This window comes from Neopsephotus bourkii, unplaced genomic scaffold (assembly GCF_033783945.1).
Source record: "Neopsephotus bourkii isolate Nb327-2 ecotype Australia unplaced genomic scaffold, CSIRO-AGI_Nbou_v1 NB_1740, whole genome shotgun sequence".
Taxonomy (NCBI): Eukaryota; Metazoa; Chordata; class Aves; order Psittaciformes; family Psittacidae; genus Neopsephotus; species Neopsephotus bourkii.
Window position 1 is genome coordinate 746,268 of NW_026902214.1, and position 249,685 is coordinate 995,952.

Below are 249,685 nucleotides of genomic sequence, written 5' to 3' on the forward strand. Positions count from 1 at the left end.
TAGGACCATGTTCTTGAAAAATGACTGGGATACCTATATGATAATTACTCTGGAGGGGAAGAAGGACAATAGCTTAAATGGAGCCAACAGTGACACCCCCCCCCCCCAAAAAAAAAAATTACAGCTCATCTTAATTAAACTAATAAGTAGGTAGACCATATCAATTCTTCATTTAATGATAAAAAGACTAACTGGAGCCATATAAGTAATTATTTTAATTCAACATCTGAGTCTACATGGTGCTAAAATAACAATATATATGATGAATTACTGTTTTATTAAGCTTTGACAACTGTATGCATAGTCACTGAAGAGCTACTGTTAAAAATACTCCACTATTAGATTATGTTTTCACTGCTAGTATCTTACATTAGGTCTTCATTTAATGAGATTAAATTTCTGAAAAAATATAAAGAATATATAAAAGTATATAAATATATTTATATTTATTATATTTATATTAATTATATATTTATATTTTATATTACAATATAAAAATAAGTTCCATACACTGTTATTGTAAAACATTGAAAACTGTGAAGTGCATAGCATTGAATACCACACACCTTATTTTAAAATAGCAAATATTGAATTAGAGGTAGTTATCACAGTTCCTCATCTGATTACTTCCCACTGGTTCTGCAAGCTTCATTTACCTTCTTGACTGGTACCTTTTGGGTACTCAAACAAGAAACCCAATCCAGTTCAGAAGTTCCAAACTTATCTGGTTTTGTAACTTTTATGCTTCAGTTTCCTGGTGAAACTTATGATATTTGGCATTTCTCCATAAATATATTGTGACTATTTGCCTCACACAACCAACCACACATCACAGGCAAGTTTATCCATTCAGAAGCTAGTTTATATACTCATAATCTGTAGTTTATGTATTGTTCTATGTACTACTGTATTATGGTATATGACTCAGCCTCCCCTTAGGCTGCTCTTGCTCTACGTAGTAAAGATCTGGGATGCCAGTTGTGCTCTGAGCCTTGTTACTAAAAAAGGTGTCAAGTGGGTCAGGTTGTGAAGACAAAAAAAAAAAAAAAAAGAACCACTACAAACTGTTTTGTAGCTGATCTGTGATCAGAGAAGCAGCCTACAACCTGAACCCCATATTGCTGTAGGATTGCAGACATGCTGCCTCCTGGCTTCTCACTGCCTGAGGGAGGGCCATTTTTGACAGGTAAGAAAGGCAGTTGATTTAAAGTCACATTCAACTCCTGCAGGCTGGACTGTTTTTCCTCAGCATGGACTTTTCACCTGCTCAGTCTTTAATCAGTCTTTGCCAACAGAAGTTTCTAGAAACACCCCAAATCAGTGACAGGACTTCACTGTGAAAGCCTGTCTCCTTCTGTTTTTTCTGCTTAAATTAATGAATTATTAACACTGCATTAATAGATTCTATTTTTATTGTTCATCTTAAGAGTTTCTTAAGGAAGAAGTGAATTTGGAAGCACAAAACTGCATTAGCTGGGTTTTTTCAGTTATTTTTCTACAACTGATTTCATATTTATGAGAAAATGTGATTCTTTTATGTGGAAAATGCTTTATGTGTGTGAAGAAAGTTATAAAATTAACATTACCTAAATACCTAGTGTTATATGTAGTGAAAATTCTCAAGTAAACCCCCTGAACTAATGCTGTCTTCCTCACACAGAATTTGCATTTTATTACAAGCTCTCTTCATGCTCTTACTGATGTGAGATAGTAGGATAAACTTAAGAGTATTGTCAAACACTACTTCAGTCCTTCTTCACTTTCAAATGTAACAGCCTGAACACCTGCTGGAATACAGTATATCACTGACAAAAAAAGGATAATTTTATTTTGTTTGGTACTTTGCAGTGTGTGAGACTGCAATTAAAGAGCATCTGCTGTGTCAGGAATTACGTACTTACACCATCAAACCTGTGAGCAAAACTGAACTGATACTATTCAGTCTGAAGACACCTGAAGAAAGTGAGTATAGTGGATAAAGGAATCTACACTGGTCAGTTTTCACAGTGAACACAAACAAAGTAACTGCATAAACTGCTGCTCTAAATATTGGAAGGCTCCATCACAGAAAAGTTAGGTTTATCACATAAATGAAACACAACAAAGGAACTTATCCAGAAATTTCAGAAAATTAACAGCAATTAGTTACTTAAAATTTCAGACACCTTTAAAGTAAATATTATTCTCCATACAATAACTTCTTACTGACAACACAAATATAACCTTAAAATAACATCTCAAAATGGCAGTTCGAAAAAAAAAGATGACTATATTGGTCAACTCAGGTGATAAAAAAAGATGTAGAATGAAAAAGGTTAGTTTTTACATTGGATACTGTGAGTTTGTGTAACACATAGCTGTGAAAAAGTATACTGAAAGCCTACACTAATGCCCTTTAAGAAACCAAAAAATCATGTTTAGGTAACTTACAATATGAAAATACGGATTTTATTTTAAACATAATAATCTGACTTAGGTCCATATGTAAAGCACTGCTCCTGTTTGCATATAAAAATCTTTCATGATCCCTTTTAAAAAAACTGTCATTGATAATCCTTCTGCTAGGTAGCAGTTAACCAGGGAATGCGTGCGTGTCCCTATGGAAAACAAATACGGGTAATGTGTTGCTTTTTCTCCTTTATATATACACGTGGAAAAATTCTCACAATATTGAAAATTTAAATATTTTAATAGACTCAAGTATTTCCTCCCTATGACTTCTTATTAAAAAAAAAAACAAACCACATAATAGAAACACAACAGTGTTTAAACTTAGTAGTGTCACAGTGTACAGCTACTTTGGCTTTTAGTCATTCATTGCTTAGCTTGCAGAGAGCAAGAAACAACTCACAAAAAAGTCCCAACACATGTAGAAAATCATTAGAATCAGTGCAGGGCAGGTGAGTGCCACTGACAGGTACTCTCCATCTTCTACAGAACTATAGTTTGTCTGGAGAACAAAACATTCACAAGACACTACATCCCCTCTGATGTCCTAAGGTCCCCATAGCACAGTAGTTGATTATAAATCAATTCATGGCTACCCCATTCTCCACATTACATCTTTTCAATTAATCTTGCTTTTTGTAAATGCAAGACCTAGAAGAGTCACAATTCCTGATCACTGCTTATCTTGGAGTGTAACAAGGAGTTGTTCAGTAATGTTGAGTATTTGCTGCAAGTTCCATGTGAAAATATCTACCTCTCGTGTCCAAAGCTGGAACTACCGCAGACAAGGCTAATTTTCATTAACCAATATAGAATAGAACTGCATATGAATTATTTTGTTTCAACACTGATTCATACTAATAATATATCTCTTTTTGCTGTAAACAGAATGTGAACCTATGGACAGCCCTTTTCTGTCTGTGGATTTACAAATCAGAGAACAGTGACAGCTAGGATCTCTGAGGAGACAAGGCCGGGAAATCAATCCATGTAAAAGAAATTTCAAAAGCACTGATTTCCAATGCAACTAAGTCAAATTATATGCCACAGCTAAGTTTACTTCAAAAATCTCAAGGTGGCTTCATGTGGAAAAGAAAAAGAAAACCAACAAAAAAACCCCCAAGCCAACCAACCAAACAAAACCCCTGAGAATATAAATTTTTATTTTTCTACTTGAAAGCTCAGAATTTGAATTTACTTTGTATGGGTAGAAATGAGTAAATTACACAGACTCATAGAATAGTTAGGATCGGAAAGGACCTTGAGATCATCTAGTTCCAGCCCCTCTGCCATGGGCACAGACTCCTCACACTAGACCAGTTTTTATCAAAGCCCCGTCCAACGTGGCCTCAAACACTGCCAGAGATAAAGCATTCACAACTTTCTTGGGCAACATGTTACAGTGCCTCACCAACCTGTATCAGTGATTTGGTATCCTTAACCTACGTGTTGTGGAAAGAATGGAAAGGTTTTCTACTGTGTATTCCTCCAACCCTTCTTCTAAAACTGTATTTTCTAGGTACCTTTATTTCCAATTTCCAACTCCCAATTTTCTGTTCCATGCACCTTCTTTTTTCCCTTACTTACCACTTTTTCCCTTACTACTGTAGAAGAGATTTTCATGTACCACTTCCATGTCACAATCTCTATTACAAGAACATAAGAAAGCCCGTACCTGGTCAGAAAAAGAGGTCACCTCTTAGTCTCCTTTCTCTAAAAGAGAGTAAGAGTAGTGCAAAAATACAAGATACTTTTGAGAACTCCCCCGTGTTTTCTCAGTGTTTGGTATCAAATCTTTTCTACTTTCCTGTCTCATGGAAGTTGAGTAGCATTCAGACTATGAGAAAACAATATACAGAAAGAAATGAAGAGTAGTACTGATGAAAGCCCAAAGTATTAGAAAAGGGTTGTCTTTACACACCCGAACTATTCAGCTCCTATGTAGCTTAAAGCTTAAAACTATTGCTGTTTTGGAAAGCCTGAAAGTTCATCTCCATTTAGGAGTGTTTTGCTGGTGTACTTTGTTCTGGTGTTTGTAACTGCCTATCCCTTAAGAGTGCCCGAATTTAGAAATTCAACTCATTAGAAAGGGCCTGGGTAAAAGTAGTATGCTTTTAGAGATACTAATTCTGCTTAAATTAATTTTTGCTGAAAAAGATGTAAGTCCTCATCTGTTTTTGAAAATGAAGCACTTAAGCAACCACATTAGTTAAGTGCAGATAAGAGGTGGAAACACATGAGCCATCGGAAGAAGCAAGTCTTAGATAGTCTTTTCGTCTATTCTCCAGGATACAGGGGAGGACTTAAAAAAAGCTAGGAGGATTAGCCAGGTTAATAATGGATAAAGGGTGGTGTCACAGTCAGGGGTTTGGGTGTCTTGAACATGGGACCCAAGTTTGTAGGCCAGGTCTAGCGGGGGCTGGTGGAGCTGGTCCGATAAAGAAGGGGAAGAACAGTTTTGGTAGGAGGTGTGCCAGACTGGTCAAGGAGGCTTTAAACTAGATGTGTTGGGGGACAGGGGCGTCATTCCATCCCAACACACCCAGTCAGTTGCCAGCACCTATAATAAATGCTCGGAGCAATGCAGAGATATTCTGGCTGCTCCAGCCAATGAGCCGGCTTCATTTGTAGCTCGGCTCAGATGCCTCTATACAAATGCCCGTAGCATGCGGAACAAACAAGAGGAATTAGAGATGTGTGCTCATCTACGGGGGCATGATATTATAGGCATCACAGAAACATGGTGGGATGGCTCCTATGACTGGAGTGTTGGAACAGAAGGTTACAGAGTCTTTAGAAAAGACAGGCCTGGCAGGCGAGGGAGGGGGAGTTGCCCTTTATGTTAGGGATAGGCTGGAGAGTACGGAACTCTGTCAGGGGAGAGGTGAGCAGTTAACAGAGAGCTTGTGGGTCAGGGTAAAAGGGAAAACAGTGATGGGAGACATTACTGAGGGGATCTGTTATAGACCGCCTGATCAAGAGGAATCTGTGCCTGGAGCATTCTATAGGCAGATAGGAAAAGCCTCACGCTCACAGGCCCTCATTCTCATGGGTGAATTCAACCACCCTGACATCTGTTGGAATGATGATACGGCCCGGCACAAGTAATCCAGGAGGTTCCTCAATTGTGTGGAAGACAACTTTCTTCTGCAAGTAATAGAGGAACCGACAAGGAGAGGTGCCATGCTTGACCTTGTGCTCACTAACAGGGAAAGGGCTCGTTGGAAATGTGGCACTCCAGGGCAGCCTTGGATGCAGTGACCACAAGATGGTTGAATTTGAGATCCTTAGGACAGTGAGAAGAGCGTGCAGCAAGCTCACTGCCCTAGACTTCAAGAGAGCAGACTTTGGCCTCTTCAGGAATCTGCTTAGTAAGGTGCCATGGGATATAGCCCTAGAGGGCAGAGGGGCCCAAGACTGTTGGTTGATATTCAAGGATCACCTTCTACAAGCTCAGGAGTGTTGCATCCCAACCAGAAGGAAGTGCAGCAGGAGGGGTAGGAGACCTCCTTGGATGGATAAGGAGCTGCTGAGGAAAATTCAAATGAAAAAAGAGTTTTATAGAAAGAGGAAGCAAGGACAGGCGGCCTGGGAAGAGTACAGGAATGTTGTCCGGGAAACTAGGGACCAGTTCAGGAAATCTAAGGCCCAGTTAGAATTAAAGTTGGCTAAGGATATTAAGGATAACAGGAAGGGATTCTACAGGTACATAGCAAATAAAAACAGATTAGGGAGAATGTAGGTCCCCTCAGGAAGCTCTCGGGTGAACTACCTACACAGGATTTGGAGAAGGCTGAGGTTCTGAATGACTTCTTTGCCTCAGTCTTCTCTGGCAGACTCTGACCACACTACCCAAGTCTTGGAAGGCAGATGCAGGGACTGTGAGAATGAAGACCTTGGGCCCACTGTAGGAGAGGAACTGGTTCCAGACCATCTTAAAAATCTGAACGTGCACAAGTCCATGGGATGAAATCCATCCGTGGGTCCTGAAGGAGCTGATGAATGAAGTTGCTAAGCCACATCATCATATTTGAAAAATCTTGACAGTCAGGTGAAGTTCCCAATGACTGGAAAAAGGGAAATATAACCCCCATTTTCAAGAAGTGGAAAATGGATGACCCGGGGAATTACAGACTGGTCAGTCTCATCTCTGTGCCTGGCAAAATCTTGGAGCAGATTCTGCTGGAAGGCATACTAAGGCACATGAAAATCAACAAGGTGCTTGGTGACAGCCAGCATGGCTTCACTAAGGGGAAATCCTGCCTGACCAATCTGGTGGCCTTTTATGATGGGGCTACAGAACTGATGGACAAGGGTAGAGCAGTTGATGTCATCTACCTGGACTTGTGCAAAGTGTTCAACACTGTCCCACACGACATCCTTGTCTCTAAATTGGAGAGCCATCAATTTGATGAATGGACCACTCAGTGGATAAAGAACTGGCTGGATAGCCACACGCAAAGAGTTGTGGTCAATGGCTAGATGTCCACCTGGAGACCACTAACGAGTGGTGTCCCTCAGGGATCGGTGTTGGGACCGGTCGTCTTCAACATCTTTGTCATTGACATGGACAGTGGGATTGAGTGCACTCTCAGCAAGTTTGCCAATGACACCAAGCTGTGTGGTTCGGCTGATACACTTGAGGGAAGGAATGCCATCCAGAGGAACCTTGACACACTTGTGAGGTGGGCTGATGCCAACCTCATGAAGTTTAACTATGACAAGTGCAAGGTCTGATACCTGGGTCGGAGCAATCCCAGGCACAGCTACAGGCTGGGCAGAGGAGAGATTCAGAGGAGCCCTGCGGAGAAGGACTTGGGGGTGCTAGTTGATGAGAAACTGAACATGAGCCAGCTGCAGTGTGCGCTTGCAGCCCAGAAAGCCAACCGTATCCTGGGCTGCATCAAAAGGAGTGTGACCAGCAGGTCAAAGGAGGTGATCCTGCCCCTTTAGTCTGCTCTCATGTGACCTCACTTGGTGTATTGTGTGCAGTTCTGGTGTCCTCAACATAAAAAGGACATGGATCTGTTGGAACAAGTCCAGAGGAGGGCCACGAGGATGATCAGGGGACTGGAGTACCTCCCATATGAAGATCGGCTGAGAAAGTTGGGACTGTTCAGCCTGGAGAAGAGAAGGCTGCGTGGAGATCTCATTGCAGCCTTCCAGTACCTGAATAGGGCCTATAGGGATGCTGGGGATGGACTCTTCATTAGGGACTGTAGTGATAGGACATGGGGTAACGGGTTAAAACTTAAACAGAGGAAGTTTAGATTGGATATAAGGAGGAAATTCTTTCCTGTTAGGGTGGTAGGCACTGGAATAGGTTGTCCAGGGAGGCTGTGAATGCTCCATCCCTGGCAGTGTTCAAGGCCAGGTTGGACGAGGCCTTGGGTGACATGATTTAGAGCAAGGTGTCCTTGCCCATGGCAGGGGGGTTGGAATTTGATGATCTTAAGGTCCTTTCCAACCCTAACTATTCTATTCTACGATTCTAAGTCCGAATGGGAACTTGAGTGAATATGGAAAAAGGACTTCTACAGCTCCAGATTTGCTGAAAAAGTGGCTGGGAATTTGTGCAGAAGGCAACTGCTTTTTGGTTTTGTCCCTCTGTTTTCAGGGAATAGGATATTGTGTACAAAGCTGCATTGAAGAAATGCTTTTCTCAAAGCAGAATGAAGGCTATTTGGTATCAAGGGTGAAATCTCTGATTCATTCATTTTCCCCAGTGACCCCAAGCACACATCTAAGTGAACATGTGCATGGGTGGGGTAGATCTCTCCAATTCTCAGGATTATCTTCTGCCCTAGAAGCAAATCCCAGTACACAAAGCTCTGATGAGGAGAACCAGATGTGGACAACCCTTGCCATTGCATAGGTGTGGCATTCCCTGTTGTCCCAACCGCATTCCTCATCCCACTCCCATATTCCCACTATTCAGACTAGTGCGCCAGGTTTATCTGTGCTGTATACTCAGTCTTGCATTTTCAGAATAGTTGACACTCCTTTTCAGTGTCCCTGTAGAGCTGCTCCTTTTGTGTAACACTGGCCATTACTTTGGCTTTGTTTATCCCATCAATTTCTTCTTCTAATAAAATAAGCATGAAAAATCTTGAACAGCAATTTTAATATTCATGTGAAGAACAAGCACTGGTTAATTCAACAAGCAGACTCCAATGAACTTTTCAATACAGTTTCTTGATGATGCATATAGAATGGCAAACTCTGCTGTCAGTGGATGACCTGATAGAGAAGCTAGTGAAGAAACTGGAACTGAATGGAGAATTAGACAACACCTACATCTTTTACATATCAGACAATGGCTTCCACACTGCCAGTTTTCTTCGACAATAGACAAATGGCAGTTGTATGAGTTTGATATCAAAGTACCATTGCTAGATCAAGGACCAGGGATAAAACCAAATCAGACAAACAAGATGCTTGGTGCAAATATTAATTTGGGTCTCACTATTCTGGACATCCCAGAGTATGATTTGAAAAGACCCAGATGAATGGACTGTCACTGTTGCTGCTGCTGAGAGGAGACAAAAATGAGACATGAAGATCAGACTTCTTGGTGGAGTACAACAGCAGTGATCCTACCTGTTCTTGTCTAGGACCTGGAGTCACACACTGCTTCCCAGACTGCATGTCAAGATGCCTGTAACAACACATGTGCTTGTGTAAGGACGCTGTCAACTTCCTGGGACCTGCAGCACTGTGAATTTGATGACCAGGAGGTGTTTGTAGAAGTGTGTAACTTGGCCACAGATCCACACCAGATCAATAACATTGCTAAAACAATTGAAAAAGAAATTCCAGAAAAGCCAAACTACTGAGTAGTGATGCTGCAGTCCTGTTCAGGAGCAATGCTAGGTGTCTCCAATTCCGGGTATACCCATGCAGGTATGAGCCATATGACCCACGGCTCATGTTCAGCAATTATAGCAACCCAGCCCAGTAACAAGCAACTATCATTCCCTGATGAACAACCAGTAAAAAGGGGTAATGGAAATGCAGCTGTCTTCTTTCACTAGCATTTAATGATTCAGTCAGTATTGATAAAGAGAAGGAAGAAATGCAGACATCAAAGGCCATAGAAGAAGAATTTTGTTGTATCAGCATGATGTACTGGCAAATCTTTACAGATTTCATCAACGTTTGAAAGGAAGCAGAGCTCTGCTCTTCTGCTAGTTGCTTGTCTGGTGTTTGAGTAATACTCCTATCTCCAAAGACACTATTTCATTGCCAATGAACTTTTGTAAGAAAGCTTTTCTCTTGAGTTCAGTTATGGAACAAAGAGATAAAGAAGGCAAATCAGGATTTTGCTCCTTCAGCATCATCATATTATTTCATATTACTTTCACAGGAAAATTAGTGACTAAAGTAGCAGGGACACTAATAATAACGCAGCACTTGGAATCTAATAATCACGCAGCACCAAAGCATTAAAATTGAAGGACAACCAGCAAGCTGGGACTTGGTGTCTCTGAGAACAGAACAGATGAGTTATGCTAGATACAACATTTCAAGCACCTTTTAAAGACAGCCATAATAGCCCTGTAAACATTTAATATTTTTAATGACTGATCACAGTGATCTGGCAGGAGCTATCACAAATTTTCTTTCACAACTTCACAGGCAGAAATGCCAAACAAGACCTGAGGGGATAAGTAAGACTGAAAACAAAGGATGTTTCTGTTTTTCTCTCAAATAAAACAGGAACACTCATTAAAGTTTCAGCTTTTGTGATCAGAATGGGATGTGTAGCCTGACTTGTCTCATATGTGGTATTTTTGAACTACAGATGGGTAGACTGGTGTGTTGCCATTTCTTAGAAAAGGAAACAGACACAGAAAGGTAGCATGACTTTAATTCCCAAGTTCTTGGACTACAAGTCTTTGGCAAATCATGACATTTGATAATATATGTGCTAATTTCTTTAGTTATTACTTCTTTCATATTGCATTGAAATTCCTAGTTTCACTGTATAGGCTGTTGGTGCTCTGTAGAGCACTTTTCAGTGGTTTGTATGAACTCAGCTTATCACCTGCATTTCTCATTTTTCAGCTATTGTGTTGTAAGACAGTAGGATGCTCACACATGTACATAACTGCAATAGTAATACTGAACTAAAATAAATAAGAACAGTTGTACCTGCAAAGGTCCATCTACCCTGGATGTTTAAGAACGTTTAAGTACCAGGTTCTTAAGGAAGAGTATCAGAACAAAGAGAGCATGTAATGGTCGTTTTCTATAACAAACTTCTGGTTTGAGAACTTCCTAAGCCAGAGCTCTTATCTTTGTATTTAATAACTTTTTCTTCATGAGTTTGTCTTCCTGTTCCAATTGAACTCATGAAAACTTTTGCCATCAACAATATCCTATAACTATTAAAACCCACATTTCAGTTGTGCTGTAGGAAACAAAGAACCTCTATTTTGTATCCACAATTTACCAGTTTGATTCCTCCTAGCAGATGAGAAAAATTCCATGTTCCCTGTGAGATTTGTCACTTCACAGATATCTATCATAAAACAGATAGATCTCTACTAAATGTCTATTTTCTAGGCCAAAAAGTTCAAGTCTATTTAGCCTTTTTTCTCAAAAGTCATTTTTATCTCGATTTCTCTGTATGATTTCAAGTTTTGTTAAATACATCATGAGATATACTGACCAGGACTGATTACAAGTACTCTGTATTTAACTGCAGCCTATATTATAAAAAAGGGTTGTGGATTCACATGTAAAAATAGCTTTAACAATGAGAATTTATAAATATGCACTGTATTTCCTTTATTTTAGTATCTAGAATGAGAGAAATCCACTTTTCTCACATAAATTTTAAGGAAGTTCCTTCTATGAAAATACTATGTACTTTTCAGTGATTCCATAACACTGAATAAGTAACACTGAATAGGTAACACTGAATAAGGATTAAGGTGTCTAATTAGTAAAAAGAACAAATACCAGAAACAGAGTCTGATATTTCCACAAACATTTTAATGTAAGATTATTTTACATGTTGTAATTTATATATTCATAATTTTAAATGTAATGTAATACTCATACTTTAACATTAAATACATGTAATTAAGATAAATCTAATTACAAATGTAATAATATTACAATTATAATTATTTTAAAAATATTTCAAACATTTTTTTTTGCATAAATTCTCTTTACTATGGATTCCCTACATTTTTTAAGAAACAGGACATACATCTTGTCTGAGAGATAACATTTAATTTTAGGAAAAAACCTTCAGAATAACTAAATAAGCTAGTTTTAGTATCACAGTTGTAAGGCACTGAGAAACCCTTATATTGTTCCAAGACAAGGCAGAGTTATGTTCAACAAGAACACGTTTCCATGGTCTTTGGAGTTCCAGGTTAGGAAGGGTCACTATTCAGATGTGACTACAGGGGGAATCTCTGACAAAAAAAAAAAAAACAAAACAACAACCAAAAAAAAAAGGCTGAAATTATCTTCTGTATATCCAGTGTTATTTCCAAGATAAATCTTTCAACTTCCTCATTCTTGATCTGCCAGGAAAACAATTCATTGGCCTTTTCACCCCTTTCATATGTAAGTGCACTTGAGTGTAGCAATTGCTTACAGACCTGATTCTCAGCCAGTTCATTATGTTCTTCCCAGAAACCATTTATAAATTAACATGCATTAAAAAAATCCGATAGGGTAAGTAATGTAAGTGTTTCACCCTGAGGAAAATGTGAAGAGTAACCATTTCTTGGCATTGTGCCTTATTGTGCCTCCTACAGTAAGAGAGTTCTCTGTTTCTCCCCCTAGTGGAAGGTGTCCCTGCCCATAGCAGGGGGGCAGTTGGAGCTAGGTAAGCTTTAAGGTCCCTTGCAACCCCAACCATTCTATGACTCTCTGATTTTATGATCCAAGGGGAAACCAATAATTGATGTTAACAAGGTAGATCAAGAACAAATTCGTAACTTGTGACTGCGTTAGAAAGGTAGTTGTGGGTAGTTGGATGTTTGAAAGGACCCACCACACCCAGAATTTCTTCTCCTAAGCAAGCTAAATCTTCTGAGATACAATAATTCTTTTCATTCTATAGGAGTAGGTATTCTTTTTAAACTAGGATACAGTGCAGTAAAAAATTTGAGCATTGTTTTGAATCTTTTAAACTCATTACTTGAGTTCTGTAGCATTGTATGTGACCAGGAATTTGTTCCAAGTTAATATGGGTTTACTACTTTGATATGGCATTTGATGGTGTGATTTTAAATATCTGTGAAGATTAAATAATGAAGAATTAATAGGTAATCTTTTCAATTATAGTGAAAGTTTTTAAGTCTAATTCACCTTGGATATTATATGGATTTTAATTATCACTGAAACACCAGGTATGGTATTAGTACAAGACTGAAAGAGTACTTATTCCACTAGTTTTATTTATATTTGGAGATTTTTATATTTCTGTAATAGTTTTGAATACACTGTTCATCTTTTTTAATTCTATCAGAATAAAAGTAAGATCTGATTTTATATATAAATGTTATAATTATAATTCTGGTAACATCTATTTTGCATATTTATGCTTGAAGAAATTACAAAGAACTTATATAATCTAATTGTTCTATTTTTTAACCATTTCTCTTTTGTGTTCTATTCTTGCTTTTTGCTTTCTACTTTTCCCATTTATCATTTAACCAAAATCTTCATAATCATTTGCAAGAATATTAACTGATGAAGCCAGAAGACACATGTTGTGTAATTTCAGAGTTTGTAGAAGAGTTATAGGAGCAAAATAGAGTCTCCTGGTCTCAACAGTGGATATGTGAGCAGCTCATGCGCATAAAACGGTAGCCCGTTCTGCTAAGGAATGGGGAACAGCTATTTTTGAAAGAACACCAGTTAGCTTTTATTATTATTTCAACTCCAGATTCAACTGGAGAGAGGCAGATCAACGTTTTTTTTTAGACCCATTAGTTTTCTTAAACTACTTTGGAATACCAGCAGCTGAGCTCATGCCTCAGACTGAAACCCCATTATTTCAGGTTAGGGAATGAGTACTTGGTTCTTTATTCCAAAGTAGGTGATTATACACCAGATTTCTAAATCATTACTGAATGAAAAATATTCATATTCAGAAGTCTGTATTGTATCATTACTTATATTTCACAAATGATATTTACTAAAAAAAAGAAGTAAACACTTTCACAGATTTGTGTAGGCTACGCTGCACATTTTAGGTATATCAGAAACTATCAGCACTATAGAAAATATGATCAAATCACTTAATATCTTGACATTTCTGTTATAAAGAGCTTGAATTCTATTAAAAAATAGTTTCCTTACCAATGCATCTCCTGTTTTTCATGGCAAACAGCATACTAATAATCTGAGCCACAAGAGGGCATCAAATAAGCAGACTGCAGCCCAGCTCAGCTGAATATAAAAAAGGGACGTACCTTTGTGAAAAACGCTTCTCTTCTATAAATGCTTCAGAAATCTGAGAAAACTTAATGCTTGTTTGAATTACAAAACTAGTTTGTTAAATAACGTGACTTTTTTTCCTTAAATGCATATGTACATGCAATATGTAAGTTTTGATGAAAATGTATTACGTGTTTATCCACAAAATTCCTCTTCCCTTCCATACAGACTTGGAAGTTATTGTTCAGTGTAATTATTTTTTAAAAGCTATATTCAAATATCACATATTATTCTACAGTCATTTACATCTATGAATGGACGAGTAAGAAACTATGCAATTTACTAGATACCACAGAAGTAGCAGTTGTGAAAATGGTATGAATCATGGAGGTGAAATGGTTTCAGAAAGTAACATGATGAGTGGAAAACTGAGAAGCAAAAGTCTTCTGTTTTAATCCTTGATGGGATTAATAATCCCTCTTTTAAACTTTGTCTTATTTTTCTTACATTGCACAAAAAACTTGAAATATAGTATACTGTTAATTCACTGTAAGTATACTTACATTCACTGTTACAGTGAATGTAAGAGGATTAGGTAGCATTTTTGTTTCATAATTCAGTAATTCTGACATATTCCTGTACAGATATATATCCAATGTGCAAGTACATTATCACTGCATGGTAATTCTGAAGAGTTATGTAGCCAAGAAAAGGCTAGTCATTGAATAGTTGTGGAATATTTTAAACTAAAACTCAGTATTAAGAACCAATAGCAAGAGCTTATCGCTAGTCTTCCTCATAAGGCTGTTTAATGATAACTGATAAATCTTCATATAATATTTGCTTTCTGTTCTCAGTTTCAGGCCCTAGCAAGCTCTGCTTCACTGTTATTATCTGCTCCTCATATCAAAGTCCCATGATTATCCACCTCAATAACCCACCTGTCTGCTCTTGCCCATGTTTGTGCTCCCACAAATTTCTCTGAAATACTCTACAAGTGTACTATTATCTTTTTCTGTCATTCCTTCTCCTAAGATTACTTTTAAGTGATATAAGTAAAAATAAAGGAATTAATTGGTTGTACTTGAAATGTTTCTTACTGCTAAAAATAAGCACTTAATTTACAGATCTATACCAAAAAAAGCAAGCATTTTACACCTCTTGCTTCAAAGATTAGGCAGACAATCTTAAAAGAAACTAGAATAGTTCTACCTGACAAACTATGGACTTGGCCTATTGCAGGCTACCCCTTCCTACACTATATGTACCTTATACACAAATAAAAGATGTAGCTGGGGCACCTTCATGTAAGCATAACCATGTTTGGAACCAAAGTACAAGTGTTCTCACCACTGCTTTTTGAAATTTAATGCATGGTTCGAAAAACAGAGAGAAACGATTTCATAGGATGGCTGGTACGAATTCTCAGATCTCTCTGTAGATCAGAGCAACATCATAAATCCTTAGAGCAGTAAGTGCACATCTTTGTTTAGCTCAGACCCAGTTCTCCAGCAGCCTACTCTGGTTTTTGATTCCTTAAAACTCAGGATGTAGGATACCATATGACTGGGTATTATTGAGACGTGTCCATCTCAAGTCACATCATTGGAAGAGTATCAACATTTATAGTGCCAGTTATAGTGAGATACTTACAGAGAGTATGACTATGGGAGTGAAGACTATGATGGCTGTTAGCGCAAACAGGGTGAAGAGTAGGACAAAAACGTTAACTTTACAAAGAACGAACAGGTAAAATGGTGATGGTCAAGCATGTTCATGCAGGGACATCTACATTCTAAGCCATGACTTTCAAGAGACAGTTCTGCAAAGAAAAAAAGCTGTGAGAGGATCGTAAAACAAAACAAACCAACCAACCAAACAACCAAACAAAAGCTGGCATTCATAGAAGGCAGCTACTGAGGACAACTGCCCTTACAGCAACCCTGAACTCCTAATAGATCCTGTATTGGTAACTCTTTTATTGCTTGCCAATGACTCAGTTTCACTCAGAAATGTACAGACTGCTGAAAGACAAGCAAATGAAAAAGCTGTTTTGGAAAAATAGTATGACAATCCATTATTTTGTTTTTGTCTTCCTTGTGCAAGATGAAAAGTATTAATTACGAGCTGTAACCTTTTGGAAACGAGTTCAGTTCTCAGGACGAGAACATTGGACTCTAACTTATGTCGGGGATGGATATATGTCCATTTTAATGAACACAAGATTATTTCTCAGACACTGGAGGAAAAGGGTAAAGACGCAGGTTGGAAAGTAGGATTGGAAAAAGAAATCAGAGAAACTTTTCTCAGGCAATTTTGACTTATCCTTTTACATTTTATGGCCTTCCATATGTAAACTCTTGCTGTTAGTCTAAGCTACCCCACCGCTTCTGGAATGTGACTGTGGAGGTCCGCGTGAGGTGCCGCCATCTACTGGGAAGTAAATAAACTTGTAATAAGGATTACCAGGAACAACAGGCGAAGCTGATGCCATCGGTCATACTCTGTGCTTTCAAAGGTTTTGCCCAAGAAATGGCGTAGGGCTGGGAGCAGAGCCTGGCCCCCAAGCAGCTCGAATGTCTCTACCTCAGGACAAGCCAGGCCCCCGGGCTCCTCCGGATCGGAGGGGAGGAGTGTACTTCCACTGTCCCATGGAGAAGGACATACACTTCCCTTCCCCAGCCCCACCGACAGCACGCCGCGGCAAGCCGAGCTCCCCCCGGGCCGGTTGGCCCCGCCTCCCGCCTCGTGACCTGCCCGCCCCGCCGTGCTGGCGCTCTCCCGGCGCTTCCGGGGGTAAGCTCTCGGGTGTGCCGCGCCGGTAAGTTTGTGGCAGCGGGTGCGAAGTACCGGCCGCAGCATGTCCGGTAACGGGCTCAGCTACAGCGAGCAGGGAGGAGAGGCGGTGCCTGAGCTGGCCCAGGAGGCGGCGACCACCACGACCCCCTCGATTCCTGCGGCCTTCGGGCTCTTCTGCAGCGACACCAAGAAGTAAGGGAGCCGGGTTGGGCCAGGCAGCGGGGCCCATGCCTCGGGTCTGTTGGGTGCGTGAGCGGGGAGCGATCTCCTGGGCTGTGCCGCCCGCTCGGACCGTGCTGCGCTAGCGGGACCCTTGTCCTCAGGGGCCGGGGTGGGAGGAGGAGAGGGGCCTTGGAGCTCCTCCCGGGGGGCAGCTGCGGGGGTCGCGGTCGGGCCCGGCCTGGCCGCTTCTACCCCGCTGTGAATTCGTGGGGAAGTTGGCTTGCTTACCTTTAAGGTGTGCATAGCAGAACGGGTAATCTGTGAAGTTTTTGTGTTAGCTTGTTTGAAAAGCTGGTTAGCACTTTTCCTCTGTTTTGGTAGCTAACTACGCTGGCTTAGTTTAATTTTTCCCTCAAACTCAGCTAAAAACAGAGGCGTAGAAGTATTTGTGGGACTTGCAGTTGGGAATGTAGTTGATTACAGCGAGGCAGCCAGCTGGAAGTGGGTGTTAACAGTGCTGTGCCTTGGTCAGAAGTCAAAATGAGGAAATGGAGGAGGAAAAACCAGCCGAAGTGCACTGGCGCAAAGAGCCGTCAGCTCCTTAAAGAAGTGAGTTGGAAAGCGTAAAAAAAAAAAAAAATAGTGTCTAAATGGAAGGATCAAGAGGGTTGCTAAGCTGGATTTGTATCCTACAGCAAATTGGAAATCTATTCCAAGAGCAACCAATAAAAAGCGCCATAAACTAAGGTCTCATGTACATTAGAAAATCAATCACTACCTCTTCAGTTTGATTGTTCTGCACAAAAAGAACATCCATGCTCTAGAAACCTCGACTGATGTGTTTATTTTAGGGCCACAGCAGAGTGAATCACAACGACATGAGGCTTCTGGCACTCTGATGCTTAGCTCTGTGAGACAGCAGCTGATAGGCCTCAGTTTGCCAGGCTACTCATGTTTCTCTTCCCCTGCCATTGGGCTAAATATTTTCGCATTCTGCTGCCGTTAAAATTTTTGCTGCTCTAGTGTGGATGCCTCTCTGCTGACACGTGTGTTGTAGCTCATATGTTGTTTGCATGCTTCCTTTCCTGTCCCCTTCCACAGAAGCAACTTTGGTCTTTTATCTGTTAACTGCTGCCTCTTTTCTACAGAAGGCTGAGCCCCAATCATTGGCCATGTCATAATTAGCTACATATCTCATTTAATCCTAGCTGACAGATAAGTTCTTGTTGAAGTCCAACTTATTCATAATGCAGACTTCTGTGGGTAAACTCTAAGTATGATTGGATAGTCGAGGAACAGACACCGTCCAGGGAAGATTATGAAATTTGGATAGTGTGAAAAAGGCCTCACTGCAGGTGAGGATTATTGTTAGAAAAGCAGACTGTTGCAGTGTATTTCGAAAATGCAGTAGCCATTTATCAAGCATATGGCATGTATGTCGTATAGTCCATGCTGGTAATAGCCTGAAAACTCCTTATTGAGAAGCAAGCAAAATTTCGTTTCCTTAGAGCCAAAATGAAAATCTTAAAACAGGGAATGTAGCTCAGATGTAGAACAAAATAAAATTGCTGTTACAGCTTTTCAGAGATTGTTTGCTGATCTCTTGATTGTCACTCAACTCTGCTGAATGTGATCATTGATATGCTTATGTCCCATATCGTTGTGAGTTTTCAGTGCTTGGAAATTTTTTTTTGATGCTGAGGAATTTGATTCCTCCTTAGATGTACTGATGGTACAAGAAGTACTCTTCCTTTGAAGATGGGCATATATATGGCCCAGAATGTTGTTGCAGTAACTGTTGGACTAAAGGCCTGCACTTGCTTGTTGCCAGTGAATTTGAACATTATCATGTGACTGAAGTGTAAATATCAAGATATCACTGTAAATGGTTTCTTTAAAAAATTCCAGTCTCTTTTCTTTGTTGTCCTTTTTTTGTTTGTCATGAAGAGGAAGTATGCCAAAATACTTCTGAAATAAGGAAATTGTTTATGAGGGTAGGCTGTCTTCAGTCTTGCAGCATGAATTGTATGGAACAGCCTATGACAGTTTGAATACAGAGGCACAAGTTAATACCAGTAGACATAAATATGAAGTCTGCAGTTGACTTAATACAAATTATTTGGCCTAGATTTTGTTCTTAGCATTTCAATAGGAATACTCAGATGAAGTATCATCTAAAAGTTCTGAGCATCCCTTGGTATCAAAAGCTGATGTGGTTTATTATTCTTCTAAAGCTGCCTTTTTTTACCTTTGACAATTCTGTGACTCATTCCTTCACTTTCAATTACAAATAGAACCTTCAGTTCAGTTAATGCACATAGTATTTTCTTGACATGTTAGTGATGTGGTTTGGTTGGGGCACATGCTGTCAGCATTAAAAATATCTCAGTGCCTTGGAACTTCTGTTGTGGTGACATCTTAAACATGACTAAGGGGAAAGTTTGACTGTTAAAAGATCAATGAAGATGAAATAGTAATTGAAATAAATAGTTATCTTAATAAATCAAGGTGCAAATAGTATGTTTCGCATTAGTTAATATATTGATAGAGGGATCTAGTAAAAAAAATTGAAAACTACAACTTTGGTCTACTTCTATAAGCTAATTGTGTTAATGCTTAGGACAAAAGAAGTGAGGAAGAAAGCTTGTTCTAAACTTATATAGATTACTGTTAAGTACAACATACACATAAAAACTGTTTCCTTGCTGATTTTGACTGAACTGAAACTGGTTTTGATTTTCTTAACAAATGTATGAGATTGGGTCTAGGTTTTTCTGTATTGAATCCTAAGTAAAGAGTCAAATACACCTTACATATTTGGTATGGCTTTTAAAAAGCATTTTGGTTAGTTCAGTCCCTTTAGATGCATTAGAGATGGACCTCGTGTTCAGAGGGTAGAAATTTTGTGTTTGTTCTGTTAAAAATCTCAATAACTGAATAATTAAGAGATCCTTGATACCTGAGATGAGTTAGCTTTAATCTTCTTGTGTGGGATAGGCCCCGTTACATGGCTGGAGATGATTCCTCTCCTTTCCTGTTCCCTCTTCCATGCTTGTCACATGAGCTGGCATGATGCTCCTCCTTTATGCAACTTGTTTAGTTAAATGTTAGGAATTTCTTTTGTGTTCAGGTAGGTAGTCTGATACTTGTCTGTGAACTGGTTACATTCCAGACATAGGTCACTCTAGGAGGTCCCAGATGTACATCATTCACATGCCCAACATGTTTGAGAAAGAAGAAAAAGGGTCAGGTTGTAGGCCACTGCCATACTGGAAGTGGTCTGCAGATAAGTCTTTGTGCATAACAAGAATTTTCAGCAGAAAATCGGTGAGAGCTAAAGGGTCATGTAAATCTTATGGGCAAGCTGAATGCAGTCTGTGGACCTCTGGGTATTTCTTTATGGTCTAGATTGATGGGATTAGTGAAATAAGCACTGTCTACTTGGAAAACTGTCAAAATCATCTGTATAGTGTACAGAGATACTGTTTCATAGACTCATAGAATCACAGAATAGTTAGGGTTGGAAAGGACCTTAAGATCATCAAGTTCCAGCCCCCCTGCCATGGGCAGGGACACCTCACACTAAACCGTGTCACCCAAGGCCTCGTCCAGCCTGGCCTTGAACGCTGCCAGGGATGGAGCAGTCACAGCATCCCTGGGCAACACATTCCAGTGCCTCACCACGCTCACAGGAAAGAATTGCCTCCATATATCCAATCTAAACTTCCCCTGTTTAAGTTTTAACCCGTTACCTCTTGTCCTATCACTACAGTCCCTAATGAAGAGTCCCTCCCCAACATCCCTATAGGCCCCCTTCAGATACTGGCAGGCTGCTATGAGGTCTCCACGCAGCCTTCCCTTGTCCAGGCTGTACAGCTCCAACTTTCTCAGCCTGTCTTCATACAGGAGGTGCTCCAGTCCCCTAATCATCCTCATGGCCCTCCTCTGGACTTGTTCCAACAGATCCATGTCCTTTTTATGTTAAGGACACCAGAACTGCACACAGTACTCCAAGTGAGGTCTCACAAGAACAGAGGAGAGGGGCAGGATCAACTCCTTTGACCTACTGGTCACGCTCCTTTTGATGCAGCCCAGGATACGGTTGGCTTTCTGGGCTCCAAGCGCACACTGCAGCCGGCTCATGTTCATTTTCTCATCAACCAACACCCCAAAGTCCTTCTCCGCAGGGCTCCTCTGAATCTCTTCTCTGCCCAGCCTGTAGCTGTGCCTGTGATTGCTCCAAGGCAAGTGCAGGACCTTGCACTTGGCATGGTTAAACTTCATGAGGTTGGCATCAGCCCACCTCACAAGCATATCAGGGTTCCTCTGGATGGCATTCCTTCCCTCTAGCGTATCAACCGAACCACACAGCTTGGTGTCATCGGCAAACTTGCTGAGGGCGCACTCAATCCCACTGTCCATGTCAGCGACAAAGATGTTGAAGAAGACCGGTCCCAACACCGATCCCTGAGGGACACCACTTGTTACTGGTCTCCAGGTGGACATCGAGCCGTTGACCACAACTCTTTGTGTGTGGCCATCCAGCCAGTTCTTTATCTACGGAGTGGTCCATCTATCAAATTGATGTCTCTCCAATTTAGAGACAAGGATGTCGTGTGGGACAGTGTTGAACACTTTACACAAATCCAGGTAGATGACATCAACTGCTCTACCCCTGTCCATCAGTTCTGTAGCCCCATCATAGAAGGCCACCAAATTGGTCAGGCAGGATTTCCCCATAGTGAAACCATGCTGGCTGTCACCAAGCCCCTTCTTGTTTTTCATGTGCCTTAGCATGCCTTCCAGAGAATCTGCTCCAAGATTTTGCCAGGCACAGAGATGAGACTGACCAGTCTGTAATTCCCCGGGTCATCCATTTTCCACTTCTTGAAAATGGGGGTTATATTTCCCTTTTTCCAGTCATCGGGAACTTCACCTGACTGCCATGATTTTTCAAATATGATGGACAGTAGCTTAGCAACTTCATTTGCCAGCTCCTTCAGGACCCACGGATGGATTTCATCAGGACCCATGGACTTGTGCATGTTCAGGTTCTTAAGATGGTGTCAAACCAATTCCTCTCCTACAGTGGGCCCAAGGTCTTCATTCTCACAGTTCCTCTGTCTGCCTTCCAAGACTTGGGTGGTGCAGTCAGAGCCTTTGTCAGTGAAGACCGAGGCAAAGAAGTCATTCAGAACCTCAGCCTTCTCCAAATCCTGTGCAGCCAGTTCTCCTGACAGCTTCCAGAGAGGGCCTACGTTCTCCCTAGTCTGTTTTTTATTTGCAGTGTACCTGTAGAATCCCTTCCTGTTATCCTTAATATCCCTAGACAAGTTTAATTCTAACTGGGCCTTAGCTTTCCTAACCTGGTCCCTAGCTTCCCAGACAACATCCCTGTGCTCTTCCAAGGCCGCCTGTTGTTGCTTCCACCTTTTATAAGCCTCTTTTTTCCTTTGAATTTTCCTCAGGAGCTCCTTATCCATCCAAGGAGGTCTCCTACCCCTCCTGCTGCATTTCCTTCTAGTTGGGATGCAACACTCCTGAGCTTGTAGAAGGTGATCCTTGAATATCATCCAACAGTCTTGGGCCCCTCTGCCCTCTAGGGCTATATCCCATGGCACCTTACTATGCAGATTCCTGAAGAGGCCAAAGTCTGCTCTCTTGAAGTCCAGGGCAGTGAGCTTGCTGCACACTCTTATCACTGTCTTGAGGATCTCAAATTCGACCATCTCGTGATCACTGCATCCAAGGTTGTCCTGGAGCATCACATTTCCAACGAGCCCTTCCCTGTTGGTGAGCATGAGGTCAAGCATGACACCTCCCCTTGTCAGCTCAGCTATTACTTGCAGGAGGAAGTTGTCCTCCACACAATCAAGGAACCTCCTGGATTGCTTGTGCCGGGCAGTACCGTTGCTCCAACAGATGTCAGGCCGGGTGACGTCCCCCATGAGAACAAGGGCCTGTGAGCGTGAGGTTTTTACTGTCTGTCTACAGAGTGAGTGCTTCAGGCACAGAATCCTCTTGATCAGGCGGTCTATAACAGATCCCACAGTAATGTCTCCCATTGCTGTTCTCCCTTTAAGCCTGACCCACAAACTCTCTGTTAACTGCTCACCTCTCCCCTGACAGAGTTCCATACTCTCCAGCCTATCCCCAAGATAAATAGCAACTCCCCCTCCCCGCCTGCCAGGCCTGTCTTTTCTAAAGAGTCTGTAACCTTCCATTCCAACACTCCAGTCATAGGAGCCATCCCACCATGTTTCTGTGATGCCTATTATATCATAACCCCATAGACGTACACATATCTCTTAATTCCTCTTGTTTGTTCCCCATGCTACGGGCATTTGTATAGAGGCATCTGAGCTGAGCTCCAAATGAAGCTGGCTCATTGGCTGGAGCAGCCAGAATATCTCTGCATTGCTCCGAGCATTTATTATAGGTGCTGGCAGCTGACTGGGAGTGTTGGGATGGAATGATGCCCCCCTCCCCCAACACATCTAGTTTAAAGCCTCCTTGACCAGTCTGGCAAGCCTCCTACCAAAACTGCTTTAGACCAGCTCCACCAGCCCCCGCTGCTAGACCTGGCCTACAAACTTGGGTCCCATGTTCAAGACACCCAAACCCCTGACTATGACACCACCCTTTTAACCATTTATTAACCTGGGTAATCCTCCTAGGTTTTTTTAGGTCCTCCCCTGTATCCTGGAGAATTGACAAAAAGGGTATCTGAGCTCCAGAGCCCCTAACCACCTCTCCCAGGGCTCTGTAGTCCTCCTTTACGCTCTCCAGGCTACTGTTATCTATATCCCTAGCAGCCACATGGATCACCAGAAGTGGGTCTAGTAAGTCCATGGGGCTTACTAGAGCAGGCAGCCTCTCTGCCACATGCCTGATCTGTGCCCCTGGTAGGCAACACACCTGCCTTGAGACTGGGTCAGGCCGACAGACGAGTGCTTCTGTCCCTTTCAAAGCTGCTTTTTCCTGGCAGCACCAGTAGAGATGTTCTTTACCAGTGCATCAGCCGGCTGTTTCTGGTGTGTGTTTCCTCATGAGCCCCCTGCAGGGCAGCAAAGCGATTCTGAGTGGGGACAACAGATTTTGGAGGAAGTCCCTTTCTTTTAATTGTCCTTTTCCTCCTTTTTTGTTGTGGGTTTTTTTTTTTTGTTTGGTGCACATCTCCTTAGTTAATAATAACATTTTTATAGTTACACTGTTTAGTCCTGCTCTGTGTAAAGGAATGAAGAATCCTAACCGCCTTCCAACTTTTAAGAAGACTTTTTGATATAATTAGTAACAATCCTTGTTAATGGCATACTTTATTGTGCAGCTATTATTGCCTAAATTTAATTGCAGGTATACAGGGGATTTTAATTTACATTAAATTTTTAAAAAAATTACTTGTATGTAATATTAAAATATAATAATGTGGTTTTTTTATTATTTGAACGATACCATTTCTGAGATAAAACTAGCTAGTGCTGTATCTAAGCCAAATGTAAAACTTTACAGATGAACCACAGGAGAAACATCAGTATGTATCAATTGATAAGTACAGTATTGAGGCAGATGGCAAAATTTATAACATGCATTTTCAACTTTACTGATTTGCATTTTTAAACCGTATTCCTGCCAAGCAAAATACATTTGTAATTTATTAGACTTTTTCCTGCAGATCTGGCATATATATTCTGTTGAGCTATTCATCAGAAAACTCGGCAGGGCTGCAAACCCTTTTTTTTTTTTTTCTTTTTTCCCTGAAATTTTAAAGCCTGTTGTGCAGAGAACTGATCTAGGGTGGTGATTTCATTAAGATACTCATTCCCCAATGCTCTGTGCAGAAGACTTTTCCAACTTCATCAGAGCTAAAAAGTTGCTTTCAACAGCTGCCAGAGATGTTCTTGCAATCTTAAATTGATCCAGTTTTGCCTTGGCATATCCTGTTCAACTGGTCATGAAAAGCTTGTACGTAGACTGCCATTTGTGAAATTCTTGGAGGAAACTACAGCCCTAATATTCAAACTTGATGCATCCACTAGCTCGCTGGCACAACTACTTTCTTTTCCCATCTGTTATAATGGCGGTATGCCCACTAATATGGTGGTATGCCAGTTTCGGTAGGATGTACGAGCCAGCAAAGACGAATGTTTTGGATGAACTGATGACTCTACAAGATAAAATCTAAACCCTGTAGTCATTACCAGGATAGGAGCTAAATACAGTGTATGAACATGGGTGCAGAGTATTTCTCCAGCTGAAATCAGTTGGATCTGATGGGAAGTGACACACAGTGAATATACTGCTACATATGTTCTATGCTCTTGGCACATATGAGGATGCAAGCAATAAACTGTTTATTTGCTGTGATTCTCTCTAATGTAGTCATTAAAATTTTTTGAGGCTTTTTTATCTGCTCAGGCAAGTTTTATAGCTTAAGGTCTTCACTGTAGTGGCTGCATATCTGCTAAGTTGTCACATGTTTGCTTTAGGCACTTGCTTAGACACTGCATCTGGAATGGCATTATTAATGCATTTCTGTAATGTTATAACGTAAGACTGACACTTGCAAGAAATTTCAGATTTTTCTTAGTTCTCCTTTTCTGAACACTGTCCTTGTCTATGTTTCTTTTTTTACCTTGAAAAACTGGAATGTGGCATATAAAGATTTTTTTTTTTTGGCATCCTTCTGAAATATGAACAGCATTGTAATGCTCTTCAATGCTGTTTCTGAAATGTTGTCTACGTATACGTAAATATACTAACCTTGTTGTAGGTTCCAGCACACCTTTGTGGTGGTATCTTTGAAAGAAGTGTCTTCCCACTGTTTTGAGGAGAGCTGAATCTCACTCTTCCTATAATCCCTCCACAACTATCAAATGCTGCAGAGTGATCTGCAAGTGTCTACAAATTCTGATGACTGGCCTCAAGATAGGCTGTAAATTGACACAACCGCTTACATGGCAGCACGACTTAATACACCCCCTTTTCAACCTTCAGGAAACTGATTTCTACCACCAAGGAAGATTTTTATCTTGCGAAAGCTTCTCTGAAGCAATGGAAGTGTGTGGGTAGTAGCACCAGTCATACGGGGTGGGATTGCAAGGTTTGTATTTTTCATCATTTCACTCAGCCTTCCTTGTTGCTGGGTGAAGTAGTGTGTATAAATACTGGCAATGTATAATCTTAGAGTAAATCACAGTCTTTTCCAGAAGGGGTTTCAAACTGCTTTGTCAAACTAGCTACCATCTGCTTACAGCTTTTAAAATGTGTTTAGTTACATATTTGCATGATGTTGGTCATAGCAGCAGCTTAGAGATGTTCATGCACCAAGTTGCTCAAGCATTATTAAGGTACTATAGTTTCACAGCAGGAAACTGGGAAGGTACTTAAGGTCGCTACTGGTGTTGTCAGGAAAAAGCGGCAGTCATAGCGATAGGGGACCCTACTTTGAAAGGAACAGAGGCACCCATCTGTTGAGATGACCAAATCTGGAGGGAGGGGTGTTGCCTGTCAGGGGCATGAATCAGGGATATTGCAGAGAGACTGCCTGTTCTAGTAAGTCCCATGGAAGCGGACTATTACCCACTTCTGGTGATCCATGTGAGTGCTAGTGATATAGATAACAGTAGCCTGGAGAGCATAAAGAAGGACTACAGAGCCCTGGGAGAGGTGGTTAGGAGCTCTGGAGCACAGATAGTCTTTTTGTAAATCCTCCAGGATAAAGGAGAGGACCTTCAAAAGGTTAGGCGGACTTGCCAGGTTAGTAAGTGGTTAGAATGGTGGTGCCATAGTCAGGGGTTTGGGTATCTAGAACATGGGACTCAATTTAGTAGGCCAGGTCTACTGTGGGCTGGTGGAGCTTCTTTAACAAAGAGTGGTTTTGGTAGGAGGCTTGCCAGGCTGGTCAAGAAGGCTTTGAACTAGAGGTACTAGGGGAGGGAGGCATCATTCCATCCCAACACACCCAGTCAATTCCCAGCACCTATAATAAATGCTCAGAGCTATGTAGAGATATTCCAGCTGCTCCAGCCAATGAGCCGGCTTCATTTGGAGCTCGGCTCAGATGCCTCTATACAAATGCCCGTAGCATGGGGAACAAACGAGGAATCAGAGATGTGTGCACGTCTATGGGGGTATGATATTATAGGCATCACAGAAACATGGTGGGATGGCTCCTATGACTGGAGTGTTGGAATGGAAGGTTACAGACTCTTTAGAAAAGACAGGCCTGGCAGGCGGGGAGGGGGAGTTGCTATTTATCTTGGGGATAGGCTGGAGAGTATGGAACTCTGTCAGGGGAGAGGTGAGCAGTTAACAGAGAGTTTGTGGGTCAGGGTTAAAGGGAGAACAGCAATGGGAGACATTACTGTGGGATCTGTTACAGACCACCTGATCAAGAGGATTCTGTGCCTGGAGCACTCTGTAGACAGACAGGAAAAGCCTCACGCTCACAGGCCCTTGTTCTCATGGGGGACGTCAACCAGCATGACATCTGTTGGAGCAACGGTACTGCCCGGCACAAGCAATCCAGGAGGTTCCTTGATTGTGTGGAAGACAACTTCCTTCTGCAAGTAATAGAGGAACCGACAAGGAGACGTGCCATGCTTAACCTCGTGCCACGCTTGACCAACAGGGAAGGGTTCGTTGGAAATGTGGCACTGAAGGGCAGCCTTGGATGCAGTGACCACAAGATGGTTGAATTTGAGATCCTTAGGACAGTGAGAAGAGTGTGCAGCAAGCTCACTGCCCTGGACTTCAAGAGAGCAGACTTTGGCCTCTTCAGGAATCTCCTTAGTAAGGTGCCATGGGATATAGCCCTAGAGGGCAGAGGGGCCCAAGACTGTTGGTTGATATTCAAGGATCACCTTCTACAAGCTCAGGAGTGTTGCATTCCAACCAGAAGGAAGTGCAGCAGGAGGGCCAGGAGACCTCCTTGGATGGATAAGGAGCTGCTGAGGAAAATTCAAAGGAAAAAAGAAGCTCATAAAAGGTGGAAGCAAGGACAGGTGGCCTTGGAAGAGCACAGGGATGTTGTCTGGGAAACTAGGGACCAGGTTAGGAAAGCTAAGGCCCAGTTAGAATTAAACTTGTCTAGGGATGTTAAGGATAACAGGAAGGGATTCTACAGGTACACTGCAAATAAAAAACAGACTATAGAGAACGTAGGCCCCCTTGGAATGCTCTCGGGAGAACTGGCTGCACAGAATTTGGAGAATGCTGAGGTTCTGAATGACTTCTTTGCCTCATTCTTAACTGGCAAAGGCTCTGACTGCACCACCCAAATCTTGGAAGGCAGATGCAGGGACTGTGAGAATGAAGACCTTGGGCCCACTGTAGGAGAGGATCTTGTTTGAAACCATCTTAAGAACCTGAACGTGCACAAGTCCATGGGTCCTGATGAAATCCATCCGTGGGTCCTGAAGGAGCTGGCAAATGAAGTTGCTAAGCTACTGTCCATCATATTTGAAAAATCATGGCAGTCAGGTGAAGTTCCCGATGACTGGAAAAAGGGAAATATAACCCCCATTTTCAAGAAGGGGAAAATGGATGACCCGGGGAATTACAGACCAGTCAGTCTCATCTCTATGCCTGGCAAAATCCTGGAGCAGATTCTCTGGAAGGCATGCTAAGGCACATGAAAAACAACAGGGGGCTTGGTGACAGCCAGCATGGCTTCACTAAGGGGAAATCCTGCCTGACCAATTTGGTGGCCTTTTATGATGGGGCTGATGGACAGGGGTAGAGCAGTTGATGTCATCTACCTGGACTTGTGCAAAGTGTTCGACACTGTCCCACACGATATCCTTGTCTCTAAATTGGAGAGACATCAATCCGATAGGCGGACCACTCCGTAGATAAAGAACTGGCTGGATGGCCGCACACAAAGATTTGTGGTCAATGTCTCAATGTCCTGCTGGAGACCATTAACGAGTGGTGTCCCTCAGGGATCGGTGTTGGGACCGGTCTTCTTCAACATCTTTGTCGCTGACATGGACAGTGGGATTGAGTGCGCCCTCAGCAAGTTTGCCGATGACACCAAGCTGTGTGGTTCGGTTGATATGCTGGAGGGAAGGAATGCCATCCAGAGGAACCCTGATACGCTTGTGAGGTGGGCTGATGCCAGCCTTACGAATTTTAACCCTGCCAAGTGCAAGGTCCTGCACTTGCCTTGGAGCAATCACAGGCACAGCTACAGGCTGGGCAGAGAAGAGATTCAGAGGAGCCCTGCGGAGAAGGACTTGTGGGGTCTTGGTTTATGAGAAAATGAAAATGAGTCGGCTGCAGTGTGCGCTTGGAGCCCAGAAAGCCAACCGTATCCTGGGCTGCATCAAAAGGAGCGTGACCAGCAGGTCGAAGGAGGTGATCCTGCCCCTCTCCTCTGTTCTTGTGAGACCTCACCTGGAGTATTGTGTGTAGTTCTGGTGTCCTTAACGTTAAAAGGACATGGATCTGTTGGAACAAGTCCAGAGGAGGGCCATGAGGATGATCAAGGGACTGGATCACCTCCTGTATGAAGACAGGCTGAGAAAGTTGGAGCTGTACAGCCTGGAGAAGAGAAGGCTGCGTGGAGATCTCATTGCAACCTTCTAGTATCTGAAGGGTGCTTATAAGGATGCTGGGGAGGGCCTCTTCATTAGGGACTGTAGTGATAGGACAAGGGGTAATGGGTTAAAACTTAAACAGGGGAGTTTAGATTGGATGTAAGGAGGAAGTTCTTTACTGTGACGGTGGTGAGGCACTGGAATAGGTTGCCAGGGAAGCTGTGTATGTTCCATCCCTGGTGGTGTTCAAGGCCAGGTTGGACAGAGCCTTGAGTGAGATGGTTTAGTGTGAGGTGTCCCTGCCCATGTCAGGGTGGTTGGAACTTGATGATCTTAAGGTCCTTTCCAACCCTAACTATTCTATGATTCTACTTTATTCAGTTTTAACTTTATGCTTTTCTGTGTGTTTCCTCACTGTGAGAAAAGGGTCACACTACCTAAACCATTCACGGCAAGTGCTTTGAGAAGCTAGTGGAAAAGTAATCATTAAACGAGTTAAATTATGTTGGTTTCCCAACTACTGTCTTTTTCTTCTCTGGGCTTTCTGCCTTACAAGATACTGTGGTTATCCTGGTTTTCTTCATATCTCTGCTGTCTTTTGAAACAGTCATATTTGCTCTTTGGAAACTGTGCTTGTTTTTCGCATTGAAAAACAGGGGTGGCTGAAAAGCAAATAGGTGCTTTTTGTATTTTTTTTTTCCTGAATTTTTCTATAAACCAGAGTACAGCTACACTGAAAGCCAAAGGATTTGAGTCTCCTTTGAAATAATAGTTAAATTCTATTTTAGTGTTGTGTATTGGCAATGAAGTGGTGTAGTGGGAGAGGATGGCAATGCTGAATAGCACCACAAGATGTCATGCAAACAGTTTGTGGAATAGAATGAAACTCGGTGAAACATTTCTTAATTTCCTGCTATAGGAAGACCCCAAATCTACAGCAAAATAAACTTAAATTGCAGCATGCATTCGCTGCTGTTCTGGCTTCCATCTTACATGGCTCTGAAATCAGTTTACAGTTCCTCTAAAGAGTGTGAAGTTCAGAATTGTTTAGAGTTTACACAGTAGCCTGAGCTAGAATAAGCCAGTTTATTTTAGGGATTTTGCAATGCCATACTTTTTCCCCTCTCCCTCCCATTTTATGGGGGGACACAGGACCTTCAATAGGATTTCATTGCTACTTGGGTGTCAAGACCAAAGGTTAAACTGGTCTGTCAGTGTGGATTTTCTGCTTCAAACCTGGTAGTGTTCACAGTATTTTGAGCTTCATCTTGGAACACTTTGCTGTGTTGCAGGTAGAAAAAGTGAATCTTAGTATGTGTGGTTAGAAGTACATCATCCAGACTGAAGTTTCCTAAAGACTTTGAATGCAAGAACAGTGCAAGTTGCTAACTTGTAACAGAAAGTATGAAGAGCATAGGGACCTTAAAACAAGAAACGCATTACTAAAATTCTATCGAATGGGACTTCTTGTAACTTCTGTTCTTTTTTATAACAGCTGGTTCCATAATATCAGAACTGGTGAAGCTTGCTTCCTCCCCTCCGGTGGCTTTGTTTGCCATTTCCTGTATCTTTCAGTAACACAGTGCTGCCCCTGTGTATGAAGAGCCTTGGTCTCACCATGAGTTTATTTGTTTAGAATTCCTTGCCCTTTCTTAAAGGGGATTAAAACTGTTCCCATGCTCAGGGGCATACAGATGACGCGGGGAGTGATAAATTCTCATTTCGTAGAACAGCAGTCAGATCAACTTGCAGGAGTAAAGTTTTTGTAGCTAAAGAATTATTGTTGCATTGCCAGCTGGGCTTCAGTTGCAGTTTTGATACTTGGGAAACTTCTGCTTTTTACAAAGAAAGGCTTATGATTAGCAGGTGACTTCTGTCAGTAGCTGGGTGTAAGTATCACAAATGCTGATGATTCATGAGTTTCATCTTACGCCACTGCTAAAAAGAATAGGGAATAGATGTTTATCTTATCAGGGAGGCTCTTAACAATAGTTCAGGGTATATAGATGCAGTGGAAAATAATATGTCACAGATTATGGATTAGTATTTTGGTACGATTAAGGATTTGGGTAGTTCCTATGAGAAAGTAACAGGGAGAGGCCTGGATTTGACATAGCTGGTTTAAACTTCGATTACATACATGCATATTACAATGCATAACGCATTCCCTCTTTTGTTTCTGGTGAAAGTGGGTGATGTTGCTGAGCAGAATCTGAAATCCTAGTCCTTAATCTGAGCAAGCTGCTGGTTTTAGTGACCACATGTGTGCTAACAAGAGCAGGACATATTCAAAGTTGTTCTGTATTTGCTGTTTGCTGTAATCAGCTTGGAGAATAACAATCAGACTTCTTTCTGGCATAAGACTTCAGGCTGTTAAAACAGTTTGGCGGCATGTTCTCTTGACTGTCAAACTCCTGGGGTTTTCATGCCTTTTATTTATTCTTTTTTTTCTTCCCCTCCTTTCTCTTATTTTGGGGCATTGGGATGGGATTTCTTGAACATGTTTTTCTTTTTAATGGCAGGGGAGTAAAGGCAGCATGAAATGGAATGAGAACTAGGAAAATTTAAGTGGTGGTTTTTTGTTTACTTTCTTACAGCAACATCTATAAGATTAGTCTTGCCGGGTAGGCCTGCCATAGGTACTGTGATATCCATATCCCTATCATATCCAGAAAAGGTGCAGAGGTATGTGAAGAAAGCAGTCCTTTGAGGTAGAAAAAGTAGTATCTATCTTAAAAGCTACCATCATAAATTATGAAAACATTAAAAAAAGTTAGAAATTGTCTTCCTCTACTAAACGTTTGACCAGTGATTTAAAGAGAATATTGTATTCTGGATGTGTTTTGTGATGTCCATCATGTGTCATTGTGGGTTTTTAATGTGTGATACTTGTTATTCTAAGTTAGGTGATAAATTTGCATTTCTAATTTACATTTCCTTAGCTTTCAGATTATTATACTGAGGCATACAAAACTGTGTGGTAAATATTAGTATATTAAGGAATCAGTAGTTGGCTGCCTTTATAATATTTGGCTTACTGCCTTTTTTTGGTACATGCCATGCAAATAATAAATATTGTATTTCACAGGCTGTTTTTTTTTTTTTTATATACAGGAATAATATTTGTAGGTATAGTCCAGTGCTTTCAGCTGGCAAGTTTTAAATAGTTAGGCCATATTACATAGAGGTTAAGACACTAGACTGCATCTTAGGAGCTCGGAGAAATCTCATTGCATTCTTGGATATGGTAGTGGGCAAACAGGTGGGAGTGTTCTTGATTTTTCTTTTTCCACTCAGAAAGTCACTTCATCTCTTCTTGCTGTTAGGGAAAATGGGCTTGGAGGCAGTATGTTTACTCTTACAAACTGTAGTGGTTTTGTTTGTTCTTGGGTTTTTCTGTTGTTTCATTGGGGTTTTATAACCTGCTCGTTTTGGTACCTTTAAAGGCCTGTTCCATATGACTTGATATTATTTGTAAACTGTCAGATTAGGCTTCCTTAAATCTGGTTTTGCTGCTGAAATAACAAAGCATATATTTTCATCATAGAATCATAGAATTATAGAATAGTTAGGGTTGGAAAGGACTTAAAAATCACCTAGTTCCAACCCCCCCCACCATGGGCAGGGACACCTCACACTAAACCGTGTCACCCAAGGCTCTGTCCAACCTGGCCTTGAACACCACCAGGGATGGAGCATTCACAGCTTCCCTGGCAACCTATTGCAGTGCCTCACCACCCTCACAGTAAAGAACTTCCTCCTTATATCGAATCTAAACTTCCCCTGTTTAAGTTTTAACCCGTTACCCCTTGTCCTATCACTACAGTCCCTAATGAAGAGTCCCTCTACAGCATCCCTATAGGCCCCGTTCAGATACTGGAAGGCTGCTATGAGGTCTCCACGCAGCCTTCTCTTCTCCAGGCTGAGCAGTCCCAACTTCCTTAGCCGATCTTCATATGGGAGGTGCTCCAGTCCCCTGGTCATCCTCGTGGCCTCCTCTGCACTTGTTCCAACAGATCCATGTCCTTTTTATGTTGAGGACACCAGAACTGCACACAATACTCCAAGTGAGGTCTCATGAGAACAGAGTAGAGGGGCAGGATCACCTCTTTCAACCTACTGGTCATGCTCCTTTTGATGCAGCCCAGGATACAGTTGGCCTTCTGGGCTGCAGGCGCACACTGCAGCTGGCTCATGTTCATTTTCTCATCAACCAGCACCCCGAAGTCCTTCTCCACAGGGCTCCTCTGAATCTCTTCTCTGCCCAGCCTGTAGCTGTGCCTGGGATTGCTCCGACCCAGGTGCAGGACCTTGCACTTGGCATGGTTAAACTTCATAAGGTTGGCATCAGCCCACTTTACAAGCTGTAATATGTACCTAACAGTGTAAGGCTAGAATTACTCTCAAAGTTTTCACTGGGGGAGGCAAAGGTATTGAATCAGCTGGATGGCTGCTTGTGCTTTTTTGAGCTCCTGGCAAGTAGTAATAAGTTATAAAGAAATTATTTGTCTTACACTGTGTACTGAAGAACTTTCCCTTCAGAATAACTAATGGGTATAGAAACATGAACAGCAGTGTGAGGCTTGCATTAATGTTTTCTGTTTTGCGGGATTTTACTTAAGGATTCAAACTCTTCATTCTCCTTAATGCTCAGAAGATGAAATTTTTTTTTTCTTACCGTACAATCAACTATATTATGAAAGACTGAAATGCATTTTGTTTCCCCATTGTTCATTGAGGCTGCTGATAAGAGTGCTTTTGGAGGGAAATGACCTTTGAAATCTGTGTAGGATATTTGTTTCTAGAAGTTAACACTGCAAGGGAGTGGGTATCCTGTTACTTAAGATTTTCTTTCTTTGAGCAGGCCTAAATCTCAGCACGCAAGCTTTCAGTGCAGTCACCTTTTTTTTCTTTTTTCTTGTTTTTTTTCTTTTTCTTCCTTTTTTAAAATACTGTGCTTAAAAGAATGGAACGGAATTCTACAATGCTGGGTAAAATAACAGAGGTGTCTTGCACTATTAAGTCTGCTCTTAAAGGGCGAAACTTCGAGGTTACACTGCAACCATATCTAAGTGTAGAAGAACAAAGGCTTGCTGCTGCTGATTCGTATGAGCATATGGAGCAATATTTTACTCTGTAAGTATCTCTGCCAAGTAACTCTAAGTAACGCTGCTTGCTAATTCTGGATTATAGTTGGCTTGAGAAGATTAAAAAGAAAAATACATCAGTTCTTGATGTATACATTTGGAAATTAATTGCTAGGTGAACTTGAATGTTTTTTCTGTATTTCTCCCCCTCCCTTCCTCTTAGGAAAGCAAAGCTAGCGGCTGTAAGCAGATGTTTGTATCTTAACGTCTCTGGTTTATATTTCCCCTGTTGACATTTCAGAATGCTTTAATTTGATATGTATGGTAGATTACATTCTACAAGCAGGTAGAAGTTAATTTCATAACTAAATACTTTTTTTTCTGTGTTCACATCTTAAATTCACCTTTTGCCTTTTTCCCTTGTGTTTGTTACACTTGTAACTTTTACTCATCCTGGAATTACTGCCTATTTTTGTTTCTCAACTTATTGAAAGTAGTCTTCATTATCTTGAATCTTGTGCTGTGTAACTTCCTCCACTTTGGCTACTTGATCCTCAAGTTCAAATTATTATTTCCACAATTTCTACTTTCTAATGTGAAAATCTTGTTGATGCATTCTTATTTTTTCATGTTAACATTTTTTGTTAATTTTTTCCTTTTAGTAAATATATTCCCATATAAGATATTCCGTATCTTAAGCAGTGGCTGCAGTGTCTTATTCATGCAATGCTTGTTGATTCTTTAGCCAGATACTGATTTTTTTGAAAAGTACTTGCTTTGTTGGTTGTGCCAATGAACTGAACCATCCTCTTACCGACGATATGAGAATTAGGTGATCATAATTTAGTAATAATGTCCTGTGCTTTAGCTTTTACTGATGTCTTACTCTCAATTTGTGTATAAATACATGAAATAGCAGTTGGAAATTGGAAGCAGGAGCATAGGACTAGAAGCAACTGTCTAAATCAAGTCCAGTCTTCTGTTATCTTTGGTAACTGTATTGTATAGGTTCTTTCACGTTTAAGCTTAAAAGGTAAGGATTAAGCAGAAGGCATTAAAGTATCTGAAATTTCTATATACAACTGGAGCAGTCTCAGCCAAGCTGCTTCAGGCTGATGTGAAAGAACTGAGAATTACTTGGTATCCTTTGAGGAACAGATGGACAGAAATGGTCAGCTAAGTAAGCTGTGTGTCCAGGAACAATGGGAATAAAGAGAATCACCAAAAATTAAGCCAAATGCTTCCAATTTTTTTTCTTTAAAAAATAATACTGAAGTATTTTAAGATGTCAAGTGAAGCCAGTATTTACAACAAGCCATCTATATTGAGTTGGTTATTTCATTGAAGAAGCATTTTTGAAGAAGCAATTAGATTTCAGTTGGAAGTTTGATGCAGTTACCTGCATCCTGAATTTTGCATGGTTTTCTTATGACTTGTTAGGAAAAAAATGGTTTGTTTGGTTTTTTTTTTTTTTTTTTGGTTGGCCTCGTCCCCTGCCCCTGTCATCTGGTTGTGGTTCTTAATTTTATGGATTTATAGTGAAGTGTGTGGGCAATGTAGATTTCTTATGGAGGGGCACAGAACAGCACAGTACTGGGTCTGAAGATATGAAAGGTATCTCTGTTAAATAGTGTGACTCTATCCCTTTCAAGTAGAAAAATGCTATTTAAAGGTTTATGAAGGAATGGTCGGCAATATTTTGTCTCATTGTAACTAATTCTGGCTTTTCCTTAAACCTCTTCCCCGTCCAAAATCTGAAGGCTGTCATATGTCAGAATATATCCAGATTTCACATTAATTTTTGAAATCCTGTCTGGACATACTTGGTCTTGCTGAGGAGGCTTTAATTTTCCCCATAGCAGCTCTCATAGTGCTGTGCTTTCTATTTTGCATAGAAAGGTGTTAATGACACACCAGTGTTCTGGCTACTGCTGGGCAGTGTTTGCACAGCACCAAGACCATGCAACCTTGTCTCCCTCTGCCTACACTGAGGAAGAGTGGCGGAGTGGCTTGGTGGGCTCCTTGTGTCCAGACAAGTTCAGCCCACCACACTGGATTTCTGTGTTGCCCTTCACTGTGTGAAAGTTCAGAGTTTGTAAACTTGGAAAGTTGTCAGAGTTCTTTGGAATATTGGTGTCTCTTCCTGAGTCCTTGTTTGCTTTGTATTTTTTAGTATTTCAGCAGTCTGGACGTTACAAAAGTCTGTTTCTTCAAAGAATCTGTTTTATAAACTTTCAGAGTCTATACATGTAGTTAGACTGTGATTGATTGGTTTCTAAAAAGGCAAGCAGGGTGAAGTTTCTTTTTAGTGATGGCTAACGAAAAACTGTATCTGCAAGAGAACATTCTTACTGACTTAAGATTTTCGCATGAGAATTTTACTTCAGCTGTAAAAAGTGCCTGGACGCTATATGGGTGTAATCTTACATAGATTACAGATCTGAGGCTGTTAATTGTGAAAACAGGGCATAGTAATTTACAGTCCAGAAAGGTAGATAAAAACACAAGGTTATATGCTTGTTCTCATAGAAATTTATACAGTACTGAAGTCTGCTATTGGTCTTTTAAGCGATCTTTGTTAGCTGATACTGTATTTTAACACAAACATGTCAGTCTCGGCCTATTACATTTGGCATTCCCTGGAGCAAAAGCGAGGGGCAAATGACTCCCTGTTCAGACTAAGTTGTTCTTGTGACAACACTTCAACCTTCCAGCCAGGGTTCAGCTAACAGCTGATTAAAACTGTATGGGCTTCCACTGTTGTTGGAATCTGATACATTATTTTATGCATCAAGGTCCTACACCTGGGTTGGAGCAGTCCCAGGCACAGCTACAGGCTGGGCAGAGAAGAGATTCAGAGGAGCCTTGTGGAGAAGGACTTGGGGGTGCTGGTTGATGAGAAAATGAACATGAGCCAGCTGCAGTGTGCGCTTGCAACCCAGAAAGCCAACCATGTCCTGGGCTGCATCAAAAGGAGTGTGACCAGCAGGTTGAAGGTGATCCTGCCCCTCTCCTCTGCTCTTGTGAGACCTCACTTGGAGTATTGTGTACAGTTCTGGTGTCCTCAACATAAAAAGGACATGGATCTGTTGGAATAAGTCCAGAGGAGGGCCACGAGAATGATCAGGGGACTGGAGCACCTCCCATATGAAGACGGGCTGAGAAAGTTGGGACTGCTCAGCCTGGAGAAGAGAAGGCTGCGTGGAGACCTCATAGCAGCCTTCCAGTATCTGAACGGGGCCTATAGGGATGCTGGGGAGGGACTCTTCATTAGGGACTGTAGTGATAGGGCAAGGGGTAATGGGTTAAAACTAACAGGGGAGGTTTAGATTGGATATAAGGAAGAAGTTCTTTACTGTGAGGGTGGTGAGGCACTGCAATAGGTTGCCAGGGAAGCTGTGAATGTTCCATCCCTGGTGGTGTTCAAGTCCAGGTTGGACAGAGCCTTGGGTGACACGGTTTAGTGTGAGGTGTCCCTGCCCATGGCAGGGGGGTTGGAACTTGATAATCTTTCCAACCCTAACTGTTCTATGATTCTGTGATTCTATGATTATTTTACCTAAAGTTTCATTATACTAGGCCAGCATTTTAACAAATACAGTGTAAAAGTGAGGAAGAAGGAGCAGTGTTTCACCTTCAGTTGATGAATTCATGCAAGAATATAGTAATGGTATTCTGGTTTTGTTTTTTTACTTTTTCTAATTGATGGTTAACTGTGTTTCTACCATAGAAATGAAGACCTAAAACAGATGTTGGAAAGCAGTAAAGATTCTGCAAAGCTGGATGCTATGAAAAGGATTGTTGGGGTATGTTTTTTTTTTAATTATTTTTATTTCTTGGATGGGAATACTGTTTTTCCTTTACAGATCCTTTATCAAGTCAGCATTTGAATCTCTAAATGGTGTTTAAAAGCTACTGTTAAGTCCTTAATTTGAAATCTTGTGTAGAAATTGATGTTTCAAAATCCATACAGTCCCATGTTTTAAAAATATTTATGTAACTGCCAATATGCTTGTAAATAATTATTTTCGGTATGAGGTGAGGCCCTAAATAGGAAATGGCTCCTTCAGAAAAGCTTCAGTGGCTGTCTTTGTTCAACAGATGGGAAACAGCAGACACTTGCAGGAGTAAAATGACAAATTGCATTTACTATTTTTATTTTAGGTTATATATGTGGGGTTGTTATTTGTTTGGTTTTTTTTCGTTAACAAGCATGTTGCCTATATATTGGACTAAGAATTTCAGGTGAACTGTGTTCCCATAGAGGTGATTAGATAATGTTTAACGCCGTTGTGTGTTTAAATCCTATAAACTGAACATAACGAAGTTGATAATGTCCTTTTATTTCTTCTTAAAAGTGTTTGAAGAATGTGCTATAGAAAGCTGTTCAGTGTCCAATTTTATTTTTTTTTTTTTGACTTCTGCATTTGCTTTCTCTCGCTGTTCCTTTAGCCTCCTCTAGATGGGCTTTTTTGTTTTGCTTGATTTTTTTTTTTTTACATGGGCTAATCCTATCCAAGCACCTACTGAAGTAAGTAGGTACAAGTTGTATCATGCAGTTGTATTCTTTTCTCTGAGTCTAGAACTAGCCATTTGTCCTTTATCCTCTAGTGATGAAGATTTACTCAAGTTGGTTCTCTTCTGCTTTTGTCTTTAATCCTGGTCCTGACAGAGACATCAGTTACCTATTAGATCTGCCTAACCTGTCAACTTAACTACTATTTCATAACTTCATGACAGGTTCCTCAGGCTTTGAACAGTGAGAGTCTGGCATGCAGAGGCAAAGGTGCTGTTGTAAGAAATCATGGCCTTTGGAAGTGCCGTGGTTTCAGTCTATGGTAACTTAAATTCTTCAGCTTCTGTCAGAACTGGGGAGAGTTGCCTGTTGCTCCCTTGGTTTTCTTTTTCAAAAAGGTGGCCAGAAATTTATCTGTATTTGGAAACTGTTCCAACTGAAAGTGTGTGTGTGTTTATATGTATATGGGGGAATTAGAAATGATTAAATTGGGTCAGTTGTAAATTTTAAACCAGAGCTTTACTAGATTGATTTTTTTTTTTCTTAATTTCTTGCAAACAATGCTCTCACTATAAATGAAAGCACAATGAGCAGATGCACTCATTTTAAATACCTGCTGCTGCTACATATTCAAAGCAGTTCTTAACTGTTTCTTTAATTTCCTAGAAGTATATAATGCCATGAAGTTGGAGATACGGGGAGATATATGAAGTTGGACCACTGGTAGCTGTGGTCCTTGATTGTCTTACGCTGGGGTAATCAGGCTCAGGAACTCTTCAGTAAGGGAAGCAGGACTGAATTGAGCACATTCTTTCTTCTGCTCCCCCATTTCTCAGTTCCAGATTCTTGTCCTTTTTTAAGTTCATAGTCTGTTCTATTAGAATTACAGGATCGTTTGTATTTAGTCTCTTCCATGTTTTCAAGGTTTTTGCTGTTATCCTGTGTTTAAACTGTGTTTCATAGGATATCCTGTTACCAACCTCTGGTTCATGTAGCAAACTGAAACAGTGAGCTTTACAGGCCGGAACTGGGACCTTGCACAATTAGTAGAAGGCCTCATACCAGTGGTAATTATATCTTGTGGGGCACAAAGATGCTTGTTACCAGTTTTGTGGTTACATCTAAAAAGTTCTCAGGGATGAGATGTGTTCTACAGAGATGAAAGACTTCCTCCAGTCTTATTATTAGAGGAAAAAGGAACTCTGTTGTCAAACTGTTGTTTAACATGTCTCACTGGGATGTTCATTTTCACTAATTTTAGGTAGAGGAAAAAGCTGTGCTTACCAACAGTTTTCTTGTTCTTTTAGTAGACTTCGAGGCAGAACCTTCTTTCATCCATATAGATGTGATGAAAATGTACCAGGAGAACACTGCTTAGGGCTCATTTTGTTGTTTTTTTCCTCTTTTAAGGTGGTTTATGAACTCTCTGCCAGGGTGAGGGGGATTATTCGTTAGATTCACTGCAAATAAAACCAAATCTGTTTCCAAGAGGTTGACTTTTAACAACATAATTTCAAGCGTAGGAGTATTCCAGTTTTGATCTTTCCACTCTACCTCGTACATGAAAGTGGCTAAGCCCACCTTCAGCTTAAACATCTGTGACGGATTATCAATGACCTTTTTGTTTGGTTGGTTTTTCAGTTTATTTTTCTTTAGTGTTTCTTACTTACGTGCATGCCATATAATAACTGCAGTCTTTGAAGATTATGAGCAACACTGCTGATTTAGAAATTAAAGTGTGCACAAAGCCAAGTTTATTCTACTGTGTGCAGGAAAACATAATGGTTAATGCTTCTTTTAAACCATTTTTTAAATTTTATTATTATAATATATATATTATAATTGTAATATATTATCTTTTCACAACCAATACATTATTGTTACCATCTGTCTTGAAACCTTTCTGAAATTCCCATCTAAATATAAGTGGAATTTTGCTCTTGACGATTTTAGAACAATTTAGGAAACTAATTCATATGCCTGATTTCTCACAGAGAATGTCATCCATGTCTGTATGTGTCTCATAAAATACAAGCAAACAAAACCAACAAACCCAAACAACAACAAAGAAAACCAACCCAGAAAAGCGTCAACTAGAAGAAACTTGAGTACACCTGACTTTATATTTACTCTAGAATGAACATTTCTGTCTGCAGGAACTCCAGGTGTATAAGACAACACAACTGGAGACTGTCTAGGCACAGCAACAAATGGACATGATAGACCTTAGTCTTCAAAAGAGCTATTATGTCCTTTCAGGTTAATGATCCATGGGCTAAGGGGGATTTACATCAATTGTTATAACTGAATGAGTCAAAATAAATGCTTTAAAGACCCTAAATATATATATACATGGTACACTGGAGCTACTATGACTGACCAGTTCAACGATGCAAGTAATGCATGGACTCATACTGTCACACCCTATCATGGAAGTCTACGGATCATCCCTGTTTTTGAAAAACATAAGCTCTGTTTCATTAAGATGAGGTGATTGGTATTATTTTATTTTCACTGCATCTTGCTACTAAGTTCTACTTGACTCTGGTCAAGCAGGCCAAGGGAAACGATTCTTCCCCTATACTCTCCTCTTGAGAAACCTCACCTGCAGTACTGCACCCAGCTCTGGGGTCCCAAGCATGAAAGGGTTGTGGATCTTGCTGAAGGGCATCCAAAAGAGGGCCATGAAGATGGTCAGAGGGCTGAAGCTCCTATGAACACAGACTGAGAAAGTTGGGTTTTTTCAGCCTGGAGAAGATAAGATTCTGGGGAGACCTTTAGAGCAGTTTCCAGTGCCTGAGAGGGGCCTAAAGAAACCTGGAGAAGCACTTCTAACATGTAGTGACAGGACAAGGGGGAATGGCTTTAAGCCAAAAGGGAGTCAATATAGATTAAACATTAGGAAGAAATTCTTACTATGAGAGTGGTAAGACACAAACAGGTTGACCAGAGAAGTTCTGGCTGCCCCATCCCTGGCGGTGTTCAAGGCCAGGTTCAACAAGGCTTTGAGCAGTCTGATCTAGTGGAAGGTGTTCCTGCATGTGGTAGAGGAGTTCAAACTAATTTGTCTTTAAGGTCCCTTCCAACCCAAAACATTCCATGATTCTGAATATGGCATTTATTAGGAAGATATCCCAATCCTGAGAGCAGTGGTTTAATGTAGTTTTTAGTTAAAGCCCTTGAAATACATATATTATGTTTGCTTATTAGTTTGTTACTTCCTGTGCCTTAATACGGTTCCAAGATGTTGAGTTGATTGAAGTGAGTCATGCTGGACAACTGCTCTTAAACTGTTTTGAAAGGCTCTCTTAAGTATTTATTTGAACTACAACTATCTTCTTTCTTCTTACACTCTTTTCTTATAACCTTTGAATATGCAGTGTGTCAAGGTGTTACCCAGTTTTGCATTTTCTTGATTTTGTTGCATGATATCCTTGGTCTTTATGTGTTTCAGCAATGAAAAAGACCTGTAAGTTAGGAATATGAAGCTTAATCAACTGTATAATATTGATTAAGGGTGGGAATGTGATATGATGAGCAACAAGTTGTGAACAGCAGAAACTGCAGTTGCAAAAGTCATGTTCCTGGCTTAGATCCCTGCGTATTTGCTTGCCTTAGTGAGCTCTTGTCCTTTCTGATTAGCTTGATAATTGGTTGACTGGGTCCTGCCCTTGGCCATAGCTGGGGGTGCACTGAGTCAGTATTCAGCAGCGCTGTAACTTGATAGAATGTGTTCATGCAATTCCAGTGTTTGCGGCTTGGATGTGAAGTACTGGCAGACATTCTGCTGGAATTGGAGCTGAGAAATAAGAGACTAATGCAGCTGTAGTGTATATTGAAGTATATTATTCCTTATAACATACTTACTTTCTAATAAATAGCTTCCTCCTTAAGCTGTTCACGCAACAGCTAAAGCTAAATTGGAGTTTTGTTGTTTGTACTCTTAATTGAGACAATCTTATGATTTACTGCATGCCCTAGGTTCAGATTTCTGTAACGTAAATATGAAAACTTACTATAAAAAACTAAAAAAATCATTGGGTTGGGTGGTGTTTTACTTTGTTAGGGTTTTGTTCTGTATAAACACTGAAGTCTTTTTGTGTTTAACTTTCTCTGAAAAATAATCTTGCTTTGTTTTTTGAAGTGTGATGTCATTTTTTTTGTATTTTTTTTCCCCCTCCTTGGTTCTGTTGCACATGAAGATTATTCCAGAGAAAAGGAACAGGACTTAAGCTTGTATAACTTCTGCTGATGTTTTTTGGTTGTTTTTTTTTTTTATTTTATTTGTTTTGGTTTGGTTTTTTGTTCTTATAGCAGCGCCCAAAAGGCAATTCTGTAAAGCTTTTCAAATTAGCAAGATCTTTGGTTTAAAGTATTAAAAATGATTTGCAGTCTGATATGATAAAGTCCAGTTCATTGATTCTACCCCGCCGAACTTGTGAACAGCTAGCACTCAGGGGTTTTGCTGTATGGATAGTATCCTGTAAAGTCTAATAGTTAACAAAAAAAGAAGAAAAATGAGACTTTGGCCTCAATTTTGTAGAAGTCAGGTTTGAAATACAGATCTGGAATAAATGCCTGTGTCTTAAAGCAAACACATCCTCCACCCCTGAAAAAAACTAAAACGAAACACCTCACCACACCAAGTAACTCACTCTAATAATGTATATTATTACATTACTAAAATATTGCCTTTTTTTGTTGTTGTTGTTTTTTTTTAGATGATTGCAAAGGGAAAAAATGCTTCCGAGCTCTTTCCTGCTGTTGTGAAGAATGTTGCCAGTAAAAATATTGAGGTACAAGTCATATATTCCTACAACTCATTAAGCATACTGTTATGAGAAATCTGCTTATGAAAATTTTATCTAATTGTAAATACCTGACTTCAACATAAAAATATATAGAGATGTTATAGTCTATCATAGAATTTCTCAGGGTTCAATTTCAGTCACAGCATTAGTTTAACATGTAAATAAAGGAAACATACTGGGTGATTTGGAGGGAGGAATTACAATTAGGTACATTTTTAAAATTGATTGCTTAGAGAAAGTTTGTGCAAGCATGTGGTGGTAATTCTGGGAAAAGGTATTACAGTTTCTTTGAGGGGTGGTGCTGCTTGCAAAGTTTGAGTAAGGCCTGTGCTATGCTGTATTTGAAAACCTATCTTGCAGATCAAGGCTGAGAGGTAAGAGCTGGTAGAAAAGTTTTAACTTTTTAAGTAGTATATTTATAAAAGGAGTGTATCAGCATTAGGATTGCAGAGTGAGATCACTTTAACTCAGTTAAACTTGTTTTTATGAATTTGTGGTTAGGCAAAATGTGATGTTACTAATGAAGTGTATTGGTTCTTTTGATAATTTAGTCCAGATAATTTGTTTAATGCTTCATTAATGTGAATGCATGCATGTCCAGAAGATTACAAAAAAAAAATAGATTTCAAGTCTAGGAATCTTGGAGAGATATGACTATTTGGATGGGGGAGTAAGTCCCATCTTGAGCAGAGAACAAATTTTTTGCTAATATGCAATATAATCTCAAATCTTTGGGTTACTTTATGTTTTGCAAGACATAGACACTTAAGCAAAGTCATACAGGTGTCTTGTTTTACGTACATGCATTTCTTTTGTATGAGAATTATGGGAGGAGTATAAAAAGGGCAAGCAAGAATTTAAACGTTCTATGAAAGTGGCTGATGAAGAGCTTGAGTCAGAATTATCTGCTACAGAAGCTAATTTCTTGAGTGGAGTTGCTTGAGTAAATTTACTCAACTTGCACTAAATTGTATGATACTAAAAGAACGTGTTTCATAATTTTCAGGATTTTCATGTGTACAAACTATAGCAGAAATACGACATTTTTCTTTCATCCTGTTTACCATCCATTTTATTTAGCAGTTTGGTTTTGCTGCAGTACGTGGTGTTAGGCACAGAAAGTAGCCTTTTTATGTATCTTTTTATCCTTTTTTTCCTCATAAGAAAGCAAGAAAAATAATCTGTCCTGTACCAGTGAAAATTCAATTTCAGGGAAGTTAAAAAAAATTGAGATTGTGGTCAACTATGATGTGTTTAAGTCCACAGACTTACTATGTGGGTCAAGGATATCTAAACCAGCATCTGCGTTAGAAAGTTGTGCAACCATAAGTTTTATAGACAGAATGTGACTCTGATGCTCACTACCAGTACTGTGTATATACTGTCAGCTCCAGTGCAGTGGTGTCAGAGTTACAGTTGACTTGACAAATGAGATTTGGATGGAAATAACATCTAAGTTTGTAGTTTCAAACCGCGTAGTGACTAACAAGCATCAGTTTGAGGAAAGCAGAACAAGCATGTAATGATATTAGTTACTTCCTACTGCACAGTATCATAACTCTGGAAAAATGCAAAAAAACGGGTTTGAAGCATTGGGTTTTAAGAAAAGAAGTCAATGGAATGCATGCTCCAGTTCTTCCTTTTTCTCCTGGGAATATGTACTTCAGTCTCTGCTATTAACGGGAATGAAAAGTTGCTTTTTCGTGGTTTGTGACACTGAAAATTATATTTCCTGCAATAATAACTTAAGCAAACTTCTGTCTCTCTCTAATGTGCTGCAATATAGCAGATGATAGATACGTCTGTTTTCCTTCCTATTTGACACAGATAAATAGTGAAAGTCACGTTTGAGTCTAATTTTAGTGTTATTTAGCTGCTACTTTAAAACTTTGCATTCTTTCAAAGAATGGAAAAAATATATTTGTCTGCGGCTGAATATTGAGCTCTGGTAAGTCAAGGAGGCTTAAATGTGCAAAGATGACAATTTGGAGTCTTTCAGGATTTATTAAAATAATTTTAGACATTGTAACTGTATTTATAATAGGTGATGAAAGGAAACGAGTCAAGGAATCAGACTAGTTAAATGTTCTCTTACTTTTTAACTTGTTTGTAAATTTTAAGTACTCTGAATGAAGTTTTAAACAGAGAAACCTTACACTAAAGAGGATTGCTTTGAACAGTATTACTCTTCTTGAATGCTTTTAACTGTTAGCAGTGGAACAGCTCTAGTAGTGAGACTGGGAGCGTCTTCCTGATAGGTGTTCACACTCACATTTTGTGTGTATATACACATGAGAAATACACATGTAGAGAGACAGCCGCATAAATTGATACAGAGTACTGACATGAACACAAACAGTACCAGCATCTTGTCTGTTCAAGATAAAGGTCTGCTAGTGGGAAAATACGTATACATACATATGTACAGTGTGGATTCATGCAACAGCTCAGATACGGTCTGCCCAGTAGCTGGCGGCTGGATCACAGTCATTCTCTTTGGTGGCACGTGGAATATGAGCCCATAAGGCTGCAGCCCCATTTCAGTTGCTGGTACAAACTGGTACACATGATGAACACATGTAATCCAGTGCTCACTTGGTTCTGCAGTAGCTATACCCTACCATGGTTTTGCCATTAGCCGTACTGGTGCGTGCATGTCTGTGCACACACAGCTGCACCTGGGCAGAACATTCAGGGTCCTCTGCTAGCCAACCCACTATGGTTATGCCCTTAGAGAGATGCACACAAACACATGGTTCTTGCCCCTAGAGACCCACAGGCCATCTAGTTTCTCTGTCAGCTGATGGCATTGCCCTGGTCTATGCTGTAGTAGTCCTACGGTCTTGCCCTTAGATGTCCCCACCTTTACCTGTCTCCTTCCCAGACCACTTCACCTACTTGCCAGCTAGTGCAGCTTGATCCACTGGTACACCTGCAACCATTCCAGTCACTGGCAGAACAGGCACATGGTTTCAGGTAGTCCAGTCTTTTCAGTTGCTTGTACATATGCTCATGTGCCTCCTGCTCCTGGCCTGTGACAGCCAGACCTTCACTTGTTCCAGATGCTGGCCACAATGGACTTACGGACCCTTATGACTGGAGGTTCCGTTCCAATTGTTAGAGTCACACTTAAGTCTCCTCTCTTTATCTGTGTCCCATACACGTATGCAGAAAAGCCCCTCAGCCTGAAAGGTTCTCTGCTGTTGACTCTTGATGTTTTTAACACCTCAACATGGGAGCTGAGGAGATCCTGGGAAGGGCCTGACAGGATGTCCTTTCCTCTGAGACTTAAATTTTAGTTTCTACTACAGCTGTTTTTCTCAGCACCTCTGGACTGCTGGTTCCTGCTGTGGGCTTGGGGGAAAACTAAGGCAGGGTGTTAATTGCAAATACCCCTCCACTCTCCTTGTGTCTCTGTGTTTCTTTGTGGGTGTGCAGACTGGGTTTCATCACATAACCTAATGTTAATTAGCAGAAGCCTTTCACTGTTTATATTTTATGGGCATTTTCTTACATTTTAATACAAATAGTCATGTGAATGCACGCAACTTCCTCTATGCTGTACTTAGTTTCCTTGTTACTTTTTCCCCCCACTGTTTAGCGCTAGCATATTGGTGTGGGAAGAGGCTGTTAAACTGAAAAGAGAACAGGGTGTGCTGTAAAGCCAGCTGACTGATTTATCAAGGTTAGTTGGTAAGTTTAGGTCATAGTGTAGCTGTATAGCCATCTAGTTAGCACTTAAGGGTCTCAGAAACCTTTGTCATGGTGCAATTACTAGGATGCTTTCGAAATAATGAGAACTTAGTGGATAAAGTCAGATTCTTAGTGCACTGATCCTGACACTGTTTTCTGAAAATGTTTTGCCAAACCTCCTTAAGAACTCTTACACAAATCTGTCTGTACAAGTTGCTACAATTCACAAGCATAAAATACTTAAGTTCATCTGGGTGACTTTGTATCTAATTGTCTTTCCTTCCCAGAAATAGCTTCTGTTTGGTTTTGTTATTTTGGTTTTGACCCTTGCTTTTCTTTGTGTGTGTGTGTGTGTGTGTGTGTGTGTGTGTGTGTGTGTGTGTGTGTGGTTTTGGTTTTGGTTGGGTTTGTGTTTGGTTTTTTTTTGGTGGTTTTTTGTTTGGGTTTTTTTTGTTTGTTTTTTTAAATCAAGACTGAATGCTCTGATAAAGGAAAATGGAGGTGAAGAAGCAGTAGAACACGTTCGTTTGTTTTGAGGGAAGCAAAGGGCATGTTATTGTCTACAGAAGTACCTTGTGATTTTTTGTTTTTATAAGTACATACTGACCTCAGCTTGATTATGTGCATCATGTCATGGATGGCAAGGATATAAAAAGTGACCTAATAAACAATTGGTGGTATAGAACAAAAATAAGTCTTGGTCAATAACTCATGGAGTTTGATGTGCTTATATTGATAAACTAATTAAACAAATCTGCCTCTGTTCCTCAGTCCTAATGTGCCCCTGTTATGATTAATTTTATAGAACGGAGCATTTTAACATTGAATGAAGGTAAATGGTAAAAGAGTAGTGTAGTCACGAAGCTCTAAGTGCTTCCATTTCTAGTCACAGAGTGGTTTCAAGGAAAGGAGGCTTTCTTTGCACACCTGCAGTCATTCAGTGCGTAGGCCTCTTGTGGTCAATGTTGATTGCTGCTTGTCTATAGCTGAACAACAAATAATTTAGTATGGTGTAACCTTCTGTGATTTAATATTATGCTTTTTGCCAGAATTGGCACAAAGATACATCTTCTGATGGTGACAATAATTATAGCACAGCTGTAGTTGAGGGTATTTCAGAATTTTTCATTATAGACCCCAATAGTTGGTTTGCAGCTCGAAGGTAAAAAATGTTTTCACTGCTTCCTGGCCATACAGTAACCATGAGGGGGTAAAGTGAAGTAAATTGAATACCCGCCTCCCCCAAAATCGTACTGAGGTTTTCTTAATCTTTGAACATCACATCCTTTGTACTATGTGTATATTGGCTGTATCTTTTGAATGCTTGTAGTCAGGCAAAGCTGGATCTAGTATCTTTTGCTTTTGTCTGAGATGTAGTCAGAAGTGCTCTTTTAATCAGATGTAAATAGTGTAAGTTACCACACTTCAGCTGGAAGTTAAATTCTCTTTCAAATACATTAATCGATTTTGAGTTTCAGGGTGAAATAAATTGGGCTTGTTGAAATCCTTGGCTATTGCAGTTTAACCTGTCTTCCATGAGAAAAAAAATCCCTGAGGAATGTTCAGGTGCCAGTTGCCACTTGTCAGTTTCTTAAATTATTCAAGTTTTATTTACTAGTTGATAATATAAAGCAGTCCTTCGTGTTATTAGCCTTCATCTGTTCGTATCATTAATTAAGTAATATTGCAGCACCTGGGGGAGCTTCTGTTCAAAGGATTACAGAAAATCTTAAGACATACGAGAAGTATGTGAGTACTCCAGTGGTATGCTAAGTCTTCCTTCAAAGAAGAAAATGGTGGTGAAAGTGTGTAATCTAGGACTTAGTTTTATAGAACTCTACAGCTTCCCGATAATGATATTCACTGTGTTTTTCTTTTCAGATAAAAAAGCTTGTATATGTTTATCTGATGCGTTATGCAGAGGAACAACAAGATCTAGCATTACTGTCCATCAGTACCTTCCAGCGTGCTTTAAAAGTGAGTGGCTATCGAACAACATTTCATAAAAAATTCTGAGCTGGTATCACAAAAATAAATGTATCTGTGCAAGTGTAGTATGGTAAACTAAAGCATGTAAATACCTGCATCTGATAAAGTACTTTGAAGATATGTTATTTATGAATTTTTTTGCTTTGCCTGGAACCTCATCAAACCTGCACAAAGGAAAATTAATTCACTACAGAAAAGTAGCAGGTTGGTGCTTGCAGATTCATGTACCCGTTTAATTTCTGGAATGCCTTCTTTTACAAGGTAGCATATATATGTAGAAAGAAGACCCTGTTGTTACCCTGAACCATTTGTGTTTCTTTTAGCATTTTGTATTGCTTCTCTCCAATTCAGATCACAATGGGAAATGGGATTAGAAAATGAAGATTAGGATTACCTTTGAAGTGAGACCATGGAGAAAATATTTCCCTTAAACTTGGCCCATTTTCATTATAAGAGAGGGTTGGGGGTTTTATTTTTTCTTGTACTCTTCTGGTAAGGCTATTCTAGGTTCATAATGAATTTCTGTCATGTTGCAGACCCAGACCTTGGGTCTTGTTGGAAAATGCTGCAGTCGGAGCACCAGGTGTGCCAGCTGTAGAAGCATCCCACAGCTGACTAGAGAGCTTTTTGCCCCTTTCCTTTTTTCGCACTGTCATGTATACTACCTTTACTGTCTGTGACTGCCGTGAAAAGCAAAAATTCAAGTGACTTTGTATCATATGTTTTTCATGAGCTATGTATACGGTGAATACTTCTCATGGCTTAACTTTTTAAAGAGCTGTGGATAGTGGGAAAAAATGGATAGGGGATAGGTCAAATGTTGTGGCTGAGTAGCTCAAAAAGAAGTGGTGGTGTGGCAAGGAGGTAGACCTAGCTGAGATTTTTGGTGACTAAGGAAATTACTATGCCTGCTGTGAAAGATAGCCAGATGTAATTAGTTCTCTTCATTAATACTTTTTTTTGTAACAACTTGGTTCTGGGTTTGTAATGAAGATTGTAGTGCAGCTCTGTGTATGGCAATTTTTTTTCCCTATTTAGAATTTTTTAGGATATTTTAAACTTGTACGGTAGGAGATGAGCTTTGCAGACTTGGGTAGAAACAAGTTGTTTTTCCAGAATTGTCAAATAAAGTGCTTTTACCATCCAGATACTACTCAGAAGCTGCTAATATGTAGGAATTTTGGGAGCTTAGATGAACTAATACTAATTATGAGAATATAAGAAATGTTCTCTGGGAAGTGCCCTTTTGGCAGACAGTACACTGAATTAATGCTGCTGCAGTTTTGGTTTGCTAGACTTTAGAGGATTTGGTACTTGGTGAAGCAACATTTTTTCTCTGTGCCCCAAGCCTATGATTAACAAACAAGATTTACATTATAGGTCATCCAAATACAGATTTCTATGCTGTTACTGGATTTCCTAGTTAACCCTAGCATTTTATGAAGGGAGCAAGTGTTGAGATGACAGTAGGAAGAGTAGGAAGTAGAAGTCTCAAAACATTTAGCTTAAAATTAATTTTCTTACTGGCTTCAATTTATTTCCTGCAGTAAAACATAAAATGGACATGTTGTCAAGAACTTGAACGGGAGTGTTGCAACAGTATCACATTTTCATTGGACAGTTCTTACATTTAAGTAACAAAACAGAGCTGGTTGTATTTTCCAAAGAATCTGATCACTAAATAAAATATTAGTATATTTTTATCCATCATTCCCATATTGCGCTTGGGAAAGTGAATGTTAATATTTTCCTTTGCCAGGTTTCCAAATTTTCATAGTGTTTCACTGTTTTCTTTCTTAATTTCTTTTATGTTTTTTGGTTATTGGAAGTTTCTTGTGTGAAATTTGTCACATTTTACTAGTATTATGTTTCGCTTGTAAGCCTGACTGGTAGATAGATTTACGTGCTTTCATACGCAGTCACTAATTAGTGTAAACACTGCAGAGAATTTAATGATGCATTTCTGCACCATCTTATTTCACTCCTCCTCTTCCATTCTTTAGGATCCTAATCAATTAATCCGTGCAAGTGCTTTGAGAGTTTTATCCAGTATCCGTGTCCCAATTATTGTTCCTATTATGATGCTTGCTATTAAGGAAGCCTCTTCTGATTTATCTCCTTATGTGAGAAAGAATGCAGCCCATGCAATCCAAAAGCTGTACAGGTAAGTGGTTCTGACAAATACTGGAAAGCGATTTTTAAGATAGTTGTGGGCTATGTTTATTAAGACATAAGGTGGGGTTGGCATGTCTCTGCTATATCAGACCTTATAAAGTGTCTGTAGACATTCTGTTGCTCAATTTGGTTGGAATCCAGGCAAGTGTCCTGCTAGAATAACAGAATAACTGTGAAAAGATTAGAAAAGAAACCGATGCACCATCTTTTGGTTTTAATATGACAATAATTGTCATCTGTATAGCAACTATTTTGATAGGTATACTCAGAATCGAAGATTTCTGTGTTTAGTGTCGTGTTTTTCGTCCTGATGACATTTGCTGTGGTTTGCAGCACAGGTGACAAATCATAGAATCATAGAATGGTTAGGGTTGGAAAGGACCTTAAGATCATCAAGTTCCAGCCCCCCTGCTTTGGGCAGGGACACCTTCCACTAGACCAGGATGCTCAAAGTGCCATCCAGCCTGGCCTTGAACTCTTCCCAGGCTGGGACATCCACAGCTTCTCTGGGGAACCTGTTCCACTGTCTCAGCTCCCTCACAGTGAAGAGTTTCTTTCTGCTATCTAGTCTAAATCTGCCCTCTCTCAGCTTAGTTTTTAAACTATTGTAGCTGCAAATTCCGTCTTACCTGGACTACAATAAGGTTCATAGTTATGAGTGAAGTTGTAACCAACAATCGTGTCCTTGGTGGTAGGATTTTGGAATTACTTATAGAAAGCTTGTGAGTTTTTATTGTCATATTCAAAATTTACTTGTACAAATGCCATATCTGATAACACTGGTTTACTGCAGAACCGAGAGATAGAGGAAGTATAGCTTTTTGCATCACTTGAGGGAGCAGCAGTACTGGGAACTAGTCAAGAGGCTGTCAAATTACAACCTGTCCACAGGCAGGTCCAGTAGGCTTCCCTGCAAACAAGAGTCTTTAATAGACAGTTTTAGCAGATGTTTCAATAAGGCTCATGGCTGGTATCTCCACAGTTCAGTGATATAGATACTGGTGGCAAGGCTGTCTTTTGGCTGCCTGTAATGAGCAAGCAATTTCTGGAGAGACTGAGGTTAGTCAAAATCAGAATTCTGGAGGGGATGAATTTTTGGCGTGAAGATCATGCAGCAGTTCATATAGTCTCCTACATCTTAACTACTCCATGTTCTGCAAGCATTTGAGTAAGAAGTAACAGTTCAATAGTGCCTGTATGCTCCACTTAATTTTTTGGTTTCCATGACTTTTCTACCAGTTTGATAGCCCTGCAGTTCAATTAATGGTCCATTCAGACTTCTGGATGCAAGTTTGATACTCCAGTCTTCGTTGCATTTAGTGTCATGGTGTTTGGATAGATGTCTGACCTGGAAGAGCTTGTTCATTTGTGGTGCAATCAATCTTAAAAGCAGGAAGAGCTTTAAACTAGATTCGAAGGGGGATGGGGTTGTAGCTGGGCTTGCCCCAGTGGGGCAGCACTCCAGAATTGATGAAGACTGGGAGGCCTCCTATAATCCTAGGGTGAAATCAGTGTGCTCAGCTTGCTCCCTGAAATGTCTGTACACCAATGCGCGCAGCATGGGAAATAAGCAGGAGGAGTTAGAAACCTGTGTTAAGTCAGGAGATTATGACCTGGTGGCAATTACAGAGATGTGGTGGGACAGCTCACATGACTGGAATATAGTCTTGGAGGGCTGTGTCCTCTTCAGGAAAGACAGGCCAGCCAGGCGGGGTGGTGGGGTTGTTCTTTATGTGCGAGAGCAGCTACAATGCACTGAGTTTTGTCCAGGGACTGATGACGAGCGAGTTGAGAGTCTGTGGGTGAGAATTAGGGGCAGGCTGGCAGGGGCGATACTGTTGTGGGGGTCTGTTACAGGCCACCGGATCAGGGTGAGGAAGTTGACGAGGCCTTCTACAGGCAGCTGAGAGCGGCCTCACAGTCACAGGCTGTGGTCGTCGTGGGGGATTTTAACTTCCCTGATGTTTGCTGGAAGGACTACTCGGCAACCCAGCCGCAGTCCAGGAGGTTCCTCCAGTGTATGGATGATAACTTCCTCATGCAAATGGTGGATGAGCCAACCAGGAGAGGAGTGCTGCTTGATCTCATCCTCACTAACAAGGAGGGTCTGGTCGAAGCAGTAAAGGTTGAGGGCTGCCTTGGTTGCAGTGACCACGAGATGGTAGAATTCAGGATCTTGTGTGGTAGGGCCAATAGAATAGCAAGTAGAATTGCAACCCTGGACTTTAGCAGGGCAAACTTTGGCCTCTTCAAGCAATTGCTAGGGGAAATCCCATGGACTAGGCTGCTTGAAGGTAAAGGGGCCCAAGATAGTTGGTTGGCATTCAAGGATTGCTTTTTCTGAGCTCAAGATCAGAGCATCCCGACATATTAGGAAGTCAAGGAAGAGGGCCAGGAGACCTGTGTGGCTAAATAGGGAATTGCTGGGTATGCTAAAGTGGAACAAGAGAGTTTACAGGTCATGGAAGGAGGGGCTGGCCACTTGGGAAGAATATAAGGCTGCTGCTAGAGGATGTAGGAAGGGAGCTAGGATGACTAAGGCCTCCTTGGAATTAAATCTGGCGAGAGGGGTCAAGGACAGCAGAAAGAGCTTTTTCAAATACATGGCAGATAAACCAGAGGCACTGTAGGCCCACTGATGAACGGGATGGGTGCCCTGGTGACAGAAGATACAGAGATGGCAGAGTTACTGGGTGCCTTCTTTTTCTCTTTCTACTCTGCCGGAGGCAGTCCTGAAGAGCGCTGTACCCCTGAGACCTCAGATGAAGTCAGGTCAATGGAACGGTTTGCCTTAGTCGATGAGGATTGGGTTAGAGATGAGCAATATGGACATCCGTAAATCCATGGGTCCAGATGGGATGCACCGGTGGGTGCTGAGGGAACTGGCGGAAGTCGTTGCTAGACCACTCTCCATCATCTTTACCAAGTCTTGGGAAACGGGAGAGGTGCCTGAGGACTGGAGGAAAGCAAATGTCACTCCAGTCTTCAAAAAGGGCAAGAAGGAGGACCCGGGTAACTATAGACCGGTTAGCCTCACCTCCATTCCTGGGAAAGTGATGGAACACCTTATCCTTGGTGCAAACTTAAGGCATATCAAGGATAAGAGGGTTATGAGGGGCAGTCAACATGGCTTCACCAAGGGGAAGTCATGCATGACCAATCTCATAGCCTTTTATGAGGAAATAATACGGTGGATGGATGATGGCAGAGCGGTGGATGTGGTCTACCTTGACCTCAGCAAAGCGTTTGACACGGTCTCCCACAGCATCCTCACAGCTAAATTGAGGAAGTGTGGTCTGGATGATCAGGTAGTGAGGTGGACTGTGAACTGGCTGAAGGAGAGAAGCCAGAGAGTTGTAGTCTATGGGGCAGAGTCTAGTTGGAGGCCTGTATCTAGTGGAGTGCCTCAAGGGTCGGTACTGGGACCAGTATTATTTAATATATTCATCAACGATTTAGATGAGGGAATTGAGTGTACTATCAGCAAGTTTGCTGATGACACTAAGCTGGGAGGGGTGGCCGACACGCCAGAAGGCTGTGCTGCCATCCAGAGGGACCTGGACAGGCTGGAGAGCTGGGCGGGGAATAACTTGATGAAATATAACAAGGGAAAGTGTAGAGTCCTGCATCTGGGCAGGAACAACCCCAGGTTCCAGTATAGGCTGGGGAACGACCTGTTAGAGAGCAGTGTAGGGGAGAGGGACCTGGGGGTCCTGGTGGACGACAGGGTGACCATGAGCCGACACTGTGCCCTTGTGGCCAAGAAGGCCAATGGCATCCTGGGTTGTATTAGAAGGGGGGTGGTTAGTAGGTCGAGAGAGGTCCTCCTTCCCCTCTACTCTGCCCTGGTGAGACCTCATCTGGAATATTGTGTCCAGTTCTGGGCCCCTCAGTTTAAGAAGGACAGGGACCTGCTGGAGAGAGTCCAGTGCAGGGCAACTAAGATGATTAAGGGAGTGGAGCATCTCCCTTATGAGGAGAGACTGAGGGAGCTGGGTCTCTATAGTTTGGAGAAGAGGAGATTGAGGGGTGACCTTATTAGTGTATATAAATATATAAAGGGGGAGTGTCACAAGGATGGGGCCAGGCTCTTCTCAGTGGCAAACAATGATAGGACAAGGGGTAATGGGTACAAACTGGAACACAAGAGGTTCCACTTGAGAAGAAACTTCTTCTCAGTGAGGGTGACAGAACGCTGGAACAGGCTGCCCAGGGAGGTTGTGGAGTCTCCTTCTCTGGAGACATTCAAAACCCGCCTGGACCCATTCCTGTGCAACCTTATCTAGGAGTTCCTGCTCCGGCAGGGGGATTGGACTAGATAATCTTTTGAGGTCCCATCCAATCTCTAGCATACTGTGATATCAAACAGAAAATATTTCAGGCATAGTGTGAACAGCAGCATTTATGCCCAATGCAGTCAACATTGCCAGCTACTTTGGAGTAATTTTAGCATTGAAAATGCCAGACTTCTCGCTTATTTCACTTAGAGAGCATTTCAAAGCTATTAGTATCTTCTGTCTATCAATAGAAAACTCTAACACATACTTGCACCTGCTTGCAGAGATTTTGAAAAGGACTTTTAAAAAAGCCCCCTTAATGAGTTTTAAGTATTACAGTTCTTAGAGAACCCGCAACTGGTGTGACATAAAGACAAACTATAATTTTATACTCCTTCAATTCAGTTCTACATTCTATGATTAACTTTATTTTCAGTCAAGTTCATTTACGTTCAGTTCTTTGGAATCTGTGATTTTTCTGCAAGTGTTTTCTTCAGTGCTCTTGGTTCCCAGCCTGTGTCTGAAGGTCAACAAATGTAACCTCTTTTAATTTTGGGTATGTCTCACCAAATGAGTAAAAAAACATTCTTGTTTTTCCTTCTAGTCTTGATCCAGAGCAAAAGGAAATGTTAATTGAAGTGATAGAAAAGCTCTTGAAGGATAAAAGTACGGTAAGAACCAGTATGCTATTGCATATGCATGTACTTTAAAGAGTTTACTCTGGAGGCTGTCGTTCAGCAGTACGTACTGCACTTTCCTAATGCTGATGTGGTTTTGTATGATTTTAATTAGAAGTATTATTGCGTAACTATGCGTTACACTATGACTGTGATAGCAACCATCTCCTTTAATAAGACTGATAATTTTACTTGTGTCGTGGGTATTAATATGTTCTTGTTAGCAAGATTTTTATGTATACTTCCTTAAATTCAAATTTGAAAATGAAAGTTATGTGATGGTATGAATTGGTGTCTGTGTAAATTTTCATTCCCACTTTCTCATTGGAAAACTGGCTAGATCATTTCAGTTTGTGATATTGTAAGAATAAATTACTTATGTACGGTGCACAGTATGTCTGTTGATGTCAGTCTGCCTTGTAGTGTGTACAGCTGTTAAACAATGGTACTTCTCTGTGCTTGTTTGTTCTGGCAAATATCCCTGCTTCCAGTCTGGTAAGTAGAACTGATGTCCTTGGTCAACTTCAGTATATTTAACACTCCTGTTGTATTTTGCCTGTGCTATGTTAGATACAGGGTTTTTGCATGAACTCTTGGAGGTCTCGTGATACTCATACACTTTATTTTATTCCTACATCATATGAATAAGTTTCCTGACTCTAAGTCAGAAAGGCAGTGAGCAAGGAATCGAAGATATGGAGATAGAAAATAGTTGTAAATGAAAACATTCACTTGTTCGAATTACTAATTTAGAATCATAGAATAGTTAGGGTTGGAAAGGATCTTAAGATCATCTAGTTCCAACCCCCCCTGCCATGGGCAGAGACACCTCACACTAACCCATCTCACCCAAGGCCTCGCCCAACCTGGCCTTGAACACCACCAGGGGTGGATCATTCACAACCTCCCTGGGCAACCTATTCCAGGGCCTCACGACCCCAACAGTAAAGAATTTCTTATATCCAATCTAAACTTCCTCTGTTTAAGTTTGATCCCATTACCCCTTGTCCTGTCACTACAGTCCCTAATGAAGAGTCCCTCCCCAGCATCCCTGTAACCCCCCCCTTCAGATACTGGAAGGCTGCGATCAGGTTTCCATGCAGCCTTCTCTTATCTAGGCTGAGCAGCCCCAACTTTTTCAGCCTGCCTTCATATGGGAGGTGCTTCAGTCCCCTGAGCATTCTCGTGGCCCTCCTCTGGACTTGTTCCAACAGCTCCATGTCCTTTTTATGTTGAGGACACCAGAACTGCACACAGTACTCGAAGTGAGGTCTCACGAAAGCAGACTAAAGGGGCAGGATCACCTCCTTCGACCTGCTGGTCACGCTCCTTTTGATGCAGCCCAGGATACGGTTGGCTTTCTGGGCTGCAAGCGCACACTGCAGCCGGCTCATGTTCATTTTCTCATCAACCAGCACCCCCAAGTCCTTCTCCACAGGGCTGCTCTGAATCTCTTCTCTGCCCAACCTGTAGCTGTGTCTGGGATCGCTCTGACACAGGTGTAGGACCTTGCACTTGGCGTGGTTAAACTTCATAAGGTTGACATCAGCCCACCTCACAAGTGTGTCAAGGTCCCTCTGGATGGCATTCCTTCCCTCCAGCGTATCAACCGAACCACACAGCTTGGTGTCATTGGCAAACTTGCTGAGGGCGCACTCAATTCCAGTGTCCATGTCAGCGACGAAGATGTTGAACAAGACTGGTCCCAACACCGATCCCTGAGGGACACCACTCGTTACTGGTCTCCAGCCGGACATTGAGCCATTGACCACAACTCTTTGTGTGTGGCCATCCAGCCAGTTCTTTATCCACCAAGTGGTCCATTCATCAAATTGATGTCTCTCCAATTTAGAGACAAGGATGTTGTGTGGGACAGTGTCGAACGCTTTACACAAGTCCAGGTAGATGACATCAACTGCTCTACCACTGTCCATCAGTTCTGTAGCCCCGTCATAGAAGGCCACCAAATTGGTCAGGGAGGATTTCCCCTTAGTGAAGCCATGCTGGCTGTCGCCAAGCACCTTGTTGTTTTTCATGTGCCTTAGCATGCCTTCCAGAGAATCTGCTCCAAGATTTTGCCAGGCACAGAGGTGAGACTGACTGGTCTGTAATTACCCGGGTCATCCATTTTCCCCTTCTTGAAAATGGGGGTTATATTTCCCTTTTTCCAGTCATCAGGAACTTCACCTGACTGCCATGATTTTTCAAATATGGTGGCCAGCGGCTTTGCAACTTCAGTTACCCGCTCCTTCATGACCTACGGATGGATTTCATCAGGTCCCATGGACTTGGTGTATGTTCAGGTTTTTAAGATGGTCTTGAACCAGATCCTCTTCTACAGTGAGCCGAAGGTCTTCATTCTCACAGTCCCTGCATCTGCCTTCCAAGACTTGGGTGGTGCAGTCAGAGCCTTTGCCATTGAAGACCGAGGCAAAGAAGTCATTCAGAACCTCAGCCTTCTCCAAATCCTGTGTAGCCAGTTCTCCTGATAGCTGCTGGAGGGGGCCTGTGTTGTCCCTAGTCTGTCTTTTATCTGCAGTGTACCTATAGAATCCCTTCCTGTTACCCTTAACATCCCTAGCCAAGTGTAATTCTAACTGGGCCTTAGCTTTCCTAACCTGGTCCCTAGTTTCCTGGACAACATCCCTGTGCTCTTCCAAGGCCACCTGTCCTTGCTTCCACCTTTCATGAGCCTCTTTTTTCCTTTGAATTTTCCTCAGGAGCTCCTTATCCATCCAAGGAGGTCTCCTGGCCCTCCTGCTGCACTTCCTTCTGGTTGGGATGCAGGAGTCCTGAGCTTGTAGAAGGTAATCCTTGAATATCAACCAAGAGTCTTGGGCCCCCCTGCTCTCTAGGTCTATATCCCATGGGACCTTACTAGGCAGGCTCCTGAAGAGGCCAGAGTCTGCTCTCTTGAAGTCCAGGGCAGTGAGCTTGCTGCACACTCTTATCACTGTCTTGAGGATCTCAAATTCAACCATCTCGTGATCACTGCATCCAAGGTTGTCCTGGAGCATCACATTTCCAACGAGCCCTTCCCTGTTGGTCAAGCATGGCACCTCTCCTTGCCAGCTCCTCTATTACTTGCAGAAGGAGGTTGTCTTCCACACAATTAGGGAATGTCCTGGATTGCTTGTGCCGGGCAGTACCGTTGCTCCAACAGATGTCAGGGTGGTTGAAGTCCCCCATGAGAACAAGGGCGTATGATCGTGAGGCTTTTCCTATCTGTCTATAGAGTGCTCCAGGCACAAAATCCTCTTGATCAGGCGGTCTGTAACAGATCCCACAGTAATGTCCCGTCGCTGTTCTCCCTTTAACCCTGACCCACAAACTCTCTGTTAACTGCTCACCTGTCCCCAGACAGAGTTCCATATTCTCCAGGCTATCCCTAACATAAAGGGCAACTCCCCCTCCCCACCTGCCAGGCCTGTCTTTTCTAAAGAGTCTGTAACCTTCCATTCCAACACTCCAGTCATAGGAGCCATCCCACCATGTTTCTGTAATCCCTATTACATCATACCCCTGTAGACGAGCACCCATCTCTAATTCCTCTTGTTTGTTCCCCATGCTACAGGCATTTGTATAGAGGCATCTGAGCCGAGCTCCAAATGAAGCCGGCTCATTGGCTGGAGCAGCTGGAATATCTCTACATGCTCCAAGCATTAATTATAGGTGCTGGCAACTGACTGGGAGTGTTGGGATGGAATGATGCCCCCCTCCCCCAACATGTCTAGCTTAAAGCATCCATTTAGTAAATGTAAACCTTTTGGGGTAAATGAACATGTCACTACATGTCAGATAACACGTTGCTTCATCTCTTACTTGCCAGGTGTTTTTGTAACACACAGGAATGTGTGTCATTCTAGCATAGTCCAGGTTTTCTGGACCTGAATGTTGGGGGGTGTTCTCTAAAATACATTTTGCAGCTTCCATTGAAGGGTTACTGAAGGACAGTGCTGGAGCTTCAAGGCTCAGCAGATGGTAATCAGCGCTCCTGACTGCATCTGTGCTTGACCTGTACTCATTTGTCAGAGGCCTTTGTGCTTCTGTGGAGTTGCCCCCTGGTGGTTCTTTGTGTGTTTTCATGGTTCATGCTCTTGGTGTGCATGCAATCTGTATGTGAGATTAGATTCTTTATACCTGTGGAGGCATAAAGAGCTAAGAGGTTATCTTTGTTACTTTTTATTGCTGATGACAGGAAAATAAAATCCGTATGTTTTCACTCTGTTTCTTAGTCCCTATTGCTTATGGCAAGTGGCAAGTTATCCAACCACTAACTAGGCTATGATTGTATGAACTAGTAGTTTACACATTTACTTGAACTAAATGCTAGAGAAAAAAAAATGGAGTAGGTTTGGATATTCTTTTCCCTCTGCACACTGATACTGGCACTTGGAGTTATTTATAAGGGGATTAACGTTTATTGCTTAGTATGTGCTGCAATTCTAGTGCCTCTGTGACAGTGAATAATTGACACTATAAAGATACCAGCTGAAGCAATAGTCAAAGATGTGCTATTTTGTCAGCAAATTCAGGAAGCTAAGAATGATGGTCTAGAGTTGGGTCTTCTGGACCTCTTTGGAGACATAATATGGTTAACTGCTGCAACTTTTTCCTCTCCCTGATTCCTCTTGGTCTGTTCCCTAGCAAGACCTGATTCCAGCCTGGTCTGAGACATCACATCTTCAGAAGTTTTGGTTTTTCAGAAAGTTGTATGAGAAATTATTGTTCCAAAAAGGAACCCTACAGATCTCTTTTCAAGACTCTCCAAATAAAAACTAAGTATTAATATGTGCTCTTTCATCCCAGACTCCACAGCTTGTGGTGATCTAAAGTGGATAGGTCTCTCCTTAATCCTTTAGAGTTTTTTGACAACCGATCTAGCACAGAAAAGCTTTATTTTATATAGTTATGTCTTGTCATGTTCTACTGAATGTTCCAAGAAAACCTCCACATTTACTAACAGAGTGCACAGTGCATAAATGTTTTATTAGCAGGTAACTGTAATTTGAATAAACTTATTCTTTGCCTTTAAATGGAGAATATAGGCGTTTTCTCATAGTGGAGGGAATAGAATACCACTTGTAGCTACTTTCAGCTTTTAAAATTGGAACAGATGCAGGTGCTTACGGGGGTGGTCCTTATGTACAGGTGTGTGCGCATGTAGGCTGTATAGCCTTGAGCTGCCTACTTTTTAAGTATTACTTAAGCTCCTCTTTCAAAAGTCATATTAATTTGAACCTCCATTCTGTATTCCCTTAAGTGAAGCTCAATTTTATGCACATATCAGAAAAGAAAAAGATGCTTTACGTGCATAAAAACAAAGGCTTTTAGAATATGTTTTGCAGTCTTTGTAAAGAAAGTTAAGTTTGGTTTGTTGCCACAGGAATTCTAGAAATGGGTCTGAGCTGTAAAACAACAACATTTTGTCATACCCTCATCAAGTGCCTGTGTTTGATTGTTTTTTGCACCTCTTTTGGCTGTTTTGATAGTGAAATGGCCTGGAATTTCTAGGGTGAAACTCAGAACCACGGGCATTTACTTGATGCTAATCTCTGGATTCCTTCAATTTAAATGCACAGAAGCTGTTTCATTACATCAGCATTAGTTGTCATCAGCTGGTATTTTAATCTTATGTCAGCAGATCTGTCTGTTGGGGAAGTGATGATGTTTTCCTTATATAGTGTCCTTACTAGAATGTGAGAAATCGTAGTGACACTGGGAGTTGTTGAGCACCAGTGACTCTCCACCTTTCTTTCCCTTGATGGAAGTGTCAGGTTACTTCTGGCATTTCTGTGTTACTGTTATTATGGCTAATACTCCCTAGGCAAGCCATAATGCATTGTATATATTAACTGGGTGTGGGGAAATCCACCATTTAACTTTTTTGTTTGAAATGTTGTGTTTCAGTTGGTTGGTTTTGAATGGTGGGTGGGTTTTGGGGTGGTTTTTTTTTTGGTGGTGATGGTTGTGTTTGGGGTTTTTTGGTCCATTTGTTTTAAACATGTTTGAAGGAAGACTGTAATTATGAATATTAAAGATGTATAGGACAGTTGAATGTTGTCCAAGTGTTGCTTGAGTTTTAGCTGTAATTAAAAGTAAATTTTTACTTGTAATTTGTTTATTTTCTCTAATCTCAAGCAGGGTTTTTGAAAGTTCGGCATAATCTGTGCATTAAGGTGAAATAGTATGACTACTAAATGCAGATGCCTTTAAATTTATGTTAACCAGCTTTTGGTTTCTTTGTTTTTTTTCAGAGGACATGGTATTGTGGTTTATTAATGCAGTTTATGGTGCAAAGAAAAGGCACAATGTATTTAAATTAGAGTAATTTTACATTTGAAATAGCAAGAAACTGCCTGGATGATAATTTTATTACAGTAAAATGAAGCTGTTTCATCAGAATGAACAAAATATGTTCATTTTTTAGGTCTCAATCAGTAGTATATTTTAGTGTAAGCTGAGGTACGCAAAATTTAAAATAAGATGAGATCTAACCTTAACCCGGCACTTCATTAACATTTCTGGTAAGTTAAATGAAAGATCACTCTACTCCTTAAGTGACTTAACATGAAGATTCAATTAAAAGCCAAGTTCTCAGTTAATCTAAGGTGCAAAATTATCAAGTGCATACCATCGTTAACATATCTCAAGGGTAGCTAACTGGGAATTAAGAGTGTATCAACAAAGTGTGATTTTTGTGCCAGTGTATTTTATTGTTAAACAGATAAGATGTTTATAACTATTTTTATTATAAAGGCTTAAGAAGCTCCTAGCTATGTTTTTATCATTACTTTACAGAAAAAAATACCTCAGACTTCGATAAGCAGGTACCACCAGAGCATGAATGCCTGCTCCTTTTAATTTTCAAGTAACTCTAGATAATTCAGCAGCTGACATGATTTTAGGTAGAAAAGAAGATAAAAACATGTACATATTTTATGCTAAATTTTTTTTTTTCCTGAAAGCCATATAGCTAGTTACATAGTAATGTGTGAAGGTGTAATTGGGTATTTTAGAGGAAACTAGTTCACTTTTTCTTTTCAGTTGATTCTGTATCACTTCACTCATGCTATTTTTCGATTAATTTAACAAGCCTGATGATTAGCTTACTGCATGGAATTTCTTTAGTGTTAATTAAGATTTACATTTTTTTCTAAAGGCTAAATTTTCCTTTAGCCTCTGCTTAAATAATATTTTTTACTTTGAAAGTATCTTAATCACATTGAACTACTTCTAATGTTTAAATATTTTTTAAATTCCCTTCTGGTGTGATAATTTCCTTCTAAATATTACAGATGCAACTTAGTATTAATTGTGGTTTGGGGGTAAAAAGTCTTTACGCAAATGTGTGAGTACTGAGATTCCTTTTGCAGACTGCCAAGTGAGACCCCTTAGATTAAAAAACGATCCCAGGAATCTTTACAAAAGCAGTATTTGGGCATAATGGGAAAAGAAAGCTAAGCTTCTACTTTTTAACAGCAGGCTTCTGTTAATAACTCAGTATTTTAGTTTGGAACCCAAATATGTTGATAAGACAGTATTTTCTTAACTTACTGATTTAATGTTGGTAAAAGCTTCACTTTTGTGGAAAAAAAAATTACCGAGTTTGTGCAGATGTTTTATTGTGATAGATCTATTATCCTGCTATTAGAAGATAAATGACTGATCTTTTCCAGTTTCCGTGCCTCCAGAAAATTGAAATAAGAAGGGGGATATCATTTGGGCTGTATGATTAGGGCAGGTGGGGTGGCCATTAATTTGAGAGAGAGGAATCTTGGCAGCATAGGCCAACTTGCACTGTATTATCAATCAAACCTCGATGCACTTCTTGTGATGACCCAGCACTCTCAGGTTTTTGCAGCGTTAATTAGAATTCATGACAAAATAGATGCAAGGAAACGTTTTGTACCCTTCATAATTTTATAGAAAATTTATTGTTATTAGAGGAACCATTTGCTTAGTGTGATTTTTTTCATTACCAGCTTGTCAACTAGCATAGATAATCTGGAGAAAATATGAACTCCATAGATTGGGTGTCACTTTTGTTGATGGTTCATATAGTTTACCTTGGAGCACAGCTAATGGCTGAAGTTCATAGCAACAGCACAGAAAAACATGGCAACCAGTGGAAGACAAATGAACCATGTTTATTGCTTTAATATAAAAAATACATAAATGGAAAGCAGCATTTGAATTTGATGAGCTCATTGCGAGTTTTGTTGGAATGATTTATATTTTCTCCTTATACAAAAAGCTACTATTGACACAGCGAGATGGAAATTAACTGACTGTTTTTTGGAAACCGATACTTTTTGGTTTTATATTCTGATTGGATCATTTTGTTTTAATTCTAAATATTTTTATGGAATGTTGAGCTTTCAATAAACAAAGATTATTAGCTGTTCCTCTGATGTTTAGATATATAGTAGGATCATTCTATAGGGGAAGCAGTGTCAACTAGAAAATAATCTCTTATTAAGAAAGGAAATTTCCTCAGGTAAATCCTCTAGTTACTAGTGCATTCTCCCTTTCTTTTTTTTTTCTGCCCCTTTCAAATGAAAAGCGTAATTTTTGAAAATGCAGTAATGGGGAAGAGAGATGTGACTGTCTCGTGATGCATGGCATTTCCTGCATTAACTTGTAAATCTAGGGACTTGCCACAGGAATAAAATGCTTGTTCATCCAGTGCACCTCTTGCATTTCATACGTTTTGTGTTCAAATTTTTATTAATGTCTTTTAAGCATTCACAAGTGACAGCATTTTCATTCTAAATTTTAATAGGTGACCCATGTATATAGAAATAAGTAACTATTCAGAATTCCTGTTTTATAGTATAACTATTTTTTGCATTAGGTTTGTTTTTACTCACAGTAACTGTAAAAAAGCCAGTGCTATTCACAGGATACCTGCTCGGTTTTGAAAGATCTAAATTAATGTTATATGTATTATTTTATCTCAGCTTTCAAATTGTATCATATCCAAATGAAAGAGAAATACAGCAAAAATGTGCAGTACAAGTAGCAGTAAAAGGCAAGGGTTTCCACTCCAGAACTACAGTCAGACAGCATAATTCATGTCATCCTTCACAACTGAAGGGTATTTTTAAATATTAAGCTGTGACTGTTCTTATGTATTGATCTGTGTGTCAGTCTCTCCACCCTCACTTTTTCTCTTTCCCTCTCTCCTTTTCTCCTCTTGTATGTCAAACTCTTCAAGAGACCCTGTACTGTCTTGCAGTGTTAAAGAGTAGAATATCCGCAATAAAGTTTATGGGACAGTGATCTGAAAAAAGTCTCTGTGGTTTGAAAGTGTTATCCCTTTCTTACAAAACTTCAGATCTGTCACACTGTTCTCTGCAAGCTGGCTTTAACAGTAGTTCAGAGGTTTGCATTCTGATAAAACTGTTTTGCTGCAAGAGAGTTCTTGCCACTCTTCTCTTTCACCCTCAGCTTATCTGGTCCAGTAGGATACTTAGGACTGATAGCCTGGAGTTAACCACTGCCTTCTGCTGAGCCTTGAACTAATACCTAAGCATCAGCTTGCAGCAGTTTTGAATTGCAGAATAGTTTATTGCAGCATGTTATTAAGAAGAAAGTTAGTACAAGATAAAAAAAAAGAGCTATTGCTTTTGGGATACACAAAAAATGGTAAATTATTTTAGACGCAGACTGTGTTTTATTTAGCTCTATCAAATAATCAAATTTTGCTCCCTGGAATGAGTTGTATCCTTGCTGAGACCAGCAGGTACCAGTATGTGGACAGGGCTGGAGGCAATAAATGCAACTTCACGTTTATTCTTATTGGTAATTCATAAATTCCCCACAGAGCCTGAAACTTGTTTAGCATAATAGCAAGACTGTATTCTGAGCTGTTTTCTTTCAATTGTAATGTTGGGTGCATACTAATAAACCAAATGTCAGCCAAATACAGGGAGAAAAATGTAACATGAATATCATTGTATTTAATATTTCTCAAAAAGTACCATTTCAATAAACTGCACTCGTATTTAATTGCTTACTTTAAGTCATTGGGGAAATTTTAGAAGTTGAAACGCAGATCCCCAGTGCTCAGATAGAATATGATATTAATTTGCTGCCAGAAGGCTATATTGCATGCATGCTAACTGCATACATATCAGCTGCTTCATATAAAGTGTCATTGTTTCAGTTATTTGACTTAACGTGTATTCTGCAACAAAACAAATCTTAATTAAAGCAATTAAAAGAGAAAGAACAGTAATTCCAGTCACACAATGGCATGTCTTCACAAGGCACGGTCAGCTTTTGAGATTTTCCCACAGTCAAGGTAACCAGCCACCAGAATTTTAGCAGTAACCTCAACGTATGTTTCCTTTATTTATAAAAGAAAATGCTGTATCAAAAGGTTTTAGTAAGTATTGAGCTATTATAATGTTGAGAGTCTATTTAAATTTCTCTTAGAAAAGAAAGCTGGTATTGTAAAAGTCATAGTATGAGGATCTTTGTATATATTTCTCATAGATGCAAAAAATTGCATGAGGATGTAGGAGAGCATAAATGATCAATTTCTGTAATTTTGGAACTGGTAGGTAAGTGCTGAACAACATGCAGAAATTCTGGTTGTGTGCTTGGAGGAAAAGTATTAATGTATCTCCATTGTATTGCTTGGGTTTATGACTTCTTGGGGGGGGCCCCCCCCCCGTGAAGTGTGTTCATGAAACCCTAAGTTTGCATTCCAACACATTCCAGTGTTGGGAAACTTCACTTGCCTCCTCTTTGGTTTGCTCATGCCAGTGTTGATAAGAGAATCCCAATAGACCTTGTTGGACATACCACTGTATTATACTTGTTGTTGCCTGTTACTTCTGAGTTAATTACAAGTTCTCTGATAATTTATTTGGAAACTATAACTGAAAGAAAAAAAATTATGCTTACATTGCATTGTGTCTTCAGGACTAGGAACTAAGATTTATGTGTGTAATAGAAGCAGAAAATGTTTTCTCTGTTCTAATAAACTTACTCCAATTCTGTTTTAAGTAAGATGCCATTTATCTGGGCTCAGGTTTGTTGTTGTTTGTTTTCACTGAATAGAAACAATTTGAAATTGCTGAGAATTGCTAGTATTAGTTCTTATTCTTACTTGTGAATGAGCTGTAGAAGGAACACTGACCTATTTATATTTTGTTTTCTAGCTGGTGGCTGGGAGCGTTGTAATGGCATTTGAGGAAGTGTGCCCAGATAGAATAGATCTGATTCACAAGAACTACAGAAAGCTCTGTAACTTGTTGGTTGATGTGGAAGAGTGGGGTCAAGTTGTTATAATCCACATGTTAACTCGATATGCACGTACACAGTTTGTAAGCCCATGGAAGGTAAGCTTGTGACTTTTTAAATTACAGTTGTGTGTTTGCATTTCTGAATTACTTGTTGGATACTTAGACTTTCAAGGTGCATTTTTATACAGATTTTAGTTAACATAGGTATTAAATGCGTAAGTTTTACCTCTCTGAAGTTTCATTAACAGGAGGCATCCAGTTTATTTCAGAACATGAGAATCCTCCTTCCAGGCTATAATCTGTCATGTATTACGTACAGATTGTAAAATATATAGTAAGAGAAACTTAATTACTATGTTTTCTTAACATCCTTGAGTCAGTGTTTGTTACATGTTGTTTATTGAAAGAAAGTAACTTGAATTCTTCTTTCTGACCTTTATGAAGAATCGAAAGTGATAATTTGCTTTACCTAAAGCTACAGTTTCATAATTGGTTTAAGCCAGTTCTAGTTAGTGACTGGACAAAGGAAGAGTAGAAGTGGAGAATGACCTGTCTTGGACTGAGAGGTTGGCGGTCTTGATGGGATTGGGCTTCTTTAAGGCTCTAATGTACTTGTTGTTTTTTTTCACTGAAACCGGATGGATGACAGTTGTTGCTGGGGCTTCTGCTCTAGGAATGTAAAAGGTTTGTGTAACAATACTGCCTGTGTCAACCTAAAATTGGTCATCAGTGGTATAGAATCATAGAATAGTTAGGGTTGGAAAGGACCTTAAGATCATCAAGTTCCAACCCTCCTGCTATGGTCAGTGACAAGGTATTAATATAAAGTATTAATAACATTTTGTTTCCACTTTCATGAATCTCAGGCCAAAATTTAGACTGCCTACTCAGCAATTAAATTAGCAGATTTTTTTTTTCTGGGGCTAGTTCAAATACATGCCGTTGTCAATAGCTTCTTAAATGAACTCATCATACAACAGGGCATCTTGTGCAGTAGAAGAGATTTTTAATTTAGTTTATTTGCATCATTATGGATCAGTATTTAGGCTGTTTATATGTAAATGTATGATTTGAGGAACAATTAAGTGTTGACAAAGTAGATTGCAATCATATCAATTGCAGTGCATTTTCCATAATTTTTCTAACTGACATCTTTGATGATAAATAGTGGATGCCAAGTCAAAGCCGATTATATAGTGCACTAGGAATTCATGGCGCTGTCAGGGAGAAGACCGATAGACTTTAAATTTACATATTAATGAGAAGATTTGTTAAGAGGGTGCTTGACTATAGAAAATAACAGCATATTTATAGGGCATGACACTATAAATAAAGCTGATGCAGGAAAATGGAAATTAAACCTATCAGATTAATAAATTCAAGGCTGTTAAAATGCATATTTGCATTTTTATTCACTAAAATTTACCTTGCTTCTTGAGAAGCATATGCTGCTTTTGTTCAAATTGAGCTAATTCCCAGCAAGCAATGGTGTATTGTTCTGAACTGGTTTCTTGTGCATCTAGAAACTTAAAGAAAATTTGGGACACTTGCCAGTTACAGAGAAAAACACTTTTTTTGAACAATATGCTTAAAATTGCTGCAGAACTTTCATTGAATTACCCGTTAACCAAGAATAGTTAGGTTTATATTGCTATTTTTATCTTCTTTGAAGGATAAATATGTTGTTCTGATCATGAACAGTGGGAGGAAGAATGCCCTTTATTTATCCTGTTTATTTTGAAACATTTAGAGGGTGTTTTTTAAGTAGTTACATGCGAACAGCAGTTTTGGAATAGCCTTTTTCCATGTGAATTGTATTCAGGTTTAACGTGTATTAACCGGAACACAAGCAAAACACTCATTTTCTGAGAGAAAATGCCTGCTCAGAACTAACTGGAAACAAATTTTCTGGGAAGTGACGTTTTTGATGGCAGATAACGCTGCTTTTTAAGCATTTAACACTGCATTTAAAATAACACTGCATTTAAACATCACAGTTTAAATATTTTGCCCTGCTGTTGTTGCAGGACTTGCTGGGACTGTCAAGTTGTTTGCAAACAACTTCTGAAGCATAACAACTTTCAGCCTAACCCATGAGGATGTTTAAAGTACAGGTGCTCTTGGTTTCTGTGAAGGTGTTGAGTTGCAGTCTAGAAACTCAGGAACTGATTTTCAAGCTGTTAAGCCATATACCTGTTTTTGCAAGGAGATGGGGATCACAGGACATAGCGACTGCTTCAGCTGTCCTGGTGTTACAGATCCACCATCAAATGTATGTTCAGTCTGGGAGGGTGTCTTTTACAAATAGCTGGCTTGATCAGAAGCTTTGACAGTCATTGTAGAGAGCAAAGTGAAGCTGGGACTCCAGTCTTGCAAAGAAACAGTGAGTCTTGGGGCTGCTCAGCTTTTTTTCAGACAGTTGCAGGTTACAACTTTTTTGGTGTTCAGTTAAGATTGGTAGAAAATGGTGAGTTCAGATTGATTGTGGACTTTGGTCAGAACAAAGTTCTTTATAAACTAATACTTAGGAAAAGCATGGCACAAGCTTATACTTTTAGGATTAATTAATGAAGTATTGTTCAATTTAAAGTGCTAAGAATTTGACATAACTGACAGGAGGAGAGAATATAGGCCTGGAGAAAATTATCTAGAAGCATGAGGACTTCAAGGATAAAAATAGCAAGTCATTGAATGTATATACCTGAAACCATGAATCCTGGAAGGCTGTCTGGCTTTCAAGGGATTACAGGAAGAAACAGATTGAAATTATTTATTTTGATTGCTAGCACTGATGAGATACTGAGGTCTCTTCTGACCTCAACCATTCTGTGATCTCTGGTCTTCTGTTAAATGCTGTAAAGTGTTTCGTGCTCTTGTAGAGTTTTCTTAGTATCTTACAGTTATGAATTCTTAGTTTATTCCATAAAGGTCACAGCTACACGTGATGGGTACTTAAGATGGCTCAGCAGTGTCTGGTACTGCTCAGAATATTTTTATTTTTTTTTTGTTCCCTGTATTGGGGTGCACATTGAATAAACTGTAAATATGAAGGTTAAAGCACAACATACAGGGAATACTCTCTCTCCTTAACCTTTCTAAAACTTGCTAACTCTGTAACAAGTATTCTGAGTCAGTTCTATTGCTTTATTGCAGGAGAGCATAATAAAACTTGTGAAGTCTGAGAAGCTGAGACAGAAGGAGGGAAAGGTGTATTTAGGTTGATAGCCTCCTGTTAACTAGGTGATTTACCTAGATAAATTGATACAAAAGAAACATACTAAAGTATTTTGAACTATTTGCACATGGAATACTCTATTTAATAACGAATCAACCTGATTACACCTTTCCCTTCTCCTCTCAGCCTCTCAGAAGATTTAATTTTGTTATGCTCTCCTGCAGTAAGATGAGTAAGGAGACATAGTCAAACACACTTAAGAAGTGTTGATTAATAACAGTCAGGATAAAATTAATCAAGATATGTTCTGTATTGGTACGTTGTAGAGCTTACTGAAGTTTCATTGTAGATATTTGTGCTGTGTGGTTCTACCAGATGATAGTTTTACTAATTTATTTTTTTTATTTTTTCCCCTGCCCTAAAGGATTTGAGGCCAGAGAATTTTCTTCCCTAGAGATCAAAAGCAGTCACCTCATTTTCAGTTTCCATTAAGCTGCCCTCTTCCAATGTGGTTGTGAAACCTATTGATGAGTAGACTTACTTGAGCCTGATCTAGCTGTTAAGAACAAGGGGTTAAATTTAAGGAAACAAGTGTTTTTTCTTCCATTCTTAGTATACCTGTCAGAATCCTCAGCCTGAATTGGAGGATTCTGGATTCAGTTAACAGTTTCCCTTTTTGTCAGATTGCAATACTCTCTGACCAGGTTCTTTCAGATATACAGGAGGAGGGGTTAATGTTTAAAACTAAGTCGCTTATTTGAAGATACTTCGTGAAGCATTAAGGGCATAAAATTGACTGGCTAGCTGCCTTACTGTAATACCAGTTTTATTTGTTTACCAGGTATGCTACTTAATGAGTATAACTTAGGGCATAGATTTATAACAACCAAATGGCCTTTAGTTGATTGTGGAAAGCTGATTACTTAAAATTCTAAGCAAAACTTTCCGAATATTGTGGCTTTACTCTGAGGCTATTTTCATGATCATATTCTTTTGTCACTGAAATGGAGCATTACAGTCTTTCTGTGGAGGTATGCTTATATTCTCCCTCCCTTCTCTTGTGTTAATGGTACTGTTTCTAAGGCAATCTGGATAAAGGAATTGAATCAACAGAAGATAACTGAAAGGACAGGGAGAGTTAAATTTCAGCCTGAATGAATTTCCTGATCTGGTTTGTTTTGTGGCTGCCAAACACTGCTGGTAAAAGAGAATTACAGTCGCTAGATAAAAATTCCATTTATCTTTGCAGCAGAGTGCATTGCTGTGATTTCCTTTAGTTCATGACAGGCTTGCAGTAGAAAAGCAGCAATGGGTAGAATCTGTGTAGGCAAGTTCTCTAGGACATCTGTATCAACTCAAATTAAGAAAGCAACCACTACTTTTCCCAGAAATTTCACTGACGAAGTTTCTGTGGACTCCAACCAGTGTTGTAGTCTCACCTTCTTGCCTCAGGATGAGGAGTTTCTATTACATATGTAGAGAATAAGAGGCATTCTAGCCATCTGTTGCAAATAAGCTGATAAAATTGTTTTTATCTCTGTCTAGATGATTGACTTAAAGATATGAAAATTAATTGGAGGGGAAGCACTGCAATATTTTCATGGAAATCTAAGTATCAGCTGTCTAATGCTAATAATTCTTAATTTAAAGATCAGATGTACCAGACCACCAGCAGCCCATAATATAGCAAAGTTTCTAGCTTTAATTTTTGCTTTAATTTTTAATCAGAGAAAACCTAGCTTTGATTTTTAATTACAGAAAATTATGTGAACAATATGAAATGAATGCTGTCTTAAAATAATGTCCTTCCTGGATGCCAAAATATTCATAAATTCTATTCTGGGCATCTATCTGAGGGGTATTATTCTGTCTAGTAACTTATGTGGCTTTTTCACTGCTATACCAAAATTTTCTGTGGATAACTGAGAGCTGCAAAATAAGCTTCCCTTAGCTTCTTCTTCGCAAAAGTAAACCTTTGCTTAATTCCTCTATTTCAGAAAGACCTCAGTGAGGTCAGACTCAGCTTTAGAATCCTGAGTCTCAGGCTGTACACTTGTAATATCAGGTAGTATTCTTGATTGGCTGTGGCATAAGGACCATGGGAAAGAGTAAATATAAAGAATTGCAAATTATCTTAGATTGTCCATCTCTCTGACAGAGCATCCACAAGTTTGTCCCAGTTTATGGCTAGAAAAATGCCAGACAAGAAGACTGGGATAACTTAAACTTGAATGGTAGCAACATGAGCTTTTCCATCATGGCTTTTACCAGCAGAATATGTGTATCACAGGTTGTTGATGTGAGAATTTGGAACTTGTATTCAGAAGTTAGATTAAATGTTTGAGCAGTTCTGGGGCTTTTAATAATGGTTAAGGATACTATATTCTCTAGAAATCGTAGTCAGTATCTATCATGTATTATAAACAAGATATGGAGGAAGAAGGATTTAGTCCTGTGGTCTGAAGGATGGGGAGCTTTTAGCCAGAAGCAGATGGTGTCTTTTCCCTTTAATTTATCCCATCACCTTTGCTCCTTCTCTATTTTATTTTTGCAATATTTATTTTATCCGTTCTTGTTTTTTCTTGTGTTTTCTGTCCTTCCTCTCTTCTTATGCTCTAAACATTTTTCTGTTCTTTGCTTTTTAAATCTTTAACTTTGCACTCTCATTATCATACCTTTTCTACACACTATTGAAATGAGTGTCTTTTGTGGTAAGAGAAAGCTTTTATGCCTCACTTCCATTTTGAGAATAGAACTTCTTTGAATAAATGCAAGCGATCTAAAAATCGTACTTGATTGTTTTAGTTCTAGTTGCAAATATCATGAGACTGTTAAAACAATAATAGGGAATTGAGGTGTTGCAGAAAGACGTTAATTACTGCATCATAGTTAAGTCTTAGCCCCTGTTTTTAGACAGCAGTCCTGGACTTAGTTGCTGCCTCTTATAGAAATGAGAACGAGCTTTCGAACACTTCCTTAGTTTTCACATTAGTTTGGTATGAAGTTACTCAGCACAGATGTTCCTGTAATTGTGATATATTGGAAAAAATTTAATGTTCAGTGGTCCTCAAACCCATACTTCCACCTGTGTGATGCTGTTGTCTCAGAGCTGTAGTATAAAACTGTTATGAGCTCAGGCTTCGAATATTCGGGTTTGGTTTGTTTTTTTTTAATTTATTTATTATAATTTTTTGAGGGATTTTGTTTCTTTTTTTATTTTTTACTAAGTCTTATAATTCATTACATTTTTGAATTTGCATTCAAAACCTATTGGGTGAATTTTTGAAGTCATGTAAGGCTGGATTTAAGAGTTTTTGAAGAGACTTTCATGTAGTAAATGAGTTTACATATTTATGCTATATGGGAAAGTTGTTTGTTTTTTTTGTCAAGAGTGAAATAAACATATACATCTCCATGGGGATTATAGAGAGTTTTATAAATGAGAATATGCAAGGATATAATCTTAGAATATGTATAGAAGAAGAAAAGATGTAGTATCCTGCAAATGAATCTTGATTAATTTATTGTTTATTGTCTAACTCATATATGCTGAAAGTTAAACTAAGAACAGTGTTGTGACTGAAAATGCCTTAATGTGTATGTGTCTTAGTAGCTTTGTGCATCTTAGGCATCAAGATTGCTATATTTACAAATTGGAAACTGTTTATGTAGAAGGCTTTTCTGAATTCTGTGTAAAATCTCTTGAAACTAGCAGAATTTTATTGGAGGCTTCTTAGCCACAGTAAAATTTAGCTCTTCTAAAGAAATGTGAAAATGTTTTACTGAGTACTGAACATACAGCTCCAGAAGATATTGATACCACAAGGTAAGCTGACTGGGAAGACTAATTGCTTTACAAAATAATGTCTCAGAGTTGCCCTAGGAGAGCTGTTTACAGATATGCTGTCATAGTTAACTGCTAAGAGTATCAAGAAGATCCTGGAGGATCTTGTGCAATAGTTTTTTTGTTTGCTGGAACTGAGCTTAGACCAAAGGTAGGGTTTAAAGGTAAAGAATAGATACTGTTGATAATCTCACTTAGTAGTTCAGAGCTGCAAGAAGAAAGATTTAAATTGTCACATGCTGATGCAGTCCTTTTCTTACAGGTGATGCATAATTGTCATAAGATCACCTGGATTTGGAGGATACTAAACTCCAAATTATTTGAGTCATGGAACTGTGAAGCTGATCTTTAGACCGTGATATCATTGACCCAATCTTGAGTCTTTACAAAATACAACTCTAGAAACTGTACTCCTCCCTTCCCTTTGAAAGTTGTTAAACGTTTGAAAAAACCTAGTGATGAAGGAAAAATACAAAGCTTTCTTTGTGCAGGGATTAATTGAACTCAAGAACACTTCAGAATTTCTGTGTCCCGTTTAGATGAAATCTGTGGGAAAACAATTATTTCTGAGTGAATTTCACCTCTTTGAAAATGCCCTGGTTTTAGCCAATTCCCTGAAAACAGGAGGGAGTATCTGCTTGGATCAACACAGTGAAGGGAGAAAAAAAGGAAGGAGTTTCATTCTTTAAAAACTTCCTACCCCATTTGTTTGCTGTATTTTTAGATCGTGCATTCTCAGCCTGCCTATTTCTCTTGTCTCTTGGCTTTTTTGTAGTAATAGATGGTTGAGACTGTTGGCCATTGACATCTGGTAAGAAATTTCAATGGCATTCACACTGTGAACCCTTTTTCAGGTTGGATCACTTCCTGGCAGATGTTTGCATCTGAAAAACAGATTGGTTTTCAACATCATGTGACTATTAGCCCAATATGAAAGTTAAAGACTGATGGTTAGAATAGGAAAATGTATTTCAGTGTGACCCAAATATTTCTTAAGTTTGTCACAACTACCTTTCCCACTAATACCCACTTCATTTTCTGCTAGCTGAAAGCATGTGTATCTCTTTAGATAAATAAAATTTAAAAACCCATGAATGCAGTTGTGAGCAAGGAATCTCATGTGAGCATAACATGGTAGCTTTTATCTAAAACTTAAAAATAAAGTACCATTTTCCATTTTAATTTATTGGAATTACATAATATGTTTTATATAAATGTATTAATTTATTATATTTCCGGCATAATTCCAGCAGACTCATTTCAATAGAGATGTAATCTGAAAAATAAGGAGTGCACTGTAGGAGTACAAGTCTGTTTCACTGGCTGCAGATCTGCATAGTTCTACAAATCCAGCCAATACCTCGGGTTTTCTTTCTGATCCGTGTATCCCAATGGTAATGAATAGACTGGTTACAATTGAAGTAAAAATTATAACATTCAAACATATCAGAGTAATATCATGATAATCTTGCGATCTTTATTGGTTCTTAATTCCTTTATGATTCACTTATCTGAAAATATGTGTGTACTTTCTGGTTTGTGCAAGAGCAATAGGTCTGGTCCCTGGTGGAGTAATAGAACATGATGCTTGGTAGTGGATGATTTTGTGTAAATATTTTAATAACATTAGCTATATGTTGTTTTTTATATGCCACTTACCTAATCATTGCATTTTTTTCAGTATTTTTGCTGACTTTTGGACTGAAAGCTTTCAGTTTATTTTGATGTAATTTAGGAGGGAGTAGTGGACATATGCCTTCTGGTCTTATGACTGCATATTTCTTCAGAAAATTTACAGATTCTTTCCTGGTAGAATACAGGTCATATCCCAGACTTCTGCTTCATTACCAGAATCTTTTTATTTTCTATATATAGTTGAATGGAGAAAATGAGTTTCTAAAATTCTCATTCATTTTTAACTATCTTTGTTCCTGAGGGGTATGAATGCAACTCGTCTGAGATCACACAGAGCATGCTGTTCTGGCCTGGTGACAAAGTCACCTCCTGCTTTCTGTCCATTCAGGAGTAGTTATAGTTTGTAACTATTACTGTAACATGCATCCTGGTACTGCCATCTGGTTGTTTCTCACCTGTTTTGTAATCTCCAGCCCATTCCTTTCCAATGCATCAGTAAACAAGAGCATCAGCAGAAGTTTGTAAAGTGCTGGAAACTTGTTTTCTTTCAATGTAACAATAAAAGATTTCAATAATATTTTTTTTAATAGAAAGAGAGTTTGACGATTTCCTGTGTTAATTTTATGCTACAGAAGGGGAAGTATCTGAAGCTCTTAACCTTTAGAGAAACTGGGATATAATTTATTTGGGGGTATAATGTTGTTCTAAATGCCACAAGATACCCTGCCTAGTCTTCATTTGTCACAGATCTCTTGTAGGCTCCATCCATCAGGATCTGCCAGACCCAGGCAGATATTTCTGATATTTGAGGGAGTATAAAATGGCATTAGATAATTAAGTACTTGAAATAATCCCATAACAATTCCCATGCCCATCAGAGCATCTCATCAGATTATTCCTAGGTCCCATTAGTCCGTTCAGTAGCGCGAGTCATTATTACACAGGTGGTTACAACAGCAGCCTACCCGAGAAAGAGATGAGTACACTTTGAAGCCATTATTTACTGAGTGGATGATCTTGTCCTGTTATTTTTTGACTCTTCGACTCCTTTTGGCTTAATAAGACAAGAGTTAGAACTTACTATCATTTGTTTCATACCTGAAGATCTTTGTGGCAAATTTGGTTTTGTGCTTTCTAAGGCCATTCTTAAGTCAGGCTGCAGATTATGTTGGTTACACTTTCATCCCTCAGATATTTTTACCGTGTGAGATTGTGCCTTTTTTGTCTAGACCACTAGCAGTTCTTCATGAGAAGCTTTACCTATGCTAATGTACTTGTATCTTACTCAAAGATTTTCTATTGTGGAAAGGATGGGTGCTTCTGCCAGCATGGGGTTATTAACATGTGATTGGTTGAGGTCTGCTCATCTGTCAGAAGCTTGTCACAGCTCATCTCCTTGGCATTTTGAGCAGTCTTGAGGGTAACTTTTGGGTTGCTCTGATAGACCAAAGATATGTCTATTCTAGCGTTCTGAAACCCACCTGTGAAGCATGTTGATGGATGTAGGTATGCATCTTCACACACAACATGAAAATTTTAGTCTTATCTTAGATACATCATTAATCCTTGAATTAGGAAATGTTCTATATATTTTCTACCATTTCTCTTTTCCAAGGATACTGTTCATGATGCAGCACTTGCAGGACTGCTGATCTTGGTTGGCTAAGGTGGTTTTGGTATTGCAGTGAGATTCACCAACTAGTGAATAGTCTCAAAACTCTCTTTACCTTCAAAACTTTACTTATTCAGAACTCTTTTGAGAACAGTTCTTAGGAGAAAGGGCTGTGGAAGATAGCAAAAAATTTTATCTGCCAAAGGTCCTGCCGCAGAACTCAAAAAAAGCTGTTTTCTCTTACAAATCTGAGGAGCAAAACTGAAGTCTGTAGCTTTCAAATCAGTTATGACTAACCTAGGAATACAAATACTTGAATCACTTTTGAATAGATGATGGAGTAAAGGCTGATAGAGTCAGCAAATAGTATGTGTTCATACTTTGGATTTCAGTGAAATTTTACTTCAGTCAGAGTTTGTGGATCTGTGAAGGTCTGTTTGGAGGTAATTGTAGAATTCACATAATGTGCTTTACCCTAAAGGGAAGTCATATTCCCAATTTTAATGCCATATTAAATGTAATTTCCAGCAAGATCTCAGTTAAATGTTAGCTCATATACTAAGTGACTTTAAAAACAGGCTAATGGAACTTGTTACCCAGCAGTTTCTTCATTTAAGCTGTTAATACTTTATGAAGACTTCCCTAAACTGTGTGTCTGGAATAACGTAAAACAGAATTACGTATGTTCTTTCACATTAAAATACTCACTTCTCTTCTGGATTGAATAAATTGCAGAAGGTCCATTTGCAGTTCCTAGCCTGGAATGCTAGCGGTCACAGTTTTTAATCACTTCATTCTCCCAGGGTTCTGAACTTTTTAGTGATTTTGCAATTTAGAAAAGCTGTTAACTGCACAATTAAATCACATGCTACTACAGACTGGTGAGTGTACTTAATGCAGTTTAGCTGAAGACTGCTACTGAATGGGAATGCCTCTGTTCTGTTCTTCCTATACCACCTGCTGTTTTGAAAATTCAGCAGGTCTAGTTATCCTACGGCCACAGAATGAGCCAGATCATTTTAATGATCCCAGTGGAAAATAAAACATACTTTTAAAAAATCAGAACAAAACAAAAAAACTTTTTAATTTCATGCTTAGTCTTAAATCAATTGTGAAACTGCATCTAAAGTGATTGAAAGGACAAGAGAAAGCATGAAGACATGTGAATCTACTCCCTGACCGCTAATGTTGTCTCTCCTCTGCCAAAAAGGATTAAGATACTGGGATTTCTTTCTCATAGACCTGCTAATATGTACTAGTTATCATCAGCATGAACTTTTAATTAGAAATCTAGGAAAGTAAAATCTGAGTCCCACCTGTATATGGCATTTCTCCAAGGACATATGAAGAAGTGTTTCTTACAGTTTAGTGTAGGTACAGTATAAATTCGGAGGACTGGAAAATAAGTGTGCAGGTATGATCTGCGGAAGCATGCAGCTGTTGATTCAACATTAATAGTTAAAACAGGAAGTCTTTGATCTCCCAAAGACAAGAGTCTTGTGTTCAGTCCAGTGCTGGCAGTTAAAAATATTCTCTGTTATATCCCATTCATAGTCTTTCCTGGTTGGAGTCCAAGATGTAGACCTAGTATAAGGGTCATGCTGTTCAGGTTGTTACTCTTACCCTCAACTAGCATTGTGGAGGCTCTTGCTAAGATCTCTGCACAACACTTTCCCCCTTTGTTGTAATACCAAGAGGCTTCAATGGTGCTTGCCACTTTGAAACTAGCTGTGTGCCGCTTCAGAGGACAGTTAGTAGTTGTCCCCAGTCTGTTCCTTTTGTACAGGCTTCAGTCTTACACTACAGAGTTTATCAGGGGACAGAGGAGCAATTCAGCTAGGTTTCTGAGATGAGGTTTTTGCTTGGTGGTGTGAGTTTTTAGATGTAATTTATTATGCCTTAGTTGGCTTAAAGAGTTCTGTTTTCTGCTCAGGCCCCAAACTACTTAACACAATACTGGTACTCTGTGCTATCAAGCAGTAAGGCTTATCTGTGATAGCAGAAGTTAGCTAGTGGTCTAGTGGAAGGTGTCCCAGATGGTGGAAGGGGGGTTGGAACTAAATGATCTTTGAGCTCCTTTCCAACCCAAGCCCTTCTATGATTCAAAAAGTAACTTGGCACATACCAAAACATTCCTGGTTACTTGAGTAAATGCAGACTTATGAAGAAATCTGAAGAGACAGATGAGATATTGAGGGGGCAGGTGAAATATTCTATTCTACGGTTGCCAGTCAATTGCTGAGGTGAGTAGCTCAAGAGAGGATGACTTGAATACCGGAGTGGGGGGACATCAGCGTCCAGGAGCCTCAACTCAGAGGGGCAAGAGCCATCGAGGGAGCCTCAAGTCCTCGACAGGACCTGCCCAGGAGCCGGCAGCTCAGCTGACGCGATCAGCTGACTCACAGGGGGCAGAGCCAGGAGGAGTGGCACCAGCCCTGAGTGGGTAAAAACTGCCCCAGGGAGTGCGAGCGACCGAAGCAGGTCGAGGCAGTTTGGGCGGGCAGGAGAGTGGGATGGTGAGCACTCACAATATTAACAGGGCCCGGTCTGGGAGCTCTGCTCTGGCTGCCCTGGCGGTGGCCAGCGTAGGCACCCAGACAGAGCCAATGAGAGGGGGGGCTGCAGCACAGAGGTCGGAGTGTAGAGAGTGCCTGCACTGGTCTGGTGAGGGAAAGGTGCACAATGGGCAGGGCTGCACTTGGTGCTCCGTGGTGGAGGTCCTCCTGCAGCAGGTGGTTGAGCTGCAGCAAGCTATTAATAGGCTACAAGATGTCAGGGTAGCTGAGAGGAAGCAGGAATGCTTGCTCCCTGCCCAAACTGTGCAGAGTCCTCAAGCTTCCCCTGCAGCTCAGGGAGGAAAGAAGGAGGTTGTTAACACTCGAAGCTGGGAATTGGTGACAAAAAAACCCAACAAAAACAGGAGGAAAAGGACAATTAAAAGCAAGGGACTTCCTCCTAAACCTGTTGCCCCAACACAGAACCACTTTGCTGTCCTGCAGGGGGCTCATGAGGAAAAGCACTTGCGCCAGAAACAGCCGGCTGATGCACTGGTAAAGAACTTCTCTACTGGTGTTGCCAGGAAAAAGCGGTGAGTCATAGTAGTAGGGGATCCTACTTTGAAAGGGACAGAGGCACTCGTCTGTCGGCCTGACTCAGTCTCAAGGCAGGTGTGTTGCCTACCAGGGGCACAGATCAGGGATGTGGCAGAGAGGCTGCAAGCTCTACTAAGTCCCGTGGATTATTACCCACTTCTGGTGATACATGTGGGTGCTAGGGGTACAGATAGTAGTAGCCTGGGGAACATAAAGAAGGACTGCAGAGACCTGGGAGAGGTGGTTAGGGGTTCTAGAGCCGAGATAGTCTTCTTGTCAATTCTCCAGGATACAGGGGAGGACCTAAAAAAAGCTAGGAGGATTAGCCAGGTTAATAAATGGTTAAAAGGGTGGTGTCACAGTCAGGGGTTTGGGTGTCTTGAGCACGGGACCAAGTTTGTAGGCCAGGTCTATGGGGACTAGTGGATCTGGTCATACAGAAGGGGAAGAGCAGTTTTGGTAGGAGGCTTGCCAGACTGGTCAAGGAGGCTTTAAACTAGATGTGTTGGGGGAGGGGGGCATCATTCCATCCCAACACTCCCAGTCAGTTGCCAGCACCTATAATAAATGCTCGGAGCAATGCAGAGATATTCCGGCTGCTCCAGCCAATGAGCCGGCTTCACTTGGATCTCGGCTCAGATGCCTCTATACAAATGCCCATAGCATGGGGAACAAACAAGAGGAATTAAGAGATGTGTGCTCGTCTACGGGGGTATGATATTATAGGCACTACGGAAACATGGTGGGATGGCTCCTATGACTGGAGTGTTGGAATGGTAGGTTACAGACTCTTTAGAAAAGACAGGCCTGGCAGGTGGGGAGGGGGAGTTGCTATTTATGTTAGGGATAGGCTGGAGAGTATGGAACTCTGTCAGGGGAGAGGTGAGCAGTTAACGGAGAGCTTGTGGGTCAGGGTTAAAGGGAAAACAGTGATGGGAGACATTACTGAGGGGATCTGTTATAGACCGCCTGATCAAGAGGAATCTGTGGATGAAGCATTCTATAGGCAGATATGAAAAGCCTCACGCTCACAGGCCCTCATTCTCATGGGTGACTTCAACCACCCTGACATCTGTTGGAATGACGGTACGGCCCGGCACAAGCAATGCACGAGGTTCCTTGATTGCGTGGAAGACAACTTACTTCTACAAGTAATAGAGGAACCGACAAGCAGAGGTGCCATGCTTGACCTTGTGCTCACCAACAGGGAAGGGCTTGTTGGAAATGTGGCACTCCAGGGCAGCCTTGGATGCAGCGACCACGAGGTGGTTGAATTTGAGATCCTCAGGACAGTGAGAAGAGTGTGCAGCAAGCTCACTGCCCTAGACTTCAAGAGAGCAGACTTTGGCCTCTTCAGGAACCTGCTTAGTAAGGTTCCATAGGATATAGCGCTAGAGGGCAGAGGGGCTCAAGACTCTTGGTTGATATTCAAGGATCACCTTCTACAAGCTTAGGAGTGTTGCATCCCAACTAGAAGGAAATGCAGCAGGAGGGCCAGGAGACCTCCTTGGATGGATAAGGAGCTCCTGAGGAAAATTCAAAGGAAAAAAGAGGCACATAAAAGGTGGAAGCAAGGACAGGTGGCCTGGGAAGAGTACAGGGATGTTGTCTGGGAAGCTAGGGACCAGGTTAGGAAAGCTAAGGCCCAGTTCGAATTACACTTGGCTAGAGATGTTAAGGATAGCAGGAAGGGATTCTACAGGTACATAGCAAATAAAAAACAGATTAGGGAGAATGTTGGCCCCCTCAGGAAGCTCTCGGGTGAACTACCTACACAGGATTTGGAGAAGACTGAGGTTCTGAGTGACTTCTTTGCCTCATTCTTAACTGGCAAAGGCTCTGACTGCACCACCCAAATCTTGGAAGGCAGATGCAGGGACTGTGAGAATGAAGACCTTGGGCGCACCGTAGGAGAGGAATTGGTTCGAGACCATCTTAAAAATCTGAACGTGCACAAGTCCATGGGTCCTGATGAAATCCATCCGCAGGTCCTGAAGGAGCTGATGAATGAAGTTGCTAACCTACTGTCCATCATATTTGAAAATCATGGCAGTCAGGTGAAGTTCCCGACGACTGGAAAACGGGAAATATAACCCCCATTTTCAAGAGGTGGAAAATGGATGACCCGGGTAATTACAGACCGGTCAGTCTCACCTCTGTGCCTGGCAAAATCATGGAGCAGATTCTCCTGGAAGGCATGCTAAAGCACGTGAAAATCAACAAGGTGCTTGGTGACAGCCAGCATGGTTTCACTAAGGGGAAATCCTGCCTGACCAGTCTGGTGGCCTTCTATGATGGGGCTACAGAACTGATGGACAGGGGTAGAGCAGCTGATGTCATCCACCTGGACTTGTGCAAAGTGTTCAACGCTGTCCCACTCAACATCCTTGTCTCTAAATTGGAGAGACATCAATTTGATACACGGACCACTCCGTAGATAAAGAACTGGCTGGATGGCTGCACAGAAAGAGTTGTGGTTAACGTCTCAATGTCCAGCTGGAGACCATTAACGAGTGGTGTCCCTCAGGGATCGGTGTTGGGACCGGTCTTGTTCAACATCTTTGTCATTGACATGGACAGTGGGATTGAGTGCACTCTCAGCAAGTTTGCCAATGACACCAAGCTGTGTGGTTCGGCTGATACACTGGAGGGAAGGAATGCCATCCAGGGGAACCTTGACACACTTGTGAGGTGGGCTGATGTCAACCTCATGAAGTTTAACTATGACAAGTGCAAGGTCCTGCACCTGGGTCGGAGCAATCCCAGGCACAGCTACAGGCTGGGCAGAGGAGAGATTCAGAGGAGCCCTGCGGAGAAGGACTTGGGGGTGCTGGTCGATTAGAAGATGAAAATGAGTCAGCTGCAGTGTGCGCTTGCAGCCCAGAAAGCCAACCGTATTCTGGGCTGCATCAAAAGGAGCGTGACCAGCAGGTCGAAGGAAGTGATCCTGCCCCTCTATTCTGCTCTCGTAAGACCTCACTTGGAGTATTGTGTGCAGTTCTGGTGTCCTCAACATAAAAAGGACATGGATCTGTTGGAACAAGTCCAGAGGAGGGCTACGAGAATGATCAGGGGACTGGAGCACCTCTCATATGAAGACAGGCTGGGAAAGTTGGGGCTGTTCCGTCTGGAGAAGGCTGCTTGGAGACCTCATAGCAGCTTTCCAGTATCTGAAGGGGGCCTATAGGAATGCTGAGGAGGGACTCTTCATTAGGGATTGTAGTGATAGGACAAGAGGTAATGGGTTCAAACTTAAACAGAGGAAGTTTAGATTGAATATAAGGAGGCAATTGTTTCCTGTTAGGGTGGTGAGGCACTGAAATGGGTTGCCCAAGGAGGTTGTGAATGCTCCATCCCTGGCAGTGTTCAAGGCCAGGTTGGGCGAGGCCTTGGGTGATATGGTTTGGATCAAGGTGTCCCTGCCCATGGCAGGGGGGCTGGAACTTGATGATCTTGAGGTCCTTTCCAACCCTAAGTGTTCTACGATTCTATGATAAGCAGCCAGCAGAAGTCTCTCAGTCGCTAGCCCTTGTTCTCATAGGGAGCTCCAACTTACCAGATGTCTGCTGGACATACAATACAGTGGAGCACAGCCAGTCCAGGAGGTTCCTGGAATGTGTGGCAGTTACCTTCCTGACAATTGATTTGGGGAAAACTCCAGGAACAAAGTTGCCAACAAAAGTTTTCAAGCTGACAAGCAGGTATTCTTTATTGTGTCACCGGGAGACACGGGGAATAGCTCCTCCTAACGTGTGTCCCCTTATTGCTACACAAGCCATCCTTATATAGTCCCTGGTCATACATACATATTCATGAGACTACGTATGGATTACATCATTTTCCAGAGAGTTCCCTGAATGCGTACGGAATTGTGGTGGTAGTCTCTGAGGGTTGTTTACTTCTTCCAACAATCTTCATCACTTCTGGCAGCCTTTGAATCACGCACAGTAGATGCTCATACCAGCTTAATTGGTTCGTTAGCACCAGAGACATAATAATCCTTCTATCCTCCTACTTATCAGTTAGTTTAACTGTAGCCCATCCTGGACACCTGCGGTTCCCAGATACTCCTTATCCCTGTGTCCTGTTCTTCTAGACTGTTTTTCTTAAAACGATGCCAACTATAACGATTTATCTTGTGAGAATTCTCAGTATGTTCTCTAGCTGTACTCTACTCTTTTTTTCTATGTATCATGCACCTCAGTAATTTTCCATTGCTACTGTTACAAAGCCATCAAACTTAACATTACTTAAAACTAAATCTAAAGGTTTCTATATTCCATTTTGTGATTTTGTGCCCCTTTGTCTCACACAGCTGATGAGGGAGCTAAGGAGGAAAGGTGCCCTACTGGACACATGATTGTTGGAGGCTATCTTGGGTGCAGTGACAAGAAATAACAGAGTTCTCCGTTCTTGGAAGAAGCAGGATGGGGGTCAAAAAAACTGCTACCTTGGACTTCCAAAGGGCAGACTTGGGTCTGTTTATGGGCTGGTTGACAAGAGTCTCTTGAAAGAAAGTCCTGAAGGGCAAAAGATGTAGAGCAAAACAGTGATAAAGAAAAAGTAAAAGGCTGAGGTACTTAATACCTTCTTTTCTCAGTCTTAGGAAGACCAGTAGGAAGACCAATTTTTTCTTGGTATGCAGCACCCTGAGCTGGAAGACAGGGATGGAGAGCATAATGAAGCCCCCGTAATCCAAGGGGAAATGTTTAACGACCTCTTCCACTACTTAGACACACAGAAGTTTATGGGGTAAGAAGGGGTCCGCCTAATGGTACCGGGGGAGCTGGCAGAAGTGCTCATCAAGCTACTTTCCATTGTTTATCGGAAGTCCTGGCTAAGCACGGAGGTCCCGGTTGACTGGAGGTTGGCGAATGTGACACTAATTCAGGGAGAGCCAGAAGGGGAACTACAGATCTGTCAGTGTGACCTTGGTGCTGGGGAAACTTATAGAGCAGATCATCTTGAGTACCATTATGTGGTATGTACAGGACTGCTTGACTAACCTGGTTTCCTTCTGTGACAAAATGACCTACTCAGTGGATGAGAGAAGAGCTGTCGATGTTGCTTACCTGGACTTTAGTAAAGCCTTTGACAGCATTGCCCACAGCATTACACTAGAGAAATTGGCTGCTCATGGCTTGGACAGGTGTACTATTCACTGGGTAAAAAACTGGCTGTGTGGCCAGGCCCAAAGACTGCTGGTGAATGGGCTTGAATCCAGTTGGCAGCTCATCACAAGTAGTGTTCCCCCAGGGCTCGGTACTGCTTCAAGTTCTGTTGTCTTTATCAAAGGTCTGGATGAGAGGATCAAGTGCACCTTCAGCAAGTTTGCAGATCACACCAACCTGGGTGGGAGTGTTGATCTGTTCTAGGGCAAGAAGTCTCTTCAGAGGAATCTGAACAGCCTTCACTGATGGGCTGTGGCCAGTGGTATTGAGGTTCAACAAGGCAAAGTGCCGGGTCCTGCACAACAAGGCTACAACAACCCCATGCAGCATTCCAGGCTTGGAGAAGAGTGGCTGGAAAGCTGCTCATGGAAAAGGACCTGGGGGTGCTGATTGACAGAGCTGAACATGATCCAGCTTGTGGCCAGGTAGCCAAGAAGGCCAACGGCATCCTGGCCTGTATCAGCAATAGTGTGGCCAGCAGGGCCAGGGCAGTGATCATCCCCCTGTAATGGGCACTGATGAGGCTGCACCTCAAATCCTGTGTTCATTTCTGGGCCCGTCACTACAAGACAGACATTGAGGAGCTGGAATATATCTGAAGATGAGCAACAAATCTGATGAAGGGTCTGAAGCACAAGTCTGATAAGGAGTGGCTGAGGGAATTGGGGTGGTTTAGCCTGGAGTAAAGGAGGCTGATGGGAGACCTTATTGCTTTCTACAGCTCCATGAAGTGGAGTTCTAATGAGGTGAGTAGTAAGTGATAGGACAAGAGGAAATGGCCTTAGGTTGTGGCAGGGGAGGTTTCAATTGGATGTTAGGAAAAATTTCTTCACCAAAAGGGCTGTCAAGCATTGGAACAGGCTGCCCACGGAAATGGTTGAGTCACCATCCATGGAGGTATTTAAAAGATCTGCACTTAGGGACATGGTTTACAGGTAGACTTGCTAGTGCTCGCTTAACAGTTAGACTTGATGGCCTTAAGGATCCTTTCCAGCTTAAATGATTTTATGATGTACAGTTGTCTCTTTTTGACAGTGAGTATTGTCAGCTGTTGAAGCTGAGGCTTAAGGGGTTGTGAATGATGGAGTGATTTCACATTTTCTGGTGACTGCTTCCCATGTCTGTGATGATTAATAGAATTTGAAACAACAGTTCTTGCACACCAAAAAGTCTGCAGGTTTTTGTCTTTCATTATCTGAGTCTTTTACATATACTTTCCTTTCCTTTCCATGGTAATGTGCAATTCTTGCCGTATTACATATACATATTCTCTTTGTCTTAGTAGGTCCTTATGACTACAGATTCTAACTGATAATGCTCTTTAAACCATCGTGTAGAGTTGGATATTCCTTAAAATAGTTGTACAGAGACTTGAGAGAAAGATAGTCAGAGCTATTGGCACAGCTGGTGTTCGGTATGAGCCAGCCCATTCAAGTGGGAGTAACCAGCTAGCCACAGTCATGCTGTTTTAGTTAGGTGCGTTGGTGACAAAGTGAGCACTTAGGAGACCAAAGACATAAGCTTGGATATGGCAAGTTGCAGAAGTCAGTAGCTTATTTTTTAAGAAAAGTTGTGCAGTGTTGTCTACTCATTATTGATAGTCCAGAGCAGAGCTGCTGGGATTTGACATTTGGGTTTGATCTAATCTGTATGGTTTCCATCTTATTTTTTTTAAGGTTTGTGGATTTTTAATGCTAATTAAATGCAAGCATAATGAAATGCTCTGAATCTATTATTTATCAATTTGTTTGATCCACATCAGAAATCATGAGCTTATTTTAATTTGTATTTACATAATCAAATATATTCCTTTCTATTTCTTTACATCCTTTTATGTAGGCTTCTGGAGTAAAAGAAAGGCCTAATTTGCTCGTATCTCAGATTTTAATGAATCCTTTCAGTGTCTTGTGCTTGATTTATTAAGTGACATTATGCTCGTAATTCATAACTACACTTAAACAGCTTGAGGATTTGTACTTCATCAGGGAAGACCATTCTCAAGATACCTAACCTTTTTCCCACATAATTTCTTAAGAAAAAAAACACTGTCCCTTCTTTTGAGATTTGATATTTTCACAGATAATTTATATATTGAAAGAGAGGGAAGAACGCACATGGTGTGTATTAAGTTTTCAAAAAAGAGGGAATTTTAAATAACTGTTTTCGTAAATACCGATTTCAAATCATAGGCTTTATGTCTATAAGAGCTCAATATACATACTTAATCTAGTTTATACAATATTAATGAAGATATTTCATTTACCAGGTCATCTTATTTTATGGAAAATTTCCATATATTGTTAAGCTGTTTTTTGTGTTGGTACATTTAATGCTTTGAGCAAACTGAGGTAGAAGAGCTGGTAGCTATTTTTAAAAATGGGTATAAATCTTGTATGCAATTGTGATGTTGTGTGTTACTTCGTTAATGAATAAAACCAGTTGATTCAATATTCTGTGTATGTTTTTGTCATTTTGTGTTTTTTAGGTTGTTGAGGTGGTAGAAGAATATAATGCAAATAATTTCTATGAGTCTGACGAAGAACAGAAAGAAAAGGATGAGAAAGTGAAAGACACCTATTCTATGGACCCAGATCACAGGCTGCTGTTACGAAATACAAAACCCTTGCTTCAAAGCCGAAATGCTGCTGTAGGATAAATTCCTTTTTGATTAAAATATGACACTGCTAAGTATACTTTAGAAAATTTAAAAGGTTGAAAAGTAAAATCTACATCTCTTTAAAAACGGTGATAATACTTTTCAGTAACTTAACAGAAGTACAGTGATTCTTTTTTTTGTAATTAATGTAGCTTCTTAGTAAAACATCTGAACTGAATGATACATGCTCCAAATATTAAGGACAAACAAAGCATTAGGGAAAACATGGAAACATTGAGTCCAACTTATGTAGTATGTGATGACTGTGCAATAATTAGCTTTTAACCCTTAAGTTCTAAGCATCTATGATGGCACAAACTAACTGTTTTGGTGGTACAGATTTGCAAAGAAAATCATATTTGTTATTGATTCATTGAGTTGTGCTTTTCCTTGAGTCTCGCATTTTCAATTATATGCCTAAATTCTTTGTCAGTCCAAGCCAGCTTAGTGTTGGTGTTTTGGCAGGGTTCCAAGATAGATATGACATCATGAGTGGGATCTGCTGTACAGTATTTCCATGATATTTTCAGAGGCAGGCTAATTTTTAAAACTGGAGAAAGCCATGCTGGTGGTGAATCGTTGTGACATTCCTCAGATCACAGAACTTCATTTCTAACCTCAATTTATCCTGTTAAACAAGACTAGGTGTCTTCAGGAAAAGACTTCCAGTGATAATGAATATTCATATCATTGCAAAAACTATTACTGCATCATGATTAAGTCACCTCCTAATGTATTATTGATAAGCTGAACAGGTAAAGTTTTTGTTTCTCCCCTGGAACATATTACTGGATTCTGACTTATGTCTGACTCTTTTCAAAACCACTTGTAGTCTGCCAAGACTTCGGAAACAAATTGAGTGCTGTTTTACAACAGTAATTCTGTTAGAGCACAGTTTTTGCTAAAAACACAATTCAACATCTATGTAATATTTCCTCATCTCATGCAAAGAACAACTATGTTAGGTATGTTTGCCATCAAACTGCACTGAGAACAGGTTCAGTTGCTATCTTGCACATTCCATAAATTATTTTCTTTATATCTGTTAAATATGGTATTGATTCTCACATTTATGATCTTTAACTTTCTGATATTAAAGTTAACTGAGATGTTAAGTGTAGTTCGTCAAATGAAATCATGGTGCTCTGAAGTGCTATTACACCAGTTTTTGTACCATTTACACAATTTGCCAGCAGTTAATAGCTTTCTCTTTGATCTTAGATTTTTGTCAGTAATAAGATACCTCTAGTATATTGCTAAAAATCTTCCAGTTGTTAACTCTTTTGTGATGTTTTAATGACTTTTTAATGTTTAATAATAATTTTTGTTTCAATGGTGCTAAGAAAGTACCAAGATACCAAGCCAAGTTTTGTAATGACAGCTTTACCTGGAGTCGCCTTTCAATGATTTGTTTTGTTTTGTTTCGAACAGAAAGTTGACCATGACAATATTGTAGGGAAGGCTGTGACATAGCTTACTAGCATAAAGATCATCACTTGTCTTTTCCATATGAGAAAACTTGAAAAGGAAAAAAAACATTATGGTTTTTATGTTACATATAGTCCAGTCTTCTGGTTTTTGCTAGCAAGGATGTTGGCATACAACCTTGTAGTTTTAGCTTTCTGTTGGATTTGAGACTTTAGAAGTTGCCAGTTAAAGCAGCTGTTGTATTATAAATTGTGTAGTAGGATAATGGAATGGAAGGTTTGATGTGGAAACTAAGTAATAGGTAATATTGTACCTTTTTTTAAATAAAGATAAGAGGATAAAATTTGCAGAAGTTTTAAACAGTATTTCGTAATTAATTTGTGCAGATGATGTTAGCAATACTGACTTAGTAAGGGTGATATCTATATGTTTACAATTTGTAATTTTTTTTCTTCTTCCTCTTTCTTCTGTATACAAATACTGGGAAGAATGAGAGATACTTAATTAGCTCTGGTTTTAGAAATAATCTTTCTTCCGATGTTTTTCTCCAAACTGCTTTGTTGATTTCAAAGAAAGTGGGTATGCATTTTGCTTTCTGAAAAGTGAATTGGTACCTCTGCAGATCTGAAGAAAATGTGATAGGTATGTACTATGATTTGAAGATAACATGCTGTTCTGAATGTTCTTTTAGGTGGTAATGGCAGTTTCACAGCTCTATTGGCATTTAGCACCAAAATCTGAAGCTGGTATTGTTTCTAAGTCATTGGTGCGTTTACTTCATAGTAATAGGTAGGTCCGGTCCATACTTTACACTGCCATGTCTACTTTTTTGTGAGTTTTTTGTACATACTGCTTAGGTGTGGTTATAAGAATGTAACTATTGCACTGTTAGTTTCATTTTAAAATTGTCTTGTAATACTAATTTTTACTCAACAAATGATCATTAATTCCGTCATTTTCTGTATGATACCCAGTGTTCATTCAGTATTGTGTTATTGAATGATCACTGATATTAACTGTTGTTAGTTAGGACTTTCATTCTGATAAGAATCCTGGCTGCCTAGTTAGCGTACAGATAGAGGCAGTACTAACTAGTTTGCTTAGTTTCTTGATTTCTTTATTGCTGGAAATTAGTAGAATTTTAATGACATTGGAGTACCTTATTGTCTTGCTACGCACTGAAGAAACCTTCATATGTGGGTTTGTTTTTTTTTCCTGCACTTTATATTGAAGGCTTTTTGACAGAGAAACTATGAAACTTTTTCTTTCTTTTTTTTTTTTTTTTTTTTTAGAGTACCACTTGATGCTGTTGGATCCCCTTTGTTTCTTTAATCCCCAGACTGTTTTTAAAGAGCAAGTTTATATTACATTCAGGGCATCTAATTTTGACTATCATCTTCAGTGTGAAATTGTCTACTTTCCTATGAAGGTTTTCACTGGTCATACGTTTCATAAGATTGATAATACTTTTTTTCTTTGTATTTGATAGTTTTGGTGTATTATGCCAAAATTTGCTTTGTAAAACTGGTGGGGTTTTTTTGCTCAGCTTTTAGATTCTGAACTTCATGTACCTGTTTGAAAAGCCTTGAAGTGGTAATAGGAGGCACAATATTAAGATATTTTCAGAACAACTTTCTAACTAAGCATGGCATTTTTGGTAGAACTTTGCTGCAAAAATTACTTATTTTTTAAAGTTGGCCACATCAGGCAGACTAAAAACTGAAAACAGAACAAAAAGAAAGGAAGAGCAAAAAAACCAAACAAACACCCCTAACAACAACAACAAAAAAACCCCCACCAAAACCATATTTGTTGTGTCTGACAAGATTACTCATCTTAGTTGGACTTTAACTTTTGTAAGCCTGGTCACCATACAGCTCATCTTACTCCCTAAACTTTTGCAGTTCACCTATGGCTAATGTCTCAATCATTTAAAAGTTAGTAAAGAAGTAAAATGGGGCTTGGTAGAGCTTTCATGTTTTTATTTCAGGTGAAAACAATCCACTGTTATATTTGTGTTTGGTTTTGTAGTACAGTATGCTTCCATTCAGTTTATACAAAGATAAGTAAAATGGTTAAAGCAGTTTTGAGTATGCACAGGTAATGTATAGAACTAAACTCATATAGGTTGAAAGGATTATTTTTACATATTGTTTATTGCTCATTTATACTGAGATTTCATCAAAAGAGAGGTCACATCTTTCCTGTATCTCAACTAATGCCTAATATGATGTTAGTCTTCTGATTTTCCTGTGCTGAATGGATTGTCTGTTCTCTGTTACCAGTCTGTGTGAAACGCTTTTGCTGTTAGGCCCATTTTGAAATAAGCTTTTGCTGTTTGCCCTTGAAGTTACGTGCCTATGGCCTTTGAATTAATGTCAAATAAGCTATAATCTAGTTAGGGTGACAGTGCCTGGAAGAGCATTTCATAGCAATTTCCAGACTTAGTTGTTCATGTACAGCTGACTATTTCCATGTACCTATGTAAGAATTACCTAAAAATAGGTTTAAAAGATACTAAGTATTTCTCTATTATGACTTTTCTTTTGTAAGCAACAGCTGTAATTACCAGAGGGCTGTTAAACAGTTTTGAATAAGAGGAGATAATGGATGTGATGATTTCTGTATTAGAATGTGATTTGCATCATGAAAGAATTTGAGCACTCGTTCACAAAAATTGCTTTTAAATTATTATGTAGTTTTTAAGCAATTGGTGGCAGAAACTCTGTAGTTTAAAAGCTTTAGTGTACTGCCCAGATTTCTTTTTTTGCTGACTCCTGCTGCAGCTTTTCAACTAACTCATTAATAATGAGAATATTCTCCAAACGTATTTCATGGTTTTGTGTTTAGAATATTGCTTATTTCTGTAGTCTGCTTCTCTCAAAGTTTATTACGTTGAAGTACTACTTTTTGATAGATGTGTATTATGTCATTATGTAGTCTTAAGTAACTGGATATACTCTCCCTTTTTGAGAATTATTAGGAAATTTTTGAAGACTAAAAAAAGTCATAGCAATTCTTGCTGGTTGTGCAAGGATTAGCTGTATTTGTAAGTGACGCAGTCATTCCCCCGCTGCAGGTAAAGCCCATATGTTTTTGTTCTTAGCTATGTCAACCTGAAATACTTAAGTTTCAGGATGGTAGATAAAATGTAAGGGTTTTGTGAGCTACTTCTGGAGAAGCCAGAATGACGAGGTTTGAAAAAAATTTGGTTTAAACAACGACCAAGGCTTACAAGAAGCATTGCACTAGTGGCAGTGATTTTTTTCCTTCATACTGACACTGGAACAGGCTGCCCAGAGAAGCTGTGGATGCCCTGTTCCTGAAAGTGTTCAAGGCCTTGTTGAACAGGGCTCTGAACAACCTGGTCCAGTGGAAGGTTTCTCTGTCCATAGCAAGGTGGGGGCTGAAGCTAGATGATTTTTAAGATCCCTTCCAACCCAAACTGTTCTATGATTCTATGGACTTTCTTTGCTATGTTGCATTATTCTATGTATTTGTAATTTTGCAAAATAACTCTTGTTTTTCTTTTCAAATTCTAGGGAGGTGCAGTATATAGTTCTGCAAAATATTGCCACTATGTCAATTCAGAGAAAGGTACAACCTACTTAGAGTTTTCTAAATCATGTTTTATGTGAAACACAGGCAAGCTACTTAAATTATGTCTGTTTTTCAGGGTATGTTTGAACCTTATCTGAAGAGTTTCTATGTTAGGTCAACTGACCCAACAATGATCAAAACACTGAAGGTGAGTTTGAAATAGAGTTGTACTGCTAGACAAACCTGTTTGCAACAGGAAGGTAAAATTTTCTTGCACTATTATGACACATATCAGTTTATGATGTTCCATTTTTTTTGCTACGGGGTGTGGAGTTGTGTCTTTTATGCCAAGTGTCCTTTAGACTTGTCAGGCAATCTGAAAGTTCTCTTCTTACCATGTTTTAGATGGCAGGTGAGCTATGGTTTCCTCTACAGCTTTTGGTATCTTGGAATATTGCTATTTTAATATAACCAGCCATTCAGACATTTAGAGTTTGACTGTTTTCATGAGAGAAAGAAACTTCTCAAATGAAGAGAAATTAAATCAAAAAGAGTTTAAATCTGTTCCTCTGAACAAAATGGGACAGTGTTCCAGTCCCAGATTTACTTCGAAGGCAGCATGCAACATGAGAAATACTTTAGGCTTTCCCCAAGGCCAAATCTCAGTGCGTGTTTTAGGATGTTGTCTCTTATTTTCTCTAGTCTTTTTTTTTTGCACATGAAATCGTTGATAAAGCAATAGCTAAAAAATGGTCTATTATTACAGGCCTTTTTGCTAGTTTTGCTTTAAATTGTCATAGGCACTTGTGTTTGGAGTGGAAGGCACAGGTTTCTGTAAGAAATATTTCTTCCTTATTTTCACTTTACATCCATGTTGCACTCATTACATGTGGAGAGTGGTGCAGTCCATGATTGATATGCCCAACCTGTCATATTTTTATTAGTCCAATTTTAAATTAATTAAATTTGGGGTGCTTGGAGGTCAGAAGATCATCGCCACAATAATGATTATGAAAACTGTTAGGAATACTAGTAAGACCTAGTGTTATCCAGCACAAGCCAGTCCTGAAATAAAGTTAATAAATTTAAATTCATGTATTAATTGGTAATACATTGGTAGAGAAGTACAAATTATCTTTTTTCCTTTCATTGTCTCAGCTGTTTGTGGCTGAAAAGTTTAGGTCAACCTCCACTGTTACAGAGACAACAAAATCTTGTGATTTCTCCAGCCCCTCCCTCTATAGCTATCCTATCTCCTTTAAGATAGGCGAACCTATTTAAGACGTAGGAGCAACCTGAAATTCATCTGCTATACTGTTTCGATTTCTGTTTTGTTCTCTGTTTCTTTCCCAACATCAAGTTTGCTTTTTTAATCACTGATTAGCATTGAGCTTGTATTTCCATGGAATTATCTATTTTAGCCAACAATTCTCAGTTACAGTTTTAGTAATCAGCTCAGAGCTCAGCTCATTTCCTTTAAAGCTAAGAATTTTTCCCAGTTGTGGACATTATTTTTACCTTTGGTGATTTTATTTATTTTCCTATTTTATTAACCAGTCACTTAATATTTAATTTTTTATGCAGCGTTTTATAGTCAGCCTTTGTCTTAATTTCTCTGAGAACTGTGGCATCAGCTGAAAACTTCATCATTTGTATCACAGTATCACAGTATGTTAGAGATTGCAAGGGACCTCAAAAGATCATCTAGTCCAATCCCCCTGCCGGAGCAGGAACACCTAGATAAGGTTACACAGGAACGTGTCCAGGCGGGTTTTGAATGTCTCCAAAGAAGGAGATTCCACAACCTCCCTGGGCAGCCTGTTCCAGTGTTCCGTCACCCTCACTGAGAAGAAGTTTCTTCTCAGGTTTAAGTGGAACCTGTTGAGCTCCAATTTGTACCCATTGCCCCTTGTCCTTTCATTGTTTGCCACTGAGAAGAGCCTGGCTCCATCCTCGTGACACTCCCCCTTTATATATTTATATACACTAATTAGGTCACCCCTCAATCTCCTCTTCTCCAAACTATAGAGACCCAGCTCCCTCAGTCTTTCCTGATAAGGGAGATGCTCCACTCCCTTAATCATCTTAGTTGCCCTGCGCTGGACTCTCTCCAGCAGGTCCCTGTCCTTCTTAAACTGAGGGGCCCAGAACTGGACACAATATTCCAGATGCGGTCTCACCAGGGCAGAGTAGAGGGGAAGGAGGACCTCTCTCGACCTACTAACCACCCCCCTTCTAATACAACCCAGGATGCCATTGGCCTTCTTGGCCACAAGGGCACAGTGTCGGCTCATGGTCACCCTGTCATCCACCAGGACCCCCAGGTCCCTCTCCCCTACACTGCTCTCTAACAGGTCGTTCCCCAGCCTATACTGGAACCCGGGGTTGTTCCTGCCCAGATGCAGGACTCTACACTTTCCCTTGTTATATTTCATCAAGTTATTCCCCGCCCAGCTCTCCAGCCTGTCCAGGTCCCTCTGGATGGCAGCACAGCCTTCTGGCGTGTCGGCCACCCCTCCCAGCTTAGTGTCATCAGCAAACTTGCTGATAGTACACTCAATTCCCTCATCTAAATCGTTGATGAATATATTAAATAATACTGGTCCCAGTACCGACCCTTGAGGCACTCCACTAGATACAGGCCTCCAATTAGACTCCGCCCCATAGACTACAACTCTGGCTTCTCTCCTTCAGCCAGTTCACAGTTCACCTCACTACCCTATCATCCAGGCCACACTTCCTCAATTTAGCTGCAAGGATGCTGTGGGAGACCGTGTCAAACGCTTTGCTGAAGTCAAGGTAGACCACATCCACCGCTCTGCCATCATCCATCCACCGTGTTATTTCCTCATAAAAGGCTATGAGATTGGTCAAGCACGACTTCCCCTTGGTGAAGCCATGTTGACTGCCCCTCATAACCCTCTTATCCTTGATATGCCTTAAGATGGCACCAAGGATAAGGTGTTCCATCACTTTCCCAGGAATGGAGGTGAGGCTAACCGGTCTATAGTTACCCGGGTCCTCCTTCTTGCCCTTTTTGAAGACAGGAGTGACATTTGCTTTCCTCCAGTCCTCAGGCACCTCTCCCATTTCCCAAGACTTGGTAAAGATGATGGAGAGTGGTCTAGCAATGACCTCAGCCAGTTCCCTCAGCACCCGCGGGTGCATCCCATCTGGACCCATGGATTTATGGATATCCAGATTGCTCAACTGGTCTTTAACCCATTCCTCATCGACTAAGGCAGACCGCTCCGTTGACCTATCTTCATCCGAGGTCTCAGCGGTACAGGGCTCTTCAGGACTGCCTCCGGCAGAGTAGACAGAGACAAAGAAGTCATTCAGTAACTCTGCCATCTCTGTATCTTCTGTCACCAGGGCACCCGTCCCGTTCATCAGCGGGCCTACATTGCCTCTGGTGTTAGTTTTACCTGCCATGTATTTGAAAAAGCTCTTTCTGCTGTCCTTGACCCCTCTCGCCAGCTTTAATTCCAAGGAGGCCTTAGCCATCCTAGCAGCTTTCCTACATCCTCTAGCAGCAGCCTTATATTCTTCCCAAGTGGCCAGCCCTTCCTTCCATGACCTGTAAACTCTCCTCTTCCACTTGAGCATACCGAGCAATTCCCTATTTAGCCACGCAGGTCTCCTGACCCTCTTCCTTGACTTCCTACGTGTCGGGATGCTCCGATCTTGAGCTCGGAAAAAGCAGTCCTTGAATGTCAACCAACTATCTTGGGCCCCTTTACCTTCAAGCAGCCTAGCCCATGGGATTTCCCCTAGCAATTGCTTGAAGAGGCCAAAGTTTGCCCTGCTAAAGTCCAGGGTTGCGATTCTACTTGCTATTCTACTGACCCTACCACACAAGATCCTGAATTCTACCATCTCGTGGTCGCTGCAACCAAGGCAGCCCTCAACCTTCACTCCTTCAACCAGACCCTCCTTGTTAGTGAGGATGAGATCCAGCAGCGCACCTCTCCTGGTTGGCTCATCCACCATTTGCATGAGGAAGTTATCATCCATACACTGGAGGAACCTCCTGGACTGCGGCTGGGTTGCCGAGTAGTCCTTCCAGCAAACATCAGGGAAGTTAAAATCCCCCACGACGACCACGGCCTGTGACTGTGAGGCTGCTCTCAGCTGCCTATAGAAGGCCTCGTCAACTTCCTCACCCTGATCCGGTGGCCTGTAACAGACCCCCACAACAGTATCGCCCCTGCCAGCCTGCCCCTTAATTCTCACCCACAGATTCTCGACTCGCTTATCATCTGTCCCCGGACAGAACTCAATGCATTGTAGCTGCTCTCGCACATAAAGAGCAACCCCACCACCCCGCCTGGCTGGCCTGTCTTTCCTGAAAAGGACATAGCCCTCCATGACTATATTCCAGTCATGTGAGCTGTCCCACCACGTCTCTGTAATTGCCACCAGATCATAATCTCCCGACTTAACACAGGTTTCCAGCTCCTCCTGCTTATTTCCCATGCTGCGCGCATTGGCGTACAGACATTTCAGGGAGCGAGCCGAGCACACCGATTTCACCCTAGGATTACAGGAGGCCTCCCAGTCATCATCAATTCCGGAGCGCTGTCCCACTGAGGCAAGCCCAGCTACAACCCCATCCCCCTTCCCTTTGTCTTCTTGTTTCTTTCATAGTTCTTATATAAGTATGTTCAAAAGCAAAAGACCAACAGAGATGTTTATGGGATTCTACTGATAGCCTTTTTGTACTGTAAAATAGCCTTCCCCCCCTCCCCCCCCCCCCCCCACTTGTTCTTCTCTTCCATTTATCCACTTGCTTATATGCTGTGCTAGGTATGTATCTTTAAGAGCCATTGGTGATAGACTTATCAAATTGCTCCAGAAGTATGGGCAGACTGTATCAGTAAGTGTCCTTGTCTGTGTGCATCCAACTCAAAAAATACGACAGATTTCTGGGGTAACAGTTGTCTTTTTCTTCAATTTACCTCATTTAGATTGCACTGGAATTCTTTCTTCTACAAAGTTAGAACAGACTGGAAGCATAGCATCTTAACAATATATGCCAGTTGTTGTATATGGTCCTCTTATTCACTGAGAACAAAGAAAAGGATGTTGCTGATGTTGGTTAAAATCTCAGGAGATTTGTAGTTGCAATGGCTTAATTCCTGAGTTTAAAGTTCTTTCATTGCAGTTCATCTGAATATAATGGACACTTGATTTTTTCACCATCTGCAGTTAGAATCATAGAATCATAGAATAGTTAGGGTTGGAAAAGACCTTAAGATCATCTGCTTCCAACCCCCCTGCCATGGGCAGGGACACCTCCCACTGAACCATGTCACCCAAGGCTCTGTCCGATCTGGCCTTGAACACTGCCAGGGATGGAGCTTTCACAACTTCCCTGGGCAACCCATTCCAGTGCCTCACCACCCTTACAGTAAAGAACTTCCTTATATCCAATCTAAACTTCCCCTTAGTTGTGATTTCTGTTACTTCTTACAGTGTCACATGGTTCCTGTATTTTAAGGCCTGTTGTTTAACACTGGAAACCATGCTGTCAGAAGTATTTCAAGCTCATTTGGTATGCAGTGAAACACTAAAAGTAGAGCTTATAGAAAATGCATCACTGAACCATAGAGTCCTGCTTTGAAAATCTTGTTTATACTTGCAAGGAGAATATTCCTTCAGAGTGCAATAATGCTACTAGTGTATGCTAAAATCTGGTATATTCTGTTGAATTATAAGTGGTATTTTTAGTAGTATTATCTTTTACTTATAAACAACAAAAGTGTGGTGTATATGTCTTGCTTTTCATAAGATTTTATTCTAGCTTTTGATAAAATACCTTTTTCTTGCAGCTGGAAATCTTGACAAATTTAGCAAATGAAGCCAACGTATCAACTCTGCTTCGAGAATTTCAGGTTTGTGCAAAAGTGTATTTTTTTTACATTAAACACTTTCTGTTGGCCAGTTGTCATTACTGGATATTTCATCCAGATTCTTGCTCTTTCTTTTTTCAAGTTAAAATCCTTTCCAGGGTGAAATGTTCTTGGAATGGAAATGAAGCTGTCTTGTATATATATGATGAAGCTTTTTATATGTGGAAAAGAGTTTCAGTGTTCTGTTTCTCTCTCCTTACAGCTAGAAAAACAAAACAAAACAAAAAAAGTAATGAGAAAAACCCAATCATTCCAAATTCTGTAAAACAAATTCTACCGATGTGACTGACACTGTAAGTCACAAGAACATAGGGCCTTAATTTTAGCAATATTTGTCTGTTAGCATTTAATGCCAAACCTAATTTCTGTAAGTCGTTTGTTCAAATAGTATTATTTCAAGTATCTGTATATATATCAGCAAGATGTTCTGCCAGTATTGTGAAACAGTGTCTGTCCTTCTTTCCTTGCTCTTTGCTTATGACATCTATTTTCAGTGCTTCAGTTCTCTGGCTGGATTTCTCTGAAAGGTACTGGTTCTCAGGCAGGTAGGTTATTCATAGTTTTCACAGATGCTCTTGGTTAAATGAACTGAAACCTCTCCGAAGAGAGAGCTCAGGAACTCCTCCATGCTTGCACAGAAACCAATTGCTGGTTTTCGGTAATTGTCCCTTGCCCCAAGCTTTCTTGAAATCAGAGGTTTGCATGGCTATGAGTGACCAAAGCCAGCAAGAAAATGTCTCCTAAGTGAGGTGAAAAAAAGTATAATTTCTAATGTGTAATCTAGGTTTCTAGACGGAATTTGTTATAGAGTATGTTTGTCTTGTGAGGATAATAGGCTAGGTAAGTCTTTGATTGACAAGACTCGTGTAATGACTAATGAAAATCCTGTTTCCTTAGACTTACGTGAAAAGTCAAGATAAACAGTTTGCTGCAGCTACAATTCAAGCTATAGGCAGATGCGCAACTAACATCACCGAAGTGACTGACACATGCCTTAATGGCCTTGTATGTTTGCTGTCCAACAGGGATGGTAAGCTAATTGTTCTGTTTGTTTTCTGAGTAGCTGAAGGCATGAAACCTTTTCTTAATGAGAACCACACAGAGCAGATCACTCTGAAAAGTTATATGGGAATTTGCTTTTATAAGAATTTATCTGATGTGACTGGATAAAAACAGTGATTTGATGCTGCTTTTTGTATGAAATACTTCAAAGGCTATCATAATCACTGGGGTGTGTCTTTTCCCTTTTGTTAGTGAAATGAATTCCTTGTGGCCAGCAATTACATATTTACCTGTTTTGTTTGGGTTTGTTGGGTTTTTTGTTGTTACTGTTTTTTCTGGTTTTTTTTTCTTTTTTCAAAATACTGCGATTATTTGTGTTGTTGTGATTATCATAGATGACAGTAGTTTTACTGTTACACGCTTAATTGCATCAAAATAGTTAGCCTGTAGAGGGTGCTGAAAGCTTGGATTTTTTTTATATTTTTTTTTCTTTTACTGCATCAGCGCCTAACTGAAAAAAAGTCTTAATAGTTTTAGGATAAGCGGCCCCAAATCTGGCTTGATTTTATAATCTAGCCTTCTGTTATTTTTATAGAGTGAAATAGATTTGCAAGTCACTAAGGAACACACCAAGGAGCCAACAGAGTCAAATAGGTTATAGCAGCACTGTAAATCAATACCTGATAATATTGCATATCCTTACTAGTTACCGATGAATGTTGCACAGCAGAAGCCAATAAGAGAATTGGAAGATTATTATATAACGTACAACCTACATTAATATGGTTAAATATTGGAAATAGTTTTAAGAAAGATTTAGTTAAAAAATAATAAACATTGGGAAGGAGGAAAGGCATGGGTTTGGGATGCCTGGGGTAATTAGAGTTGTTCAGAGAACACAGGTGAATTCTCCTCTAAGCTTTGAAAAGCAGGATTAATTTCTCTCCATATCTGCTGGACATATTTTTCATGGTAATCCTAAGAAGGTCTTTATTGGAGACGTCACTTTGGCAGTACGTAGTCATCCTGTGACCCACTGATACATTCAGAGCTTTCTCTGACTTGATTTATGAGCTATAAGTACTCCTGTTTTTCTTTTTTGCTAAAAAGGAACTAAGATAAGATGAAAAAGCTTTTTTTTCTTTTATCAGAGCTTGTCAATTTAATATTTTCCTCAATGTAATTCCATATATACTCACACACATATGCATGTGCCTGTATACAAAGGTCTGTCTCAAAAAGATTAGTTTTCTTGACTGTTTCTAAGTAGTTGTCTAGCAAACAAAATTATCTTTTTGTGCTTACTCTTCTGAAAGACTGCAACGGATATATTGAGGATCTTTTAAAACTGGCAGCTGGCAAATTGCTTTACCATAGCTGCAGTGTCTTTATTCCTTTTTTCAAGGAATGAATAGAATGGCGTAATTTACATGGTGCCTTTCTTGAGGTGGCAGGAAATTACCAATAGTCACAGCTTACTGAAGATGAGTCTGGGACACGATAAGGGAGAAAACCAGAGATTTAGCATGAGAAGGAGAAGAGAGTCTTGGTTAATCTTGCTTTCCTCCAGCTTTCACCTTAAAGTGTGCAAGCAGTCTGTTTGCTGTGCTGTTTCTTCCACAGTTGTTTGGAGCCTGAAAACAGTTATGCCTTTGCGTAGCATGAAGTCCAAGCTGTTAAGTCCAGCAGGTTCTGAGGCCCCTAAAATAAGAGTTAGCTCTGCTTTCTCTGCACTGTTTTATTATGGGTAATTCACCTGAGTGTGAAAGAGATGTGACCAAATTAATTCTACTAAATCAAAATAGAATCTTGGAGAATGAGCTTGTGGCAAAACTGCCTCAAATTCTGTGTCCTTGTTCTGGTAAGGCCCTTACTGTAGATACAAACCAAGAGCAAGGCATGTTGGCTGTTATCTGGCACAGGAGCTGTGCCATTAATAATTCTGCAACTTGGGAGCTGAGAGGTAGTGTCAGTTCACAAAATAATCTCTTCAGAAGACTGGTGCAGCTGGAATAACTCTTCACAGAGATCTTTGGTTGTCTCATCATTAAAGTTTCTAGTTTCTATATATGCTGCTGTTATTCAGGTGTTTTTTTTACCGTAGTCCGTGTCTTCCCTGAGTAGGGAAAATCTGACTTTAAATAAAGCACTCATACAAAGACAATTTCAAGAGCGGTTCTCAACTTCCCCAGAGCCTTGTTTTGGGGGGCCATGTTGATGGCTGAGAATTATTTTCCTTCCTCATCTGCTGAAGAAAGTACAGCAAGAAAAGTTGTTTTAGCTCTTCGGTGTGATATTTGGCATTTGACTGATGCATTTCCTTTAAGCAATTGCCTTGATAATTTTCACTGACCGCTGGCCCCACTGTAACATAAAAGTCTTGTCAGGTGTAACAGACAAATGGGATGATAAGAAGTCTCTTGTCTGTCTGTATTGTGCATACTAGAGATCCTGCAGATTTTCCTTCAATGGGTGACTTTCATTTTCTATTGAAAATTGCAGGTTGAATGTAAACACAATTGTAGGATGTATAGCTAAAACAATTTTTCTCCCACCAATCTATACAAATTCGAACAGGCAAGTTGCAAAATCACTGGAACTGTTAATACATGAAGTAACTACTACATATCTATTGGAATTACTGTTAGAAAGACATAAAAGAAAATGAACTCTTTGTAGCCTTCAGTTTATATGTATTAGTGTAGTTTCAGAGTTCATTATTTATAAGGGTGGAAAAATTAACCAGGTTCAGACAGTTCTGAAAAGCAGAAACTTAGTGTGTGTCTGGATACTTAGCACTAATAATTGCCTTGTTACTTTAGTTTTAACCATTTGCATAACCTTCTGACAACCAAATCATAGAATGGTTTGCCTTAAAGGGACCTTTAAAGGTCATCTAGTCCACCCCCACTGCAGTGAGCAGGGACATCTTTAACTAGGTGAAGCTGCTCAGAGCCTGTCTAGCCTGACCTTGAATGTTTCCAGGGACGGGGCATCTGCCACCTCTCTAGGCAACCTGTTTCACCACCCTCATCATAAAAAAATGTCTTCCTTAAATCTACTCGAAATCTTCCCTCTGTTACTTCAAAATGATTATGCCTTGTACTGTTGCAACAGGCCCTGCTAGAAAGTCTGTCCACATCTTTCTTCTGATTCCCCTTTCATTATTGAAAGGCTGCTATAAGATCTCCCCAGAGCTTTCTCTTCTTCAGGCTGAATGATCCCAACTCTCTCAGCCTGTCTTTATAGGAGAAGTGTTCCATCCCTCTGACCATTTTTGTGTCCCTCTCTGGAACTACCCCAGGAGATCTATGTCTTTCCTGTGTGGAGGACTTCAGAATTGGACGTAGTATGGCCAGACTTTCCAGTATCCCATCACCTTTCCTGTCTTTTGATGTATACACACAGGCATCATTCCCTTAGACTATGGGCATCCCTATACAATGTCAAGTTTATTTAGTCCATGACTGTGGACTTCATCTGTTGTAACAGTCTTTCAGGGCAGGAAAGTTGGTGTGCGGTGCTGGATTATTGCATCCTGGAGCCAGTTCCGATTCCATCACTGCTGTGCATGTCTGGTTTCATGAAAGTTAATTCTTCCTTAATACGGTGATCAAGAGGGAGTTGGGCTCAGATCTGCAAATCCAGAGTGGCAGAGATGAGTGCCATGAGGTGTCTACTGTGGTGGCTGTGCATAGGCATCCTAGAAGTGATAATACACAGTGTTTTATAGCAGTTAATGTCAAACAATTTAGTTCATTGGCTATTCTAACCCAAAATCAAATCCCCTAAGGTACATATGGGACTTCCCTACCGTGGGACATCCCCAGCATGTAAATTCCTCACATGTTACCCACCAAGCACATGCAGGTGCGTGACTGAAAGCAATTCTGTGAATGGGTTTGCCATTGGCTGAGTAGAAATACCCAGATGGTTTTTCTTAGCATACTTTTTATGTGCTCTACAAGAAGTTTATTTGCTTCCACGGTATGTAAAGTTTTGAGTAGGCCAGCTCAGCCCAATTCTGTAGTGTTAATTAACCAGGTAGCTTTTTCTGAGTGTGTATCCCAGTGTTTAAAAGTCCCGCTACCCATTGCTCTCAGTGTAGTCTTTAACAGTCCATTGTGTCATTCGATTTTCCCAGAGGTTGGTGCATGATATGGGGTGTGATATATACCTATTTGATGCCATGCTCGTGGTCCAGGTTTTCAGAAATGAGTCCCATTGACTCAATGTGTCACCATAAGACTTGCTTTATCCATCCCTCTGATCATTTTTGTGGCCCTCTTCTGGACCCTCTCCAACATGTCTTTCCTGTGCTGAGGACTACAGAGCTGGATGCAGGACTCCAAGTGAGGTCTCACTAGAGCAGAGCAGAGGTGCAGGATCACCTCCATCGGCCTGCTGGTCACGCTTCTTTTGGTACAGCTCAAGATACAGTTGGCCTTCTTCACTGAGCACACATTGCTGGCTTGTGTCCGGTTTTTTTACTCACCAGTGTATCTACCGTTCTCTGCAGGGTTGCTATCAATCCTTTCATCCCCCAGTCTGCATTGATATAAGGGGTTGCCCCAACCCAGGTGCAGCACCTTGCACTTGCCCTTGTTTCACATGGTTCACATGGACCTACTTCTCAAGCTTGTCCAGGTCTCTCTCAGTGGCATCCCATCCCTCAGGTGTGCCAATCATAGCACTTAGCCTGGTGTCACCTGCAAGTTTAGTGAGGACCCACTTTTATCCTCACTATCAGGTTCAGTTGGTGTATTCCTTCCAAAAACAGTCGATGCAGTCGCTGCTTTTAGAAATAGTTATATAAATTACAGACTGTGGATAAATTATTCTTCACTTGTGTGTTTTAGTTTCTGGAATTACTGGTTAATGTAAGTGGAAGGAAATTTGACTCAGCATCAGTGGTATCAAATGTAGTGTCTCAGAATGCAGCTTTTTAATGTTCTCTGGTAATACATTCTTTGCTAAGGTCTTTTCCCTGAGTAATGTTGTCAAATTCTAAATTATGAAAAAATTTAATTCTGTCCCCACAATTTACTGTCCACCACATTCTTAGTTTTCATATACATTTGGCAAAATGGAGCATTGAGTGATGGAATATATTTTAGGTCTTTGAGAAGTTGTTCCTGCTGAGAGTAGTTGCTTCAAAATTGTGTGAAGAAAACTGGCAGTGGACATTATGCTGTTTACTATGACTTGTGAAAATTGAAATTGCTGATACCTCTTGTAGTCTTCCCTATTGAGAATGGCATTCCTGATCAGATTTTCTGTGATATTTAGTCTTTATTTTTAAATTTTGATTTACTTTTTGTGGCCCTATCGTATAATTTAATTTACACTCTGTTTCGAAATTCTTGCATTCATATATCACTGTCTTGTATGTACTTTCACTTTGACAACTCCAGCAGTTACATTTTCAAATTTTTTTACCACTCATTCAAAATGCCAATTTTATTTCTACCTTTTGAGGGCTTTTTATTTGTCTTTAAACTTAAGTGTGTGTCTTTTATTTCATGCTCATTTTGGGATTCTTCATGTGCATAAAGCAAGCCTCAGAGAACCTCTCTTCTAAACTATGTCAGTCCTTCTTCTAATACAAATTCATTTTGAGTTTGTTTGTACTTTTTTTTTCGTGCCTAGAGTCATGCAGAAGGAAGCTACCGGTTTATTTGCTTACAATTCTGGTTCAATTTTTTAAAATTTGGTCCCACAGATTGCATTAGCTTGTATGGTGACTAAATGTACTGCGCATCATTTTATCATGATTGGCTCTACACTGTCAACAGTTGTTTTTAATAATGACTTTCTGTCCACTCATATGTCTGGGTCCAGTGTTGTTTTGCTTAATCATTTAAGGAGTATCACAAAACACTCAATAGTAAACGTTGCCATTACAATGTCCCCCTCTCTAAATGTTCCAGACTGTAATTTTAAAATTTTGAGAACTCTCTTTTTGTCTTATTATCTGGCAAAACGCAATTGGATTAAATTGATCTGTAGGCTTGTGTGAGACATTGAGATACGTGAAGTAAATGTCTTAGCCTTACTTCAAGAAATAAGCCTAGAAAAATGGGTGAGGTGTCATTTCAGATAAAGGATGATTCAAAAAGACACAAGGTAAGATTTAAGCATTTCAAAGGCTTATGGCATAATGATGCATACTCACAGATTTTGAAAAGTCTTTCTCCATAAAGAAGTTCACTTTCTTAAACAAAAAATAAATTGGACATCTCTTCCCCATACTGTTCTTTTGAAACTTCAGTATGCTTGACTGCTGTCCATGCATCAGTTTAACTCTTGAAACATGGGAATACCTCTGTTTAACAAATGGTAGTTGGGCTTTTTCTTTGTTTTAAACAATGATAGTTTAGGAGAAATAGTTACTCCCTTTTTGTAGTGTCAGTGAAATGTTGAGCTTCTACAGTAGTGTGTTTTGGTTTCAGTTTTCCTTGCAGCTTGAATTTACTCTTGCATAGAAGCTTACCTCTGCACCAGCGGATTTTTTCAGCTTCCAAGAATTGTACATTTCATACAAGTTGATCAGGCTGCGAATGTTACTTGTTACAGTAGTTAAGCACTCCAGTGCATGACTTTGGCATAAATCTTACAGCTTGCTATTTAGAAGCTTCGTTTGAAGGTACTAGAGATTAGGTTACAGACCTGAGAGAGACTGTTTAAAAGGTGAAAAAGTGCAAAGGAAATGTTTAGTTACTTTTCTTGTTTATGAACGAGCTGTTACACTTAACATTGTAGATGTCTTTGAAAATTTAAACAAGTGTTTGTATTTTTAATGCAGGCAGCAAATTACTTATGAATATGCATATTTTCAATGAAAAACATGTTTTCTCATGCTGTTCCTCAGTCTAAAATGGAAAAATACAAAGAGCAGCTTTACTAAAAAGCAATTTGAAAAAAGTATGTAATAGGATATTTTACATTTAGAGCACTTCTGTGTCCTCTTTCTGCACCTTATAACTTGATTCTGGAAGCTGAACTTGTATTACTTAGAGTGTTTTACATCTTTGTTACCAAATAAATAGAATTCAGTTCTGCAAAGCATATTTAGAAGACTGGTAACATCTTTTACGATGAATTATTTATAGCTTTTTCTTTTGTATAAATACTTTTTAAATTAATGATTTGTTTTGTCTTAAACAGAAATTGTAGTTGCTGAAAGCGTGGTTGTCATTAAGAAACTGCTGCAAACCCAGCCAGCACATCATGGTGAAATTATTAAGCATATGGCCAAACTCCTGGATAACATTACAGTGAGTATTTGTGCAGTGTCTTACATTCCTTATTGACTGATAAAAATAACACCACCTACTTTGAATGTGGGCCATAAATGGAAATAGATATATTAGAGAAATTGAACGTTACTTTATTTGAAACATAAAATACCATTTTTTGTGATCTTATTGAAGAGGAAATAGAAGCAATCAGATGGCATCACTTTGTGCCTTAGACCTGTGGAGCTATTTTGAAAGAGCTCCCCAGATCTGTTGGGTATTGCTAGTATCATTAGGCCAAACGAATAGCAGGTTTCAAACATAGAGTGGGTAAGTTGAAATGAATGGCAAAGCAGCATTCAACTTGAGGATTTTCATCTGGTTGTCTTACTGATCTGGGATAGAATTTAAAAAGTTTTACTCTAAATATTTTTCCCTATCCTGAAATTACCTCATCTTTGCATGGTGCCAGACGTGCTTCTGTGAGTGTGTTGCAATGTTTCTTGAAGTTGCATTTTCATCTTCTGGGTGTTTTAAGATTCTGTGGCATTTAACAGTAAAATGTACATTATTACCTATAATCTATCCTTAGATTAAATTGACATTTATGTATGTCAATATTTACTTCCCAAATTTTCCTTGAAGTCCGAGTTACTGATGAAACATTTAGTGGTCTTATCCTATAGGACTGAAGACTATTTATTAGCTACCTATTGCATCATACCTCAGTAGTGACAGATTTTGATTTGTCAATAAGTATTTTTCTGTAGATGTTATAAATAGAACTGTTCTGTTTCATACAATTACACATTTATTGATGATAGAGCAGTAAATATTTTCAAAATCAGTGAATTTGCTATTTTCCGTAGTTGACTTTAACAAAGTTTGGAATATTAAAAGAAAAAAGGAGATGTGATCTGGTTAGTTCATGCTTGCTGAACAGTTTAAACATACAAATTTTTGGCCACTAGGAGCTCAAACTTCTTAATTGATGTAAAGAAAATTCTACTGGATTGCTTATATCCAGAATCAAAGAGGCTATAAGATTCTGCTGCTATTGCTATATCAAATAAGTATCACCCATGATTTCAGAAAATTTGTGCAATATTTTGATAGTTAATTACAGTCTTATGATTTGTGTATAATCTTATACATATCTTCTGGCACTTTGTCAGATTAGTTTGCCATCCTGTGTGTCAGCATATTATTCAAGAGAAAGTCGTTGTTTTCTAAATATACTGTTTAACACTGAAAAGAGTTTTGTAGCTATTTTATACAATTAATACTGCTGGGTTAACATTTCAAGTTTTAAATACATTAAATTTTTTTTAAAATATCTGAAGTATGGGGAAGCATAAACACAGGAATTCTTTGCTTAAGAGTTGAAATGAATTTAATACTATGTAAAACACAACCAAAACATGAACAGAATTAAATTCATTTAAATAGAAAAGCACTTAAGGTTTTGATCTGTCATGGTTTAGTTTAGGTAAGTGATGAACACTTAGCCAGTACAATAAAAAAAGTGTAAACTGGACGGAATACAATTTTTAGGCTGGTGTCTGAATTTATTTTGTTCATGTTGTGTTAGCCTAGATTGTGATTGTCACTGAGGAGGTGTCTAAAATCTTTTGAATCAATGTTTCTTTAAGGGTGTCCAGTCTGGATTTTTCTCATTCTTATCTTCCTTAATCTTGTCTTCATCTGCTTCAATTACAAAGCCATTAAGAAAGTGGTAGGATAGATAGTAAGCTAAATACCTGACCAATTACAAGAAATATTAGGAAGTTCAGTTAAAAACTACTCTTGCAGACTCTCATTTATACATTAAAGTTTAGGACTAGATCCATTTCAGCTTGCCCTGTAATTGGTTGTTTCTTACATATCTAAAAAGAGTGCTTATTTTTCTACCTTTGCTATATTATCATTTGTACTTTAAACTTTAATCTCAGGCGTGTCCAGGCAAAGATCTTTGATACTGGTTTTGTGTCTGGTATTTGTTGAGTACCAAGACCTGTGCATAGTACAGCTCAATATATCTGTATTCTAGCTCCAAGATATTTTTCCCTAGAAATACTTTAGGGTCCATCAGAATGAGTTGAGTTGCGTTTTTTTAAAGTCCTGTTGCTAATGTTTCAAGGCCAGCTGTATCACTTTTGAAAAACCACTTCTGATTTTTAAGTATCACTAATAAGTAAGTAAACTTCAACTGTTCAGGCCCTATATTAGTTTTGATTACCTTGGATAATTTTGTGTCAGCAGACTATCTCCTCACTAAATAGCCCTTTTCTAGGTTACTTGCAAATCTGTTGAACAGCAGGTTTTCCCCTGTAGATCCCTTGGGACATCTGATGATTGCTTCCATTTAACTATTTTTTGTCTTTTCTATTATCTAGTCCTTCTTTATTCATGAGAGTGCTTTTCCACCTTGTAAAAAATGGCATTTTCAAAGATGTTGCTTGTGGGCTTTTTCAAAAGCTTTTATAATATTCTGTCATCTAATGTGTGTCATATAGTCATATATGACTTCAAAACACCTATGGTCCAGAATTTGTCTACATGAGCCTGCAGATTCAATCTGAATTAAGTTTTAAAGTGGATTGGCAAGATTGCATTGATTAAACTGAATTAACATGAAATACTTTTGTGCAACATCCAAAGTATGCCTCTTTTGATTTATCTTAATTCATTTTAGCAATGAATGAATGTAAACCAACCTAGCAAGAATTAGCTCTGAGTAGAAATATCTCTGTGGTCTACATTTGTGTATTTCCTCATATAAACGAGATCCAGTAGTCTCCAAATTAGTTTCTGCCTTTTCTTTTTTAGAAAAATAACTTATGTTGGTAAATTGTACCCAGTAGTGATTGCTTTCTGGGTGATGGGAATCTTGTAGTTCTGGTTTTCTCCAGACTGTCTCTTACAGTACTACTAAGGCGGTGTTGATTGGTTGTTGGTTTTTTTCTTTCAGTAGCTGGTGGATTCTGACTTCCATGGTTTTCATTACAGACCCATTTCTAGCTCCTTCTTGAGTATGACTGGATTGTTTTCTGATCTAGAGATGAGGAGGAGCACTTCTTGATGGGATAAAGACAAGATAAAGGGGAAAAATAAGATAGATGCATGTAATTTTGAAAAATTTAATATGTGGGGGAAAACATGTCACTTACGGGAGTAATTAAGAATTACTGATTGCTGGTTTGGTTTGGATTCCTATTACTAGATGAGGTGACTGGGAATTTTTGACACTGCTCTATCCATTCATCCAACAATAAAAAACTTGAGGTCCTCTGCAGTGTTCCTATGTAAATAGTGCTTAGTGCTATGTTTCTGATATGGCTTCACAGCAGAGGTGGCTTGCTTTAAGTTCTCCATTACCTCAGTGTTGGGAAGGTATCACAAGGTATGGTATTCATATGTTGACATGTATTTCAGTTCTCCAAGATTCGCATTCTAGCTACATTCTTTTCCCTATGATACATTTTACTAATGTATTTTTAAACCTTTATTTAAGTATTTTTTTAATGAACAATTGTCATAATATGCTGGGGGTTTACTTGCTCTAATAACTATGCAGTGCTTTAGAATTTGAGAGAAATGTGTGGCCTTTGGTACATTGTGTCCAGGGACTCTCTATACCGAACTTGAAACAAATATTGAGCTTGAATCAAAAGCAGTCCTTTTTTAAGGAATTTTACGTGTAGAGGTTCAAATAATGAAGGAGCCCTTGAATGTCTACCGTCTGAAAACAGAAAACCTCCACCACTTGTCTTTTACTCCTGTTCTTTCCTGTATACCTTTCTTCTTGCTGCCAGTCTGACATTTCATATGGATTTCATCCCTCTTTCCATTTCTGATTCCAGTAAAACTTAAAGAATTGCTAGCTAGAGAATTAGACCTCTTTTACAATTTGAATATATTCTGGTTTTGTGACAAATGTGGATAACCAGGGTTGGTGGGTTTAAGTTGTACTTTAACATAGATTGTTGCGTAATAAGGTTAGAGCTTAACTACAATAGCTTTTGAATTATGCTGCTTAGAGTGATCTGTAAAGTCTTTATAATGTATTTCTGTGTCTGCAGTAGCCAGACTCTTCCTTTGAAGGGAGAGGGTCTGCCTAGTTTTTTGGGTTTTGCTTGTTTGTTTGTTTTTAACCATTTATTTATTTTCCTCCAGGCACGTAATGGGTTGAAATGGCAGTAGGAGCTGCCTTCTGGTACTAAGGCTTAAAATGAGCACTTAACCACTTGCTCGGGGCACATGGAATAAAAACATCAGGGAAAGTAATTTACAATCCTGTTTGCCTTTGAGGATAATGCAGAGCAGGGCTGGATAATGCAGAGCAGGGCTGAATAATGAAAGTATTATTTCCTTCATTTTTGTCAATTCAAGGTCCCTGCTTAAGTTATACTAGAAAAGGCATTGAAGGTCTAGAAGTAGCTTCATTTCTTGTTTGCTGTTTTGAATGCCCTGGAAACAACAGCTGCAGGATCATGCACTCGATATTACGTGTTTGAGAACTGGAAGACTGAAACAGGGAAAAAGAAGTCTGAAAAATATTGTGTGATTTTAACTCCAGTGACACAGAAACATTGGGTTCATCAGTTTGACATCCGCTTTTCATTAAAATGGCTTCCACTCAGGGTTTGATTCTAAAAGTCTCTAATTGTTACTGATTCTTATAGCACAAAATTGTGTTTAATATATACAGTATTTACATAGTAAGCTAGCCACCTGGTGAAAAGACAGTCTCATGAGAAATTTCATCTGCCTTCCGTTGTTGCTATTTTTCAAATTAGGCTTCATTTATTTTGTATTGTAAAGCTAGCTTATTATTCTAATAACTATATTTCACAAACTGGGAAAAAAAATTACAGAATAAGATACTGCTTAAATGCACACTGTTTAAACATATTTAGATATATTTAATTGCGGTTTTAAAGTGTGGTCCTGATTTGACTCAGAAAATTGCATCAGTGATGTTTGTCTTCTGTAAGTAAAACAATTACTGAAATTGATCTGGTCTGTGAGGTATTTTTGCTTTATGAAAAAGCAATAATAGAAAAGGGGATGTTTCTAATAGGCTGCTGTCCAAACCGTGGTACTTCATGATCTTGTCAGAATTCTAATATTTTAACAAGTCTGTAATGAAATATTTTAGAAAAATAAATCTAGCATAACTGAAATCTGAAGTTGCCTATATATTCTTATTTAGAGGTGTATCTCTGTACAGCAGGCAACTTAAAACTGTTCTAATACTAGAAAATTTAATGTACCACTCAATTACTATTCTTTAGCCCAATTTAAGATAATAGATGAGGAGTGAGGTCTTAATGCAGTGTAACCTTTGGAACATTAGAAATAACCTCTTTTCCTTCTGAAATTGGTGTACAGTAATGGCATCAGTCTTACCATTTTGCAGGCAACGTATTCTGACTGCCTTTAAAGTTTTTATATTTAGCAGTTGTTCAGCAACTTGTTTCTCTCTCTCACACTGTAAGTTCTAAGACAATTTAAATTTTCTTGTCAATTCACTCAAAAAAATACTAGTCTGAATCTCAATTAATACATGTATTTATGTTAAATCACTCTAAATGTTACATCTACCTTAAATGTCTTTTTCATGTTTTGAATTGGCATTTATCTCTTGATGCGATTTTTTTTTGTTGTTGTTGAATTTCTGTGTTCAGTCTTCATGATCTGGTTGCTTTCTCTGTCAGCAGACATTGTCCTCTGTTTTACTCATGACATGCTTGTTTATATTTTTGTTGGCATGTGTATTTGCAACAGTATGAAGCATAGAGGTAGATACTGTCGGGTTGACTTTATTCAAAGTTGTTCCCGAACTTTTTGGAGCAGTAAGACATCTTTAATCATTAAAATGTCTCATTAATGTAATTAGTATTTCTTTAGTATGGCTTAGTAAGCCAATTATCAGAGACTGTGGATCATAGTTTGCAAATTGATGTCCTGGACCTTGGTGTTTCTGACCCTTTATGAATGTAACTGGAAAGCAGCACCTTCAAATTTTATTTGTATACAGGGTCAGGTATTTAATAGTTGGTTCCCACTGTAATTCTGAGAAATAGCGTTTTGTATGTTAAAAAATGACATATGCTGAAAAAGGAATTGCTATATAAAAGATGCTAAGATTTATTTTTTCAAGAATAATGCTAAATTTCTAAAGTTTGTTTCTCCTGTGAATTTGACCTAAGGCAGAATTTAACTTGCTTAAGTGTAAGCTTATGAAAAAAGAATACTGCATAGAATTGGGAGTAATTCGAAGTGTTAGTGCAAATGTTCATTACTTCTTTAGGAAAAAACAACTAAATTGGATGAAAACTGCAGTTACAGTTGGAAGCTTTCCTTTTTTCTGAACTACAGTCAGTCATTTGGTAGAACAGTTAATGCTTTGCCCTAGTATTTCAACATCTGTTGAACAAGAGTCTCTACAAAACATGACAGAACCACAGTGTGTAGGCATGATGTAAAACATGCTTCTGCCTTGAAAAATTTTCTCATCACAGATTTTCTTCCTTCCTCTCAAGGAAGGAGAATGTTTTTGGGGACATATGTAGCACAGGTGCATTTTTTAATTTGACCACCAGATTATATAGACTAGCTCACCTTTGAGAAGAGTGTGTGAATATTATTTCATTTAACTCCTAAGTACTCCTGCCTAAAATCGGTGTGGAGCTTGAGCTTCTGTGTCCTTCCATGCTTTTACATTTTGCTTCCTCTCCATCTATGACAGTACTGTGATTTTGAAGTCTGTGCCATATGCTAGGAATTAATCTAAAAACTACTGCCAGTTATTTCAGTGAAACAGTGAAGTAGCTCTGAAACAGTAAGTAAGACCTGTGTGAACTTTTGGTCAGAGTGTTTTTGATCTATATTGAATATTCAATCTATAACATTGGCCAGCTGAACAGTAGTTAATTTTGGTCTCTCTTCCTTGCATGGCAATTGTCTTTAAATAGTATGTTACTGAACAGTATTTTATTGTTACTGAACACAGACAGGTACAAGTGCACAAGTAGTCTTTGTGAATGCGTTAACTTAGAGTGCTCAATGTGTTCTCAGGTTCCAGTAGCCAGAGCCAGCATTCTCTGGCTTATCGGCGAGTACTGTGAACGGGTTCCAAAAATCGCTCCTGATGTTTTGAGAAAGACAGCCAAGAGCTTCACTAATGAAGATGACCTTGTAAAGCTTCAGATCCTAAATTTGGGTGCAAAACTCTACTTAACAAACTCAAAGCAGGTAAGCTTGAACTTGTAAGTGTACATATTTAGAGTCACAGCAGATTTTGTACAGTCTGTGTAGATTAATAGTGATTTCTTCTGTATAAGTAATCAAAAATAGTCTATATTATTCTACAGATAAAAGCTGAACATGTTTTCAAGAAATCCTAAGAGTCTAAATCTAACCATGAGTCTTTTGAGTCTGTAAATATGAATGTAGTGATGACATCACTTCTTTTTTTTTTTTTTTTGCCTCTTTCTTCCTAGGGAAATTGCAGATTTTTTTATTCACGTAAACAGAAAAAAAAGTGTAAATTGTATTACTAGTACCAGATAGTAGATTTTCCAGGTGTGATTTAATGTTTTCTGGTGTAAGACCAGAATTTTCAAAGGAGTTCCATAAATTTGACCAAGAAGCTGCTGATTTTTTATTCAGAATATTTACAAGGAGATGCCAGCAAAAGGCCCTGTTATGTCTTTCCATCAGTAGTCATCTCCTCTTAAAGATGAGTATTTCATCTGTATTTCTTACTATTTCACTTTACCGTGTGGGTTTTGATAATCTCTAGCAATAAAGATAATCTAAAAATGTCAGATAGTACAAAAAGATGAACTTGGATCTCCAGGCAGCAGAAAACAGTGGTTATAGGAGGTGCCAACTGCCTCATTCATCTCAATGACAGCACTGTGAACTTTGTCACTCTCTGGCTATGGAATATAGCATCTTGACACTAATTTTTCACTGTAATTCTAGTTATTACTGTAAACGATTGTAAAATGAAATGTCCAAATGTAGAAGAAATATGAAATACATGCTTCCTGGGTTACTGGGTTCTTTGTTTTACAGCAGCTTGGACAGCATAGAATCTTGTGCCTCTGCATGTGTTGTTCTTTGATAGCTATATCCAGCTGCAGACTTCATCTGTCTGAGACTTCATTCTTTGGGAGGTGAACTGTCTTGCGTCCATTCAGATTAGAATGACTGCTTGTCCTTTGCCTGTACAGTCGAAAACTGGGACAGTAACAAAAGTGACTTTTTTCTATCATACTCCTCTTCATGAAAATGCTGACTGAGCTACAGGAAGATTGGTTTGATTGTCTAAACTGTCTCTTTTTGGACCATTACATGATATGTACTAATTTTCCATACAATTTTTGAAATTTTACAGTAATATTTCCACACCATACTTGGGAAATCAATTTCCTAAAAAGAGATGGTTGTTTCTGTGATGCTCGTTTTCCAGTTTCACATCTTAATACAGTTTAAACTGTTCTTGTAAGAGTTGCATAATATTTTATTCAAATACAGTACTGATGATAAAGCAGAAGAAACTGTCTCCTGATATGCCTGCTTGAATGAATTTCATCAAAGAGTATTTTCCTCTTTTAATGTTTTCGGCTGTGGAAAAATATGTTGTCTTCTCACATGTCCAAGCTACTCATATACTAAGCTGTTAACAGAGTAGGTTGATGTCTTGGCTTGATTCAAAACTTTGCAAACTAGAATGTGATGGGTTTGCCTTTAGGAGCTGGCACTCTTCATATATCTACATCCTTATCTGCAGGAGGAGCTCTTCTTTACTCATTCACTGTTAAAACATTTCTTTCTGTAATGACTTTGGTTTCTAAAAAGTCCAGCCATTTTTCAGTCTAATTTTTCAAACTTGAAGGCAGATCTTGTACACTTCACTACTCAGTTGTTAGTATGTCCAAATCTCCTGATCTCTGTGTTTTCTCCCTCTGTATCCCACTCCACTACATAATAGTTTTTGAATCCTGTATCAGTTTCATCCAAAGCCAATTGAGTTGTGAAAATCTCAAAGATACAATATCATTTTATTGAAAAGTAGTGGTAGGATAGCCAAAAGACACTTAACACCAACCAGGCAGACAGAAAGAGCTCTTCACTGAGGTGAGGGAAAGACAGGCAAAACTCAACTGTTAAGTCTTGTTTGGAGAAAAGCACAAAAATCTGGAGGAAATAAGACTTTATTATTCTTTCCCCTTCTGTAAATATGTTTTCTTACTTTCTTATAATTGCCTTAGCTTATGTTTGAACAGTTAACACAGAACATTTTCAGGAAAGCTTTCTAAGATTCAGGATTTTTGTAAGAATTTTCAATATCTGAAATTCTGTGATGATCCCATGAACTCTAAAAGGCTTTTTATAATTTAAGGTAGAGTTTCAAGTTCAGTCCTATCTAGATAAATATGTAATAAGAACAGGCCTTCCTCTCTGGTTTTCTGTGTTGTTTGGTAAACTTGCTTACTTATTTCATCATTTAGGGACATAAAATCCTTATGAATGCACTCGATAGATGTGTAAATCTATAGCCCACCTAAGAGAAAGTGTTAAATAGAAAATGTCATCTAATTGCTTTAGCTGTTTCTCGAATATAGCAGAAATAATAAAGAGATTATGATGGGATTCTGTTGTATAATGCAGCAAAAAGAAGTCACACCATAAAAAGTCACGAGTAATCCTAGTGTGTAAATAGATATGTCCAACATGGTTCAGCATAATAGCCTTATCTTGTGTATCTAAAAAATCAAGTTACTGCAAACTAATGATATCAAAGAATAGACAGACAGCTGTTTCTCTCCCATTGTAGAGCCTCCTCTGTTGGTAATACTTGTATTATAAAAATTTTCCAGTGGGGTTCTACCAATCCTAATATTGGATAAGCATTATATTATTAAAGAGAAGTATTGCTACTAGAAAATTGTGGAAATACTGCTGAAGGATGACTTGAAGTATACTTTTCATATTAGCCAAATGTAAGTGTACAAAAAATAGTAATAGTTTCTAACAGTGTGAGGATAAAAGAAATTATGCCTATATAATGAGCATGTTCAGGTAGCAGGCAGTGTTGATGTAGGATACTAAATGTATTATAACTTTGCCTTACTGGACAGTCGTGGTGTGTAGATTCTGTCATATTTCACCAAAATAATGTACTTACTGAAATAATTTTCAGCTTTTTATGGATATTTCTTTGTTGGAAAAACTGATGTGTATTTGTTGGGGGGGGTTGTTTTTAATTAAAATTAATTATTAGAATAATTCTGTTAGCTATCTCCATGTAGAAAAGCTCTGTTACTTGTTTGGTTGCACTGCTGTAAGGCAAGGGGAAAAAAAGTGTTTTCTTGCTCTTTGTACTATATATGATGCTTGCAAGGAGGCTCTTGCAGATATGGAGCCTTCTTAGCTGAAATATTAACAATTTACTTCCTTATAATGGTGTATTATTTTTGTTCCTTTTCTGGTTTGCTTGTCTATAAAGTGGCATACCTCTTTCTAAGGTATATAATGGTTACAAGTCCATTCCAGCACCATTGTTATGCTACGTTATTGCTAAGATGCTGGGAAAGTCTCCCTGATGTTTTTATACTCCTTTCCCCCCCCCCTTTTTTTTTCTTTCAGTTTTAAAAATTTAACTGAATTATTTAAATTATTTAATACATGTTAATTTTCTCAGACATCAAATTAGGAAATCCTATTATGCTGTAAAAAGCTGTGATAATATAAATTGCTCTCTTACATAAATAAATAAATGACCGATATTGCTGGAGGCTTTAAGCTTCAAGGAAAAAAATAGAAGAAGTCTTTTATCCTGGTTTTTAGAGGGCATCAGCAGCTTGCTTTTATGAAAAAGTAACAGCTAAATGCACTGCAAATAATTTGCAGTAATCCAGTTCAGTGATTCATGTGTCTGCTTTAATGGGTCATAATTCAGGATAAAGTAACTGAGTGCAGTCAGAGTGCAGACACTGCTTATGCCAGGGACAGTATCTCTTCATAAAACACACCTCAGCAGAAGCAGTTTGCCAGCCCCCTAATACCCTCTGATGTTTTGATGTCCTGCATATTTTTCCGATTAAGTTTTGAGTGCCATGTTTTTAGTTGTATTTCCACATTCATTATCCTCACGTAGACCCTTCAGCGGGTTTGCCATATATGATTATTTTTTTAATGATGCCTTTCTTTCCACTTCAGCAGTTTAATAATCTAGCACATGGCTGCTTCTCAGTACTCAGCATTCACCTCCCCAATACAGAAGAGGACATGTGCTTTGGCTGCAGAATTCCATTTGCAGCTTTAGAAATGCATATTCCCTGTGGAACAACATTTGTTTGACATAACCATTCATTTTTATTACCTCTTTAAATATGTTTATCCAGAGTTATCAATAATCATAAATAACTTGTATTCTGTTCTTGTCCTGTTTTTTTCCACAGACAAAATTGCTTACCCAGTACGTATTAAATCTCGGCAAGTATGATCAAAGCTACGACATCAGAGACCGTACAAGATTTATTAGGCAGCTCATCGTTCCGAATGAGAAGAGTGGAGCTTTAAGCAAATATGCCAAAAAAATATTTCTGGCACAGAAACCTGCCCCATTGCTTGAGTCTCCTTTTAAAGGTACAAGTGCCAAAATCATTTGGTAAATGTTCATTGTGTAAAGGAATGTGGCAGCATGTCCTATTTCGAATATGATTACAATTTGTGTTACTTAGGAAATACAAATTATTAATATGCAAGTGTACTCCCTCTGCTTAGTTGCTCTCTGCAAGCACGGTTTACATGGCACAAACACAGTGCGTTTCTCTGATGACAAAACCCTGACAAACTGATCCATTTGTGCTCTTGTGGATTTTAAATTTGATTTAAATAGCATAAGGTGTTTCTTTTGAGGAAAGTGATTCCTCAATTTAGGAAAATAGCCCTAGTCTTTTACCTGCACTTTAGTAGAAGATTGTTAATGTGAATATTGCAAATGTTTTGTGAATCTGAAATAAAGTGAATCTCAATAGATTAGGTTTTTGTTGTTTTTCTTCAAAGTCATAATTTTCCCTGTGCATTTTCCCTGTCTTTTCACAAGTAAGAACCATCGTCTGTCATCTCAGATTAAAAGGTTATCAGGTTATCTTAATTAAAAACACTCTGTTATTGTGACAGTTTGCAATTTAAATTTTCATATTTACTTAGTCCCACTTTTGAAGCTCTAAGAGGAGCTCCATTCTGAAGAAAAACTATTAAAATTCTGGATGTGTTTGTGCCAAGACATGTATATGGATTGTTTAACTGTGCTGTCATTCTTAATATTCACAGTAAAGTAATTTTTAGAGAAGCTACATTTCAGAGCAACACCTCTAAACACACTGACTGATTAGCTTTTTTATTGACCATTATGGGAGAGATTATTGTAATCTATGGACTGAAATCAGTTTTTTGACCTATGAAGAGCTTCCTAGTTTATATTTATTTCATGACATTTGAGGTAATACAATGGCAATTACCTTTAGCCCTGATTAAGGTTGCTCTTTGTGGTAGAGCTCATGGTGTTTGTGTCTCCCCCCCCCGTTTTTTTTTTTTTTTTTGTTAATAGGTAGGGATCATTTCCAGCTTGGCACTTTGTCTCACACACTGAACAGCCATGCCACTGGCTACCTGGAGCTGTCTGACTGGCCAGAGGTGGCGCCTGACCCTTCCGTCCGAAACGTTGAAATAGTCGAGTCGGTACGTCAGCATCATTAGAAGTAACTTCACTTTGCTAGAAGGCACTCATTATAGAGTATTAGCCTAAAATACAAGTATTTAAATCCTGTCTGTATGCTATACAGAAAAACTTTGATGCACAGGCATATTTGTATTGCTTATTTTACCTTGGAAACAGGCACAGTTCTTGCTCTTTACAATGGGAGAAGTGGATCAACTGTAGGCCACTTCTACTTTGCTTGTGGATTAAATGGGCTTTTTTCCCCCTCCATCTCACTTCTGATTTCATACCTCTGTTCTTTGTATCTCTGACTGCTGTGCTGTAGTTTGTTAGATGTTGTTAATAATGACTGTAACTCCTACCAAAGTAGGAGATGAGTACTTGTTTGTGTACATATCCAAGCCTAAACAGAAAAGAAAAAAGGTAATATAAACAAAAGGCAGCAGCAGGGAAAGAAACTATGTTTGGAAATTTAAAGTTTGGAAGAGACCAGTGTTTACGTTTCACATCATCTGGAGGTAATTAGGAAAGTTTATAATAGAAAAATGTCACCTTTTAGTGCACTCAAGTTATTTGTTGATATTACGTGGCTAGTCTACGGTCAGTAGCTTTTTGTTACTGGACTGTAAACTCTGAGGCAAAGTTATGTTGTGGTACCAAAGCTGTGATTTATGCATCAGGTTCCACCATCCTACTGAATGTCAGTGAAAGCTATTAAACAGTAACAGAAATGTAAATGTATTGGAATATAGTGTGATTCCAGAGGTATGTCACTATAATAGGTATACCCAGAAAAGCAATTGGTCCTTGTCATGAACCAACTTCTACAGTAAATCGCACATGAATTAATTTGCAAATGAGATGTTAGGCATAGTATGTAGAGAAGTTTGTAAAAAGCAGGTATAACTTGCAGAAACCACAGAAATGTGGTAGAACAAGCATTTCTCCTTTGTACTTTAATGTTATTTGTCTGCCTTCTTATATACATTTCAGGAAAAGTGGTATTTTTGTACAAACATCTGAAAGCTTTTATGGGAAGAATCTGAAGGCACTCAGCTCAAATGGAGAATTATAAATGATAGGTTGGCACAAAAGAACATGTAAAGATGCCTTTGTCCCCCCTCCAAAAAAAAAAAAATTGCAGGAAATTGATCAAATCGAGTAACATCTATGTACAAAATAATAGAAAACATCTCCCTCAAGTCATTTAATCTCAAATCAAACATGAAAATACTTTCCTTTTTTGTTTGTTTTTTTTTTTTTTTCCTCCACCCCAGGTATTTTGTTTGGAGAGTCTATTCATTGTCATTAATTTTACTGCATGCCTCCACAATGTATGTGAGTGAAGCTTGAGTTAAACTGTCATTTACATCCAAAAGAATATTGGCCTTTTAAAATACCAGTTGCTGGGTGAAGCATCACAAAGCATTAGCAGCTTTTGGTCTTGGAGAGGAAGCCAGTGTGTCTCTAGAGCCATACACCATTGCAGGTCACTGTTCTTTCAAAAGTTCGTCTTACTCCAGATCGCAGCAGTCACTGTAGCAAACCTGTATCACACCATATATGGTTTTCTGCCTATTTGTTCAGATAATTTTTGCTAGCCTGAGTTTGTTTTGCTTCTCTAGTAGTACAGGGGCATACAGAAAGAAAAAACAGTATGGCCAAAGTTTTGACGCATTCTGGTATTCTCTTGGTGGTAAGAGTTACTTTTATTTGGAGAATTGCAAAGAAAATTAAATACAATTCCTCTGTGGCTGCTGGAACTTCTGCTGCTTGCTGGGTCAACTTCTGTTTTCCCCTTAAAATTTGGGATTATAAAGGTGGTGATTAGCCATATTTACCCTTCATTCTAGTGATAGGCTAAACTTAGCTGGATCTAGAGATAAAACTCTCAGACTTAGGTACTTTTGGCATAAAAATTTATATATGATTACTGAGGCTTTTAATCTGCCTTAGTAAATCTTTTTCTAGATTCTCTAATAGACATATCCCACATTTTATAGGTACATACAAAACTTATGGTTCTCCTGTTTCTGTAAAGTAAGAGAAGTTTAATAGTTCCTCTTCATTTGTTTACAGGATTTATTTAGGAACTGCTGAATACTTTTACTACAAGTGTTTTTCTTTGCTATGTGTATCTTTTTTGCATTGCTGGTGGTAAAAGAAAACTTACATTGAAATGTATTTACAGGCAAAGGAATGGACTGAAATTCTGGGTAAACCAAAGAAAGAGAAACCTACTGAAAAGTTTTACTCTGAATCAGAAGAAGAGGAAGATGAGTCTGCTGGTACCAATTCATCAGGTAGGTATTTGGAAAGCAACTTGCATCTCTGCTGCCTGAAGAACCATATCTTCAGAATGGACCTCTGCTTAAAAAAATTGAAAAAGTTGTGAAAAAAAAAACCCCAGAGCTGTATATAAAATAAGGAAATCAGAGGCAAAAGTTTACTGTAAATGAGTGTAGACACAGCTACAGTGAATACAGTGATGTATTAGCAGTACTGCAAAATTAGCAATAACTAATACAGATAGGTCTCATGTGTTTATTGAATGAATTAGACTGTGCTTTGTTTCCCAGATAAAAAATCTGGCATGCTATTTTCATCCTGCATTGAGTCTAGTAAGAGTGATGCAAGTTTGTAACTCCAAGTAAAACTAAAGGCACCTAACTTTTTGTGGGAAAAATGCCCATATGCTTGTTTGTTGGGAACTGTAAGTCTTGGGTGGTTTTTGGATTTCATCATGGGTGAAGTACTGTTTGGATATCATGTGCTGCTCTGTTAAATGAATGGCCAAACTTCTTTAACTCTGTAGTCTTTCATGGGGTTTATTCAGTAAATGTGTTATAGTATTGCTCTCAAGTTTGACATGATGTTTTCTATGTATTATAACGGGAGTGATGATGGAGAAAAATAACTGACAGCTGCTGCTTAAGTTCAGTAAGCAAAGGTATCTTTGACCAGTCTCCACATACCTTAATGCCGGGCAGGCAGTTCCCCAAGACAGCCATTTCAGTAGGTGTAATATAGTTCAGATGTAATGAAGAACATCATTCTCCCAGGTCCAGATTTGAGTCACACAAAATGTTTAACATTAGAGACTTTAAAGAATTACTCCATTTAACTGAATGGAAGAAGGGCACCTCTCATTTCTAAACAGAGTATGCAGAAGTGCTTAAGAATTGTATCACTGAAATTAATGATCTCTGAAGCAAGATAGGAATATAGTCGCTTTAGGTATTTGAATATTTGGTAACTATATGATTGATGAATCAGTGATTCAGTCATCATTATCAGTATTCAAGAACCGCTTATCTAATTAGGCAGTTGGTTGAAAAGATAATCTTGCACTGAAGTGAATGTATAGATTAGAGAATCTGAGGTAATCTCTGAATTCTGGAAGGGTTATGTAATTTTGAAGAGCCACATGCAATTAGTTTATTATTTGGCTTTCTAATTTGCTAAAGTATATAGGCTGAAGAGGACAGGGTTTTAACCAACAAAATTTTGTAAACATCAGGAGAAAGTTATTGTTCTACCTGCTGTTGACACAGAGGAAAGAATGCTAAAGCTTTCAATTGGATTGTAAAATCCTAAAACATTGTTTTATTTAAAACAAACTTGGATTCCTAAATACATACTAGGTAAGATATTAAGAAAAAAAAAATGTAAGAGTTAGTTTTATTTCAGAGAGTGAGACTGGCAGTGAAAGTGAGGAAGAAGATGATAAGGTGGAAAGCAGCAGCAATGAGAGTGGTGAGAGTTCCTCTTCCAGTGAAGAATCAAGTGACAGTGAATCAGGCAGCAAAGAAAGTAGTGCAAAGAAAACATCTAGAGCTGCTAATGAAAGGTAGGTATACATCTTTATGGTTTTAATTTTTTTGTGATGCTAGCTGTTAACCATGCTTCCTATAAACAGTCTGCTAAGCAGTTAATTAGGCTTTTTGGGGGTGTAAAGGCCAAGAAGTGATGTCTCCTGTTTTAGTGTATGTCACTAATATTCAGTGTATGAACAGGGTTTATATTTCAATATTAATCAGACTACTCTTAGTTTGGAATTAATTTCTGAATTCAGTAAAATCTTGGGTGGCTTTTTAAAAATTGATGTAACCTTGGGAGGCTGAATAAGTGATCAAACAGTTGTGTAAAATACATAATGACCTTTTGCAGCAATTCTGCTGAGAGCTAAAATTAAGTCCTTCAACACTTTGCCATTATATAACTAAGACAATTGATTTTTTCTAAATAATGTTATATTAAAAAGATTATGATCCAAATATTAGAATCAAGGGCTGTGAAGGGAAACGGTCATGATATTTAAGTGCTAGCGCTTTTTTGGGATTGGCCATTATCAACAATATTATCATGTATTAAAGTATCATTAAAATTTCAAGTAATTGGGGCTAATACCTTGGATTGTGTGAATATGTTTCTTCCACTGCTGTCAGCAAGTGGCCTCTGCAGACATGATCACCCTTTACTCTGTAGTCTGCTGCCAGCTCACTTGATGAGTTTGCAGCTCAGCTCAGTCGTGGCTGACAGCGCTGATTGGGGCGAAGTACACACTCTGCTCCTTTTATTACAGACAGTAATTAAAGCAGCTCGCCTTGCCACTTCCATAACAAACACAGCATAATGCCCTAATTATGACTTTATTAATTTAAGTCAGGATTTAATGATTTTAAAAGTGATTTATATTGTTTTTCCTGTTCAGAACAAATGAAATCTGTAGGTTAAATTAATACAGGCTTTTCATCATTGCAAAGTTAAAGATCTAGTTACCAGTAAATTCTTTTTATTAGAATAACATCTGAAATTTTAAGCAGTAAGGTAAGCAATGATTACCCATCAAAAGTTGCTGATGTATAATAAAGTAACATTTTTAGTCTTCACATCTAGTCTTAAAAATAAGCTGAAGAGGAATTATTGAAAACCAACTTCCTGCATTTATATAATGTGTTCACCATAACTTCTTTGTTGATGCAACTACAGTTTCTTATCAGTGGCAATGAAGGAAATGTAGATAATTTTGTCAGTACCTGTGTTATACATCATGAATAAGAGAATTTAGATGGTGTTTGCTAGTGAATTTTTATATTTAGTTCATTGAGCTCAACCAAATTTTTAAAAGTTGTCAAATTTAAATGTAATTTTGATTTTAATAGTACCTTTTTTTCACCATGATTTTAATAATCACGTCTGGTACACTGGATTATTTTTTGTGAAGTGTGTATTCTTTCAGTTTTCACTTTGACAGCTTCAAGTTTCTTATTTTCCAAATATAATGCTTTTCACTAAAATTTGCAGGGTTGATTTCAACTTCAGTTGCATAAGTAGGCAATATTAGTATGGCTTAAATGTTAATACTGATTTTTAATAATTTTGATTAAACATTATTTAGGCAATTCAATCCTGGATAGCTCTTGAGAGAAGGAAGGCATTGCCCTAACTAGTTTCCTTCCTGTCATGTTCTGAGTTCTCCTCTTTTCCCCTTCTAAAACACTGCTATCTCAAACAGTAATGCAGCATAGTACATTCTTTTCTACTGCTTCTAAAGCTGAGAAATGTGTAACAACTTAATTTGAGTCCAAAGGGACTCTTAATAGTTGAGTGGTCTGGATTTGTTTAATTAATGTTGACCTTGTTACCCTTCAAGCACTTTAGTAACCAATTTATTGTCTTGGGGCAGTAGCTGAATCAGGTGGTATATGAAACACCTGATTTGGAAGTATAAAATGGTTGCCTGCAGGGCCAAGAACAGAGGGGGTTTTTTCTATATGTAACACTAATTTACCTGCTTCATGATAATTATTAGAGAACAATTTTCATTTATTGCGATAATTCCAGGTGGTAGCTTCCCCCACCCCGAGACAAAATGGTGATCTATAATTGGCAATTATAGTGTTATTAGAAGCAAAGAAGGCAGAGTTTAATAATACTCAGTAGCTGTTAGTGCAGAGAAACATAATCCAATATTGCCAGGGTGAACAGAACTTTACTGTGGGAAGAATAGTGTGTCTGAAGTCCATTAGCTGTAAGGTACTCCATATGACCAGAGGTTTCAGAATGTAATAGCTCTTCTGTATAAACCCTTTAATGGGTTGAAATATTTGTAGACACTACAGGCCTTATTTCGAGGGTGTTTGATTTAGAAGAATTAATGAAGAAATAAATTCAGTGCATTGATTTTATTTTTTTTATGCAACATTACTTTGCAAAAACATAACCCTTCAAGATTCTGTTAATCATAGGTGGAATAGACTGAAAGTTTGTTTATATAAAAGGGTGTCTGCACTTCTTTCTGAAAAGTCACAAGCACTATTCATGCAAATAATTTTAATATTTAATATGTTCACATTTTTGTTTGGCTCTTTCGTTGGTTAGGTTATATGTGATGATTTATTGTGTAACAGCTGAGCTTTTTTATCATAAACAAATACTGATTTAAAATTCTATTTAAAAAAACTTTGAAATGTTAACATAGTATCTTGTGTAAGCAGCTTACTTTGGTGGTTTTACATGTCTCTTAAGTTGTGTTTTCTTAATATGTAGTGATTCAGAGGACACTGAAAAGAAAGCAAAGGGGATCTCCAAAAAGTTAAGCACATCCAGTTCCTCTGTTACGGAATCTGGTTCATCAGAAGAAAGTTCTTCAGACTCCAAGTCAGAATCAGATTCTAAAAGTGACTCTGAGTCTGGAAAATCTAGAAGTACTACTGCTTGTAAGGTAAAATAAGGCGTTTTTTAAATGCCCTATAAAATAATGGGAAGATGCATCTAACCATCCGTATGTGTTTCTTTCTGCAGGAATGGAGATAGTGGTTTTATGGCTATCTAAAAACCCAGAATGTCTGAAAAAAAATTTCGACCTTTCATAGAAAGACCAATCTCAAAGTAGTTTGATAGGTAAATCAAATAAGAATATTTTAAAATGAAAAGCGTATTTCAGTTTTAATTCTGTTCTATTTTTACTTCAGATACATGAAGAATAATAGAACATGATTATTTTTTTATGAAAGCAGGGTAGTTTGCAAAAGTAATATCCTGATTTGGGATGATTATTATCTTGAACTATGATTACGGGAGGACCTGTATCTGACAGTGAGCAAAACCAAGAAACAAATGTTAGTATATTGTTTCTTGAGAGTTTGAAGACATTGTAGTAAAACCACTAGCTGCTTTTAAAATTTCCTGTTAATGCATCTGTACTTGAGGTGTTTACATGAATTGTAGAATGAATATTCTTAAGAGTAATTAACTTTTTATTGTTTGTTGTCTCTGATAGGAATAAAGCTTAAAACTTGTTGCGTTACTTCAAATTATATTATCTTTCTTACAACATTGATGAAGTAGAAAACTTCCAAATGTATCTTTTCTAAACTGGATTTGGAAATGTTTGAAGAAGCAAAAATGTTCCACAGAGCCATTCATGTGTCAATTTAGATTTAATTCCTTACCTTAGTAAAGAAAAGGAGGTTAAAATCTCACTGTATTCAAGCTACCATTATGAAGCTAAAGCTTATAGCATGAATTCGTTTCTGTGTCTCTACCTTTCATCTAAAAAATAATTAATTGGGGAAATTTATGCTTAATCTATAAGGTAGAAGAGTAAAAGAATTTCTGAAACTTACTTTTTTGTTATCAAATATTTCTTGTGCATTTATTTCTGTATATTTTATTAAAAAAAAAAGAAAAAAAGGGTAGAGCTGTAGCTCAAAAGTTTCCATTTTAATACCAATATGTGGCTTTGAAAATTAATACTCTGATTTTGGATTAAGCCAAGACATTTCACTCAGGATTACCGTATAGAATGATGAATAATCAAAACAATCATTCTTTGTTGCATTTGATGCAGTTGTAGAAGCTAGTGGACAGGTGTGTCTTGAAAAGTTAAGAGGGAAGGCTGTAACTTTATTAAGCTGTTTCAGTGTGCATTTATTTTAATTGAGGAGATAAGGTTCTCTGTTTCTCTAAATCTTGAACTTGTGTTGTCCATGGTCTTTGTTTTTTAACTTTATAGCTCTGTGTAGGAGCTCTGTGTTGTAACCTTAATTTTTAATCTATTCCCTTCTTTATCATGTGAACAAAAGATGAAGTGAGACTGTAGCATCTGAGAAGTGGAGGTGTGTTTCTACATTTTGGTCATTGTTTCCTTCCCAAATACCACACTGGATAATGCATCTATGACAGAGTTTTGTCTAGTAGAGTAGGCAAACTGAATCTTGCTAAAAAATAGTCACACAAGAAATACAACCTAAATCTTCTCGGAGTAAACCCCTTTGTCACTAGATGGGATGTTAATTAATTCTAACATTTAGCAGCTTCTCATATTAGCACAGTCTTTTTTTCACCAGAAACTAATTGGTCCTCTGACATGCTTAGTTTTGAGCAGCCAAAGCAACACCATGTTCAGAGAGTAATGTCTGCTCTCTGCTGCATTGTCCATTTTTCTCAGGGTGTCAGCGCCATTGTCCATGCTTTCTCTACAGTTACCTAAACCTGTCTTGTTCTTTCACACGATATTTGAGGACTACTAGCATAAAGAAACTTCTTGTATTTTAAAACAGCAGTCAAAAATGCGTGAAGTCAAACACACTGAATAATATGAATGTCCAAGAAGCTTAGGATTGTGTTGTTGATGTCTATGGAAAATTGTCAAGCCCTTGGATTTTAAGAGAAGAGAAAGAATGCTACAGTAGTCCTGAAAGCTTACTTGATTAAGAAGCAATTGATAATGAACTATGAAGAGCATTAAAGATCACAGAATCATTGAATGGTTTGGGTTGGAAGAGACCTTGGGTAGGGTCACTCTCTACTAGACCAAATTGCTTAAAGCCACATCCAACCTGGCCTTGAACAATTCCAGGGATGGGGCAGCAACGACTTCTCTGGGCAGCCTGTTCCAGTACCTCACCACCCTCATAGTAAAGAATTTCTTGCTAATGTCTATGTAACTCTCTCCTGTTTCACTTTAAAGCCATTCCCCCTTGTCCTGTCACTACATTCATTTGTAAAAAGTCCTTCCAGATTTCTTGTAGGCCCTCTTAGGTACTGGAAGCTGCCCTGAAGTGTCCCTAGAACCTTCTTTTCTCTGGGCTGGACAAGCCCAACTCTCTCAGCCTGTCTTCATAGGAGAGGTGCTCTAGCTCTGTTACCATCTTTGTGTCCCGCCTATGGGCTTGCTCAAGCTGGCCTATGTCCCTCCTATGTGGAGGGCACCAGAGCTGAATACAGTGGGGTCTTGTTTTGAGGTACATTTCTTTTTCAGTTTTGTTATGAGCCCTTATTTTGAGGTACATTTTACAAGAACCACCTTTTTTATTTTATTTACAGGAAAATCTTGGAACTTTTCTGTTTCTTAACTGACTTCCTTTCAGGCTACCCAGGAAGCAGATGGTTTCAGCCAGGCTCTCAGAAACACATGATTTCATTCTGGTAGATTTTTATTGGAAAAGCTATTGCTTACTTCTATTATTCTGCTACAGGGTGTTCTTAATTCTGTCAGTATACATGGGGAGATGTTTCATTAGGATTTCCTTTCTTTGTAAATAAAACAAATTATTTTCTGAATTACATATTGATGAGAGGAGTAGTTAGTAGGCTCTGTTTGTATTGTTTCTCAGTTTGCCACACATGATGTATGCTACATATATGTGGATGTGTTTTGTTGGGTGCCATTGCCATTTTCAACAGAATTTTCATCATTAAAAAGGTTCGATTACACTCACATGGGAGCTTAATTTGTGCATACATCCATGCCTTTATTATCATTAAAATTGGTTACAAAAACTTCAGGGTTTTTTTTTCTGCATATATTATTCCTTAAAGAATCATTTTGTAAAAGCTGTTGTGCTCACTGTAATTGAACTGCAGTGAATAGAAAAGTCACTCTCTTGTACTGCAGTGTTCTATATTATTTTGAAATATGGATAGTTTGAGGTGTTCAGATACATATTATACCGTAAGCATAAATACTGTAGAGCTAGAATGCGGATTTGCAGATGATGCATGTATAAGTAGGTGTCTCTACAGTGAGATTTTAAAATCAGCTACTATTGACCTCCTTATATAGGTATAATACAGTCACTCAGCTGTTAAAAACCTGATCCACTATTTAAAAAATATACAAAAACAAATTGTCTATCTTTCTGCCTGATCTCTTTTCAAGTGCTAACACAATGGAAACAGTGGGTGATCTGTCAATGCATTTGGATTGTCAGTGATGGTTTTGTATAAATATTGGGAGGATAAGAAATAAAATTGCACAGCAAAATATGATTTCATCTGCCTTTTCTCTGCAGCTCCATGGCTCATGCTGCGGTGTGAAATTCTCATTTTACACACTTTGCAGGCGGAGTACATGAATTATGCATTGAGCAAGAGAAATCTCCTGCTTCAAGTTGTATATGCATTTACCAGGTTCTATCTCTATTACCAAGATGAATTGCAAATGGAGAAATGTTTGATGGAATATAGCTTAACTTCTTTGTTTAGTATTCTGCTTTTCCCATAGTGGGCTCTTATGGTAGGAAACTGTTTGGGTTATACTGTAGACTTAGTTTTAAGAAAAAAAGATGAAAAATATATTCCAAAGAAATGCCAGACACGTCAGAGTCTTTTTATTGCCTTGATTTAGAATGCAGAGCCTTTTTCATTCAATAGAAATATCTGTTGGTAGTGTTTGTTGCAGTCATTGGCTACTCATTATTCCTAGAAAGCCAGTCAATTTTCTTTTCTTGGAAAAAGTGAATTAAAAATAATCCTGTTTGTAATAGGCAAGACTCCTGTAAATAGATTTCTTTGGTGTTTTGTACAGAATTGAACACAATATATATACACCCATATATTTAGAAATACACATATAAATATGAAAATATTTATATGTTTATGTGTGAGTGTAGCATATGTACACATATAAGTAGCTGAGTATTTATTTAAGCTTGACACACTTGACTGAAGTAGAAAATAAGGTGTGGTCATACTTAATGTTGGCTTTATCTTGATTTAGTTAGCTTGCAATTTCATATTTCCCAGATGGTGGGGTTTTTTTGTTTGTGGCTGGTTTGGTTGTTTTGGGTTTTTTTTTGTTGTTTGGTTGTTTTTTGTTACAGTAAACTAATGTATGTAAGTATAGTATTCTGATAGTGTGAAGTGAAATGTTTTCTTAACATGCATTACCTTGATGTAATGATTCTGTACCTTGTCCCTTATCTTAGGAGCATTTTATTTTGTTTTGAAGTATAACAAATAAATTCTCTTGAAGGACTTTTTCCCCGTTTTTAAAGATGAATTATGTAGTATATCAGAAATGCATTTTCTGTATCAAGCTTTGTAACAGCTAACTTAGTAACTGCAATAGAATGGCAAAATAAATAACAGGTAAAAACAAACTGAAGCATTTTATTGGTGTTATTTGTGACATAGAATGTCCCATCTTATTTGTCTTCAGTAAACAGGTTAACAGTAAGAGGATTTCTTGTCTCTGAGTCCTGCTGCCATTTGCAGAACTGAAGCATATTCAAAATTCTCATGTTTGTGCTATAGCCTCTCATGTGGTTGAGCCACTTTTTGCAGACTTTAATTGGGTGTATAGTAAAAGGGATTGGAGAAATCCCATATCCCATCTGTAATAATTAGTGAATATAGAATTCCAGCTTAAAACAACCTTCGAACCTTAATCATGGTTGGAGATAGAACTATGTCTTAAGGATAAGTGGGGATAAGGAATGAAAGAGTTCAGAAATTGAGTGAATGTATTTGCATTTTCTTTAACAGTGTTCTCTTTTAATATGTTCTTATGTCTTAAGAGTTTGTAGTTTAGCAAAAAACTGGTGATACATAGTGTATTGTAAAAGCACTGCAGGTAACATCCTAACTCCTGATTCAGGGCTAAATATTCACCAAATGGTGCTAAAAAAGACATGGAATTCATGAAAATAATTGTCATGAAATCTTTTTGCTGGCACTTCATTGACATGAGTAACTAGAACATGTAGCTTGTAAAGTATACTAGTCATCCTTATTTCAATGATTTATTAAAAAAAAAAAAAAAAACCAAAACCAACCAAACCTAAAGAAGCTGAATGACTTGCCAGTGATCACACTGAAAGCGAAAAATGAAATCTGGTAGTTGTGACCAGAATGAAACTCGAGGTTCTGAAGCAGAATTGCTCACTAATTCTGGACTAGGTATATTAGCACCATTTTAAATATATTTTGTAAAATTTCCTTTGTCCAGAAGAGTTTTGTGTTTCAGTTAAATAAGCAACAGTAGAACACCCAGTATTCATAACAATAACGACCATTTAAGTATGTTGATTTAAACATGATTTTTTAAGTAGTGGCTTCCATTCTTTCCTGTTCACAAGATTCTTCTTGCAGAATATCTAAAGGACATACGTAATGATCACATAAATGACTACTGTCTATTTGAGCCATGGGTTTATTGGAAGAAAATGATGAACAGTGGGAGCCCATATTGAGTTGTGACATGCTAAATTCTGTCCTGAATCATCACTGTCTAGATGTGTTCTGTATGCATGATGAATACTCACTCTTATTAGATTTGTTTTGAACTGCTTATTAGCTGGATTGAAACAAATTTTATTGAAATATTATTTGCCAAGTCACTGAGATTACTCTTCTTACTCCTCCACTCTTTACATAAAGTACTGCTGATTGTTATTATTATTAGAACTTGATCCTAAGGCTTAAAATTGAAACTTTTTTTGGAGACAAAAATAAATGTTTTGTCAATTTTCCAGCAATTAAGTAAAATCCCAGTAGATGATCAGACAGGATTCCATACTCCTAGATAAGAGCCAATAACACAGATTTCTTACTGAATGGACTTTTTTCTGTTTTCCAGATGGAAACAGAAAGGTTAGTACTCAAGTCTTAAAAAAAAAAAAAAAAAAAGCGGCTGTCTCTGTTTTAATAGTCTCAAATGAAGTGTTTTCTTTGCGTAACGACTATTATTAAGTGAAAAAATGGGTTTTAGAGGAGTAAATGTAAGTCAGATGTGGTGTTTAGGCTTGTACAGCATAAGTGTACGAAGAAATCTTTCTTACTCGGTGAATTCTCTGAATGCTGAGCTCTGAAAATTAATACATTTTTCTTTTACAGCAGAAAAAGATCACTTTGCTTCATGAAAGTATTAAAATTGTTTGGGTTTGTTTAGTTATTTTTTGGCTGATACTGTAAAGGATTAAATATTCATGTATTTTAACAGAAAGAAGAAAAACCAGTACAAGATAGAAAAACTTCAAATAAACAAGACGTGTTTCTTTTAGATTTAGATGATTGTAAGTATCTTAATGAAAGGCTAACTTTTCCCATGACATAAATTCAATTCTGTTAATTCAATGAATTTTAAATGTGTGAGACACTGATTCTGTTCATATATTGTACCAGCTTCCTGACAAAAAAAAGAAAGCTTAGACTATTTTATTTTGAAGCACAATTATTACAATAGGTGATTCTGTTTGTTTGGTTTGGACCTGAGAAATGATTTCAAAATTTAGAATATATTGATATAAAAGATTTATTTAAAAAATCGTTGTATCTTTGGACTCGTTTTTTGTTAAAGTGAGCTTATTTTCTCAGATGCCAATGGATGTTACTTGCACAACATCTCTGCAACCTATGAACCATTGTGGTACTATAATAAGGTGCTAAAAATCACAGTTTTGAAGAGCAGAGTAAAATACACCTTGGAAGGGTAGGGTAGAGCTGGCAGTGGTTTTTGGCTATGCTCTGTAGTGCCATTCTTTCATGTTTGCTTCTGTGGGTGCAATACATGTTAGAATTGCATTAATGTGTACTTCGCACATAACTTGTAAATGAAAATGTGCTGCGTAGTATGGATTAGGCTGAAGGGTGAAATAGAGGGAAAAAATCGGAAAGGAGGGCAAAATACTTTTAATGTAAATAACATGTCTGTGTATCAGTTTTATTTATATTTTCATTGTTTGAGTGTTGGTGCTGTATGTCTGAAAAAAGAATATACTATTAAGAAACACATATACAAAGATAAAATAATTATATCAAGACTTAAAACCTTTTTACACTTAATAAAAATAGCATGTTGTCATTTCAAGTATTTTAATTTTTTAAAAGTTAAATATCAATTGCCTTCTTATTTCTAGTCTGTCCTGTGACAACTCCTGTGGCAGTTCCTACAGCAGCTGTTTTGTCCCCAGGTTTAACAGCAGACCTAGAGGGATTAAGTCTGCCAAGTTTATCAATCATTGATGTAAGTAGCCTTTAAAAAATGGGGTGTGTGGATGAGTGTGTGAGGGGATCTTAATTTAAGCATTTCACATACTTTTGAAGCAGTCATTAATGATTGGGGTTTAAATTTTTTTCACCTACAAATATCTCGTATGAAATTCTGCTTTATGTGCAAGTATGACAGCTTTTTTTGGTCTGTAATAATTATATTTGAAATGTGGAAAAAAGTATGAATATTGCTTGTCTGGTTTGGATGTCTTCAAAGATTTCTAACTTTCTCTTTCAATCTTTTCCTCCTCCTCAGGGAAACTTTAATTCACAGATTAAGTACCCAAACTGTACAAATCTTTCAAGTCATAATAGTTGCTACACTACCAAAATAAACAAGAAAATCACATACATATTAATCCTCAGCCTGTTTGTTTACCATACATGCCTCCAATTATGATGTTTTGCTACTTGGAAGTAATTTTTCATGAGTATACGAAGCATAGTCCCTTGGTGCAAATAAAAACGATATAGATTTACAATCAGTGGTGTATCAGTATGTGTCATGATTCATTCTGTTAGTGCTTTCTGCTTTGTAGCACTTTCCATTAGGGAATCTCAAAACTGTAGGTATAATTAAGGTTAGCAAAGTCATGGAGGTAGAGGGCATTCCTTTGTTGGGGGAAAGGATAGACTGCATTGTTTTTTGGTTAGTTTTTTTTTAGTCATTTTCTGTTTCCAGTTTAAATTTGCAATTTAATAAGTAATTGCAGTGGTATAACATAGGATACTTACCCTTGTGAAAGTGGATGGGAGTGACCAAAACAAAAATACCAGTGGCATGGGAATTTTTTAGCCTAGTCTTGTTTCTCATGAGTCTGGTATATAGAACCTACACTACAACTTTAGTAATTGTGGTAAGGTGCTTTGTGCTGACTTTTGGAGCAGTACTTCTTCAAAATTAAATACGTCTTACATAAAAGAACTGCACAAATAATTTGACTTAAGAAATAAAGGTCTTAGCTGATGATTCAGTTTTCCGTTCTTAGCTGATGATTCAGTTTTCCGTTTATAGGCTTTTAAATTTGGTGTTGAAAAGGTAGACTTTAAGATTATTTGTTGGGTATTAGCCTTATCTAAGAAAATTGTGATGCAGTTTAAATTTCAACCACAACAGTAACAGCGGACATGCATTCACTTTGCCTGGTGCATAGTGGTTCATGTGTCACACGGTCTGAAAATGCAGAAATACTATTCCATGTTACTTTGCAGTGCAGTATGCAGCATTAGGTGGCAAGCCTTTGTTTAACTACAACTGGATTGTTATTCCTGTGATTGTAATCCCACAGTTGCTTCTTTGCCATCCTTTATGGCTTTGATAGTTCAAAACACAGGCAGTCATCTGTTTTCCTGGCACAGGGTTAGTTTAAGAGTAACTATGGTGTCTTTGTTTTACTTCAGAATTACCATCTTTGAGGGTAAGGTAAAGATAGCAATTGGTAATGTTGGGTGCTTGAGAACACCCCCTGTTTGCCTGTTTGACAGTATGAACACATTGCTCTCCCACATCCATGTTTGTTTTCCTCATGATTTCCACTATTCATTTGCTTAATTGCTTCTTTCTATTCTTAAGAAGGTAGCTGCAATGAAATGGAAGTGTTAGATAAAAAGAGCTAGAAGGTGTAGGGTAAACAGTGGACAAGTTCTGCATGGAAGGGTTGATTCTACAAAATGCCTGTCTCAGTACTGCTGAGCTCCTGGTAAAACATGTAACTAGCTGGAACATTTCCTCATGCTTCCTGCCCTGCGCACAGCCCAGATCACGTAAGAACTAATTGTTGTTGCCTGGATGGTATTACATGTTTTGGGCTGTATTTTGTTTTCAGATCTAAGCTCAACTTTCATTGCCATTGATAGTAATTGTAGATGTACCTGAGGTCTTTTCCTCGGTTTTATGCACCAGGAAGCAACAAATACTAAATGCTAAGGTTAAAAACACAGGTTTTTTTCTATTATTCTTTCTGATAATATCCGTATAGTGTAAAAAGTCATGTGCAAGTAGATAAATAACTATTGCCACATGTCGTTCAGCACCATCAGATAATTTTCTATAAAATGAAAAAATAAAAACAGCTTTTAGGACTTTATGGGGGAATATCCATCTTAAAATAGTACTTGGAATTTAATCAGTGAGGACTGATTCTAAAAATAAGGAGGATAGTTGTCATACTTCAGAAAACTTTTTCTTCCTTCAGTGGGAGAGAAAATGAATTTAACTGTAGGGCACATGCCAAACTAACAGTGAGAAATTAATTTATTACTAGGAAATGGAGAGCATGGAGTAAAAATAGGTAAGTACAGTATATGACCCTAATATCAAAGAAATGTAGCAGCCACTTATCTTGGAATATGTCAGGCAGTCTATTATTCAAATCATTCAGGACTGTAATTGGATACACATTTTGGAAAACTTAAAACTCCAAATTCGTAGTGGCTGAACATTATCGAAAGCAAAAATACAAGAATGGTTTTACAATAATGGTATGGGTCTCTTTAAACCTACAAAACCTAAATATCCTTGAATAGAAACTACAGTGTGCAACCTAATGCTTTGTCCTGTGGCTAATTTTTTTTATGATTCATATTTACATATAGCACATGTTCCCCTCATATAAATGCACACATTCATATTACAGTCTTTTCCAGGAAAAAATTGTCTGGTGCATGTAGTCTGTCTTCAGGTGGTTCAACCAAACCAGGTAGCTGAGGTCACCAGAGGCTTCTATAGGCTTTCCAGGGTGCACAAGCAAGAAAGTTCAGACCTGAGTGCCTGTGAAAACTCTGCATTTCGAGTCATTTGAGTTTTAGGTTCTTACATTTGCAGGTTTAAAAGCTAGTTAAAGATGTAGTGCTGTGAAAAATAGGAGGTGAGAGAAAGCTGCAATTGTCAGTGTAAAACGGTTATCTGAAAACACTGAAAACGGGTGTTGTCCGAAAGGGTTATGAAGTGGGCGAAGAGGGAACTGAAAGCAAAACTCATGAATTACATAACGACTGGGAGGGTTATAACCTACTGCAACGAATAATATTTTGAGCAGAAATGCTGAGAGAAGGAAGAGGAGAGCTGTGGTATCAGAGAGAAGTGGAAGAGGGGAGTGATCATCTCTTCCTACCCATCACACAGCTGATGAGAAAAAAAACTAAACCACTTGTTCTTTTCTCATTAGCTTTTTAGATGGTAAAAATGTACAAGTAATTACTCACCTAAATGTTTAGAGCCCTGAGTGTGCTGCATGTGATAATTAACTAGTAAAAATGACACATACTTTTAAAAATAAAATTAGTGAAAAGGAAATACTGCTTTGGTATGATTCACAGTGTTAGTGCAAAGAATTGACAGTTGGATAAGAGCTCTGATGGTAGCAGCAGTTGTATGGGGCAAAAATTGTGTGCTGAGTTGAATAGGTTTTGAGGGAAAAAATGGTTTCCCCTGCACCAAGTACACCATAATTTGGGAAAAAGTCAAGGGTGACTAAGAGAAGTTTGTGGTAAAAGCACGTAAAAGCAAAAGAGGAGAAAACTGCTGTTGCAGTGAGGAGGTATTTATACAAATATTTGATGCAACAATTTAGTGTTATTTATTTTGTGCATATGGAATTATGGTATAATTGTTGAAGTGGTACCACCTTACACTACTGAGGTTTTATTCAGCATGTCCATTATATTCTCTTGATAGTAGTTATTACCAATGATAGTTTTATTGTTTCCTACTTCTAGCAGTTCCACAGAAACTGTTCAGAAAGTGAAGAGTAAATCATCTTGTTTTGTTTCATGTCTTCGACAGAACTTTTGAATGTGATCCACTTCAAGAACTTCTTTAGAGTGGTGATGCATAAGGCAGAAATAATAGCTTTTGGCAAAAGTCAAGGTCAAGTTGCAGATCTATCAAACCAGGTGATAAATACATCTGATTTCAAATTGAGCACACTTACAGAATTCCCTGAGAAACAGTAAACATAATCTCCCTCAACATTCAACTAGAGATATTTTCAGTATAGAAAACCTTAAATGGTGTTTTTACCATTTCTAGGTTGTGGGGGTAGTCTTTACAGGGGAAACTTTTCCTAATATTTACGTTGCTTTGTCCATTTAGGCACTATAGCAAGTGTTAAAACTGACTCTGAAGTATGTTCTTTTCCTGCATGAAGGATCTCTTAGAAATACTGGGAACACAAAGATTGTGCAATGGATTAATATCGTGACTGTAGTCTGGTGTGCAGCTTGCAGGACAAGTTAGCATGAAGTGCAAAACCCGACAGCAGAGAAATGAATAGTTCTTCCATATAGTCACTGGTGTGTGCTCAGTGAGTTTTATATTTTTAGAAACTTGTTAGCAGTAATTATTTTATAGCTTAAATACATTTATCATTCATATAAGCTCTGGTCTGAGTTCTGATTTCAGGAATGGCTGTTTCAGAAGAAGCATTAACTTGTTAATAGCATGAAAGAGATGTAGTAGAATTGTTTGCAATAGTAGAGGTCTGTGTGCTTAACTACCATTGATTTTTAAATAACTAGTTTCATATTTCTGTCCCTCTTAGGACACTTCTACATTTTTTGCTGAGACAAAATATAGTTATTTTAAATCAGTTTTCTATGTTAGCCACATCTTCTCTTCTCTTAGATGCTTTTGTATTAGGATAACACAAGCTTATGATATCCTTGATATAATTTTATTAATTTTTGTAGTTTACTATTTGCCCTCTTGTTTTTCATCTTCCTATAAGAAAACTTGTTCTTCTGGTGTTTCATCAATGAAGAGCTTTTTCCTATGCAGTGTTTTCATTATACTTCTTCTCATTACCTCCTTTTTATATAAAGATTGAAATTGGGAATGTTTGCTGGGGAGAGGTGGAGGGGGAAGTGTGCAGCAAAACACTCCATGTGTATCCTATCTGTTTACATGCTTGCACCTTGTTTGCGTTGTTGACCACACTCGCGTATCGAGGTCTGTGTTGTTTTCTCTGCAGCTTCGTTTCTTAAGATTTTGCTTTTTCCATCTGGAACAGTTTGAAGAATTTGTATTGTCTCCATTTTCCCTTACTCTGTGCTGCAGAAGATTTGTAACTAGCATAAGCCTTAGTTGAAACCACTTGCTACAGATACCATGTCAGAAGAGTGCCTGGGAAAGTTTGTGCCTATGAAGCAAGTGAAAAGGCAGAGTCTTAAATTTTAGAGTTAAAAAGTAACTTTATCTTAGCACCAACCAAAATTCAGCTGTACAGCTGATTAGGTGTGGCTGATGCTTGTGGGAAGGCAGCATGGTCTAGTGTATACAGAACTGAGTGTTACATACAGAAAATGAATTCTATTTTTGGCTTAGTACTTGCTGTGTGATCTGGAGGGAGTAGCTTAATCTTTTAGTTTTCCACCTGAAAAATGAGGATAATGATGCTTATTCACCTGGGGAAAGAATTTGGAGATCTAAAAATGAATGTAGGTGCTCATCAGCAGATATTAAGTGTTGCCAAGACAGGAGAAGTAATGAAGCGAAGACCTCCTGTATGCTTAATTTCATTTCTCTGTGTTCATGTAAGTTTACTGTAGAAGAGGGTGTTTTTAAATTGCTAAAATAGTATGTGTGTTACATCAAAAATTTGAAAGTTATAATGTCCTTTCAGAAGCTGCTTCCATATACTTTTAAAAAATGATACCTTGAAAAAATTAAAACCTGCTATGACAGTATTTTTAAAAGTGTCATTTCACCTTTATTCTTTAATTAGGAATTAATGTATCAATATTTGTGTCAAAACCTTAAAAATACTCATCTTACGTTTATTAAAAGTATTAATACTTAACAAGCACTACACTTAAGAACCTTCAACTTCTTTTCTTCTAAATAAATTAGAGAACTTAATTTGGAAGTTCAAACATAATCTTTCTTCTGAGTCAGAAGCAAGTCTGTGATACAAGGTGCTGGACCAGCTCATGCCCAGTCTGAGAGAGATACTATATTATTAAGGGGGGTTCCCTCCCTATGGCAGAGGGGTTGGAACTAGGTGATCTTAAGCTCCTTTCCAACCCTATCTATTCTATTATTCTGTGATTAATAAGTAAAATCTCATTTATTTAGTTGATTACTGTGGGGTTTAGTACTAGCTATTCTCCAGATTGGGTCTTTTATTTATGCCTTTATATGTAATTTCTGCATTATATAATTTATATTTATGTTATAAATTATATACTGTGTATAATTAGTCAACAACTGGTATATTAATTGTATTCTGAGTAATTGGGGCAGTAATGCTTTTGATTCAATGCTATTTTGCTGTTTTATAATCTTGGGAGTGAAAAAGATTAAACCAATATTCAAATATTGTATTTTAAAAGTGCTGAAGTTCCAAAGTAAATTGCAATTGCAATATTAAAGTCCAATTTATAAAGTAGAAATTAAAGAGGATGGAGGTGTTGCAAGGAAAGAAACTGCTTTAGGTAACTTACTGTGGGGAGACCCCTGATCTTTTTTTGCCTTCTGTTGAAAGTCAGTACTGTCCTTAAAACTGATCCAACTTTTTTGAGAATTCAATGTTTAGATCTGTGAATTTAAAGTAATGCTGTTCTTTCTTTCCAACATGAAAAATACATATGTTTTGTTCCTTAAAACAGGCCTGCTGTAAATAGAGTTGGTGCTAGGTGTTTAAAAACAAGCGTGTGTAATGCATGATGATGATTCCAAGAGTTATTCTTTAAATATGTAGTGTGGTAATGTGTGTAAAACAGGGTGTGTCTGTGTGTTATGCTATGTAACTCAGAAAGACGAGAGGGAGGGGTAACATCAGCTCCAGTTTTGTTTTATTTTGTCAATAAAACCTAGCTCTTAAAAATTTCAACCACATCTTTCTAAGGTAACATTTACCTCCTCACATCTTTAGCATCTATCAGACATGACATGGGACATATTCATTGACCCTAAAAATTTTCATCAGTCTCATGCACTGGAAGGGGGCAGCCCCAGCCAGACAAGAGGCTCATTTCAATTTTAACGGCTGTAATTAAAGGTTAATTCACTGAGTCAGGATTAACGAGGAAAGTACAAATGATGGGCAAGCAGCTGCCTTTATTATACAGGATTAGAACAATGTAATTACAATAAGAATTAGAAAAAATCAACTTCCTGAAAAGGTTCTGTAATGAACGAACTGCATTTCTCTGTCCTTAATTGCGGTACTTAAACATGAAGATTCTTTACAGCACAATTTTGGGGGGGGGGGGGTATTGTTGTTGTAGTAACACTTGATCAGTAGTGTGTCTACTAAGATAGTATGCCAACTACAATGACAGTAACTGTTATATTGAGAAATTTAATATTGTGCTATCCTGAAAACCTACAGGCTTACTTTTTATTACAGCTATATGTGCTTGCCACATAGATGACTGCTTTGAACTTGTAATTAAAAGTTTATTTCTGTAACACTTTTGCAGTTGTTTATTTTAACCAGTTTCTTTAAATAACCTTAAAATTATTTCAAATTTTTAGAAAACACTGGTGTAAAAGTTTCAGTTTACATTATCCCCACTCATTTTGTTATATTCTTAACATTTGAAAATAATCTTAGTTTATATTTCAATGTATATCAGATACACTCTGGCTTTAACATCCTGTTGTAACTATATGTGTGCTGCAGTTGCATTGATTTGTATAATTTAAACATTGGTGCGATTAATGTGCTCACGCAGCCCTGTCTTGTGCAGTGCAAAGTACATGGATAGTATATGTATAAATGTAAAAAGAATACAATCAGATAAATTTCTGACCACCTGTTCTTAGGAGCTTCCCTTAAAAATGCTGACTTGTAAGCAAACATATCTAATAGGAACAGCTTTGTAACAAATGGACTCCAGATAACATTCTAAACTGAAGTGTTAGACTACTGTAATTTCTTAATTTTGAAGTAGTCAATAATTGTGACAAAAGAAGTCTTCAAAATTATCTCTATGCAAATAAGTAGTGTGGAATTTCTCAGACACTCCTGTTCTTAATTTTAGTTCTAAAGTCCATGGGCTTCTCTATTCTGTTTTCTGTAATAGTCTGTTCACAAATTTCTACATTTGCTGCTTATCTAAAACTTCAGAAGTATATGCAGACATATGCGCTTGAATTTTCAAAACATGATATTTCACAAAGGCAATCAGGAGAGTACTCTGAAAACTGAGATTCCGTGAAAGTACTATGTATTTTTATCAGTCGCTTTAGAGTTGTGCTGAAGTGTCATCTGCATGGTGGAATACAGCTGAGCATTGGTACTTTAAAATTCCAGCAAAATTTCCTTGGAAATTATTATTAATGTCAAAATATTTGAAATTGATGTGGTTTATGTAATACATGCTATAAGCACAGTACCATTGGATAATAAATGGTAATATCAGTGTGGGTTTGCTTTATACAACTTACGTGTTGAAGAATGTTGTGCGTTTATACTACAGGTAAAAAGTACAGTATAACATTGCTAGTTAGATTATTCTGGGTATTGTTTAGCTAAAAAGCTGGGCCAGCATGTGTTTCTAACAATATTTTGACATTAAAAGCTCCAAGAAAGCTCTTTTTTTGTGAGGGCAGTTGATAACTTTTCATTCATAATTAGCTCATAGAGAACCGAGAGACATTTCAGGGAAATTGAACTGTCAGTGAGTAGAAACAAGCATTTGACCTCATCACATTGAGTGGGGCCCATCATAATTTGTTCATTTGGTGCCCATCAGCCCAGCCTCATCTCTCATACGGCACCTCGCTGACCTTCCCTCTCCAATTCCACTCAGTTCAGCTTTAATTATGACTCTGCAGACCCGAAGAAATATTGCAGCTTGCTCTCAAAAACCCTGAACTGCCACTCACCAAAAGATTGGTTTTTAACAGGTAATAAATGCCCAAAGGAAATGGTGCTGTGTCCCACACAGAGTAAAGGACGGGTTTTTTTATTATTTTTGAGATTTTCCTGCCTCTCAGTTTTCACTTTCCCAGTGAAAATTTTATTTCATATAGACAGTAATAGACCAGGTCCACTACTGTAAGAATGGTTTGGGGTTGGCATTTTTAATTGTTTTCTTGAGCTAAAAGAAAGTTGCACCCATAATAGTATTAAAATATCCAGATATTGTTTAAAACCTGACAATAATAACTGAAAAAAGTGTGTGGGGGGGTTGTTTTTTAATTATTATTGATGAAAAGCTCTGAAACTTAGTCTGAAATCTGGAAACTTGTTTTCTTCTGTGGGAAGGATTCTTTTATCACTGTAGGCAAATTTTACTGAAATGGTGATCATAATGTGAATGATTTAACTGTGACACCTGCAGAGGAGCTATGGCTTGCCAGCTTACTGCAAGTATTGTTTAATAGTTTTGCCAAGGAAACTTAGAAAGCCCGTGATACATGGGAAGAAAATGCAAATTGCCACTAATTTTAAATGTGTACTTCCATCTTTAAAAATGTTCTCACGAATTTGTGAGCAAATAAAAATATTCAAAACTACAGGACTAGAGAGTGTATCCTTGTGGTGAATGTTAAACTGTCAGCAGGATTTTCAGGTCATTTGACAAAAAGGATACAGGTGCAGTAGCTAGCAGTGAAGGTGACTGCTAGTTTCATCAATCACTTTGCCTTTCTTTAAGTTGATACATAATGGACCCCTTCAATCAACTTCCTTGTTCTTTGTCACTTGTTTAGGAAGAAGAAAAAAAAAAGAGTAGAAGGGCTGGACTTTAAAGTCAAGGTTATAAAATGAATTGTTATTTACACAGGGTAAGGAGGATCAGCCAGTGTGAGAAGGGGGCTCTTCATAAAATGTCGAGTTTGTCAATGGGTGATAATACGCAGTTTGAAGCTTCATGCAGACCTTGAACAGTGACAGTAGTTGTCAAAGCAGTTATTCTGAACAAGAATTTAAAATTAAGACATTGTTTAGTGACAGAGACACAACATGTGCCAGAAAATGTGCTAATCAGCATTCACTTTGTTTTTAGAGGGTCACAGTAAAGGATGGTATTATGACAAAGTTTGTTTAGCTGCAAAAGCAGAATTATAATAGAAATAGAATATGAATTTATACAGCAGCTGACTGTTGATAACCATTTTCTTGTGTAATGTATATTAACTACCCGTAACAGTTAAACTTCATGACATCTGTACACCTAATACATTACCCTTTTTTAGGGTCCAGTAAGAATTACTATTTTTAAAAAATCTATGCAATAGTTGTTTAACAAGGTGTAATGTTTCTTTTTTCTCCCAGTATGATACATATAACTGAAAAAGTAGAGCACTGATTTTCCTGATGTTAATACCTTTGCATGTCATCTTCAGCATACCACTTTGAGGCTGTGTTCAGTATTCTGAAGACTGTACATCAGAGCAGAAAGAAAAATTTCTAGCTCTTAGCTAGCAAGTAATGAAAGTATGAGATTTCATATTCTCTTCAAAGATTCATGCTACTGTAGCATATATTTTTTTAGAAGCCTCTTTCCTTCAGCTACATCTGCAGATCTTGCATGGGGTTTTTGTATGATTATTGTTTTGGGATTTTGTATTTTTGGACTGAGGAATGATGCTCAAAGCCATAGAAGTCCTTTATAATGTTCAGTTACGTCTTTCCGTATCTTTACCAGCATGCTTATTGACATGTTCTGCTAATCCCAAATGCAGAAACGAATTTTTTTTTATTTCTTCATTTTAGAATTTATAGAGAATCTGCTGAAAACTCATTGAAGCTCCCCTTCTCTCTCAGAGGGGGGTGGCTTGTGGTGACTTCTCAAAGCTCTTCCAAGTATATGAATCACTGCTTGTGAATACAGCTTATTATTTCACATAGAAGGATGTTAGTGGGCATACATTGCATTTTTTCTTGATTGGTCTGTGCTTAACTGAAGCTTGGATTGCACAAAAATCTGAACTTCAGGGGAATATAAAGGAAAGCCTAAGATTTCACTGGGAGACACTTTGCTGGTCAGGATCAAAATTTGCCCTATAACAATACCTACATACAGTTCCACACATATCTAGCCATACTGAGAATCTGTAAGCCTTGAAATTAAATACTACTTGTTAAATATAGGTGAAAATAGGAATAAATACTTTATGATTAACATAATGTCAAAGATAATGAGAGCTGGAGCACCTGCCATGAAGACAGGCCAGAGAGTTGGGCTTGTTCAGCCTGGAGAAGATCTGGTGAGACCTTCTAGCAGCCTTCCAGTACCTAAAGGGGGTCAACGGGAAATCTGGAGAGGGACTTTTTACGAATGAATGAAGCTGACAGAGTGTAGATTTAAATAGACATTAGGAAGAAATTCTTTACTATGAGGGTGGTAAGACACTGGCACAGGTTCCCAGAGAAGCTGCAACTGCCCCATCCCTGGAAGTGTTCAAGGCCAGGTTGGACAGGGCTTTGAGCAACATGGTCTAGTGGAAGGTGTCCCTGCCCATGGCAGGGGGTTGGGACTTGAAGAGGGCTGAGGTCTCTTCCAACCCAAACCATTCTATGATATCTGAAACGTTGTTAATGGTGGTTTTTTAGCTTGGCATATTTGAAAAAGTGAATAACTGAGCCTTAGTTGATGCATGTAAGACTCCATCGTATCACTTTTACTTGAAGAGTCACATGGGATGGAACACCTGATAATAAAATTAAAATATTGAGATTTTTTGTCCCAGAATGTTAAGAGTAACTTAAAACTTGTCTGTGAAAACAAATATTTTGTCATTGAAAGTAGAAGCCATGCTTAGGGCTAACTTAGGGCATACTGTTCCTGGCACAGTCCACTTCCCCACATGACTTGTGGGCTAGCAGTGCAAAATAAGTTAAAGGCAAGGGCATTGCAGCTGTAAAAGTAAGATAACTTGGGATTTTTAAATTACGTCAATATAGAAGTAATGCGCTCTAAAAGTTCTTGCTAACTGTTGCAGGGAAGTGGGATATCCTCCATTGCCTGCCTCCAGACCCCTGTTAAGTCTGTTTTTGTAAAAAGTTTTAAGTGATGTGCCACTGTTTTGTCAGACCAGAATCACTTAGAAATGTTTTCAGTCCTCTTTTGCCGTAGACTTCTGATATTCGAGAGGCAGGTGACTTTCTAAAACATTTTTGAATGATGCTGTGATTACACATAGTGTCATCAAAGAGGTGTTACTTAAAAAGCTCACTTTAGTGGCATATTCACCTTATTTTTGCATTCTTTTCTTCTAGTGACTTGGTGAACAATGCCTAGTTCTAGAGTCTTCCTGAATTAGTTTGGGTTGCTGTGCTCTTGATGAAATTTCCCATTTTGAACGTTTAATTATTTGGATTAGGAAATATTTATATATTTATATGGCTGCATACTGTGTCACTTGGTGTTTCTAGTCCCTAGCATCTATGTTCTGGATTTAAAGATGCTAGAAAAATGCAGAAAAGTTATATTTGTAAGGGCTGTAAACTAGATCTTTTACTTGTATAGTTCAGTTTAGGAGTTTATGGCTGTAAGGGAAGGTTTGTGTAAGAATTTTTGCTATTATTAGTTTGAAACATTTTTATGAAAAATGTACAAAAATCATTCTGTTATTTCCACTGAAGGAGCTTTTTAACACGAGCAACATTAGAACATCTGCTTAGTACATAAATCATAAAATTAAACTATTATTAAATACATCTGTTTATTAAAAGTAGATTTTAAATGGCATAAGTTTTGGTAAGTGGTCATTGTCACAGTCTTCCTGCTGCTGTGTGTGCTCAGTTGACTAACAGTATTTGGAGGATTTAGATGATAGTAGAATAAATACTCTATATTAGTTAGTACCAAGGCAATTTGAGAAGTAAATGAGAAAAAAATACCTACCTACTTTGCCTTCAGTCATGAACTGGGGAACTTAACTTTGTCCACAGCAACTATATAAAGTAACTTTTATATTCAGGATCTGTGTCTGTACAGTAGTCTTTATTATAGAGATACACACAGGGTGAGGTTTTCTTTGGCAGTATGCTGTGCATGTTGTTGCTTACATTCCTCTGAGCTGTGTATGATGGGATTGAGTGTCATTTCTTCTTAATGAGTCTGAAAAATGCTAATGGAGGCTGAATAAGTCATTTGATGGCATGAATTGTGTTTCTGAGTTCAAAAAGATTAAAAAATATGTGCTTTTGAGTTTAAACAAAGAAGCTGAAGGTAACTAGTTATAAATAAATCTCTTTGTCTCTTAATAGACTACAAACTCTATTGGGTGATCAAGTGAACATCAAGGAAAATAGAACACAGAAATGCGGTATTTAATTAATAGTCTCAGGTCAACTAATTTTCAGAAAGTATGGAATAGGGATTTTTTTTTTCAGCTTGAAACATTTTATGTAAAATGAAATAAAACTTGGAGAAAATTGGTACATCAGTATCATGTACAGGGAATATATTCCAGTACGTACAGAGGTTCTACACCTACATTGAGGAAGTGCTAATATAGATGAGATCATCCTCACAAAAGCCAAAATAATGCCTTGTATTTTTCAACAAAAATATAGTGACCAAGATTCAAGTATAGCTGTATTAAGCTGTCAAAGATGTAATTTACATTTCAGCATTCATAAATGTCTTTGCTATACCAAATACAGCGTTTTATAGGCTGAGTTCTCTTCAGCTGGTAGGTAATACTCTGTAGTGTTTCAGCTTACCTCATATGCTTATCCTGACAAAAAAGGTACTTTTCTGGGGGAAAATTTGAACTTGGTGCTTCTGTTGGAAGAAACCAATATGCGGGAGTAGTTATAGTATAACCCTAAGTGTAAAATTATACTTTATAGTCAGTAGGGTTCAGTACATTTTAACTTTAGAAGTCTCTAGAGTACTGGCTATTTGCTGAAATCAAACTAATGTATTAGAAACCATGTATAGGAACTTCTTTGAATTCATCTAGACTCAATGCCAAAATCCCTCTCAGCAGCATCCACTATTTCAAGTTCATAATCGGGACACCAGGTGAGGCTGCCACCTTATTACTGTTTTTCTAACTCAAAAATTACGTGAAGTGTTCCTCAGAATTTCAAGTTAGGTGGTCACTGGAAGCATCAAATCACTAAATTGAAGTAAATTACTTGTTTGTATATTGGGAGAATGTCTTTTCCTTAAAACACCAAATTACTATTCCAGAGGAGTTTAAAATAGCATGCTGCTTGATGAAAGACACACATGCATTAACCACCAGGCTTGTCATCTTTTTACTTCATAGAAGCATACATAGGACAAAATTATAGTAAACCTTGAGGTTTCCCATGCATAGTTTGAATTCACCAGTTGATTTGGTCACTGTTATTCTAGAAGTTGAAACCTGGATTGGGATACAGTTTGAGCCCTTGAATGTATGTTTTTTTCTGAAAATGCAGTTAAGAAAAAAGTCTCCCTCCCTATCTGTTTAAAATCTTTTCATAACCCACTGGTGATCCCGGAGTACCTATGGTGAAGAATTTGCACTTCTGAATTTATGCCAAGGTTTGTGGCCCACAATTCCGATACTGAATTCAGCACTTTCCTTTGTGCTTGGGTAATAACCATTACTTAATCATGAGACTATTCCCATTTTGTTGCTACTGAAGTTCTTTCTTATGTGGCTTTTAAAAAGATTTTGCTAATATTTTCATAGGATTATTCATGTGATCCATTATGCTCAGCAGAAGGAGAAAGCAGAGATGCCAAATCTCAAACAAAACCATGTGTTGTCATATAAAAGCCTTAAACTCTATTATAGATGCAAAATGCTATCTGCCTCACTGGCCCCATGTTACACGTAAAACACAAAACAAGTGCACATTCAGGGCTTGATTAATCTGGTGTGGGACTAGTAGATTTTTTTGCAGTTCATGAACTCCAGGTTAAGGCCTAATTCTGATTCCTTTATGTAGTCATTTTTGTGCTCTGAGAGGAATACTTTTTAATTTTTATTCTGATAGCAAGTAACTGGAATTCTATTCGATTATGTTTTAAGAGAACCGTATTATGAAAGTTTTTTAATATCTCTAGATTCACAGGTTACCTTGAAATACTGCTGTTTCAAAAGATGATTTTATACCTACTTGAGACCATACAAATACTAGAGTAAAAAAAGGTAGAGAAAAGGGTTAATTTTGCCAGCCTGACAGAGGCAGTCTGTGGGCAGTATAATAAAAGTGCTCTATTTTTTGAGATTCATCTCTGTGTGACATAAAGATCTACAGGAGTTATTTGGGGGGTTGATTTTTGTTTTCCTTTCAAGTTTTTAGAGACACAAGTATTATTTTATCAATATTGAAATTCAGTAAGAGTTTTTGGAACTCACTTTCTATTGTCCGATAATTGTCTAAAATCAACACTGGTGTAAAGAGTATTGATATGCTGACTTTCAGTTAGCCTCATTGACGTACTAATCATTTAGGGACTTGTAGAGCCTAGAAGTTAGTGATGATGCAAAAAGAAAGGAGTGAGGATGTATTAGAAATTGAAGGACTGCCTAGCTTTTAGAAGTTTTTTTGTAGATGTGAACCAGTTAAAAGTGCCGTTGGTGAAAAGTGATTTTAAAAAATTGCCAGAGTTTGACATTATGTCCCCAAGTGTACGTCTCAATAAAATAGCCCAAATTGAATTGTGGTATCCTGTTGCTTTTCTAGACTGCAGATATGAGCTTCCTTCCTTGCTTGATTTCCCTGACCCTATCAGAGGGATGCTGTCCTTAGTTTGGTAATCCATATTGGTGTAATTTAAGTATGCTCTGATGCTGGGATTTCCTACAGCCTCTTGAAGTGATGCAGAGTGGGATGTTGACTTTTTTTTTCTTGCGTTCTTTTTTTGCTTTTTATCGTATTTTTTAATGAATTATTATTTGTTTTTTAAGAGCTGTATAAGGAAGACATTGCCTTGTGACTGTGAGGCAATATGTTACTGATAGCGGAGCAAAATATCATGAACAAACAGTTTTCTGCCAGTAGTTGGCTTTCCTTTGTTTGCTTAGTTTTCCATCTTTCGACTACTGTAGAATTATAGCAAGTCGCGCTCCTAGCTTCAGTTGAAAGATCATGTAAATGTGGTTGAGCTACGTGATATCCCTTCTCTTCTTTACTGTTGCGGAGTTACTGGAGCATAGCCTTACAGTGAGTGTAAGAGAGGATATAGCTCTCACAGCTCAATAGGTAATTCTTGGATTATGTCATGGATATTGCCAATAGGAGGGCAGTAGAAGGGATACTTAAATTAAATGATTCAGTCCACTGCTTTAACAGAATGTAAATTAGAGGAATAGAAGAACTATTATCATCGTTCTTGGAAGCAAATATTTTTTTCCAATAATACATGTTTTATCCAAGCATATATACATTCTTGAATCAGGATCAAAAATTATTCTATGTTTATTATTGCAGCATTATTAAGCTGAGGAACAAACACAAAATAAAAAAGCCAACAGACAGAATTTTGTGCTCAATGATAATACGTTAGGTACATTGCAACCCAAACCATTCAGTGATTCTGTGATAATTCATATAAGTCTGTCCAGCTCTGTTTTCTGTGGTAGGTTTAATAGACCATATCATGCTCTTTATTTTAAATAATTATAGAAACCATTTTTTTATATTAACTTGAGGTTAGTTATTAAAGACTCACTGAGCATGTGAAAAGAAGCATGCTCATTTGCAGAGGATTCAGTGGTTTGTAACTAGTCAGCTGTGTTGTATAAAGAAAGCCAAAACTGCTGTCAGTGATCTTAAACTTCCCTTTAGATGGTTAATGAATAGGGAATTTTTAAGGCAAAATTCTGATGTTGCCTTCTTGTTCTTGTATAAGAAGTAGTTTAAAAATATTTGAAGCTGCTTTTAGGGTGATGGATCATCTTTCAACATGTGCAGTTAGCCTGGGACCCACTCTGACTCACGTGATACTGCTGTGTTCACATGATACTGCTGTGGAGTCTCTATGCTGACTTTTAATTCGTGGTGTCTTTCAATCAAATTGGGGTGGGAGGACAGTCTATATTTTAAAATCTTTTATTTCTGTTATTCTAAACAGCTGTATAAAAAAAAGTTTTGCAAGTTTAATCTTAATAATCTTTACACAAAAAAAGCAGACACGCTATGTCATAAAATAACTATTAGTGACTAGTTTGTATCCTATAAATCTAACTTGAGTTGATAATATGGTCCATTACCAGCTAACTGCACAGAGTATTTTTCATTTTACACTCTTCAGTTACTTTTTAGTGAAGTGTTAAAAAATATGAAGCTTTTCTCCTCTCTAAAATTGCACACTGTCTGTCTGTTATTAGGGAGATAACAGCTCTTATAAATGTTTCAGTAAGCGTTAAGTAGACAGTTATGTGCACTCTCATTCCACGCTTATTTGCTTACTGTAATAAACTGATAAAATATGTGTGGTTTGTCTCTGTGTATCTGCAGGCATCATGAGTCACATAGATTTCCTTTAGAAATAATGTTGTGTCTGCAGAATTGATTGGTTATTTTCATAAACCATCCAAAGGTACACAAACGACTTCTATTATTTAAACATATGCTGTGTAAGATTTGTAGGAGATTATCTCTTGGTTACTAGATGCTTCTTGTTCTGTTAACTCTCTGGAGGATTATTTTAACTCCAGAGTGATTGCAGGTGTCTGCCCTATGCGTTTCTTCAAGTATTGCAATTCTATGCATTAAATATTTTAGAATTAAAACAAAAAATTGTGTTTACCAGACTGGTGTGACTGTTAAATAGACTGCATTAGAGTCATGCCACTTTTTGCCAGCTCAAAACCCTTGCTAACAAGTAGAGAGCTTGAGAATTTTAATTTTCCAGAACTAAATTCCTTTGTTCAGTATATATGGATTTTATTTATTTCTAGTAGTGCCATGTTAAATTCAACTGAAAATTCACATTCTATGGGAAGGAAGACGATTTAAACATTACATCATTATTCTGACTGCCTTTTTTACCTGTCTGTGGCTCTGTATAGTATGATACTGCAAATAAAAATAAGTGGGCTCATGAGGGAAATTAGGCCTAAAACATGAGCAGTAATGCCAAAAAGGGGCATAGATTAGAATCTAAAAATCACAGGACAGTTTCAGAAAGGTTTGAGTTAGTGAGGAGGTTTTGCTATATGTGTATGCATATGTATCTACATGTTGGGACTTCTGACTACAAAATTTTTTACGTTTTCATTCCTATTAATTAAATAATATCAATAAAACTACATATGTTAACACAGTGAAGCTAGTATACTTAAGAATACTTGTTTTAACATGAATAAAACATTTTGTAAGCTTATTAATGAAAAATGAGTGAACCATTTCATTACTTTTTTATTACGCATGTCAACTCAAATTGAGCTAAATATTAGAAGTTGAAGGCTAAGCTTGACTTAAAAATAAGACTTAAAATATGTCTTAAAACTTAAGATTTATTCCTTAACTCAGTGGTTTAAGTAACAGGTGCTAGTGTGATTCTGCTGATACCTTGTTACTGCTTTTGTCTGTATGTATCAATAAGATATCCACTCGGTGGATAAAGAACTGGCTGGATGGCCGCACACAAAGAGTTGTGGTCAATGGCTCAATGTCCAGCTGGAGACCAGTAACGAGTGGTGTCATTCAGGGATCGGTGTTGGGACCGGTCTTGTTCAACATCTTCGTCTCTGACATGGACAGTGGAATTGAGTGCGCCCTCAGCAAGTTTGCCGATGGCACCAAGCTGTGTGGTTCGGTTGATATGCTGGAGGGAAGGAATGCCATCCAGAGGGACCTTGACACACTTGTGAGGTGGGCTGATGCCAACCTCAGGAAGTTTAACCATGCCAAGTGCAAGGTCCTACACCTGGGTCGGAGCAATCCCAGGCACAGCTACAGGCTGGGCAGAGAAGAGATTCAGAGCAGCCCTGTGGAGAAGGACTTGGGGGTGCTGGTCGATGAGAAAATGAACATGAGCCAGCTGCACTGTGTGCTTGCAGCCCAGAAAGCCAACTGTATCCTGAGCTGCATCAAAAGGAGTGTGACCAGCAGGTCGAAGGAGGTGATCCTGCCCCTTTATTCTGCTCTTGTGAGACTCTTGCAGTATTGTGTGCAGTTCTGGTGTCCTCAACATAAAAAGGACATGGAACTGTTGGAACAAGTCCAGAGGAGGGCCACGAGAATGATCAGGGGACTGGAGCACCTCCTGTATGAAGACAGGGTGAGAAAGCTGGGGCTGTTCAGCGTGGAGAAGAGAAGGCTGCATGGAGACCTCATAGCAGCCTTCCAGTATCTGAAGGGGGCCTATAGGGATGCTGGGGATGGACTCTTTATTAGGGACTGTAGTGACAGGACAAGGGGTAATGGGATCAAACTTAAACAGAGGAAGTTTAGATTGGATATAAGGAGGAAATTCTTTCCTGTGAGGGTGGTAAGGCACTGGAATAGGTTGTCCAGGGAGGTTATGAATGTTCCGTCCCTGGCAGTGTTCAAGGCCAGGTTGGACAAGGCCTTGGGTGATATGGTTTAGAGGGAGGTGTCCCTGCCCATGGCAGGGGGGTTGGAACTTGATGATCTTAAGGTCCTTTCCAACCCTAACTATTCTATGATTCTATGATTATTTGAAATACCCCCTCTTCTTATTTCCTGGCAGCTGAGGTGTTTTTTGAGAGTTTGACCTTGTCAATTATTTCCAGAAATCTAAGCATATTAATCTATTAAGGTTTGGGGTTTTTATTTACAAGATGTTTTGAATTCCGAGGAACTGTGAAGGTCCATACGTTTTGTACTTTTTCTGTTCATTTTGCAGTGGCCAGAAATCTGGTCACGTTGTATCACAGAATCATTAGGTTTGGAGGGGACCTCTGAAGATGCATCTCCGTACCCCAAAGCAGGGCCACCTAGAGCAGGTTACACAGGAATGCATCCAGGCAGGTTTTGAATGTCTCCAGAGTAGGACTAGTAGAGGGGGAGGGTCACTTCCCTCAACCTGCTGGCCACACTCCTCCCAGGTCCCTCTCAGCTGAGCTGCTCTACAGCAGGTCAGCACCAGTTTATCCTCGTTCTTGGGATTCTTCCTCCCCAGTTGCAGTTCCCTACACTTGTCCTCATTGAACCTCATTAGGTTTCTCTCTGCCCAATTCTCCAGCCCATCAAGGTCCTGCTGAATGGCAGCACAGCCTCCAGGTGTATCAGCCACTGCTCCCAGCTTTGTATCATCAGGAAAGAAAAAAAACACCTAAAATTCCGGGCATTGATAAACAAGTTGAATAAGACTGGATCCAGTATTGATCCCTGGGGAACACCACTGACTACAGGCATCCAACTGGACTGGCCAAGCAAGTTTTCCCCTTGGTGAACCCATGCTGACTACTCCTAAAGACCTTCTTTTCTTCTACATGCTTGGTGATGGCCTCCAGAACAACCTGTTCCACCTGTCTTTCCTGGGATGAAGATGACTGGATGGTAGTTTCCCAAGTCCTCCTTCTTGTAGATGAGAGTGTCTTGAGCCTTCCTTCAGTCATTGGGCACCTCCTCAGTTCTCCATGTTTTTTCAAAGATGATGGAGAATAGCAGAGCAACATTTGCCAGCTCCCTCAGAAACGTGGGTGCATCCCATCAGGGCCCAGAGATTTATGGGTGTTAAGTCTGTCTAGACAATCTCTAACCCAACCCTCTATGACCAGGGAGAAGTCTTCCTTTCTCCAGCCTTCTCCTGCCTCTGAGATCTGGGACTCCTGAGAGCCATCCTCAGTAGTAAAGAATGAGGCAAAGAAGGCATTCAGTAATTCTGCCTTCTCTGTGTCTTCTGTTACCAGTACACCCATCTGATTCAGGAGCAGCCCCACATTTTCCCTAGTCCTCCTTTTGCTGCTGATACACTTGCAGAAGCCCTTCTTGTTGTCCTTAACTGTCCTTTGCCAGACTCAGTTGCAAATGGGCTTTGGCGTTCCTTGTCGCATACCCTTTACAATGTTCCTATAGTCCTCCCACTTGGTCTGTCACTTTTTCCATATCCCATAAATTTCTTTCTTGTGTTGAAGACTTACTAGGAGCTCCCTGCTCATCCATACAGGTCATTTGCCGCCTTTGCCTGATTTCTTCATCACGGGGATACACTGGTCTTAAGCCTGGAGGAAGTGGTGCTTAAATATTGACCAGCTTTCTTGGATTCCCTTGATTTCTAAAGCCCTATCTCATCAGCTTCCTCTGAGTAGGTCTTTGAAGAGGCTTAGAATCAGCTCTCTGGAAGTTGAGAGTTCTGGTCCTGCTTACTACTTTGCCTCCACCAATTCAGGGAGGTAGTCAGATAACCAGGTTCTCAGGAAGGGGTGTGGGAGGATTCACCTTAACCATAAAACCCTCAGTGTGGTTAGCCCTTTGATCCTCATTTTGAGAGATGGTCAGGAGACATTTGTCACTCTGCTGGTTAGTATGACTTACTCCCCAGAAGGAAGCAATGGCATTGAGCACTGCCACTTTGAACCCCACCCTTCAGCTGTTGTCACGAAAGTCATTACTTTATAATTCAAAGATAAACTACATAAAAGTAACCCTAATCTTCTCATGTATTTATGCCAGTATAATGACACAGGAGTAAAAAGATACCTAGTCATTGGTCTTGTAAAACGCATTGAACTATATTATTGAACAAAAGAGTTAGGTAAGTTCATGCTCGTCAGGGAGCATGGAGTTAGACTGAAAAAAAATTACTCTGTATAAAATTATGGTGCCTGTATTCTTCAAGTGGTATTGCTACTACGATTTGAAGAGGGACAGAAATTTAAGTATTTGGCTATGTGTTGTGTTGTAGACAGCTGTATTTTCTTTTGATCAGATGAAAAAATGAAAAATGTTGTTCCTGAGATCTTTTAGAGATAAGGGAATGAGAACTTCACCAGTTTACTTTGAAAGTATTAATAAATTGCACAGATTCAAAGTTGGGGTTTTAGAGTTTGCTCAGTTCAGACATATTCTAAAATTGCCTTTGGTCTTCAAAATTAAAAGTTACTGGTAGATCATAGAATCATAGAATGGTAGGGCTAGGAAGGAACTTAAGGTCTTCTAGTTCCAGGCCCCCTGCCATGGGCCAGGGACACCTCATACTAGACCATGTCAGCCAGGGCCCTGTCCTACCCGGCCTTGAACACTGCCAGCAGTGGAGCACTTACCACTTCCTTGAGCAGCCTGCGTTGTTGAACTTTATGAGGTTGGCATTGGCCACCTCTGAAGCATGTCAAGGTCCCTCTGGATGACATCCCTTCCCTCCAGTGTGTCAACTGCACCACACAGCTTAGTGGTGTCAGCAAACTTGCTGAGGGCGCACTCAATCCCACTGCCCATGTCACCAACAAAGATGCTGAACAAGACCGGTCCCAACACTGATCCCTGAAGGACACCACTCGTTACTGGTCTTCGTTTGGACTTTGAGCCATTGACTGAAATCATTAATTTGTTTATAGAGAAAACCGATACCGGAGGTTAGAGAAAGAAACACCAGGTAAAAAGTTGAAAGTGAAATCTGATGTGAAAGTTTTTTCCAGAGGTCTTTGCTCAGTAGCATCCTGTATATGTTGTTCTAATTACAGTCACACATTGGTTGAGTTTTGAGTGGATGGGAAGATTTTCTGCATTTTCTCCTTCATTATTTGTTCTTCATTCAGTATGATATGTGTTGAACTTAATGTACCTTCTGAAGCCCCCTCTGAATACACGCTCACTTCCTCGTGTTTTCTTGAGCTTTCACCAATGTTATGCTCACTTTTCTAAACATTTAATAGTTCATCTTTACAGATACTCATTTGAGGTGATGGATATTACTAGCCTGGCTTTCCAGTTCAGAAACAGGTGCTCCGAGATGAAGATCAAATTTGTTATGTGCTAACTTCTGAAGTTTTTCAACAGGGTTCTTTACAGCCTAATGTTGTTCAGACACTCTCCCATTTCTGTAACACCTTATGCCTTTAAATCCCAGCTCTTACCAGCTTCTCATATTACTGAAAGTGTTCACTAAGTTTTCAGATCATCCCCTTCATGTCTAATGTGGTAGTCAGGAAGATATAGCAACCTTTAAGACTTCTGTAGAGAAGGCAAGATAAAAGCCCATTCTCCTTGCTTAGCTGCTTGGAGTCTTGAACGTTCTGCTATTTGCAGTTGTCTCTTCCACTTGGTTACACAATCAGAGCTATCGGTAGGGCAAAAGAAGATGAACGCTCATCAGTGAAAACAGATACACAGTAAAGTTTATAGCTTATAGTGCATTGACCAGACAAATGAGATTTTCATGCTGAGCATTCAGCTTTTTCAGCCTCCGTGTTCTGTTTGTGTGGTGTCACTGTGCCTGTTACTTCCTAGCCTTCCCTTAAAACTTGTTTAAAAAATTCAGAATCACTTTTCTGCAGTTATCTGTATATTCCTTGCTTTTGCATGGAATGAGTTGCATGACTGAGTTCCTTTGCAGCAGTATCGTCTGGAAATCTGTCTTTTGTTCATGCTACTTCTTCAGGATAGAGTGGAGCCAAATATCTTTCTGGCAGCAAGGATGTTTTAAAAATGGCAGCATCCTTCTGCTCTATATAACTGTGGGTTTCGTATTTGCCTGATGTAATTGTTAGGCCACATTGTTTGATGGTTTTAACAAGAGAAGATGGACATTTCTTACTCTGCTTTCACTGCACAGCGTGGGCTTGGAGTCACCCTTGAGATCTGATGGAATGGAAATAAGACTTCGTGTTGGCTCAACATAATTATTTTAACTTCAACTCTGAAAAAAAAATTGATAATAGATAACAGTAGAGTTAAAATACTGAAAACAGGTGTATAATGGAAAGTGAGGCAAATAAAGCTTCTATTTCTGAGCACCAGAAATGTTATTTTTAGATTCTGTTATCTGATATCTATTACTGAAATTTGTTTGTGAATTTGAATATGTCCTGACATATTTATAGTTCACTAAAATAAGGTCTAGAAAGCAGGTGCTCTAGCTGAGTGAAAAGTGCAATATTTAATTGTCATTTTATCTGTTCTTCCCTTACAACATTCCCCAACCCTTGTTTCATACTTAACAGGTCACTACCCAAGTCTCTGTGCCAACAAAAACACATGAACTGCTTCATCGAATGAGTGGAAAAGGATTAGCAGCTCATTATCACTTCTCAAGACAGCCATGCATTTTTGGTGATCGTATGGTATCCGTGCAATTGACAGTAACAAACACAACTGATCGCAAGATAGAGAATATTCACATCAAGGAGAAGAAATTACCTCCAGGCATGAGGATGCATGAGTTTAGTCCAATAGGTAATTGTATCTTATCTTTAAAAATATAGAATCTTAATGCTTTGCAAAATTTTAAATATAGGAAAGGGGGCCTGTACTGTCATGCCTGTACTCATATAGATAAGTATACATACACACACACACACTCATGCAGCTGTATTTTCTTAGATAATCTGATACAAACAAAAAATTAATTCATCTTTTCCCTACTTGCATTTGACATCAAAAATAACTCCTTAGATAGCAACTTCCATGCCTGAAATCTTACTTGCTTTTTCAAATAACATTTATATTATATCAGTTCGGGTTGATATAATAAAGTTTTTCTGTCTTCCCACAGACTTTGATTTTCTTACAGCCTTAATCCAGAATGGCTATAGTGGGCTACTATTTAGAATGAGATTTTGATTTGTATTCACAATTATTTTCTGTCCAGCCTTTTGGGGCAACCTGTTGCAGTGTCTCACCAACCTCAAAGTGAATATTTTTTTCCTAATACCTAATTTAAATCTACCCTCTGTCAGTTTAAAGCCATTCCCCCATGTTCTGTCCCTACATGCCCTTGTGAAAAGTTCTCCTCCAGATTTCTTCTAGGCCTCTTTCAGGTACTGGAAGACTGATAAAAGGTCTTCCTGGAGCTTCCTTTTCTGAATGTAATCCTGTGAACCCAGGTCACATTAGAAGAGTACAGAAACAAGTTCTTAAAGCACAGCAGTGAAGTAAGAGTATACTTGTGTTTTCAGTAAAGCATTAGCATCATTTTGGTCTTGAATTGCTGTATGCTATTGAAATGCATCTTTTTAATATTGAAAAGGGCTCTACAGATTTACAACAAATAGCTACAAAAGCAGTTGTACAAAGCTACAGTTTATTTCAGAGTTAAAATCTTGTAGCCATTTTCATTTTTATGATTATACATGGTTGATCAAGATTGCCTTTAGAAAAGATACTAATTTTTGTGTTAAGTAAACGCTTTAGTGTTTATTTCTCTGATAAAGGCTGCATTTCAGAGTTCTGATTTTGTGTTAGTTTTGACCATCAGCCTTAATTTATATCCCTCCCTTTAAACATTTAAAGAAATAAAGTCACAAAGGCTTACAAGTAGAGCACTGGTATTTCTGTAAGTCAGACCAGGAGATACTCTACTCACAATAACAGTTAGGGAACAGTAGCATCTACTTCCCTTACATTAAAAAAATAATAATAAATAAATAAAAAGTAAGTTACCCACTTCAGGTTTCTTGAGTTCCACAAGACAGTCCTAACCTTTTAAGTATTTATTTCCCCAAGAAGGACATTATTGTGGCATATGTCCTGTGAAGCTTTTGGTTTCTTCAGTGGAAAATAAGTAAAATATCATCTGTAGTTCCTTCAAAAAACGTTGCTTTTCTTCTCTGAATGCAAATTTTCTGTATTCTTTGTCACTTTATGTAGCTCATTTTATATGCCCTGTTCTTGTAACTGTATCTTCTGTTTCCAGCATTTGGAAAACGCATCCTTTAATTTGCCCAGCAGAAACGAAAGAATAAGTGTCAGTGTAGACAGGTATTCCTACTGGACTGTGTCTAGTTTTGCTTCCGTCTCTGCAATTAATGTTGGCAATTGTCCTGATTTGGTCAGTAGAAATGGACCAAAATATTTTACTGAAGTCCCTGTGCACAGTATTTTCTTGTTGGGTTAGGTGCCTTTGAAACCCTATTGGAAAACAGGAAGATCAAAGACTTCGGTAAGGTTTAGTCCGAATTTGAGCATGAGCCTGTAATCTTTCAATGCATTACACAGACCTCTTGAAACACTTTGTTTTGTCTTCATTTCGTTGCATTAGCTTAGTCTTTGCTCAACTGCATCTTATACACATTTTCCGTATTTGTCAGAGATTAATCTTGAACAGTTACATTTTGTTTCCTATTGTGGAGCCACTGCCTACTCTTTAGTCCCTAAAAAGTATCAGATAGGTCAGTGAATAAAATGGAAATTAGACACTTTCCTGCCTGCCCAATATTTTTTATTTGAATTTCTATATTTTAACTATGCTTTTAGGTTTCCTTTCTTGCAATCTTGAGAAGTCAAACTGCTACAATGCTGGTTCTTAGTACCTCTGCTTATGTAAAGAAAGAGCTTTTCTTCCTACCAAAACAAAACCTTATCTCTGCGGCATTAAGAAAACAGTATAGTGATATAGCCAGGAAACTAAGAATGATGAGCATGTCTTTTAATATCTTAATTTGAGAAGTCCCCAAGTCTGCACTGCTTGTAAAGCACAGGATTATCTTCCATTTTGGGTTCATAATCTTTCTACTCCTTTCCGTAACTAATAAAAGTAGAACACTGTGAAATAAGTACATCATACTAAATATGAAATATTTTAAGTTCATGTCTTTTCCATTACTGTGTGTGGTAATCTAATTTTTTTAGTATTTGTAATTGTTTTTTACCGTATTTTTTTTTTTTTTACCAAACCAGATTGGGTTTTTATTACATACATTTGCAAACTGGTGTTACTGAAAATCTCTGTGCTGGATCTGTACACAAATAAAATGATGTAACTTCAGTGTATTTTTTCTGCGAAAAATTTTCCTAGACTTTCTAGGAAAAATTCTTACTTTGTTGATAGTGGGGCTGTAAGATTAAAAGGGCATCATTTCGTGTACACCTACTGTGGGGAGACGAAATCCAAGACACTTAAATGACATTTGAGTGATACTTACTTGATCTAGAGCTACAAGTATTAGCTGCTTTTATGGAGGTTTTGATTTGGGTTTTGTTTGTCTCTTTTCATACATGTTTTCTGATTGTGTACAGTTTGGGAGTTTGCATCTGGGGTTTTCTGTAGCTTTGCATGTGTAGTTTATCTATTAAATTTTTTTTCATGTAGAATGCCTTGAGCCTGCAGGATCCATTACTGTTTCAGTGGGTATTGACTTCTGTGATTCTACTCAGATCGCCAGTTTCCAGTTATGGTGAGTTCCTGGGGACTGAGGGTGATTTTTTGCTATCTGGAGGCACAAGTAGTGTATATTGGAAGTTTACTTGGCAGTAGCAGACTTGCTGTTTATTAAATATTTAAAGAACTGAAGAACAGTTCACAACATGATGTATAACTAAGATGTTTTTAGAGAAATAAGATGAAATTAGTGTTTGGTTTTACTGTTACAGGGATTATCAGTTTACTTCAGTCTTACGAATTTTTTCGTGCTTACTTCTAAAAACACAGATTTGATGGTAAGCTCAAATCTAGGTTTGAAATCTGTAAGTTCAAATCTATAAGCTCAAATCTGTAAGTTAAAAAACTCTTGACAGGTTGTGTCTGGGAGGTCCTGTTTTTTCCCCTGGTGCAGATGATACCAAGCAGAAGCTTGAACTCTTTTGATGTAGAATTGCTTCTCTGTTCTTGAGTTTCATCTTTATTATTTACCCTTCTTCCTGGGATTCTTCTTAATAACGTTGCCTTGAAGGGGGCAGTCAGGTCTGAATAGTCTGCTGGTACGTTTTGTGCATGTTCTTCCTTGTAAGAAATCACAAGTCAAAAAAGTGCATAGTTTGAGCAGTTTTGCTACCTCAAGTGCTTGTTATGGCTGTTTGTGATCTATGTAACATGATTACATGAAACTAACCCCAGAATTTGCTGACCAAAGAAGCATATTCCTCATCCTGTAGATTATTTAAAATTATTAAAGGGAGAATGAAAAGTAACAGGCTGGCCAACTAGATTTTGACTTACATACTTGATTTACACTTCTTATGCTCGTTAATGGCACATTGAAGATGTTCCTTTGTCTGGGTTCCTGTTTCATTGTAGGCTAGCAGGGAGCTTGCTAACCCAGTGAGAACTATTTTACACACTAGCATTTGAAATCACGGTAAATTTGTAGTAGCAGTGTCCAAACAGTAGGAATGAATGTATGGGAGAAAGCTAGAAACCTTCTTTTAAGAGCTATCCAGGCTTATAGTTGTGGAAGCTATACAGGGGAACTAAATAGATCTGCTTTTTTTTTATTTTCATATTTTGATATAATGTTTTCTGACATATTTTGTTGCAAGAAGCACTACTTTATATAATAGACATTCTTGTTGCTGCATTGCAGTTTAGGGGGGAAGCCCTTTGAGAAAGTTCCATGCCCTTTTCTTGAATACTAGAGCCATTTCAGTGTAGTTCTACTAAGCACAGCTTCTGCAACTTACTGGTTATTAAAGATAGCAGGAAAATCTTAAGAACAGAGATGTACCCAAGTGACTCCAAAAGAATCTCTACTAAAATAGAATTTCTTGCTCTCGGGGCAAGGAGCTTTTATTATTAGATTTATTTATTTTTCCCACTCCTCAAACATGTTCCTACACAGTCTATGCTCATGTATAGTAATTTTAAAGCTATTAGTACCTGCAGCAAGATGTCTGCAGCATATATATTACGTGTATCACATTGTTGTAGCTGGTCTGTATGCTCTTTGCTGGAATTTGGAACCAGCTTTGGACTGTTGCTGATGCTATGTTTGTTTGGAAAGGGAAGTTCCCTTCTAGGCAATGGAATTTCATAATGGCTTCAAAATGATAGGCTCTCTTTCCTTAAATATATTTGAGGTTTGGGTGTGTTTTTTTTTAGTAAAATATGTTCAGTTTATCAAGCAGAAACGTTCTTTTCTTAAATAGAGCAGATTTTTTTTTTCAAGTACATATTTTCAGTATAGTAATGATTTGATTCCAAACTTAGACCATTTGTTGCTGAGAATCTTAGCAGTGATGAGGATAAGCAATGTAGCATAACACATTGATTTTATGCAGATCATCACCGTTATGTTTTGGGAGGTCTGCTGTATTAGTGATATATAAAAACTGATTACTTTCTCCAACATTGCCTAGTAATTGTTTATTATTTTCCTATTAGACAAACAAGACAGATCAATATTCCTGAACACCGACCAGACTATGAGTAACATCACTGTAAATAGATTTGCCTCAGACCTCAGTGGTGTATTCATTTTAATGATTTGGACAATGTGAGTCCAATGACAAGGCGCTCAAGCTAAGTTTAAAATTAAATTAAGAATAGGAATTGCTTACTTTGTTCCTTTGCTAATTGATAGGGCCTTGTCGCTTTAACACTACTTGTTAGAAAACAGTATAAAAATAGATAAAATGCTCTTTGAATTAAAATTGCTATTTTACTGTTTAAAAATCTATTGTTCAAAATCCTATCAATGTTCAATATTATTGAAGTAATTGCACAGTGTGATGTTTCAGGGGCAGTATCAGAGAACTCAGCTGCAGCCTTTTTGGCTTGTCATTTTTATTAAAACTCTTTTGTCCAAAAGGAAGAATTACTTGTAGAAGTTAGTCAAAATATAGTTGAAATACTGTGCATGGAAGGGTGTTGATATTCTTGTTTTTCCTACTAACATATCTTAATGAAAAACATTGACAGTTATTTTGCATTTTTGTTAGAGGCATGTTCAGTGATAGCGTGTTCCTGATCAAAATAATTTTCCTAACGTTATTGTAAGAGGAGCACTTTGTCTTGCATCAAATGTAATTGATCCTGAAGCAGTGTAATCACAATTACTCACTTTCTTAATTGGCCTGCCCAAAATCAGAAAATGGAAACCGATCGGCAGCGTTTAAATCAATAGCTTTGTAGTAAAGCTTGTGGGGGTAGGGACATAGTGGTAATGGGTAGATCAATTGGTCTTAGATGCCAATCATGGTCTGTGTGTTTTGCATAGCAAACACTACCTCTCTGCTTGGAGATGTGCTGTTGTACTAGCAGTTCAATAAATACAAACTGTAAGAAGTACAAAACTAGTATGAGTAATAAAATATTTAGATCTCTTCTGAATTCGTTGTACAAGTCAAGGACAATGAAGGAGAAGCTGTATTATGGAGAGAAGTTCTAAGGCCTGAGCCTTGAAAGACCTCATAAATACTATTTTTATTAAGCAAGATCACACATCTAATTAAAAAGAGGTGATATGCCTTAATTTGAAAACTGGTCCCAATGAATTTATTTAGATTATTAGATTGTGTATTAAGATGCTTACATTATGTACTTGTAAGAGAACATTTATTCTGGTTATTTTTCATGTATGACCTCCTCCCAGAGGCATGTTCTTTCAGCCACACTGGTGTTCTGCACAATCATGCCTCTCAAGCAGAAAGTTAAAGAGGAATAAATGGAGGAACTTAGTGTTTTAAAAGATTTTTGTGAGCTTTACAATTTCTTTTTGGGTTACTTTGTTGAGATTTTGCAAGCAGGATATACACATCATAGAAGTATAAAGCAGTTTGTTATTGGCAGTCTGGTAGCTTACTGGATCCTGGTTAAGCATTAGTATATTCACAACCCCCAGTAAGAGACCTTAGTCATTGCAAGGCCGCTAGGCATCACTGCATAGAGGAAAGGTAGGAAGAGAGCCTTGATGATACAGACTGACTGCAGAGCTCCACTGCAGAATTTTATTTTTCCATGTCAGATTTTGTATATTTCCACACTGCTGTGTTTTCTCTTGAATCCTGGAAAAAGTGAGGCTGGGCATGAACCACTGCTGTCATTTCTTCTATCGCTTCAGCCTTTTTTCTTGTAAAAGCAGGATACTGTCTTTTCCTTTCTTCAGCAAGACTATGAGCAAAGTCTCCTAACCTCCATTCTATTCTTTGCAGTAACTTAGTGTATGGTTCCTCCTCTTCCTTTTTTTCTTTTTTTCCTTTTTTTTTTTTTTTTCATCTGTGGAGATTTCTTAAATACAAGACAAAAATTGTGAACTGGATTTGAGTAGATGTAGTCTAGGTCAAGCAGCTATTAGTGACGTAGAAAATAATATAAATAGAAGAGTATTCCTCAGCCTCTTAATTAGAATAATATTTTGTTAAAGCTTTTGAGAATCAAGACTTTGAAGACTGCTGTTGTGGAATCTTGCAAGAACTCATATACAAGTGATAATATCATTTGTATTAGTTTTAAAGAAGATGTTGCCATCATTGCCCTCAAGTGTTTTATCATGGCAGATAAATGAAGGGGAGAGAGAGAGAATAGGGAAAATGGGCATTGGCTTCAGGTGACAGGTGTGTGCTGCTCCCACTGCAGCCATCTAAAGAAAAGTTAAAACTGTGCATCTTCTAAAGGATTACATGTTAGTCTTGCAGTGTCATCAGATAGGGCCATATGATTTCCAGATGCCCCTTCTGGCCTGAATTGTTCTATGGAACTGTCAAATTACTCCTGTTAAATTAGGTATTACTACATCTCTAATACAAAGATGTAATAAGAGAGATGCTGGTCAACAAATAAAAGCTGTATATTTAGCCTGTAAAGTGTATAGTAAAGCAAATGATATAAGGGAGGATGATTTTCTCTGGCTGAAATTTACTGAAGTACGCTAAAATTAAAGTAATACAAAGCAAAACAGACTCTGGCTGAAGTGAAGTTGAGAGCAAAGTGGTTTTGAAGAACAGCTAGCAATTGGAATTTCTGCTTGCAGACTATGAAGAGTTCATAGTTTATCAAAGAATATCTTACTAGCTTTTTAATCACTGGGGCAAAGGGGGGTAGGTGGTGTGTTTGGTAACAGCAGAGGTGTCAAGTGATCCTCTCGAGCAGTTAGAGCCATATAAAACCCAAGCTATGCTCATGCTTTTATTCCTTCTTATTGTAAAAGGTTTGTTATAAGCAATTCAGAGCAAGTGGCCTGTTCAGTCAATGGAGGACATGAGTCATTGGACAGAAAGCTGTTTTATCTGTATTATGGTGAATTATGTAGTGCACATCTTGCTTTAATATGAAAGATAACATTGGTTAAACAATCAGTTGAACAATACCAATGAAAGCGTTGTTGCAAGTTTTAGTCACAATAGTGCAGGCAGTATATATAAACAGCAAAAATATATATAAACAGCAAAAAGTTTTAAGGCAGTTGATTAGAGACCTTTTCCTTCAGCTTCTAAGGTGATGGAGTTCCTGGTCAGTTTTCCAAGGAAAAATTAAAGAAAAAAATATTACTTACTCAAACAATCCCTGCTCCTCTAGCATGCTAATGGCCTTAGAGATGGACAGTATTTAAAGTAGGATATGGAAAAAAAAAGTGAGAATTTGTTAGCTAAGCAAATTTTTTAAAAGCAGCTCCTCATAACGATTCTTTATAAAGGAAATACTAGCCGAAATTGTTTCAATGTATGCTTACCAGATAATCATTTGGGACTGTAGTGATAGGACAAGAGGTAAAGGGTTAAAACTTAAACAGGGGAAGTTTAGACTGGATATAAGGAAAAAGTTCTTTTACTGTAAGGGTGGTGAGGCACTGGAATGGGCTGCCCAAGGAAGTTGTGAATGCTCCATCCCTGGCGGTATTCAAGGCCAGGCTGGACAGAGCCTTGGGTAACATGGTTTAGTATGAGGGGTCCTTGCCCATGGCAGAGGGGTTGGAACTAGATGATCTTAAGGTCCTTTCCAACCCTAACTACTCTACGATTCTATGATTTTCAACAAAATTAGTATTAATTCTGAATTTCATTGGAAAAAACAATGCTTGAAATATTTATAACACTTCAGAAGTCAGAAAGTAACAGTGTACTAGTCCTAAGCATTTGTGAAATTGTGAAATCAGGTAACTATGGTAAGTATTAAAATTTTAAGTAATAGGACCATAAAATGCTTTCCTGTTTTCAAGTTGCTTGTCTTGCATCTTTAGGAGGGAGACACATATCTTTCTTATATTTGTGATCTAGTGCTGGTTTTTACATCAGTCTGGTTTTTTTCAGTATGTCTAAGTTGCAGAGTTATAAAAAAAATCAGTTTGAGATTAATTTAAATACCATGGGTGTTAGTTGATTAAATATATCTTCCGTTCTAATGACTGTATCATTATATTTAAGTAGGATATCTGAGGCATATCAGCCATCAATATGTATTGAGTGTTTAGTTCATCACAAAAAAAAAAGTATTCTCTTCTAAAAATTTGTCATGCCTCAAAGCATTAACAAAAATTCTGACTGGATGTACTGATCCTGAATTGTTAGGCTAATCCTTTATGGTATAGTTAGTCAATCAAATATATCAGAACGAATGTATCTTGAGTTTCTGCAGCCTTAGAGAACTCCAAGATGAGATAGTTGGAAACTTGGATAATTGAATGAGTAGGGAGAGCAAGTTCACTGTATGGTATTTATTTCTCAAGGCGGAATCTATAGCATTTGATAGTAGTATGCTATTACTGATAGAAAGTTTTTTTACCTTCCGGCCGTTACAAAAACTGCCTCAAATTCTGCAGTTTTTCCGTGTGTTTTTACATCAGCCAGTACGCTGTGTGGTTTGTTACTCCAGAATGGTTTGGTTTGTTTGGGTTTTTTTAGACAACCCAATAATTCTTTCTGTCTGAAGTTACACCTTTTCTAGGTTTAGCCATATTTCTGGGACAGCTATTGTTGGTGGGATTTGTGAATAACAGTTCTTTTAAAGGAATTGTAAAATGTATAATAATTTGTCCTTTGCAAGCATTTAGTTTGAGTGTGATGCCTTATAGATTACAAATAAACATTAATATGAGTAAAAGTTACATTTTCAGAAATGCAAGAACATGCATGCCATATTAATACACATTTACACTGGATAAAATGCATCAGCTTTATTGATGTAATAAATTAGCAGGCTTTTGGATTAACAAGGTAGAAATCATTCAGGTAGTTATTACACTGTTTTGAGATTCCATAGTAAAATCGGAGCTGATAAGTATATATTAATCCTTGTTGAAGCACTTGGTTGATACTCTGTAATTTCTCTTTTCTCAGCACAAAGGATGATTGCTTCAATGTTAGCATTCAACCCCCTGTTGGAGAGCTGCTTTTGCCTGTCACTATGTCAGAGAAAGACTTTAAGAAGGAGCAAGGTGAGAAATATTTCAGCAGCTTCAATAAATGTATTTGGATGAGAAGAAGGCTGTGTGCCTTTCAATTTCCAAGCGTACAGCGACTGTTTCCTGTGTAGCTGCTTGCATTAGTCTCCATTAGTATTCAGTCCAGTACTAATTATTTAATTTTAAAATTTTTTTAAAAAGTATATACAGTGATATTTGACAGCTTTTCGGTGTGCCTCTAAAAGCACAAAGCCCACCCTTTACCCTGAAACAGTCTTCTGGCTCAGAGAGTCTTGGCTTCTGTCGTGAAGTGTCTTTCCTACTAGCAGTAAAGCAGAAAGTTGAAACCACAGCTCAAGGAAATAAAACACATTTATTGATACAGTGCCTGTCTTTGCTAGCCTTTATTCCAAGGCTATGCTTAAATATTCTTAGCGTTCCTAATCCTTGGCTACTTTGAAGATTATTTATTTTCTTTTCAAACACCTCGTATAAAAAGTATTCTTGTTGGAATACTGTTTTAGAAAGGTGACATGTTTTATGTACTTCTGCATATTCCTAATGTTAAGTCTTTAAAGAATGTAAGTTTCTGATGCTAGTCCAAACACAAACCTCCCTAAGAGCTTTTAGTGACGTCAATATTTTATACAAATAATTAGAGAAAATTGTAGTTAGCTTTTACTGTGTGTTAAATGGAATAGTCCGTGCTGCTACCCTTAATTTGGATGTGATTCTTGGATATTTTAAAATAGGAATTATTACATTTTGCATGCGTTCAAACATAATAGTGTTTACTCATCTGTCTCAATGTGTGGGGATTTACATGTGTAAATCTCTTCACATTGAGATGAGAATATACCCATGGGATCCTGTCTCATTGCTGTGTAAGGCTCAGAAACTCAGTATATCCATCAAGCAGTCAGGAACACCAATGAGTAATGCTATGTATTACTAATTACTGCTTTTGAGCATTTCTTGCATTTGTATTTTTGAATTATTAAGAAAGATAAATATTGCCTAGATCATTTTCAGTTAAGCTTATGGCTGTACTGAAAAGTTAGGATTGTGCTTTGTGTTCTTAACCAATTGATACTTATTTGCTGTTCTTACCCTTTGCTGGCTAAAGCCTGCCTCTGCTTTATACCTGCTCAGCAAACCAAGGTGAGTGATTAAACGAGGCTGTGGCACATTTATTCTAAACTGTTCCCTAAAAATTGTAGCTGAGGTTGTAGTGAAAGAAAGGCAGATTACTGTGCTTCTCCGTCCCCTTCCCCTGCCTTGTTTTTATATTTGCTTGCTTTGTGATATTTTGATAGAGTTTTTGTATGTTTTACTGTGACTGAGGGCTTTTTTTCCTCCTGACTGGCCATACAGAACCACGAGCACAAAGAAGAAGTGTACTTGGAGAATAGCTGTGGTCCTCTGTGGAGCTGTTGCCAAAATTCCTTTTTCTTCTGCCATTTTACTTCTATGGTTGTTGATTATTTGTCTGAATAAATCTGGCAGCTGTTTGCTATGTTTAATAGAGCAGAAAGGCTACTCTGAATAAAGCTATTTGAAAATTTGTTTATATGAAGTATTTGTAAATCCATGAAGGTCTCTTGGCGTTTCTGTATCGCTCTCTCTGTCTTCCTGAATTCATTCTTTTATGCAGGACTTGATGCTGGCAAATTTACCACAGGTTTAAAAACCTTTTCTATTGCATCTTTTTTTCTTAAAGATATCAGCTGTTTCAGAATATTCATGGTAATAGAGGTCTCAGTTCTAAATTTTACATAAGTATTTATTACAAAGGTCTAGGAGCAGCTAGCATTTGGGAAGAATTACTGTGTGATCTTGTTAAGTGAAAAATCCATATTACAATAATAAATGCAGAGCAATTTAGGATTTGGTATATATTATTCTATTTTGTGTTTAACTTCAATTTGTCTGTATTCTCCAAATGAATCTGATTTATATAACTTGGTTTTCACTTGCCATGCTTTTTACTTTTTTTTTTGTTTTTTCTTGGTTTTGGACATAAGATGTTTCAAGTCTTGTACTTGGAGATGCCTTATTTTATTCACAACCAGAACAAATAGGTAAAAAATAGTGAAAGAGTGAGGGGAATATTAGAAATGGAAGATTGTACTGGGGAAAATGAGAATACGTATAGGTCTTAGGGATTTTTACATCTAAATCGCATGTGTAACCTAATAAGAATGCTAAAGAGGAAATAGCTGGTATTACACTGCTATGTAAAAGACAGTTTATTGCTACATATCTTTACACTCTGCTGTTTTGCATTGTCTTACATTTGTATATGTCCATTTTCTTCCTAATGGCAGAAGGAGTGGGGAACAGATAGGTTATTGAATATTCATGGCTGTGAAGGTTGTATGATGGTAGTGGCAGAACCTAGAAAGCTGAATTTATCCCCATGCTGTGTGATAATGCTTAGCCTTATAGACGGTCTTCCCTTTCCTCCTGAGCCGGGGAATCCTCCGATGAGGTAATTCCCCAGAGCAGCAGCTGAGTTAGTGGTTGATATTGTGATTGACAATTTGGAAGCAGTGGATAAAAATGGTATTGCCAAACTACTCCTTACTTTTCTGTTTAAATACTTTTACTGATCTTTAGTTTTACCTGGTTTACATATATATATGTATGTATATATATATATATATATACACATATACCTTGGTTTACATCATATCCCCGTGGAAGGTCTAGTTTCTGTAGCAGTAGTTCTGCATGATTGATTTAATGTACTGTTGGAAACTCTACCAAATTTTTCACTTGTGTGCTGATTTTTGAAACAGTAGCAAAACTCTATTTGCCTTAATTCAGAGTAGAACTAGTTTAGCTTGGACATACCTTTGTTATTAAAAAGTTGTACAGTTACTTGATTGTATCAGTTAGTTAGCCCAGAGTAACTGCTGCTCTATGCTCTGACTAGAATTCTCTTAGATTCTCAAGTTTCAAGGAATATTGAAGGTGGCATGTGTTTTTTATAGCTGTATATCAGAATTTTCATGAAGGTGTAAAAACTACTTAGAGTGTAAAGACTGTTCCCCTTCCAACACAACATGTTTTAAAATAATTATCTTTTTATGTGTATACCTGATTCACATTTAAAAAACAACACAAAAACACCTTTGTTAAGTAAACAAATTGTTTACCTAATTTCATTAAGATTTATATATCTAACTTGTCTTCCTAACAAGCAAGATGCTAATTCTTTAAATGGTTGGACATTTACTATTTTCTGGCCCTTGACTACCATGAGCAATCATATTTGATGCCCCTTAATTAGAGCATCCTTTTTTCTTTCCAGGTTCTTTTCCACCTCAGCAATCGAGACAATACATTTGCTTACCATGCTGCTCTCCTAAGTGTTCTTTTGCATGTAAATTAATCTTGATTCAGTTTACACTGTCATGCTGAGTGGTACAAATTGCCTATAACAATAAAACAGCATGAGTTAAAAATAAAGGGGGGTGAAAAGGCAGATTGAATGTGTGCCTTACTTGATAGGATGTTACTTTGCTTTATGCCAATACATTAGTTGACGATAATGAATCTTCTGTTCTGAAAAGCATGGTTTAGTTGATTTTTTTAATTTTACTTCAATGGAGCAGTACCTTGTCTTTTATAGAACAAGTTAGACAAACCATTAATGACAAGAGTGTTAAGGTTAAATATGAAGCAATGCATTCACTTCTCTGAGTGCTATCCATCTTTCCATTTACAGGAGCTTGACAAAAGTACTGGCTTTGTACAACATTTCCTTTAATTACATGCTGCGGAAAACAGGCTTTTAACATAAACATAGTTGCATTCATTTATTCAGCATTTGCTCTTCAATAGAGCTTAATGGAGAAGGTTTAAATCCTAAATGAGTACACACATCTCTCAGCAGTGTTATGTCAGTCCCTGTGCTCTGCTTAAAAGCAGTTTTAGGCTGTATATGTAGTTTTTAAAGCTTTTGCCTAACAGTGAAGTTAAACAATTTGAAACAGAATGTTCTGTTCCCAAGATAAAGCTGGTCTTTATAGGAAGTTGTACGCTTATTTTTGCTCTCTGCAACACGAGATCATGTTCAAAAATAGCCCATTATTTACTTATGAGCTGTTCCATCTTTACTTTGATATTTCTTATTTTGTGAGCAGCTAATGCACATTCTATGGCATAAAAATGTTGGGTTTATTTTTTTAATTGCTCTATTAAGTATCTTAGTGCCATTTGCACTGGATTAGAACTGTATGTGCAGCCCTATAATACTCCCCTTTTGAGACTTTTGCATTGTTTTCATTGTTAATGTTATTGTGGATTTCAGATGCTTCGTATTTCTGCCTAAAGCACTTTGCTCCATTGTTTGTCTGCATTTTCACCTGTGTTTTCTGAACATAGTGTAAAATCACACACAGAGTGTTAAGTTGTAGTTACTGTTGGCTTTTAATCAACATGAGCATCCAGCAAATCATTAATTCAGAACAATGGATGTTGATAGAAAAGTGAAGGTTTTTTGTTAAAATGTCCTTGATCAACATTTCCTTTTTTTTTTTTGTCGCATGTTTGGGTACAATATTGATATTTCTGTTCCATTTTGTTGTGATATTCAAATTACTTTAATCAAACAGTTTATGGTAACATTTTAGAGAATTTCCCAGTTTCTAATGGAATGTCTTGATCTTCGTGAACGTAATTGAACCAGTGACTACTGTCTGAATGTCAAGATTATTTTTAGCAGCTGGATATGAAGTTGTAATTAAATGCAATGGGTTTATAATTGAAATATTAGAAGATGTCTTTGTGTATGGTCTTAACTTAAACTGGACTTTTCCAAATCAGTCTTACTTAATTTATGTTTGCATTTTTCTTTTAAGGTACACTTTTTTGTAAAACAGAGCCGTCTTAGTTTCACAGTTGTATTAGTATCATATGTCATTGTTCAGTTATTAGTAATTGTAGGGCATTGCAAGTTATACCTTAAACAAATGTAATTAATTTATTACAGAATTGTTTTCTTGACTAATGGTTTAATTTTTAATGCAAATGTGGGGTTTTGTTTAGAAGTCTCTTATTTTGGTTTTATGTTTAATAAGCAAGAAAATCTTAAAGTATTCACAATGAAGTACTTAACATTTCAGGGATGCTGACAGGAATGAATGAGACATCTGCTACAATAGCTGTTGCTCCACAGAACTCTACTAGACTTGTAATAATTGACAAGCTAGTGAAGGCAGCAAACCTGGGTGTAGTCCCTTCTGGTCAAGATAACATACACAGGTAAGATTACGTCATTCATAGTTGAACCATCTTTTAATATGAATTTGTTAGTTCAAAATTGCTCAACATTTAATAGTGATAGGGAAAAATTTATTCACACCTTTAACAGATGAAGTACCCAATTATACTGTAACATAGAACCCTAAGCAGGTATTAACTTGAGCCTAAGTACTCTTAGCTCTTCATTTGAATGTATCTAGACTGTACTGTACACAGTTAGGGGGAGTTGTCCTTTCATGGTTTTGTTTCAAAGGGAAAATGTAGCCATTTAAAGCAGAATAATTTAAAGAGCATCTGTGTTTTTTTTTGACTTTTTTTCCTGTTTCTGAAAGTAAGTGGCCTTACTCAAGTGCGTCATCTGTGAGAAACAGCTTGTTTTTCCCACATTGATTTTTGACCTGTGATATCCAGGTAGCTAAACCTAGAAGTTGTTTTTTGGTGTTTCAGGGTTGGGTTGTTTTTTTTTCAGTTGGATGAAGATACTTTTAAATGCAGGTTGAATGTTAAATTGAACATTTCTTTGTCCTTCCTGTATTTATGCAAGGAAAAACAGTGATCAGCTACAAAAGTCATTGGCCCGGACTAAATTCTAAATGTTACTTGTAGATCAATCCATTTAATCCAAAAGCTGTGATACAGAATGTCAGTGGAATTGATATGATTGTTGGTTAATGGCAGCTTTTAAGTGATTGACTCAAAATATTTAGCCCCATGAATCTGTATGCCTTGTCACTTGTGACAGGAACAAACAGGAAAACTGCCATGTGTCAAAAACTGAGTGGACACAAATAGCAACAACAAGATGTGATTGAAAGCTGGTATAACCTGGTCTTGGAAGAAGAAAATGCATGCATTTCTCCTAGAATCTACTAAAGCTGTTCCAGAGTGTGAATTATCTCTTTAGCTCCTGAATATTCCTACTTGAATAAGAGCAAAGTATCTTCTTTTAAAACAAAGAACAATGTTTCTCTTTGAAATTTTGCTGACTGAGATGGCTGTTTGGAATAGTGAGAATCATGTAGCGTACACAGGACTAATAACCTGGTATTTCTCTTTGTTGGATTTAGTCTTTTTTGCATCACTGGGCATTTGTATTGTATTGCATTAACATTAACCCAGCTGGATTTTCCTATGTATTTGATACGGTCAATGATAAAATTCTGTTTCACCATAAAAACATGGTACAGCAAGTGCGATTGCCCTGAAATGATTGTCACTATTGACACCTGCTCCTCCATGAAAGAGTCTTCATTTGTTGCATCCCTGAGGGATTTATACCGCCTCAGCATCAATTCAAAGACTGGGTGAGAGTGTCAATCAAAAGAGACTGAAGTGCCTGCAACATACAGGTGTTCTCCATCTTTACCTTATCCATCACGTGAGACTTACCACATAGGGATGGATTGTTTTGTGACTGAGTCTTGAAAAGGCTTCCAAAAGTAATAGCTTAGTTCCTAGCTCAGCCAAAGGTTTCCTGTTTGCAGATAAGTTCCTAATTTGATCTTGCTTTTCTCTTGCTCTTTTCAAGGAAAAAAAAAAAAAGGAAAGAAAAAAAAAGGAGAAAAAAAAAAGGAAAAGGGGGTTTTGCACAAAACAGTCTGTGACCAGCAGTAAATAAATTGAAGATGTACTTTCTGTTGGGTACGCTCCTTCAGAGACAGTGGTTGAAAACATGTTATGGTCAGGCTGAAGTGTTCAGAATGTTTTAGAGCATCCTGAAATGTTCTTTTATGTTTTCAGTTTGATTCAAAATAGAATGTAGTCAGTCTGCCACAGTAGTTACAGAATAGTTTGTCTTTATAATATCCATCAGGCAATAAAAATTGTTTATAACAACTTAAATAGCCTACAAGAAATACCCAGCAATGATAAGCATTTAGAAAATAGCCCTTCATTTTCTTTACCATAAGTAACTGTAGTTGAACTATTGTGTAGTCATAATTGCAGATAGTTTTTACTGAGGAAAAGAATGGGAATACTAATTAATTGATACTGTGGTTAACCTGTTCATCTTTTAAATAAAGTAAACCGTAGGTTTAGCTAAATGAATATTTGAGATAGATTAGACAAAACTCTGAAACAAATTACTTAAATACATATACATATATGAAAGTATACATATATTTGGATTAAATCAACTTTGCCATGAAAGTAAATAAAAATGGAGTCTCTTCTTCCACAATCTCACAAATTCAAGAAGTGTGTCATGTTTTATTTATGTGGCATATACAACATTTCAGGATGATAAATAAGGAGTTAACTTTTACCTTAATAGGGCAGTTACAAATTCAATAAAGATATGTTAAAAGTGATTTTTTTTCTATTTCTGCATATTGTCGTCTGTCTTCTTTGTTTTAGTGCAAGTGGTATTTGGGGGGAAAATTATATACAAGAACTTGTTTTAGCTCATCATGCTATTCTGTGAAGACTGCTTGAGCTCACTTCTTGGAAGTCCTTAGTACATACCATTTTAAACAGAAAAAATTTTTAAACTGATGTTTTGCAGTGTGCAGCATGAATTATATTAACCTCTTAGTCAGTCATCCCCAACTTAAGTATTTTTATGTAACGATGTCTAATGTCAATAAATTTATATTATCTGGTAATGCAGTAGACTCATTCAAAATGAAATTGTTTAGTTTAGCACAGGTGTATCCAGTGAACATGAACAGGTATGTATTTCTTGGGTTTTTTTCAGTCTAAATATATTCGCACTCATGAGAAAGACAGTGTCGTTCTGGTGGGACCCAATTACTCTCCTTAAATTGATAGTCCTATTTAGGATTGTATTTTTGCACCAATTAAAATCCTTAGAGCAAATATAATGAAGATCTGAAAATAAATACTTGAAACACATATCAACAGAATAGCATGCAGTCATCAACGAGAAATGAAAAAAATACAAATCTGTTAAATACATCAGCTGCATATCAGTCTGTATCACAGTATAGCAACACCTTCTTAGGTGCATTGTTTTCTCTCTTTACTATATGGTTGCTGAATACTTACGTTTACTTAATGTAATAATTTAATTGTTCACTGAGTGTAGAACAAAATGCAAGATAATACAGTTGATTCTGTTTTAAACTCTCTTTTCTGACTGTTTTTATTTGAAGTGATAGCTGCAAACTCAGTAGCCAATATATGTATCAGAACACAAAGGTGCAGATTAATATTCATACCTTTGTAAAATAAATTTGCTATACCATTTTACTTTCTTAAGTGTAGTTTCCTGTTCTTCTAATGAGTTAATATAAGCTAGTAGATTACCCGGCCTTGTAAGGCTGCATATGGTGCATTCTCATGGCCTTAATACGATTTAGCTATGTATTGATCTCTCTTGCTTTTGTGATCAAGGGGAAACATTATTTCAATTTTAAAGGCTTCTGCCAAAAGCAAGAATGTGAAATGCTTTTCAAAGAAAATATTTTTTCTTAGCAGAAAATATGTCTCGAATATGAAAACATCAGAAAAAAATCTGTATTTTTCTTAAAATACTATTTCACAAGAGTCATTAGGGTATTTTTTTTAATTGCATAGCTCTTTCAATGTCTGAAAACTGTTGTTTGTTAAAAATATTTTAAGAAATGAAGGATTGGAAGTGGGTTGAGAAATACATAGATGTTGGCAAAGTGATTTCAAAAAGAATCAGCTAAAGCACCAAGCTTTTGTCTGGTTATTCAAACCACACTGTGGGTACCATTTGAATGTCTAAAGACAGAGACATGTAAAGAGAAATATTTGTTTCTGCAGCGAATTAAATCAATCTGAATAACCACATTTAGAGACTAGATACTTTTCAGTTGAAGTATTTCTCCTGTTTATTGTCAGTGGGAAAAGTCCACCAGGCATTTTTCCTTCTTTTAGGTGATACATAATTGAGGACATTTATTTCCTCAAAGTTGATTCTTCTGTGGACCATCACTTCAGGTCCCTGTCTCTATCTTGGCAATAATATTCATTGTTTTATATATCAAAAATAAATTCTAGGTTACTCTCTTCAATTCCAAAATGTGATGAGATGAAGACACTATTCAACTCAAGATTTTCAGTATTTTTAACAAATACAAGCCTTATTTATCCAGAAATGCCCTTCATGTTAGTGCTACCTTCAAAATGTGTTGCTTATTCCTCTCACATGAATATTCTAAAAGTCCTTTAGGTATCTTCCTGTTCTGTCATTTTCAGCTCCATAACCTCGTACCAGGGTAGGTAATCTTTATTTTCTTGACTTCTAATATAGCAAAAGGCAACAGGTGGTGACAAACTCAAAAGACTAGTTGCAAACTTTAATTTTAGACTTGAATGCTCTTACGTACCCCTTGAAAATGTCAAAATATTGTCAATTACTGTGGAAGGCTCTCTGAATGAAGGAGAGGTATTTGAGGGTAAATTGGCTCAGAAAGAAAATAATGGAAATATACATTTCCACTCCCTACAAAAGGTGGTGCAAAAGCTTTTAATATGTACACAGAGGCATATAGCAAAAAAGTCTGTTCAGAGCTGGCATCATCAGAAACAAACTGGATTTGCTTCTTCCCTCTTTCACTTTGTTTTATGCTTGAGTGATTCTGTTGACGTCAGAATATAATGTGTAATGGAATGGAGAATCAAGCTGTCTTGAACTGACTTCCTCTCTGCCTTCTACTTCCTGAAGCATTTCTTAAGTGGGGTACATTGCACTCTAGTAGATCATTTCCCTCAGTGACCATGGCTCTACAAGATGATGTAAGGTAGAACACCTTTTCCATGCTTTTTGTTCTCAAAGACTTTACTTGTACATTACCCAGTAAGTCAGATAAAAGTCTGAACCTATCAGGTTGGATATGAAAAACAAATTTTAGTCAGCCTTAACTAAATAGTCCATTGAAGTAGTCTGTCGCTGCTGTTGTATTTTGAAAGCAAGCCACAATTAGTAACAGGAAATAGTTGGGTTAGAATGTGAGTGTGATGTCATCTACATCTTTCTTTTCTGCAGTTTATCAGGATGGCCTTAACCATTGACCTCAGCACTCTGAGACATATGACAGCATTAATTTCAGTCCTCTAATTCGAGACAGGCAAGTCTGTAATTTCAGCAACCCAATAGCGACAACCTGGGGTTTTGAAGACAATCAAACCTCAGCTCCTTTCAACACTGAAGCCTTAATCAGCTTCAGAACAGCCATTTCAAAATAACGAATTTAATATCCTTCTCCATTACAATCATGAAAGTTGTCATTCTGATAGCTGTCTCTCCTTCCTAGAGATCACTAGAACTTGCAGAAGGAAGGTTCTGATCTCATGGTGTGTCTTCATAGTAGGCACCTGAATTAGCTGCAAGCAAGCTAGCTTTTAAACAAGTACGAAACAGCGCTTATGCTCATTGCTGGTGCAGGCCTAATCAGCTAACACAACATTGCACACAGTGACTATGCTGCTTTTGGGATCTCTATTTTTAAGGACACTTCACTGAACCATATAGATACACCATTTTGTTCAGAGATTACTGTCTGTAGTACATCATACTTTAGCATACCCATGACCTGTGTGATTCTGTGAATAAGCAAGTATTGAATGAGATGTACAATATCTTCCACCTGTCTTTTGGAGGTTTGCGTTAATATCTTTTACCAAAATCAAAACTGTACTGTGTAATTTTTAATATGACAATAAGCACACTGCAATGGATAAGCATTGAAATCCTGAAGAACATGAAAGCAAGTAGACCCAACATAGAAACTTTCATAAAATGCTTGAAAATCAGAAGTCCAAGGATCAACACTTGTTTTTCACTAGCCTTTATTCCCCATCCCATGAATCAGCCTGACAGTGTGGTTGTACTCAACCCTTTTTATCATTTTGCAACCTGTCATGTCCCATTTATAGTATATTGGCAGACTGATTCTCAAAGGAAAGAGGGTTTTGTTTACAGACAGTTTTGGTTATCAGAGAATGGCATGCTTAGTAATCAGTTATCCTGCCCACATCTTTTTAATCCAGCAACACTTACTGTGGGAAGAAAAGGTATGTGGTTGTGCATATGTATAGGTAGGTTTATACTGAAGAAAACCCCATTTAAAAGGGTTCGCTGGAAAATTTTACTGTGTATGTAAACTTCCAATTTGTACTAATTTTGGAAGAATTCTCAGGCAGAAAGTTGGTGATCAGACGCCATCAGCTTCCAAAATGTCAGAAGGGAAGTGCTATCACCTATATATTAATGATAAACACAGTATAGAAATTTCTTAGAAATGCAAATTTTTTATAGCTACTTCATTTGAATCCAAACGTATGTTCTTAGCACCTAACAAACAGGTCTTACAGATCCAGGAAGACTGTTTTTTAAAGATCTTTTCTGCTCTGTGTCCACACAAAAATCTTTCCTGAGATTTTTTACTAAGCCATTGGCCTGTCGGAGAGCTTAAATGAAGTGAAATCTCCCTCTGGCAGTAGCTCCTTTGACGCAGTTATGTGGACTGTTCTGCTTCTGTGGTTCCTTAGCTGTGGGGCTCAGTCATCTTTTTCTCCTCTTCTAGAAAGCTGCAATGAGTAGCTGAGTAAATAAAGTTGTAATAGACATGCAGCCTTGGTTTTGCTTCCTAATTTCTCAAGTAGGAATTAATTAGAGAGCTAAATACCCTCGGCAAAGCAGTTTCTCTGGTAGCCTTTACCTATAGGAGACAGAATTCTAAAGATTATGGTATATCCACATCCACAGTATTTCAGCCTTTGTTGTAACCAGAAGTTGTAAACTCTTAATATTTTCTTGATGTATAATAGAAGTAATTCTAGCTTTTCTGAAAATCAAACAAACCAACCTGCCCAACTGGGCGAACAATTTCTTCTTTCTTCTTTTTTCTTTTAAGGCCCTTAACATTTGTAATATATTACTATATTTAAGGAGCTTGCATGTGGATTGCAAAATTTAAAAATAACATGGGAAAATCAGGTTTTACCTAAATATTAAAGTATATGAGTGAGTCATTTTAGATCCGAGGTTAATCAAAATAGATTGTTCTAGCCTAGCTTATTTGCTATCCACTAGAGGACAGCACTGCTTTTGTATCTGAATGCTGTAATGTGAAAAAAATGTGCAGCGTTTTCTTTGAAAAACAAATAGGAATCTTCTGAGCCAGTTGTTTAAACAGAAAACATTTAACACTTAAAAAAATCTAACCAAACAGTAGAATATCTTTGATTTGAAAGATCTCTGAGGAGCTTTAATATTTTCGTATATTTTTGTAAGGTAGCTTACTTTCTTGGAAGTAAATAATTTTTTCTGCAAATTAAAATGTATAGCCTGTTTTAAAAAATGGACGTATGTAATTCTCAGATATTTACCATCCTAAATGCCTGCTTCTTTAAGAAAAATAAAAAGAATAAACTAGATGAGAAAAAAAAATAGATCGAGAATTACAATGGTATTTTTCTAGGTGTGAGGTCCAAATATGTTGATTCAAGCTTTTAGCTTATTGAAGTTTTGGGGAAGAGGTATAAATACCAACATACAAAAATGCTGGAATTTTTGAAGTAAAGGTAAATTTGGAGAATGATAAAAAGTTCATGTAGCATCTTTTTGAACATGTGTAGTGCTGTGTATTGAACATTAAGTTTAGAAAACTCACTTGCATTCCTGCATTTTTATTAGAGGTACAGTGCAGCTGCTCACTGACAGCTGAGGACAAACGCAAAACCTATTTTGGCAGTAGGACTACAAATTTTAAAAACATAGTACAGGTTTGACTGCAATTTACCTTACAATTTCATTATTTTATTAAAACCAAAACTAGTTAATGTTGGTAATAACTGCATTATGGTAATGAGTTAAGTGTTTTGAACAATTTATTCTAAGATAGTGTTAAAATCACATGACATACTAGAAAAAAGATGACAATTATAATATTATTTTTAAGGTAAATATTAATCAAATTGTATTAATAATAACCAATGTTAGACAAGGGTTTTTTTCCAAGATATTAAAATTACCAGGTTAAAAAAAAAAAAAAATCCTTTTTGTGAGTATGTTTCTGCTTACATTTTAGCATTAAGCTTACTTTATCCCCACGTCAGAACTCATACATAGTAATGCTATTCTGTGTAGTTCTTTTTCATGTTCTAATGCTTACACAGAGAATGAATACAGGTAATTAGTAATTTAGCCAATTTTTAGATCAAATGTTACTTATAGAGTCAAGCCTGTACATGATAGAATTTATCAGAGTAAGGTGAAGATTTAGAGTAATAAAAATGTAAATATTTTTGTTGTCCAATCAATAGACTGGAAGGTAGTTCGAGTTGTTCGTCCTTATATTTAAAAATTGAAAACAAATTCACAGCAGTTTGTTTTTTTCACCCCCTCTGAATATATTCATTGCATAACTTGATTACACATTTGTCAACTTTGGACTAATTATTTTTCTACAGCTAGGGCAGGGCATTGCATCTTCTGATTGTCTTTCTTACTAATAGGATTCTGTCTGCTTCAGCAGGCAGTAATTGAAGGTTTCATGTACAAGATTTAAAGAAAAGGCAATGGGAAAAAAAAAAAGTTTTAGCCTCCACGGGCCATTATCACTGTTTCTGGTAAGCAGTAGAACAGAAAAAGGAAAAAGCTTAGCTTGAAAAGAAAAACCAGAGAGAGAGAAGAGCATGCGACAGGAGAGAATGTATGTTTTAAGGCTGTTGAATTATGTGTAGCAAACTTACTCTGCTGTAAACAATTGTCCCGATAGTGACCGTTCAGGTCTAAATTTACTTTCTCAAATGCTGAATTTTAAAGAGCAGATTTTTAGTTACTATGTTGCTGTCTGTTCACTGGTGTGGAATTTTCATAACCTTTCCCTATAAAATAAATGCCTTTCCTGTATATTGTAGCTATCCTCTGTTCACAAGTAAAGGGAAAAACTTGCTAGTCTGTGGTTAGGCTGGTCATCATTACAAAGCCAGTGTTTGGCAAATGCTGTCACGTTGTGACATTAAACCGCTTGATAGTTAAACTATGGTATGGTTAATACAATTGAGTGGTATTAAACCATTGTATGGTTAAACCACAACACTGGTGCTCTATCGTTTCCCTTTATATCAACTATAAATCATGTATTTCTATGTGATAATCATGAACAAATCTTATCTTCATAGAAAGTTACCAAGAATGTGTACTTGATTTTTAACTCCTGAAAGACAAGTGACTTTCTAAAAATATACAGTCCTTTCTTGATGTTGATTTAGAATTGATTCTTAATACATATTTCCTTATCCACTGAAAAGTACTGTATTTATGCAGAAATAATCTGTGAACTCCTTTTTTTTTTCATGTCACATAGCCTCAGAATATTTAACATTCATTTGAAAGAAACGAATATATTTGGAAAAATATACCTCACATTGTTATGTGTCTAATCTGTCCTGATTTTCTTTAAATGGGAGGAAAGCTATTAACAGTTGCAAATCTTCCTGAATAATTTTAATTAAGTAAAATCAATTTTATAATTAATATTATCACAGAAAGAAAAATAGAAAATAACTCCAGTGTAACAGAAAGAGCCATCTTCAAATTATTAGTAAATATTTGGTTCTGTTTCCTGAATGGTATTCTCATTTACTTTCTGTTTTTTTTCATGTTCACTGATGCATCATTTGTTGCGACAGAACCACGTTCATTATATAATGTCATATGCTAAGAGTTGTCCATAGGGCAAGTCCTTTTGGACCTACAACCAACCACTTTACCACTTAGATTTTAATGTACTGCAGGGCCATTTCCAAGGTTTATTTCATTGTATGAATTCTGATAGGTTTTATTATCTTTTTACAATTTTTTTTAAATTCAAATTCAAACCTTTAAGGCATTATCAACTTTTGGAAAAAGTAAAAAATAATTACTGACCTTGTGGGGAAAATAAAAGTTTCTTGCAAATAATAAATAGCTAGTATACTATTAGAGTGATGATTTTTTGCTGCTGAAAGATATTTTTTTTAAACAGCTTTCTGGTCTAAGCATTTTGCTAAGCAGAACACACATTTTGGAAAATCCAGGTGGGCTTTTTAAGAGTAAGCATAGAAATGCAGTAACATGTACTTAGTTGAAAAAACACTACTAACCAAATTCTTCAGTGGCAGTATTTATAAAGTATCTAAATATTTAGCAAATCAGTTTTACTGTTAGAGTCTTCTAACTGAAGGTCAACTGCTTCATCCTTTTATAACTCTATTCAGTTTCAGAGATCGTACGTGCATATTTGTGTTATTATTCTCCTTAGAGACAAAATTAGCTTCCCTATTTTAAGGAACAGATTTTGATTTCTAGAGTTCAAAATCAGTGGCAAATCCATTGTGTGGTTGTTCGTCTATACACCGTTTTCTAATGGCGAACTAAGTCATCCTGTATTGTTCTAATTCTTTTTTTGCACCAAGCGATTCCAGATCGGTGACCATTGATACAAACCAATTAGCAAATGCTAGTTATGCGTGCTAATGCTTAGTGTAAAATCATCCTAGTATCAGACCCTTTGCATCTTGCAAACCACATACAAACTCACATTTTATTGATTTAATGTGTTCTGTTTAGATGTATGGAAAAGTACTATTGATTCACTATGCGATTTTGCAAATCCACATGTGAAAATGCCATAGCAAAACTCATCTGTGATGCTTTGGGCCACCTTGGCTTTTGTAGACCGTTGATTTTGTATCACTTTCAGCTTTTAATAAGAGAGGGTAAAATCAAGCCTTGAGGCTATGAAACACAGCGGGAGTGCCAACTACCAACCTATTTATGTGCATGCTCAGACATAATCTGCTTCTGTGTTGTCCCAAGGCACAAGCGTTAAGTAAATAAAGTGACTAATAAGACTATTGTTTCTATAATTATCCCTTCCCCCTGTCAAAATCAACCACAGAAATAGTCATCTTCTATATCTCAGTGCAAATAGATGAAATCATTGATATAACTAGCTAAGTAGATAATTTTTATAATAGTAACGTTGTTTTAGACCCTCATATTAGAGGGAGAGGTCTTTGAATGTATCTATAATCCGGACAAAAGAAATAGATTGACCTGTGATGGGTGACATTAGAGAAGTGCCCCGTGTTTCCTTAATTAGTATAATGTGTTATGAGATTTTGGTATGTGTATTCTAAAAAGAAAAAAGAGAAATTACTTCTCGTTTAAAGAGAACCTGCTTCCTGCTTAAGTGGCTAATATTTTAATTAAGTCTAGAGTGAAGTTTTTTTGAGTATCCCCTGATAAACTCCCTCCTTTATGTTGATGGTAATTAAACAGATCCCCAAGGGCTTGGGCAGGCGCTTTGCAAGGCCCATGCTAATTGTGAGACATGAGACACTGACCAGTTGGTTTGCTCTTGAATAGCCCACAGCGTGCTGTCAGCCCAGCAGTTTGATTTTTCTGTATTGTGAGCTGTTGTCAGGGCTAACTGGGTCCTATTGTGGCTGAAGATGTTGCGCAAATTGAGGCAGATGGCTCTGATTCAGACACGTGTCATTCAGAAAGAGGAGAGGAGATTGGCCCTGCAAAGTGGGGTCAGACTGGGTCACAGACCTGCTCTACACTTGTTAGTGTTTTCAAAAGCCCATGCGCAGCAACTTTGTTGTTGTCAAGTAATCAAGGGGGGTGGGGGAGGCGAAGAGCAAGAAAAAACCCATGGTGTGCTCCTTGTGGAAGATGGAAGAAGAGGCTGTTGCAATCCTCTTCCTTCTCTTGGGCCTGGCTGTGCATGCAGAATGAATTAACAGGATTGACAGAAGTTCATTGTGCCTCAAATGGCTTTTCAGTCAATTGCAGTGCTTAAAAGGCTAGTTTTGCTTTTAATTCCATGTAATTAGTGGGTTCTTCATGTCTTGGAATTTAGTAATGGTGCATTAAACCTAACTTTTGTTTATACGATTGGTTGGGGTTTCAGAGGGGTTTTATTTGCTTTGTAGGATTTTTAATAATTCTAAAAGATTTATAATTATTGGCCACATTTTATATTAAATATTATGTAGATGAATTCACAGTTAGAATAATTTGGTGTTTTGCTGTTACCATCATTTCAAATAATTGTGTTAGGTGTTTGTAACTTTGGCTGGGTTTACTTTGAATTAATTCCCAAGATGGCATGAGGATGCACTTTTCTAGAAGTACGATAATTTTGCTTTTTGTAAGTGCTCTACTACATTTAGCATAGTTACATTTTCTCTAGAGCATCAGATAATGACAGTTATCCATGGGAAGCTCCATGTAGCTGAATTCAAGTTGCCAATGTGCATGAGTATTATAGGTGAATTGAAGAATCAGAATTTACATAATTTTATTTAAATAGTGTTTAGTTTGTGCTATTAAATACACAATTTTGCATGATACTTTTTGTTTTTTCTTAAATGCAGAAATATTTACAAAATGCTGAATAACTTCTATCTGAAGTATTTATGGAGGTTTTTATGGTTTATCCCCTGAAATGCATTAATGAGATTGGAGGCATTTTGGTTTTTTGTTTTATTTGAGCTCATTTAAATTTTCCAGAAAAAAAACTTAGCAGTCTTTGACCTTAAGATCTTCAGTGATTTTTCTTTTCCCTTTCCCCTCCAGGTTTGCCGGTAAGACTGTGCACAGTGGGTCACTGATGCTAGTCACAGTGGAGCTGAAGGAGAGCTCTACAGCACAGCTCATCATAAACACTGAGAAAACTGTGATTGGTTCTGTTCTGCTGCGGGAGCTGAAGCCTGTCCTGTCCCAGGGGTAACCTGCTTACATCTGGACTTCAGAATCTGGCACACAACAAAAGTGCCTGGCATCCACTAGTGCTGCCTTTCATTTATAATAATAGCCCTTCCATCTGGCAGTGGGGGAAGAATACACTCTTGACATTCTTGTCTTCTGCTTTAGAATGCTAGTGTGTATCTATCATGTACGCAAGTCCTTTCCTTTTTTTCTGCTTGCTAACCAAAGAACATGTATTTTACTGTCAGTTATCTGTGCTGTAAAATGTATTTCCCATTTGTTCTACCCTAGTCCTTCCCTCTCTGCTCCCCATTGCCTTCCTCCATTACCTTTCTTCCCTAATAGTTTTCCCCATTTTAGTGGACAAATACTAGATAATAAAGTTCAAGGGAAATCACACTGCTTGAAAACTCAGTTAAAATGGCAGGTAGGTTCCAGCAACATAAACAACAACTGTGTGGTTCAGAGAGGGCTTTTTGCATAAGCGTAAAAATACAGTAGGTACAGGAAAATGGTGTTTGCTTTCTGGAAATGCTTGTAAACCTGAACTTGTGTATTGAAAACATTGTTGCCACCTGCTGCCATTTTCTGAAATATTTCTGTTAAGATGCCAATAAAGTAGTGCTATGAGCAGAGGTTTTCTCTTTCTTGTTTTGGTAGAGAACTGATAACAATAATCAACAGTATATAACTGGTTAATTAAAGTAAGTGCAGGGTAGGATGCTACATACACATCAGCTCTTACCATAATTCTCTGCTATGTGGATACACTTTTGTTAATAAATGAAGTCAGGAACTGCCTGTTTTCAAATTGGCCCATTCATAAAATACTGATTTAATTATTAGACATATTACATTAAATACTATTAGACTATTGTGACAAATACTGTCATCTAGCTTAATAAATTATTCAGATCTTTGCTACCAATTTCTTTTGTAAACTGAGATTAAAAAGTCTCCCACCTGTGCTTCCATTCAACTAGGGCTGAAACGACCAACAGCCATGAAAACTTTGTTGCACCCAGTTTTCTGCCAGTAGCCTGGGTATCACTGATTTTCACCTTCCCTTCACATTCTGGTTACATGGTAGGACTGCAGATGCTGAGCTTTGTCATTTCTTATCAGTTCTCCTCCCTTCCAGCATGGCTTTTCCTAGTAACTCATGGCTCTGCTACAGATGTTTTCATGACACTGAAAAGGTATTTTGACAAGAGTGCCCTTGCTCTGTCACCAGGACCCTTGCATGGTCCTTTGGTGCTAAGTGGTGCTGGTTTTGTTTAGCTTGCTGGATGACAGGAAGTACTGCTTCATCAGAAATGCTGCTTTGCTGCACACTAGAAAATTCTTCTAAAATTTTCTACTAAAGCTAAAAGGTAGCTCCAATGTGTAGCAGAGTTTATCAGCAAATTCTGAAGAGGGGTGGGAGGTTTTTTAGGTGTTTAAGTAGCACTTCTGTGAGAAATTAATTTCTAGGTTTTGGTAGCACCCAAAATTTACTCGTATTTGTCAGACAAAGAAACAAGAATCTTATGCCCTCAACAGAAATGTATATGTTCTTAATCAACATTTACATAATTTTCTGAAGTCCTAATCCTGCAGTTAGTTTTTTTCTTGAATTGCAGTTCTCAAGTGTGATGTAAAAGTTATTCAAACATGAAAAATTAATCATTTTAGAAAATACTGTCATCTCAGAGAAAACGCAGGTTGCTCTTAGATAGTGTTTGATATTAAGATTCAGTGAGAAGGTAGTGAAAAAAGGTGCAGAACCACACTTCCGTGGAAAAGACAACTCTGAAAGCTTCAACCATGCTTGTAAAGGAGAAAACATTAATTGTTTTTTCAGCAGTGTTAAGTCAAAGGAAAGCATATTAATACTCTAAGCTGCACATGGTGCTGAGTAATTTTTGGCTCCCTAGAGTAATTTATACACTTCAGTAGTGAAGCCCAGAAATGTGTATAGGATGTTTGGGGAGTTTCTGGTATTAATTTACACATTTCAGCACTTTCAGACTTGGTCCAATGGTTCAGTAACTCTCAATACAGGTATCTGGGCTGTGTGATTTGAAAATTCATGCTGTCTTCCCCAAATAGTAATTTGGAGAGAAACTTTATTTAAAGACAGATACTTAAATAGTAAAATATCCCTGCACATAATAAAGCTCTTCAGGAATATAAACATGAACATATGTACATGTCTTTACAGTGGAAGTTGCACTCTGTCATAATTCAGCCAGTTAGCAGTAGTTAACAATAGCTTCTTGGTTTTGCTGTGTGATATTTTTATCCAATTTCTTCCATACTTTTCATCATTTATAGAGGCATATTATTAGGATGTGAAGTAAATGACTAGTCTAAATTGCAATCTAGAATTCACTTCAGTGATGTGCTTGTACCAGGTATCAGCAGCTCCTACCTCTGTGAGCAGGCTTTTCAGTCAAGAGCTGCGCACCGAGAACTATGTGCTTCTGCAAGAATCTGGACCTGTGCAGCCTTGGAACACAACTGCATGCATGACTCAGGGCACAGGAGCAAGGCATTACAGGACTGTTGAGATGGGTTTTGCTAATATGGCTAGGGAATTATAACAAGGTCTAGTTTAGGGAGTGGAAGATGAGGGTTGATAAATTATGGAGAGTTCAAGTTCAGTGGGGCCTTCAGAAATATAGAAAAACCAGTAACTACAAACTGATATACATTATGGTAGTTTGGAGTCTAGTTTTATTAACTACTTAATTTACTCATGCCCAAGATAAGTAAAACTCAGAGCCTCCAACATTATTGTGATCTCATCCAAACTTTAAAACTCATGCTGGTAATTATGGATTGAAGAATTATGCAAGAAAAGCAAGGGCAAACAAACGAAGTGAGAGATTGGCGGTTCACCTACTCTTTGCTCCCTGGTTGTTTCTACACACACATGTGCCAATTTGTGAAGAGGAATAAATTTAGGGTGGTTTTTTTCTCTCTTCTCCTTCATAACTGAATTTTCTAATCCAGTTATTCCAAAAGAACTCAAACTATTTGGAAAGAATAAGGCATGGAGAAGAGTTGTTACATTACTTTGGATAGCAGACTATAAATGTAGACTTGATGCATGACAGTCAAAAGAGCAATTTTTTTTCCTCTTCCACATTTTATGATGTTGTATAAAAGGATATTTTTTTCCTGCTTACCCTGCTTTAATTCTAATAACTAATTTCTGAAGAAAAATAGCAGAAGTAGAAATGGGTCTACAGCTAGGAACAAAATAATGGAAGATATAAATAGAATACCATGTGAAACAAGTGGAAATAATGGAAGTGTTTTTAGGGCAGGGACATAATACACTATATGAAATAATGAGTGCCATGGAAAAGATAAATTGGGCTTTCTTGATCATCTTTTCTACTAACTCAGGAGCAAGGTGGCATTCAGTAACATTTCTAAAGCAGTATATGTAAATTGGAAGAGGGAATTAACTTTCTTCTCACAGTTTTTTAACTACAACAGGTACTTAAGCTCTAGTCATCTGCTGTTTCAAGATCACAGTATCACAGTATGTTAGAGATTGGAAGGGACCTCAAAAGATCATCTAGTCCAATCCCCCTGCCGGAGCAGGAACACCTAGATAAGGTTACACAGGAACATGTCCAGGTGGGTTTTGAATGTCTCCAGAGAAGGAGACTCCACAACCTCCCTGGGCAGCCTGTTCCAGTGTTCCGTCACCCTCACTGAGAAGAAGTTTCTTCTCAAGTTTAAGTGGAACCTCTTGTGCTCCAATTTGTACCCATTACCCCTTGTCCTTTCATTGTTTGCCACTGAGAAGAGCCTGGCTCCATCCTCGTGACACTCCCCCTTTATATATTTATATACACTAATAAGGTCACCCCTCAATCTCCTCTTCTCCAAACTATAGAGACCCAGCTCCCTCAGTCTTTCCTCATAAGGGAGATGCTCCACTCCCTTAATCATCTTAGTTGCCCTGCGCTGGACTCTCTTCAGCAGGTCCCTGTCCTTTTTAAACTGAGGGGCCCAGAACTGGACACAATATTCCAGATGAGGTCTCACCAGGGCAGAATAGAGGGGAAGGAGGACCTCTCTCGACCTACTAACCACCCCCCTTCTAATACACCCCAGGATGCCATTGGCCTTCTTGGCCACAAGGGCACAGTGTCGGCTCATGGTCACCCTGTCGTCCACCAGGACCCCCCAGGTCCCTGTTTCTTTTAGTAAACATGACGTTTACTAAAAGAAACAAAACTGGAAAAATATATTACCAAAGGAATATGCAGATATATGTTGGGTAGAATACAAAAAGCCATAAGGGCTCTAAATCTTGATCTGAGGCTTAGGCCAATGTCGTGGTTTAAGTCCAGCTGGTAACTCAGAACCATGCAGCCACTCGCTTGCTCCCGCCTTCTTCCTCACCCCACTCCCAGAGGGATGGGAAGGAGAAAGGAAAGAATGTAACTCCCACGGGTTGAGATAAGAACAGTCCGGCAGCTAAGGTATAACACAAACCACTGCAATGCCACCAATATTAATAATGATAAGGGAAATAACAAGGGAAGAGAATACAACCGCTCACCACCTGCTGACCAATACCCAGCCCGACCAAGCAGTGATCTAACCTTTCAGGGTAACTGCCCCCAGTTTATGTACTGGGCATGACATGCTGTGGTATGGAATACCTCTTTGGTAGTCTGGATCAGGTGTCCTGTTTCTGCTTCATCCTGGCTTCCCCTCCTCCCTGGCAGAACATAAGACTGAGAAAGTCCTTGGTCAGAGTAAACATTACTGATCAGCAACTACAAACATCAGTGTTATCAGCGCTGTTCCCAGGCTGGAAGTCAAAACCACAGCACTGCACCAGCTACTAAGGAGAAAAATGACTGCTACTGCTGAACCCAGGACAGCCAATTACTGATACCTGGTGATAGGATGAAATCCTTTTGCACATTTTGTTTAACAATGATCCCTTACCATAATTAGTTCTCTTTTTTAAATGTTCAATTACTGAACTGTCTAATCTTGCGTACAATATCTTATACGCTTGAATTAATTTTAACTTAAATGCCCTCACAAGGATTCTGGTAAGTTAGTTGAATCTTCCCAAGCCCATATCCAGCTTTCAGTGGGTGCCTGACACAAGCATATGAGAACCTGACTGTGTTCTCTTCACTTCCTGTCAATTTGTCTTACTCTTCTTCCCTATATTTTTGTTGGGTTTCTTTTTAATCATAAAGTGCATGTTTTTATAATTCTTGTGTGTTACATTAAATGTTTTGTGGTGCAGACAGCAGGCTTTGCTGTGTTTGCATAGTGTAGTTTCATTGCTGATAGAAGCCTTTGTGCACAACCCTGATAAAAGCAATGCTTCTGTTCAGGTTATTTTCCTATTATCTGTTATACTTGTGCTTTATGTAGCACAGTCCAGTGAACCTGTTTGGAAGAGGAGCTGCCGAACACTGCATTTCCAGTCCCACAGATGACTGATTTTGCTTCAGAAGGTACAAGGTGAGCTACTCTTCAGTGACTGGTAACTGAGCCCATACTGTGATCATACTGCCTCAAGTCCCAATCCGCTTGAATCGCTGTGTACATTCTGCTGCATATATGCATATCTATACAAGTGTTATTCTAAATTCCTTTTTCACATTATGCCCAATAAAGGAGAGGGTAGTAATGAGTTTTACTGTCTTCCACTACTGCTTTTCCAGTCCTTTCCAGCCTGCTCTCACCCTGCCCCTGGCAACATGCCTTCTCCTTTGCTGTCTTCTCAGTTGTGGCTCTCACAGGAGAGGGAAGGGGACAGCAACTCTGCCCTTAGCACCATCTAATGCAGCAGATGTGTTCTGAATCACCATCCACATCTCCATGCCTGCCTCTGGCTCAGCTGAGATCTGTTGGTTTCTCCTGGTAAGGATATAGACTAAGCACTGCAAAAACAGCTCCTCCAAGAAAGAACAAGCGCTGTTCATGCGCTTGGGTCCTCCTCACCCTCCCAAGGCAGTGTTAAATTTTGCATTTTAAAAGGTGACAGTGCTGGTGGATGCTGGACAGGCGGTGGGAAGGTGGTGGAAGTCTTCCCCTTGTACCAGGCACCCATTCAGCTGCTGCAATGGCAAATGGCAGCAGGTTAGGGAGATGACTGGTAAAAGCAAGGGAGTGCCCTGTTGTTCCTCTGAGCTTCAGCCTTGCCTTGGGCTGTGGGACTCCCACCAGCTTGGGCTCCAGGCAGCACCTGGTGTCCAGCAGCTGTAGCAGAGTGGGCAAGGGAGGCACAGGGAGGGCAGGAGCCTTGCAAGAGGCAGTGTCAGATCTTCTCCTGCAACACATCACATTGACCACAATAGCTCCCTCATCACCTCTAGATACCACCAGCCGCCAAAGGACTTCCACGTTCACAGGGCTTTGAGGCCTTGATGCTTTCAGCTGATACAAGAGTAGCCCCCAGTAGCTGGCAGGGGAGGGTACATGCAGGCCAGCAGAGAGGCAGCAAGCCCCATTCCCTGAACCATGACTGAAGGCTTGCATGTAACACACCTCACTGCAGGGGACACTTCCCTCTTTGCAGTTGGTGTTTTGCACACAGAACAGCTTGTCCCCACAGCATTCATTGTTTCCTATCACTCTCATTTTGGTTTGCCCTGATTTTGGATATTTACACGAAGATGGGTATGTGTTTAGATGCACTCTGCATGTGCACCAGCAATGCATAACATACCAGCACTTGCTGAATCCTGTTTGGAAAGTAAATGGTATTCCATATGGCTTTAAAACATTAGTTGTGAGGGAAGTAGAAGAGATTAAAGAATTACCAATTCAGTTTTTAAACTGTTTTTTTCCAGTTCTGGCAAAAAGCAGGTATCCCTCCCACTTGGTACCATTGGTTCCTCACTCAGCTGTCTTAATTCAGATATTTGCAGATCCATGGTCTAAAGCAAACCAGCAGCATGATTTGGATTTAAAGACCTCAGAACATTTTTGTGAGGCCGCAGTGTTTTGGTGGGATATGTGGCACTGACAGGGCTCAAAGCACAGCCCTCTAGACATTTGGATTTGTCACAGCTAAGAGCAAGCGCACCCTGGTGAGACAGAGAGGAGCCCTTCTGTTCTTCTCCTTACTGTACCAGCACCATGCCAGAACAGCACCAAAGTGGCTTCTTTCATCAGGGGCACGTGGAGAGGAAGGGCACCTCTTTGATACTGGGTCCAGAAGAAATTCTTCTGCTCCAGGAAGATCTGCAGGCGTCTGCCAGTGCCTGGGTTTTGGCAAAGTTAGTTGATGGCTGAGCTTCACATAATCAAAAGTCAGTCTGATTCTGCACTGTGGCGTAATTGCTTAAAAAAACATGTTATTTGATGATTAAGATTCTGGAGTGAATTGTGTTCTTTCGGGTTCTTGCACTGTTTCTCCATCAGGGACTTGGTTTCAGCGGTGTGCAGCTGCTGAAGCTGATTTACAGTGCTGCGGCTGTGGCTAGTCATAAATAAATCCTCTTATATAGTTGTTATGAACACCTGTTAGATCATCTGTCAGCAAAGCGCTGTTCACATTTATCATGGTGCGGTAGTTATTTTACCTCAATCCATTTCCGACTGACTCGGCCTCCATCACTGGATTACTATTACCACACCATAATCGCTCGTTTCCACTCCATGTTACAACTTGCAGATAAAAGATTTCACTACTTGGCCAAATTTCATAAATAAAGGAGCAGTTCAGTGCAGTAAAAGTTTATTTTTGTCATCATTTGTCACCCCATTATTCTATAAATCAAATGGAATAGCGCTATTGCTAACTCAGGCGTTGCTGTCAGCCCTAGGCATGGAAATGGTCCGTTTCTTCTTTTTAGATGAGATGACATGTCTTTCAGACTTAACTGGCTTATGGCTTTGTTTCACCCATTTTATTTTATCGGCCCTTCAGAAAAATCCTTGGGGACCAGAAAGACTAAAAGAATAAAATGGAATCAGAAAACACAGTAAAACATGCTGCTTTAGCTGTGTTATGTACATTTCCCACCCCCACAATCATTCATTTACAAACTCCTCCACAAAAATAATGGATCTGGATATAAACAGCCCCTCAATGCATTCTCTGGCTTTGTGCAGATTTTATCACTCATGTCAAACCCTGGGACTTACAGGACTCCAGAGAGGGTCCTTCAAAGTCCTGCTAATGCATCTGTTCTTAAACGGACTTTCAACCTGCGCAGGGTGCACTGTGGGGTTGTGCTTTGTTTTGAAGATCTGAGCTGATGAGTTGCATTTTGGGGTCCAAAGAAGCAGTTTCACAAATAGAACCCTCAGGATATTCTCCAGCACCTTCCCAGGCACAACTTCACAGAAACGTTGTTTGTCTTTCTTTTTCCCCCAGTGATTTCTTAACTGTAGGTATAAAATCTGCTCCTGGGCCATGCCCTGAGTTTTTGGCCCAATGTCCATTGTAGATGCTTAGGTGTTTGCTTGATTTATGAGAAGTTAGATGATTCTCAAGACTAAATTTTGAAGAATGTGATACTCCTTGGTTTAAAAAGAGCTGGATAGGATGATGATAAAGGGATGGAGTAATAGAAAAGGGTTTATAGTTGATATTATACTTCTGAGTTGGTTCTAATTCAAGTTACATTCTTCATAGTCATTATGTAGCTCATAAATTCAATAAAGTGTTTTACTATTACTATAAAAATGACAGGAAGGGGGGGGTTTATGTTGTAAGTTTCGTTAGTTGCTCTTCCTGTTTTATGTTGAAGTTCTCAGGCCATTATGTCATTAAACTCCTTGGAGTCTGAAGGGCTCAGGCCCCTCCATTCATTATTGCTGTGTGGTGCCTGCTGCAGGACAAATGTCTGTGGTCAGTCTCTGCCTTCCCTCATCTTCCTTTTTGATGACTCTCTTCAGTTCCATTTTGGCATTGTTTTTCATTCAGAAGACCAGGTACCTGCCTTTGTGAGAAAGCAATGGGAGTTTCAGAGTGGCTTTGGCCCCACTTTGGATTCTGAGCTCTGCACATCAGTTCTCATCTGTGGCTAAACCCTCTTACTGTAGTGGGTTGTGGGTGGCTGTGGGAAGAGCCTGCTGCCAAATAGGAACGCTGTGCTGTGGAAATAAAATACCTTTGGAGAGCTCATCCTTCCCTTTGCCTTCCCAAAAAGACTTGTTGTGACTTTTCTCCATTTATCTTTGCTGTAAAGTTGCAAGCTCATCTTTGTTCAAGAATCTTGTTCAGTTTGGCAGTGGGAAAATGCTTGCAAATACAGCCTTGTGCATTTACTGGGAGGGTCTCTAAAGGCAAATTGAGGAGGGGTTTTGCTTTTTCATTGATGAGGGGGAATTTTTTTTCAAAGGCACTCTATGATTTCTGTTATTTTTCCTTAATTAAAGGAGTGTCAAATATCCAACCCTAGAGCCTTTGCTTTCTCCAGATGTTTGCTTTCCACACAAATAATCTGCATGAAAACTGCAACTGCTAATTCAGTGGCAAGAGTGCAACAGGACCCTAATCTAAAACCTCCCAATCCATCCAGCTGTCTGGCATTTGCTATTATAGGGCACCAACAGAGAAATGAGGCTGTGGCTTTATCACTGCACCCTGGGTGACAACTTGATTTTCTGCTTTCACTGCAGGCAGCAGCAGCCCAACATGATGGGGCTGTTAATTTGTGCATTTCATGGTGTCTGTCAGGGGGCTGGGAGAGGAGGGTTTCAGGGGAAGGGAATGGAGCATGTCCCAGCCTCGGAAGCACCTGTCTGCATTGACGGCACAGAGCACTTCTTATTAGCGTGCAGGTCTCTAAATGCAGCCCCAGGATGACAGCCTGGCATTCCCAGCACCCACACAGTGTGACAGGCGCAGGCAGCCGGTCCCATTGTTTGCCCTTGATGAGCATGTCATTAATGGAAATGGAAGAAAGTGAGGGCCACATCAGTATTCAAATAGCCTCCATCCTCTCTGCCATTCAACCGCCTGGCTCAGGCGGCTGCAGATTTCCTTCTGCAGCTCCACTTACACATTTCTCAGATTTATTCCCACTGCATACAAATCCCCTCCATGTGGCTGTGGCCCTATGTCCACCCACTCCTTCCACATGCACGAACATGTTCTTCAGCATCACCTGATCGCCAAAAATAAAGTGGGGTTTCTCCCCTTCCTTGCTGTTTTGTGAATTGCTAAGGTGTCATTAGCAAATATTTGCTACTGACAACCCAGGAAATGGAAGGTCCTATTATTTAAACTCAAAGCATCAAACAAGGGCCTGATGTATTGTTTATAATGTTCTTATTTGCTCCCAAGCAACTACTGATGCTTGTATCTGTGACCTGTTTCTTGATAATAGATCGCAATATATGTTTTGGAGCATTTCACCTGGTAGGTACGGAATAAGATTACAGGCAGAAGAGGAAATAACTAAAAAATATCTATATTCCTCCTTAATGACAGCCTCACTGCAAACATCAGTAAAGTCAGGCTGTTCTCCCTCAAAACCCTCTTTTAAAATTCTCTGCCTTGACAGTAGCTGGACCACAGGTATGTGGAGACAAACACCCATCTTTCTGGGCTACACCACTTTAGGCTGCCTGTACCCCTCTGATTTTGCACGATGCAGTGTGTGAGCTCTTTGGGGTCAGGTAGCATGCTAGCACTCTATATTTTGATGGCATGGACCACAGCAGAATGTGGGTTGATGATTAGTTCTCCTGAGCACTCCAGCAAAGCACATAACACAGTATCATAATTCAGCTGGTATGAAGAATGTGTCTTGAGCACACTGGCATCTGGCCAGATCTTAAATGTATGTTTCTGTGCTTTAGTTTTGTGTTAGTCTGTTTCCGTAATAATATAATTAGCGCTCACAGGGGAGGCTATTGACACTGCCACCAGGATCAGTTTGCTCTTTGCAGTATTTCCAAATCGTTCTCGTTACACATCCAACTTGCAGGTCGGATGTGGTACACCTTGCCTTTTGTCCGCTCTTGTCCTCTCTAACCGGTGATTTAGCCTCAAATCTGAAGCTCTCTCCACTAATAAAGGCTGGAGCCAACAACGAATGAACGTGGCTGGGTGATTTCCAAGACTTGTTACATTTTGTAACCCTCTTTAACCCCAAGCAGCGTGGGAGAAAGCAAGCCCATTGGTTGATTCCAAAACAGATACCACAGGACTGAATAGCAGAAGCAAAGCTATTGCAATATGTTTTGGTAAGCAAAACTGCTGTCAAACCCCTGTCCTTCCTTCCAACTACTCCTCTGGACTCAAAAATCCTCCTGGGAAGTGAGAGCGTTTATTCCTGGGTGTATTTGCCCTTGTAGGTGCTTTTCTCCCACTGGTGACTGTGGGGACTGCCCCAGCACCCTCTTTCCTGCAGCTTGGCCCCTGGCATCACTGCAGCAGTGATGTCCATCTGGTTTTGGCACTGATCTCTGTGAGGAGGATGATGGAACGATTGGGTTCACATTTAGGTGCCAAAGGTGCAAAGCACTACAACCTCTGTGAGCGTGGGTGCAGCATACTACTTCCTCTGCTGGTCTTTCTTTTGCTGACCAATTCAGACCACAGAATATGACAAGATCATGCTTTTCTGTGCATGTGTATAGTAGTTTGTGCAATAGTGCTCTGATTTCAGTAGGAACCTCTAGGTGTTGCTCTAATATAAATTACAGCATAATTAAACCAAAGTGGGCAGCCAAAGTTGGGTGATACCAAGAGAAGAAACACATGAGTTGTTTCTCTTGTTTAGAATGATAATAATTTCTGCATAGTTCAATAACTCAACAAGTTGTAGAAATTGCATTTTATCAGACTGCTCAAACTAAAAACCCTTTCCACTACTTCCATTGGTTAGCAACCGAGGATCAGTCTTCCTTCACCAGCAATACATCTACAAGGAGCTATAGGGGTATGCTAATAACTTTAAAATTAAAGCTGACCATGGTATTATGGCAAGTCAAGTTCCCTTTTCTGGGTCATATCCACAAACAGTGTCCAAAGCAAAAACAAAGGAAAGAGGTTCACCTAGATAGAAGAAGTAGAAAATTTTCAAAACCAGTATATGGAAACATTGTGTTCCAGAAACAAAAATGTCAGCATCTTTGATATCAGTGTAAAAGCATTTTATGTGGCAACCATCCTGCAGCAGTGTCTTGTACAATGTAAGTATTAGGGACAACAGTAAAGAAAAATTATTATTATTAGGGAGAAGTAAAGAAAAATAATGAATCCTAATCTAGAGGAATCAGCTGCTGTTCTGCTTTCAAAAATAACCCTCCATCCTTTTAAAAGTAATTCAAGAAAACGTGGCAGATACATTCGTAATATAACATCAGGAGGAAGAACTGACAAATGGAGATCAGACATGCAGAAAATGTTTGTGGGGTATATTTTCAGATGTAATGAGTAATTTTAAATGCATCAGTAGAGACTATAGATAGTAACTGACCTTCTCAGTTCAGCTCCTAGCTCTCCGAGAAGCCATCCTTAGGCCATCCTCAGTTGGACACCTTAAAAGCTGAGACAAATGGAAAGTCTGCATCCACCTATACCCAAAGGCTTGTTGGTAGGGAAAGTCATCTCAGTACAAGCTTGGTCAGGAATGTCAGTATCTCAAGCAGACTTTATCTCCTTGAGGTGAGATCATCACTGCTCCATTTGTATCACCTTCACCTGCCATGAAGCCATCCATATTGTGCTTTACTGCTTATCCCTAATATGAATTCAGTATAGAAGTCAATAATTTATTTTCTTTGAACCAGCCAAGAGTAGATTTTCTCTTTGGCTATGCAATTCAGAAGTTCTGTGGATGAACAGTTCCAGATTTGTCACCTAGGGAGCAGATCTGAGTGCACAGACGAAAATGCCCCATGAGCAAGAGGACAGTTTCACAGTCAGCATGCAGTATTTTAACTTACCATAGGCCTCTGTGCTCTGCTTTCTAGGGAAGGTATCACTTTCCCTGTGTATATGATACCACATAGTGATACAGAGGCTACATCACTCCTGCATGAAGGATAATACAAGAGACTTCAGACAACATGCAAACTGTTGTTGGAACACCTGAAAGACCGTTTGGAAGATGGAGTAGCTTGTTCCCCATGCCAATGATGGGTGCAAAGTAATATAGCAAAGCTCAGTTTAGGCACAGGAAAGTTAGCTGACAGTAGGACTGTGCAGCTACACAGCAGGCTGGCCAGAGAGGTTGTGGAGGCTCCAGAGCTAGAAATCTTTACAAGGTAAGCAAACAGTGACATAGCATAGAGCTGGTCCAGCTTTAGGACACAGATGAGATGATTTCCAGTCTTTTTTCTGGGTTTTTTTTTTTGTTTTTTTTTTTTTTTCTGTTAATGTGCAAAGCATACCAGACTCTGGTTGATCTTTCATCCTATGTAATCCTCGCTTAGGTTTATGTAATTGGACAATGTGACTGGGGAACAGAAAGTGGTTTTGCTCAGTTGCTTTCTGCTTCGCTGTTTCCTGTGCTCCCATTTTCTGGCCAAGTTTCTGATTTTTAGTTTTTTTCTGGTCTGTGAAGTGGTCAAACAGACAATTATGAAGATGTGGAGTTGCACGTATTTTGACTTAAGATTACCTGCTTTCTGGTACTCAGTTGCTACTAAGTGGTAGCCCTCAGTTACTTATTTTTTTGTATCACTGAGTGCTGTCAACATCTACATTTTCAGAGGAGCAAAGGAATTCTGTAGTGCATCTCTATAACAATATTTTGCTGGTCAGAAGTACATGCTTCTCAGCAGGTGTAAAAGCTTTGTAATGAACGATTAATCAGGAGCATAACACAGTCTCTACTACTAATTTCCTTGATGTGCATATATTTCACTGTTGCTACGTTCCATCATATCTTTCTTAACAACATTTCTGTGCAATCTTCCTTTCTCAGGACCCTATTGGCAAACCAGGTCTTTATAGCCTGACATCTGTTTTCATTGCTTCAGCTTTTCTATTCATCTTTCCACCGAAAAAGTTGCCGTTTGTTTACCAAGCACTTGGGTTACTTTGCTTCAAGGAAACAATAAGTAAAAACCCCATCATTTATGTTGGCTTTTTCAAAGTTCTTCTTTTAACCATGCAGAAATTTTGGGGATCAATTTCCAGTGTCCATTTAATATTGTTGGGGTTTTATTGCATTTTTTCCTTCAAGACTTTGTGCTTGTCTTCAATTTTCATCATGTTTGGAGCACATTTATCCATCTTCTCTTACGATTTTTTCCTTTTGGAGTTATAATAGCTGTAAGCACAGTTTTCAAGGAAGTCTCAGTTCACTCACTGCCCCACATCTAAAGGCTCTTCTGACTGAGTTGCAGAGCACAAGGGAAAGAGAAAAGCTGTTCCCAGTGCATTGCTTTCAGCAGCCTTCTCACTGGAAACGTGGCACTTCCCAGTATCTGAACATGGGAACTATAGTGAGCACTGGTGTGGCTGGCAGTGTGCTGTGGTGTCTGTGTTCACCTCCTAAGGGAACAGTGCATTTGTTACTGCACAAGTTATTGAAAAGTGATTGAAAAGATGTGCTTTTTTCTCTGTGTGTGCGTTGAATTGAAATTTGCTGTATCCTTCTTCCCATCTGGTGCTTTGTTTCAGCTGCAGTTAGTAGGTTTATGTGGTGAGTTGACCCTGGCTGGATGCCAGGTGCCCACCAAAGCTGTTCTATCACTCCTCTCCTCAGCTGAACAGGGGAGAGAAAATATGATGAAAGGCTTGTGGTTCGAGATAAGGACAGGGAGAGATCACTCACCGGTTACTGTCACAGGCAAAACAGACTGAAGTTGGGGAAAATTGATTTATTACCAGTCAAATCAGAGTAGGATAATGGGAAACAAACCCAAATCTTAAAAACCCCTTCCCCTAGCCTCTCCCTTCTTCCTGGGCTCAACTTCACTCTTGATTTTTCTCTGCCTCCTCCCTTCTCTCATCACAATGGGATCGAGAAGGGAGGTTGTGGTCAGTTCATCACACAGTGTCTTTGCTGCTTCTTCCTCCTCATGGTCTCCTTCTCCAGCATGGGATTCCTCCTGTGGGAGAGAGTTCTTCACATACTGCTCCAGCTCGGGTCCCTTCCATAAGGTGCAGCCCTTCAGGAGCAGACTGCTCCAGCTTGGATCCCTGTGGGGTCACAAGTCCTGCAGCAAACCTGCTCCAGTGCAGGCTTCCAATGGGGTCACAGCCTCCCTTGGGCATTCCCCTGCTGTGTGTTGTGTCTTCCATGGGCTGCAGGTGGAGATCTGCTCCAGCATGGACCTAAACAGCCTGCACCCATGATGAGTGGGGAATCTCTGTTCTGGCACCTGGAGCACCTCCTCCCCTCCTTCTGCACTGACCTGGGTGTCTGCAGAGCTGTTGCTCTCATGTATTCTGTCTCTTCCTTTGCTACTGCTCTGCAACAGTTTTCTTCCCCTTCTTAACCATATTATCCCAGAGCCACTATGAACATCACCGATGACCTCAGCCTTGGCCATCAACGGGTCCAACCTGGAGCTAGATAGAACTGTCTCTGTCAGACATGGGGACAGATTTGGGCATCTTTTCAGAGAAATAACCTATACTCCCTCTACCACCAAATCGTTGCCATGCGAACTGAATACAGTTTGGCTGAAAAGCTCTTGCTTTTTCTCATGTGTTCTCACAGCCACAGTACATGCATACATTTTCTTTGCTTTTCCCCATGTGAACTGTTATTTTGACTACATTCATGCTTCTACAGGAATGAAACAGCCAAACACACCAAGGTGATGTCATGATAGCAGAGTCTCCAAATGTGGCAACGAAAATAAGCAGGTCTAGGACCAGTGGCTCAGAAGTGTGAGAAAAATCAAAGTGTTCACTAAAAAAATCTAAATCAGAAATGAAATGCCTTTACTGCCATAATTTTTTAAACGAAAAATAGTGTGCGCTATTGAGATCTTTGTAGTGTACAGCCTTCTCTGTCTCTCATATGAGAGTCCCACCTGTTAGAATGGAAGGTTTTTCCATTTGTATTTACAGCCAGTGTGTTAAATGTACTTTGACATATTTGAATACACATATATACTTTAGGTTTTGATAGTGCTTTTGTGGAATTTTAAATAAAATTATCCTACCTTAGGCATGAGATACAGGGTCCTTTTCTATTATTCCTCCCTTATGCCATCTCACAGGTCAGTAGGATTTGTGTCCTGAACTCTGTGTAAAATGTACAGGCAAGGGGAAGCATGGTGAGATTTTTCATCCATGTTTGTGGAAGATCAGTTCCATAAGAAGGTGGAGGTTCTTTTTCATGGACATACATTTCTCATGGCAGATGCAACTTGAGAGCTTCTTTGGGACTGGGGAAACTTTGACCCACCACCACTTCATCTGTTTGTCTTCTGGAGGTGATTTGCTGTTCACTTCTTATAAAAAGCAAGCAAAGAAAAACCACCAGACTTTAATTATGTCTTGTTATGGGGAAGACTACTCCTCTGGAAGCCCATGAGGTAAGATTACTCTTGGGCTGCAGGTGATTTGGTATGACTTCCCGTCTCCTATCATTGCCAGCTTTGACTGTTTTGTGCACAACTGAACTACAAATTTGGTTTCCTTCTGCTGGGTTTTTTGCATTATTTAAATATTAAAGGCATGTGAAAACATTTTACTTTATTTAAGGAAAGCCCGCATTTGAAAGCAAGCTAAACATACAGTTTCTTTCAGATCATATATGTAATATTGCACTCCTCATTATATTGTTTCACTGACTGTCTTCTATAGTCTAGTATTATGACTGTGTCCTGAAGTTTGTTTTTAATGAGATGCACTTCTGTTCTTTGACTGCTTACTAACACTTTAATTTGAGAAGCGGTTTCTGCTAGCCCTGCAAATACCCAATGTTCGTCACAAAGTCAAGTCATTTCCTGCAATAACCTTGCTTTGACCTGTTACCAGTTATATCACAAATTATTCAGTCTTTAATTGATTCATCTTCTAACTACAAATTCACATGACTTAGCTTTATTACATAACTCCATGACAAGCTTGTGTGGATCAAAGGATTTTCACGTTTTTAAGGAACTTTCTGTAGTGGCTTCCTTTGTTCTACTGCTTGAATATATTCTTATCATTATTAATATTATGGGTTTAGACCCTGGCGTCATTCCTAAAGGTCTCAGTTGTGTTTTAGGCCACATCATGTGCAGCACTGTTCAAAACCCGACAAGGTTTTAGCACGGAAAGCAAGAAATAAAGCAGTATGGATGATTTTCCTCTTTCCAGGCACTGTTTTCTCAGAAAATTTGAAGATGCTCTAGCTTCTTGCTCCTTTTAGCCAGGTGTTAACCAAACAGAAGGATGAAGTTTGCTTGGCATTTACCATAAATATAGTTTAGTCTTGTAGCAAGTAACTGGCTAATAATGTGAATATGGATAGTAAAAGGCTAGTTGCGTTCTCTCCAACCCCTTTCATTTTTAGCATAAGACAAGGTCTCAGCACCTGTTTTTCGTAAGAAACGTACATCTAAACCAGACAAAAGCTTTGCAGAGGAAGACTTTCAAGAGAGTTCACAACCCAGGCCAATACTCAGACAGCAATTTGCACATTGGTGCTGGACAGTTAGAAAGGACTTGCCTCTCTCCCACAGTTTCCATGGAGGTTTTTTTCTTTTCTTCATTAGAATAAGCAGAAAGAGGATTTGTTATATTTTTCCAAGCAGAACATTATATTATCTGCCCTGCTAATGATTTTTGTGTTGGTAAGATTATTACCCTTTTTTTCAGACGAATGGTCAGGTCTGTGGCGGCTGCTCAGGATGCATCACAAAAAGGGAGAAAGAGTCTTTTCCTTGTTGCAGCCACCACCTAAAACAATGCTTGAAGGAGAAAAGCTATTCACTCAGGCCAATCATCCATTCATATTGCTTAGGGCTTGTTGTGCTGCAGTCTCTCATCTCTCCATTAATTAATGGTGAAAATACGTATAACTAGGAAAACAGCAAATGCAAGCAGGGAATTAATTTATCTTTCATAAATAGGGAAAGCCTCATCAGTAGAAAAGCAAAGGCTTGAAGTGACTCTTCATGTTCTAATTTTTGTTCTGAAGCTGCCTGTTTGGTTTCTTCCTCATCTCTTCTATTTAAATCAAACAACAATCAATTGATTATGACATTAAAAAAAATATTGTGGCTAAGGGAGAAAGTACTTTTGAGAGAGATTCAAGTTCAGCAGCTGGAAATGAGATGAAAAAAATTGGGACTACACCAGTCTAATTGGTTTTGTTATAGAACAAAATTAGCTGAAGCAAAAGAGCAGTAAAATGCACTCACCTTTATTGTAAGCGTTTGAAGCTGTGCTAAATGAAAGGGGGAATCTGCTCTTTGCTCATGGCATAAAGCATTTGTTAGAAAATAAAGTTAATTAATTGTAGAAACAACAATTGAAATGTGCAAAGTGTTTTGCCTGGATTCCAGGAATGGTGGCTTTAATGAGGCCCCCACACTCCACAAATGTTAAAGCAATTCTCAAATGGGGTTTAATAGGATATTTTCACTTTCTTTCAGCTCTCTGTTCTCAAACGTGTAGGTACTCCAGAATGCACAGGTTTAATTTATCAAGTTCTATGCAAATTCATCTCCTGCACCTGATGAATATACTACTAAATATACAACAATGTTCTATCAGATCCTCTCACAAGAAATCAGTGGTCTTCAAATCAAACCGAGGCCTAATTTCTTCTTCTGCTCTACATTGCAAAAAAGGATTTTAGTTAGCCAACAGACACCATTTCCATGTTTTTAGGAAATCCAGCTGGAATTCTAATTTCTTAACCCCAGCTAAGAGTAATAATCTTCTGGGAAACAATGTAAACAAGCCACTGTTGACTGAAGTTAGGAATATGACCTGTGACTGTACAGTAACCATCTGATACGGTTTATACTTTGAGTTGTGAAGATAATGAATGGTTTGATTTCAAAGGTGCATCCTTTGAAAAGGAGGGAACAAATGCAACTGTGCCAGTGTCTCGTCACTGAATCATTACGAATTCTTTGGAGCTCAAGTTTTGCTCTGCTTTGCTTTTCTTGAGGAACAATATAGCAAACTGGAGGCACAGATGGGCTATCACCTCAGCAAGTATCAAAAAATTGAAATCTGCCATTAGTAGTGCTGCCATAACACTGCTAGTACCAGACTAGTGGGTTCTAATGCTTCACATCTTCTCTATAGCTAGGCAAAACCACAAAAAGAACAATCTTTGTTACATTTCAAGCTCTCTGTTACATTTTGATCTTCTTAGAAAGCCTAACAAAAGTGGGGTGTTCCTTTTAATAGCTGAAAGCAGGGACTGGAAGGAGGGATGGTCGTGGTGGAGTGCGGTTTTCTTTCATTTGTTTCTGCTTTGCTGTAAAATTTCATTGTTTGGGTTTGGTCTCTAAAACAAGATGTGAGTATAAAATGACAAGAAAATGATTTTGTGGGCAAATATCTTGTCTATTTATGGAACAGTATGCCCTGAGCAGAAATCCAGGGGTATGTTCTTACCATTTTTAAAGGTGTTTTCAGGAAATGCATGTGGATATGCATATGTGTTTGAAGTAGCTTGGGGGGGGAGGGGGGGGTGTGTGATAAATTTTTAGTTGCTTTATTCCTTCAACCCCATTATTGTATTCCATTATTTGGGGAACAGAAGGAATTATTCTTTCCAGTTGTCTCCTACCTTCTTGATACATTTTTTGATAACTTTCTTGACCTCTTCCTGGCATCACAAGAATATTTCTGCTTGTCAACACATCAGAATGGAAAACCAGCATAACAAAAGGTAAATGATTTACAGTTTTAAAATATCTCAATATAAAAACTACAGCAAAGGCTGAAATCCTCTGTAGGTAAAATGGAGATCTTCAAAGAGTCAGGGGAGTTCCCAGCCTTCTAGCAGGGAACTACTAGCCTTCTCTGTTGCTACGAACCCCGAAGCTGATAAAGAGGCTTGGTGGCCTCTTCCAAACCATCTGAGCCACTGTTTCCATTTCCAGTGAAGCAATTGTCCACTCTGTAAGAAACACTTAGGATAACAATTTAGAGAAGAGGCTGAATGGGTATGGAGATGGCATGACTTAACAGAATGTGGCCTTCCTCGGTTCAGAGCTGAGGTCCATTAAAGGTGCCTAAGTGACTGCAGTCTGCTTTGCTAGTGAAGACAAATGGGAATTTAATCATGCAGGATTTAAAAATTTCAAATTTAAGAAACTTTCAGACTGGTAATGGCAAGGCAGGTAACATTTAGAGAGTAGGCTCCCAAACTGCCCATTCGTATGTTCACTAGATTATTCTTCATTGCTTAGAACACAGACTGCATCTCAAAAAGATGGATTTGACAGTGTTAGGAAATATTAGATCTACTTTAAATGAGGAAAAAATTTGCACTTGCCCGAGAACATCTGGCCACCTCTTAAACCATAAAGTCCTTCTGTGTATCTTGGCAGCACCTCACATAGTGGGGAGATGCTCTGAACTTCATGGACCTTACAGTAATTCTCAACACTAACAACTGCAGAAGGCTAATCTTCTGTAGAACCTTGGGGTGTCCAGCAGGTAATCTATTGCAGGCCAAACAGGAAAGAAAGATTTAATAATTAGTAAATAAAAATTAGTTCTCTGTCTCTTTAGTCTCCTTATTATCTTTGACTGATTTTGCAAAAGTGGTGTACAAACATCTCAACCACAACTTATTACAGAAGCATTATACAAGTGATATATCTGAATAATAGATGAAAAAGCATATAAGCATCCAGCGTGCTACATTCACTTAACTTTGGTTGTCAGAAAAATATATAAAACCAGTAAAAGTAACTGTTTAGTCCTTAAGAGGGAACTGAATGAAAAGGGAGAGTACATTCTCTTATTTTAGAGCCAATCCAGTAAACAGCTTCATTTTTATGTACTTCGGTATAATGCTTAGTGGAAAGTCTTTTGGGTCCTGGTACAGATGTGTAAGTGTGGCACTGATACTGACGATTCCATAGGAAAATAAAAATAAAAAATGTTTCACAACTGAATACGTGAAACAATCAAAAAAATCATGTACATGTGTTGTGAGAGTAAATAAGTTTTGTTAGAATAGCTTTGTTGCTACTTTAAAGGAAAAGGGAGATTAAGAGCTTCATTTCTACTGAGAGGAAAAATCACTGTATTTCTTATATTGTCCATCTGATCTAAATCCAGGTGAACTGATCAAATGTCAGTCAAGACAACATATGTCTTCTCCACTTAGATACCTAGAATCGGAGAAGGGGGAAAATGCATAATTGGTTCCCTAACAGGATCACACTTTTAGACTGATTATTGAAGCCATGAATGAAACCTGAATGCTTCGTTTCTCAAAACTAAATAAATATTTATTGTTCTGCAGCCATCAGTTATGATAGAAACAGGTTAGGAGCTGAGACTTGAGTTTAAATGTATATTCAGCCGTGTCAGAAATACGTACAGTTTGAATGCAGGTGTATTTTTAACATCAGGTGGCAGTTGGAAAGCATCACAGCGAATGATTGAGGAACCAACAAGATAAACAGCTGCCAAAACATGTTGTCCATTATGACATCAATATTCCAATGGAGTAATAGCATTTGGAATTAAAATCATGTTTGCTTTCCTTGAAGACCTGGAATAACAATGAAGAGACTGTAATACCACTTTGTCTCTCCAGAGTAGCATGCATGGTATTCAGTGTACAGAGGCAAAAATAGAAGAAACATAATGATCAAAAACTATCATGTTTAACATGTATATCGTATTTATGAAAGAGAGGAACAAGGCTAAAGAAGATTCCTTATATAGGGAATAAATTAACAACCTATAATTATCCTTCGGAGGAGAAAGACATGATTTTATACAGAATGAGCTAAAGCTTTTTTGTTGTTGTTGTTGTTGTCTCACTAAAACACTAAATTTTGAGCACATAAAATATATTCCACTTTCTATCTGTTAATGTACTAAGCTTTGTAATGAGAATACTAGATATGTTTTATGACATGGAGTTAGGGTCCAGATGAAAACTTTGGAATTTACATTTTTATCCTGCATTGACCTTTTGGCTTCACTCCTCAATAAAGCAAGGCATGTTAAAGAAAGAGATTATTATGAGGTGGCTGGGTCCCCAGGGTGTTATGAGGTACCACACACAGTTAAGCTATCTCAAGACAACCATGTTCTCTAGAGTTACTTTATTGCTATTATAAAAAATCTTTATTATGGGGAAAAATATGTATTTTTATGCTAGAAGAAGATGAAGATGACAGTTTAGAATGTTGAACGGTAGTTTCAGCTAAGCTTTGTGCCCACAGAGACTGTAAAACATCAAAGACTGGGCGGCCTTTGATTGGCTCCTTTGTATCCTAAAGGGGTAGATTAATCTTTGTAAAATTCATAGTTGGAACATTGTACTATTAACTGGCACTTTCCAGTTATCAAGATACTTTATGAAACTGAAAAAGTCCTATTACACTTGCTAAAAAGGCAACTTTGGGGGTGTGGCTCTCATGAAACCATTTCATCTCTGGAGTATTAGACACTTTCCACTGTGCCCCATGCTTGATAAAGCCCCAGGATGTGGATCTTCTGATAACATCTATCAGTTTCTACTCTGTTAATTATACGCCATCTAAGGCCCCAATCATAGAGCGTACTGAGGTTCCTCAATTTTCTCTCTTTTTCAGTCGAAATTGAGAGCTTATTTAAGCCCTTATGGGACTAGGCCTTAGTTTGTCATTTTTTTAAACCGCAACTCTGTTTCTCAAGCATGATGTCTTCTTTTTAACTTCTGTGATAAATATGTGATGCACACAGAGGAGTTGGAATCTTATTGGCACCTGAGGGGACTGAATATACAATGTTCCTGTCACTTCTAAGTCTTCTGCAGTATTCCTCACATTGAAGCTTTTGTGTACCTATTCTCTGCACTGCTGCTAATGACCAATGGGTATCCAAAAATATGCATGTCTTTACAGAGTTCATAAGGTAGTCCTACTTCAAAAAGCTATTCCAGGAGCACAGTGATTACTCTGAGGGAGTTAGGCTCATGAAGTTCTCTTTGTAGTAAAACAGTATGAAAGCACCATGGACCAAAGAAAGATACAGAACAGACATATGTCTTTAAGACTAGAGATTGCCTACTTGACAACACATTGATTTATGCCCACCACTGTTCTGAGGCTGGTTTAGAGATATTTGATTTACAGTGGATAGATTGCCTCCTGTTAAATAAAGTCCTGGGTCATTGTTCATAAACCTGGACTGCATATAGCAATCTCAGTGCATTGTTAAAATATAGCAGTGAAGTTCAGAGTGCCTTATTAAGTCCTGCAGTTCAAAGATTAATAGTTAAAAGGATAAAACACTTTGTGCAAACATCTAACGAGCTTCTTAAGCTAATGACAATTAGCCCTGCAAAGTACTGAAGCTGTCTGTCAAGAAGCTCAAACAAAAGTGACATGACTTAGTCAAAAAGAGCACCAGTCGCCCCATCCCCACTAGTGGTGTGGTAATGGATTAGCCCTCAGAGACAGTGCTTGGCCATCCCCCAGAATAGCAACTCTGCTTGCCAAGGTCAAACATCACGACTAATATACAGGAAGAGTCCTGAGGAAGAATAAGCCATCTACAAATGAAAACGGGGGGGAAAAAAATCTCTAATTTTTCAGACAATCCAGGATGCTGATGACACCTTCCAGGTGAGCCCAGGTGCTGGGAGAGGTGACAGTGCTGCGGTAGGTGGCACTGTTCCACTCCTCCAGCCACGACAGCGGGAAGTGCCATCTTTGGGATGAGACATAAAACTGAGGCCTTGACCAGTTGCAGTTATTAAAGGTCCCATTGCACTTTCCACAAGATTAACTGTGTTAACCTCAGTGTCCTGGCTGATTGCATTCTGTCTTCCTAAATTCCCTCTGTAGTTTCAACTGGACAAGTTAATCTGCACTTCCTGTTTTAAGCAGCCGTGCAACTATTGCTGTACTTGGACACACAGCCACTGCACTTCATCCCGGGGTGACCCTGCTCCAGTGATGACCAGTACAGATGGACCAGACTGTGTATGGCTGCACTGGTACCCCAAGGAAGTCTGAGGAGGACAGCACAGTTGTAACCCTGTGTTTCCAACCTAATAGTGTGGCATGGAGAGGGAATGCACTCTTCAAAACAGACCAGTGGTTGCAACACCAGAAAGTGGTGGTAGCAGTTATTTGATGGGATGTCATGAAGAACCATGTGAGTAACTCCATCTGTCCAAGCACAATGCCTTATGGAGCATACCGTGGAGTAGGTGATTGTGGCTGCCATCTCACTGCAGGCTTCCCTGTTGGCCAAACTCAGTCCTACATTTTTAGATCTGGACTGGAGAGGCAGAGCAAGACCATGCTGCAATTTTGGTGTGGTTCTAGATAAAACCCACTGGGGCTTAATTCTGAAATTCTCTTCTCATGCAAGTGGCCCTTTATGAAGCAGACAGGACTGAAGCTTCACATGAACTGCAGAGTCACTTACAAGGACAAATTGCAGCAGGGTGACCCACTATGTGAATCAGCCATGGCTCGTGCATAGCTTCCACTGTTCTTACAGTTTTGAGGTTTGGTAGCTAACCTTGAGGTTGGAGAAATTACATTCTTTCTACCTTTAATTCTTCCTGCTGTTTCAGTTGGATACTTCCTTTGTCACTTCATATCCCAAACTATCGTGTTTTATTGCTGGAAAATGTGTGCTTCATTTCAGCGACTGGGGATTACACACACATGCCATTGAATATAATGCAAAGACATTATGTGAATGCAAGAAATTATTATTTTTCTGCTTATCTAGAGAAAATAAAAGTGATTATTAACATGTTCATAACTAGATGGGGACTAATATTCATATTTGAACTCCATAAGAAGCCTGAAATATAGTATGGAAATAACCTGGCTGGGTGATCAGGTGTTTAAAATGAGCCAGGTGTCAAGACAGGAAACCTATAATTATCATGAAATAAGCGCAAGTTTCTGAAAAATAAAGCGTATTTGGGTGTCTGCTTTCTACTGTATGACATTTCCACTGAAGATTGTAATTCTTTTTTTCTATGTCCTGTTCCCCTTGTACGGAGTGTCCCCTTGGGAAGCAGGGCCCAAGAGCCCTTTCTAGAACGGGACAGGATATTACAGCTTGGTTTGTGCACCAGCATCCTTAATATTTCCTTCCTTTCAGAAGCAAATAGAGCGTACCCTTATCTGAATGCTAATTTCCTAGTTAAAACCCTCCCTTGCTGACAAGGGACTGAAAGAGTTTTAAATCACAGATGTAGAGTATCAAATGCAATAATGCTCTTGCAATAGTGCATTGAAGCCTCAATTAATTAACCCTTGGGCTAAGTAGGCAGGTACATGGTGGTGGCCACAGGCGGTGGATGGATGAGATTTAAATGGGCATCTCATTTCCTCAGCACGGAACATGCCGTTTGGTTCAGAAAGGAGTCATTTTACACACTCGCCTCATTTGCGCTCAGCTTTAATCCCTTTAATTCCACCTGAGATCCAGGCAAGAATGGGAAAAGAGAGTGAGGTGCAAAAGGCTACAAAGCTGGGCTTTGTTTACATATGTTTCCCCAGGGATACTCCTCCCCCCAGCAGAACCAGAGCTTCTGGCCTTTTTATCAGGCTGTGGGGATCCAAAGCAGTTGTCATATGGAAATGGCTACAGAGAGATTAAGGGGAGCTCTTCGCTGCAATCCATCCCATTTAGAACCTGAAAAGTAAGGAGTGGGAAGAAGAGGTTGAGAACAGGGGCTGCAGCTTACCCCGGTGCATATCAGGGTGCAGCGGAGACTCAGTGGCAGAGGGTCAATTTGCAGGGGCCATGGTTGTGTGGGCCTCCCATGACACCACAATGACAGCTGCCGCTTTCCCTTCAATGTTCCATATGCATGCATGTTCACATATGATGTAAATCATGTTCCATGGGTGATACAATTCTCTGACATCCCTCTGGCTAGCATTTACCTATGTAATATGAACCTTCCCTGCTGAGAAAGGGGACATGATTCTGCCACATATCAAGGGTAACAGACCAATGCTGTAAAAAGATACCCCAATGATTTTTTTAATCACTTGCAGGCTTTTGATCAGGCTGTGCTTTGCTTCTCTTTTGTGATCACTTTTTCTCCTAATCCAGGGATCTGCTAGCAGGAGCCAAAAATTTAAGCAAATGTTGCAGAATATTTATGGATAATGAATTTTGAATTTAATACAGTTATTGCACAATAAATCTGATATCTCAGCACTGTGCTCCTTCAATCAAGGAAATGCAGACAATTGTGTGACCTATACAATTAATTAAGCTAGGTAGAATTTAAAATATCAGATACTTGCAAGAAGCTTCACCTGAACAAGACTGGGAATTGTTCACAGAAATTATCCAGTGAATGGCTGAGAATAATGAACTTCTTTAAAAAAAAAATAAAATTCAGAATCTCTTCCTTACCAGCCACTGAGAATAAAAACACAAGATGTATCGTATTATTCATTGCAGTTACATTATGTGCCCAGCTCTGCTAGAGCAACTGTATAGAAGGAAGTGCTACTTATCCAAAACTGTATAAATAAGGTTTGAGAGAGGATGCTGGTTCTAAGGAGATTCAGTCTGCAGTACACTTGTATAAAATACACCTTCATCAGCATGTATTTGCTCCCACCATGTGTAGCAGTGCTGTGAGGATCAAGAAGGATTTTTTGGTGTGACTGTATAGATGGTATGTGGGTATTTCTCCGTACCTCACTCTGTGCCAGCCCCATTTGTGCACATCCAGAGGCCTTTGCAGATAAACCCACTCAGAAGCATGTACAAAATGGGAAGATCCCCCACATCCTCTTTTCCCCTCTCCCCACGTTGCTGGCAGCTGAGGCAAGGCACATTCATCACACCTGTGGGCCTCTTCCATTTTGTGCAACATGCAGAGACGTCACCCGGGTCCAGTGCCATGGGATGATGCGCTGCCAGGGGCGCCTATCAGGGCCTCTGCCCCCCCATCCCACCTGCCACCCCCACTGGGCCACAGAACTCTCCATCTCATTTCCCTCCACACGATTTACCATCTGTGAGCTCGTCTTTAACCTAATAAAAATCATCTCTCTTTTGACTAACAAGAAAAGGAAACAGTGCTCATTGTGGGGTTTGGGGAAAATGGCCTCGCTAATCTGCAGGATGAGAATGGAGTGATTTATAGGTGGATTTAACTGTGGGCCATGATTAGGGGGCTGGTAGTAAGTGCATTAGATGTCTAAGTGTGGCAATAGAGTAAATAGGCGTTTTATTTATCGCAGTGCCAGGGGCCTCTTAGCGGAAGAGCGCTTCTCCAAATTGAAATATAGCAGAGTTTACACTCCTGATTAGGGCTTCAAGCGCAGAGCCCAAGGCTATCAGCGAGCAGAAACAACGCTCGCTGACACCTAATTGTCACTGGATTAATGTGCAAACAGGGACAGCAAACAGCAACAACAAATAACCCGGTGTCAGAGCTGCTGGTGGCAGTGTCCACTAAGTGACTGGGGGCCAAATTGAAGTTTATATCTCAGAATCCACTGAGATCAATGCATCAGCCAAGTAGACAGGGCTGGAAATACTTTGCTGTTGTATGTATTTACATACAGTACAGGTGTGGAGCTAGCTATAAAAACAGAAAAAAGAAAAAGGATTTGGTTTTGTTCCAGGTGTGAACTGTATGTGCAGTGTGTGTTGCACTGCCAGGTACCAGCAGAGGCTCCCCATCCAGAAATCTACATCCCTCTTTGGATGCCCCCAGACTCCTGAAAATAAATTCTTTATGAAGATGCTCAGTGTGTGTGTGACTGTGTCTGTAATAAAAGAGGCCAGGCTTGTAACGAAAAGTAATATATTTTATTAGGCCAGCTGATACTGCATGAGGAAAGAAGGGCAAGCATCTGAGCTCAGAAACCCTTCCGTATGTAGTAAAATACATAATCCATATGTGTGAATTTGCCTCAGAACAATCAACTGTTTCATCCTTTGAATTATTAAAGGAGGTGTGTATTCCCATTATTATATGAGGTTCACAAATATGCTCATTGTTAACATGTATATCATGTGAAGCTACATACCGTATGTCTGTAAACTAAGTACGGACAATATTGCTCAATTTATTTTCTCTATGCTTCATAGCCATTCAGGTAATTTATGTGAATAAGGTCTTTTCCTCTATGATCTTGTGACTTTCACTGGCATCTCCATATAAAATTTTATAACCCTGTTTGTGAATCAAATCATTCCCACAACAACTGATTCAATCTGGGTCACCACCTGTCCAGCTTTGGACCACAGGAAGCAGTTTGGGCATTTGAGCTCTGTTTTTTTTCACTTCTGAATCTGGTTTGGCTTGCTTGCTCTGAGGTATTTCGACTCAAGTTCTCACTACTGATAAATTTTTCAGAGGTAAAACCCCTGTGCTGTGCATTTACAGCAGTCACCCTTTTTTAACATGAGAAATTAACATCGTTCCTTTGGAACAAACAAAAGCAATTTAGAAATGAACCTTCAAAAAAAAAAAGGCAAGAATAGGTTAGCAGCCAAGGAGTTCACATGTTCAACCTTTTTTTTTTTTTTTTTTTTACATAATTAGCTGTTGAAGGAGGAAAAGTCACAAATACGTGATTTATGTCTCTCAATGTATTTCTAAAGTTCTTAAGTTTTATTGACCATGAAAGTTGGTCTTTCCCTATGTTAAGAACTGAAGAAGCTATAGAGCTAGCTAGTAGCTCAATGGTGCAAAGTCTTATGATTTAATCTTGACATTTGCAATTTTTTGCTGTAAAATATTACTTTCTTTATCTCAGGACTTTAGTGTAAAACCTCGTAATTTCCTTTAAGCTCCATTTGATTGTCAATTGCACAACTCCCTCCAAAGCTTAAAGCTTATGATTTTCATATACATATGATTTATTTCTTTTGTACCACAATATAATGTACTTTGGTAAAAATTCTGATTGTAGCTAGGATTTTTTTGGTGACAGTACTTGGGTATGTGAGCTTTGAACTTTCTGTAGATTAATTTAGAAATGTTTCAGATATCCATCCCTAGGATTGAACCAGCTGCCTATCTGATCTACTGTGCTTAACGATTTCCATGAAGAGGTGGTCTTCCTATTGACATATTTGGAGAAGGAATGGGATCAATTTTCAATATTAAAACCAGTCCAATAGCTATTTACTCCCTATTTATTTCAGAGATTCAAAGCTGCACAAGGCTAGGGAGAAAAGGCTTATACTGCAAAATTGCAAATATTTCTGGTTTTCTCTTAGGTCATCTAGAGTCAGAAAATCATAAAACTGAGTTTGCAACAGGCAAGTCCCAAGTTCATTTTACTAACAATATGCCTGATGAATTCAATGTATTTTTAATCCAAGTGTAAAACTCTAAGGACATCCAAGGTGCTGACTAGAGCATGAAAATCTAAATTAATGCTCTGCCAGAATGACAGTACTTAAACAACCAAAATATCACCCACAGGCATTAGGCTTTCTGAGAAGTTCATAATCTATATATTGTTATTGTAAAGATTGTGATTTCATGCAGAAAATAATTCACAAATCAAAATTAACATCACTCCCAATAGATGATCAAAAGCTTTAAATATGCATTTTACATTTTGCTTTTTCAAAAAGCTATACAATCCTGTAATACATAATTGCTGCAGATATATATCACAAAATTGCCATACTGTTCAATATATCAGCAAAGATTCATAAATCAAGGAATATTTTTTCTTAACTGTATGTAATGTTGATATTTTACATTCCAGTTACATAAAATCTGGCAGTTAATATCCTTCAGCCATATAGATCCACGTATGTACATTCATAGCCAGTAGGTTATTTGAAACAGCTTGGAGCTGGAAGACCCTCATTTATACAGACAGTTGCAAAATGGGGCCTGTTTCCTTACTTGGGCAAAATGCCCACTGTAGAGAACAGGAATTCTGCCTGAACAAGGGCTGCACAATTAGCAGCAAAACATGCCAGTCAGAATGTTTTGCACCAAGGAGCTTAAATAGCTTTGCTCAAAACAAAATGCCCACGTCCCCCCACAATCCTGAGTGGGACGTTAGATTTGAGAAATTAGAGCCCTTCCTGTGGAAGGAATAAAAAAATAATTATACTGTAGGTGGCTTTGCAGTGGTAACAAGCTAAATCCAGTAGTGAAGGAGCTCACTGCGTCATCCTGTCTGCTGGTGAAGCCCGCTGCCAGGCTCCGCAAAGGCGTCAGGCTCCCAGCCAGCACAGCCGACTGCAGGACTGGGGCCTGAATCTATTGCTCACTAGCAGAGCTGACTGCAGAATTAAAGCTTTCAACCACAATTTTCAAGTTGATAACACATGGACACAGCAATCCCACCCACGTGATAGAAATTGCAGCATTCAGGCAGTAGATTGTAGGCTCCTCTGGGCAAAGACTTTTCATTTTGTTTGTTTATAAATCATCCAAGTGCATCTATCATGCTGTGTGGATGATAATAATAAAGAGATGTTCATGACTCCCAGTACAGACACAGCAAGGAAAACACTGGGAAGTTTGGGGAGGAATGAGAAAAAGTGAGAAGACAATAAATTGCATTTAGTTCACTGAACTGTGGAGGAAGAAAAGACGATAAAACCCTCGCTTTAACAAACCCTTGTTGAGACACTGATTGCTCTGTAACAGACATAGTTGAGCCACAGAAACATTTGCTCATTAACCAGTTGCGAATTTTTGTCACACATCAAATACTCGTAATGAAACAAAATTAAAATAATGGTTTGCTTTTTAGCCCAAATTAATGAGGGGTGTTAACGTACCTATGCAAACATTTTAAACATCACATTTAAAAATATGTTTGGATTAATATGAGCTGGGGGCTGGTTTAAATTATGAAAGGTTTCTAGAAAATCTAATTTTAACAAAAAAGGGAGACTGGTGTGTAAAAAGCACAAGAAAATACAGCCTCTGAAGTACTATAGGGCTGCCAAATTGCTCTGCCAAAACTCCCATTATAGAAAGGTGGGCTGAATTAAGAACACAGGCTTGGCCCTATTGTGCATTTGTACACAACAAAGTGCTGTGGCATAAATCAATGCCTCAGCACAGAAGAGTTTCATTTCAGTGAATCATCTTTTTTATTAATCTTTGTTTTTCTGTTTTTTTGATCACTAGTCTGTTAACTGTAAATTGCAACCATTTTCTTTACTCACAAAAGCAATGCTGCTGCAGTTAGAAGGGTTAATAGTGTAGGTTAACGAAGCAGAATTTACCAGTGAGGTTCAACATCCATTAAAGAAATATGAGAAATCTATCAATTTAATTACTGCATTCTGTAAAGTGCCCTGATGTCTTGTCATCTTCAACACGATGGGATGAATCAACTGATCAACCAGTCCATAGCCACAAGCAAGGGGAGGTCTTGGTCCCATTCTGTTTCCCCTTCCTCTCTCCCCCAGCTCCCAGCCAAGAACTGCTGGTAGTCATGCACACTAGCAGTCCCTAGACTCCTCTGAGACCTGATTCAGGTTGCCAACCTGGCAGAAAACTAATGTGGTTAAAAAGGGGTGATTTTCTGCTGGGTGAATGAGCTGAAAGAAAAGGAGGGACAAAGAAGATGGTGCAGGTCAGGTGGAGGGACCATGTGGCCGAGAGAGAGAGAGAAGCAGAGGGAGAGAGAAGAAAGAACTAGCAGGGAGAGGAATCATGATCTGCCTCTTTGGGAATCAACAAACCATGAGATAGGCACAGACACTCCTTCAACTGCATCTCTGGATTGTGATTTTGTTGTATGAAGTGTTTGGTGCCAGCATCAACCTGAAGTATTCTTGCCCTTTGACCACCAACACAAATGCAAAGTTACTACCAATACTATTAGCATTCACAACAGGGCACAAGTCCAGTAAAAGCATTGGATTAAAGGTAAGTGGCAGCTTGGTAGACTATGCCTCATCTAGCAGAATAATAATTGTACTGAATCTGAAGTTGATACATAAAAATAAGTCAAATTTCAGAAACTACCCTGAGCTTTGGTATTGCCAACCACAGTGGGGCAGTTTTGACTGAAAGGGGTATCAGCATCTGAGAATCCCCAGTTCAGATGAATGGGCTGTTCCACAGAAACAGCTGATTTTCATCTTAAACTATTCCATGTGATGTCTCAAACAATTCACCTTTGTGTTCTCTTCTGGATAGGAGAGCAGTAGCTACCTGGAAAGACCATGTCCCGCTACTGAGAGGCCAGAGAAATTCTGATAAGGGCAACCTCTAGCTCTCCTTTAAATGCATGTGAGGTCTCCAGCATCTGCTTTTATCTATGAGCATTACCAGATCCCTGGGTATATTTACAGCAAGACAGGGACTTCAAATGGTAATGAAAACATCCAGTGTTTTAACTACAAGTGTAATAGTCCTAATGATCTGAACTTGGGTTTGCTTTTTAGCTTTAGAAATGCCTATTTTAGTTCCAGGAAAATGGAGTTCATATGCAGGAGAGAAATTACTGTTTTAGTGTATTCTGAGTTTGGAAGAGGCTGCTTGTTTGCTTTTTAACTGTTTTTTCACTGCCTTTGATAAATACATCTAGAACAAAATGAGCTATTAGTACAATATCTGTAAAGGTCAAAATACAAGCTTTCCAGTGGCAGCAGTGGATAGGATGCTACATAAAGTAACAATATATGGATGTAAATAGACTGGCTGATAGGAGCACATACAAAAATATGTATCAAAAATGAGTGGGAAGCACACCAGGCTTTGTGTATACACAGATACAGCAAGGTAAAATTAGAAAAGGTAGTGGCTAGCAGTGATAATGTGCTGTGAGTCCACATGTTTTGTGCAACTATCTGGAACTCTCCTAACCCAGACAGAGGTCTTGCTTGGAGGTCCCAGCCTAGGCAAGGCTGCTCAAATCAAGGTGGACATTGCCCTCTGGGACTTGTAGTCTCTGGGTCCCCTCATAAAAGTAGAGAAACTATGATCATCAATGTTTTACATTGACTAGGTATAACCCTCCTAAAGCAGGTGAGGAAGTCCCAGCAAGACACCTCTGGAAATTCCTACCATAGGGAAGGTGTGCATCTTGGAAAAATTAAATTAATCCCATAATAATATATAAATCTGTACAACACAGCCTTTTAAAATATTCCTAACTCTCAGAAGACTTAATCAATGTTATACATTTACAGAATCACTTAAGAGTGTTGATATGAAGAAAAAACCTGTGCTTCTGTCCCTGTAAAACGTTAACAATATGAAGACAAGCTGCCTGTCCAGAATACCAGTGAAATTACATATCTTCTGCCAAGGTTGATGAAATTATGATGGCTGCATGTCAGTTTTTTCTGTTTAAAGGAAAATCTATGGTCAAGTACGCCTTGAAGTTCTTCAGGTTCATTAACAAGGTCAAAATCAATGTTATTTTACTGTTTGGAATCATTTTTGGCGGAACAATGAAAAGAAACCATAGTAGAAGTAGTCTTAATATAATCATTTTCTTTTCATTGTTCTTTATGGGAAAATAATTTGGCCCGAAATTTAGTGGTCCCATCAGGGAGGTGATATCTTTAAAAAGGTGGTCTGAAGGACAGGTTTTACTGTACTTTAATAGGCTTATAGATTAATATAAATCTTAATATTCATAATCTGTACTATTCCTTTTCTCAATATCTCGTCCATCTATACATCTATTTGTAATGTGTGTTTCAAACACAAGTTAAACTTGATTTTATTGAAAGTACTGATAGTGCTATAGGGATAATCATTTCTGAAAAAGTCAGGAGGTCAAACATTTAGTCAGTTTTCTCTTGAAAACAATTTCATTTAAAAAAAATCAGTTACTGGTACCTTGTAGCTGAATATTCCCTGAATATTCTGAAATATCTTATTGCCTGAAATAAAATATATCAATTAAACAATGAGTATTATTACAATAAAGTGCACAATTATCAGCCCAATTTGTATTCCTATGCAAGTATAAAAACCTGGAGTAATTCCATGTAATTCAGTGTCAAAACCACCAGTCTGTTTCTACTAGAGATATTCTGGGTTTGCAAAATTAATCGAATCATTTCAATTTGCAGGCCAGGAATGCAGCATTATAGGCTTCCCATTACAGATAATCATGTAAGCAGTGAGTAAGCCCACTTTTCGTAGCATGCTTTTGCAGATGACAAGATACTAGAAAGCATACCAGAAAGATATATAATTGCTTGAAAAATTTGTCCCCAAGGACACCTACAATATTTATTCTAGGTGCAGTGCTTTTAAATGGGAGGTTGTTGTCATTTGTTGTTGTTGTCATTAGCTTTTATGTAAGCTGTACATAGGAAAATTTACAAGTATCTGCTAATGCCTCTTTGTATTAACAGAGAACAGCAATGAGCAAATGCTGCTCCTGTGAAGTGATGAGCATTACTTTATAATACCCAGCCATTATCTACTAACTCAAAAATTAGTTGAACTTTGGTAAATCGCATGCACAGGCCAGTACTTATCTACTTTCTGCTGATTAGAGCATGAAATATTTTCATGATTTGAATTGCATTTACAGAAATCAGCACAGAGCATGTCAAATATCTATGGTACATGAAAAAGCAATGCCTGCTACATGGAAGATACTAGATTAAATCCTGTTTATATTTAGTGCAAACTGTGATAACAAGCAGGATTATCATGCAGGTACAACCCAGTTCAGAATGTACCCACAAAGTCTGCTTATATTTTTTCCTGTCATCTCTTAGCTGTGCAGCAGCAAGTGATTAATGTATTACTTACTGGCTCTTACAGAGCTGTTGGTCTGTTTAGACTTTCTTGTAAGAACAGGAAGCTGAGCAGAAAACCACTGCACACATTCTACCATGAATACCAGAATGGATTTTGTAACTAATTGTCAAGATAGCCCAGATTTTGTCTGCCAGCTATTAGATGGCTGATCTTGGACTGGATTATCATGGAAAAGAAAAAAAAAAGAAAAAAAAAAAAAAAGAATGAATGCTGAGAAGCATTAGCAGAACTTTGCAGTCGAGCTGACCATCTGGAGTAATGGACAGTATTGGCTGTCTTCCATTAGAGGGTATCATTCTAAGTCATGACGGACAGTGGTCACTAGGGAAAGAGATGGAGAGAAAGCTAGTCATTCTTTTATATTTGTATGAAATATTAGTGAAAATTTATTAAAACACTTGTCTTATTCCTACAATTAACAGTCATGGTTATTAAGATCTTTAGCTACCTTTGATAAAGATACTGCTTGCAATATTTCAAAATGGCTTACAATATTATATCAAGCACAACCTCCTATCATGGGATTTCAAAGTTGGACAAAAGAAGAATGGTAATATTACCGAGCTTTCCATGGTACACAGAAAGAACAGGAGGTTTTGATCAGTTTCAAAAATCAAAACAAAATCTGGTTCATCCTTTAGTTGTACGAACTTATATGTGTAATAGCATCATTTTATGTATAATTACTTGTCTTTTTCGATTAGAAGAGTTTACTAATGCATACACACTTTGTGTGAAGGCTAAAAAGAATTCAGTTACTTGTTTTTCTATGATAGTAGTTTGCAGAATAAATTACAGAACAATTAGGATGGCAACAACCAATATAAAATATGACCAGCAAATCATACTCTAATCCTATGCAGTGATGTTAAAATATAACTATCTCGGTTTTGATATTTTAAGAGAAGAATAAACAACACACATATTTATGACAGAATTGCATTAATAATTTATTTGACAGTATTTCCTTATGAGTACATTTCCTCTGTTTTCAGTTACAGAAAAATGAAGCAATGATAAATAAGAAGGGAACATTGAAAAAGCTTATGACCACTTTTTGGTATTTGTTAAACATTTGCCCAAATCTCGAAGTGCATCTTGTCTCCTTAAACGCATCCAAGGAGACAAAGGATTAAAATAATTTTCTAAATAATGATTTTTAAAAGCCAAAATTTGTAACTCACACGTACCGGTGACAAATACTACTGAAATATTATTTGACAAGCAGAAAAGCACAGTTTTAAGGATGAATAGAATGCTTTATAATGGCTTTTGTCCCAAAGAATTCCTTTTCACACATAATAAACACACTATACACACATCCAAACCACACAAGTGCCAGGCCAAGTTCTGCCATTGTTTATGTCTCACAGCCTCAGAGGAGTAAATGAAGTTGCAAGGCTGTACAGAACTTGTTTCTTTGTGTTTGCAACCTCATTTTATAAATTTAAATATTTACCCATATATGCTGGGTAGGAATCTTTAGTTAGTTATTTGGGCCATGATTAAAAATATCATTTGAACCATGTTTTAAATAAAGCAGATTTTTTTCCAGGACTATGGATTGTTAAATGTTTCTAGATGGGGGAAAACTGTCATATCGATCTTTTCCGTTCCAAAACCAAACCCAGCATTTGCTAATAGTGCCAGAAGCAAACTTCAGCTCCACAGTACAGGATGATAGGCTTCCCAAAGTCCAGCTGACTATTTCTATATGCTTTCTTGTTGTCCCACCCATACAAACTGTTGCATAATCAGATGTATTCAGTGGAAAATGGGCTAGCTAATTGCGCTTTGCAGAAATAATATGCCATTTGCTGGCACTTTCTGGATCTATGTATATACAGCAGTGGGAACCTGGATTTTTGCTAAGTTTTGCAGCAGTCTGCTCTTTGCCATTGCAACCTTCCTCTTCTCTCTGAGTTCAGAATGTACCGTTAGCCGCTTCAATGATACTCATTTTAAAAGGTTAACAAACGAGAAGCTAAACCAACCATACAAATAACAGCCAAAAGAACAGTTTCCAAACTGTGTTGCTGTAGTGCCATTTCCAATTTAATATTCAGACAGAGTAAAGCTAAAGGCCACCAAACCAGGTGGATGAAATAGTTCTGCATTTTATGACTCATTCTTAAATGAAATCTCTTAAATATTGCTAATGAAGCCAGTTATCATATACAGACCTGTAATGCGCCCTTTCTAAGCTGGTTCAGTTACATTTCCCTGTCTAGCAATTTACCCCAGGCCCCTATTAAATGAATTATCACGGCTCCTAAATCATCTCTGCAGGGGTTTCCGCTAATCCCATCAAGACACTTACACTCCCTTTCTTCCCTCCTAGTGACATAATGAATTATTATTTCATGGGGAGCTGTTAAAGAGGCCCCTTTGGAAGAGTTTAATGTGCAGTGCGGAGAAGAGGAGGGAATTGCCAGCCAAGGAAGCTGTGGTAGGTACCGCAGCCTTGAACTGCCCAGCTGCCTGCAGGGAGACAAAGAGCACCAATGCCACGGGCTCCCCACACATCCTCTGGGGCTGGCCCCTATGGTGCCCCTGGCCCTAGGGCTGGCAGCAGGGCTTGCTACCCCTGCAAATACACCCTGCCCTCTGCTTAACCTCATAGTCATGAAAAGCAAAGGTAGAGGGAATATAAATGTTTTCCTTAACCGGAGGAAGCACCCCACTCACAAACCACTTGCTGAATCCATTAGGCTAATTTATTAAAGACAATTTGCCTTGTGTAGCTGAACTGAGTAATGATAAAAAACATAAATAAGGAGAAAGCAACAACACTGAGCTACGGGCTCTGTGGTCCCGTGTCCTGTTGCAATGCCCCTGACTAGCAGGGACCATGCCCATGTTCCCTTCCCTCTGTCCTTCCTGGTACATGGTCATCTGGGGAGCGTACATGATTGAATCAAGCTCATTCTCCCCTTCTGGAAGTACCAGCTCTAAGGGTGATAATTAATAACTATAAAAGGAGGAGAGCATTAAGCAGTGGTAGAATTTTTTGCCAGAAGAAGGACTGCACATTGAAACAAGGGTTTCCTTCTGGTAGGATAATTTTCAGGCCCCTTTATTTTCTAATCAGATTTCTGTAGATGTCCTTCTGACCAACACTTTGCTTCTTCTGTGTGAAGAGTCATAATGCAAGTTGATAGTGAAGGGCCAGACTTTCATGCCATGGAAATCCTTACGTTTTCCATGACATCAGCTGAGCAGAGCAGGTACAGATGACCTCGGAGCTGAAGTCATCCTGAGACTGGTGGGATGAGGGCAATATTCACAGGACTGCAAATGAGATTTAATGCAGATCCATGAGGGCTACTGGGAGAAGAACCCTAAAACAAGTCCTGGCATGCACGTCAGACTTATTTTACCTTCCCTCTTCATTAACTTTGTGTGTAATGTACAGCAGCAGAGTTATCACCTGAAGCATGTTTTCCTAAAGAGCAGGAGCAGAGCACACCCAGATGAGATGTCTCAGCTCCTATCTGCCTCTGTAGTCTGATAAAAAGTATCAGATCATAGTCCTGCAAAAGAAGCTCTGTAGGACTTACTGTCCTTTGCAATAGCTTGTTCAAAGCTCTTACAATAGATTTGGTGAAAAAGTGGCAAAATACATGAGAAGAATTCTACAAAAGATCTGTCTGGTGTAGTTTACTCTCCAGCAGTGGCCAGATGTGCCTGCTTATGGGAAGAATAAAGTCAAGTATTGTGATCCCTCTTCTCTTTGGCAATCAGCCATTAAGGGACTTTGAGCTATGATGGAACCATGTATTTATCTTTGGTAGCTCTACCTGTCATGTCTAGTCCACCTTTAAATATATGCATACTTGGAGCTTTTCCAACAGCTTTTTGCAGGATATGTTCATGCTCTTTGAAAAGGTATTGTTTTATACCTACTGCCCAATCTTCCAGTTCCTTGACCCTAGTTGTCATTTTGTATTCATCATCAGCTCTTGATTTTACCTCTCTTCACCATCTTCTCCCCAACTGTCTCTTTTCCAAGCTGAAATCTCTTTGTTTGGAAGCCATTCCATGCCTACGACCACCTGCTTTGTCCTCATTGGTAGTTGAGGTTCTTGAAAACATGCACTTGAACTGGAACTGTAGAAATTGAAAAGCAAGTATAAGAACAGAAGCGAGTCATGGTCATTTGACAACCTCCATATATTAAGCACAAACAGATGAGTGTAATACAATGAGGTAGGTGTTGGGGGCTGTATGTTTATATCTGTGCAATATAGAAATTCTGGTTTTGATTAATAATATCTCCAAGAAGAAGGAAGAACTATAGGTGCCACTCTCGCTCTGTAGACTGATCTGCACTCCTCGATGACTTCTCCATTCCCAAGTTACTACAGAATGCCCTAACCCTGAAAGAAAACATACTGCTCCCTCACAAAGCTTAGAAATGAAGGATGGTTTTGTGTAATGCATAGAAGAAATAATTAGGGGTCTCATGAGTTCCAGCTGTGGTAAGAGACACAGGGAAGGGGGATGAACAGTGTTTTCTGTATAATTTTCAGTTGAATAACTATGCATGCTCTTTTGAAATTGTTATGCTCTGTCAGGTAAAACCAGAGGTGCATGAAACATTACATTCCTGATTTACCATCCATTTCTGTTTCCAAGGATTTCCATTTCCTTAGATGGTTTGAATCTCCAGGATTTCCATTTCCTTAGATGGTTTGAATCTCCATTCTAAAGAGTAATAACATCAAAATAAAATTCAACTGTAACCCCGAATTTTAGACTGGCAAAATCAGCTTTCAGCCTTGTAAATTTTAGCTTGTCTATGATCAAAACTTAATGGTGTGAGTTCTCTATTCAAAACCACCTTTTGGCTCAAGTTTCAGGTTTGTGACATCCATAAATTTGGTCTGAGTTTTGGGCTTGTGACAAAACTCCCGAAGTAGTCAAATTTAATCTGATTTCATTTGAAATCTTGAAAGATTTGCATCCATCAGGCCAAATGCATCCTGCTGTATGTTTAATTTGAAAATGGACAACTAACCACTGCAGAGATAGCTGTAGTCTGCCCCTGTTAACAGCAGAATTTTTGCGGAACAATGGCCTTACTTTAAGAACTATGGGACTAGCAAAATGACCATACTTGTAGATACGCAATAAGAGCATTAAATAATTAATTAAATTATAAACATTCAAGTTTGGGGTCTGCTTGGTATTTTAAAATTAATAGATCAATTTACCATTGACATCTGATTATCCTAATTGACTTTTGTGAAAGGAATACATTTTAGGCACTTGCATTTTGAAATGGATGACATGCATATTTGCAAACTGCATCACCTTAGTACTGCCATGTCTGTATCAGCAGAAACAGCTTAAAATAAACTTTAAAGCCCTTCTGCCACTAGCAAATTTGAAAGACCAATTACTTACTAAACATTTAGAAGCTTGCAAATGTGACTAGAAGCATATCCAGAAAGTGATGAGCTTCTTTTGATAATTTAAACAGCTCATAATCGTTATAATTTTCAAACCAACAGAGAAAAAATATGAGTCTTACTTTTCATTATCTGCAGTCATTTCTTTGCCTTCATTCTGGAATAATAGGTATGACTTTATTATCATCATTGTTATTGTTATTAAATTCAGTTATTCCAAATAGAGAAAATGCCCAGCTGATGATGAATAACATGGTTTTGCTTAGGGCTGGAACAAAATTTTGACTTTTATCATTTCAGCTTAGCTGGAATCCAGATTCTTTTCTATTTTGGAAGCAAAGATTATTGTTTCAGTCTCTAGATGGGTAGCACTCCAGAAAACAAAAACTCTGATAATGGTTTGTTTCTCTAATACATATTTTCAGTTCTAATTAAGTGTGGAACTATGACGTGATATAATATGTGACTAGTTAGAAATATTTTTCTTGTTTTCCCGGTGAACTGCTGGAGACCTCTGTCCCATACTGACCCTGAAGCACAAAGATTGTAACCAGAATTCTACAGGATAAATAGTGCCTGGGTAAGCTTGTGAATGGAACTTTGCCCTTCTTTCTTGCATATGAAATGTAAAGTATCTGATGCAGATGAGAAAATTCATAGTTCAGAGCCCTGCCACATACTTGAAAGTAGAAGCAGGCCTGGTGGAAGCAAAACCTAGGACATTTCAAAGTCCCAGTGATTTATTACTAGAGCAAGTGGAAACATAGCAGACCACAATATCATTTATCATTTAATTACAGACCTCACTGAAACACCTAGTGTCTGATGACACAGACAGTGTGGGACCCTCCCTGTGTATTCCCCCCAAAGAAATGTTGCACAATACTACTACTTGGGAGCATTTAATTAACAGTATTCCTGAGAATCTGCTCGATCAACTTTAAATTTAGCATTAGACTTCCAGCACAATCAAACATCCTATGCTTCCTTTTCCAAACAATAATTCACTTTTCTTTTGTAATTGTAACTCTATAGAAGGAGTTAGAGGTCAGATCTCATCAGAAATTCTATTTTCCTTCATAGGACATATTGGTTAATCTAATATTAGGAACATTTGAGAGTCTTGTTTGGTTTTGGGTTTTTTTTTGTAAGTTATTTTCTTTCAATATGTACTAAAGTCACGCACAGATATTCATCAGGCCTACTAGAGTTACAAGACACTTAAGGGGGAAGAAAACAACTAATAAGCTGTGTACAACACTTATGTTTTATTGTCATAGGGTCTCTAATTATCTGTGGATCTCAAAATGTCATGAAAAATATTGAGTAAGACACACAAGGACCCTGAGAAATAATAAGTAAGATACCCTTTGTTCAGACATGGAAATGGAAGTATGGTGACTTATTCAAGGTCACTCACGGAGTCCATAGAAAAGCTGAGAAACCAGGAATTGTGATTCCTGATAAATACCCTGCTCAACCCCAAAATCTTCCACCTGGAAAATATTTTTCAAGACTGGTGACAATTGAAGGAATATACTGCATATGCTGATCGGTAGAATATTCTGGGTAGTAAAGGTTAAAGGACTAACTAGCTGGAAGCTCTTTCAGCTGGTATTAAACTGCAAAAGTTTAAATCTAAAGATCAAGTGAAGCTAGATGTAGTTTGCTGTAGATAGAGGAATGCCTTGAAATCTTCCTTGGACACTCCTGATTAGTATTCAGTTTTAATGTTGCTAATATTTTTCCAGTTATACTAAGTATTTATCTGAGGGATGTTGATAGCCATATTGGATTCTCTTTTCCACTAGAGATAAGCTGTGATTTAATATTTATGTATTTTTAAACATAATTTCCCCTCAGCCTTCCAGTCTCCAATCAGAATTATCACTTCTTAGACTGAAAATTATTTTTGCATTAATTTGTGAATTGCATTCTCTAATACTCCCAGGAAATCTTAATTTGGGCTATATCATAAAGCTCTTACTTATTGGGTGCAACTCAGTGGGATTTTCGGCTGAATAAACTTTATGCAATTGGGAATCTAATGTTTATATTTTCCTCAAAATAAAAACCACCTTCTCTCTGTACAGAATCCTTTCAAGGAGTATGAGTTCACCCTCGTTCAGCCTTAGAGCAGAGACAATTTATTAGCAAATCCTGCCTTTTGAGGGCAGCTACAACATCACACTAATTCTAAACAGACAGTTTTAGAGCAAACCAAAGCTATATTATTTGATGATTCCTATCCTAGCCTGTATCTTTAGCAGGTTCCTCTCATCTTCTTCTTGTGCATTAAGACAAAGGAGATCTAATCTTGTAGCCATGCTGGAGTGTCAGAACCAAACTCAAAGGTAATTTTAGAAAAGTTGGTCAGTGGTCAGCCTGCTGCTTTTCAATCCTGTCCACTTTCTAAGCAGCAGACACATGTTCCCACCACCTCTTGATGGTAATCAGTAGTGATCATGTCATCTGGTGAATTGGATCAGCTATGACCCAATTGGCCATCAAGAGCACTGAATGTCAACCAGATTAGAGAATTGGTTTCAGTCTCTGTGTGGTCCCACTCTAAATAGCATTGGCACAATGTTCTCAGTAAGGCAGGGCAGCCTCTTTTTAATAGGAGAGTGGCCTGAGATGGACTTAATCCAGCTACGAAGCTTCACCTCACAGCTTGATAACATAGCCTGAATACTGGGAGCTGAAGCAATACCAATCAAGAAAACATAACATTTTTTAAAAACAAATTATATATGATATACAACCTACAGCCACAGAAACGGTCATTCGGGTGTTTATGGTCACATTCAGTCATTTCTGACACCCTGTTTTTTTTATTTTCTCTTCCAGCCTTTATACCTGAGAAGACTTCAGTGCCTACTCCTACTCTGCTGTTGTAAGGCAGTAGTCTTTCATCAACAGGAATTTTTCTGTTTACTGATTGGGGTTTTTTTAAAGCAAATGAGCTGTTTTTCAACAGAACTGCCCTGAAGCAGTCACATAACCTGTGTGTGTGCAAAGAAGCAGTCAACAACAGTAGATCCAGACATAATAGGAAAAGGGAAGGGATAATTTTTTGCTGTAGCATGAGTCTCCAGGGGATATTCACTGCAGCTCTAATTTAAAAATATCCACTCTGATGAAATTCTCATAAAGCTGTTTACACCTAAAATTTTACTGTTCTGCATGAAGGTCAAACTTTGGGAAGTCTCTGCTTTGAGGTGGGGTGGAATCTATCTGCAGAAGGTCTCTTCTGAGATGCATGTAAACTAGAGTTCACTTTTCCATGAGATAAGTGTTGAATTTGGGCCATATTTTCAAAATTCTATTAAGAATATGAGAAGGCAAGAGACGCACAATGTCATGATTTTTTAGCTTAGCATTCTCTTTTTAGGTAGAACACAGATTCTGCAAAGGTAAAAGGAAGCTCACACTTAAATATCATGTGCAACTGGGAAATGGGACCCCATGTCATACATTTCCCTTGTACTCATTCATTTGCAGAAGTTAAACCCTCTTTGCCTCAGTTTCTTTGTGCAGCATATGGAGTAGCTCCCATTGCCTGCCTTTGCAGTGATTTGATATCTCTGTGATGAGGGTCTTACATGTGCAGAGTATTATATATTCATAGAGGGCTGAGGTTTTATACATGCAAGTAACAGCAACTGTGTCTTGAATATCAGAAAACTTTAAACCCATCAACTTTATTATAGGTGTCTGTAAAATTTATAACATTCTAAACTTCCTAAAAATCTTTGCAAGGTGAATGAAATGAAATGCATTTAACACCAAACATTAACATCCTTTATTATTCCTGTTTCAAAGGTAACCCTTTTTTCTTTACCTTACACAAAACAGCCCTATTTCCAGTTCCATCACTGCTCTGTTAAGTAATTTGCGAAAAGCTAACAAAGTCTGGCTACATCCTCATAGCGACTGTTTAAACCCATTACTTTCTCTTTTAATCAAATCGCTGTTGTGTCAAAATATACAATTCTTGCCATGAATCTCACTGGCTTGTTACAGTTCACCGGTTGACCTTGAAAATGTTTGCTCTCCTAAGCGTCTTCTCTTCGGCCTCCAGCTAAATTGCTCAAGACCAGGCCTGATCATTTTTCTATACACAGAGACTTCTCATTAACATAAACAGAGCAGCAAGCTTAACAGCAACAAACAAAAATCACAGTAGAAAAAGAAAATTTGAGGGCACCCTTGGGTGCATAATGTAGTCTGTGTTATGTAGGATCTTGTGTATAGTGATATTTTTTACATTCATGTCTTAGATTTTCTATGGCAACAACCCCCAACCTCAAAAAATTATGTATCATCTCTGTAGCTCCTTTACTCCTTTTTATTTCTTTCTTAGTTATCTTCCCTTTAGAAAATATTTTAAGGCATTGAAGGGCCAAGAAGGGACAGTATAATAACATGCAAAAGACTCACTCATTAGCATCAAAGATTTGTACAGATCTTAAATGAGGAGTTAAGTGCCAGAGGCTATTTTCATTGTTTAATGTATTAAAGTAAATAAAAATGTATCTAAGATGTGGACACACAATTAGTTTTGAGTTATTTATCTGGAGTTTGTATGGTTTAGAAAAACTCCATCTTCTTGGCTGATCCTGTCCTAATGCATTTAACTTCAGCCATCAGCTATGATTAAACACCTGCTGTTGTGGGGAAACAAAGCACACTAATCCAATATGTATTTCTGACATCTTAAATATCACCCAGTCCCCTGACATCAGGCACAGCTTTTCAGCGGGATGGAATTCCAGAGCATATTTTTCTAATTTATGGATGGACAATAAATCAAAATTAAGCCTTGGGCAATGAAATATACATCAGTGCAGAATGAACTGACTGCAAACTAGGGCACAGAACAGCAGAGGGAGAGGGATGCATTAATGGAGTCCTGATCTGCAACACTGATGTGAAAATTAAGGAAGTTTGTCTTATATTTTATAATAGAGAACAAAAATTAAAAGATAGCAGAAACCAGGTATAAGTTTTATAATCTCCTGAACACCCTGCTGTGGTCCTGTTGCCACCATTTTATACCATGTCTGCAAAAGGGATTGCTTAGTGGCTTTGCCTCTATTGAAAGCCATTCAGATTCCAAGAGCTTGAAAGTTTAATTGGAATGTTAATTGTATGGGTTTATATTCTGCATTGGGGATGCTGTAAAAGGAATAGGAGGGAAAGTGGAAGAAACCTAAAGAAAAGGGGGCAGGGACAAGAGAAGAAGGGGTGGAAAAGAAAGGGAGAAAGAGGGGAAAAGGACAAAGAAGGAATGGGGAAAAATCAAAATTCAGAGGGAAAGTAAGAAAAGGGTATAGTAGTGAAAACCTGAAGCTAATATAGAATCATAGAATAGTTAGGGTTAGAAAGGACCTTAAGATCATCAAGTTCCAAGCCCCTTGTCATATGTACCCTGTATAAGTCCTCCTAATTAGCACTACCCTGAGATTCAATAGGGCTCACTATTTTATATGTTAAGATCTTGGCCCCTAGTGCGAACAACCGAGAGTTTTGATTTTATTCAAATGCAACAGTGGCTTTATTCCTTAAGCTTGATAAATAGCACTAACTTCCTCTTGTATGAAGAGTAAGGTATTGTACTTTAATTTAGAATCTCTTGTGAGGGGAGGGGAATAGTATTAAGCATCAGGAATGAAAGTCTGAAAAACTCCAAACTGATTTTGTAAACCAGAACTATCAGCCTTAGAGATTCACAAAATCTTCATATTTACTAGGTTCAACCAACCCAAGTCTGAATTACCTTGAAAGTTGTGTTTAGACGAACTTCTTTTTCTGTTGCAGTGCTTAATTATCCTATATCAACATAAGTGGTTTAGTTTATGTTATATCAAGGTCTTCCAGAGTGCAGCCCAACGCCACCTAAATCCTAAAGGGAACTTTCTTCATCTGACATCTTCTGGATGTGTTACATGATAAATGAATTTCTTTGTGTGGTCCCCAGCTTATTGTCCACCCCATTAAGGGACCTTCAATGAACATGACATTGAGAACACCTGTTGTATCATTTCTGAGCATGTGAGGGGTCCCACTAGGTTCAGAGAAACTACTTTTGCTTAAAGCTAATCAGTTTTGCTGGATATGCTGTCCCTGGTCACACCCGATCCCATAAGAATACAACGAGTGGGATTTGCAAAATACTTAAATCAGAGCTGCGCTGAGATAAGTGCAAAATACTTGCTGCTCAGATACGTTTCTGAGGTGTGATTAATTTGCCTTTGTGAAGCACTGGAGGACCTTGATCTGAAGGGAAGCTAGTATGCAGCATAGTGATGGCTATTATTACTGCTCTCCTGCGGAAAGGATGGAAGATCTTGGAAGAGTTGGAAATCTCCTGCTTTCCTGTGTTGCAATACACCAAATAACTGTCCAAATGCAGAAATTAACCTGATAGGACCTTCTTCATCCTTAGTTACATAAACCTACAACTGAAGTAGCACATTTAGAGATTTTTGTTCAAATTGAGATTGTCACATATGTTCAAAGCCCTTTCTTTATCATGTCTTGAGCTGTAATGAGATGATTTTTTTTTTTTTTTCCCAGAGATAAGTGTCTGTGCATGGTTTTTATTTTAGGATAAATTATTGATTTGGGGCTTTTTTTTTCTTTATTTCTTCGTTGGCTTTTGTATGTCCTGAATGCATTTAAGGAGTAAAGCAGTGTATAGTCTATGAGTTATGTGAAGTATTTAGGAATCATTTACGGAAAAAAAAAAAAGCAAAACAATAGAGCAAGGGCAATAAAACACTGGCTATGCTTTAAAAATAGCTAAACAATCTAATTTCCTTTTCAGCATATGACTGTTCAAACACTGTCATACTCTTATGCTTTGGTTTTGTCTCTTGTATCACCCAGTAATGACTTATCGGTGTTGGAGCCATAACACATCTTTGCTACTTCCAGCAAATAATTCCTTGGAGCTTTCTTCAACAGCAACTGAACTCATGTGTCAAATACATGCATAATACATCCTAATAGCAATACTAACAACAAACCAAAGAAAACTTTTTGCATCAGCCCAGAGGCTTTATCATTGCTTTTATGGATGGAGGAGAGGAGACGTGAATATTGAATCCTTTCCAGAATGGAGCTAAATCTTATGATTGCCAGCTAATATCTCCAGAATTTTCTTCTAAGAGTCTGATGCCACCTGCATTAAAGAGAATATCATCAACAAGAATCAAATCTGCTTCCAACTATTGTTTGTGCCTTTCTACTTCACCTTTTCTTTATTGATTAAAAAAAAAAGAAGTTCTGACAGCTAGATTTCATCAGCACACCAAAACATTATTGATCTACCAATGGAGAGGGCATACCATCTGCCTACCTCTTCTTCCACAGAAAACACCTATAGTAGCTTCAGCAATATGTTCTACCTGTGACGGATGAGGCCCCACCATATCTGCCTACCTTTGCACTCTCTTTATCATAAGGTGACAATTCCACCTACCAGAGATGTCAACTAAGAAGGAAGAAAAAAAAGAAATCAGAACTGCTAGCTGAAACACTGGTTTCTTCAGGATAGTCACACCTAGAACATGGTCAGAGTCCCTTTCACAACACATACTTAGTTTTACAGAATAAAGGCTTGCTACTACATAGCCGTTGTGCTGCTTCTTCTGAAGCCCTTAGAGAGAAAACCTGTGGCTGTGGAGGTGAAGCAGAACTTGGCAGGTTGTTCCCCAGGTTCTTTAGTTGCTTTGCTCTGATTTAAAGGCTAATGCCTACAAAATTAGATGTTGAACAACCTTTTGGTGTTTTTTTGAATGGTATGTGGTTGAGCAGGAAAATGGATGGAAAATTGGATTAGGTTGTTCCTGCCTATTTCACATTCTCCTACTGACCCAGTCTTGAGATAAGTTAACTACCTCTTCTAATTTATGGTTCCCCAGCCATCTTCCCTAGGTGCAATACTGCAAAGCCTTCTTTAAGGGAACAACAAATAATATTTAATTCCTCAGTCTCTGTGAACTTAGAACTTAGTTGCTCCTGACTAAACTTCAAGAATGTTCTTAGGCTGTTTAAATTAAGTGGACATTTTAATGAGGTGAATCTACATAATGTGTTAAACAAGAACTATGCCAAAATTTCATTTATTTTAATATTTCAAGAAAGATTGTCATCTTAGGGAAAAAATGGACAAAGCAAATTAGCAAGCTATTGGCTATAATAGGATGTCTGTAGAAGCTGGGCTACGTCCTGATCTTTGTAAAACTAGTAAAAATCTGTATAATCTGCATTTATTTTAATAATAAAGCCACTGTTGAAAAAACTGAAGGTGGTAATTTATTGCAGTTATATTTTAGCAACTGTATTTCAAAGTGTTAGTTTAGTATGTTATACAGAAATACGTACCAGTACTGGATGTTGTAAAAGTGCTTTCCTGCACTGGTGGTCAACTTCTGCCATCTCTTTTCATGGCCAGAGAAGAGCAGTCAGAGCAGCAAAAGGTATAACGAAGTGGTTGGACACCAGGAAGGGAGTTTGACAAGGCTGTCACATCTGTTCAATATTTATAGTGAAATAATAATGTGTATTGCTGTTGATGGTTGCCATAGTGGTATTAACATTGGCAGAAGGAGATGTTGTAATCTCAAGTATGCTGATGACATCCTTATTGCTGAGTCTGTGGTTTCTAGCACTAGTAATGCAAGTGGCTGAAGCTAGTGTGAGCTCAGACACTGTGGGTGACAGTTGACAGCAGCATTACTGAATGGAAATGAACAGGTCGAGCAAGTAAAGAAGTTTTGTTCCTTAAACCTGACAGAAAAATGGAGTTTGCCACATTCTCCCAGAAAGTTAGGGGATAAAAAAAAAAAATAAAAAATTCTCTGGCCTATTAAGTGTGTAAAATAATCTGCTTGAAATTATAGCATGCACCTAATGTGTGCACACAGAAACCTTTAACATCTGCTCATTAGCAAGAAATTTAGCAATGTCAAGCAGAATGGTGCAAAAGCTAAGCTCTTCTTGAGGCCGTTCACCAGTGACCTATTAACTTGATATGAAGGATATCAGTCTTCAGCAGAGCCTGGGTTCTTCTGCTGGTACTCTAAATACTGATGAAGCCAAAATTTGCTTGCAGTTTCTCTCTTTCTTATGCATATCAAATAAAAATAAACAGAGACTGAAGGCCCAGGCTTTAAACAGAGTAGATAAAGACCAGCATGCACAAATGCAACTACTGTCAAACCATGGTGTCTGCAGTGACGATGACAATCTCAGCCTGAGGAGAGAGTGACAATTGATTGAAGGGAGGTACGGTCTGCCTCTCAGATCTCTGTTTCCTTCAGAATTACTTGTTCTGTATGTCTGGATTTTCTGACAGGCAGATTGTAAGAGAAGAAACTGAGATTCATTAGGGCAAATAGCAACTCGCAGGTGTACAGAAAAAATTCCAGTGCAGTACATTGAAAATATACTTACTGTTGAGATTTTGTGTTTGAAAATTACTAGTGAGGCATTTTATTTCAGTACTGTTTCTTCATATTTTTGGACAAAACACATAGTTCATGTATTTATTCATACTACAGAATAAAAAAGGCCCATTAGTGGTTCATGCTGCTTTGTAAAACATGTTGTACAAAAGGGCAATGCCAGTTTATAATCATAGCAATCATCATCATCATCATCATCATCGTGGCTTGACTTCGCAAACGAAGATTTGGGAAGGGCTTTTACCCACGCTTACTACAAGCGCGCTGATGACTAAGAAGGCCAATGTGGGATAGGCAAATCCGGCTACAAAAAGCACAGCAGAAGGTCTCCTTGGGTGGAACAGGTGGGACGCGATTCTTCCTGCATTGTCTTTTCTCCTCGAGACTAGTTCTTCGTGAGCACTCAAAGGAGTCAGCGGCATTATGTATGGTGTGCCTCCAAGTCTCCCGATTGGAGGCCAAGGTGGAACACTGATGGTAGTCAATATGGCCAAGGCTAAGGTATTGTTTCAGGGAGCCCTTATATCTCTTCTTTGGGGCACCTCTCTTGCGGCTACCGGTGGCAAGTTCACCATAAAACACGATGTTGGGGAGGCGGTGATCCTTCATTCTAGAGACTTTTCTGCTAGGTTGAGCCACCACTTGTTCTGGATGTCTCTAAGTTTCTGTTGGAGTTTGCTACATGCAAGACGAAAGGCTGCTTTTCTTACATGGCAGAGTGGCTGAGCGAGGTGTGCTTGATGAGCAGATCTCTTTTTTGTCAGCAATTCCTGGACCTCCTGGTTGCTATCGTCAAACCAGTCTTTGTTTTTCTTTGAGGAGAACCCAATGGATTCTACGGAGGACTGCAGGATGCTGTTTTTGATATGTTGCCAAAGCGCTTCAGGAGAAGAATCTATAAGTTGGTCTTCAAGCCTAGTTTGAAGGTTAGCCTGAAAGCTGTCCCTCACTGCAGCTATTTGAAGATTATCAACATTGAGCCTCCTCCTTGGAATGCCGCCCCTCTTAGGTTTGGGCTTGAAGTGGAAATTAAGTTTGCAATGCACAAGGCGGTGGTCTGTTTGACATTCTGCACTAGGCATCACTCTGGTCTGGCAGACATCACGAATATTTCTCTGGCGCACTAAAACATAGTCAATAAGGTGCCAATGTTTAGATCGAGGATGCATCCAGGTTGTCTTCCAGCTGTCTTTCTGCTGGAAGATAGTGTTGGTGATGGTAAGCTGTTGCTCTGCACAGAACTCTAGTAAGAGGTGACTGTTATTGCAGCTGCCAACACCGTGCTTGCCTAGTACTCCTTTCCAGGCTTCAAAGTTCTTTCCTACTCGGGCGTTGAAATCACCAAGGATTATGATCTTATCTTCTATAGGAACCTTTTGAGTGAGGTGACGCAGGTCGGAGTAGAATTTTTCTTTTTCTGCAGGGTCAGCTTGCAGAGTTGGAGCATATATGCTGAAAAGAACAACGTGTTGCTTATTGTGTAGTGGAAGACGTAAGGAGATAATACGGTCAGAATGACTTATCAGCAAATTTTCAAGTTTAGAGGCTATGGAGTTTTTAATCATGAAGCCGACTCCAGAAAGATGACTTTCAGTTTTGGGTTTGCCTGACCAGTAGAGTGTATAGCCAGCACCATGTTCTTTGACGCTACCTTCCTCATGAAGGCGAACTTCACTGAGAGCAGCGATATCGATGTTAAGTTGTGACAATTCATGGGCAATTAGCGCAGAACGGCGCTCAGGATGCCCGCTCTTCGCTGTATCAAGCATGGTTCTGATGTTCCAACATGTGAGTGTCAATCTGGACACACCTTTGGAGGCAGGTGTATGCCTTTGTCTCTTTGTCTTTAATTGACCGCAATAGAAGATGCCCGTTGGCCGCGGCTAGCCAACCAGGTGGAGGGGGAGATGAGCTTTGGTTAGGCCACCTTTTCTAGGCCTCTCTCCGTATGGAGCAAGCAGTGCTGTCCTTGAAAAAGGCTGCTTGGTCATTCAGGATGCTGCCAAACAAGACTGTCATCTCCTGGGTCAGACTTGAGCGACCAATGTCCTGAACCGCCTGCATGCAGGGTTGGGTCTGCGACTTCCAGTGCACCTTATCACCTGCCGTTTCGTCCCTCGCCTGTCGCTACAGGGCTTTGCAAGTGTGGGTAAACCCTTCGGGCCTGCGCAGTGGATTTATTTTAGGTGAGGCACAGCGTGCGCAGAACTGGCCTCACCCTTTACACCTGAGGTTTATCTGCCAGGGCCTAGCAAGCTTGGACGGTGACAGCAAAGTCCTCAGGTCGTAGGTTTAATTAGAGTATCCTTCTCTTAGATGGATGGCCTTACAGGGCTACACGAGCTCCATCTGCCCGGGTTTGAAGTTGGAGTTGTCGTTCTCCTAGGATGGTTGCCTGAAGGCTCGTGAGCCCAGCCTGCCCATGGACACACTTTGTCTGACCATTCATCTGAGAGCTGACTGGCATGGGAGACCCTACCAGAAGCATAAGCCACCACCAGCATAACTCCCAACTTCACAAGGGCACGCAAACTCTTTCCCCACGACAAGGGGGTGTCCGTGAAAGAGAATCATAGCAATAGTATGATGGAAAATGTATCTTTGTATATCTATGTGTTCATATATAGAAAAGAAAAAAAAAAAGAAAGAAGTGAGAGAATAATTGAGAGAATAGCAGATTTTATTTATTCTGCACTCTCATAAAGGGAAAGATTAAATGCATTTAAAGCTAGATTTCCTTTGCATCAATCTAGTTAATTTAGAGTTTGTTGAGACATTTAAAAAAATGTTTATGCTTGCCTTATGCTCATGAGTGACTTTCTTGGACTTATTTCACCATTATCACAAGAATTGTTCACAATTTTCTTCTTTCCTTTTCCTATAATAGAATTGAGGCTATGGTTTGCCGAAAGTATTGTGCATGTGGTCTCTCAGTGATGCAATTTAAGAAAAACATGGCACAAGATCTAGATCTGAAGTCAGTAAGCAAGCATAATTTTCTTGATATTACATGATATTATCATGCTATATTCTTAAAAAGATGCTATGTGATTGCCATAGGATTGCTAATTACACTAGATATTGATCAGTGAACCAGCGCTATTCTTGGGCATTTCAGAAAACAGCTACACTGAAGACCCCATTGCAAAGTTTTAGTGTAGGCTGGTTAGCTCCAGTTTAGCCTGAAGTCCATGGTGGAAATATTAAGAAATATTAGTTCATTGTACCAAATTCTTACAGATTTCCCTTTTTCTAGAGAACTTTCAGAATCATCTTTTAAAATCTTCATGAATTGGTCAAAGTAAGCTCCATAATTTGTATAGTTTTGCTTTATGTTTCTAACTTACATCTATTTGTGGCTTAGATTTATAGACAGAGAGGAGCAAAAGGTCTTCAGGCACATGGCAAAGCAGAGGAGATAACTCTAATACTACTTGAAGCAGTAAAAGTAGTTCTGTCCTACTACTAATAAATTAAATTAGAAATTTAGCTCATGTTTAAGAGGGAGCAGATTTGGGTTTAGTATCCTAGTTCTATGACAATATTTGTATGAATGGAGTGGAAACAGGGAAAACATCAAGGGAAGTAATTTTATGTGCAAAGAGTAATGAATTTATAAAATTAAATGGACTTGAGCTAAGAAGGAAGAGATGAATTGCTTTGAAGGTTTAGTTGCAAGTGTCTTTTTAGATAAAAAAATAAAGAATACTGTAAGATTTGTAGTAATTTGTTACATTTGGTGGTGTATTGAAGACCTATTATATTTTCAGTGAAGTAAGACAAAATGATCCCCTGCAGTATGGGCTGGAATAGAGAAAATGGTAAGGAAATAATTGATTCTTCATAAGTAGACAAATGAGTGTGTTCATATTTTGTGTGTTCATTACTTACAGCATTTACACATTTATGAATAAGTATGGCAGATCTGTTCATACGCATTGATTAACTGCATGTTCACTCAGTAACTCTTTGTCATACTCACCTATATTGTACTTTTGTCTGTAGCATAAATTGTTAACATTCCATTGGGGAGTGAGCTTAGAGTCTGTGATAACACCATAAGCAGGTAACTTCAGCATGTACACAGAAGAAAGATGGAATGAAGAGTGGTATCCACCCCACTTCTCTCTCTGAAACTGCCATTCCCCCTTTTGCTGTTAATTGTTCTGATGACCTATGAAAAGCCAAATAGTTAATCAGATTTTGCCTCACCTCCTGGACTGCAAATGTGCACAATGCGCAACAGACCACAGATGAGCTGTTGCTTGTTCTCATGTGTCTTTACTCAGATGGGTAAACCTTTCCCATGTGAGGATTTTCTAATATTTTAAGACTGTTTACTCAGTTACTGGGTTTTCACATGACTCAGCTGTAAGTCTCTAACATGAGTTTATTTTATTTTATTTTTTTTACTTTACAACCCCATCAATTCCTGTGATGTAAAAAGTGTTGGAAAGTTACAGAATTTCAGTATTTGCCAGGGCTGCTCCTTGTCCTGAAGACAAGCCAGAGGAGAGGGTGACCCCAGCACAGGCAGCATTCCTGCCAGCAGCACTGTCCCAGCATCTTCAAGCACAGCTGAGCTGTTCAGGAATTTTTGACAAGGTGAGGCTTTGTGTCAGCTCTGGGATCTCGCCAGGAGCAGCTGGAGACAGGGCTGGATAACATGAACCTGAGGTCCACCCAGGGGCCAGGACCACAGCATAGGTCTGAGGTCCATGCAACGAGAGCAGCCAGTAAGTCGGTACAGCAGGAGTCAGAGCTGGACACAGATGTAGCTATGGCATAGCTCAAGTAGGATCCAAGCACCCAGGTCTGAGCTTTAGTAGAGCTCTCTGGCCTCCTGGGCATATGCTGTATGGGTCAAGGTCCCAGAGGAAGATGGCATGTGCACTAAAAAAAAAAACAAAACAAAACAAAACAGGGTTTTTTTTTCAGATCCTGCTGGAAGAAAGCTCACCTTGCTGCAGATGGTGTTTTGGGGATTTTTGTTTGTTTTTTGATAGAACAGAAAATTTGTGCTGCAAAGAATTATTTATGGATATGCTGCCTAGATGTATGTACTCTGTTAAGCTGAGATTATTACAGAAAATAGTGAATTTTTGCTATGGATCAAGTCTGTGAATAACAGCAGAAGCATTTGCATGCATACTCATGATAGCCAAACAGATAGGATTACCTTCCCTGTATCTGTTCTTACCGCACTCTGAACCAAGCTAATTGCAAACCTCCCAGTGCCTGAGCATTGAGTGAGCCTTAAGGGGACTGCTGCTCTTTGCACATCATATCTAAAGACATTTATGTTGGAAGGATCTGTAGAATTATGTTTTTGTATCAGACCTTGATTTAGTGCTGCCATCATTTTTCCTGAAGAGAACAATTTTATTCTTTCACAATCAGAGTCATCAGTTTAAGTTCATCTAAAAAAACAGACATTAGCATATTCATTACAGAGTGATTTAACTGTATCTTGGAGCACTGTAGTAAACTAGATTCATATATCAAGGATTTTACTCTCCTACTTAGCAACATTTGTAGTTGCAAAACTGGGCTTTCCTCACCAATGGCTACAGTTGGTCCAAGGAACTTTTTAGTTATACAATTTTTTTTAAAAAAGAGCATTATTAAATTTTATGCTGTTATAGTGCCTTTTAGTAGAATCCCTGAAAATGATCAGTATCCTTGTGTTCTGCACAAGTGAAGAACAGTAAACAGTCACACACCACAGCATGTGAAATACAGCAAAGGCAGACATTGAATAATCACATTACATAACATACCAGTTTTGTAATATGCAGTGTTTTAGAGTATTTTTGTCACAAGGTGAGGTTCTTTCACCTAAAGGGAACTCCTGACTTGCTGCAGTCTGTTCTACGGTGGTACTCCACCCCTCCTTCTTCCCCAGAGTACGTAACTGTCTCTTAGAGAACTGGCCTGGGCCAGTGACTTGAAGGTCCATTTTCAGAAAGAACTTCAGCTGACTTTTTGAAGTGTCTAATTAATTTTGATACAAGCTGTATGTTTCAATCCCCTGGACTACTCTGATAATCCCAGCTGCATAAATGGTGCTGCTGATACAGTTTTCTGCTGAAGTGGAACATAATGGAAATCCATGCATGTTGTTAGGGAAAGTTCTGTCTGTAAAAGAGTGTAAAGCCAAGTCTTAACTAGCTCACATTTGTCATTTCCACAGGCAGAAAGGAAGGGAAGCTTTATTTGTTATGAAGAGTGGGTTAAAGTGTATGGGTGTCAGCTCTGGAGTCCTAAAAACTGTAGCATTTACATTTACTTTTTGTTTGCAACTTGAGCAATGGTAGTCACTTAGAGCATGAATAGCTGAGAAGTGTCATAGGAAGTTGTCTTGCCAAAGGAAACAAATGCTGAGCCGTAATGCAGCCTTTTCACGACAGCCAGGAATGAGGTGATCCCCAGAAAGCATTTTGCTTTTCTTTTGGGAAAAAAGGTGTTATTGTAACTGTAAGTTATTATTATTAAAATTGAATCCATTTTATGTCAATGTCACTATATTACTGGAAATCAATATCCACATACCTCAGTAACTTCTGTTTGTGAGTGACAATTTATTAAGGGTAAATAAAGAAGCGTCCCTTTAGACCATGAGAAGTACAACCTTTAACCTAGCAGAGAATACTGTAGATTTGTTCTTTTTCTTCTCCCTACAATGTGCAAGGAACTGTGAGATTAAAGAAGGTTGGCCCCCAGTAAGAACTATCACGTGCTGGAGGAGACGTCTTTTCAAAGCACTTTCTCTGAGGGTAAAAAAAAAATCTGTTTAAATATTGCATTGATAACATTTAAAATGGTATTTCATCATTCCTCTCCCAAAGAATGATAGCGATACTATAGCAAGTGACAGAAATAACCTTTTAATAAAAGTGAATTTTTATAGTAGGACTGTATGGCTCAGAGTATTAGTAATGGAACATAGAACCTCTCCCTTCTAGCTCATTCGTTCATGTCCATCCCTGCCTGGTACAGACCCAAAATTATTATCATCAGATGGCTGCTTGGGGGCCGAGAGGAAGCAAGTTGGTGGTCTTGGTCCAGTCACTGGCACTAATTGCCACCCTTGCTGACAGTCTTGTTAGACAGGCGTGGAAGCAGTTCTGCCTTAATGAACTAATATACAGGTTTTCTATTATACCCCTACATTTAAGCACTCAAATGCTTTACAGATATTAGTCATATTGTCTTCACAACACCGCTAGTCAGCAGGGACGTATTTACCCCTGTCTGCAGATGGAAGAGCAGAGGTATAGAGCAGCTGTACTTAGTCATGCGAGAAGTTGGAGACAAACGTGAGCACTAGGTCCTGCTCTCTCAATTCAACCCTAACTGCAATACCATGTCCCCAGCTCCTCTGAGCAAAGCAGGGGTTCCACCAAACAAGAGCTGGTGCACAGAGAATGGGCACTGCAGCTTACTTTTCCCCATATAATGTTTGCTCAATACATATCTCTAAGCATTTGTACTAGTGCATGGTGCTGCTGCAGAGAGAAGTTGCAGGGGCCTATGTTATAACAGGAGACGTGTTTCGAATAACATGAAGAACAAACTTGCCCACTTCTAAGAACAATAGACCCACAGCCTTTATTTCTGTGAATCAGACGGTTTGTGACTGATGAGGCTTTTTTCCCAGTTTGGCATAATAAGCAATTTACTTCCTCACTGATACGGTTATTGTCACAGCTTTTGCACTAGTGTTTGATAGCATTGATTAGTTTGTGCTATGCTAATTTTTAGCACAAGGAGGGAATTGATTTACTTCAAGCTTAGTATATTTTAGCACTGAAGTGGAAATAATTCCATTGAAAATATGGAAAATGAGCAGTCACCTTAACAATTGAATAAATGACTTGACATTTGTGGGGCTAAAATATTCGATAGATAAGAAGATTTTCATATTAAAAATAAATCATTGGCCTACCTATTATTCAGCTGGGCTTGGAATCATGAATAAAGGGTCTCCTACAGAAAGAAAGAGAAGAATATTGATTGTGTCTCTGTATTAAAAAAAAAATTAAATGGGTGGCATTTCCTAGTTCCTTATGGGAAAAAGTCAGTGCGTTTAGGTTATGGTCAGAATAACCCAATAATTTCTAAAGCAGTTTTCCTATCAAGAGGTCATAGATGATTTCCTGTGTCTTTTGAAGATACTAGGTACAAATTCTCTAACAGGAATTCCTTGTTATGAATTATTCACCATACCAAAGTGTGCTCCATATTCAACTATGTTAGAAGGAAGCAAAGCATATTCTGCATTAACAAACTTGCACAAGGTTACAGGGAAATACCAGAAGAATGCAATCTGTCTAGGGAAAGAAAAAAGGTTACAACAACAAAATTGCTAGCAAAGGTTGCTGTTGTGTCTAGTGGAACAAAACATACTGTGAAATAAATACTACATTACCATTCTTATAAAATTGAGCACACAAAATATTCTAAAAATATCTGAAGAAGGTTGCCTTTCCAGTACAACTTTGTTTCACTTTTTACAATTCCTTTGTTGCTTAATACTTTAGTCTGCAGGGATCTACCTCATACAGGGCAGTGGGAAGGAGTGAGGTTGTTGCCTGTCTCCAATTTATCCTATCACAACACCACAGAATAAAATGAAACAGAGATGAGGACCATGACTCTAGTCTCAGCTCCATCCACTGCATTAGGTCATACACTCTGAAACAGAGATCATGTCTCCTCTTTTGTGACCAGGATGGAGTGGGACTATGTGTGTGATCCTAACTTTCTCAGTGTGCAGTAAAATCCCTCTGATTTGAAGGAACAGTTGGCATTTATAACTGAATCTAAGGTGGATGACAACTTTCCTATGAACAGATAGATTGCTTTTGGTATATGTTTTACTCTGAAGAATCAGTCCCCAAGTTTTTCAGATTGGGTACCCAAAACTACTTCATGCCTTTTTTTCTCTGTGGCATGTTTCTTATCTATAACATGCAAATCAGCAGACTTCCTCACCTCACAGGGGTTTTGTGAAGATAAATTTATCTGTATTTGCAAATCTCAAAGAAAATACTGTAGGAGCATTGTATAAGAAGCTCAGAAGGAAATTAATAATAGTGTATTCAGTACTGGGTTTGAATGGTTTATAGTAAAAAGTCACAGACTGAATGATGAGAGTAAAAGAAATAATGAACAGCCATGAATTCAGCACATTGAGTAAGACCTCTTCCTGTGGAAATAAGTATGTTATGTTGTAATTAATATCTATCATAATGTATTCCTATAAAAGAGGCTGAATCTACAGAGGAATCCTTTGTAGCTTTTTCAGTCATGATCATATGGCCTGAACATACTTTTGATGAATGGAGTTTGGACCGGGAAATGGGAAGTTTCCTCATTTTTTACACATCATAATAATGCAAAAACAAGAACGCAGAACAGCTGCTTATAAAAGCCCAGCTCTTTCCTGAACAGATAGAACTAGATATGCTGCAGCTTTAAGTTTCTTTTCAAGTCTTTCTTCGTAAAACAACAGTAGTTAAAACCCAAGATGTCTGCTGTATTTCCCCTTTTGCTACAGCAGGACATGTCCATACAACACGTTCCAAACCCAAGCTCTCCCAGTGCTGCAGCACCCCAAGTACCTGTGCAGCACCCCTTCTTAAACTACAGTTGTCCTACATACAAGCTCCCCAAAGTGAGCAAGATAGCTGTGCCTTTTCTGTGGGCTCAGACTCCTGTGAACTTTTAGCCATCATAGTCTTAAGTCTCATTAACCTATCTGAGTGCAGTTATATGAAATAGCTTCCTGTTGATGTCACAGTAGTCAAAAGTAAAATCAGGGGGGAGGTCTGTGCTTCTCAGAGGTCTAAAAATTCAATTTCACGGTGAGTTTTGAGGCCCCATCCTAGTCAGTTTATGGTTTGTAGTCTTGGAGAAAGGGAGGAGAAAATGCCACTTCTCTCACAGAGAAGCACAGGGTAACGGAGGTACTGAGTTACCTCTGCTAGATTAGCTGGTTGAATTTCCTGTGTTCCTGTTGCAGTCAGAGACTGCATAGTAACAGAAGCTTATGTCCCTGAACTGTGATTTAAATAGCAGTCTGGTGGGGTTTTCTTCAGATGGTCTTGTTTTAGCACAGTGCTGAAAACAAGATCATGATGTCTTCAGTTTTGGACACAGACATTTCTTTAACTAAAGGTTAATTCTGGAATATCATTGAAGCTGCCTGATAATTTCCTCTGAAAGGAAAAAAAATCTCCTGCAGACAATCAAGCTGGATTGTCTGTAGTTGCAGTTTGTTTCCAGAACAGATGGAATGCATTATTAGTTTCCGGGTAAAAATGTCTGGAGTAGAAACAAAGGATAAAACAGTTGTGGGGTTTGTCTAATATTGTCTGCTTGTGGTTTTTGCTGTTTTCCTCTGTTCCCTGTTCCACCATGTCTTCCATTCTTCCCCTCAGGATCCATTTGCTGATATAATAGGTAGAGCAAATTCTCCACAAGAAATGCAGGAATAATTTCATTTGACATGTAAAATGGACTGATTTTCAGAAAAGTGCTGAATATCTACCCTTTTATATTTGGGCTCCTTCCAAATGTTAAGTACCCAGAATTACAGTAGCTTTGAAAAATTACTCTTAAAATACTAGTATCATTAAGGCTATGGCAAATGAGTAATCCAACTGCAATTTTTTGAACATTGGACATAAACTAATACAAATGTAGTAAAGTGTCTTCAAAATGCAGATAAATCACGGTGCAATATGCTATATGTCTGCTCTCAGGTATGTGAGAGCATGTTGTTGTTTATCCTGTCAAGTTTGGTAATGTTCATACTAAAGGGTGTCCGGTTGCTTCTTTTGCATGATAAATCCCTAAAAATGTAAGAAGATATGAGTCAATGTAAGCCTACCCTAAGAATATGAACGGTAACATCATTAAATGTAGGGAAAAGTAGTTGAAATTAAGATGTGGTACACAGTCGTACCTAACATAAAGAAAATAAAGAACATGTATCACAATCAGCCCATAACAGGGACAGATATAAAGCAAAAGAATTTTTTTTACATTCATTGCTATGTTTTCTTGACTGCCACTTGGAAGAGAAACTGTAAAATACATTTTGAATCAAAGGAACTGAGTACAAATGTTGAATTGGATACCAGTTCATGCCTCCACCAGGGCAGAAAGGGTACTAGAATACTGTACACATCTTCAGATACCTCTCAAAAGGATATGTAGTAAAAGGCAAAGTACAGCATAGGTCAATAAAAATCACATGTTTCTTAACTATTGAAAGAGGATTTCTGGCAAAAAAGGAACATGTTAATGTATATACAGTTCTTGGGAGATCAATTATTTTAGAGCTCTTTGAATTAGACTTGAAGAAGAAGCAATCCCAGTCTGAGAGTCTTTGAAGGACCTGATGTTACATGGAGAGCAAATTATGTGCCTTGACTAACAAAGCTCTAATTCAAACAGGTGTAGAACTGCAGAACAATTGTAACAACACCTAAAGAGGTAACGAAAAGTTGCTGCATTTAGTTTTGACTTTTCTGTTAGCCCATTTGTCGTATTTTTTATAATATCTTTACTCTTTCAGAAATCATATGTTGCATAAAGTGATCTGCCTTAACCAGAGTACAGTTAATTTTAGGTGAGGAGAAAGGGCTGTATGAAGCCACTCCTAATACAGAGAAGAGAATACTTTGATAGTAAGAGGTGATTATTCACCTCCTGCTCTCTGAGTAGTCCAATCATTAAAAAAGAAAGTTTTCACATTTTAGTTTCACTGGTTACAGACCTAATGCCCCTCTCTTGGGTCACATAATGAGAATTAGAGGCATATTTCTTACTGCAGTGTTGAGAGACCATTTTCTGGCAGCTAATTAATGCTCCATCCTTACCTAGACTCAAAGGAATTTCAGTCTTATTACTTAAAGAATTTTTTTTAATGAGGGAAGCCTTTTTTCAGAGGGAAGTTATATCCCTGATATTTTAGATACTATTGCTACTTCTAGCAGCATTTCAGATTTTCTTAGAAACCAAAGAAGCTTATTTGTGATGTAAAACAATCTTAATCTCATTTATGAGCCTCTGTGGTTCTTCTAACTCCTTAGATTCAAAATATACAGCAATATATTTTTATGCATTTGTGGTTTTTTTGTTTGGTTGGGTTGGTTTTTTTTTTTAATCACTTCTATTTAAGCAGTAGCAGGCCAGTTGATGTAAAAAAAAATAAAAAAGGAAAAAAGGAAAAATCTGCATAGGAATGGAGAGTCTGGGTTAGCCGAGTTTGAGAATAGAGTAAAGCTGTGTAAGACTCTGTGTGACCCTTTATATAGAGCTCAAGTGACAATAGCAGGACCTGGAAGAAGGATAATCTCTAACATCAGCTGAGTTGGTTTTGTTTAAACTATACAGATTTGGTTTCACCTTGGAGTAAAAATAGTTGCTCTCTCTTTGTATTTGCCTTTTGGGGTTGGGAAGCAAAAGCCATGCCAAGGCATAGTAGTAGACTACAGAGGCAGTACAGAGCAGAGACTGGTTCCATATGCTTAATGCATCTTTTGATCTGCTTGTTTAGGAGAATATGCTTACAAAACCAGAAATGGTAAGCTAGAGAAATCTATGTCATTGGAGTGAAAAACACCCATTGAAAGACCTTGAATGTCTTGGAATGGGACAGTGGAATATCAGGAAGTCTAAGTGTCAAAATCTGAGAAAGGCAGTGTCTTCTTTCCTGGAGAAAGTCCTGAACTCAGCAGGGTCTGAGAGCTCCCGAGTTTTTGGATGTAGGGTGGTCCCAATCCAGCAATAAGCACCATCTTTCCTCTAGGCAAGGTACTGTCAAAGTGTCTCACTGAC

At 38.6% G+C, this 249,685-nt stretch overlaps 1 protein-coding gene and 1 long non-coding RNA gene across 6 annotated transcripts; one reads left to right on the top strand and one right to left on the bottom strand.

Annotated features, from left to right (window-relative positions):
* Nucleotides 1–11,623: 11,623 nt before the first annotated feature.
* Nucleotides 11,624–15,582, bottom strand: LOC133224899 (uncharacterized). The gene is made up of 3 exons (XR_009728973.1): nt 15,511–15,582; nt 13,780–13,869; nt 11,624–11,879 (listed from the first exon to the last, which is right to left on the bottom strand). It is a non-coding gene; the product is annotated as an uncharacterized LOC133224899 (long non-coding RNA).
* Nucleotides 15,583–16,608: 1,026 nt separating this feature from the next.
* AP3B1 (adaptor related protein complex 3 subunit beta 1) lies at nt 16,609–187,801 on the top strand. Of its 5 annotated transcripts, none has more exons than XM_061376830.1 (27): nt 16,609–16,848; nt 38,175–38,250; nt 43,682–43,756; nt 49,346–49,441; nt 51,457–51,617; nt 56,510–56,576; nt 67,757–67,936; nt 88,855–89,016; nt 91,145–91,242; nt 93,996–94,050; nt 94,130–94,201; nt 99,828–99,890; nt 100,806–100,938; nt 108,078–108,187; nt 115,232–115,408; nt 119,629–119,815; nt 120,783–120,913; nt 123,085–123,196; nt 124,584–124,743; nt 127,446–127,620; nt 134,125–134,197; nt 135,041–135,147; nt 159,154–159,385; nt 162,240–162,324; nt 169,136–169,233; nt 174,333–174,471; nt 187,040–187,801. In XM_061376830.1, the coding sequence occupies exons 1-27, from the start codon at nt 16,718–16,720 to the stop codon at nt 187,191–187,193; spliced, it is 3,309 nt and encodes a 1,102-aa protein (XP_061232814.1). In that variant the 5' UTR covers nt 16,609–16,717; the 3' UTR covers nt 187,194–187,801. The 5 variants fall into 5 exon arrangements, with proteins under 5 accessions (XP_061232814.1, XP_061232815.1, XP_061232816.1 ...); XM_061376831.1 differs by lacking the exons at nt 16,609–16,848; nt 187,040–187,801 and adding exons at nt 34,317–34,493; nt 175,214–175,998; XM_061376832.1 differs by lacking the exons at nt 16,609–16,848; nt 187,040–187,801 and adding exons at nt 34,317–34,493; nt 170,327–170,361 and having other exon boundaries at nt 174,333–174,472.
* Nucleotides 187,802–249,685: the final 61,884 nt, after the last annotated feature.

Bases quoted from the DNA above. Each gene is read 5' to 3' on its own strand.
- AP3B1 (XM_061376829.1), top strand. From the start codon at position 34,324: ATGGAACGGAATTCTACAATGCTGGGTAAAATAACAGAGGTGTCTTGC. The intron at 115,409-119,628 runs GTAAGCTTGAAC...TTTTTTCCACAG, and splicing joins ACTTAACAAACTCAAAGCAG to ACAAAATTGCTTACCCAGTA. The intron at 120,914-123,084 runs GTACGTCAGCAT...ATGTATTTACAG, and splicing joins ACGTTGAAATAGTCGAGTCG to GCAAAGGAATGGACTGAAAT.